This window comes from Phoxinus phoxinus (genome assembly GCF_949152265.1).
Source record: "Phoxinus phoxinus genome assembly, chromosome: 3".
NCBI lineage: Eukaryota > Metazoa > Chordata > Actinopteri > Cypriniformes > Leuciscidae > Phoxinus > Phoxinus phoxinus.
In genome coordinates, this window is record NC_136878.1 from 27,370,821 (window position 1) to 27,659,178 (window position 288,358).

The 288,358-nt window shown below is 37.4% G+C and overlaps 4 protein-coding genes and 1 long non-coding RNA gene across 6 annotated transcripts; 3 read left to right on the forward strand and 2 right to left on the reverse strand.

Moving 5' to 3' along the window:
• Positions 1-350: 350 nt before the first annotated feature.
• On the forward strand, positions 351-132,988 carry tmem8b (transmembrane protein 8B). Its single transcript, XM_079607242.1, has 13 exons — positions 351-550; positions 40,581-40,770; positions 54,124-54,331; positions 65,596-65,729; positions 70,288-70,556; positions 93,764-94,143; positions 111,009-111,105; positions 112,186-112,309; positions 113,112-113,254; positions 118,690-118,868; positions 119,343-119,489; positions 120,911-121,027; positions 131,516-132,988. Exons 1-13 carry the CDS (start codon positions 466-468, stop codon positions 131,849-131,851), a joined length of 2,409 nt encoding a protein of 802 aa, XP_079463368.1. The 5' UTR covers positions 351-465; the 3' UTR covers positions 131,852-132,988.
• Positions 132,989-136,336: 3,348 nt separating this feature from the next.
• Positions 136,337-144,031, reverse strand: ggt6 (gamma-glutamyltransferase 6). 2 transcript variants are annotated; one of them, XM_079607703.1, is made up of 5 exons: positions 143,828-144,031; positions 142,543-142,874; positions 142,314-142,427; positions 137,208-138,431; positions 136,337-136,906 (listed from the first exon to the last, which is right to left on the reverse strand). In XM_079607703.1, exons 1-4 carry the CDS (start codon positions 143,953-143,955, stop codon positions 137,209-137,211), a joined length of 1,797 nt encoding a protein of 598 aa, XP_079463829.1. In that variant the 5' UTR covers positions 143,956-144,031; the 3' UTR covers positions 136,337-136,906; position 137,208. The 2 variants fall into 2 exon arrangements, with proteins under 2 accessions (XP_079463829.1, XP_079463828.1); XM_079607702.1 differs by having other exon boundaries at positions 136,343-138,431.
• A 24,028-nt stretch (positions 144,032-168,059) lies between these two features.
• On the forward strand, positions 168,060-183,039 carry tars1 (threonyl-tRNA synthetase 1). Its single transcript, XM_079607626.1, has 19 exons — positions 168,060-168,278; positions 168,644-168,709; positions 169,128-169,318; positions 171,061-171,184; positions 172,529-172,650; positions 173,304-173,421; positions 173,535-173,599; positions 174,151-174,229; positions 174,365-174,511; positions 175,887-175,985; positions 176,279-176,445; positions 176,615-176,777; positions 178,430-178,567; positions 179,430-179,507; positions 179,602-179,702; positions 179,914-180,018; positions 180,111-180,183; positions 180,290-180,404; positions 182,547-183,039. The coding sequence occupies exons 1-19, from the start codon at positions 168,222-168,224 to the stop codon at positions 182,693-182,695; spliced, it is 2,157 nt and encodes a 718-aa protein (XP_079463752.1). The 5' UTR covers positions 168,060-168,221; the 3' UTR covers positions 182,696-183,039.
• Positions 183,040-183,147: 108 nt separating this feature from the next.
• LOC306995753 lies at positions 183,148-185,474 on the forward strand. Its single transcript, XR_013796927.1, has 3 exons — positions 183,148-183,586; positions 184,239-184,303; positions 184,529-185,474. It is a non-coding gene; the product is annotated as an uncharacterized lncRNA (long non-coding RNA).
• Positions 185,475-235,313: 49,839 nt separating this feature from the next.
• On the reverse strand, positions 235,314-238,277 carry gas1a (growth arrest-specific 1a). Its single transcript, XM_079608790.1, has one exon. It carries the CDS (start codon positions 237,620-237,622, stop codon positions 236,837-236,839), a length of 786 nt encoding a protein of 261 aa, XP_079464916.1. The 5' UTR covers positions 237,623-238,277; the 3' UTR covers positions 235,314-236,836.
• Positions 238,278-288,358: the final 50,081 nt, after the last annotated feature.

Sequence of the window (288,358 nt, forward strand, 5' to 3'; positions counted from 1 at the left end):
AAAATAAATAAAAGCAAAATAATTACGTTTAACCAACGCATTTTATTATAGGCTGTATGATTTCATCAAGTAAATGTTGTATATTAAATTAATTAAATTAGTCCTACAGCCATAAAAAGGTTTCTTGGAAATAAAATGCACGGAGCACCATCGCTGTAACTTGTTTCTTGAGGAAGTAAACTTGAAATGCTGCTCATTTGTCGGACAAACTGCTCATGTCTCCTACCAGGACAGAGCGAGACGCCAGTCCCTTTGACCGACGTTTTCATCCGCCAATCAATTGAATGGATGTGTGGCGAACCTCCAATCACTGCAGAGATGGGGCGGGGCTTTCTCGGAATAGCCTCTTCACTATTACGTCATGCGCGAACAGCTGGTCCGTTGCAAGAGCTGAAAATGTGGACAAGCGTAGCGATATAAAAATCGCGTCCGTGCCGTCGGGGCGTAAACAGTCAGTTTATCACGATGTGGTGGCTGGAAGGGTTTAGGTCGGGGATGGGCCGCCTGGAGATCCTGTTGCTTGTTTACACCTTGCTCTGCTCTCTCGGAGGTGAGTCGCTCAGTGAGGGTTGAAGTGAGATCTCTATCTTGATGCAGCGGAGCTGTCCTTTGTGCTGGTGCTGAACTATTCAGCACTGAATGGCTTGGCCGTAGCCTATATCACAGTCAATGCTAGTGCACTTTGGCCACACAGCAGCTGGAATGCGTTTCTTCTTTGCGCTGGTGTCTTATTCTATGCTTTAATGTTGTCCTAGGCACATCCCCGAGGATAAAGCACAGACTACAGTGTGTGCTACATTCTTGAGGAGCTTCGCGCGAGAAGTGGATGCTTCTTTATGTCTAGCAAGACTTATATCGTAGTATAATCTCGGGCTAAACTGAGAGCAAAGTAGGTATTATGTTCCGTATCGAACCGCACTTTATTGCCTTAAATCCCTAGTGTATACTGGCTTATATTGTTTTAATATTTGTTTATAGTTTTATTCTCTCGTAGCCAATAGGCAGTTTTAGTTTAGCGTGATTCCCATAGTATCAGCATCACTTGCCTTCGGGAAATATGTAGGCCAATTATCCAATTATTGCTTTTTAATGTCAGCGTGCAAGTCTCGAGACTTACCTCTAGTCATCAAACGCTTGATAGCGCTAGAAGAGCGCCGAGTTGTTTCTTGTTTATCTCGAGATGTATTTGTAGATCGCATCGATAAGGAAGTAAATCTGGCTGCCAGAGCAAGACAATACCTGCGCTGCCGTGCCTGAAAGCGCATCTGATGGATGCTGTGCTGCTTTACTGTCAGCTGTACTTGAGCTCCGACACGGACTTCACGGACTTCCTGTGCTTAAGGAATAACATGCACTGTGGTCTCGTTTGTCTTCTGTACTTTATTTTTACTCCGTCCCATTATACATGGATAATAATTGTTTGATTACGAACAGTAGCACCCATCACAAACTTAAAATAGAATAATATTATTATACTGAATAGTATATTATTATTATTATTATAATGCTGGTTAATTTTGCAAACCTGACAAGCTTAGCGTGCAGTTGTTGGTTTGGGAAAAAAAAGGAAATTGGTGAAAATGTATTTATATTATGCATTGTATAATGTTTTCATTTTTATTAGCCTATTATTATAACAATTATTTTTTTCATCCACAGATTCTGTAATTCTGTAATTTTTCATTTATAGTTAAAAAGACGAGTAAATATTTGAACACTTTATTTTACAGTGTCCTTGTTACATGTTACATGTAGTAATAACAGCAAATAATGCAAAATTACATGCAACTAACCCTCAACCAAATCCTACCCTAACCGTATAGTAAGTAGGACATGTTGTTAGTTGATATTACTCAGTACTTCTATACAATTACACTGTAACAATGACACCTTAAAATAAAGTGTAACCCCACTTTGATTTTTACTTACAAATTGAAGGTAGCAATTAACGTTAAGTTTTAGATTTTATATTATTTACCATAAGCATTATTATTTTGAAGTGGAGATTCTTTTAACTTTTTGACCTTATACAGAAATTCTTGAATCTTGACTTTGCACTCCTTATTTTGTACAAAACGGCACTGCGTGTGCAACGAGGAGCGTTGTCTATTGGGGAAAATGTTTCCCATTTCCACTGAATGCATTCTCCTTTCATTTTTGTGTGTGTCTACTTTACTTACTGCTGACGAGATTCATAATGCATGAGCAATTCATAAACATCACTTGATTAACAGGGCAGCAAACACATTGCAAGGAGATCCGCCAGTCACAGGACTTGGCTGCGCACTCGCATTGATCACAGTATTGACAAGCCGCAGGAACGGAGTGATGCTCTGAGGCTAGCACAAAGGAGCAAGACCAATGAGCCATCCAGTCTCATGGGAGAACAATTCAGAGCAGACCAAAGAAAACAGTTCAATGTGACAGACGTAGACAAAGAGCAGGGCTGTGACTCAGTGAGTGAGAGAAGAGACTTTCAGCTTACCGACTGTGCCTCTGTCTTAGTTGTTCGGTCTGGAGTCGCTCACACCTCTTAATGTTTTGACTCAGTTCGATCTTACCCTCTGTCCTATTTTTATCTGTTGCAGTCAAGATGGGATTTGCTGGGACAAATATATATATATCTTATCTATCTATCTATCTATCTATCTATCTATCTATCTATCTATCTATCTATCTATCTATCTATCTATCTATCTATCTCTCTCTCTCTCTCTCTCTCTCTATCTCTCTCTCTATCTATCTATCTATCTATCTATCTATCTAATCAACCTTTTAGTATTTCGAATGTGATAGTGACTTTTCTGTCAAAACGAGGCATGCTTGTGAGATCCCATTATGCCGAGACTTGACCCGTGAAGGGAAGCTTTGCACTGAGTGCTAGTACATTACTTAACACTCACATTTACTGTGTAAGTAGGTGACGTGTTATTATTGAACTGAACTCCGTTAAACACACGAGGATGACAGCCGTTGTCGTGGCTCATCTCTATCAGGAGTTTAGATGTGGAGTGACCAGTGAAGATTTTTTTCCTGTTGTGAAACCAATAGTCTAATTGTGTGATGTCAGTTTGTTGGCCAAACTGGATCATTTGGACTGTGGATTTCTTATCGGTTTTTAGATTGGTTTATAATTTATGAGTAATATAGAGTAGAAAAAAAGTTCTGTGGTTAACATTATTTTAAGAGAGTTTCATGTTTTGCATCATACCTGAGTTATGAAGCTGCTGTCGGGTTTTTAAATGGATGTTTCTAAACAAAAAACTAAAACTGACTCAAGGATGTGAATTTATGTACTTGACAAATTGGACAATTGTTGTGCTCTTTATATAGCAATTTGCTAGTATCTTACATTTTTGAAGCAAACAACAATATCATAATTCAAAACATTTAGAATTTTTAGCACATTTTTAGCAAAGTTCTTAAATAGCTTATGGCTGTAATAGATCATTTATCTATAGGGCTGTAAACGATTAATCGCGATTAATCGAATCCAAAATAAAAGTTTGTGTTTACATAATATATGTGTGTGTATTGTGTATAATTATTTTGTATATATAAATACACACACATGCATGTATATATTTGAGAAATATTTGCATTTATATAATGCATATATATTTTTATATGATTTATATTATATATTAATACAACTATTTTATATATAAATAAACATTTTTTCTTAAATATATACAGTACATGCATGTGTGTGTATTTATATACAGTATACAAAATAATTATACACAATACACACATATATTATGTAAATACAAACTTTTATCTTGAATTCGATTAATCGCGATTAATCGTTTACAGCCCCACAATAGCTGTTATCGCAATGTTGCAAGAAGCCTGTTTAACTATTATGTGTTGCTTTAAAAATACTTTGGTTTGCCATGAAAATAGCAATTGATGATAATATGGCAATACAAAAAATAAATAATTTTTTTTAATTCACTTGAGGTATTTTATGTCTCTTCAAGTAATCACTGACCAAATTTTTACTCAGAAATCCAAAGCGCTATTCTGCAGACCCTTAGGAATTTTCTGAGGGAACCCATTGCTATTCTACTCTACTCTATTCTACTCTACTCTACTCTACTCTACTCTACTCTACTCTACTCTACTATACTATACTATACTTCTGAAATACACTACATCTCTTCTGTGCTTTTGTGTGAGGCCTTTCTTTATATAGACAATAATTTTTTATGAATGTGAAATAATATCCCACAAAGTCTCCACATCCTTGCTTTAGTTACACTCCTGTGCAGCGTAAACCTGGGTTTCATCAGCTGTCCCCGAGCAGCAACGCATATCACCTTTACTCGCGTGCAAGTCTGAAATCAATTAAAACGCTGCAAGATGAACGGCGCCACAACAAACCCGCAGGGAGATTTAGGGCTTCATTACTTTGCTCAGTCCGCTGAATGCGCGTCACTGCTCTCTGATTGATGCGACGCCATCGCATAATTCAATATGCACCGCACCGAGCTGCTAATCTCAAAGTCTCCGGTAACTAATGGAAGTCTGCTTTTGTGATGTCTAAATTGTTGTGCACTGTCAAAAAGTTCTTCAGATGGTTGAGTCATGTTGCATCCAAACTGTGGGAAAATCGTACAGTCAGTGATAAAGAAATAAAGATGAGGAAAGAAAGCATTTATAAATAATATATGGAGCCCTGCGAAGTTTTTACAGATGGAAACCTTCTAGCTTCCTAGATCTGTTCCTCAAGATCTTATGTTTGGGGCATCCTTGTGGCTTCTTCCTTTATTGAGAAAAATAATTCATAATGTCCTAAGGTCTGTTGCATTTTATATAACGAATGTTTCTCAAATTCTTCTTGCTTTGCCAGAAAAATAGCTAGAAGAACAACAACAGTAATCATCTAGCTAACTTCTGAATGTAAGGGCACAAAAATCAAGGAAATGAAAGGAAATTATGCAGTTGTTAATTGGCACAACCAGACAAAGAACAAAACAAGCTCTCTGAAATTGTATTGCATAAAATGCCTTAGAAAGATCTATGAATATGGTCACACATAATGACGGATTTCACTTTTTCTTAAATCCTGAAATTATTTGTGTATTCTTGAAAAGTGCAGTAATAACTAATATCTTTTGTGCTTAACACACAGCATACAAATAGCAGAGATTATTTAATCAGGTTCAAGATTTCATGACTCAAAATGTGCTCTACCACGACCAATTCGTACGAGTGAGTATGAGGTGTGAGGTGAGGTACGAATTCATACGAATTAGCCAGCTCGTAAAATGCGTACGAATTGCCGTGAGATTGGGTTGGCTCTACCAGTACCTGATCTGACCCCTAAAAATGAATTGCATTGGTGTATGAGTGAACTGATGTAGTCAGTTTAAATAATTTATATTTACAAAACAAGTTACTACTTGAAATACATTAGGCCTTTTTTATTTTAGATGTGTTTTTCTGTGCATATTTGCTAATTGACTATTGATAATGCCAAAACATTATTTTTCATTAATTAACCCATCACAAAAAGTATAATCATATGATTTAAGAAACAATAAGCACAAATATTTGTTCTATTTAATATTCAAAACCAGCGGAAAATGTACTGTGTTCATGTGACTAAGTCATAATGTAGATTCTTTTAACCTTCTGCTCTCTTTTTTGTTGTTGTTGCTTATAACCTTAGTCGCACTAAGTGCCAGATGCGTGCCAATAAGGTGTGGAGCAAAACCTGGTGCTAAAACCAAGACATTTTCCAGGGTCACTAAAAGACTAAAAAATTCACTTTCCAATACTACTTAGCAAGGATGAGTCATTATGAATGAATCATCATCGTGGGATAATTCAAAGCAAATTTTTTTGTTTTGTTTTAGAAACCTATGAAATAGCTTACGACCTTAAAGATCAGTCTGACTGTGAAAATAATGTTCAGCAATTTCAAAACTAAAGTAGTGCACAAAACATCATAAAAAAAAACCTTCACCAAGTGGGTGAAAATATGTTGTACAAGTAATGTGTACAATGCAGTCCTGATGTTAATCTAAAAACAACAACAACAATAAAACAAACATGTATACATATATGCAGAGAGAGCAAGAAAACGCTAACTGCTACTGTCAGGAAATCCAGAAGGTAACTGATGAAGGCAAATATGTTCTTGGTTTTAGCTTATTCGTGAAGGTGACAGTTTTACGACTTTGACTTTATTATATCTGCATCAGACAACCTGTTTGTCATTTATTACTGCCAAGCTATCTTTACCATGAATCACTTTAAGGATCACAAAAAAACAGTCAAAACCAAAATGTAATATAAAGCCGTCCATTAACTGACACTGACGGCACTTGTGCGAGTGACAGCTGAAGTGATTCTAAACGCTTTTGAGCATAACACCAACAAAAAAAACGTATTGAGTAGAAAGGAGGATGGCATTATCAGATTGCATTTGTTTTGAGTGCCACCTTCTGATCCAGCGGCTTTATTCAATTTACACCAGCAATACTCCCCTCGCTGTTGCTGGAATGAGGAGATGTACGGTGCGATGTACACTGTACCGGGGCTTGTGTTCTACTCCAGAGGGCTGGTCTGTCATCCTCTGCTTCTCTCTGTGTGATTTTGGCATTAGGGCCACTTTGCTAATTGCACTCGGCTCTGCACATCCGTTCTCTTACTGAGTCACCAACTGCTACCAGGGGAAAAGAGCTCTCTTTCTCTCATCAGAATCTCTTATGCCTTCTTTTTTTCAGTCACACTGTTGCTCCCCATGACACTATCCTCCAATTCACGCAGCTTGCTGTGAAAGGTTACCGCGACACATTTCTCTCATCCTCAAGAAAACATTAATTAGAGGAACCGTCTGAAGAGGAAAGTTCTTGTTTCAATTCCGAAAGACTCAAGTTCAAGAGTCAAGTTCAAGTTCTTGATTACGGAATGTATTGAGTTCAATGGCTTAGAGGAACATTTTTTGAAAATCGTTAACGAGCGGATCAATGACAAATAAAGCTTCAAAAAAGGTTTGCTGCTCCTGAATGGTTTGGTAGTACTTAGCAGTGACACGCTCATCAAGCACAGTTGGGAATGCCATGATATTGCAGCCCAAACCATCACTGATCCACCCTGTGCTTCACTCTGGGCGGACACAATCTGGGTGTTGAGCCTCTTTGGGGTTCTCCACACCGTATCTCCCACAGATGTGGGAAAGGTGGTGGACTCAACACCTGAACAATAGATGTCTCATATTGTCCAGAGCCCATGATTTGCACTCTTGTCAGCACCATTGAAACCAACATTTGGCATTGGCACAAGCGAGCCAAGGTTTGGATATAGCTGCACGACCATGAATATTGACTCTGTGAAGCTCCCGACGAACAGTTTTGGTGGAAAGAGGAGAGTCGAGGTGGGCATTTTATTCTACAGTGAGTTTGGCGGCTATGCTTTTATGTGTTTTGGATACAATCCGGGTTAGTACCTGGACATCCCTTTCAGACAGCCTCATCTTGCGTCGACAGTTACTCCTGTTGGATGTGGTTCATCCTACAGTATGTGTTGTATGCCGACATTACCATGAATACCATAGCTCTCAATACACCACAAAGACTTGCTGTTCTGGTCACAAATGAGCCAGTGAGACATGCACCCAACAATATCTCCTGTATCCTAGCTGTGCGATTGCTCTGCTAAGTCAACCTTCACACTCTTACTGATGGAATGTAAAATCAGTGAAGATTAGCCACAAACCACTCATATATAGGTGTGAAACATCCAATACTTAACGGCATTTCAGAATGTTTGTAAACAGGCACCAAGATACTTCCGGGTGGCAGAACGCGAGCTGCTTCTACTGACTAACTGAAGAGATCCAGCCGGCTACTGTAACCGTTACATAGTTAAAAACATTGTTGTTGATCAAAGTTGAAACGATGATGAAAACGTGTTGTGTTTGGGGTTGCGCTGCCAGATATACAGCAAAAGGTGTAGGGATTTATCGATTTCCTGTGAGGAGGTTATAATGAGTGGACGTCGTGTCGTACAAAATCATAGCAGAGCATTTTTCCAAAATGTATATTCCTCATACTTAATATCGACCAATCAGTGTTTTTCAACCGCACAAAAAGGTCAATATAACAACTGGAGAAGAATTATGTCACATAACATTAACCCCAGGTATGCCATTTAATGACCATGATATATAGCACGTTATTTTGTCTAGAAAAAAGAGCTGTATAGAGAGAATTTTGCTAATTATGTGTAACCTTAGGCCTCCAATATATCACATATTTATTATATTTTTTTTACTTACTTCATTAAATACGGTTGTTATTATGATAAAAAATTCATTATATTATAAAAAAAAAAATTTTTATAAATTTTTTACTGCCGACGGTGGGTCTCCTTTCCAAGCAATTTACTAGCGTTGCCATAGGAACGCTTCGGCTTTTGCCACCCAGAAGAACGTCTATTATCGTTGTATTATCATTATTGCAGTGTTTCAGTTTCATTGTCCTGGATACTATATTTCCCTCCTATATTCATATTTATTGTGAAATTTTAGCAAAGTAAACCTTATAGTGTCTACAGCGTCTTACACATTATTATTTTGTGATTGTGTATTTTATTCATATTAATTAATAATTATTGCATTCTAGTGGTCAGGAAGTTTAAATCAAGAGTTTACATGATGAATATTAGTTGTGCCACTTGACAACATTAATAATGACTGGGAATAGTCCAGTGCAGTAGGTTGGTTAGAAAACACTGTAATGTGATTGAAGAACAACAAAGTCATGTTTTATATTGATACAAAAAAAATTATCAGCTTAAATAAAAAATGCATTCATCAAAATGTTTAAGACATAGCAACTTTAATGGAACACTGTATAGGCTAATAACTGATAAAGATTCATCACCTCTCTTTTCTTTCTGCAAGATATGCTTCTCTTGCAGCCGGATCATTTTTAATGCGCTCCCTGTCGTGCTGAGTTCTCTTTAACTACCATGTACTAACATTTAAATTAATCACTTGATACAATGCACTTATTATGTACATATGCATGTTTTACATTGTACTTAAAAAAAAGCCTGCATATTACATCTGTAATTAATTTCTGTAATGGCATCTGTTGACTCTTTGCTTACCCCTTAATCCCTTAAATATTAACCCACCGTTAAACCTACACAAACGTGTACCTTACTCGTATCCCACCTCATGAAGTACATCATACCTAAACATTTTGTTTGCATGTGAGTAAATAGTGATTAAAGACACTTTAATCAATCCTTCTCATCTGAAACATGAAGAACGGAAAGAGGAATCACAAAAACCCAGCTTACGCAAATCGTAAATTTCGGTACGCACTGAATTTTCTGTATAACAGAAAGGCAGAAACAGAAATAACAGAAAGAATATAAAGTGTGACCGACTTTCCTTTACTTGATATGATGATGCATCTAAAATTATTAATCTTATTATCATGAAAATAATTGAAAATGCAAAATATATTTAGCTTAAAACTACACTTTAGAACAATCTTAGCTTAAATGTATTATTTATTTAGCTTAATTCTTCTTATTATTATTTCATAGGGACATTCATTGCAGTTGCACCACCTGACTTTTGCAACTTTGAACAGGCTCCTACTTGGATGCCTGTATTACTTTTTGCTCATAGTATACTTTTTAAATACAATAAATAAGTTTATGATAAAATAGCAGTTACCTAGTTTTACATTGGTTGTACCACGGACATGGAAAGTGTACCAGCCTAACACATACTTGAAAGTAGCTGTTTTTATCAGCAATCGTTTTCTCCTCTAGATGCCGCATTAACATGATTACTGTTATTACCATATCAATTCACAATAAAAGAGCCATGTTTGCAGTTGTCCCATCCTGACATTTGAGAATCAAATTCAAATTCTGACAAAAGTTTTTCAATTATCTCAAAAGCTTTAAAACTACTGATATTTATAAAATGTGTTTATATGAAAGGTTTCAAACTTCAAATTATGCCATAGTATTTTATTTTGATTTTCTTCTTATTAAAACACCATTTTTTTTGTATTCTTAGTCTGTTCATTTGCACGGTTGCTCCACCTGATATTTTGCGGGTTTAAGATACCAAAACATAAAACAATATTTATTATTTGAATGTACTGAAAATTAATTCAAACTAAATACCTTTTATAGCGATAAAGTGATAGGCTACATGTCATGAATTTATCAAATTATTTTAAAAGGAAAGAATTCACTTAGAGACAAAAATATACACGTCATGTCATTGACCCGAGCGACTTTGCCTTTCTGTTATACAGAAAATTCTGTGCGTACCGAAATTTACGATTTGCGTAAGCTGGGTTTTTGTGATTCCTCTTTCCGTTCTTCATGTTTCAGATGAGAAGGATTGATGGGAATTAGGAGAGATCAGGGCCATTAGGAACACTAATCCACATGTAATCCAGCACCAGCCTAACTAAAGTTTCCTCTGGGATATTGTGCTACTCTTGGTGGGGAAGAACCACCTGCTTTTGGTCTGCATAAGAGAGATGGACATGGTGACAGAGTGTGTGCGAACATTAAAGGGATAGTTACCCAAAAAAAGAAAGAAAATTCTGTCATCATTTACTCACCATCAAACCTGTATGACTTTTTTTTCTGAGAAAAGTGGGGGTCATTACATAGTATTGTGCAGCCATGTGAAAATAAGTCTTTATTAATCAATATTAATCAAGCCCCTGTAATTATATTTGATGTGAAAAGGAATTAAAGTTGTTGGTGTTTTACTGACACTAGTGTTATTTTCACTTGGAAACTTCTGTTTTTGGAGTTTAGCAAAAATGTAGGTAGAGGTGCATTTTTCCAATGAGCCAAGGTCAAAACCAGGCCCTGTCACTTTTTCCATTAGGATATCTATGGACCATGCTTTATCTTCTCTCGAAATAGCGAGAGAGGAAGCAAGAGGGAGCGTAAATATGAATGCTGAGAAAGTGACAAGGACAGGAGAGAGAAATGGAGAGAGACGAAAGCGAGAGCGTGAGGCTGACAGCTGCTTTGCCTGTGGCCATCCAGAGCGGCTGGTGTGCTGAGGAGCAACTGAGGCCTGACAGATAAAATTGCGGACGGATAGTCTGGATGCTGAGAGGAGGAGAACGAGTTACAGAGAGAAAGGAAAAGCAGAGAACTTTTCTGCTGTGTCTGCTAGCGCAGTAACAACGTCATCCATCATTCCTCTTATTATCATTAATTATTATCAACGCACCAGAGGCCCATTTACATCAAGCTCAGAGAGGCAGAGAGGGGATTCCTACACACACACAGAGCTGCTGCAGCCTGTGTGTGTGTGTGTGTGTGTGTGTGGGCGAGCGAGCGTCTTTTTTGTGTCTGCCAAGGGTGTTGAGCTTATTTCCAACAGACCTAGTCTGGGCAGTGACATCTCTGAGTGTGGTATTTTCGGCTTTTTCTTTTTTGATTGCTTATGCAATGCCCAAGTGTCACAGGAATTTTTTTGCTGCTCCCTTTTAAAAGGGCAAGTCATAATGGCTGAAATGGCCCAACAATGAATTGGCTTTGAGTTAATATGGGCAGCATGCAATATAAATATACATTTTATTGCTGCCATTGTCATGATTATCTGTCTTTTGGGCAAATTTCAGCAATTGTACATGGTTTGCTGGTTTTTATTTACCCTTTTTTAATACTAATTTAATATTTTTATTGTAATAATATTTATATTTTTTTATTCATGATTATCAGTTCCAATTAATTGCCAATATTTCATGTCTATGTAAACTACCGTTCAAAAGTTGGTTGTCTGTGTTTTTATTTTTTTAAACTCACCAAGGATGCATTTATTTTATCAAAATAATGTAAAACAGCAATATTGCCAATTATTATTATTATAATTTTCTTTTTCTATTTGAATATATATTTTTAAATGCAGTTTATTCCTGTGTTGGCAAAGCTGAATTTTCAGCAGCCACTACTCCAATCTACAGTGTCACATGATTCTTTAGAAGTCATTCTAAATCATTCTAATATTAATATTTGGTGTTCAAGACGCAGTTCATATTATTGTCAATGTTGAAAAAAGTTGCTTACTATTTTTGTGGAAATCGTGATAATTTTTTTCAGTTCAATTAAATTAAGATTTGTAGTTCAGTAAAAGGAGATTGGTACACGCAGACCTGCAATATAAATGCGTTTTATTGCTGTAATATAGTACCAGTCATAATGATTACAGATGAGATATTAGCATATATCTCATTTTGGGAAGCCTTTGAGTATATTAAAAATATAGTTATTTTACATTCCCTGCTGGAAAAAGCCTAAAGTGGTCTGCTGGTCTCTCAGGCTGGCTAAACTGGTTAGAATGGTCTGTTTTAATGGTTTTAGAGCTGGTTCAGGCACTTTTAATCTTTTCAGTCTGGAAGACCAGCTGGTTAAACTAGCTTTGCCAGGCCGGGCAACCATCTATAGACCAGCTTAACACCAATTTAGCCTAGTTGAGAGACCAGCTAAGACTAGCAAACCCCCTTAGGCTGGTTCTCTTGAAGTCATGAATTCCCTTTGGCTAAAAGTAAATCTCTGTAAATCTCTTTTTGATAGGAAGTACAGTATACTGTACAGGTATTCCTTTTAAAAACAGTTTCAGTACAAGATCAAAAGTCATATTCGCCACGCTATAAAAAAAAAAAAAAAATGTATATCCTCTTCTGTGTGCCTAAAAGCAGAGCCGACCACACTTCTGAACCTGTGCTGTTTGCACTGCTGCCGTGGGTCTTTATTCAGCAGAAGAAGCTTTGAATGATTCATGACCTAAAGTAAGCTATTGGGGGCATCTGGGCATGAGGAAACTCCCCTTAGGAGGTCTGCCTGTGTCAAAGGAAGGCAAAAGAGGAAATCAATAGGGGAAGATTTTTTTCAGACTCTGAGCATAAGGGCATTTGGCTGCATCAGAGAGTGACTCAAAATCACTTCATCGCTGCAGTGCACAGTTTATTGGTTTTGAAATTGTAGCGTAGATTCATTTTTTGATAGTTTTCCCTTTTATTGTGTTAAAGAAATATTGTGGGTTCAGCTCAGTCGAGACTCGAGAAAACTTGTGACTTGTTGATTGATTCATAAGTATAAATGCTTCGAAAGTATAGCCACAAGATGTAAATGTGTTAACATGATTTTACTGTGAAACAAATCACTTACTAACCTTTTTCTAAACTTTGTCATGACAATGTGACGCCATAAACCCTAAAACAACTATAAAGATTATTTAAAAGCTTTACAGCTCAGTTTTAACAGGAGATTTAATGTAAGTGCTTTGCATTTCACCATTCACTTTAAGTGTTTATATTTGACATTATCCCACAAATGCTGTCAAGTGACCTAAACTGAAATATTATTTTACTCGTTCAATTTCAAACACATTTTTTTTAATAGCATTTAAATATTGAATGATTGAAGTGCTCAGGTATTTTTGCATACTTTGCTAGTCCCACAATCTTCAATCAGTGAAAATGACCTGCACTCAGCACACAGTCGGAGCCGCGCGACCCAGCGGGCAAGCAGTTCTCCAAACTCTAGGCCTCTCTGAGTGCCCTCTCAATTGTTCATACCAGATCCTACGTCTCCATTTTCCCCCTTGCTAACATTAATATTAAAAGCTCACATCTTCTTTATTACAGTCTTTCACCTTTCAGCAAGGCCACACCGAACTCTCAATGCAGCCCTGCCAAGAAGCTGAAATTGGCTCTCGGTCTTTGCCCTGGGTCCTGTCAGGTGCAATATGCCAAACGTCAGAGACAAGGCTTCATTTTTGGCAGCATTAAATGGGCCTGGCAGGCCTTGTTTTTTTTAAAGGTTTGATGGATGAAGAGTGAACATAAAATATATATATATATATATATATATATATATATATATATATATTTTTTTTTTTTGAACCTGTAAGCTAGCACCCGAAACAATGCTACAATGCTTGTTTAGAAGGTAATTAGCATACCTCAGCTGAGAGGAAGTGTTCTGCTGAGTGCCAGTGTGCTATTTTGTATTGATGCCTTGCCATTTTCACGCTGGTGGCCTTTTCATTTAGTATATTTGTTCTTTAATAGATTACAGTTGTTTGAGTCAGCCATTCGTATGACCCCCCGTCAACATTTTCAAGCTGAAATGTGTTTCAAATCATTACTTAAACTCAGATTAAAACTGTACACACCTTTTTAATAGTATTAATCTAATTATATACCGGGCTACAGAAACTCTGTAACAGCAATAAGCCCCACAACATGGACAGAGACCTTCCTCGTGCTGCTGGAGATCAATGTGAGCCCTGGGCTACTAATCTGCAGACAGCATATCATTGGGCTCTGCAGCAATTCTGTGAGTGTCTTTCTAGCCCAGCAGCTTGAGAACGCATTAGAAAGGCCATCATAACACCTCTGACAGATCTGAGCCACAGAGACTGATGGGCTTCTCGAGTCATTCAGTTGAATGCTACTGGATAATAACCAAAAGAAAGGTCCCTCGTAGTCATATAATTGCATTTCCGAAATGTTATAAATGCTTAATGACCTGCTCTGAACCCTAATAAAGTCCTGTGCTGACCTCCCTCCTGGGAGCTGCTTAATTGGATTACTTTTTACCCCCATCATCTGCTTCTCATTTCTGTGGAAAACCCTTGTCCTTGATTATCTCACATCTTATATTTTACTCTGCCACCTCGTAATTTTATTTCAAGATGAGATTGCTCATCTTTTTTTCCGCTGGTTGCTGGCAATTTCATCTGCATAGTTCTACATCAGAATGGAGGAAAAAAGCAAGTGCCAAAAACCAGACAGATCTTATTATTTGTACAAAACATTCAATATCGAAATTGTCACAGAATCCGTATACATGCACAGCTTTAGAAATGTAAAAATCATTATGGATTCTCTATTATTATATTAGATATTAATTATATTCAAATTTAATTTGCATAGTCATGGTTTGCTATTTTATAGATTTTTTTGTAAAATGGCACCAGAAATATCTCAGAACAGGATGAAAATTTGGTATAAAATGATGGCATTGAACATATAATTAATGTCATTGAATAAAACTATATTAACCTATTAATTCCATTAATTAGCCTAAAATGAAAACATTCGTATGTCTCTTAAGTTGTTTTTACTTAAAATGCTTATGTTTTATAAGCTGTCGATACATTAATAATGCATGTTTCAGTGTTTGTACAAACCCGTCTATGCACAGTACTCTAAAGAAGTTCAAAAAGTGTGGGGTCAGTAAGATACAGTATTGAAGATACTAAAGACTGAGAATTCAGCTTTGCCATCACAGGTATAAATGACTTATATATAAAACAGAATTTTTTTTTTTTAAAGGGCCCCTATTATGCTAATTTCCAAGTTAATATTTTTGTTTATGGGGTCAACTAGAATATGTTACATCATTTAATGTTCAAAAACTATTTTTCTTATAATTGACATTGTTGCGGCACATGTTTTCACACTATGCCTGAAAGCTGTTTTTTTTTAAACTTTCGGTTTCTTTAAAAACTGCCTTCCAAAAAGCGCTGATTGGTCTACCGCTTATAATAAGTATCTCTGGAGGCTTCCTGAGGCGCTGTAACTATCCTAACTATGCCGTCAATTTAACCATATCAGTTCGAGCCCGAGTCCGATAATGACAGTCAATAAGAACAAGTTATAACTGTATAATTAACCTCTGATCTGCATGGTTCAGCAGTCAACATAAGGTTGTGGTTGTATACTGCTGAGGAATAGTGTTTAAAACACATATTAATACTAATTAAAATAAATAATAATAATAGTTCACACTATTACTATTGTATTGTCTCTTTGATCATATATAAAGCTTGGTGAACATAAGAGACATAAAACATAGCATTAAAGTCTTACTAGCCCCAAACTTTTGAACGATAGTGTATGTGCTAGTGCTACTTTACAGATGAATGCAGATGATTGCCAATGAGATCACATTGGGAACATTTTGGGACACATTGGGACACTTTTCTGCCATTTTAAATAAGAGATGTTGGAGGAAATTGAGCACATGTACACTTATCACTCATCCAAAATCACTTCTCAGTCATTGGCCAGTCTGAAAAGTCAAACGCAGGTAAAAAGCCTTCTTTCTCCCACTTTCTGAAGATTGCAGTCCACGTTTTAAGATGCACAGCTGGAGTATTAAAACCAATTGTGCCATAAAGTTTATTTACAGAGCACTGGGTTAACACCGGTCATAAATGGAAAATCAAATTTACCCTTGGTTTTACACCAGCTTTGAGAGTACTTATCGACATGTGCTGTGCTCCCTTTTGCAAAGGTGTGTCTTAATGAATCCCTCTGCCATTAAGCATAAAATACCATCCTGTGCTGATCTGTGCATTTTAGGTCTTAAAAGATGTCCTGCCATAAGTACAACTCGATATGTCCTCACCTTCAGTTTATAACCGTTGCATGTACAGTATTCTATCCATGCGTGTTACTTACATATAAGAAAAACTGACTAAATTAACAATTATTTTCCATCTGGTTTTGATTACTTATATTAGAACAGCTGGCTTGGGTTAAATATAATTTTTGTTTTAAAACCAAAATCTGTTTTAAAGTCAGTTAAAAAGATGATGTCTTTCATTGAATTGCACAAATACAGGAGCTGTAATTGGCTTGCTAGTAAAGAAAAAAAAAAACTGCAGGCCCCTGTCAAAACATTTTAGGTAAAAAAAAAACATGACTCTTTTTCTTGCCTCTACAAAGGAATTGACTAGAAATCGTATACAGTAGATATATCAAGAAAAAGCACTTCTCCATCTTGTCGACAACTCAATGTTTTCCTGTGCGCTATATCTTTCCCCTTCGCTCAATCCCTTTCTTTCTCTTATTTAACCCTGGCCATATTTAACTACATCAGTTCTAAGCAGGTTGCCATGCAACACAAAAGCACGGATCGTTCCTCCTTATGTATAGGGCTTTGAGAAATGTGAAGTTGAGATGCAGAGACTTCAAGTAGCTCTGATATGAATGTTGAGTTTTTATCAGAACAATGATGAAGGCACACTAACATGCGTGGGTGCCAAGCATCGCCTCAGTATTTTTATTTTCATGGCATATGTTTTCTTACTGCACTGACTTACAGTACAATCTGATTTGTTTTACATTACATAAATTATTATGTTATACACACCAAAGACGTTACAGAGACCTCTTTAATAAGCTAGATAATCAGTTGTGAACTGAAATTTTCTCAGACATTTGGTTTAAAATTTCTCCTCGTCAACTTTTTAAACTTTTGAAGTAAAATCTACATAAATATAATAAAAGATAACAAGTAAACAGTCTCAAACTATCAAACTACAAGCAATGGCACAAATAAACACAATAGAACAAAGATACAAATTAAACAAACTGTGCTTTTCAGGTTTTTCAGGTAAAGGCTGGTTCACACGGCAGGATAATTAGGCCGATTTTAGCCCCGATTCACTCCTTCCGACAATCTTAAGGATGCTCCAATTATCGTAAAATAATCTGATCAGATATTCTCGCCGTGTGTGGTGTGTTAAGACTGCTCTCGTCTGCTCGGAAGGACGTCAGGACCGCTCCGATCTCAAATCGGTAATATCCAACATGTTGGATTTTTTTGGCCCGTTTTCTCCTCGTCTGTGGTGTCCCCCGGGGACACACGAGCACCCAGCCTGTGGACTGTGGCGTGTAGCCAATCAGAAAGCGAGGCGATACAAATAAAGTCGATGGGGATAACTACATCCACAACTGCAGTCCACCAGAGTAGGCTACATGGAAACGGATATATGAACGTTTATTTCAACGGTAATTAATCTGTGTAGTACGTAACGACATTTCTATGAGAAAAAACAACAACTCACCTCCATATCGTGATGTAGCAATATAGTCCATGCTCGCATTTTCTCCACTTCTTTGACCATCGCCTTTTCTTTTGATAACGTTTTTTTTTTTCGGGTTAAATACAAACTATCGCCACTGCATCCTCTTCTTCCGCCATGATTGTTTTACTCTGAAGTCACGTTTGATCTCGAGGGATTTTGCGAGATTTCCCATCTGACCTGGGAATGCTAGGGAGTCAAATCGGTTCGTGTGATGTGTTGATTTTGCCGTGTGGTTGCACAGCACACACTGTACAACCAAAACTGTTAGACCCGTGATTTTTGTTAGACCCATGATTTTTTATCGCCGTGTGTGGGGTCTCGTTTAAAAGTCAATTTTAAAATCGTCCCGTGTGACCCAGGCTTAAGTCTAACACTAGTTGGAAATGCGGAAATTGAATAATCAAATGTAAAATAACCCTGCAGTCTCTTCACTATATAATTTGAATCTGAATCCTTATTAAAATGACAAAAGTTATTAAGTCGAGAGCATTGAGTGAGTCTTTTGTTGTTTGATTAACAGCCGTTTTTTGCGTTTTTATTCTCGACTGTTTACTTTCACTTAAGACATAACCGATGTTTACTAGGATACTCTGGCATTTTGACATAATTTTGTGTGAAATTGTCAATTCAAGCGCAAGAAGAGGTTAAAGAGATCTCAATTCAGTATGTGCGTGCTGTTAGACGTGGCTTTCTGTGTGAGAGAAAGTGACATAGGGCGTTCTCAGCCCTCTTTTTGCCTCTGGTCACAGGTGACTGAAATATACAATTTACTAACCATTGGCTAATTAAATAAAAGTTTTAGTCACCCAGTGTGAAATTTGGCCTCATATGCGAGTGATTTACTCATAGTACAGGGCTGGACTACTGCCCCAACTGCATGTGCAAGTTAAAAAAAAAATCTTTTCTGCTTTAATTTAAATGTATTATGGAATGTTCTTGTATGTTTTAATATGATGAATCTTTTAATTGGTAAGCAGAAGTTGCATTTTAGTGACTCATCTGGCTCAAAATAAGATAAGGATGCAGTTTTATCCTCATTTAAAAATTATCTTTGAAGCTTGAAGTCAGAACCAAAAACAGATTTATAGTTGCTGAACTAATACAAAGTGAGTTTTTCTCTGCCAGGATGTGCTTGTGCTTAAAAAACAAAAAACAAAACAAAAAAAAACTCTCTCTAAACACGTTTTCTCCAAACCATGATAAAGAATTCAGATGCTGCAAGCTTATCGTCTCAACTACTTGACAACTTCACTTGTCACTTGCAGCAAGTAACTCTCAACTGTTCATCCTGGTCATTATTAATGATAACTTTTCACATGCAGCGTCTTATGAATTTGCATGTGCTATGGAAATCCTCCTGGCAGTCACAAACACCTCTTTGTTCTGTCGTTTTACATAGTTATTTCCCCCCTCAATTTATGCTTATTTATTTATTTTGATTATTTATTTATTCGATTTAGTTTTCTCTAGGACGCCGTCCCAGAGAGAGTCAGTTTTTGTCAGTTTTTGTTGTCATTTTATAATGAGCGCAAACACTATTGATGCCTTCACATTTAATGGAACAGTCTGAATAATTCAAATTTCAAAGGTAGCGCTGATTTATGGGCCTTTATACAATGTACACACCGAAACATGCTTACCCGGCAGAGTTTCTATCAGTACTGAGAGCCAGGTGGTGGCCTCGGGTTGTCCAATCAGAAGGCTGCAGGGGGAACAACGCTGTATCTTCCCCAAGTGTAGCGAGTGTTTCTGGGGAAATGGAAACAAGATTTCCTCAAAGGACAAGGGCTGCTATACGACATGTGTTGGCAAGGTCATTGTCTCTCAGGGAAAACGCTGGTGCATGCCTGGAATATGAGACAAGCTCGTGCCATGGTGGAAATGATGTGAAGTAGCTATTCTGGCTTCTCTGCATAACAGGAGCATTTGCAATGCCTGACCAGGGATCGCACGTGGACTTTCATCCAGGTCCCACTGTTCCCCCTACTGTTCTTTCTTCTAGTTTTGCTAAATCCGCGTGTGCTCTCTGACCTAGTTTGAAACTCTTAACTGCACTCAGTGTGAGCTCTACTTGCTTGTGGTTTGTTTATCCTCAAAAAGAGAACTTTTTTTTTTTGGAAGCAGTGAGAAATAATTGCTGTTGTGTCGCTTCCCTTCTTTTACACATTGAAAAAAAAAAAGTCAAAATAAGGTGTTGTTATTTAAGGAAACGTTTTCTACCTGATCTGATGTGATCTTTAAAAATATTTTCATTGGTGTCACCTAATAGTGTCTTGTTTCAGTTATATTAAATTATGTTAAAGTATATTCAGTATGACTAAAACCACTTCAATTAGATGTGCCCACACGAAGCGCATTTTTAGGTTACCTGACAAAATATTTTATGATAAGATTATTAAAGACATTCACAATTTACCTCTGGCATGCAAAAATCCCCTTGTGAATTAATATGCCCTATACACTTATTCACATTTGACTCTGTTTTAAGCAGCTTAGTTCTATCATTTCAGTAAGATAGAGTATGCACTAAGCGAAAGATATCACAGTGTGGAGGCGATATTTGCATGATCGATGAGTTTAAATGGAAACAGACTCTCTTTATACTTCTTTGTAGAAATATAACCGCAGGTTTTCAAATCGAGAGTTTATTGGCACATTATTCAAAGGCCTTGCTGCATTACTGTCATGATTTTAAAGGAATGGTTCACCCAAAAAAGGAATTCTGGCATTATTTACCAACCATTGTGCCAAACCTGCATACTTTTCTTCCACTGAACACAAATGAAGACACTGTCAAGCTCCAAAAACAAAAAAACAACAATATACTCAGTAGTCACTCTCAAATCTCATTAGTGTAATTTCAATATGCATTATTCAAATTTGAATTCAGGAGGAGGACAATTTCCAATTTTGGGTAAACAGTTCATTTAATGTGATAAATAGGCTATGTTCAGTGAGATAATGAAAAACAACTTTATTTAGTTATACTGAACATTACTGACAGATTATGGGTCTAAGCATTATTAAATCATTAATCAGATTCGTTCAAACAAATGATTCATTTAGGAACAAAACAATTGGCTGTCTTTATAAATAGGTAATTGAATCATTCATTGAACCGATTCATTCAAAAACACTTCAAAAATGAAATGTGTAACTGTGTTCATGTATGAGTCATTGATTCATTTGCTCAACTAATTCATCCAAAGACTGATTAATATAGGAACAAAACAATTGGCTGTCTTTATGAATTGGTAATTTAACCATTCATTGAACCGATTTGTTCAAAAACACTTATCAATCAAACATTAAATATGTAACTGTGTTTATGTATGAGTCATTGAATCATTTGCTCAACTAATTCATTCAAACACTGATTCATATACAGTAGGAACAAAACAATTCACTAGGTGTGTTCGACTTGATGCAGCACTGCGTTGCCTGATCGGTGTATGACATCAAAATATCACGAGAGTGATTCGAAAGCATACGGACCTGTCTGTTCTCCAATCGCTCTCTTGGTATTTTGATGTCATACACCAATCAGTCTGTGCAGCGCGGCTTCAAGCCAAACACACCTACTGTCTTTATGAGTGAGCCATTGAATCATTCATTAAACCAGTTTGTTCAATTTTTGCTTTGTTTGTTTAGATGTTGTACGATGTTCAGGCAAATTAGAAAAAATAATTACTATGTAATTTACAAAATATTAACATTTCATAATAAGAAACACAAACAGGACATGATGCTTACCTTTCATGAAGTGATGCTAGATAAGGTCAGCTACATGTAATCTCTTTATTCTTAGACATTTTGCTCATCAATAACAAAGCCACAACACAACATACTGACTTGGTGTGTCTTCATGTTTGACTGTTATTATAGCAAGCCGCAACCACAGTCATAAATCCTCATGAAGGTGAATATCGATTTGAAGGAGAGATGGAGTGAGACTGATGGTCGTTCTCAGGTCAAAGCCCTTGGCTGGGCTCTGCAAGCAGTGCAATAACAGGAATGGTCCAGTTTATCAAACCACCCTCCCCCTTCATATCATGGCCTGTTTATCACCTTGGCCAGCCTCATAAAGATAGAGCTTCATTCACTCTTTCCTGAGCCTGCTCAGTTCAGTGACCTCCAACTCTCAGCGACTGTCTCATGCACTTATAGTCTCATTTGAATAGGAGTTCTAAGAACAGCACAGCCAAGCAATCAATGGATGTTATCTCATATGCACACTTAGACGTGCCCTTTTATGGCAGTAAATGAAGCACACCTGCATGACTCATTGTCATGTGGAATAAACACATTTTATAAACTAAAAGAAAAAAATGTATTAAATGTTATTTTGTTAAAGTTAAAACTATTCAACCTGACTGAATCGACCTAAATCCATTAGTGTGCACCAACAAAAACTTTTTTTTTCTTCGACAAATCGGATCAGGTAGAAATAGTTATTTAATATTTCCTTATGACAATTTGAGTGGTTGCACTAATTACCAATTATATTTATCGTCTATTCTGGTTTTCTATTGTTCAGACTAACATCTGACTAGAAAGTTGACTTTTATATGAGATAAAAATGCATGTACCAACACTAGAGAATTTCTGTCTGTTTAGGGTTTGATATAGTATACTACGTTTTATTTGGGTCAAGCAATCCATCCTGAAAGTTTCCAATTCAGGGTGTCTAGCAGTGGTGCAAAAAAATAAATTGCTTTTTTAAAATAAGTCAATTCCACCATCCATTTCAGGATATTTGTTGATAATTGAATGGCCATGGACTATTTCCAAACCAAATGAAGGAAGCGCTCACCACTTAGTAACCATATAGAGAAGGACGGTCTGTTTGGTTTCTTGTCCATAAAAGCAGATATGTCTGTGTTGCATAAGGATCCATTAAACCATAGCAACATATTTCAGAAGAGACCCAGAACAGAGTCTTATTTTATGTGATCCTTATAATGGAGTCACTGCTCAATGGGTCTTAGACCACTAAAAGTTAAACTACAGTAATTTTCTTTTTTCTACACCACCAAGTCTGGACAGGTTTGACTTTTTTTTTATCTATTCTAAAGGCTCAAATGTGTAGAATGTGTTTTTTGTAGACAAAAAAAATCTGTTTATTTACAAAACCACATTTTTATTACTTTTTATTACAATTATCCTAGCCTTGGTGCCAGCCCGAACCCCGCCTACAACATTTTTTGGTCGGGAAGTACGGTCTGGACTCGATCCGTTGAGGAGTAATTATGCTCGGCTCCCAGAAGACCGAGCCAATCAAATTGCCAGGGCGGGCTTTAATCAATGATGGACAGATGATCTGCGGTTACGTAATCACCACGTCATCAAAGAGCGGTTGGGTTGAATTGATTTTCAACAAAGATGAATGCAGCTGGAGAATTGATATGTTTAGTTTCCGCTATCGCGTCTGTTATAAAAGAAATCGACAGCGCATTCATTTTAAAAGACGAACAGAGAACCGCAATCAAGGCATTTGTCGATCGGAAAAAAATGTTTGCCGTCCTTCCTACGGGATTCGGCAAAAGTTTAATTTATCAGCTGGCTCCGATGATCACTAAGAAGATGGGATGCAATGAAAACCAATGGAAGGGATGGGCTCAGGATCTCTTTTCTCTGAAGCCTCAGATGAACACGCTTCTTCAGCCTGGTCTCTTTCGTCGTCTTTCCATTTTTTAAAATCAGTCAAGTCGCGTTGCAACCGTGTTATAAAGTTGAGACAGGGTCGACAAATGCGAGAAGATTTATTTGCTTTATTGTTGAGATCTAATTCTAAACGGAGAACTTGTTCGTATATAACGTTACATACACCTTTTGTATTTCTCTCAAAAATGCTATTCGTGCTTGTAAGTACTTAATTATTTTTACAACAACGGCAAAGATCGTTTACACTCATTAATTTACTACTTCTTCCAGCGTGCGTGCAGTTGAGCTCTGTTGACAACTATGTGTCATGATTCTGCCCTCGTGTCCTTGATTTTCTCTAGTCTTGAGGCAGGATCATGACAGAGTTTTGTGACCATGTTTTGTGCAAGCACATGGCCTTTTGTTTGGGCCATGTGCTTGAGTTGTCTCGTTACTTAACCCCGCCCCCCTGTTCTCCTCGTTAGTCATTTATTGTTTCATCTGTGTCACCTGTTGTCATTATTAGTTTCTCCCTATTTAATCCCCTTGTGTTTGCTGTCCTGTGCTGGTTCATTATTTGACGTTGTGAAATTATGTGTCACAGTCGTGAGTACCTTGTTTAGAACAAGTGTTCTGACCCTGTATATACTATTTGTTTTGTCTAGTTTACATTTATGCATTTGGCAGACGCTTTTATCCAAAGCGACTTACATTGCATTATCCTATACATTTATACATAGGTATGTGCAATCCCCTGGGATCGAACCCACAACCTTGCGTTGTTAATGCAATGCTCTTACCACTGAGCTACAGGAAAGCCTGAGCTACAGGAAAGTTATCTACCAAGTCTTAGTTTAGTGTTGTCAGTCTTATTTTCCTTACCTGTCTTGTTTTCCCCCATCGTGGGTTTTGTTTTGCCTTTTCTGTTATTAATAAACTTCCTATATTGTATACGGTCTGCATTTGGGTTCATCCTCCACACAATCATGACACTATGCGTCGCTCAACATACGTCACTTACTGTGTTGCTCTGATTGGTTGTAGGTCTATCCTATTGAGTGCAGAGTTGTTGTTTTTTCCTGGTTCGGTTAAGACACGCCTCTTAACCAAAGATCTATGGAGCAGTATGTTTACATTCTGCCTAGAATATGAGTATGACGAAGTCAGACTACTATTGTTATCCATTAGCCTATTTAGTTTTGCGGACTGGATAGGAAGGAAAGCTCCCATTTTGAACGAGTAATACAGTAGCAATTCTGAAGAAGCTGAAATATAGATTGGCTTTGATTTTGTTTAACATTTTGTGTCACTAACTTTCATAGATTTTATGACTACTATTACTCTTTAAAAAGTGGAAAATAGTAAAAAAAAATTATATATATATATATATATATATATATATATATATATATATATATATATATATATATATATATATACATGAATGGGTATGTACAGCTTTTTCACAAAGTATATAAAGTATACCAACTGTATCATTTTTTAAAATTCTGTCTTAAATCATAAAGAAATTCCATTGTCTCAATGGAATTGCCAAAAATAGCTTTTTTGCTGGGTATGTTTGCTGTATATTGACAGATTAATTTAAGTCCAAACCTGTTTGAAGATTAAACAGGTGTACAGTGCCCATCTACACAAATCAATAGGAGAATGTTAAAAATGCATGATCACATTGATCAATAGCAGGAGATGAGAAGAGCTCTCATGCAGGAAGCATCATCAATACCCGAGACTTACCAGTTTGATTCAAGAACATGTACGAGCACAAATCATATAGGATCACTCATTAGATTCTCATTTACACAAAGCCTTATTGGCATTTCAAACGTAATACAATAGTGCATATGTTTTGCGACCTGGAAGTAAATGCTGTTTGCGAATGGTTATGGCTGGATAAGTCAGTGGCACAATTGTGATGAATGATTATGTCATTGTAACTTATACAAGGCATGCAGATAACCATTCAACACGTAGCAAACCAGCACAAACTCAGATACATGTGCCCACATTTACCAGACTAAGGTATTTGCTTGGTTTCCTTTAAATCAAGTGCATGAATGGATGGTACTACATGGTACGTGATTTCACTTCCTCTGAATGGCCACTCCAAGTCTGAGAGCTGTTCCATTGATGCATTACATTTTAAAAGCTGAATTAACTTTGGATGCTGGTCAGTTCTGAAGACTGTATCCTGTTTTTTTATGTCGGACTTGATTTCTGCAGTTGAAATGTGAATTTTTCATTTCACATTTACATGGGTTGTAATCAACAAAGAAAACTGCTTTTATCGTAAGTACATATTATCTAAAGCCAAATAACAAAAATAAGTGCAAACTTACAACATGCAATTGTTTCTACAGAATGAAATACATTATTGCATTCTTAAAATGTCAAAAACAGGAAGGGGTAAAAAAAACAACAACAACAAAAAGCTGTTTTGCAAGTTTTTAAAATGAAAGATTTGCACTTGTGCATTGAGGCCATATTAATTTAGGTTTAGCAGATGGGTGCTCAGTCAGAAGGCTAAACATTAGCTGCCTCCACAAATATCAATCTATCCTATAACACTGCTGCGCCATAATTATACGCTCTGAGTGAGCGCTGCACTATTTTTGGGGTGAGCTAATAAGTAGCACATTAGTAATGATCCATTTACTACCAGACAAGCAATGTTACTGCGCTAATAGTCGTTAGCACGTAGCTGTAACGTAAAGGCGTTTTAAAATGTTGTTGCTCTGCTCTGTTCAGTGTGAAGACAGGAATATACAGAGCAGGTATTTTTATTGTGTTGTTGCATCATCAGTTTTATGACGCCGAGGCCAAAAATATGACTAATAGAGGCTCACATATCACAAAATGTATCAATTCAAAAACACATGCAACTTATGAAAAATAACTGCTGTTGGAATAAATTATTTGAAAGTGTAATGTTATGGCATTAATGAATAACTGATTAAAAGTACCTTAATATTATACACGCTGCCATGGCAATATCATTGTATTTTTTTAAACTGAAACTGTTTCTGATTATCTTATTCATTCTAATATGATAATTTTCTGCTCAAGAAACATTTCTTATTAGTATCAGTGTTGAAAACATTTGTGCTGCTTAACGGTTTTTGTGGAAACCATGATGCATTTTTTTTAGGATTCTTTAATGAATAGAAAATTCAAAAGAACAGCATTTATTTGAAATATAAATCTATTGTAAAATAAATGTATTTGCTTGTCACTTTTGATCAATTTAATGCGTCCTTGCTAAATAAAAATATAATTTTCTTTAAAAATATCTTTATGATCCCAAACTTTTAAACTGTATTGTACCTATGCTATGAATACATGCCAACTATATAGTCTGATTTAAACAGAAAAGTTGAACTCTTTCTACAGAAATACAAAGCATGATATGTTGTTCCTATCAGAGTATGACACGTTTCTCCTCTATTAGACCTGTCTTGCCCTTTACGACTGAAAGTTGTGTGCGTGTAAGTGTCGCGCAAGAGTGCTAGCCCACCAGGGTTGCTCCCTTGTTCGCCATGTGACATTTGTCATTTTGACATGTGGTGATGCCCTTTGGAATTGTGCCATTTTTACCTTCTAGAAGATGTTCGTATCCTGCTGACCCCCTTCTGCCACCATGTAAGACACAAACAAACTGCAATGGTTAGGCTCCGTCCCTATTGTATTCACTCGTCCCATGGGTTTCTGCACAGAGAGGTTATGGTAATCCCAAGTTACAGGGACCAGTTGCCTTTTCAAGGTTAGTGTGTGAAGCTGGGCATGTCACATTTGCTCAGGCAAGTGTCTGGGTTTATCGAGGACAGGCTGTGGAAACACACTGGAGAGAGAAAGAGAGAGTGAGAGACAGAGCGAGGCAAATGCAAGGAAAAGAAAAGACGTTTGTCTTTTGACCAACCATGTGCAGTCTTCAATTCAGGGTCTTGATAACCATCCTTGGCCTCTTTTCATTTGCCTTAACCTTAAAAGAATGCATAATAATTAACAATTAAATAGGCTGCTATTCACACATGACATTATCTCTGAGATTTGCTGTGACCATGAAATGAACTTTAATTACACGCTTGTTTTTTCCCCCCTCTCCAGAATCTTTTTTATTTTTTTTAATTCATGGGTCTCTGAAAGGATGTGAAATGGATGATCATGCTTAAACTCATTTTAATCTCTCAAATGTATCTATTCTGTTTTTTTTCTCTCTCTTACACGCACACATTGTTCAGTTTGGATCAATGGAACCACTGTGCATATTAAGTCAGAGGAGTCATGGATACATTAAGGAAATAATGGCTGAAGAGTTGTTAACAGCGGTTAGTTATATCACCCTTCACCCAGTTGCTAGGAAGCTAATTTTAGGTGATTAATCAATTCAGAGAGCATAGAAATGTAATTAGGAGTCTCTTTTGTTTTAAGAGGACGACCTTGTGATAAAAGTTTACAGGCAAACCAGTCTCAGGGGACGGTATTAGACTTTACGCATCTAATCTTGAGCAAAGTCTGGTGTGTATTTTAAGGTTTGTGTGTGTTTAAGTGTGTGTGGTTTTTTTATAGTGCTTTCGGTTTTGTTTAAATTATATTAAAATGCGTTTTAATTAAATACATTTTATGCCAATTAATAAACTAAATTAATCATGATATATAAAATACATTTTGGACCGTTCACACAGAATACATTTTATTCCACTGCACAGCTTTTCCAATGTTTGTTTTTTGTAAACATGCGCTAGAAGGACATGTTTGTGCGTTTTGCACTTGTGTATTTAACAACCAATCTCGCTTGATGCGCTCAAGTTAAAACAAGTTCCACTTTTTTTTTTTTTTTTTTTTATCTCTAAGCCTTGTGTTTTTTTTTTTTTTTGTTCCACTGACCTGCGTCTCATGTTTTTAACAGCAAAAACACGTTCTGTTCTGTGTTGCATTACATTATTTACATTTACTAGTATCGGCACAATAATTTTTTTGACTTTAATTAATCACATTGGAAATTGGATTTTGCTGTTATTATAATATCGATCAACCTTACACTTCATATGTATTGATATATTAGTACATAAGACATCTTTTATTCAATGTATTGAATGCAGCCTGTTTAAATGCTGTTGATTTGTTTTCAGATTGTTTGGGTTTGTTCTGTAGTGACATACAGTGTTATATTTTTGGTGCATGTCCTAAAAAATGTCTTTTAAAGTCTTAAATTTGGTTTTGAAAACATAAACTTTAAATTGCCCAAAATAAGTATTGTTCACGTCCATGATATGTTCCTTCTCAAGAGGCCCTATACAATTTGTCACATTGACATAATAAAGAACAGCATGTCTTTTCAGGGTGTACGCATATTCTTTTCCTCATCACACACCTTATTAGCAGTGTCCATTTTTTTGTCAAGTTGATAGTAGGATTTTTCCTTTCTGAATTCTTAGCTTGATAAGTCCTAAGATACGTATTTAGAGAGAGAGAGAGAGACAGATGCCGAGACAAAGACGGAGACAGAGAGAGTTTGGCAGGCCTGTTTGTTTGCCCTTGCTCGAGCCAAGCCTGGTGTTTACAGCCACTGCTGATCCACTCCACAGCACTGCATAGATGAGCGATATGAGACTCATTAGCCCTGATTGCATTTATCCACTTCTGTGCTCCACTGACCGGTGACAGCTGAGGCTGGTGATTGATAGAAATACAACAGGGGTCAAATGCAGAGAAATAAGACCCTGTTGAGTGAAGGATTTAAGTATTTTGTCGGTACATATTGTGCGGCTGCTGAACTGTGTGTTTGTTAGCAGAATCTTTTTGTGTAATGCTTCTTAAAGTAGTCCTTAATGTCAACATGAAATCAGATTTCACCCTATTTGCTTAATACTCGCTGCTGTGCATCATTCATCTGGGCTTGTTATTCTGAAGAAGAAAACGTTTGTAATCTTTCATCAAAAGGAATGAACTTGCTAAATTACATTTATTTTCCTCCTTGAATATACAGTTTAATTTGGATATCCTTGTCACATTATACAGAGGTGAATGGCTTGTTTCACAATGACTTTCTCTAAATTGTTGTTTCTGTTGATTTTCTGTTAATCATAGCAACAGTTATTTTTAAAAGTCCTGATTTTATAATAGTTTGTGTTTAAGTACCATTCGAAAGTCGGTATAATTAAAATAATCAGCAAGGATGCATTTAATTAATCAAAAGTGAAAGTAGAGACATTTATGTCACAACATATTTATATTTCAAATAAATGCTGTTCTTTTGAACTTTCTATTCATCAAAGAATCCAGATAAAATGTATCATGGTTTCCAACTCCAACATTAATAAGAAATGTTTCTTGAGCAGCAAATCAGCGTTTTAGAATGATTTCTGAAGGATCATGTGACACTGAAGACTGAAGAGTAATGATGCTGAAAATTCAGCTTTACCATCACAGGAATAAATCACATTTTAAAATGTATTAACAATTAGAGCAAACAGTTATTTCAAATTGTAATAATATTTCACAATATTACCGCATATAAATAAATGCAGCCTTTGTGAGCATAAGAAAAAAATCGTACCTACCTAAAGCTTTGAACAATAGTGTAGTTTGTGCATTGTGTTGTTTAATTTGACTGTTTATCTTAATGCTTTTTTTCTCTAAGTCTTTGTGCAAAATGTATCTCTAACAACTTCTCCTGACTAACAGTTGGCAAAAGTAATGCTGTATGAAACTCAATTAAAACTCGGGATGCGTATTGCATTATCTTGCAAACGCTGCTGCAATACCTCATGACTTTCAACCATCTTGACGACGCTCCAGTATTCAAGCTCTGGGCTGGAAACGCATCCTTTCATGCCAGTCTGGATCAGTCATCGCTGCATGTGGAACCTCGGCTGAATGTTGTTATGTCAGGCTGAATGTAAAGGGCAAGTGACAGAGCCGTGGTAAAGAGCTCCAAGGCAGCAGTCTGCGCTTTTATCAGGGATAGAGACCCAGAAACACATGCGTGGAAGGAGAAAAGAACTGCACTCTGCTCGCTGCCATTAATTATGGAGCAGACAGCGATGGTGTGCACAGACACACTGTGTTTTATGCAGGTAGAATGAGTTGTCAGTCTCGGGGCGGCACATTACCGAAACCCTGGGCTGCACTGGCAATTCCCAAGATTTTATAAAAAAGCACTTTCCATTGACTTTAACAAGGAGGTTATATAGCAAGTCGAAAATTGCTGTCGAGGTGCAAAGTATCAGGACTGCATGATCAGGGTTCACCGAGGGCAATGTGACTGATGCTTATGGGATGGCTTTCATTGCTCTCTCTCACCTTGTGCTCTCTCTGGCACATTCTCTCATTTGGCCTTTAACGAGGGTCTGCGCACTTTTGAAAGTACATGCCGGTCTTCAACATGATAGCCTCCTATTTGACATCTGCTACCTTTTTTTAGCAGATGTCAAATCATGACATTGATCATGTAGGTGACCTGAGTCTGACACATGACAATTGTAGTAATTTTTTTCCTGAGAGAAACACCCTTTATATCCCAGCAGGCTTTTTATTTTGACTGGAGAAGCGCGCACTAGCGCGCACACACACACACACACACACACACACACACACACACACACACACACACACACACACACACACACACACACACACACACACACACACACACACACACACACACACACACACACACACACACACACACACCACACACACTCAGACACACACTCACCTTTATGTTAGATGCGATTAATCACAATTAATCGATTTAACAGCACTATTATTTTCATTTTATTTACTAGTTTTATATTTGCAAAAGTTTTTCTTCTTGTATCAAGGAATTTTATTTATGTAGTAAATACTGTAGTTTTTCAATTTGTTTTAGGCCTGTCTTGCTTTATTACAGAAGCCAGAGTCATGTGTGTAATTATTGCAGTCTTCTTAAATGGTGTTTGTTTTATAAAATTGGGTTGATTAAAATGGGAAGAAAAAACAGTAAACTAAAATAAAACTCTATGCATATATCATATCGACATTTGAATCGAATCGCAAGGTACCAAAAGATTCCCACCCCTAAAATATGTTTACTCAGAACCTGCAAGATTAATTTTAATACATTTAAAATGAGTTTTCTACTGTATCTGATGCTTGGTTCCAATTGAAACGCATATTATTTCTTGTGATCAGTCTCAAAATGTATATATCATCTAATATTGTAAATAAATATGTATATTAAGTCCAAAATTTCCATAGCGTTTTTTTTTTTTGTAGATACTTTCCAATATTGAATGAATTGTAAGCATATTTTTAATCAACATTTCTTTCTTTTCGTCTGCCATATTGGATATTTTTTTACTGATCTTCTCACAGTGAATTCGGGGGTAGCATTCTGCACAAAGGATACATGTTGCTTTAGAATTTGGATAAAACATTGTGAGCTCTGATGTCTTAAATACAGCCTCTGTTGGCAGCTTTGGAGCAGAGCAAGTGTGTGATATTGTTTATGTTATTTTTTTCCTTCAGTGAGTCTCACTGTTTCTGCCTGGTCAAGAACTGGCACTTAAAATTGATCTCTCACATTGGTGGCCCGTGGCCATCTTCTTTTGATCAGCGTCTTGAAATATTTCCTTTATGTCCAACCATGGGCTAAAATAGCAACAATGTGTCATCATGATGTATGTGGGTGCTAATTCACAGCTATTAAAACATTTCAAGTAGGGCGATTTCACACAGGCAGAGTTTTGAGGCCTAAGCTTGTGGTATTTTCTTAACTACCCCCCCTCCGGGATGTGCTGAAATACTAGCGGCCTAGGTAATGTTGTTGCCAGAGAAGATTACACCAGGCTTTGCTTGGAGTGTCTCTGTGAGCATCTCTTTGAAGGTTGTAATCCGTGGATTTGGGCACGGATGTGGGAGATGAACGGAGAGAACGTAAATCGAACTCCGAGAAGAGCATCTACCAGGTCAACCTGCCTTGAGAGCTTAGTCTGGGAGATGCAGACATTGCTTGAAGGATGCCAGCTTGCTACCCACAAATGTGGATATTTGTTTGATGCAATTTATAAATCTGATTGCCTAAAGCCTGAAGCAAAAAGTTAGGGTTAGGGCTGGTGTTATTTTTTGGCAACATGCTTGAACTGCAAAGGGAGCTGCAGAGTGTTTGTGGCTTCTTTCAAAACTTTCTATCATTTGTGTAGAATCGTTGAGGCCTTCATTTATCTTCATGAGCTGCATGTTGAATTGGTTATTGTTAGGCAATTCCTGTACACAGTGCACAATGGTGAATATTAAATATTTTGATAAACCGTTTCTGATTTACAAATTCAGAAACGTTGGGACATTTTGTAAAATGCAATAAAATCAAGAATGTGTAAAAAAAAAGGCTGCAACACACTTCAAAAAAGTTGAGACAACTACTAATTGCAGTTTTGCAAGTGGATTTTTTTGCCCAATCTCCCCTTATAAAAGACCTGGTGTAAAAGGTCATCGTTGTCTGATTCTCCTTTTCTTGATGGGCCATACATTTTCAATAAGAGACAGATCTGGACTGCAGGCAGGACAGTCAAGCACATCCCTTCTACGGTGTAGACTAGAGTGTCTACCGTCTACGAAACCACATGTAGCACATGCAGAATGAGGCCTGGCATTGTCTTGCTTCCCTTGAAAGATGTTCTTGGGAAGATCAAGATCTTGATGCCATTAAATGTCTCTGTAATCCCAAATAACACATGACACCTTCACACATATGCGAGTCACCCATGCCTTTTGCACTGATGCACCTCTATATCATGACAGATGTTTGCTTTTGTACCTGTCGCTGATAATGTCGCTGAGAACTCAATGTCGGTTTTTCCCCAAAACAAGCTGAAACGTGGACTCATCTGACCGCGGCACACATTTACACTCGACATAGAACAGATGTGTAGCTTTCTCCTTGCGTAACAGAGATTCAAGTTGCATTTTTTGATGCAGCGGCAGACTGTGTTAAGTGTCAAAGGTTTTCTGTATTTAACAAAGTACTGCATGATGGTTTCTCATGCAATGTCATCTGATGGCTCAAAGGTCACACACACATTCAGGAAGCCTTGCCCTACCTATACTGAGATTTATCTGCATTCCCTGAATCTTTTTACAGAATTATGTATGGTATGGAGAAAGACCTAAATTCTTTGCAATCTTGCATTAGAAATGTGATTTTTGAATTGGTTGACAATTGTCTCATGATATTTGGTAAAAAGTGATGAGCAATGCAATGACCCAGCTTTGCTTGCAAATACTGAAATGCTCCTTTTACACTCAATCACAATACCCTCACTTATTATGGCTACCAATGCACCTGCTAATTGTGGACTGTTTCAAAACAGTTAAACACTTTTATTTTGCCTCTGTCCCAGCTTTTTCTGGAGTGTGTTGCTGCCATCAAAATCAAAATGTGTTTGTATTTACAAAATACAATCAGCTTGTTCAGTGAAAATGTTGGAAATCTTTTCTTTGTACTTTTGTCAGTTAAATAAAGTTGAAAGAGAATTAACAAATGACAGATTCTTGACTTTTACAAAATGTCCAACTCTTCTGGATTTGGGGTTGTAAACAGCAGCCTCATCAAATAAAATGTGTTTTGCTTTTAAGGTAGATAGGACATCATGATGTCATGGTTCTTTTACAATATCGTAAAAGATTATATAAAAAATTACAATATTGTAAGTTTTGGCTGCAACTTCTCTACCTTTCAAAAATTTGGGGTCAGTAAGATTTTGTTGGTTTGTTTTTGAAAGAAGTTTATTATGCTCTCTCGTTTATTTGATCAAAAATAAAGTAACAGTTTTCTATTTTGATTTATTTTCAAATGTAATTTATTCCTGTGATGGAAAAGCTGAATGTTCAGCATCATTACTGTCTTCAGTCTTCATTGTCACATGATCCTTGATAAATCATTCTGATATTCTGATTTGCAGCTCAAGAAATATTTCCTATTATTATCAATGTTGAAGACAGTAATGCTGCTTAATATTTTGGGTAAGCCATAATATATACTGTATGTTTTTTCAGGATTCTTTGATGAATAGAAATAACAGAATTTATTTGAAATATAGGCTAAATCTTTTGTGACATTATAAATGTTATTAATGTTTCTTTGGACCGGTTGCGTCCTTGCCGAATAAAATACTTTTTCACAAAAACAAAAATCTTACTGACTTGACCATCATGGCCGCGAATTAAAACAAATTGAGAACAGAATTGCAAATAAAGGTTTTTTTCCCAGTTCACCACAATAATGTATCCATCCACTCTGCTGTAAAATCGCTCTGACTTCAGTCACTCTACAGTACATGTGGCTGTAGCTAAAAAGGCGCATGTGTCAATTGTACTTAACATCTTTACATACTTCTCTTTGCATAAATAAGTCATATTTCTCTGTCCGTATCTGTATGCTTTTCCACTTTTGTTCCTCCATTACACATGCACGTCGTCTATCCCTGGCTTAAAACACATTCTCCCCATCTAGTCTCAAAAGCAACATAGGCAGCACTGCGGATTCAGGGGTTGGATCACTTTCCCTCTGGAGATACGATCCGATGGTAATTTTATGATGCGCATGTCACAAGTCATCTCTTCATCACAGCATTCCAGCATGATGAAAACTGACGGAACAGCTTCTGCCTTGATATGCTACTCAAGAGATGGAGGAAATTAACGCACCAAAACTGTATAACCTTGGGGAGAAGAATGACGCAGATGCACATATATAGTAGCCTGTCTATGTGTGAATGTGTGTGCGTGCTAACAGCTCGGTTTCTTCTGGATTCGTTCCCAGTGTTCTTGTCCTAAGAAGGCATTTGAGGCATTTTTTGAGAACTCCACAAGCTTTCTGTAAAACTCCCCTGCTGCAAGGACACGCTGCCTCCATACTAGCCTGATAGCACAAATCCTCCCGCATGTCTGCAGAGATCACCTCCACTCATGTAGTGAAGCTTCTGGGAGAAACACGTATGGTTGTAGTAGGCATATGTGCGGGGAGTTTTCAGAATGGTGTGGTAAATTGCTTACACCCTTCAGTTTTGCGAGGGAGAGACCAGGTGTGACTGAGAATGTTTTTTTTTCAAGATTGTACATTTAGATTGAGTTTAGTTTAATGAATAACATTGATTTATATTTTAATATGCATATTTTATAGTAACATTATAATAATGAATAATAATTATTAAAAATAAATTAATTGAAAATGAAACAAATTATTCTATTTTATTCTAACAAATGATTAAACAAATGATCACAATATATTCACTTGTAAAGATACTTTTTTAAATGTTTTCCCCCCAATGTTTTTATCTGCCACAATAATGTATTTGAATTATTTTCATATCAAGACTTTTCTCAGTAAATGTATTGTTGGATATCTATGGTAGGGTTTTCTGATGATCAGTACTATCTATAAGAGCTTTAACCAATATGTGACCCTGGATCACAAAACCAGTCGCATGGGTATATTTGTGGCAACAGCCAGCAAAACGTATGGGTCAATATTATATTTTTCTTTTATACCAAAAATCATTAGGATATAGATCATGATCCATGAAGATATCATATTTTGTAAATTTCCTACCTTAAATATATCAAAAATTTATTTTTGTGAGTGGATGCAGCAAAATCGGCAACAGAAATGGACAACTTTATAGGCGATTTTATCAATATTTAGATTGTTTTGCACCCTCAGATTCCAGATTTTCAAATAGTTGTATCTCGGCCAAATATTGTCCTAACATACATCAATGGAAAGCTTATATATTCAGCTTTCAGATGATGTATATAAGCTCAATTTAAAAAATGTTTTACCCATTGACTGGTTTTGTGGTCCAGGGTCACATATTCTTTATTTACCATATGGATAATTATTATAATTAGAATTATCTAGCATAAATAATAACCTATAAATCCTGTTAAAATCAGCTGTTAAAGAATATATATTCACACACATAATTAACGTATGCGCAGTCAACTTGATCTCGAGTGTTTTCTTTGTTCAATATGGTGGACAGCTTATGTCTGGCTCTCCATTGGAACCATGTCTAATGCGGTATGTACGTATACATATCTATAGGTTCTGACACAAAGGTATAGATCTTTGCTAAAAAGCCTTCATATTTTAGACAAAGCAAACTCTCCAGAATACAGAATGTTTTTCATGAATGTGTGCCTGTGTGTTGGAGCAGACATGCCGTAAAAGCAATCTGACCTCAATATCTCTGCGCCTTGTGTGTAGAAACAATGACAGTGGGGAATATGGGTCTCTACATATGTGAGAGAGAGACATCATTAATTATTGATTCCCATCACTGCAGGAGAGGTAACGTGACTGCAAGAAAAAAGCGATATTAATTTTAATGCTCCTCAATCTGAAGCTTAGATTGAAAGACGGGAACCTGTATTGAGCGGCAGTAAACTTTGTTGTGTGGGGAATATTGACATGAAATGTAATAAAAGGGTTTGTGATTTATTACTCGTCTGGTCCATTGCGAATCATCTTTTGTGGCCTGCGTGCAGTGGCAAAAAGATAAAAGACACACGGAGACATGCGACAGTCTCTCCGTTCTCCAAAAACACGTGCTTTTTTATTGTTTCCTTTTAATTAGTGCCCATTTTTAACTGTTGCACTTCAAGGATTCCTCGTAGTTAATACTGATTAGAAACAGTGAGATGCCAGTAATAGCAGGTGTTAAAGCAGGATTTGTGCTCTGTGAGAACAGCAAGAGCAAGATGTACTCTGGAAGGACAGAATTACTTAGAATTAGAATATGACATGTTTTCACTCCTCATTCATTACAAGCTTAATGTGTTTCTGTTGATATAAACGTGCATTCAGTGAAATTTTATTATGAATGAAAACATAACAATGTTAAGTTTCCAATGATGATGATCCCTCTTTAAAACTGATGCAATAGCTATTCTAGTCTCAGGAGACATTTTGCAATGGATAAATATTGTTCCCCATAGTGGAGGGCAGTTTTTACTGCATACTGAGGGGGACATTCACTAAAAATTAATAACGGCTGCTTATTTGCGTTGTTTATTTGCACACAATGTCTGCATTGGTATAACATTTTTTAATTATGACATAATTTACTGACCCTCAGGTCATTCCAAGCCTGTATGACTTTGGCACATAACAGAAGATATTTAGAAGAATGTTTTTGGTTATCATTGACTTCCATTCTTTTCTCTTTTTTTCCCTAGAAGAAAGAAAGTCATACAGGCTTGGAATGAAGTGAGAGTGTTTATTGTTTGGGTGTGTTTTTTGTGTGTGTTTTTTTTACTGGTTACCGTGAGGCGTAGTAATGCAGTGTATATTTCAACTGGCAAATAGCATTGATTTTTAAAAAATAAGGCTTAGTCTTTAAAGTCAGCTTTAAACGGAACTGGTGGTAGTTATTTCTTCCCTATTGTGATGTATGGGGAACTGATTGGATCGGTGGATCATTGTGGTTGGCTATTGCTGTGAGTGACAGGTTGATCCCGCCTTCATGCCAGTAAATAAATATTCAGAGAAGAGAAGATAAGAGATGTCGCTGCAAGAGGGAGGGAAGTTATTTTTATTAAATAGTTTGAGGCCTATGGATTAAAAAATAATAATGATGGATATAAATAATTTGTAGTAAATACGGCAATATTCCATAAAAACAAATACGAATTGTCCATTTTGATTTCATGGTGACTTTAATCCTTTTAAGAAGGAATGTTTGTGTTGAATAACACTGGTTTAAGATAAATACACAAGCCATAGCCCAATACTGCATATATTTCACCTGTTTAAGCTGTTTGTGGGTGGTTAAACTTGCGATGTTCATTGAATTCACCCCTCAGTGTACAGGTGTCATTTCTAAACCCTAGTATCCTGCTGGATATCCTTGGCTTGGTTTGTCAAGACAAGAGGACGTATATTTTGACACACCTGCAATTCATCAGCCCATGTAACAGTCAACCCTCATGACATTGCCTCTGCTTCTGATTGACATCAGGGGTAATCAGCCTGTCCACTTCTGACTGGACCACCAGTAGGGTTTCTATCCGACAGAAATGCTTGTTTGAGAAAGTAAATCTCTCTTGTGAATGCATTTTGAATTTACAGTTAAACATTTTAGTACAGTTTTTTTATTGTACAATCATTGAATCATTTTGCACCTTAGATGCTTAGTGAGGCAGTTGTTATAAATGTTACATTTTAGCCCAGGATGGACATTGTTGCAGTTCATACGGTACCAAATGGTGTGGGTCCATCCGCTATATTTCACTCAGTAATTTTATTCGCACTGTAAGTGATTGCGCGTGAAGCCCATCAGTGGGATGTACTCTGCTGTCTGAGCTAACAGATGAAGAGGCCATATTGGCGTCATACCTCTGAGAGTCCATCAGCTTAATAAAAGTGTCAAGGCGGTTGATTTGTTATGTCTGTTAATAACAGAAGCAAAGGGTTAGACGGGAAAGAGATTAAACAGACGGCTAGAACTGACATACAGGTGCTGTCATTTGTCTTCACTCATCCAGCTTGCCTGCCTTATGCATTTCTTCTCATTTTCTCTGTATGTCACACACAAGCTCAAATCTCCAGAGATATTTACACTGCAGTGCTTCTCCTGAGCTTTGAGGATGTGCGTTTCAGATCTCCTCAGTCAGGGAGCTTTAGGTTGTGCTGTCTATGTTGCCCGACTGAATCTGAACAAAGTATTGAGAGTGACTACCGCATTTATTTTTAATTCCCTACATTATTTTTCTGAATGTGTATGACAGTGGTGGTGGGGAAGCTACTTTAAAATGCTACTCATAATTTAAAAATACCTAAAGCTACTCAAAATCAAATGTATTCTATTTTTATTTTTTTATTTAATTTATATGGGGTTTTAAATGAACAAATCTTGATTAGGGTGGTAGCATATATTCCTTTTTTTAATTTACAAGTTAAATCTTAGCAACGTAACCATTAGAGTGTCTACAGTGCCTAACATATTATTATTGTATGCTTATAATCATTTTTGCATTGGTATTTAGTATCTTCAGCATCTGGTTTTACTTTTAAAGAAATTTTATTAAAAATAAGCATACAAGTATACCAGTACATACATTCAATACAATAACTAATCACAATCTTGATATCAGCTATTTGTTTACTTTAAACTAATATTTGTTCATCAAGAATTTACATGGTTGCACCACCTGATGAATATCAGTTGTGCCACCTCACAACATTAATAATGACTGGGAATATGCTAATTACTGGATGGTGCAGGTGTCGCTCATCATCAATTATCAGCTCGCCACAATACTAGAAAGTGTGACGCATGTTTCTTTACTTGATATGATAGTTGGCATCTTAAATTATTTAAAAATTATCATGAAAATAATTGAAAGTGTAAAGCATATTTAACTTAAAACTAAAATTTGAGAACAATAATTAAATAATAGACAATCTTAGCTCTAATGTATTATTTATTTAGCTTAAATAATGTTTTTTTTTTTTCAAATAGACATTCATTGCAGTTGCACCAATTGACTTCTTGTTTGTGCCACCTGATTTTTTAAATAGAATTAAGTTTATGATAAAATAGCATTTTCCTAGTTTTACATTGGTCATACCACCTGACATGGAAAGAGTTCCAACCTACACATACTTGAAAGTAGTTATTTTTATCATTATTTAAGAGAGATCTACAAACCTATTAGGCTCTCTGATGATGGAGCCATAGGAAGCCACGGCTCATTAAGGCAGATTGCAAATGTCATTTTGCTGCTTCCTCCCTGGCCTTGTATTGAAGGATTGCAACGAAATTAATTTTGCATAGAGTCTCGGTTTTTGAATCAAAGCCAAAGCACGCATGACCCACGGCAAGTGTGATTAAATCACTGGTGGGGCTTTTAGAAGGAAGGTCAACCAAACCGCATTAAGACTGATTCCTCCAACCCTCTTCCCACCCAACTTCTCCCTCATCCAGCCGATTGCCATCTTTCATCTAAATAACTCTCTCCTTGTTCCATTCCCTAGATTGCCTGTTTGTAACTGACTATTTCACCCGGACGCCTCGCAAGCTCAATGCCTACCGCTCTTTTGCCAGCGTGGAGCTGTTCCACTTCAACGTGCCTGAAGACACCGTGGTGGCTGTTTGGAACCTCATCACCTTCAAGGAGCAAGGGGGCACCTTCGGAGACAGCTGCCCAGACCGCAACGTGACAGTGTGAGTTGGCTAAACTTCCAGGTTACATTCATTGAGGGGTGGGGGCAGACAAGGACAACAGTGTGATGAGGTCAGATATGTCCAATCAGCATTTCAAATGAGAGAAAGGGATATGTAAAAGCCAAATGTCACATGCATGATTATAATGACCTTTCTGATGCTCACGCTGAAGAGTATTCACTGTTTGGACTGATAAAATGGCTTTTAATCCAACTCCGAGAATCATTTCACAGATCCTGATCATTTTCTGTGCTCTCCATTAAAAAAAATAGAGGCATTTATCAAGTGTGGTGCCGGCAGATTTCACATCCTAACTACACACTGGAGATCCATAAGCATACAATTCCAAGTGACAGATAAGATTTAAAATCCAAATCTTCACATTTTCACTAATTTTCACAGGGTCACATTCAGTAGAATTGCTTTAAGAGTTCTAATCCGTATTAAATGGCCTCTAAAATTAGGATGGCCCTACTTTTATTAGTCATAAAAGACATTGAGTCCTTTGGTTCTCAGTTCAAGGTTATAAAACAAAATAAATGGCCATTTTTGCTTTGATTAGGGTACAGGATAAAAATAATTCAAACTAATTTGAATAAGAATATTCCGGGTTCAGGACAAGTTAAGCTCAGTCTACAGCATTTGTGGCATAATGTTGATTACCGTGAAAAATGTTTTGACTGTGAAGTTGTGTAATTTTATTAATGCTCTTAAGTGAATTATTTTAACACTTTTCAAAGTGTATTTCTCGTTTTTACTGTTGTTTTATGGCTTTTAGGGGTTATGTTATCGGGCAACAAAGTTTGTAAAATTACTTTACACAGAAAAGGTTAGTAAGTGATTTTCACACTAAAATCATTTGTCTTATAGCTATACTTTCGAAAAAGTGAGTATTTTAATGCCTACTGTACTGACTCGCTGGATTTGCTTCCTTAAGTGCCTCACTGTAGCCCAGATTTGTATAAGAAACTGATTGACAAAATGAACGTTATACTGTCGATTGATCTTGTGTTGAAACCGGAATATCCATTGAAACCCTGCCACATTTTCACACTTCCTAGACACAGTTGAAGCCAGAAATTAAGTTCGAAACGCTCACTCTTTTACATTTTTCTCTATTGAACTCTCAGTTAGGCTACTTCATAAGGTGTACTTTCAGCCTTTATTTTTCTCTGTCCAATTCTTTCAAATCATCCTTGAATGATCCCAGTGCACTTTCATAGCCAGCACACGGTGTGCTATAACACAAGAGCTGTTGTTAAAGTTAGTCTTGGCCCTGGGGTAATAAAAAATGGAGAATATTATTCACTGAATACTCAGGTCTTCAAATCCCAGTACACTGGCTGTCATTAAAGTTCCATCAAAACACTGACCTTGTTATTGCCTGTCACTGAATGTACATCATAAGTGGTGAGGAAGGAACTCCTGGCTGTCTTTAATGTGTGACATAATAAAGAGGAGGATAGACTGTCCTTGAGTCAATCTTCCAGGACTGGTTTCTTCTGACAGATAGCCGCATCACAGATGTTTGCTATTTATGCATTCAGCATGCATTCAAATGAGAACATTAGTGTATGTTTTTTTTTTTTTTTGCCGCTGCTTCTTCTTTGACCTTAAAATTGACATTAAAAGTAACATTAATTAAGCCCAGGTTATGATGTTTTAAAAGCACTTCCTTCATGTATGCTCTTTGGCTCTTTTATTTCTTTGATGGCAGATTTCTTTCAGACTGCATATATAGAAGAAACAACTCATGTCTCCAAGGGTATATATAACATTGTGAAAAAACCTCTCTGGTAGCCTCGAGGGAAAGCTACATAAGAAAGTTGCGGTATAAACAGTGATCTCTGTGTTAACTTTTGGAAGGACGTATTTTAAACTCATAATTTCAGTCATAACTCCAGGGGAACATATTGCCTTTCATAATTACAGTAAGTACGCCCATGTTCCAGTTTGAGTGATAATGAAATATGTGTCTTCGGGGCCTATCAAGTATTATAAATGGCCTGCCTGTGATTAAAAAAAAAAAATCTTCTGTCTTGTGATCTATCTTGTAAAATAGTGATATAGATACAGTACATCTCATGATCATGATCTCATGCTCAGGTTGACTTGACCCAGCACTAAAAAAACAAAACAGCAAATGAATGTGACAAGCTGGGTCAAAATAACCCAACATGTGTTCTGTCCAATATTTACACTGCGCTGGGTTGCCAAATAACCCAGAAATGGTTGTTTTTAACTTAGGATTTTCTATAGATATGGATATAGATAAATATAGAGATGATGGATACAGATAAAGATATAGAGACAGATGGGTGGATGGATGTAAAGAAAGATGAATAGAAATAAGGATTGATAGATGGATATATAGATAGGTGAATAGAGATGGATGGATATAGATAATATCGATATGGATATAGATGTACATATAGAGATAATGAATGGATATAGAAATGGACGGATGGATAGAAAGAAAGACAAATAGCTATAAGGATTTATAGAAGATAGATAGGTGAATAGAGATGGATAGATGGTGGATGGATGAATGAATGGATATATAGATACGGATAATAAGCAATAAGGTACAAGAGGATGTGCTTTATCGTGAATAAGTCACAGCTGGAGGGCGATGTTAGGCACGACGAGAAGCAAAGTTGCTTTTATAAAACAGTTACCACACAATACAAATATTAAAGCAAAAAAAATCTGTATAGATGGAACTTTTTTATTGAAAGGACTGAAACTTTTGAACACAGATAAGCAAGACACAACTGACAAATAACTGTTAAAAGGTATCACAGAGGACATTCAAACTCATTTTTTAAATTATGAATATAGAACTGACCTGGAAAATGTTATATCTACTGTAAATGTAGGTACACTCGCTTACTCGATCTCTCACGATATTCTACTCTATAAGCTTCAATGAACAATATCAATGAGAACAAACATTTGTTTTGCATTGCAAAGAGTGGTTGCTAGGGGTGTTGTGTGGTGATACATAGAACCGTTGGATGAAGCGGTCAAAGTTTTATCGTGAATAAAACACTGCTATTGACCAATCAGAATAAAGGATTGGAACTAACCGTTTTATTAATATAGATATAAATATAGAGAGGATGGATACTGTAGATATAGAGAGATGGATGAATAGATAGATAGATAGATAGATAGATAGATAGATGGATAGATAGATAGATGGATAGATAGATAGATAGATAGATAGATAGATAGATAGATAGATAGATAGATAGATAGATAGATAGATAGATAGATAGATAGATACCAGATAGATAGTCTCCATAGATTGCACTGTTTGTGCGTACAGAACATTTACTGCACAAAGTTTTGTCATGAGGCCCCAGGTCGTCTTGCTGTTTTCATAATGAACAAGGCAGGGCTCCATTCTGTCGATTCAGCTGTCAGATAGCAGGCAGGGGGTGCCATAGAGAGATGGTAATTAAAACAGGCTGAACTCAGTGCCGGGGGAGAGATAAAGTGGGAGGATAAGATAAAGAAATGGGAGAAAGCAGGACGACTGGGTCCAGTGGATAACAGCCCTGTGCTACAGCCCGTAGATCAATATCACGCTGCCGGACAGACCATGACAACTCTAATTGTGGCCCATACAAACCAGTAGGCCTGGGCAGAAACCGAGCTCCTGAGGCCTTCCCAGCAGTCCCTTTTCGATGGATCATCCTTCAAACATCAAGCTAAAGCCTTTGGGAGGCCTTCTAATGTGAAACTGACACACCACATCAGATAATCAATGTTCACCACAAGTTTTTAGGGATAAGTGATGTAATGTTCGCTTTCACATTATAATTGAGGTCACAGTTGCAATTCTCCAGTCTGTCTCTGACCTCTTGGCTGAAGCCTGAAGACTTTGCTTTATCTCTCCCTCATCAATAATAAGATGGCGAGTGGCATGCACATTAATGATCTTAAGTTCGAATTCATCTCACATGCTCACAGAGGGGCCGTGTACTCAATGCATGAGGCATGGTAATGCGAGACAGCAAAACTATGATGGAAATCACCTCACCGCAATTAGACTCCAGCACTCAATCCGCATTTCATGCTTGTTTGTTTAGACAAATACAAGAACAGCAAGATTTATGCCATTCATTTGCATAATACGGGATCTAGGGGATGAGATTGTCAACAGACCTAATCAAGACATAAACTAGGAGATGGGTGACAAAAAACACAAAGACTACATGTCAATGCTTTTCATTTTAACCTCAAAGTTTTTGCAGATTACGTACAGAACAAAGTCCATTTTGAGCTCATGTTTAGTAATAATAATAATAATAATAATTCATTACATTTATATAGCGCTTTTCTCGACACTCAAAGTGCTTTACATAGAAGGGGAATCTCCTCAACCACCACCAATGTGCAGCATCCACCTGGATGATGCAACGGCAGCCATATTGCGCCAAAACGCCCACCACACACCAGCTTACTGGTGGAGTCGAAACAGAGTGATGAAGCCAATCAGTATAATGGGGATGATTAGGAGGCCATGATGGACAGAGGCCACTGGGCAAATTTGGCCAGGATGCCGGGGTTACACTCCTACTCTTTCGAAATGGGATTTTTTTTGTGACCACAGAGAGTCAGGACCTCGGTTTAACGCCTCATCCGTAGGACGGTGCTCTTTGACAGTATAGTGTCCCCGTCACTACACTGGGGCGTTAGGACCCACACAGACCACTGGGTGAGCACCCCCTGCTGGCCTCACTAACACCTCTTCCAGCAGCAACCTGGTTTTTCCCAGAAGGTCTCCCATCCAAGTACTAACCAGGCTCAGCCCTGCTTAGTTTCAGTGGGCAACCAGTCTTGGGCTACAGGGTGATATGCCTGCTGGAGAGACTACGAAACCTGAAATGAGGGTACATACATATACATGTACAAACGACACCTTTGTCAAAACGTTGAGTTATGCATGTAACTTGTAACTACTGTTCCCAGAAGGAGGGAAGCGAGGTACAACACATCACTATGGGATATTGCGCTCTTGCGCCATCTGCTGGAGACCCCTTTATTCACGCCTTAAAGGCCAATCTCGCATGATGACGTGGACAGAGTCACCTGCCCACAGCACATAAATGCAGTCGCATGCGTCATTCCCTTTGTTCTTCAGCTCTTCACCGTACTGCTGGAACACCATCACGGCACATTTTCGCAAGAAATAAAGGCCACGGTGGTGATTCTTGTCGAGTGGCCGAACACTGTTCCAGTGGGGTTGTCGGCTGCGGTATATCTTGCGCCCTCCTCTGTTTCGGCCGAGTAATTGCAACTTATATCTGAAACGGTATCTGAAAGGGCTTCCCCCTAGTACTGAGAGGGGAACTCCATGTTCTCCTCAGCAAAGTGGCAATTCAGGGTTTCCCTCAAGGGAAGATGGAGGAAGAGTTTTTTCAACTGTTACTTCCTCTTCCCAAAAAAAAGGAGAGAGAAAAAAATCTTAAATTTGCAGCAGTTGGACAAACTTTAATGTGTTACAAGTTAAAAATGATTGCAGTATGTCACCTGTTATACCCTCTGTATCCTCGGGATTGGCTTACATCGGTGGATTTGCCCGATGCATATTGCCACAATCCACCCGGATTTTCTACGGTCTCCATCGAGGGGATTGCCGACAAGTTTTAGCTCCCTATAGCGCCACGCATATCTGCAAGATGTGCAGAAGCGGGGTTGGTTCTGCGGTGCCATCAGACCATAAGATTGTTCACCTCCCTCTCTCCCCCTGCTACAGTTGCCAGTGACACTCTTGATATGAGGCAGACCTGTGGTTTCCCCTGGAGTGGCGTGTGCACCCTTGAATAATGTCGCAGATCTGTGATCGGATCTTATTACGTCTGCAGAAAACGCATGCCGGCCACTGTTTTCTTGATTATGGACCGGAGTGCCCAGCTGAGACAACATCACAATGTTGCTGTTAAGGACACTTTGGTGTTTTTCCCTATCCAGGGACCTGCTGTCTCAGGAAGGAGGCATATTCTGCACCCTTTGGTCGGAACCGTGGTCTCTAGGAGCCTACCTGTTAAAAGAGAAAGGATCTAATTATAACTTACATTTATTTATTTTGCAGACGCTTTTATATAAAGCGACTTACAAATGAGAACAATAGAAGCAGTTAAACTAACAATAGGACAACAATAGGCAAGTGCTATGACCCTTCCCAGTTTAATCTAACGAAGGATTTTTTTAAAAGATAATAGATATAGAATAGAAGATAAAGTGAAGATGCGTCTTCAGCCGTTTCTTGAAAATGGTCACGGACTCAGCCGCTCTGGTAGAGTTGGGCAGGTCATTCCACCAGCATGGAACAGACTAGAAAAAGGTCAGAGAAACAGATTTTGTGCCTCTTTGAGATGGGACCACAAGACAGCATTCACTTGCACCGCACAAGTTTCTGGATGGCACGTGGCACTTATCAATACAAAGCGCTTGCATTCTGAAGTGATTTGTTTTGAAGCAACGTTTAACTGAAGCTTGGCCAAGATCTGTATCGCCGTATCAATGCCCGAATGAGGGGATACGGTTTTTATTTCCACTCTGGAAGTTTATTGGACAGCCGTTTCAGCTTGTCATGAGGGCATTAAAGGTGCTGCTCCAATTCACGCACCTGCTTGCTTTCCGGTTCCTTAAAGGCCCGGGGTATACTTAATTTTTTGCTCCGCCTCTCGCACAGTCGAGAGTGTGAGCTTTTCAAAGCATACTCCTTTGGAGTATGGAGTGTGGGTGGAAAGACGCTTTCGGCGCATGTGCACTATGTGGATGTTGTTTTCAAGTGCTCTCTCTCCTCTCCACCTATAGCTGGTGTGTGTTGAGCGCACTGGTGCCGTTTTACTGTGGATGCTGCACACCAGTGGTGGTTGAGGAGAGACCCCGACATGATTGTAAAGCGCTTTGGGTGCTATATACACCCCTCACATTTCAGCAAACATTTTAGTATACCTTCTCAAGGGACAATACTATAGAAATGAAATTTGGATATATTTTCGAGTAGTCAATGTGCTGCTTGTATAGTAGTATATATTTACTGTCCTCTAAAAATAACTCAACACACAGCTAATATTGTCAAAATAGCTGCCAACAAAAGTGAGTACCCTTGCGCTTACTTAGATCGTTAAAATAGGGCCCATAGACGTATTCACATGATAACAATACTGTGCATATTAGTTACCAAAATATACCGCATTACGTCTACTTACTTACCTTTGAATTACCTTCATTTAGGAGTTTAGAAAATGTTTATGTATTTTTTGCTATGAATTTGCATTAGCATATCATGTAATTAATTTTATTACACTTGCTATAATAGATTGGCAGTAACACTTAATGTCATTCCTTTATCTCAGAGCTTTTGTGAGTGAGTGCGTGCGTGTGTGTGTGTGTGTGTGTGTGTGTGTGTGTGTGTATGTGTGTGTGTTTTTGCAGCTAACTTGCCTCGAGTTAATTACCAAACCTTGTTTTCACCTTGTTTCAAACTCTCTCCAGTCTAATTGACAACTAGGGATTCATAGAGTGTGACCTTAAACGGTGGGAGGAAATGCATTGACTACAGAGCATGTTGATCTGATTATGATGATCTGTTTGCTAAAGGTCCATTTTACATACAGCTTGGACTCTGATCATAGGTCAGCTCTGTATCACTTTGATGAGCCTGGCAGTAATGTGCTAGGATTGTGTGTTCTGCAAAGGATTAATGAAGCCAGGCCTTTGGAGCAACAAATTGCATACTATATGGCATAATTTACATGCCATGTATTTTGAACCGTGTGTGAGAGTAAGTATTTGAACTGTATAGATAAGAGAATTAAGGATGCATGATAGCTTCACCAAATGCATTCATTCAATTTCTATTTACTGTACGTGTTGAGTTAATTAGAAAAACGGACATATGACCAAGTCCTGTGTCACTATATTACACCATGCTCAACGTTGGCGTTTTTGATGGTCTTTTTCAGCAACCGTAGGGGTGCAAGCGACCTGTCGGGAATTTGCTTGGCTGTGGGGCACGAGATTTCTCTCTCGCTTTCACTTTCATTTAAGATCAAAACAGGGGCGTAGAATTTAGTAGGGACGCTAGGGATGTGTCCCTACCAATATCCAGTGACACTGATATATCCCTAGCAATAATTTCGATCAAACCTTAAAATATATGTCCCCGTCCCCACCAATTTCAAAATCAAACCTATGCCACTGGATCAAAATAACCACCGGAAAATTACAAATAAATTCAGCAACACTTTACAATGAGGTTCAGTTCTTTATATATTAGTTAATGTATTAGAATCATTAACAATAATGTTTTACCGCTAACAATTTTTATTTATTTATTTATTTTTTACATGTCAAGATGTATAATTGAAAAATCATTTACTTAAAGGGCACCTATTATGGAATTTTGAAATGTACCTTTCATGCAGTGTGTAACATAGATCTAAGTGAACAAAAACATCCTGCAAAGTTTGAAATATGAAAGTGCACCGTATATAAAGTTATTGTCTTTCAAAAGTAAGAGTCGACTCGGAGTCATTTTTATGAATCGTTAGAAGACCGAAGCTTTTTCTCTGACTAGATGACGTCAACTTGTCAAGTTATTTGAATACGATACGCCCACTTATTGCGCTCCAAGGCCAGGGAAAATATCATGGCGACGAGACTGTGTTCTGAAGTGTTTTTCATCTGCCCAAGGAGGAGCACTTGAAGGTGGCTACAATTCATATACAACTATACAACAGAAGTATAGTCCGAGCCTTGTGCTTTGTTCGCGCCGTTTTGAAGACGATTGCTTTACCAACTTAAATGCAATCAAGCTTGGATTCGCGAGCCGGCTGATATTGAAGGAAGGTTCAGTTCCAAGTGTATTTGCATCAGCTTCCTCCTCCGCATCACAACCTGTAAGTGTTATTAATAATTGTTGCTTTTATGTTTTATGTAGCATGCTCAATAATTATTTTGTTTGTTGTGTAAGCACCGTTTAGCTTCTAGGTCTTCAATGACAATTGTATTGAGATATGTGAAGTGTTTGTCGTTGTTTTCGGAGTTGTCTTAAAGAAAAGAGTAATACCTCGTAGTAACGTAACTGCATTTTATTTTTTTTATTTTTGTAAAAACGTTATTGCATCGGGCTAATGCAAACAAAGACTGATTGTGCTTTTACAATATGAACTCTGGGCTATGCTCGCTAACATAACATTAAATTCTTCATCTTATTTTTACTTTTTTACTACAAACTACAAAGCAGTGGACTATAATCATTATTATAAACGATTTAATTGATAAAAGCATCATTGTACTCCGTGTTAAACAATAAGAATTATCTCTGTAAACACTGCTGGGTCATCTGACCAATCAACGCAGATTAGCGTCGCGCAAAGGAGGGGTTTGGAAAAACGAGTCGTTGAACGAATCATTTGGGAGTCGGTGAACAAATCAGGTAAAAATAAATGCATATTATACAACAACAAAAGTGTTTTTTGTCATTGCATGCATGTAAAACTGTTGTTGGGGACTCCCAAAACAACATTAGGAACATTTTAAATGTCATAATAGGTGCCCTTTAATGTATGAAACAATTGATTTAGTTTTTTATATATATATATATTAGTAAGCCTAAAAATCTGGGGCTGGCACTTCCAGCCTCAAAGGAAGTTTCATGGCTCAGTGCAAAACACAACCCAGATAAAATTATCTGTCTGGCAATGCAGAACACAAGCTTGTGCCTTAACAACATTCGACTGGCCAGTGTCGTCACATTTATGTGAGCAGTATGGGGTATCCGTCTTAGAATAAGACCCCCAGATGATGGGACATGTTTTAGGTGCACTAGCTCAGAGTATAAGAAGGACAGAAAGGACTTATCTAATAACCCTGCAGAGCTCCAGCAGCAGTATTTTGAGTTATTATCTGTCAAGGATCCAGGACCCCTGGGTTAGCATGACCATCTCTGAAGATTGCATGTCTGAAGGAGAAACACACAAAGAAACGTGTGTACAGCCAAAGACATTATAAGGCTAATCAAAGAAAAAAAGTACATTTAAAATGTTCAGGTTTCATCAATTCAAGTAGCCGAACTTGTAATATCAGCCTGTGGAAATTAATGAGACTTATATAGACAAAAAGTCACAGTTTGGCTGGTCAGATTATCTGATATTTTAAATACATTTTGAACATGACAGTCCAGAGGTTATATATATATATATAATTTCCTTTTTATGTCTATTTTTTTTCCTTCAAGCATCCTTATTATTATATAATTTACTGTTTATCATCATCATCATCATCATTACCTGTGTCTTTTCTGTGATATCATTTCATGCTTTTTATTTTTTTCTTCATGTTGGACCACGAGATTTTCAAGAAATTCTAATGAGGCTTTTTCTTCATTATGATACCAGGAGGACAGTTGTATTACACTGACCTCAAACTTTATGCTCCTAATTTTTTTATTTATTCATTTGAATTGAAAATGAACGAACCAAGCAAACAACCAGCTTCTTTTTATTAATCTATTTGAGATCGAATTAATGCTAGATGTTTTGCTATAAATTACGGACATGGCATCTGAGGACTATTTCTAATTTTTCTCAGTTATTTTGCTTTATTTCCAGATTCAATAGGCTCAATCTTACGTAGCCTACTAGAGCACGTACATGCGCACTCTTCAAAAATGATGCTTTAAATCTAAAAGGTGTAAACTAAAAGACATAAATGACATTTGTGTGTATTTTAAATAAAATATATATATTGTACTGAATGTCAGCTTGCTTATTTGGCTCAAGATAAGGATTTCTTGAGTCCAAGTCATGAGAGCTGTCGTTCCAACCACACAGCTTTCCGATGCTGCTTGCAAATGCTCCTCGACTCATTAAACTATATTATAACGACTTAACTTACCATAGTTGGCTAACGAATGGGAAACGCACCCCAGCAAACCAACCAACCATATAAGAGGTGTATTCAAGTCATTGTGTGCGTTTTTGTGTGGGGTTTTTTCGTATGGTTTAATAGGACAGAAATGTATTTCAATTAAAATAATGTATTTCCAGAGGGTGCTGCACCAGCTCAGCAACTGCCAGTAGGATGACTGGGAATGATAACACAGAGTTATCTCCAGGTATTATAGACCTCTTTGGGTGGGTGTTTAGCTGTACACAGTGACTGAGGTAAGAATAAAAATTGAGCACTAAAAATGTGTCAGATAGCCTTGTGATGTATAACAATATCAGTTTGCATCATGGACACCTCTGAATCATTGCTTGACTTTATTACACATTTATGATTGTGATGTCTTTTGCCATATTTACTTGTCTCACAAAGCAATTTCTACCTCTGAAAATGAGAAAAACAGAGAATGAAAGAGTAATTGATAGTCTTTGTTGTGAACCCCCCCCCCCCCCCCCAAATAAATAAATAAATAAAAATAAATAAATAAAAATAGTCAGGGACTGACAAACTAAAGGAGACAAAACAATGCATTGAGCTAAAATAATTGCTGACAGTGAAGCCTTTTAAAAGAAGTGTCATTCCATGATTTGTTGCAGGACTACTGTCTGCCTGTGTCTGTATCTTGACTGACAGGCTAGGGACTGAGGGAAGATTTTTTACTTCCATGGCCTTGTGCTCCCATGTTGAAATAAAGAAAATTGCTGTGTGGTTTTGTGATGAAAATGAGTCTGATGTGAGTGAATGATTTTTGTCTCTTTCATTCTTCGTCTCTCCTTTGCTTGTAATTGCAGCCTAGTCAGGGCGTTGTTCCAAATCAATGCCTCCTAAATTTGTAAGCATTGCTCAAAACATTAACGGCGGAGTTAAATGTTGGAATATTTGTTTACGATTCACTTCATGCATAATTTAGTGTCACAATGCTCCATTTCCTTTCTTGTGAGTGAATGAGAGATTTTCGCATCTTCTGCATTCTAATTGATTCACAGTGACTTCAATGTGCTTTCTCTGGCCCTGTGTTTCTCTTTTCTTATTTATATATTGGCTTACTTAAAGGGATAGTTCACCCAAAAATGAATATTGTCCTAATTTACTCACCCTCAAGTTGTTCTGAACCTTGTATTCATTTCTTTCTTCTGCTGAACACAAAAAATATTTTGTTGAATATGGGTAACCAAACAGTTGATGGACCCCATTGACTTCCATTGTATTGAAAAAAATAATACTATGGAATTCAATGGGTCCATCAACTGTTTGGATACCGACATTCTTCAAAATATCTTATTTTGTGTTCAGCAGAAGATATAAATTAATACAAGGTTCAGAACAACTTGAGGATGAGTTAAAGATCACAGTTTACATTTTAGGTGAACTATCCCTTTAAAATGAACATGCGTGCATTTACATGTATCAAGTACTTTAAGTCTGCTATACTTCACTGACTTTTGAGCTTTCCGTATATATTGAGGACACATTTTTTGAAATTTTAAGCAATTTGAAAAAAAAAAATTGTTAGTACATATGAAGCATTTTTTCCAATTGAGGACATCCCGGATATCTTTTCCATTTCAAATTCAAAGTAAAACTAAGTAAACACACAAGTTTGTCTGTCATACTAGATAATTTCCACATATTCTATTATATTTATACTGAGTTAATGATATTCTCTGTCCCTACATTTACTTTAGAATACTTTCTGAATTTGTACATGTTCATTAAGACATTATTTAGCCTAGTATGTTTATTAAAGGTGCACTGTGTATTTTTTTTTTGCGGCATCTAGTGGTAAGGTTGTGAATTGCAACCAACGGAAGTTACGGTGGATGCACAGGGAAGATGTCATTGTCTGAGACAGCAGAGAGTAGCCAGTTAAGCAATGAGGTTTCTTTACAAAGATAAATGAATAAATTAGGTTTACGTAATTATTCAGTAAAATGATATGTTATTGCGAATATTATCATTACTTGTTCATCATTGTGTCAGTGTTTTATTTGCTGATTTTCTAGCTTCTTTACTAGAAGAACATAGTGACGAAACGCGTTTGTCATGTTTATTTTTATTTATTTATACAGTTAAAAAAAAACAGAAAATTTGCACCAAAACTGAATTTCCTTTTGTTTTTTGAGCATGCCAGATGTACTGAACACAATCTTATCCAGTGGAGTGAATCAAAGATTATTTGTTTTACAAATGTCTAAACGACTAATGTCTGAGTGTTTGAAAACAGTTTTTGTAGTTCTGTTTTGCGCCAGCTTTAATTGGAAATTCAAGCCTTATTTGCATCTCACTGGAACGTAAACGATGACAGTCTCAGTTGCATTTAGTCTCATCCAAGGAAACGGTCCACAGCTTGTTTTGAAATGTAACCTTCTCTTTGGTTTACAGGTACTTCAGGTCAGGAGCTCCACCTGTAATCAACCCCCTCCAGACACGATTTCCAAAGGACACCATCATACCAGGCTCCTTCGCTGTCACTTTGACATGGACCCTGCCCAACCGCACCACAGGAGTTTTCAATGTCACCAGCCCCCTCCCTGGAGACTGGTTCCTGGCTGCACACTTACCAAAGGATGAGGGGAAGATCTCTGTCAAGGTGAGTATTAACATAGAGGATAAAGGATTCAGTGATCACAGGCTCAAAAATTAGAGAATCATTTCTGCTTTTAACAAGAGCTAAGCTTGTTGATGATGAAAAGTGCCTTATACTCATGGTTGTGCACGTACAATCCTCTCGGCATTTATGCATTTATAATTGAAGCTGCTCACTTCCGCACAGTCAGTGGGCGGCCTGCATGGGTAGTAATTTAAAAGTGAGTGCTGTGATTTCAGAACTTGTCATGAACTTCTTTTTCAAATGAGATTATATGCGTTTCCTGTCAGAGTGCTCATCATTTCACTTGGGTCATAATCTCAAAGGCAATGCCATTTTTGCTATGATCCTGAATATTCAATTAGCCTATATCGATTGCATTATGTTAGAAGTGCATTGCTTTTTTAAAACTGTTCCTTTTCTTATTGTTCACGAAACCACTGACTTGTCCAAGTTTGACGTATGTCTCTGCAGTATGGAAGCATATTTCCGCTTCTGAGTAAAGAATAAAAAGCATAATTGTGAGGTAAATTGTAGTAAGAAAGTCATATTGCGAGTTAAAAAGTTAAATAAGAAAGGTGAGACTTTGTTTGATATCAAAAGTAACCTGGTCTGTCCTGTTTGTCAGCGCGTTGTCAGTCCTCTCTTTTTCGCAATGTATTTTTCACTGCGTGAGAATATGGTGTGGCGTGAGAGCGGTGTAGCTTGTCGGACCTAGCAACAGTAACTAAAGGGGGCTGGTCTTTGAGAACGGTCAATTGGGATATGTAAAGTATCAATAAAGTCGCAATATTCTTTTTATTCTGACTGCCTTACTGCAGGACGCCAAAGCTATTTTCATAAATAAGTAAAAGTTAAAAGTTTAGAGAGCTGCCGTTGTTTAAAATGCATTTAAAAAAAAATCATATTAAAACACAAGGGGACTATAGTGCATTGTAAGACATGTGTAAATAACATCATGTCAGCAGTGGCTAAATTACAGGCTAATAATGCTTCCTACCAGTAAACACAAATGTACAACTGTTGTATTGTTATTAGGGGTATTACTGCCCAGAGGGAACCTTTAAATGTGGGGAAATCAGCCAGTGGAAAGTGTTTAAAGGGCTCATGCTGCTGATTCACAGTGGCGACTGAGTTCACATAATGCTTACATATACAGATTTTTAATTCTCTAAAAGAAAGTGCATTTCACAGATTCATAAATATATGAAATAGTTAGCACAACAATGTCATGTGGGGTAAGTTTTTTTTATTCTTCTTTTATTCTTCTTACAAATATAGTGGATAACTAGATATATAGATATAATGAAAGAGTGTAATGGTTCCCTGTAAGAATATTTTTCCATTGTGGGAAGTTTCACAGAAATGACAAGACCAGTGTGTTATTTTTGGCATGTTTGTATCATTATTTTTTAAAAGGATGCTGTCCAAATAATTTAGCCCCCAGTGTATATTATACAGGCCACACAATCTTCTGTTTCTGAAAAGAATGGATATGCCAAGATTAATTTTATGTCTGTGTTACAAAGTTATAACTGGATACATTCCACTAGTTTATATTTGCATGTAGATATGGAGAACTCGTTTTCTCTGTTTCATTGAGACTCACGTCTGCTTTAATTGTGCTGCCATGCATAATTTAGCCAATATCTGACAGTTCTGTAAAATGGAAGAAATTTGCTATTACACTTGGGAAAAAGGCCTGAAATATGATTATGCGGTTGCTTTAATTATATTAGAAAACAACAATAGCCAAAGTGTGTTTTTGGCCTCTAGCGTGTACATCTTCAAACTGTGCAAGTACAACTTATAAATGAAATTTATTTTTTAAAGGAACAGTTTAGCCATAAATTAAAATTGCCATAAATTGAATCACCCTCATGCCGTTCCAAAACGCTTATGACTTTCGTTTTCTTTGGAACACAATTGAAAGTTCATGACAAATGTCCAATTTGTGAATAGTTAACTGGTTCTTGCTGATTCAGCGTTTGGGTTAATAGCTTACTAGAGAGGAACTTAAATTCTGTTTCTCGCACCAAGCTAACACGTGACGTCAAAATAATTATATTTTATATTTAAAAATATTTTATGGTGCTTTTGCACAATGAAGCTTTAAAGTTTTAGTCCCAGCCAGCCAGCCAGCGCATGCATTGAAACTTCCACGAAAGAAAGTCGTATGAATGATACAAGGGGTCGTCGGGTGAACTAATCCTTTTTAAGTTACCTCCCTGGTAATATAATATATATATTTTTTTTTTAAGAACATCTTTACAGTGCATCGCATCTAAATGAATCTCACATTGGAGTAAACTCCTCACGTTAATTGGAATCCTCACGTCCACAATAGCATTACCTCAATCTCCATCCACAATCTTAAAAACTCTCCCTCTGCTGAGCTTTGTCCTTCCCTGCTCTCACTTATCTCAGAGCCACCAGGCCTGCACTTCAGCCTTTCTCTTTAATTAACTGCAGCAGGTTTGGTGGTGGTGGAGGCCATTCTCCTGGATTAAGAGCAATAATTCTACACTGTGTACTCCGCTTTAAGGGCACCGTTTTCCTCTGAGCCCACAGGGTCATAGTGCCAGCCAATTAGACAGAGACAAAGCTTGGAACGACGAAGGCTTTCTCCCTTCTGTTGGTGAATAATTCATTATTATTATTCAGTGGTTATAAGTGGTGAGCACATTTTTCTCAGTGTTAAAATTTAATTTAACTGCTTCCCCGCTATTGACGGAATTTTTCCAGCTTTCAAGTGTTTTCACTGTTATACGGTAGCGGCCGCTATTACGCTTACGATTATCTTCTGAAAGAAATCTGCTGATTAAAACAAATGCAAAGAAGATGCAGAAACGAGCGTTATCATATGCAATCATATGTATATGTCAAATAACGTGATCACCAACATTAAACAGCATATAGCCTAAATAAAATCTAAATGAAACTTAGTGAAACTTAATGAAACAAAGCCAAATTCAAGGGTTGATGAAAAAACAGAATGCATGAAGTTATAATAAAACGAGTGTTTTGTTTAAAAGCAGAGGGTCTTTTATTTCCTTTGATAGGCACTGTATGTTCAGATATTCATACAACAAAATATCATGGGGCCATTAAACTTTTGTAAAAATGATCAAAAACGCTGGCGGTGGGCGGCTGACAACTTTCTTTTTTAAACACTGGCGGGGAAAGAGTTAACACCCAAACGTTATAGGCATTACATCATACTATAGGTTGATTCCACTGAAAAGTATAAATAAGTCACGTCACCTTTATTTCTATAATGCTTTATACAATACAGATTGTTTGAAAGCAGCTTCACGGTAATAAACAGGAAAATATTAATCAATGATGCAGACTTCTTATAGATATAACACTAAAATTCTGCTGTAAAGCAGCTCTACAGAAGGCAATAGTGCCATTATTCAGCTCATTTCCATTCAGTTTTGATTCAGTTCAGTTTAATGACTGTGTAAAGTTCATCAATTATGAAATAAGTTCAGTTACACTAGAAATAATATTGTTGCTCTATCAAAATATTATTTTGTTTACATCTTAGCCAGCTTGACACGCCAGCACTGTCTCAACACATGGCGTGAGTTTGGGGGGTTTGTTCAGCCAATAGAAAAATCTGTTTGAGAACAGTAATTAGATTTGATATTCAATTCTGTGAAACCAGTGGTGAAAAGATGACTGACTTCGCCTTTAAAGGACAGTTCACTCTCATCATTTAGTCACCCTTATGTTGTTCTAAATCTGAATTTTTTTTTATTTTATAATCAGTGGTATCTAATGTTCTTTTGACATTTGACTTTATGGACAAAAACAGTTGAAACATTCTTCAAAATATCTTCTTTTGTGTTGTACAAGTTTGGAATAACATGAGGGTATAAATTATGCATTATTGCAATATCTATAGAAATATTATTGGTTAGTTTATTTTTTCTTTTAGCCAATGATACTCAAAATATCAGTGTAGAGAGGCGGAGAAAGACAGTTTGTAACATAATTGTACAAAAGTAGAAACTACTGTTGATCAGAACTTGCTGCAGACTGGGGTATTTTTTACAGGATCCAAAAAACTCCCACACGGATGAGCTACCTTTTTTTTGTGTGTGTGTCTTGCTTTCATCTCCTGTCATCTTCTCCAACATGATTTGAGCTGCAGTAATAGCTACACACTTCTTCGTCTTTTCACGTTTTATGACGAGTGGCAACCAGTGATGAGGTGCAATATGCCAACTACATTAATAAGTGTCAACCAGATTACTGGTGCTAGATTATTTACATTATCATATATTAACATAATATCAATATGTCATGTTTATCGGCAATACCGGTGATTTGGTGACACATCTAATGTAAAGCGAAAAGGGATTGCTACAACCATCCAACTGTTGACAGAAGTAAGAAAGCAGAACTTTTCTGTCATCGCTGATTTATTTCTAGACTTGGGAGCTAAAGCACAGAGCAGAAGTGGAGAATTGTTGGGGAACACCAGACTTTACCAGTAATGAGACTGTGGATCCCTGCAGTTCTGTTCCTTGACAAATGATAAATGTTTTTCATACCAGGCCAAAAAGCTATACGCTCAACTGCCTTAGTTCCTTACATGCTGCGGGTTCATGCACAAGTACTTTTTCAAGTACAATCATATTACAGAAAATAAAAAAGGAGGATTTCTTTTGTTTTGGGTTAGTTGCATTACCAGACACATGTTTTGAGTCGACCGTGATCCACCATAAATGATAAAGAAATCTTTTTCTCATTGGCCATATGGACTCCTCCTCCTCGTTCTGCATGAGCAGCATGTCAGAGATATTATCCCTCACACAGCTGGAGACCACATTAGACATGCAAAATGCCAACAACAGGCCGCTATCAATTCTGTGTACTGTTTGGTGCTCTGCACGCTTGCACAGAGGGCTCTAATTATTTCACTAGTTGCTCAAAGTTGCCAAATTTGTGCTGTGAAAAGGGAAGCAATTATTCGCATCTTTTTCTCTCTCTCCTCCTTTTGTCTGTGCTGTGTGTCTGCGCTGGCACATGAGTTGCAAACATCCCCCCCTAATCAAATCAGATCAATGAAGAATTTGTAAGGAGGCAGAGGCGTCACGAGTTGACAAATCTTGCATGTCAGACACAATGCAAAAATCGCGGGGCGGATGGAAGCAGGGCGGGGGTACAGAATCAAGGCCGTGTCTGCCTCCACCAGCACCAGCTGTGCCTGCTTTATGTATGCAGCCATGGACAAACAACAGATGGGGCTCCTTCTTCAGTTTGTTGTTTAATGGTCGCTGTTTTGCTTTTCCATCCTTATTATCCCACCTACAATTCCAATCTGCCATTTTAAGCTAAGAACTGATGTTTTTTTTTCATTTACTTGCATGCAGACTCTGAAGTAGTAAAATTACACTTTTTACATGAAACATTGAATCCTTGGCAGAAGGACACTAATCCTTAATAAACCTAATACTTGCTGATCGAAATACTCGCTTATAACTTCCCTCTGGCAGGCATTGTAGATTTAAGAACAATTTTCTCCCTCAAGCAATCTGTTGAGTCCATTATATTATATCATATTTATAGTTTTATTTTTCATAGTTACACTACTAATGAAAAGTTTGGGGTCAGCATTATTATTATTTATTTATTTTTGAAGGAAATACTTTATTTATTCAGCAGGGATTCATTAAATTGATCAGAAGTGACATTAAAGACATTTCTAATGTTAGAAATCTTTTCTATTTCAAATAAATACTGTTTGTTTAAACTTTCTAATTATTAAAGAATCCTGTGAATTTTTTTTAAATCAGTTTCCACAAAAAATAATAAGTAGCACAACTGTTTTCAACATTGTTGATGATAATAATAATACATTTTCTTGATCAGCAAATCCGCATATTTGAATGATTTCTGACAGATCATGTGACAAGTAATGATGCTGAAAATCACCACAGGAATAGGCTAAGTGAAACAAAGTGTAATATGTAATATGTCTGTGTGGTGTTTTTTAATATGCTTTCAGAAAAACCATGTGTAAAGTAATGTCAACACCATTGCTGAGTATTTTCTCCTTAAAACTGCAGTGAACCAAAGACAGTCTCAAAAACGCGGTTTAAAATCGCTAGTGTTTCTGACGTCACAAACATATTCTCAGATATTTCAGATATTTATTCAGAATATTTCAGATATTTTTCAGTCTGGTTTTAATACACAGCACAGAGACTGCCCTTTTGAAAAAATGTATGACATTTTAATGTCCACTGATGCTGGTAATACCACAGCCTTAATGATGTTAGATCTCAGCTCTGCGTTTGATTTTGTTAATCACGGTATCCTGCTGTCTCGCTTGTAGCAATACATCGGTGTACGAGGCACTGTAGTGTACTCGACTGGTTTCGGTCCTTCCTGTCCAACAGAAGATTCTCTTATATAGGGAAATATAGGGAAACATTCTTCTTCTGTAGCACGTTACATGTGGTGTCCCTCAGGGTTCAATTTTAGCACCGTTACTGTTTTCACCGTATATGCTACCCATACTGTATATTTAGAAGATTCTGTGTTTCGTACCATTGCTATGCTGATGACACGCAGCTTTATATACCGCTTAAGCGCAATGACAGATCTGCCATAAATCAATTGATAGACTGTCTTCAAGATGTGAAAGCATGGTTAACAATAACTTTCTCCATTTGAACGATGACAAAACTCAAATTGTCCTGTTTGAGCCTACCGAGAAAACTGATGTGAGCAATGTTGACTTGGGTTCTCTTACTCCATATCGTTCTTTTTTTTGCAAAGAATCTGGGAGTTACTGGATAGTGGCCTTAAATTTTAACAAACAAATCAACACAGTTGTCAGTTCTAGCTTTTACCACCTCAATATATTAGCGAAAGTCATTCCTAAGCAGGGATAGTTTTGAGATTGTAATCCATGCTTTTATTTCATCACAGTTTGATTACTGTAACTCGCTATATCAAGGGCTGCCTGTCTCATCTATTCATCGACTTCAACTGGTCCAAAATGAAGCTGCCCGTTTGCTTACATGCATTCGCAAACGGGACCACATCACGCCTATTCTACGTTCACTGCACTTGCTACATATTCAGTATCGTATTGATTTTAAAATTTAGCTGTTTGTGTAAAAGGGTTAAATAATCTCGCTCCTCTATACCTTACTGAGTTGGTTATGGAACACAAACCAGTCAGATTGCTCAAATCACAGACTAATAATAATTTATTACGAGTACCCAGATCCAGACTTCTACTTCTAAAACCTACTTCTACTCTTGTGCTTTTAATGTCTTGTAATGTTTATTTTAATTTTGGGGATGGACATACAGTAGATATTTCTCGTACAGCACTTTGGTCAACCAAGGTTGTTTTTTAAATGTGCTTTATGAATAAATTAAACTTTAAACTTAATCAAAGATGAGTAATGGATAAAATTATTGACTACAGGGGGACCTTAAGATAAAAAAAAATTGTATACACAATATTGCTGTTTTTACTGTTTTTGATCAAATAAATGTTGCCTTGGTGAGCATAAAATTATTATTTCAAAAACATTAAGCCCCAGTGCAACCTTTGTGTAAAAATGTCGTAATATTAGCTGGCAAAAAATTCTGGTATTAGTCATCTAGGTAAAAATTTATGAAAATGTGCACACTGTGTATAGGCCTACACATAAAATGTATACTAGAGCAATAGTAAGAGTATGGCAGCATGCTAAACATAGCCATTGGCATTGGGCAACTGCAGTCTACGAAGAATATTCAGCTTTTTGTAATAAGAAAACAAAAGGATTATTAAAGCCAATCAATGAATTGCTCTTTGCCTGTCCATGTAAATGTCTCACTTATTATCTAGGAGAGATTGAGACTATCTTAGTTCTGGTGTATGGCTGCCGAAGTGATTTACAGAAATGAATGAGCCTTCTAATCAAGCTGAGAGCGAATTAGACCTTGATAATGCACCAGAGATAATGAGCGACACATGACTTTACCGTCTATGCAATGACACCTGCCCAGTGGTGCAAATCCACCAAATAGATCTTAATGAAATGAGAATGTGTTCTGCCGCCATTACAACACATACCTCTAGTGTGTCAAGGCTATTTATGAACTGAAGCTTCTGAGATGTTAGGAGATTAGGTTAAGCATTAGAGCAAATGATGAAAAATATGTGGATTTGATTAGCTGCTTCTTCTGAAAATATTGATATTGATGTTTACTCTCATGAAAGCTGCAAAGAATAAATGGTGGATGATTTGCTTACTTTTTGAATGGGAGGTCGTCAGTGCACTGGCCAGGGAGTCAGTCGCTTCTAAGGTGTCCCGTTGTCAAAATCGCTCGAGTGCACTGAAACGTACAATCCCTTGACAATTACAAAACTGCTTCGGCTGTTCATTATATTTAGAAATGTCTGCTTAAGTCTCCCAAGAGTAATTATATAAAGACAAAATCGTATTTTTCTGTTTTTAAAAGAGTAATTGTCTATCATCTCGAATGTGCATGATGCGTACAGCCCTGCAAATATTTTTGTGAAGTATTATATAGGATTTAGTTTTTTTTCTGCAATTTTATTCTACAATTCACATTCTAGACAATCACAAGAACTAAACGACAACAGTATAGGACAGTAAATACAGACAAAAGTACCAAAAAAATAAAAATTACCGATATAAACAGTCATGCTTCTTACTAATTTAGGAGAACCATGATACACTTTTCTTTTTTTTCTTTTTCTTTTTTTTTCAGGATTCTTTGATAAATAAAAAAACTACAAAAAACTTTTGTAAAAATTACATTTTTGGTAACAGTGTAAAAGTCTTTACCCTGATCCTGGCTGAATATAATGTATATGTATGTATATATATATATATATAAACAGCTACTGTACAATGAAAATGCACAATTGTGTATTATGCAGTGATGTTACCGGCTATGTTTTAATGCACAATGTCATAATCATGTCATAGTCCCAGTGTTTAGTGGATGAAAGCCTTTGTTAATTTTACAATTATATATACATGATATACTAATTCACATCATGGGGAATTTAGAAAGTGGAATGAAGCACAGACACATTTTTTGTTTGGCTTTCTTAAAGATTCTTTTTTAAATTCTTATGTCTTTATAAATTAAGGAATATCTAATTATAGGATGACTATTTAGGAAGTGAAACCAATTAATCACAATTCACTGCAAGCCAATTAGCTCTTTCCGTTGCCCCGCCCCCTCTCTTCAGGATGGCAAGTTACCGTCACTCGGTTATTGTTCAACTGCATTGAACTGACAGATGCGGCAGCAGACTCTCTCTCCCTACCTTATGAAGTAATAACATGGCTGACTGACCTCAACAGGAAGCCAGCAGTGATATGCGGTTGACATTCGACAGCGCTGTGCAGTGTGCATATAGAAAAAGCCAGTGAAAATGACCCCGCGTCTCTGGCTGTTGTCCAGTAGCCTACAAACGACAGAAAAAGAGAAACGTGCACTCGGGAAAGATAATGTATTCTTTTAGCATGATTCCTAGATATTTAAAACCTGTATGTTTGGTGTGATTGTGTTTCTCTGTGAAGATGGTAAGAAAAGGGTTGGCCGAGAAGGGAGGAGGGGTAATACTACGCCTTTCGACAATGATGAATGTGTTTAGGGCAGAAGTAGCTACCTGCGTGAGAGAAGCCGAGGTTTCCATGATGAAATGCTGCATTGTAATTTGCCACCTTGTAATTTGTAAATTCTCCCACCTCCTCTTCATCTTTTATCCCTCCACCTCCATTTTCTTCATGCAATTGCACTGTGAAAACCGTCTGTGAATCTATAAAACTCATCGGATCTTTAATTAGAGCGAACACCACAACATCTGTTTGCTGAAATCAGTGTGTTTTTTACTGTTACGAATCTCTTGATAGTACTACCAACCTGGATCCTGTAAAGGTGAAAGCAAAACAGTTTTTAGTAGTCAGTTGCAAAGCTGTACATACACTGACTGTAGATATCAGTGACATTCAATTCAATTTGGGGTCGATAAGATTTATGTGATGTTTTTTAAAGAAGTCTCTTATGCTCACAGAGGCAGGGGTAATTATATACCGGAAAAAATGTCCGGTTCAATTTGATCAGAAATACAGTACAAACAGTAATATTGTGACACTATTATAACTTAAAATAACTTTTTAATAACATTAATACATATTAAAATATAATGTATTCCTTTGATGAAAAGCTGGATTTTCAGCATCATTACTCCAGTCTTCAGTGTCACATGATCCTTCAGAAATTGTTCTAAAATACTGTTATTCCTGTTATAAATATTTTTCCTAATTATTATCGATGTAAACAACAATTGTGCTGCCTAATATTTTTTGTGGAAACCGTGATACATTTGTTTCAAGATTCTTTGACAATTAAAAAAATTAAAACAACAGAATTTTTTTGAAATAGAAATGTATTTACTGCCACTTTGATCAATTTAATGTGTCCTTGCAAAATAAATGTATTTCTTTTATTTATTTATTAATAGATAAAAAATTTATACTAACCTGATTTTTTTTAATGGTTAGATTTCCATTTGTTGTTGCTGGATTTAAGACCTTACACTTTCAACAAGCAACCAATGTTTTTTGACAGATCATTTTACGATTCCCCCTGAGCTCTATATTATTATTATAAAACATTTTTATCCATGAATTTTTAATTCCCAGCACTTCTTTATATTCTCAATAAAAAAAAAAAAGAAAGAATTCCTGCCCATTTAAGATGAATCACTTATGGTGTATTCCTCATTTTTAAGTCACTTTGCATAAAAGTGTCTTCTATATGAAGAGATGTAAATGTAGAGGAGAATTAATAAATGCAAGCTATTGGTTGGATACTCCACTTGTTTGACATCAGTAAAAATGGCAGACAGTTCAAAATCTTTTATCTGAATTATTCACCAAGTGGAGAAACGAATAATAGTGTTTGATCTTTTTCTTTAGAGTCTGAGGTGGGAGTTGTTGTGCAGTTGGGCATGAGAAATATCACACAGCAAATCATCAGAAGCGATGCAAATGCAATGACAGTTTCCCTCCATTTGAAGTGATCATAAGGCTCTCAGTGGGAGTTGCCCTCCTTCCATGGGCATTTCCATATCATGATATGCATGTACACACGTGTTTTGTTGTGATACTGTATTTCATGGCTCAGTCTATTTGAAGATGGATACTGGGTGGATTTATCATGTAACTAATCCATTTCCTGTTTGTTTCACTTTTTTTGTGCAGGGTCTTCATGAGGAATGTCAGTACCTCTTTCAACCTCAGCTCATTGTTCAGAGGCTCATTGGCATTTCAGTGCTGTATCCTGGTTACTTCATTGACCAGATGATTCCTCTTCACAATAGATCTGTACTCTACAAGTGAGTGACTTATTTTAAATGACACGCACACACACACACACACACACACACACACACACACACACACACACACACACACACACACACACACACACACACACACACACACACACACACACACACACACACACACACACACACACACACACACACACACACACGTTGTGTTTTCATATTTTATAGGGACTTTCCGTAGATGTAATGATTTTTATACTTTACAAACTGTATATTCTATCCCCTTAAATGAACCCTACCCATAAACCTATCCATCACACAAAACTTTCTGCATTTTTACTTTTTCAAAAAATAACATGTCCCCACAAGGGTTTCGGATATTGCCATCTTTGTAGAGACACTTTGTCCCCATACTGTAGGGTTTACGGTCCGGGTATCATTCGTTCATTTGTTTTTGCTTTCACATATAAAAACGGAAAAACGAGAAAACAGCTCCTTTTTCCGTTTTTTCGTTTTTTTAGAAAAACGAAAAAATGAAATTATGACTTGATTTTTGATTTACCCGTTCGTAAATGCTGTACACACCTTATTAAAAACTATCCTACAGAGAAGCAGATGAACCAAAAATATGAACGCAACGCATTTAATCACACGTTAAGCGTTTTCTTCCCATAGAAACCCTTTATTATAAGGCAAATAAAGGTGGCTCTTAACGTGGCTTTCTAGGATGACATTGCGGTGCACAGCAAATCCTTTAAATGGTAGCCTATTCAATGCAAAACAAAAATGAAAAATATAAGTAGCCAATAAAATAAATAATTAGCCCACAAACAATATTTATTTTAAAGCCTAGACGAATGTATTTAAAGAAAAACACCAGCGTTGGGCGTTTATAGGCTTAATGTTTCAGCCGCCCTTTTCAAACTGACGCAAGAAAATGCAACAGAATTTGATTTGTTAAACATGAAGAGGACTTATCCGTCTGGCATGGCCGATCGCTCTAACGTTACCTGGATAAATATTTGCTGTTATTAAGCGCATATCCGAGTGTTTGTGTGGAGCGCGCACTGCATGACATGGAGGCGCCGGTGCCTTCACTCTCATTTTCCTATCAACGGTGGAAACAACTTATAATACTACATAAAAGAATAATACATCAGTCGCAACTACTTTTATTTGTGTAAGCTCACAACAACAAACGTTGTGCTTTTGTAAAATAAAAGAAAACAAACAGGGCGCGCTTTCATGATCTCTGTGAATTGGAGCGCGTCTCAAAAATTAACTGAAAACTGCCTAGACAAGCCTCACAGACATGATAAATATAGCTAGGGCCTATCTATATAGCTTATAAAAAATGTCCACCAACGGAAAAAATGCATTCGAAAGCAAATACGTACGGTACCATCTGATTATGTAGCCTAATCCTGTCCGTATAAGGCACATCTAGGCTACATTACAGCGGAGATGTATGGAGATATGTTTGCAGGCAGCCTACACTGATTTAGAAAAAAATGGTTTATTAATAAACAATTAAAATGCTTCGTTATTTTTTTCAGACACATTTATTATCATTAGTCTACTTTTCCTGGTGCTTTGCGGCAAGTTTTATGCATGCGCTTGAGCGCGGAATGACTATAGCCCAGGATTGAATATAAACGTGCGATTAGTCCTAATTGCTTAAATGAATGACTGCTATCTAGAAAAATCTTTAGTCTATGGCAACTGTAATCAATAGACTACATTTAATATTTGACATTATTTAACTAATTAGTATCCAGCTCAGTTAATTAGTTAAAATAATAAAATAAAGTTTAAATTAATATACTAACCATATATTTCTATATAGCATTGCTTATTCCACTACACAAAGGACTGTTTATAAGATGACAATCCGTTATACATGTGAAGATTGTCTGTATCTTGAAGATTTTTGAATTGTATTTGTATTGTATCTTCTGTTATAAAGACGAAGATTGACATTATAAAATAGACCACAAAATACACCACGAAACTAGTTGAGGATAAAAAAAATTGGTATTATAATTGGTACAATTCCAGCATTATGGACGTGACATTTCAATTGCATTGAATACCAATATATTCAAACTGTTTATATATCCATAGGCCTACTCTCTTTATAAAGGCGTCCAAATTTTTTTTTAAATGTAAGTCTACACGTGCGTTTTATATTTAATATAAGGGACATACACATGCTACATGGGTGACAAATGTGACCTGACAAAAAAAATCTAAATATTTTTAGGCTAATTCAGTGAATTATGAAGAAGGGTACTCCCGGATGAAGAAGGGTCGGCTCTCCACAGAACATAAAATATTAATTTTACTACGCGAACATTTTCTCAAAATCTCTCTCTTTCTCCAAAGTGACAGATAAAATCTGCTTATTTATTATAGTAAAAATTATCCAGCAATTATGTTTTTTAGTACTCGATCGAATTCAAGATGTATAGCCTAGCTTAGATCAAATGAGGCTACGGGTCATAAATAACAAATAGCCTTTTGTCTGACAACTGTCAATGCGTGAACATGTTTACATTTAGGCTATTTCAATAGATTTTTTCAGTCAGTTAAGGCAAATAATTGGGTAATAAATAGCATGCATATAGACTATTAATTTTATGTGGGTAAACTCTTAATTTGAAAAATAATTAATGCATTTCCTGCCAATCAGATTTAGCACCACCCACAGGGGAAAATCGGAATATCAAGTGTTTTTTCTGAGTTCCGTGCAAGAACGGGTAAATCAAAAATCAAGTCATAATTTCGTTTTTTCGTTTTTCTAAAAAAACGAAAAAACGGAAAAAGAAGCTGTTTTCTCGTTTTTCCGTTTTTATATGTGAAAGCAAAAACAAATGAACGAATGATACCCGGACCGTTTACCAGGCTTTTAATGATCAAGGGTGCATTAAATTGATCAAAAGAAACAGTTAAGACATGTATAATGTTTCTTTTAAAATATTTTAAATAAATGTTCATAAATGTGTTCATCAGAGAATCCTGATTTTTATTTATTTATCACGGTTTCCACACAAATATTAAGCAGCACAACTGTGTTCAACATTTATAATAAGAAGAATTGTTTCTTGAGCAGCAAATCAGCATATTAGACTGATTTCTGAAGGACCATGTGACACTGAAGACTGGAGTAATGATGCTGAACATTCAGCGTTGACATCATTGGAACACATTACATTTTAAATATATATTAAAATAGAAAATGGTTATTGTAGATTGAAATAATATTTCACAATATTACTGTATTTTTTATCAAATAAATGCAAAATCTTTCTGGGTCCAAACTCTTGAAAAGTGGCGTAAATAACTCACCAAACACCATTTTTTTTAAAGATGTGAACATTTCTTTATTACTGCCTCTGCAGACTTCCTTTCCTTATCAGATACTCAAACGCACACACTTTGTGCATTTCTCTCACCTTCTATCTGCCTCTTTCTGCTCACAACACTTTACCATTCCACACACATCCTTCTCTCAAGCTTCCCTCCATTCCAGGCTTCTACTCTCATTAGGTTCAGATATTAAAGCTCTCCTCTCAATTAGCAAATAAAGTCTTTCTAAATGAAAAAGAGGAAAATGGAGGAGGGGAGAGGTGATGAAATGCATTCATAAACACCAGGGTACACAGAAAAGACCTTGAGCACTGGACATTATGAAGATGGGCTTTTTGTATCATTAAAAGCTGGTTTCCTGTGGACATTTCAGAAGGACAGTAAATTGCATATTGTGAGACTTGAACATTAGCTGTTTAATGGATGTCTGGATCTTAGTATACACTTTTTTATAGTATATAGGATGTCTGCTGCATGAAATAAATTGTGTATGCAGAAATAGGAATCCTCTTATATGTAGGACTATCCTTAATATGAACATTAAACATAGCTCTCGTCATTGAGACTGACAAAGATTAAATTAAGTTTTTATAAGAGTTTGTATTATTCAAACTAGGACATACTATTTAATCAGTTGTGAAATGCAAAACAATGCTGCATAAAATTGAACGAAGGGATAAATTAACCATGCAATAAATTATTTTTTTAAGGTTTTAATTTCAAGGCAAATTCCAAAGATCAAGTTTATGTTCCAAGACGCATTTTCTACCAAAGCAATCCAGCGGATCTGTAAACAAATTGTGTTCTGTTTGATTGAGCAGTTGGTGTGCTGTTCTTATCGTTAATTATCAAAAACCAACAGACAAAGCCAATTGCGTCATGGCCAAAAATGTAGATATTAATTATTTATTCTAATTTCACGGTTGTTCTCAATCTCTGTTCAATTGAAAAGGGCAACTTGCATTAGCTTCCTGATTAGTTGTTATTGATGTAGAAAATTAAGACCAAGCGATATCACTTGACTGTTTTATGCATTGTCAACAATTTTGTTGAAATGATCTGAAGTTTAAAGTTGTCCTGAGAGTACAAAAACACATTCCCATTCAAATGTTTCCTTGGCATTTCAATAAGCGCTCTAATTTTGTTCAGTGCAGTCTCTGTAGACAATGTCAGCTACAGTCAGTGTTGGTTTAAAGCAGATGTCCTCTACCTTTCTCTTCTTTGTACCTGGCAGAGTGTTCATCCCAAACTACATCTCTCGGGTGAAGGTACAGCTTGTGGACTGCAATACAAAGAACAGGAGCGGGGAGAGCTGTCCGGTTCTGCTGAAGATCCGCTCGAGGGCCCCGCCGGTGCATAACTCCAGCGCAATGGACTGCAGAGAGAACCTTCCCTGTGAGCTAGATGTCCCACTGCCATCCTGGGAGCAGTGGTACTATATTTTGGTGGAGCGTTACCTCAGTAGCTCAGATGTCTACTTTCGTATTGGTGTTCAGGTTAAAGGTAAGAACTTGTTTTATAGAGGCCATTACATGCCCTTTTACAAAGTCTTGATTTTGTTTTTGGGGTCTACTAGATAAGGTTTGAATGTTCAAAAAACCTTTGAAACCTTCGCAGTCTGTCAGAAACGCTCTGTTTAGTTCCTGAAGCCCCTCCCTTAGAAGTGTGCTCTGATGGTCGGCTGGATCAGTACCTGATTGGTCAACCGAAATGTCACACCTCTTACGATAACCGCAAGTTTCAGCACACTTCTCAACCCTCTGCAGCAATGCTAGTGCGAGTGCATATGCGACTAAATCTTCACCATGGGCGACTAAATAATGTCTTATCATTCGCCATTGGCTAATAAATTCTTCGATTTTATTCGCCTCTGTGTGTGTGTGTGTTAGAAGTATAAGTTTTGCAGATATATTTTCACTCTCTCAACACTTTACGCACCATAAACACTAGTGTGAATGTGCACAACTCACCGTCGTTTTGCTAAGAGTGCTGTGTTTCTCACACACACGCAAAGAGAGTGTCTACCACGCAGAATCGACGGTCTATCGACGGATATTCTTTCTTGTGTTTTCCTGTCAAAATTCATTTGTAATTGTTCAGCTTTTAAGAACAAGCTGAAGATATGCCGGTTTCTCTGGCAGTGGGTGGGACTAATGCGCAAACGGCAATCTCATTGGCTGGCGCTCATATATTACCTTCCCTGTTTTGATTTCAGCAAATCAGTTCGAGTGAATGCTGTCAACGTGATTAATATTCATGAACCCAGCAGCTCATCAATCCTTAGTGCGTTGTATATTGTTATAATTACTATTATCTAATATATATGATATAATTTATGCAGTTATAATTACTAGTACTGTAAATATGTTTGGGGCCACTATGTGTATAATTTATTATTGTACCATATTACTATCAGCATATATTAAACTGGTGGAATTTAGGGGCAGGAATCCTTATTGTAATGAACCAACAATACAGTAGAATCAATATTCTGGATTCTGACATGTCATTAACCATGGGCTTTCCACCCGTGACATGAAATCACACTATATGAATAGGTCCACCTGGTACCATCGTTTTTTAGGAAGGTGGCTTTTGGTTGCAACAATCCCTGCAGATTTTGGTGGAAATATTTGAGTCCTGCACAAATGAGATGGCAACAGCTTGATGGTTTGATCCGGGCTTCATTAATTTTTTATTAGGATTTGACAGTACAAATGTTACAGGCATATGGCTCCAAGTCATTGTTTGGTTTCAGCATTTCAATGAATTGCATTTGAGCATATCTGGAATGTATTCAGACTTCACTGCTTGAAGGGTTTTTACAAAGGCAGGTGTTCTCGTGGCCCAGGTGGAGTTGGAAAATTAAAGTGTGTTTAGAGAGACAGGCTTTGTTATGAATCTCTGTGACAAATTAGAACCTCAGTGGGCTCAGATGAGGACCCTGTCATGGATTGGAACCTCCGCCTTTTTTCTGCCTGATGTTACAATGAAGTGTTGATGAATTCCATACTTTTACGTGTCTTGAGTCATTGTGATAAATATGGCAATTGGGCTGCTCGCAAAGTGTGAAATAGATGGGGGACTCAATTCAGTCACATGGACCGTATCATTGCAGCATGGGGAAGTTACATGCTCACCTTAAAAGACTCGCTTTGAGTCAAATTTACTCTTTCTGCTTAAATCTGTACATTATATTTCAAATTACACAGCTGTAATTTATGGTACACGATAAGCCAAAACATTATGACCAGTCACAGGTGAGGTGAATATCGTTGATCATCTCCTAACTAGGCACATATTAAGGTCTGGGTAGATTAGAAGGTAAGCAAACGATCAGCTCCCAATGTATAATCAATGTATTGGGCTGCGTTTACACTTGGCATTAACATGCGACCTGTATCCGGATGTTGTCCACATTGAAAAGACGTGCAAACGCGCTTCTGATCGGAATGTTATCCGATCAGCGTGTCCAGGTTCGGAGGTAGTCGAGGACGCATTGTGATCAGATCTCAGTGTAATGTAAACGCAATCCAGCGATTGTGTCTGCATTTACAGGTGGACGTCATATAAATCTCCCCCGCCCAGTCTCCCCACGTGGCTGTCAGAAAAAAATTAGACTTGCATGATACTGTGTGTGTCATTTTTCATTTTAATTGTGCAACATTATCTGAACGAGGCGATCGCCTGTACAATCACAATCTCATGATCAGTCATGAGATATTAATGAAGAGTGTGCGCTGCTTTGCCAGAGGAATAATGGGAATACATTTTTTTATTTTTTTATTTATGTTGAATGTTTTTATTGTTTCAGCATGTTTATTAATCTCCCATTTCTGTTAATATTGTCATTGCACGCTATAACCTTAAAACCCATTGATCGATGATGTGACTTGTTTAACATGATCAACCCAGTTATTTTTGTATGATCAACTCTGGAAATATTCCTTCATTCAAAAAACGTAATTCTAAGACTGGAGATTGCATAGGAAAGTAAAGTGAGTGAGTGAAAAAGCATTGCTTAATTTGTATCATCTTTACTCTTAATGTGGTGTCGTGCTACATACCTAATTTAAATATTATGCAGGAAACAGAAATCCGATCAGTTATCCAGATACAGAGGCTACTTAATATGAACAAATGTAAACGCATGGTGTCCTGATTGGCTAATGATCTGCTCGATCGGATCACGGTGATCGCATGTTAATGCCAAATGTAAACGCCGAGTGCAGGAGAAATGGGCAGGAAAAAAGATCTGAGTGACTTTGTCAAGGGCCAAATTGTTATGGCAAGGCGATGGAGCAAGGCTTGCGGGTTGTTTCCGGTCAGCAGTGGTGAGAATTAACCAACAGTAGTCCAATGAAGTACAAACCACAAACTGACAACAGGGTGTTGGGCGTCCAAGGCTCTTCGATGCACGAGGCAGGTGGTGATAATGTTTTGGCTCACCCGTGCATGTTCATATATTGGATCTCAATTTTTAGAGCACTTAAATATTGTTTACTATTTTATAACTTAAAGTGACTTTCCTATTAAAACACCTCTAGTTTACAGGGTCAAAATGTAATCCCCCCCTCACAGGAGTGACACTTTTAGCAAAAAAAAAACACTCTGCTGCTATCAAATCTACCATGTTCTCTCATTTTGTCTGAGGTTTCCTCTGTTCGTCTGTTCCCCCATTTTTCCTCCACATCCTGTGGCGCAGCAGAATCCCTGCCTTTGTTACAGCCTTGATGCCAAGGGATGTTGGCGCTGATGGCTCGGTAAGAGGGGATGAAGAGGAGGGCCATTGATGTTCAATGAGGCTGAACAGTCTCAGACCAGCTTAGATAAAGCACTCACAGGGGGAAACAATTGGCCATGATGAGACGGCGTACCTGCGGAGAGCATTATCTGTGTGCGTGAGGAGCTGAAAAAGGAAAAACTTGTCTAGCAAGGACTTATTGCAGTGACGTTCTGTCACATTCAAGGCTGAGAGTCAATTTTGTCACCTCAGACTATTTGCTGCATTTATAAAGGAGGAACAAAATCTTTTTTGCTCAGTGAATTTGGGCTGTCAAAAGATTAAAGCATTACAATAGATAAAAAATATCATGATTTCAGCCTTTTGGCTGAATATTTGCCAGTAATCTCACATTCTCGCATTCCTTTTTAATGCATTCATTCCTCTTTTCATGAAATAAATCAACTTAAAAAGTACCTACCATTTTTACTACTAGCCTACAGCAGTCCATGGGAGGTTTTTGCATTAACAGTGTTTTTGCTCCTAGGTGATATTTCATATTTGTTGTTGATGATTAAATTCTTCCGTGCAAAGACTATTGATAGTTGAATATACATTTGTTAAAAGTAAAACGATAGTCAGTACATGTAAAGTGAGACACTTTCTGATATTTTGTCCCTGGCTTTGTTTTTGAAACATGAATCAAATGGACACATCGATGTAATTGCATACTAATTTCGGATTAATGCAGATTTATAGTAATGGAATCCTATACCGGTACGAGGATTGACGGGTGATTAAGTTTAAGTGTCCCGCTATACCTTTGTTCACCCATTATTAGTACCACTTATTATATAATTATGGCTAATCTAGTTACCCGACTGCACTGCAATCAAGGTAATCTTAGACATAATCTAACACTGTCATTCGTTTCCCCTCTGTGTTATTTTTCACCATTTATGATGGTCCATACCCTGTATCATATGACCTTGTAGTATCACCTGTGTCTGAAGATTTTGGTCAGCGCTTCTGTCAGCCTTAATTCAATTATTCTGAACCCAGCTCCCCTTACCTTGATCAATTTTACTGAACAGCAGATACTGGCCGGCTGCCATCTCTCTCCCATCTTCCAAGCCGGCCTGACTCTTCGTGTCCTTCCTTTGCTGTCTCTCTACACCATTCAGTTCTCTTGATGGTCTTAATGGAGAGAACAGACCATTTGTAAATTTAACAAGAACCAAGTTGCTGTGTGCATAGAATCCATTTCCTCTCAGCTATTTTCACAACAAACTTGTTGGATGAAACATGTCAAACTCACAGAAAAACTATAAAATTATTACAATTCAGATTTTATATGATGCTCTGATGAACTAAACTACTGCTATGTCATAGCCTAAAATATCATGAAATTACCAGTAGATGATTTAAAAATGCTTGCAAAGTTTCAAACATCATAGTCATGTGAAATTGGACAATGGATTTGTTTGGGTAGGCACTGAATATTATTATTATCATGACTGGTCAGGTCTTCTCTGCATGAGATACAGTGAATATTTAATCTGAGTGAATCATGTCCAGAATGAAACAAACACAAGTTTTTTTTTAGTTTATATATATATATATATATATATATATATATATATATATATATATATATATATATATATATATATATATATATATATATATATATTTGTGGCCTGTTGCTTGTACGTCTGCTAAATGCTATGGACGTTCAGTTGATTTCTTAGATCAGGGGTGTCAAACACATGATACGTGTAGGAGTCAAACTGTTGGATGATTTTTTTTTATTTTTTTTATTATGCTTAAAACATTCCCATTCACTCGTTTCAATAATGGCATTCATTCATACTGTTGTAAATTAGATTTAGTAAATTCCATGTGCTCACTTTTATTTTACACCAAGTTCTGAGGCTCTAATTATTTTCTTTAAGACTAGCGATAAGTTGTTGAATTCAGTTATATAAAAACATAGATTGGTCTCATTTGAATCTGATAAGTAAGACTGATTTCCTCTGGCTTTTTTTTTTCATGCAACTGACCCCTGAACTTTATATACATCAAGGTTTTACAAATATAAAAATCAACCTGCTTAAATCCAATCTGGATAATAAAACTTCAGAAATTTACAAAAATGTCAATCCTTAAAAAGTTTGACACCTCATTGATTTATTTTCTTTGCACGGCAGACACACAACCTTCTAACTCCACCTAAACACCAACACTATACAGAATTGTACCGTGTAGTACCTTAAAAGTACATTTTACTACTTCAAGGTACGAATATGAACGTTTTAGCAGTAGATTGTCCAAAGTTGTCCTTTTTAAGTGTACTGCTCCAGCTGTTGTACCCCAGTACAATTTTAGTTTGCTGTAAAGCCAGATTTTGTGCAGTATTGCAGCTCATGGCACTTTCTACTTTTTTTTCCTAGTTTTACTTCCCATGTTGCCATTGGTAACACCAAATGGCCATATCGATAGTATCATTAATTGTGCTAATCACTCATGAGCTCCAGGCTTCAGGGAGTCCTCTTTGTTTGAGAGACATCCACAGAGCCAAATAGAAACAGATCCCAGTCGTGGGATTTCAAAATCAGCTTCAAAACAATGAGCTCCAAATTTCAGCCTGCGAACTGCACTTCATCACACAGCTGTAATTGGAGCATCAACAGAAAGGGTTTGAGGCTTACATGTTGGAGATGGACTGGGAGAGCCACAATGCAAATGTGAGATTTGAAATTTTGCTACATTTTTCTGCTGCTCGTTGGACTAATCTTGAAAGAGACGAGGAGGTTAAAACACAATAAAAAGGAGGCTTAATTGAGACTGATGTGTTCTTATCACCGTTAATAATGAGTAACAGTGTCTTAACATGGTGAAATGACCGTTAATAGATCTAGACCAAGGACTGAAATGAGCTAATTCAACACTGAATGAAATAACTACATTCTCTACAGAGGCATATTTCTCTTCAGTAATGGCATCAGCACAAATGTGATTGGGAACCGTAACACAAAATGGAGAACAAATAAGGTAGTTAAACATAATTGTGTTTTCGAAAAGCCCCATTGTTATTGCTATTGATCGTTTAGCTGCTCTCATGAATATCTGGTGTTTTCTTGTGAGTTAAACTTTGGTTATGGTTTAACACCCTTTAAGGTAGAAAATGTTTTGTATAAAAAACCTTGGCCTATAGACCTTAGAGCTCAAGTGTGCTATGATAATGTACAGTCACATTTTCTAAATGATGAATAAAAAGTGCATGCGTATGACCAATATTGAAAAGCTTTCTCACTTTGAGAATATTGAAGCTGTGGCCTTCTAACACAGCATCTTAAATGCAAACTATAGTGTAATTTGCCCGCCGGTAGCCATGACTACCCAATGTCCAACCTTCATGGGGCCATAAACCAATTTCACACAGTGAATTGCATTTTTATTGACTTTTACATTTTCTGCAACTGGCATGAGAAGCAAAATGTTCCAAATTCAGGGGTTAAAGGGTTAAGTTGGATCTGTCGTTAATGTCGATATAAATGTGTTTGAAGGCTAAAGCAGGACACCAAGTCTGTGAGCACTCAGCATCTGTACCAAATGGCAGGTGTCAACTTGGTTAACTTGGGGTTTTTTTGGGGACAGCTCTCACGGAGACAGTGGGCGAGAATAAGCATAGGTTAGGAGACCATTTGCCTACCTTCATTTGTGTGTCAGTTATCTCTAAACTCTTAAAAACCTTATTAACTTTTGTTTTACTCTTTGGGAATGAGACATTTGTACCGGTCACCATGAGACATTTCAAATTATACTAAACATGTATTATACTCGATGATAATCATTCACATTAAAAGCATATTCTTGTGTGAGTTGTGGTGATAGGAAGATGGGGGGAAGAAATGTAGATTAGGTGAGACTTTTGTCTCAAATGGCGAGTTCGAATGGTAATTTTCAGCAAGGTCCTTTGTCCACAAGGAGTGGTCGTTCCTCAAGCAGTTTTTCCAGTCTTACACTATTAATATGTGAGATTTTATGGACACTTTCCCTCAAATCTCTGCTGTGATCAACTTTGGTCAGGGGGCTAAATAGACTGAAGAAAACATTGAGAGATTTTTTTTGTGTCAGAGAATAGCATTAAATTAGTTTAGAAAAAAAAGTTTTCTATACTAAAATGTTTATTGCATTTCAGAATATATATGTATAAATTAGAATTAATGTAATACTTTCCCGTAGAACAATCTTATGCTGGAGATTTTTTACAGGAAATTGCTTATTTCAAAACAATTCACTCATTGTCTAGATTTGCCAACCTGAAAGCACCTGCTGGTGATTTGTTGTCAGCCGATTCTGCACTATGCTAAGCATTCATTGTTGAATGTGAAATGCAGAAATTATGATTTTTTTTTTTTTTTTTTCAGAAATGTTTCATTCAGTTGATGTTCTTCTGGCTTGCTGCTGATGTCTTGTCATTGTTTATTTGCTTCACTAATGTTGCTGAGTTGAGTCCTGTAGAACCACTGTAGGAAATTTGGGAAATCTTAATCCCAGCTGATAAGGTATAATGCAATTGGAACAGAAAAATGCATTGTTTGTCATTAGGGCACATTGTTAGACATTAGTAAATGATTGCCTATTCAAAACAATTAATGTACCAGTAAACTAATTTAGTTTGACCGTGAAAAAAAAAAAACGTGAAAATTGTGTGATTAATTATGTTAATTTTTCCACTCCATTAATTGTGTAGTCTTTAATTTATTATTATTATTCTAATAAACACTGGGGTTTGTTTTCTTCATTTTACAGCGACTCTACCATTGTGCGGTGATGTGTATAAAAGCACTCAACGGCATCAACGCCTTTGTGATTGAATGTTTTATTGTGTAATTTCTCAGCCTGCAATCATATTTTTTTTCAAGCCATTCATGTGGATTTGTTAAAATAATTTTCATAATTAGATGACATGCCATTGAATAATTAAAATGTGTCATTCTCTTTATTATTATTTAAATTATTGCAAAAAAAAAAAAAATCTAGCACAACACTTTGAGTTGTTAATACCTAAGATCTTTTAAAAGACAAATAAAAGACAATGAAACTTAAACCAAACATTATTGACTGTAGCTTTAAAAATAAAAATAACAATAGACAAGTTTGATAGTGTCATTCTCTTTATACCTACGTTAATGAATCAAAAGGCACTTAGTCAGCAGGCCGACGTGTTGATATGGCTTCAGATAACTGGTGTAATTACTCAGTCAATTAGTGAAGTGAAGCAGGACTTTGGTGCAGAGGTAACACAAGACATTAGTTTCAGTAAACTAATTACCTGCTGTATGCTCAACACGGCGGGCAAAACAAGCTACACTCAAAAAAATTACTCTTTGAATGAACATAAAAAAATCATGGAAAGGATTTCCACATGATTAACTTGCTTTATTTCAGCATTATGCAATTATGTTATTCCAATTTAATGTACTTACGTTGGGTCAACTTAATTTATTAAGGTTGATTCAACTTATTTACTATAGTTTGGCACAGCTTCATTTAATAGTGTCAGCCCAACTAATTTTAAGGTTTTCTGACATGATTGAAGTGTTTTTTATTTTCAAACATCCATTAATATTTCATTTATTTTAGTGACACATAATCAAATCGATAGACTATAGCTAGCTATTTGCTAGCAGTAGTACATATTTGCAAATGCTAAGATTTACATGCTTCTTCAACCGAAACAGTTAAACGTATCTGAATCAGTCCACAGCCAAACAAAATGCTCCACTCTTCTCCACAATGGTAACCCACTGTAATTTAAATGGTTCTAATTATTCCAATGTAATTGAACATTAAACACAATTACACACTATCAAGTCTTCCCCTTTTCTAATTTTCTCCAAAAAACATAAAATAACACTTCATTTTAACATTTATTCTCTCTTAATTTAACCATATGCAAAGCATGCTGGGAACTAACAAGCACCGCCCAGTCTCAGTTAATGCAACACAAATCATTCATGTAATCCAACACAAATGGATTAAGTAAACTTAAATTTTATATTTAAGCAGATTGAACACAATCAAATTAAGTTAGGGCAAAATGGCAGTTGGCGTCGCACTATACCGCCACCCTCTGGATGTAAGAATTTTTTACTTGACATAAATGGTTTGTGTTTAGACAACACGTTAGGATTTTGTACTGTTAAGATGAGACATAATTACGTGGACCTTAATAGAAAAAAACATTTCAAGTCAACAAACACAATTATTATAAGTAAACTAAATATAAATATATTATGTAAAGTGCACAACCTTCCTAGTTCGTTTTTTTGAGTGTATAACGAATCCATCACCGGATATTACAGAACTTACTGCGGCAGGTGGGGGAAGGCCCGAATAAACGCTGAGCTTTTCCTATAAAATCAATTGTATTGATGGAAATGTTTCACTTTTATGACTGTTCCTGCTTATTTTAGACGTTGTTTGCTCTTAGAGTTATTACTCTCATTCTATCTTTTATCTTATTAAAAGCATAACCGTAAACAGGCCACCTGATAAGGGCTAAAAAGCAACATAAACCCATCTAAAATATTAAGTAATGTGCCTCTTAAACTAAATTAGATGGCAAAGTTGTTATAATGCCATTACTGTGTCTTGTATTATGACGTCATGCCACAAAAGTGGCATTGGTGCAATTTGTACTCATTAGTTTTATGTTTTGTTCATGTTTTCTTTTCTTTTTAAATATTCAGAAATGCATTATGTGCTTTGACATCCAAAGTTTACTTGTTTGTTGGCTTTGCTGTTTTTTTTTTTCTTCCATTCTATAGTCTGTCAACATGCAATTATACTGTACATACAAATAAAATTTAGTTTACCCTGTCATTTTGACCCCTCCCCCACCCCCCACCCCCTTTCCTCTTTGCAAGTGTTTTAGAAAGAATTTAGAAAGAAGTCTTTTTGTAAATCAAGATTATAAATGTATTTACTGTGGCGTTTGATAAATCTAATGTATTAATTTCTTTAAAACCCAAAGCGTGTGTGCATATGTATATGTGTATTATATGCACTTTTGACGGTCTTACATTAGTGATTCATTGGTAGTTTATAGAAATGATTGAAATGTTAGTATATAGAAGCGTTTGAAAGCACCGTGAGCTGCTTTGTGGGAAATGTATCTTCCACAAAGAAGGACTGATGTTTTCCCTCCTGTCTCTCTTTTTCTTCTGAATTCAGAAATGAAGTATGTCATAGATATTTTACCTCAGTGTGACTGGAACAGAAATTCCCAGAATCTCATGATTGGTCACGATATATCCATCAAGTGTCACTTTGTTCAAATTTGCACAGAACGTCGTGTTGCAATGTGCTTTCTAGTTTCCACAAAAGAAAACTTAAATGAATTTCATTGACTCAGTGGTGTCCCAACAACCAAAAAATGGGAATCCATGCCTTGTTTTTTCAAACAACTTACATTCAAAGGAAATAAGGAGATTTTAGTTCATGCCATGCTAATGTAAAAGTTCTGCTTGTATGTTTGTTCACATTAAATGGCATTTTATATTCTACAGAATACTGAACGCATCTTTAAACAACCTGGTCATTTAACCAGCATGAAGCCCACACCTATTTTTCTTTGTTCCTCGGTACAGGCTCATTTAACTGAAGTCCACAATAAAGCGGCTGCAATTAATAAAGAATTTGCTTATCACAGCTTGTGTTCTGCTGTAAGACTTTAAACTATTCCAAAAATAAAACTCTTCATTAATGTGCCTCTTTTCTTATCTTTTCTTTTCTTTTCTTTTCTTTTCTAATTCAAAGATTTAATTAATTTCACTATTCTGTTTTGAAGTAATGGCAATGTAGATTAGTCTGACTTGACCGACAGAACTGCAAACCCATACAAATCAGTTAGAACAAGGGCCACTCACTCCTTAATTTAATATTCATTGGCCGGGGTGCTGAAAAAAAAATTACACATGCCACGAACACCAAAAATAAGGGCATTCCAATATGAGAAGAGCATGCAAAGTTGATGATAAAAGAAAGCACATGTGTTTTAGACTGATAAGCCTCCGTTTGACACTGGCCCTCCTGCCATTTATTGTTATGGTTGTGCAAGAGTGGGAATTAAAAACAGAAAAGAAAGAAATTATAATGGGTAAAAGAGGGAAAAGAAAATAAGTCTAACCTAAACAACAGCGTCTCAGCTGAAAAAAAAAAAAAAACTTCCCTGTGCTTGTTGACCCGTCATTATCAGGACTCTGTGGAATCAAAGGACCAATTAAAAAGGATTTAGAGTGTGCTTCATTTCCCACTCATGTTTGTGAACGGAATAAAACATGATGTGCGCGTCGTACTGAAGCAGGCAGGGAGACCAGCAGATGCATATTGCCAGGAGACTGTCTAGCAAACAAAAAAATAGTTGAGTTGTGTTGTAAATATTCCATGAGTAATCTTGTGTCAAATAGCAGATGAAGGCGATTCATCTTCCCAAAATATTCTTGGTGTACTTTTATCTTTTTGCCTCTTTGTGTCGGAACACCTCGTGCATTAAACTTTAATGCCACTCTGCGCAGACAGGCATCCTGCATTAGCCTGCAAAGATATTTAATAATAACCCCATCCATCTTACAAGATAGAAGATGACCTTGTTTAATGTCGTTCTGAGATAACGGTCAGACGTTGGGAAGAGCTTTTCATCCCCCTCAGACAATAAAGGCTGGACAGAGATGATTGCATTTTTCGGTATGGCACAGGAATCCCTGTAAGTACTGTTGTCAGGAAGATGTCTACAGCGAGAGGTATTGTGTCGGCTACAGAAGGACAGAGGACCTGTCTGCGCCCCTGTGTCTTGGTGGATCACATCAGTGCATTTGCTAACGTTCTTGGTGTCGGGAGATATTTAAAGCATCAATTTCTCTGTGGATGTACACTGTGTCTCTCCTAGAAAGCTTGAAAGTGTGTTTTCTCGACCTTTACATTGCTCTGCCTGTAACTAAGTCCCTCAAGAATTGAAGTTTCCAGAATGTGTTAGTATAATTTTAATTTATTACATGGCTCTCTGGAATGCTTGATTCTATATAATAAAATAAATATCTTAAATTAATAATGAAATTCAGATATTTCATGAAATAACTTTGGTAAATAGCCTCTGCTTAGTTTGTATTTTCTGTAAATTACACTTCACATTTTTCGCATTTGAAATATTTTCATTTATGAATGTGGCAGACATTTTTATCCAAAGTGATGGCATAAATTTTTATCATTTTATTACCAGGGAATCAAACCCATGAACCTTGGCGTTGCTACAGTAGGATCATGCGGTACTGTTTCAGCTTCAGAAGGGCAAAAACTAAAGATGTTTGTGAAAATATATATATATATATTCAAATCAGGATTTATTCTGTAGAATAACAAAAGCTTGGTGGTAGAGAAATTTATGTTTATGTCAATATCGCTGCCAGTACCTGAAGTAGTTTGTCATTTTCAAAGTGTGTTTCTGACAGTGACAGATGCAGACAAGTTCTTACAGGATAAAACACCTGCTCTCTCTTTATTGCACCTTTTTTTCCCCTTCGGTTTAATGATCAAATATGTCTTTCAAATATCAAAAGGTATTACTCTTGCATTTAATGGATGATCTTTCCCTTTTATTAAGGTCTGAGTGTACAGTACACAAGCTGTGTGATACACTGAGAACACCACTTTTAATCTTATGTTAAGCTTTTTAATGCTATTTAAAATACTTTCTTTACAGTTATTTACAGACAATATACAAAGACTGTAAGTATGCCATTCATATATTTAATTCCCTGAAAAGTGTAAACACTGGTTCGGTAGTCTCGCGTTGCCAGACCTTCAGACTGACGACAGAAGCTCTGGACTCCATAGCAGCTTTCATTGGCCAAGGACTGTCCAGAGGCCATCTAACTGACTTGTAAAGCAACCAATAAGAGTTGGTTTTGGTCCGCATCATGTTTAGGGGCATGAAACTGTAACGTCAATGTCCCCACATTAACAGACCGGTGTCTAAAACTCTTGGACGCATTTTAAAGCCAGCGTTTAGTTGATCCTGATAAGCGCTCATTGTCACATTCCATGAAGGTGTTTGGCATCACAGCGCCTTTGTTTCCAGGCAGACCGTTACAGAACGCGACACACACATCTCCCAGAAATCCTGTGGGATTCAACCAAATAGATGATGACTTAGAAACTCCTGAAGTGCTTCCAAGTTTGCGTTCCATATGCATTAGACGTTCAACCAATCTGGGTCTGACGCTGAGACTACTGGTCACCGACCAACCGCTACATTATGCTTGTACAACGTCAACAGATGACAACAACAAGCACAATAACGGAACAAAATAATTTAAAACAAGAGCCAGAGAAAATATGTTACATTGTATCGACATTTTAATATAGAAATGCAAAATATGTGTGAAATGAGATACTAGTAACACGTTCGCGGATATTCCGTATCATAACAAGCAAAATGTCTCAACTGCCAAAACGCTCTCAAGCGCCCACATCTAGACGTTTTCAGCAGAACGCCTAGTGTTTTCAGCTGGCTAAAAACACTTTGGTGGACACACGGCCTTAGTAATCTTCTGGAGAATGAGGAGTCTGAGAACTTGAATGTGCTTTAGGTTAGTGCAATACTTTTGTGCTAAGATTTCAATGAGTTTTTGAATCAAGTTGACTACACAAGTATGTTTTGATCAAAACTCTCTCTCATGACAGAAAAAGCAAAGGTCTTGCAAAAAGCAAACGCTTGTGCTTGTTACTCACTGGTTGCATTTTTAACCACTTTTTGCTTTTAGTGAGTGTGACTAGAATGAACATTCGAGATCTCAGTGGGCCTGACGTGTGTCCCACAGAGGACAAGAGCATTGTGAGCTCAAGACCTCGCTGTTACGTACAGGAGAGTTTGTGAGGGGCAGAACACTTCCAAACTGCTGTAGCATGAAAACTAAAGCTTTTAGCAAGTGACTGGAGCTCAGGTTGAATGTTGTTATGAATATGGTAGACAGTTGCTCAGTTCCTCTCGGTTGTTTTCTTCAAGATAGACCAAGTGGCGAGGTGCTGTGCTTCCTCGTCTTTTGATCTTGATTGTCATGTTCTGTTTGCTACTGACTTACTTTCATCAGTGGATCATGTTTTAATTTGGAAATAAAAGGAGAACTTTTTTCCATTTGTTATACATGTACAAGGGCTTGAGGTTTCAGACACGTCCTTTAGTAATACACTTGGTAGCTCAGACATCTTTAAATTGTGAAGTATCCTTTGAAGTGCAAGTGTCTGATGTTGTACAATAGGTGCTATCGGTGGAATAAGGGAAGTATTGTTGTCTTTCTCCGCAGAAGACTGCAGGTACACTTGGCTTCCTCAAAAAGATTCCTAATGCAACCCTGGGGCAAGGGCTTTTCAAATCCTTTACTTTTAAAGAATATGGAAAAGTCATGTTGAAAGTCAGCTTCTTATGCGTCATACATGCCAAAGGCAGTTTTTACACTTTACATAGCAGTGATGTCTGACTGTCTTTCAACATGTGTGTGTGGGTATATACAGTATATACTGTATACCCCAGTCTTCAGTGTCACATGATCCTTTAAAAACCATTCTGATATGATGATTTGGTGCTCAGGAAACATTTATTATCATTATCAATGTTTAAAACAGTTGTTCTTGCTCATTCTTCTTTGAAAACGTAATACTTTTTTCAAGATTCTTTGATAAATAGAAAGTACAAAATTTGTTGGAACAGCATTCATTTGTTTGGAATGTAACTTTTGTAACAAAGTCTTGGCTATCACTAATCTAAACGTTCAATTCTGTGCATCCTTGCTTGATAGAACTGAAGTATTCATTTCTTGTGTGTGCATATGCAGTATTTGTATTTTTGTCACCTTTGTCACCTTTCGCCGCTTCTCTCCTTTCGCGTAGCGGGTTTCTGCCTGATCTTCATCTCAACCAGACACCTCCATCTGTCACGATCATCTGTATCTTCCTTCTCTAAGCCACACCACTCCATGTATGTCTTCATGGTGTCTTTCCAGCGGTGCTTCGCCCTTCCCCTCTTTCACTTTCCTCCTACTTGCGTTACCATGACTCTCCTTATGTCTGCCTCTTCGTATCTCTGGCACACGTGTCCAAACCATTGTAGCCTTATTTCCTCATCAGATCTTGTATTGGCATAACTTGTGCTTGCTTCCTTATCTCTTCATTAGTTTGGTGTTCCTCCAGACTTATTCCAAGACAGTACCTCAGCATCCGCATCTAACAGGATCCTATCTTGTCTGCCAGGTTTCCTGTTATGGGCCATGTCTCACTTTCGTATAACAAGGTCGGTCTTATAGCTGTCCTATATATGAGTGTTTTTAACTTTGTTGGTATTTTCTTATCGCAGGACTCCTGTCAGCTCCCTCCATCTATTCATGCTTTGCTTATTCTCAACTCTACCTCTTTTTCCGCAGCGTCCTGATATATTGGGCATCCTATCTTACTCGTGCTGTTCACTTTTCATAATCAACATAGATGGAAAAAAAACCCCATTATAATATTTTAACAAATATTAAACTAAATGCGCTTATTTAATGGCTACAACACGTATAGTATCCCTACTGACTCTCTATTTGTACAAATTGCTGCACATTCATTTAATTCTGAATTTCGCACACATAAGTTGAAAGGCATTTGTTTGTACATAGTAAAACATATCTGCAACATTTATCAAGTTCACGGATAATTGTGCGTGCATTTATTATTCATTATGATACTAAAATCATAATAAAGTAGGCAAATAGGCTACTATGTACAAAAAAATCAGATGAGCCCAGAATATGAATGTAACGTGTTTAATTACACGTTAAGCATTTTCCTCCTATAGAAAACCATTATAAGAACGCTTAATGCAGATTAGAATGTCACCTTATTATGTGGAAATAACGAAATACAGTATTATGTCGAAATAACAGATATTATGTCGAAATAACGACTTAATATCTCAAAATAACAAGATATATTTTCTTTCTTTTTTCTTCACCATGCAGTTCAGGGCTTCCATAGAATACAGCCTGAATATAATTGCTTCCAGAAATGATTTGTTGGGGTCCTATCGGGGTGCTTTGGTCTTTCTTGGGGGTGCTGAAGCCCCTTCTAGCCCCTCCCGAGCGCCACCAGTTTCCCCAGGTATTTGAAGGCTATTTGTTGGAGAAAATTTGCACGCGTTGTGCTGTCATACTCTCTCAATCTTATATTCTCTTCTCTTCCAGTAGGTAGTAGGTGTTTGATCTTGCTTCTGCTTAGCTTCAGTCCAGCTCCTTCTAGTTTTTCCCTCCATATCTCCAGTCTCCTCTCTATCCTCGTCACTTATAACAACGTCATCCGCAAACAGCATTGTCCAGGGTGTCTCCTCTCGTATATGTTCCGTGATCACATCCATAATTATTATGAATAGTAGTGGGCTGAGTGCTGAACGCAGTATTTGTATGTGTGTGTGTGTACATTCAGGTTTCTGTTTCTTGGGTGTTGAGCCTGAGAAATTATTTGAATAAGGAAAGTTTGGCAGATTATCATTGTTGCTCATGGTGTATTGCATTGTAAAATTTGGAAATCTTTAAAAGTCCCAATTAACAAGTTTCCCTTCTTTCTTTTAAAGAGTGTGTCTGCTGTGCCTGACAAATCTGTACAGTGTAAAACAAGAACTGATCTGTCTGTCTTTTTATTGATCTTTCCTCTACATGATTGAGCTATTTTCCTCATCATCAAAGTAAAATGTTCTCAATTTGTGATGATTTTTAGTGTATGTGTGCAACATTGTATGTGTGCTCTTCTGAGACACCTTGAGCCTGAGAAATCTTGTCTTGTAATGATAAATTGTGGTAATTATCAATTACAATAGAATGTGATAGATCATGATGATGAAATTAGAAATAAAGAAAAGAACATCTGCTATCTCTGAAAACGGCCATTTCATCAATATTTCAATTTTTTCCCCTACCAATTAAGGCTACAGTGAATGGTGTTCATTCATCTGTTCTGCAGATGAATGAACTTTTTAAAACCTTGAGAAATACGTCAGCCTGACTTTATTTTATTCACTTGCATTACACAGTATGTTGATACATTCAGCTCGGTCTTTTTGTCTCATACTCGATTAGTTTTAGATAGAAAAGATATTTACATTTAAATACATTTCAAGAGTCCTCATGTTTTGAAGTGCAGTTTGTCCTTACTGTATCAATGTTTAGGAATGAATAGCACTCAGTAAAAGTAGCACTTTTTAATTCTCTGCAGAAGAGAAAGGCATTTGTGCAAGCCTCCTGTTCAATATGCTCTCTTAAACCTTTCTCCTCTCACAGAACAGTTGCCATAGCAATAGAGCAGGAGTTATTTCCTCTCTCCTCTCTGTTTTACTTGACCTCCACCAGAGGCCATCTCAGAAGAGGACCTAGACCGCCTCTGATTCTGAAGAGAGACCTTGCATAATTTCTCCTGTAGTACAGTCTTGTGTATCGTAGCCTTATGACTGGGGGTGTGACTCGCACTGGCAGGAGTCTGTGGGAGGAATCTACTTGAGGAACGTGCACCAACCACCCACATCTCATCTGTCTACTGCTCTCATTCATCTCCTCACGCCACGGTGGGAGTTTAATGAAAGTCTCAGCTTGTGCTCAACTGTAAGATCTGACCTTTTCCATTATTTCAGAATCAGCATAGTTTTAAAGCTCATATTATGCTGTGCTTGTGATTTTCACATACACAGCGGGTGCGGCATTCAGTCAGAGACAAAAAGACAGGTTGATGCATGATGGATGGATTTATAAACGGACGGATGGATGGATGGATGGATGGACAGATAGACAAATAAATAGATGTACAGATAGATGGGCAAATGAACAGACGGACAGACATATAGATGGATGGATAGACAAATAAACAATGCATAGATGGATGGATGGACAGATGGATAATTGAATGGATTGATGGATGGATGGTCAGACGGACGGGGCGGACATATAGATGGATGGATGGATAGATAGATAGATAGATATATTGATTAATAGATTGATTAATAGATTGATTGATTATGAAATGTTTGTATTTTTGCACATTGGGTGGTTGGGAATATAAGAAGGAAAGAAAGAAAGAAAGAAAGAAAGAAAGAAAGAAAGAAAGAAAGAAAGAAAGAAAGAAAGAAAGAAGTGCTCAGTAGCCCAGCAACCTGTTTCCTCAGTAACAGATATTGCCTTGTTAATCTCTCAGTGACATTATTCTCTCTTTCACATTGCATTTGAATCAATAATGAGCCCAGCACACTTTCATTAGAAAGCACTGCATGCACACCAGGCTTTATTGGTGCCCCATGTCATCAGAGAGACAAAGGGGAAGAAAAAGAGAAACAATAACATGGTGGACAAACATCCATGGCAGAAATGACCATTCCCTCCATCAGAAATGCACAGATAATGGGGTCATTTTGGTAACTCAGCATGAGAGACAAGTTGCACTCTGTGTACAGCATGATGTTTTCTTTGTTTGTTTTTTTGACTTGATTTGTTTTTTTCCTTGTTGCTACACACACCTTTTGACCTTTTGTATGCTTTTACTATTTACTTTTATTGCACCACCGCATCAAGGATGAAGTTAAGAATATCTATCTATCTATCTATCTATCTATCTATCTATCTATCTATCTATCTATCTATCTATCTATCTATCTATCTATCTATCTATCTATCTATCTATCTATCTATCTATCTATCTATCTATCTATCTATCTATCTATACATAACCGTGCAAGCTTATTCTCACAGGCTCCGCATCTCACACATCTCCCCTTATTTGAGCAACATTTGATCATACATTACATATTAGACGTACCATTAAAATGGCACTTAGCTAAAGTGAGGCTGCATTAGCCATGAGCACTAGTTAAGAAGTGAAACTTTGATCTGAGTTGGTCTCAGAGAGGCAGTCTCAGACCCTAGAATGCAGATTTGCATGCGTTTACATCACCAGAGGCTGGGTTCACGAAACGGTCATAAGACAATCTTGTTTTGAACTTGCGAGCTGAGGTTTGTTTCCAGAAAGCCTGCAAGTGTAACATTAGGCCTTGCTGATGCAAAGATAACGCCTCAAGGAAATGCGTTCTAGATGCCATTTCTTTGTTTTGCGTTCGGTTGCGATTTTGACATTGAGTGAAAAATAAACAAACGCTCGCTGACAACCACAATCGAATAACACGGTGAAGTTTGTGTGCAGCAGTCTGATAGCAGTATGTTGTTTCAAAAGGTCTACGCTGGCTTCAGTGTCAAGGGTTTATGGGTCTCAAGGAGTGTGAGTTTCATGAAAAATATATACCTACATATACTGGTTGTGCTTTTTCTGAGGAATTATTTTCCACTGCTTGACGACATCATTTCAGTCTGTCAGTATCAAAACCCTTTCAACTGTTGTGAGACCCTCAAGAGAGATGTGTTACTGCAGATGAGTTCAGCTTTATCTCAAGTTGAATATCCAGTGGGAGGTGAAGAACTTTTTTTCCCATAGTGTTTAAAGGTACTTGTGAAAAGCAGCACTGAATGTAGCGTCCCTTGACAAACACATCACACGGCTTTTGGATCTTTTAGGTGTTCATAGAGCGGTTGATAAAAGCAGCCTGTACATAACAGCCCATATGTGTAGGCTACTGTACGTGCGTTTTGGCTAGCGTGCCTGTGGCTGACACGGACTGCATTTGACTCCATTTTTGACTGACATTTTTTCAAATGCCTTTTTACATCACAGTTTTGTTTTGCTTAATTTCAACTGATTAATTAATATTCCACTAATTATGACTTGTTCACATTTGATTAGTTTGTCGATATGCACTTTTCGCAAAAAAAGTATCTGAATCATGAGAACTAATGTTGACTTGTAACAGTGTATGCCAGATATTTCTTTCAGTGATTAGGATAATCTTACAGTTATGTAGACTTGCTTTTTTATGGTATATTTAACTTTATCTGCACTACCATTCAAAAGTTAGGGGTTTGTAAGATTAATATTATTCAGCAAGGATGCATTGTATTATATCTCCAAAAATTCTACATTTCAGGAAATGAAAAAAAAAATGCACGTAATGTATTTAGTAAATAATTAAACACTGTATTGTGCTGTGAGCGTGGAAGACAGACTGCTGCTGCACAAATAGCATATATAAAATGATCTGTAGCAGATCTATACAGGTGGAGCTGGGGAAGATGGAGGGTTTCAAACTGCTATAGCAAACACTAACCAGCTATACAAATGTTGAGCAGCAAGCTCATTGGCTTCAAACGTGACAGGGACCAATCAGCTTGTGCCATGTAATGTAATGATAGATGTATCACTCTATCACACAATGTAAAAGTCATCAGGTTGCGTTAAGGACACATCAGCCTGTGCAATCTAGAGTTTCATGACAGAACTTGGTACATTAATAACATTTTACCAAAATTGAGTTATGAGGTTTTTGACCAGAGGATTTTAGAGAATATATTTTATATATATATATATATATATGTAAGTATGTATGTATAAACACTATACCCTATGTTTGTCTGTTGTTTATAGTATTATTTTTTTTCATGTAAAGGCTTACGAAATTTATTTAGGTTGCCTTGTCTCTCAGCATCTGTGATGTTTTTTTCCCCCTCAGTGGTGAACAACAAGATCATCATCTTTTTGTTAACACATGACATTGCCATCCCATAAATCATCTATAGTTTAATTGGTGTGCAACTGCTGTAAACTAATTTAATGCAAATCCATCACAATCCAAATAGTTTCCCACATTTGTTTTCCTTAAAACAACATCAGGGAACACAGGAATGTGTCATTTTCAGTACCGGTATATACTGTACGAAAGAGACAAAGTATATAAAGAATTATATATTTTCATGTGAAACTCTTGCCAGGAAAGTCACTCTGACATTGTTTTGCACTGATTGGCTGTTTGGTTGCTAGGTAACCATCCCTTGACAAAGAAATCTCTGACACTTTCCTTTTATATTGTTCCCCATGTCCAAATCTATATATATATACATAGGCAAAAGTAAGTTGGAGAACGAGTCAGGGATTCTAAATGCAGCTCTAACAACATGTCATTTTCACAGTCTGAGCTGAAGCTACAGCGAACCTTTAGCTACAGGACCTGTGGCCAAACAGGTGCTGAACAGAGCGCATGATGACACATCCTCATTCTGAACCAGACAGCATGTTCAAGTACGAGCCCTCAAAGATGTCCTCGGCTCACTAATTGTGATCTTTTGTCCATCATTGCTTTTGTCAGCAAGAATTATAATGACATTTCATGGCAAAATAGATGTAATTACAGAGGAGCCAAAAGAGTTGATTTGATCAGATGGCGAGGGCTTATAAACACTGCAGGATTTGCGTACTAATCAAGTCTCGAGCATGCCAGGATTTGTTGAGATATTTCTCCCAATTTCACCCTCTAAGGACAATAAATTAAACACACAATACCGTTCAAAGGTTTGGGGTCTGTATGTTTTTTAAATGTTTTTGAAAGAAGTCTCTTATGCTCACCATGGCTTTATTTATTTAATCAAAATACTGGAAAAAAAAAAAATATATATATATATATATATATATATATTGTGAAATATGCAAATATTGGGAAATATGCAAATATTTACGAAAAAAATATATATGTTAAAATGTAACTTATTCCTGTGATGGCAAAGCTGAATTTACAGCAGCGATTACTTCAGTCCAATCATTCTAAAATGCTGATCTGGTGTTAGGAAACATTATTTATTGTGGAAACTGGAATTTTGTTGTAGGAATCTTTAAATATAAATTTCTAAAGCATTTATTTGAAATAGAAATCTTTTGTGACATTATAAATGTCTTTACTGTCCTTGCTGATTTGTATTTTTTTTTTTTATCTTAATGACCACAAACCTTTGAACCGCACTGTAAAAAAAAGTTGCTGTCTTAAAATAAGTACAATCAACTTGGATGTTTAAGTTATTTAAACTTAAATTACATTAAACTGACATAAGTTGAATCTTGTATAACTTTTAAAAAAGGTAGAAAATTAGGGGGCGACCTGACATTTCAATAATGAAACCATGCACCTGTTTCACAGCATTTTGCAATAATCGTGGGTGCGAAGAGAAATTTGACTGTAAGACTCCTGAGTACTCGGTAGCATAACTGAACGTTCACACCCTGAGGCAATCAGGAAACAATGAGATGTGTGGAGAATTTCCTTATTGTATTCATCAGTGCCAATTAGTTATCTCAATTCCGCAGCATTGCTTTGCAAATTTACATTTAATCAAAATGTGTTCTGTAATCCCGTCTAATTTACAAAGTACCATGTTACGACAAAGCCCACAATTAAAAGATGCTAAGAACAATCATGCCCTCGTTTTAATGTGTTTTGGGACACACTGTTTTTGTGATGCAAAGAATGTGTCGCCATTTAAATGAAGACTTCACACTCCAAACATAAGGGTTTTGAAGTGTTTTGCGTGTGTGGCTTTAAAGTTGTATAAAGCTGAGAGACCTATAAAAGTAAATATGATGAAACAGGCCGTTTCCTTGGGCGTTCTGTGGTCCTACCTAAAAACACGGCATACACCCCACTTAGATCAATTCATACTACATAGACACTTTCAGCAGTCATTCGGCCTGTCATCTCGCCGCAGACATCTAAGTATATGCATGAAACTGGAAAAAAAGTATGTCTCCGCTGAAATGCTAGTCAGATTTAGCACAAAGAGACTGGAACGACAGGAAGATGCTTTTAGCCTCAGAGTAACCTGAGTGTAGAGTTTGAGCTGTCAGCTTCAGTCAAGGGATTCGTCAGAGTTCAAGACATCTTTATTTCATTCTTATTTCACATCTCTCGTAAGTAGCTTCTTCAGCGGAAAACTTGCGCCGTCCTAATTTTAAACATCCCCTTTGATCTTTTTCTCTGCAGACTGTTCCAAGCCCAGTGTCTCCAAGGGCTCCTCGGCTATGAACATGCCCCAGTCATTTGGCACAGCGATGGGTTTCTCTCTGTCAGAGACCATGCCTGCTGCCAGCCTGCCTAACGTGCCCCAGAACGGTTCTGATCAAGGGTCTCTTTTGAACACTGAAGACAGCATCACTTACTTAGCACCCATAGCCGACACAAATAAATGCTGGCCCATCCGGCCAACGCTGCGAAATGAACTGGACACATTTTCAGTTCATTTTTACATCTTCTTTGGACCCAACATCTCCATCCCTCCAGACCGGGCAGCGATATTTGCCATCAACCTAATGCCAGTGCTGGATAGTGGAGGTGTCCTCAACATGGAGCTCAAACTCAATGTGGTAAGTTGAAATGGTTTACATCTTCCCAAAGGAGTTGATGCTAGCTAGTACAGAAATTTTAAATGATAAAAATGATAAACAAATCTAAATATATATATTTTTTGTTGTTGTTGTTGTTGTAAATGTATACCACAAATTTTAATTGTACAATATCATCCAATAGATATTCTTTAAAACTGGAAACAGAAAGCAGTGTTAGACTCTTACGTGATGTTAGCTAGTATTAGCTAGTAATTTTACATTTAATTAGTTCATGCATTTCCTGGGAATCGAACCAATTACCTTGGCGTTGCTAGCACCATTTGAGCTGCAGGAATACTGTGCATTCACTCTTTTACATTCTTACTCTGTTTTTTGTTTTGTTTTTACCTGGATATAAGCATTCAGAGCATTATTTTTATTACTATTATTTTTTATTTTACCTTCTGAAATGTTTACCTCATGTTAGAACGGATTACCTTGTACCAGCCACCATGATTCTTGGCAGAGCGAATGCATTCGTAAATCTGTAATACCCTTTAATCTGTGAGCGTATTACACATGCTAGCCTAAAATCCATCAAAAAGCATGCTAACTCTACTCAAAATGGCAGAATAGCAGAGCTTTTGCTTTATTTATTATTTATTGTCCTGAATCTTTCTTTTTTATAAACATAAATTTCTACAAAAACATCTGTGGTACTTTCAGCTTCAGCAATTTCAGTGCCATAAATAATACTATGGAACCTAGTCTTCATATATATATATATATATATATATATATATATATATATATATATATATATTGATTTTGCAGTTGAAATGAATATCTTTAATAAGATGTTCTTCCATCTGCTGAAAAGATCAGACGGTCGGTGCCCAAATACCCATCGGGACTCTGGTGCCCAATACCTTTGATGGAGTCACTCAGGAACTTCTAAGGTGTTTGAAGGAGTGTGAATAATTCAGATCTTTACATTTCTTCTAAAACTCCGAGCCCATATGGCATTTAACTGACTTGAGGTTACGACTCAGAAGCTCTTCAGCTAAATTCTTGTGGGTGGCAGAGACTCATTTCACCATAGCCTGATTAATATCAAATGTTAGCAAGTGTCAGACTGTTCTCACAGCATGAGAGGTGTAAAACTAAAAGGGGGTTGGTTGCAAATGTCACCATGCTTTTTCGTCTCAGGTGCCTGGTGAAAAGTGTTGGCTTCTAGTTGTTGATAATGTGCATTTGCCTGTTTGTGTATCATTAAAAACTCCTTATAAGTGTATGTCATTGCCAAGTCCACTCTTCTAAACAAACAGACGACGAACATGGACCTATTCATTAGGTGATATGTCATGCCTCCAGTGAAACATTAAAGTTTTTTGAAGGCCACATCTCTCTCAACAGCCTCCATCTCTCTTAGATTTTATTGCTGCATTTAATGGATGTTTCCTTGAATGGCACCGAACAGGAAAAGGAGAGAAGAATGAGCTCTCGTGGCAAAGGTTACTTTAAAAAGCCACATATGAGGCTTTCAGTAGCTGAAAGGTGTGATGTTTGGCAGTGAGAGTGAATGCTGTGAGATGGCTGAGCGGTTATATGACTATTGCTGAGGAGGGAGGGGATGATCGCTGGTGATGAAGCTTGGAAACAGGTTTCTTGACAGCTTAAATGCCTGCGAATGCATTGGTGTGAAGAGTCATCACATAATGGCCCCATTTCTGTTTCCCAGAGTTGGTGATTCTTATAAAAAATGCAGTGTCTGAGAGCATTATACGACTTTGACTTTAACCAAAGTATGATATTGTATATCTTGAAGTAATATTCTGGATTCAAGTTACAGTAAGCTCTGTTGACAGAATGTGTTCATTACCACAAAAAAAAAATTCTTTTTGCATATATACTGGCCCCAATTTACTTCCATTGTGCCTCTCATAACCCCCATTTTTACCTTTTTTAGAAGATTTAAAAGCCGAAATGTGAGGCTTATAATTTTATAAAAGCATTAATTCTCTTTTAATCATTTTTGCAGTTGGTTTAGATTTCATGACATTACGTTTTCATAATAACGAAGTTGTAAAATTGGATATACACCAGGCCGTGCAGTTGCTCTCCATAGCCAAGCCATTTGATCGAATGAGTTTGTGGACTCTCTTATTAATATTAATACTATAAATTACTATAAATTCCCTCGTCATTTGATGTGTAATGTAAAGCTTGCATAATAAAATGTTGGTAATACGTATGTAACTGTCCGTCATTTATTTATTTATTTGCCAAACGACTGTAATTTTCTTCAAATCTGTGCCAGATATGGAGGGTTAGCTGAATCCAAAACAGCTTTGGCGCCTACGCTCTGTTGTTATGCATCGCCATCATTGTTCCACGTTCTCGTTGGTTCTCTGGCATATAGGGGATGTGCAAAGAAAGCTGTCCGCAAATTGCTTTTGTAACAATGTAAAAGTCTTAAGTGTCACTTTGATCAATTTAATGGATCCTTGCTGAATAAAAGTTTTAATTTCTTTAAAAAATCGCATTGAAATCATTTTGACATACATATTGTTTATGTCTTGTGGCTAACAGTATTTGCCGTAACGTAAACATTTTACAAACAGTAAGTATTTTAACATTTATGTATTGGACCCATCCACTTCCATGTATATGTATGTAAGCCATAAATGCTGTTGACTGACCTTAACTGAATCCAGAAAATTCCTTTAACCCTCAGGTCAGGAACTTAACATCGGACAAAGTTCCCTCTATTGTTGGTTGTTAAGATCCAGTTAAATAAAAATAATAATAATAATAAAAAACAGTAGTGAGCTGCTCATCAAGTTTGTCTTGACTGTCTCTGCTCCACTATTTCAACTAAAATGATCTGGGTTATGGAGGAGAAGATTCAATTTCTCCAACCAGCAATTTGGAAGGTAGATGAAGATGGTGGTATTTTTGTCTTTTACTGGCCAGCCAGGGTATTTTAAAGTTTTTTTGTTTGTTTTTTTCAGAGAAAGACTACAGACTAGCCCCATGAGTGGGTGCCATGGTCGTAAAGTAAATGATTTCCATTTCTAGCCATATGCTGTCATCAGGGAAATATCTTGATAAGACAGCTAGATGATGGATGTCTGCTCCATTGCTGTAACTCAGGTTTATGAGCATCAGGCTTAATAGGAGCCATTCCTGCTTCTACCAGCAGGCACCTGGCCTCTCCAGGACTCAGGGCAAGTCATCAGAAAGTTGGACAGAGCAGACAATTGGAAACTGAATTCTAGCACAAAGTATATTATGGAGGAATAGTTCCTGGCTGAGTTTTCCTAGAATCTTCTAAAGCAGAACGCAGTAGGGGGGAAATAACATGACTGCACTGTCAGAAAGGCACACAACGGGTAAATGTCCTCAGGTTTGCATTATTTATCTTGGTTTGTTAGAAAGGGTCCATCCGATCAGTCCTCGATTCACCTCGATGCCCTTCACATTCCTGAGTTTCCACTCCCGACTGCATCATTAAGAGAAAACATGCACTCACCACGACACATAACTGAAAGGGAAGAACAAAACAAGACTGCTTCGAGAGTCTCCACATGTGGGATTTGAACTAACAGCCTCCTGACCTCCAGCACAGATCTTTAACAACCTCATCACACTGCCCAAAGAGACATGGAACGTCGAGTCAGCACAGCCCAGACAGCATGGTTTTGAATAAAAAAAAAAGATACCATTATATTTCATTATAGTGGTCTTAATGTCATGAGCCAAATTTGAGAATTTCTAGGAGTAGCCCCTAGACTACGGAGCGTAGTGTCTCTGCAAAACTGCATTTTAATAGGCCAACGAATTGTCGCAATGCATTGGCTGAAAAGTATAAATGGGGTTTTGTTGTAATTCTTATAAACCAAAACACATAAAATGGCTTTTGAATAGTTAAGCCTGGGTTTACAATGAATCCTGGGTATTCGTAAGTTGGCATTTCACACTGTACATTCTTATCCTAAATTAAAAGCAGAATTAAAAGTGGAATTTAGAATGCCGATAACCCGAGGTTAAGTGCAGTGTGAAAGCCCTAAAGAGACCAAAAGAATTATTTTTTTAATGAAAAAATGATTAGATCAATAAAACCATATATCTATTAAAATGTCTTTTTACCACTAGGCGCAAAATTGCACAGGTCATATACCTTCTGGACATATGGGAGACCATGGTAGCGCAAGGACAGACCAAATCATGCAGAGATACTGTACATGTGCAGCATGGTCTAAATTCTGATCTCTGAGTTTTAGTTAAAATTGGACGGTTTATAGGTGGAGATTTTTTTAAATTACTTTAAAGGGCATATTGCAGGGGTTTTTTTTCAGAATTAATATATAACCTTGTATGAAAATACCATATGAAAAGTAAATGCACGATTAAAAATTGTTTTGCCAGACATAAGGGCACAAATTCAGTGGAAAACGTGACCGTTTCCTTGACCGTGTTGAAAAAACGCTTTTTTTTCACCACCGCGTCATATTACGTCACAATGGGGAGTCGTTTGCCGGGCGCTGCGTTCGCTCAGTGCAGAATAGGCTGGTATTATGTTGAAGCGGTCGTGATTCAGTGTGTTTTCGGTGGTTATTGTATTTCAATTAATAATTATCGTGATAAATGACTGTGAATTATGGCCTGTCAGGACATCGAGTCCACAGGTTTCCGAACAAGAAAAAGGATGGTGCTTTCTTCCGTGTTTGTGTGCGTTTTGTGCAGGGTAAGAGACGGCCTTCGCTTCTGCGTCTGCTTTGAAAAACGCGGTAGTGTGTAGCGTTCACTATAGACTGCATGATTATAATCCCGGCGATATGATGAGTTAACGTTACGTTGTATGATGACGGCGATATGTGCACACTGTCCCAGCTCCTTCATCGGGTCGTCCGGTCCGCCGTCAGCATGTGGGTCGGCCACCGGTGGGAAACATGACGGTCACGGATCCGTCAGAGATCACTTATTGTACATTTGTTTTACAAAATGTGCCTTGTCTTAATTTAATTAATTAACGTATCCTCCATAAACTTGTAATGTCTTGCAAGTCTGCAGCCGACACTTATTATTATTATTATAATATATTATGTTCATTTTCAATCTGTACTCCGAATTTTAATGTTTGTGTTGGCTGCTTCTACATATAAAGTTTTTATACAGTAAGAAAGTTGTGATTATTTTTTTATTCATTATCACCAAGTGGGGCCATTCAAAACCTTTATAATGTCCCTCTTTCTCTGGAAACTGTCTCCTAATGGCTGACATACACGTGCAGGTAAGGGTCTAAATACTAGCTTTGCTATTGCCTGACACATAATTACAATATTGTGATCTGAGCATAGTGTTATACATACCGTCGGCTAACGTGAATACATCTATAAGCTAACACTGTTCTCTCATCGAGACCCGACTCCTGCCCTGTTCTCCTCACACCACAGCTCAATGCGTCTCCTCTGACCGTTGTTTTGTCTAATCCTGACCTGTCTACTCTCTTGGCTTCATATAAGGCTCATAATTATATGGCTGAGGTCTGTCATACGAGTAAACATTTAGGCTACAATTTCCTCAGCGTCCGAACTGTCATTGCGATCCATTGCTTTCCTATTGTTTACTTTGACCCATAGACTGTAAAAAAATAGCTTTGACCGCGCTCCCTCATGATACGTCACTTCCGGTTTGGCGGTTTTCAAATGCGGAAGTAAAATTTTCTCACAAAAACGACTCCAGAAGCCTAAATAGCGTTTTATAAGTATATGTTTATATTTAAATCTAGTTCCTACATTATTGTTCTATACATTGGCTCACTGGGTACTCTAACCTGCAATATGCCCTTTAAGGAGTTCATTAAAATCATCACGGAAAGAGAAAAAAAAAATGGGGTTGAATAATAAATAAAAATAGAATAAAAATAGTGCATTTTTGAATGGGTAACAAAGGAAGACCCTAAATTTGCTTTGGAGATTATTCAAGACCACTCCAGTGAGCCAAATATCACAACAGCTCTCTAAACAGTTCTAGTGGCTCCCATTGGGCTGGAAACAATAATAAGAGGACTAGCGAATACAAGATATGTCATAGCAGCTTTGGTGCTCGACCCCTAATGATGAAGTAATGGTTTGTCCTCATGTCAGGATCCACTCAGAGTGGCAGCTTTGAAAAAAATCTCAAATAGAAGGAATGGCCTTTTAATGAAATGAGAGTGACAATTACTCAGGGGGACAAAGAAATCTGCAGCAGCACAAGTTGCACTACATGCTTGTTTGATGAAATGTCTCAATTTTAAAAAACTGATATAATACCACTGATGCCCTGTACTGCCGAGATAATGATTTTAGATATGATGTGCCTGAAGGCACTGCATGGAGATTTCCCAAGTCGCAGTGTGTCTGCTGATAGTATGGAAAGCCTCTAGTCAATAAGATGTTGAATATATGGACACTCAAATGCTATATGAATCACATACCACATTCAGACTTTAATTTAATTTACTCAGAACGGCATAATCTGCTAGAACTGTTATTACATTTCCATATGATAAACAGGAATATGATGAAACAAGGGTGTGTTGTTAAGTGGTATTTGATATATGTGATGAATGACATCACATTTAACTTGTATTTTGTACTATGAATGTCTTCACGTTTGATCACATTGCTAGAGAGGGAGTTTTCTAGCCTACTTTTTCTTTTCATAACAAACACTACCGTTCAGCATGTTGGAGTCGGTAAGAAGTCTCTTATGCTCACAATTAAAACTACATATTGAGAAATATTATTACAATTTAAAAAGACCATTTTCTATTTGCATATATTTTAAAATATAACGTGGTGGCGAAGCTGAATTTTCAGCATCATTGCTCCAGTCTTCAGCGTCACATGACCTTTTAGAAATTGACAACAGTTGTGCTGCTTAATATTATGGAAACCATGATGAATTTTTCAGTATTCTTTGATAAGTGGAAAGTAAAAAAAAAAGATTTTATTTGAAATAGAATTTCTTTGTAACAGTGTGAAATGTGAATTTTTAGACCTGCTTAATTGTAAATGGATTAACCCGCTGCTTTGGCAACTTCTCTGACATACACATGCACACAGAGTCCCCTCAGCTCATGAGTTTGTCCTCAAGCAGACATGTACTCCTGACAGAAAGCCAAGAGGGGAGAGTTGAGCCAGGCTGTTGAGCTAATGAGCAGCAGTACAGGCCATAGGATGTGTGTGTGTGTGTGCGTGCGTGCGTGCGTGCTTGTGTGTGTTGAATTGTTCCCCTCTCCGGCTGCTCTGAGTGGCTCTCATGGACAGTTTGAGGTCAAGTCAGACTCAGGCCTGCCGTCAGGTCTTAAGTGATTTCTGCTGGAACCAAGTGCTCGTTGCTCCCGAGGTAATTACGGCCTTCAAGCCTAAAGACAGCTAGTGAATGTATACCGGGTCCCTCAGAAGACATTTTAAAAACAAAGGTTTAATAACCAAAAACGTCAGCCTCAGGAGGACAAACAAAATAACATATTTGTAATTAGTTGGCAGGGTTAAAAATATTGCAAATAGAATTTAAGTATTCACTATATTATATACAACGGCGGCCATTCAATGTCCAGAAAGGTAGTAAAGACATCGTTAAAATAGTCCATGTGACTACAGTGGCGACGAGAATACTTTTTTTTTTTTTTTTTTTGTATGGTACAAACTTTGTCAGAGAAAGTTTGTCCCAAACACAGAAGAGAAGAAATTGTTAAATAAAGTTGTAAAGGTATTTCTTGTCACTGTAGTCACATGAACTATTTTAGCAATGTCTTTACCTTTCTGGGCCTTGATAGTGGTAATTAAGTTGAAGTCTATGGGGGGTCAGAAAGCTCTCAGATTTTATAAAAAATATCTTCATTTGTGTTCAACTAAGGTCTTACGGGTTTGGAACGACATGAGGCTGAGTAATTAATGACAGAATATTTGGGTGAACTATCCCTTTAAGTAGAAGTTATTGTATGACTGTTCTTTTGAAGGTTTACTATACGTGTTCTCATTTAGGAGACCCTCACTCAAATGTCATTGTTATTTATTTATGTATGCTTGAGAACTGTTGCAGGGTTTCATATTCCATGTATGATAATAACAGTAATTATGATAAATAAGAAGAAAATTAATAACAATACAATTTATATTCATATTATTATTGTTATTATAGATCATTTATCATCCCTTTATTTTGAATAGGTTAGTTATGCTTATCAGACTAGGCCTTTACAAAGTTATACCCTGTTGTCTTTATGCAAATTGCAACCTATCGTGTGACATGCGTATGAATTTAAATATTGCTTTAATACCCTTTTTGATAACACTTTATAATAACTGCACGCTATGAATCATTAATTAAGCATTAGCATTCATAGACATTAATAAACAGTTTATAAATACAGCTATAAATGCTTTATTCTTGATTTAAAAGCATATCTATAATGTGTTTAATAATTGTATTTTCATACTTTATTAATGATCAATTTATCATTTCTAAAAGAAGTATTGCATTATTTACACACCAGTTATTTAGGAGTTGTCAGTGGTTCATAAGATCACTTAGAAAGTGTAAGTAAATTATTAATAAACTATTTAAAAGTACATTCATACATCTTATTATTCAGACATATAGTACACTTAGTGTGTTAGTAAATGCTTTATTAACATGTATTTCGAGCCCGATCTCATGAAATTGCGTATCTATACGACGAATGTTATTTATTTTTGTAACAGTTTTCGCGTGCATATGATACGCACTTTATGGCGTATACGCACGCACTCCACACCCCTAATCCTACCCAAGGGTTTTCAGTGCGTAGCATATGCACGCAAAAAAAACAAATTTTTTTTGCATATAAATGCTACGAGAAATAACATTTGTGGTATAGATACGCACTTTCATGAGATCTTGTTGGTATTTCTACTGTAATTCAGGGTTAATTCATGTAGTTATTAAGCATTTAGTAGTGGTCAGTTAACTATTTTTGTGAGCTCATCTAAAGTGAGGACTATTTATGCCTTATAAAGGCTGTTAAAGGTGCCATGTGTAATTGTCTGGCAAAAAAAATCAAGTCATACTCCACATTCCATACCAGATGGGGGCAGTATACCTCACATATCAAAATATGTGATGTAGGATATGGTATTTTATAAATCACACACTATAAATATGATAAAGAAGCAGAAACAGATAGTTGCAGTAAAGTAAGATATTTTAATAAGTTGAAGAAACAATAATGATTTGTGACACACACACACTCGATTTGCGCATCGCTATCATGTGTGTATTACAGGTAACGTTATTACATTGCTTCCTGATATCACGTGCGCAACCACAAATAACCTATATTTATATATATATATTTACTACAGGGCCGTTGAATGCTTGTATCTGATAACCGTGAAGCTCTTGTAATTATTACTTTACCCAACCTCTCCATGTCGAGTGATGCAGTAAACATCAGACAGCGCACGTGAACCGATCATCTCTACTATAGTAAAAAAAACACGAACACTGTTGAAAGATACAGTAGGCTACAAATGACCTGTTCGCGCCACAAGTTGTTCTCCGTCCTTAGCGACCGAGTCATTGAATGTGAAACAGCCGGCTGCTGTCGTCAGCGAGCAGCAATATTCAGACAACGAGGGCGCGCGCGCCGCGCTGATACCTCCGTTTCAGTTTCTCGAACCCGCGCAGTGCGGCGGTCAGAACACGGAGACCATTCTGCCCCTAGCTATGCGTGCAAAAGCATGGGGAGTGATCCCGGGCGTGTCAGAATGGGTGCTGAACGTTGTAAAACAGGGCTATGCGCTGCAGTTCGCTCGCCGTCCCCCGCGCTTTCGAGCCCGGACCGTGACGAGCGGTCCTTTTCTTATCTGATTTGATTTGTGCTTGATCAGAGCGCGGTGGTTGTAGGGGTCTCTTGCCAAAGGCTTCAGCCATCCTTCCGCTCTCTTCCCTGAATTGAAATGAAGCAGTGGGCTGTACTTTCCTACTGTCTATGGTATTTCCACACGATTGACATCAGGTTCAAGTACGCCCACAAGCCGTGCGAGTTATTCGTGTATTGCAGGGTTGGCTGGTGGTTATGTTGCCCGCATACCGCCTCCCATGGCCGAAACTGGTATTACGACACCTGTCGGGCCGTGGCTAGTAATGCTAATGCTAATTAAGGTTGATATCTCTGCAGCACTATAACTTGACATTTTTTTAATTACATCATTGCCCTTATTTCTTCTCATTCTTTTGATGCGTGTAGCTCATTTTTTGGACATTTTTACCTCAATTTTTACACATGGCACCTTTAAAGGGGTGGTAATATGCCATTTTCAGAAGATGTAAAATAAATCTCTGATGTCCCCAGAGTGTGTGTGTGAAGTTTTAGCACAAAATACCCCACAGATATTTTTATATAGCATGTTAAAGTTGTCACTTTTTGAGGGTTTGCAAAAACGAACCGTTTTGTGCCTGGCCCTTTAAATGCAAATGAGCTGCTGCAGAGGGCGGGGTTTCAAGAGCTTGTGTGTGTTAGCAGCTGCGATTACCTCACACAGACACAAATGACAGAAACTGTTCTGTCTTTAATGTTAAAACAGAGTCAGACAAAGATGGAGAGAGACTCAAGAAGAAGTGACAACATGTAGAATGCAACAGGATGTCTCTGAATGGTTAGTTTATGAATTTATGTTGCTGATGTGGAGTTAACTATCTTCAATTAGGATATTCTGTCATGGTAATCTATAAATCGCTCGTATAGGAACTGTTGAGATGCACACAGAGTGACTTTCTATTGCATGTGAAAATATGGATGCTAAAGTTTGAGTTGACTCACAAATGTACTCTTATACAACAACTTTTCCTCTTCTCAACATGGACTGCGTGTTCCCGGGGGCGGGGTTTATGTACATTTTAGGGTTGGTGATGTCACTAAACCCGGAGGAATTTTGTGTAGTCCCTACCAGCCGTTTGTTGTAGTCCTTTTCTGTAAAAGCAAATATCTTCCTTTGCTTTAAACTTTGAGCGTTGTTACTTTGTAGATGTTGTTTATGCTCAAACAGCAACATTACACACTAACTGAAGTTAGAAAAGTGAAATCATACTTTACCACCCCTTTAATATTTATATGTTCTATCACTGTGTTGTTTGTTTCTTTTTTCTGTTTAAAAGATAAACGAGCCTTTAAATTTAATTTGTAAATGGAACAAACAAGGCATAAATAGTCCTTACTTTAGATGAGCTCACAAAAAATTGTTAACTGACCACTACTAAATGCTTTATACCTGAATTTACTACATTTACTTACACTTTCTAAGTGATCTTATGAATCACTGACAATTCCTAAATTCCTGAATATCGAGCAAAAGAGAAGCCAGGAAATTTAAAACTGATTACTAAGAACACTGGCTTGAAACAAGCCTGTGTTCGAGACACTCTTGGTTCATTCTTACTTGGTTGCAGACATTTATGTCACAGACAGCGGCTCTTGTTTTTCATTGTCTATTGTGTAAACCATACTATACAAATAGTTTTTTGTACAGTATAAACGGTGTAAATAATACTATACTTCATTTAGAAATGATAAATTGATCATTAATAAAGTACAACAATACAATTATTAAACACATTATAGACATGCTTATAAAGAATAAAGCATTTATAGCTATATTTATAAACTGCTTATTAATGTCTATTAATGCTTTAAAAATTATGAATTATCTGTTTACTAATGCTTAATTAATGATTAATAGCGTTAAGTTATTATAAAGTGTTACCGTTTTTTTTTTGTTCTACCAATACCTTTTATTCTTGAATATAGTATACAGTAACTCTGCAATAATATAGATGCATTTATGTCCCTTTTCCCCAATAAACTGCAAAAGTAAGTGGAAAGTTCTCAACTTCAAGTAATAGGTTACGAGTGGTCAGAGGCTCTTATTCATTTACAAAAATTTCACTCACTGCTTAGGAAACAATGCATTTGGGATACTTGCCGGAGAGATTATGTACTTATGTGCGACTAATGTCTTATAGTGCTTTGGGAACCTAGCCTGATTCTAATGGCACAGCAGTTGAAAGACTTTGCAGTTAAATTACTTTTTTTCTTCTTCTTTTTATACTCCATTGACTGAAGATGAAAAGCTGAAAAAAGTTCCGAGTACTGTCACATGAAAAGAGCTGAAACAGATCTGAATAACTGGACCCCATCAGCTTTGTGGAGCAGAGACACTGAGTGTATTTTTAAATCTGATTTTCCTCGATTTTCCTCCCATCTGGGTGTCATTTTCCCTTCCTTGTTCTTCAGCTTATTAAGCTCTCTCTGTTTCCCTTAATAAGATGTAATTCAGCCATTTTACTCTGACAGCATATAATGCACAGTCATTTAAGCACAGTCAGTAGAATAAAAGGTCCTACTTAATTATATAGTTATATTGATGTATTGGTTTAATTTATATTTAAGCATTATCACAAGAGCAAGAGTGCTAATATTTGGGAAAGCAACATGATTGCATGTGTGATACTTTCTTTATACAGCAGTTCAATATAGGGCTGCACAATTAATCGAAAAAAAATCACGATCTCGATTCAAACATAAATGCGATCTCATTTCTTAATGATGGCGATTCACAAAAAAAAACTTGGTCACTAAATATTTAATATTCAGTTATGTTAATGATCATAATTAAAGTTTTACTTTTATTAAATTGAACAAGCGCAACATTCAGCATTCAATCAAATAGGCCTATTCTAAAAGATGTAGGCTATTATTAATAATAAATGTTATTTCAACACAATATCTCGTTATATCGAAATAATATGTGTGCGTGCATCTGTAAATCCGGTGACACGTGTATTGATTTTTATTAATAAAAAAGTGTTTTCTCTAAAAGTGTCGACACGGCTGCAAAGATGAAGTTGACGATCGCCATCTCCGTGTGAACGCTTATAGAGAGAAATGCACATAAATAAGCCTAATAATGGATTACATAATCAGAGAGTAGCCTTTTTCTTTTTTCTTTTTGAATTATTTAGTTTAAAGACATTTCAAGCTTTGTGTATTTGATGTATTTGTCATGTCTGTGTGAGGCATACACTGAGTTTCGTTAAGTTAGGATGTGCTCTAGTTTACGTGCAATGCAAGTGAGCGCGCGGGCGCCTCCGTTATATTTGTTTCGTCGGCCTATTCATTCAATACAGGCAATTGGTTGATGAAAAATGGATTAAAATTAAGATACTATTTATACAAAACGAAATTCACTTTAAAGAAAGGCTTTCTATAACAACTTCAACGGTCAAAATCATGTCTGACCCGCTCCATGTCTCATATTGCGCATCTTACTCGGTCGTGCTGTTCACTTTTCATTAATCAACATAAATGAAAAGAAAACAAAACATTAGCTATAATATTTTAACAAATATGAAACGCGCTTTTTTTAATGGCTACAACAGTATAGTAGGCCTACATAGCCTACTCTCTATTTGTACAAATTTCTGCACATTAATTTAATTCTGAATTTTGCACACACAAGTTGAAAGGCATTTGTTCAAAAAAAAAGTTCACGAATAATTGTGCTTGCATTTATTAGCCTAATCATTATGATATTAAAATCCTAACAAATAGGCTATGTACAAAAAATCAGATGAGCCCATAATATGAACGAATTATTTTCTTTAAGGGGTCTAAAATAAAGAAAAGAGAGTAGAGACGATTTTTTGTTACTCCTGCAGACCTGCACTTTATTATACTGAATGTCCTGTGTTTTTTTGTACTTGAGTGAAATAAATTTTGGTTGAAAAAAATGAGAATCGTGTAAGAGAATCGTGATCTCAATTCCCATGGAGAAAAATCGTGATTCACATTTTAGCAAGAATCGTGCAGCCCTAGTTCAATATATCAAAATTACAATTTTGAGTAGGCTAACTTATATTTTAGATACAATATTGCTAGCTACTTTGTCTGCATTTTCACTGCCAGCAAAAAATAGTCCCAAACAAAGTCTGCACGTTTACAAGCAAAAAGCAGTAGCTAGTGGTGTTCAGCATTTTTGAACGAATCACTGAGTGAATGGACTCGCATACAGAAAATCACTTTTTTTTTACTCGTAATTTGTAATCAAATGTCGTAACTTGATCTTCTGATAAAACGACAGACTTTTCTCTGGTGATGTATGCCGGACTTCTCCAATCATTAAGTCAGCTTAAAGGATTAGTTCACTTTAAACAAATGTTTTGCTGATAATTTACTCACCCCGATGTCATCCAAGATATCCATGTCTTTCTTTCTTCAGTCGAAAAGAAATTAAGGTTTTTGAAGAAAACATTCCAGGATTTTTCTCCATTTAATGGACTTCAATGGCAACCAAATATTCCAATGTCCAAAGAAGGTTCAAATGTCCGTCTCAATGCAGTTTCAAATGCTCGACACAATCCCAGTCGAGAAATAAGGGTCTTATCCAGCGAACCGATCGGTTATTTAAAAAAACAAAACAAAAAAAACAATTATGTACTTTTTAACCACAAATGCCTGTCATGTACCATCTCTGAGATGTGCCACGCATTGCGTCATCACGTTGGAAAGGTCACGCGTCACGTCATCTTTCTAAGTTATTTTGTCTCGTGTACTCCGGTTCAAAAAGGTAGGGAAGGGCGAAAAACTCCATCTCATTTTCTCCTCCAACATCTTTGTTTTAATTTATTTTTATCATTTTTTTGCGTGACCTTCCCAACGTGATGACGTAATACGTGGCGCATCTCAGAGATGTTACAAGGCGGGCATTTGTGGTTAAAAAGTGTATATCCATATATATATATATATACATATATATACTTTTTAACCACAAATGCCCGTCTTGTACCATATATATATTTCTTTATTTTAGAAAATGGCCGATTGTTTTGCTGGATAAGACCCTTATTTCTCGACTGGGATCGTGTAGAGACTTTGAAGCTGCATTGAGACGGACATTTTAAACTTATTTGAACATTGGGATAGATGCCATTGAAGTCCATTCTGTGTAGAAAAATCCTGGAATGTTTTCCTCAAAAACCTTAACTTCTTTTCGACTGAAGAAAGAAAGACATGGATATCTTGGATGACATCGGGGTGAGTAAATTATCAGCAAAACATTTTTTGAAAGTGAACTAATCCTTTAAAACCCCATCCTTTCTTACAATCGACTGCAAGCTCACATTTAGATCTGCCTCCATCTAATCAACAACCAATGAACTGAACCAAGTTTCCATACTACTGTTCTTTTCTTTTTCGCTATGTGTAACAGAAGAAACGATCTGTCGCTACTTCCATTTCATCACAAATGTAATAGTAGTTCGGTAGCATTCTGGGTAAAGATAAAGAGGAATCGAAGTTGTCTTTAATTGCTCCCTTTGTCAAGTATGTTTCAAAACGTCCACAAACATAAAACTGAACAAAACTAGTCAATTTTATCCTAGTTATTGGCGGAATATTCATTCTTAACAGCGAATGCTGCTCATCATTGCTTCTTCTACAATCAATTCTTTCCACTCATCAGGTGTTGCCCTGTCTAATGAATGCCAATACTGCGGTAGATGTGGCTTTAACATTTGACGGCAGATCTGTCAACCATCTTGTGGTCAGTACAGTTTTGAAATGCATGAAGGAAACTTTTTTGTGGGCTGTTAATTTTTAAACTGTCTTGAATGACAGCCAAGAGCTGGCCTGAGTGAACTCAGCTGGTCATCCGTCATTGTTAAAAACGTACATCCCTGATTGGGGTCTGGTCTGAGGCCAGCTCAACACAGGTGCTTGGCACAGCATTGACATTAAAGCACTCCACGCTGAATATCGAGCAAAAGAGAAGCCAGGAAATTTCAGTTGCTGTTGTACTGATTACTAAGAACACTGGCTTGAAACAAGCCTGTGTTCGAGACACTCTTGGTTCATTCTTACTTGGTTGCAGACATTTATATGTCACAGACAGCGGCTCTTGTTTTTCATTGTCTATTGTGTAAAGCTGTCAGGCCTTATACAGGAAGAGACAATGCCATAGATTTGCTGTGATGGATGACTAAAGCTTGCTAGATATTACAAATTGGAATAGTATAGAATTTCTCAGCATGTGGTTATTTTTATATTGTAATATTTATGCATTTCTTTTTTAGATATTCTATATAGTTGGGGTTATAAATTTAACCAATAGAAAAACATTGAAAGAATATAAACATATTAATATATAACAAATATAACTAAGCCTAATATACACACACACACACACACAAACACACACACACAGGTGTTTTTTTTTAGGTCCAGATGATTTACTTTTTGGAGTCCTCCCAGAGGACATATACAGTATATGCCGTCGTTGGCGTTGAAATGGCACCAAGAACAAGACATGTCATTGAATTATTAACCAACAACATAGGCTGTCTGACTGATTTGTGTCGTAAAATGTGATGAACAACTCAGATTAGTCCGAGAACATGATACTTTGCTTCAAAGTGTTATTTTTCCTCTCTCTCCGCCAAAGTTTGTTTATGTAAGAGCGATCACTAATTTGCTTCATGTCCTGGATTCGCTTATTCATCAAGCCATTCATCATGTATTATTTATGAACAGGGTGAAAGGCAAGGGCGAACGTCTTTATTTTCAGACGTCTGTGGATAGGAGGCTCGCGGTGGGAGATGATTGGCCTTTCGTTCAGCTACAAAGAACCTTTTTCCCTTTGATATTCCTATGAAATTATCACATCGCGAACGATTATATCACAGCCTTCTCCTTTACCCGCCAAACCCTCTTTTGACCTGCTTTGTGTCACCGGCTTATTAATTAACTATGATGTTCACTTATCTTCAACAGGATTCAAACTGGATTTACTTTATCTCTTTTTTCCCCCCTCCAGTCTTCAGTAAGAGGAGAGAATATTACGATATTTGGCTGCCTGAATCATGGGATGCCGCTGTCTCTTCATGACAACACGTCAGTCTCGTGTGAATCTGGTAAGACAGTCTTTGATTATATCTGAGACTTTTTAAGCTATGTTGTAGTTATCCTCACCTTCCCATTCTGTGAAAAAGTTTGGAAAATGAATAAAAAGAGTGCTAAAATATTATGGTAAAATCTAATTACCTTAAAGTAGGCTTTACAGTGGAAACAAATAAATTAGTACATTTATTGGAAAGATTTACTGTAAAATATATATTATTATTAGTGCTGTCAAATCGATTAATCACTATTAATCGATTCTAACAAAAGTTTGTTTATATGATGTGTGTGTGTGTGTGTGTGTGTGTGTGTGTGTGTACTGTACAGTATATGTGTTGATGTGGCCTTTCTTTTGTACCACATATACAGTATTATTATGGTGGTTGTCAGCATGATTTAAGGTAAAAGCATATTTTAGTAGTTTAAATATGTATTAGCATGTATTAATATAAATTAGCAATATGCTAGTTTAATTAGTATGCATTGAATATACATTATAGTTATACATTACATTAACATCTCATAATGCCTAAAAAACGGTTGCTGTATTTTTTGCTGTGAACGTTTTGTTAGCCACAGACTGCCAATTTTATATTTTTATTATTTATTTATTTATTTATGTACTTTTAACTAAATTTTGGGAAGACATTTTTTTGTAGGGAATGTTTAAATTTATTTCCGGTTGTCTTTTAAATTACTTTGGGCCAATGCCCTTTGCTATAATGTTCATGAAGACATCTCTCAATTTATACCATTGCATGAAGTTCCCTATGGCTTTGATCCAAAATCACGGCACTAAAAATAATGTAGTGCCTTTTTAGGAAACAATTCAGATGAAACAAAGGAAGATGTCGCCATTAATATGCAAATACCACATAAATTGCGTCTCATAGTTGCAGGGGGGATGCGGTAAACTTGCTTCTACCGCATTAATTTTATTTTATGGTCCATAACCTAAGTTTTAAGCACATCACTCATCGGTGGAGTTTTCTTTAGAACTCTCACAATAATAACTGTGAGTTCAGTCACAACCAATGGGGGAATTTGATAGCATTTGCCTTGTCCTTTACCTGTTTGTGCTCTTTCCTCTTCAGAATCAGTTTCAGGATTTCATCTCTCTATTAACACCACCACAAATATCACCAAGCTGAGGATACCCTACCCACAGACGGGCACGTGGTATCTGAGCCTGCGCTCTCTGTGTGCCACTGAACACGGGTGAGGACACGTGAATCTCATCAAGTCTAGAATCTGTGTTTCTGCACTAAATTATCAGACCTCAGTTTAGCAGTCTACATTTTTTCGAAGCTGAGAAAAGGATGTAGAATATTCATAGCACTCCATATATTTACCCTCATCCACATTTAGCACGTTCAGTAGTAGCAGCATGTGAACTGTGGGGTGTATCCTATTTGCTTTGAAATTCTTAAAACAATTCATATATTCACTTTTATGTTGACAGCTTCTCATAACCTTACTTTATCTCATTCAAAATGAAAATGAGCTCTGACAGGGAGAGTTCAGGTAAAGTTTGACATCTTCATTTGAATTTGCACGCAGAGGTTATACTACCAGAGATTATAGCATGTCTCCTCACCTTTGAATGTGAGGTCATTTTGAATTAGTTTTAACTTCCATCCCAGGGATTGTTCACCTTACAAATGAAGGTTATATCATCATTTACTTACCCTCATGTTGATCCAAACCTGTGTGACTTTTTTCCATCCATGGAATACAAAATAAGTTATTTACAAGGATGTGCTGCTCTCTATTTTCTAAGAAAGTACAATGAATGTTACTGAGTTCAACCTAAAAAAAAAAAGTACCAAAAATCACCACAAAAATATAGTAAAACTTTTACAGTTAAAGTGTTCTATGCAACTTGTGCACTATAATTCTTCTGAAGCCATAAAGCAACACAGGAGATAACATCTCTAATTTGTCTGTTTCTCACAAAGCATTTTTTTTTAGAAGTATTTCTAAAAGCGTATATTTGACTTTTTTCTTGTCATCTCTGTAGGTTTGAGCTGTGTACTAATGTAACAGCTGAGGTGTACCTTCGCTCTTACCTGACCCCCTGCATCAATGACTGCGGCACCTATGGCCAGTGCAAACTCCTGCGCACCAACAACTACCTGTATGCGGCATGCGAGTGTAAAGCAGGTGAGCACTCATACTGTTCTCTTATATCAAATGAGTAGGGTACATGAGAATAACAATTAAATGCAGTCTTTGAATTTCCTGGTGTGTGTCCTAAATTGAAGTTTCAGATAAGAAAATGTTTATGGCTTGGAATCAGCAAAGACCCGGTGATATACAGCGTTATTAGTCTTTTTCTTTTTGATAACGTTGTCATCTGTACAAAGAAAAAACTTTTCAGTTTTTAGCACAGCATTGTCATGTAAACGTACCCATAGGCAACACATCAGTGTAGGGTCCAATTATCACTAACTTTGCTTATACAGTATTAGCGTGGATATTACTGGTGAAGAAATATATTGCATTTTATTTTCATTTGTTTCTCTTTGTCTGCATTGTACATTACTTACACAAATGCTCAAAAGTTTAGGGTCGGTAAGGTTTTTTAAAAATGATTTTTAAAGTCTCATGTGATGGCAAAGCTGAACTTTCAGCATCATTACTCCAGTCATGATCGTTCAGAATTAATTTTTTAATATGCTGATTTAGTGTTCAAAAAGACACATTTCGTATTATTATCAATGTTGAAAACAGTTGTGCTGCTTAATATTTTTGTGGAAACCTTGATACATTTTTTTCAGGATTATTTGTTGAATAGAAAGTTTAAAAGAACAGCATTTATTTGAAATAAAAATTTCTTTAAAGAAAATAGAAAGTGTGTTTACTGTCACTTTTGATCAATCTAATGTGTCCTTGCTGAATAAAATGATTAATTTCTTTCATCAGCAACAACAAATCTTATTGGCCCTAAACTTATGAAACTGTATTATGGTCACACTTTAGATTTGTACATATGACAACGTTATCAAAAAGATCCCCGTTTTCATGGATCCGCGAAAACAACTAATTACTCTATTATGCATGCAAGTAGTTGGCGATGTTATTTGTAAAAAAGACTACGTGCCTGCGCACATAGTTCATTCTTTTACTACAGTGCACTCGAGCCGAACGCACATGCCTATAGACATGTTGTACGATTTTCATTCTAAGTATGTTAATCTTGAAAATTACTGTATTATTACTTTGTCTTCTGGCTAAATTGCATCTTCACAAAGCCAGAAACATTCACTGTAATCCCAATTTTAGAATCTTCTCCTCTGATATAAAGTCCCTTTTTTACTTTCTTCAAACACAAAGGCTTTAAAACATGTATCATCCTAGAGTCTGTTGTCAGAAATAGACAAATGTTCATGATGTTAATTTGTGTTTAACCCCGCCCCTTATTTCGTCACCGTTTTCACAGATTCATGTTTTTGTTGTTTACATGGAGATGATAAGGGTGAAGATGTTAAACCCTCTTTCAAAAGTTTGCATTTTCAAACTACCAAAACGCTGTTGGCGTGTAAATGAATGGCCAAAACGCATAAAAATTCTTCCGTTTTTAATTGAAAACGGTGTCGTGTAAACGGGCCCTATATTGTTAACTTATTCTGGATTTTGGTTGAATAATTGAGTGCACATTTACCTAATGCCACAATTTGTTTTACCTTCTCATAGGTTTTTCAGTTTGGCTTGGTTGTATAGCTTTTTGTTCTTTACAAATATAGATTTGCATTTTTTTTTGTAGTAGTAACCCGCAATAAAATAAAACAATCAACTCATACAAGCCATCATAGACAGGAATTATCTTTCACAAATGAAAAGAAAATCCACTAGTCTCTAGAGGTGACTTGCAGGGAAATTTTAGTGTGTTACACATGTGACGCATGTGCTTGAAAACTCCTTGACACTTCAGCTTTTAGGAAAATAAAGGAGTAGAAATTCTGTGTCATTTAACAATGTGAACAAGTCTACCCCTTTCCCCAGGGAAAGATCACCCGAGCGGTTAATATGATGATAATCACTGTAATATTTTATAATTCCATTTAATATCTTTCTCCTCTACTGTCAGATGCCAATCAAAGTTAATTGGCATGTTAAATGGTTCAATTACACATGTGCCAATCATGTCGCTCTATAACGATGAGATCACAAATCAAGTGTTTTTTAATTAGAGGACATTTGATGATCCTGAGAAATATGCTAATCACAACCTCTCAATTACAGCGCCATTATGAAGCTCTGGTGCCTCGTTTTTCCTTTCCCTCTGGATTCCTACACATAGTTTCTTTTGTCATTAGCATAGACAAATTTACCCTTTTAATGAATGTTTTCTGGCAAACAGCTTAGTGCTGTGATAGAGCACGCACGCAAACTCTCCTCTGTTCTCGAGTGTCTGGTAAAGCTCAATTGACCGTCTTTGTCGACACTCAGTGAGACTTCAATCACTACATGCCTTTGAGGATTTTTGTTTGTGGTGTGGCTAATTAAGGCTTCGTAATCAGAGAGATTTGTGATATGTTTTCTGGCATTTTCTATGAGAGGTTAGAGGTGCAGTGCATCTATTTCCTTCATGGTGTTTATATAACAGTAGGCTGCCCAAATCCAATCTATATTTATGAAGCTGTTTACAACAGCTGACAGATGAGGAACAGAATGTGTGTGCGAACCAGGGAGAAAGTACATGTGTATTTCTGTGATGTTTTTTCCCCCCCTTCCTTTGTTAGTTTTACATGCATTGCCTATGTGTGTGGTTTGTTTGTTTGTTTATTTATTTATAATTTTTTTGTACCTCAGTTTACTTTGAAGACATGGACAATAGAATACTTTACACACAGTACCGTTCAAAATGTTCAGGAAAGAAGTCTCTTATGCTCACCACCAAGGCTGCATTTATTTGATCATAAATAGTAATCTTGTGAAATATTATTACATTTTAAAATGACTGTTTTCTATTTGAATATATTTTAAAATGTAATTTATTTCTGTGATGCAAAGCTGAATTGTCAGCATCAATACTCCAGTTCTCAATGTCACATGATCCTTCATAAATCATTTTGCTGAACATTTCTTATTATTATTAATGTTGAAAACAGTTGTGCTGCTTAATATTTAAAGCATATTATGTTTCTCCCAGGATAATAATAATAATTATACATGTTAAGCACTTTTCTGAATGCTCAAAGACACTTTACATAGAATCATAAAAGCAGCAAAACAAAATCAAGAAGTAAAAACACTAAAAACACACCGGACCAAGCTAAACATTAAAAGCAATTTTTAAAAGGTGAGTTTTTGTCAATGATTTAGATTTTGGAAGGTCAGTGCAGTCACGGATTTGTTTGGGGAGAGAGTTCCAGAGGGAGGGGGCAGCAACAGAGAAGGCTCTGTCACCCCAGGTCTGGTGCTTGGTCCTGGGAGGTGGAGTCAGGAGGTTAGCATCAGATGAGCGGAGGCTGCGAGAGGGGTTGTGGCGGTGAAGCAGGTCATTGAGGTAGGAAGGGGCCTGGTTATGGAGGGCTTTGTGTGTGAGGAGAAGGATTTCGAATTGAATTCATTGTGGGACAGGGAGCCAGTGGAGATTCTTTAGAACAGGGGTGATGTGGTCACGGGTGCGGTTGTGGGTGAGCAGACGAGCAGCAGAGTTCTGGATGTATTGGCGATGGTTTAAAGTTTTGGATGTTGTGCCGTACAGGATGCTATTGCAGTAGTCGATTCTGGAGGTGATGAAGGCGTGGATGAGGGTTTTCACCTGCGGAGAAAGAGAGTGATGGACGGAGTCGGGCGATGTTTTTGAGGTGGAAAAAGGCAGTTCTGGTGATTTGTTTTATGTGGTGTTCGAAGGAGAGGTTATTGTCAAAGATGACTCTGAGGTTGCGACTGTGAAGAGATGGAGACAAGGTGAAGGTGTCAACAGTCAGGGAGAAACTGTGAATGGGTTTGGGTCCGATGATGATCATGTCTGTTTTTCGCAGTTGAGTTTAGGGAAATTGGTGTGCATCCAGGATTTTATGTCAGTGAGGCAGTTAGAGATTATGGAGTGGGTAGCGGAGGTGATGGATTTGGTGGAAATGTAGAGCTGGACATCATCGGCATAGCAGTGAAAGTTGAGACCATGGTGGCGAATGACGTTGCCAAGGACAAGCAGGTATAATATGAAGAGGAGAGGACCAAGCACCGAACCCTGATGGACGCCTTGATGGACGCCTTGGGACAGCGGAGCAGTGGAGGAGGTGCAGTTATTGATGTGGATGAACTGTTGTCTGTCAGTGAGATAAGATTGGAGCCAGGAGAGGGCAGTGCAGGTGATGCTGAGGGAAGATTCGAGGCGTGAGAGAAGAATGGTGTGGTTAATAGTATCAAAAGCTGCAGTGAGATCCAGGAGGATGAGGATAGTGAGGTGACCAGAGTCTGCGGAGAGGAGGATGTCGTTGGTGACTTTGAGGAGGGCTGTTTCAGTGCTGTGTTGCGAACGGAAGCCAGATTGAAATGGTTCAAACAGGTCATTTGAGCAGAGGTGTGTTTTGAGTTGTTTGGCGACAGTGCGTTCCAGTATTTTAGACAGAAAGGGGAGATTCGAGATGGGCCGAAAGTTTGACATGATGTCTGGGATGAGTCCAGGTTTTTTGAGGATGGCGGTGACAGCAGCCAGTGAGTGAAGGGGGGATTGAGCCAGAGCTGAGAGAGGAGTTAATGATTTCTGTGATGAGTGTGGAGATAGCTGGTAAACAGTCCTTGATAAGGTGGGATGGGATGGGATCCAGGACACATGTTGATGTTTTCATTCCTGTCACGATTTTGGACAGCTCCCCTAGCGACACAAGGGAGAACTGAGACTTTGATGAATAGAAAGAAACAGTATTTATTTAAAATAAAAATCTTTTGCAATAAAAGTATTAATTTCTTCCTTTATTCAAAAAAAAAGTCTGTAACACTTTATTTCGATAGTCCACTTTAGACATTCTACTAACTATAAGCAACTTTGCAACTACATGTAAACTTACTCTCATTAGAGTATTAGTAGACTGTCTGCTTAATATCTGCTAACACTTTATTTTGTTGGTCCCCAAATAGACATTCTACTGACTATAAGTAACTTGGCAACTACAAGTCAACTTATTCTACTAACCCGAACCCTAACAGTCTACTACACTCTACTAATACTCTAATGAGAGTTAGTTGACATGTAGTTGCAAAGTTACTTATAGTTAGTAGAATGTCTAAAGTGGACCATCAAAATAAAGTGGGACCAAAAAGTCTTACTAACCCCAAACTTTTAAACAGCAGTGTGTGTACTTAATTTTAAAGGGATAGCGCATCCATTAATGAAAATTATGTCTTCATTTACTCACTTTCATGTCATTCCAAACCTGTATGACTTTCTTTCTTTTGCTGAACATAAAATAATATTTGAAAATGAACGTTTTCCAAAAAAATGTCCCATGTAATTACAGTGAACAGGGACTGAAGCTTTCAAGATTTCCGATTTCTTAAAACTGTCACTTTTGCTGTATCTTGTAGTGTGCAGGACCATGTTAAGTCCAGTTTGGAGTGTCTGTAACACATGTGTGCTTCTCTAGGTTGGGATGGCTGGGGTTGCACGGACAACACCGAGGCGTACTCGTATGGCTTCCAGCTGCTCTCCACTCTCCTTCTGTGCCTCAGCAACCTGATGTTCGTCCCACCTGTGACCATCGCCATCCGCAGTCATTACCTGCTGGAGGCATCTGTCTATATTTTCACCATGTTCTTTTCCACTGTGAGTTTGAAGATTTGCTTTAAACCGATCAAAAATGCCCAAAATTAGGCATTTCTATTGCTATATTGACATGAATCGTCTAAAATAAAACAAAGATATACAGCTTCAAGAATAATATTTTGTATAAAAGGAATAATCCCAACTCTTAATTCGAAGTGGATGGCTTATGATTGAATTCATTGTAACTTGTAAATGAACTTAACTGACCAGTCAGATTACAGAACTGGAATTAACTGTTGTATAATTTATATTTTATACTAAATTTCCATTCTGTTTTGCTCAGGCTTTGGACAAACATGCCTAAATAATGTAATAAGTGCTGTATTATTTACAGACCCATCATGAGTCTTAGTTCAGCATATCAGTGGCAGCTGAAGTATGGAGATGATAGTTAAGAACCAGTGACATGTCAGAGTGTCATATTTTATTCATGATTCCTCTGACCTTTTGTTTTCATCTTTCACCCCTGAACAGTTTTATCATGCCTGTGACCAGCCAGGCATTGTGGTCTTCTGCATCATGGAGTATGACGTGCTGCAGTTCTGTGACTTCCTCGGCTCGCTCATGTCTGTATGGGTCACTGTCATCGCCATGGCCAGACTCAAATCCATTATCAAACAGGTAAAAATCACATTCAATTACCATAAACCGTGTGGTTCTTAACTCTGTGCTTATAAACGTTTTTTAGTTGTTGCTAATATTCAATTACCGGTAGATCAAATATTTGTGTATGTACTGTGCATACACAAATATTTGATCTAATTGATCTTTTTTTAATGCAGAAACTGTACATAATGTACAGTTTCTGCCTTAAATAAAACACTTCAAAAGTTTGATATCAGTCTTTTTTTTTTTTTTTTAAGAAATTAGTTTAAATTATATTAATACTTTTATTCAGTGAGGATGCATTAAATAGATAAAAAAGTAGATAAAAGATAAAATGCTTTTCTGTTGAACTTTCTATTCAACTTTGATAAAAACAAGAAATGTTTCTTGAGCAGCAAATTTGCATATTAGAATGATTTCTGAAGGATCAGGTGCTGAAAATTCAGCTTTGCCATCACTGGAATATATTTAATTTTAAAATATATTAAAATAGATAACATTTATTTTAATTTGTAATAATATTTCACTATATTACTGTTTTTGTTGTAATTGTGATCAAATAAATTCAAAAACATAAAAAATATTACTAACCTCAAACTTTTAAAAGATAGTCTAAGTATTCAAAATGGGCCACTGTATATAATAACCACAATCTGATGGTTAAACTTACATATGAAGGCCCTGGGGCCCAGAAATGCTGGTTATTTCTTGTGTCATCAATTTCTATAAATTCGTTTTGTGTGATTCACAGAGGCCAGTAGTTTTTCATGGACTTTATTGCCAAGAAAAGAGCTTTCCAAGATGTGCAAGAGAGCAGAAATTTCGTCCACCTCAGTAAACAGCTTACACAGAGTGTAAATATACGAATGTCAGCAGTCTGTCATGTGCTGTCATAATGATGGTGACATTTCGCTGTGGAGCAGAGTAAATATAGGTGGACATTTTCAGGTTCACTTTCTCTTTAGTTCAGACTTCAGCTGCTGAGGGAAAGAGTAAAGATTAAGGAAAGAGAGCACAGGGAGAAAGACTGTGTGTTTGAGTTGTTTAGAACCAGAGATATGAAGTGAGAGAGCTTCTGCTTGTGAAGGAAGCATCTAATGGAAAGAATAAGAAAAAATAGCTCCCCTCCAGGGAGAACGTTTCTATATATGTTAGGTGATTGCGTGTGCTCGCCTGTGAATGTGTTTTGCTGAGTGCTGAAGTTTGCAGACACTAATCAAATCACACTTGTCACAACAGTTCTGAACTTCACGGAGGAAGGAAAGAGTACGAGAAGGACATTTTTAGCAGCACCTCTCTTTACTTACAGTCTGCCTGACAGAGGGTGGCCAATGCAAGATGGCCCTAATTGGACTGGGGATTCACTATCGCCTCTAGGCATGATGAGTTGTTGATGTTTGAACTAATGTTCTCCCTCTTTGGCGCTCTCCTACCAGGTGCTGTACTTGCTGGGGGCGATGGCTCTGTCCATGGCCTTACAGCTGGACCGTCATGGTCTGTGGAACCTGCTGGGGCCCAGCCTTTTCGCTTTAGGCATCATGGCCATCGCCTGGGTAAGTAGTATTGTGCACATGCATAGATTTCGTGTGTTTAGGACTGTAAAGCTTCTTATGTGTAATACATTAATAAAAAAAGCATGTCAGTTATACTAGACCTGACTCGGAGCATAAACATTAACAGATGTTGGAGTTGTTTGCAAGATAAAGGCCTTGTTGTTTGTCATGGATGATAAAATAGTTTGAAAATGTTTGTCTTCTAAAAAATCTGCTGAAACCAGCACAGGGTGGTGTCTGGTTTAAGTTTTAGGTTTTAGCTGGTTTAAGCAGGTCAGCTAGTCTCCCAGCCTGCCCAAGCAGGTATTTCTCTCCCAGTTGGACTGACAGTTTGTCTCTCAGCTGGTTTACGCTTGTTTTCAGGTGGTTTAGTTTGTCTCCCAGTTTGGCCAAGCAGGTATTTAGCTGGTTTAGCTGGACTACCAGTTTGTCTCCCAGCTGGTTTAAGCAGGTCTTAGCTAGTTTAAGCTTGAGTTCAGCTGGTCTAGTTGGTTTTCCAGGCTGATCAAGCTGGTATAGCTGGACTCCCAGTTTGTCTCCCTCTCCCAGCTGGTTTCGCTTGTTTTCAGCTGGTCTAGTTGGTGTCCCAGCTTGGCCAAGCAGGTGTTTTGCTAATTTACCAGTTGTTCATCAAGCCCAACTAGCTTAAAAGCAAACCAGTCGGTTTCAAAAGTTTTAATTTTTTTCAACAGGGAAAACAAAGCTTTTCAGCTTTGTAAATGGATAAAATATATTTATTTGTAAATGTACTGTAGTAAATACATCATATTAAAAGGCAACATGCCTGTGTGTCCTAAAATAACCATGTTCTTTCAGTATAACGGATCCGACAGTTAAATGCCAACGCTAGTTTTTTCTTTGAATGTTGAGTGACAAGAAGCACCTTTTCAATATCTATAATTTATGAAGGCATTTCGAGCTCCCTAGGGCTGTATTTATCTGTGCATTAGCATGGTGTGGCATTAAAAGTGTCTCTGTTCTGTCAGTATTAGAGACGCACTCGCTGTTCCATTACCAGGCAGCTTGTACTGTACTTTATGCTAATTCCTCTAGCGACCACACTGTTTTTCTGAAGTGAGAAGATAAAAAAAAATGGGTGTTGGACAAGGAAAAGTCTTTGCCAGAGCCTCTGGCAAATTACAGTTGAGTGAGAGAAGCATGTCCTCCCTTGAGTCAAATGTGCTGGTGGATATACTGTACATGCAGAGAGAAGAGGAGCCAGTGAACTTCTTCTGCTGCTACAAAAGATATATTGTGTGAGAGAGAAATAATGAGAGAGAATAGCAAATGTTCAACAAAACTATGACTAGCAGAGGTCAGGTCTTCATCCTTTGACTCTGAACTCACATCTGAAGGCACTAATAAAGCTTCTAATAGAGCATGAGGGAAAAACACATTGGGATAGACATTTAGATGTTGTAATTTTGGTTTTGAGGTAGCCTACATCGTTGCTTACTACACTCTATACCTGTGTTTTGATGCAAGTTATGCAACTAAAACATTAGTAATTTGCAGAACTTAACCATAAAAAAATTTTTTATGTCATGAATAACTAGAATTTGCAAAAAATGGTGTTAAACATTCAGTCAATCTTATTTACTAAATAACTTTATTATTTATAGAACACTGCAAACACTTTAAACATCAAGCACTACGTACTAGGAATACATGAATACTGTAGGCTGAAATGTGCTTGCATTTCTGAGTGTCAGATTGAAAGACCAGTGTACAGATTACTCTAATTCTGTCAAAAATTCATTGAATGTGACATTAACAATCAAATACACACGTCTATCATCTCCATGGCACATACTGGCTCTTTGTAGTTAAAACATGTCAGTTGACACCTCCATTTCAATGCTCCCCGAGCCTACGCAAACACAGTACAAAGTGTCCCACTGTGTGATTCTCACATCAATTTTGTGAGAAAAAATATATAATTTATCAAGCTTGTGACATGCTACATCCACATCATTTTTTACAATGCAGTTTATCATGATCTTCTGTGATCCTCTTGTTTTTGGGCTCTGCATTCTGAATATACACAGATAAGCATAAATTAGATGACCAAAGTAGATGACAAAATATATATATATATTTTTTTTAGTTATTCAAAAATACTTTAGTGAAGGGGTTTAAGCCTTTAAGGGGGGGGGGGGGGGGGGGGGGGGGGTACTATTTGCTTACTGTTCATCAGTTATTCATTATTAAAAACAAAAATTTAAGATAAATAAATAAATTATATTTTTAATAATAAATAATAATAAATTAAATATAATAAAATCTTTGAGATCAAAAAGAAAATCTCTGAGATGAAAAAAGAGAGAGAGAGAGAGAGAGAGAGAGAGAGAGAGAGAGAGAGAGAGAGAGAGAGAGAGAGAGATACCTTTTCTCTCACCCTTACATTAACTGCATTGGCTGAAGTTTGAGTTTCATTCCTTATGTCCAATAACAACCTCAGTTTCAATTCTAACACTTAAAATCAAATCACACATGCTAGAGGAATACACATTTTATTTTTTATTGTAGAATAATGCTTGAGCAGCACCTACAAACCAAATAAAGGCACATGATGTTTAAAACATAGTGTTTTGAGAGGAAGGATGTGAACCCTTTGGAATTCTCAATGTGATTTATTTGTGTATAAATGTTTGTGTTGTGCCTGATCAGTCCTTCATAGCAGTTAGGGATTTTGACTGGTGTTTCAATTCAGAATTGTTTTGGTTCTTGAACATATTTGGGATGTTTTGCTAAAATGGCCTGCTCTAGTCTAGATTATGGCACAGCAGTTTATCGGAGGTCAACATTCTCACTAAGCCATTACAAAGTCTCTTTCAAGGAAAGTCTGTTCACTCACTCAGTGGACATATTTGCAACACAGCCAGTTTGGGCATCCAAGACCAAGCCTACTTGAATGGGGGTATGCTGAAATCTCAAAAACTGCTTGCCACAAATTTAAAATCAGAAACAAAATCTATCATGTCTTGTAAACATTGTTTCCATTACCCCACTAATGATGCCCGGAATGGTACCAAACTTCTACAATAGTACAACTAGGTTCTGTACTAAAACGAGGCATTGGAAAGTTTGTTAGTATCAGGAGTTTATTTAAATAACACTTGCCTGATGGCTTATGCTACCGCTAACCCAGACGTCAAGGTCACTTCCGGGATTTGGGAAAAGCCGTAAAAGTCCTGGCAGAAAGCGATGCATAAGGATGTAGTGTAACGACGGCCAATTCCAGGAATGCACTAATATTTTGTTGGTAGTACCAGTTTGCAACAATTATTAGTTAACACTAAGTTGTCAACACTTCGGAAATTTTTTTCTTTTTTTATTTGGATATACCAAAAACCTTTTCAGCAACACCGGGTGATCGCGCAATAATTTTACGGCCTTTCCCCAAATCACGGAAGTGACCTCGACGTTCGGATTAGCGGTAGCATAAGCCACCCGGAAAGTGTTATTTAAATAAACTCCTGATGTACTTACAAACTTTCCAATGCCTCGTTTTATGAGTATAGAACCTGTAGAAGTTTGGTACCATTCCGGGCATTATTAGTGGGGTAATTTATGAGATACAACCTTCGGATCCATTAGTGCCTGCACTAAGCCATTCGGTGGATATCTCTAAATAAGCTCTAACTTTAATAATGTTCGACCAAGGGAAAAAAATCAGTAACACTTTATTTTGATGGTCCCTTTTGAACATTATGTTAACTATACAGTAAGTAACTGTTCAAATACATGTTAACTAACTCTCATTAGAGTATTAGTAGACTGTCTGCTTAATATCTGCAAACTCTTTATTGTGATGCTCCTCCAACAGACACTCTACTGACTAGAAGTAACTTTGCAACCACATGCCAACTTATTCTAACCCTAACCCTACCAGTCTACTAATGCTCTAGTAACACTCTAATGATAGTTAGTAGACATGAAGGCTTAATGTTACTTATAGACAACAGAATGTGTTAAAGGGACCAGCCAAATAAAGTGAAACCAAAAAAGCTTCTGGTGGGGTGTTTGTCTCGAGGTCATGGTGCAAAGGAACCTAGGTTGAAATTACTCCGAACCATCCCTTTAAAAAACCTTATACCAGCCAATGCGTCTCATGACTTCGCCAATTCAGACTTATGCTCCCTCCAGAAGCTTGCGGTCTGCAAGTGAACGACTGCCATCCCAAAGAAGCACGAAATCCCTCTCACGGGCCTTTTCCTAAACCATTCCCAGCTGGTGGAATGACCTGCCTATCTCAGTTCGAGAAGCTGAGTCTTTAGCCATTTTCAAAACATGTCTAAAGACACATCTTTTTTCGTCAGCATCTGATCAATAAATACTAGCACTCACCTTTTCTATTAAATTTTTTTTTTCTGATTTACAAAATAAAAAACCTTGCTATGGGTAATGTGCTAGACTAACTGAGACTTGTTACAGCACTTACTGTTGCCCTCTTGTTGGTCTGATTACTTCTATTGTTCTCCTCATTTGTAAGTCGCTTTGGATGAAGCGTCTGCTAAATTAATAAATGTAAATGACATTGACAGTTTCTGCAATAACCGGGACTTGTAAAGGCAGCTGCAGTGATGTGATCACTTTACCATTTGGTGATTGGCTCTTTTATTTAGAAGGCGGAACTTATTCCGCCATAATGCGCATTGAAGTTTCTTCCATTCATAGTAATATGAGTGGGCCTTCTCGGTATATCTAAAGTCTTCAGCCATTATAAGAATACACTCAATGTACTTTTAGACTAATGTCATGTTGCATGGTCCTAAATCCGATGCAGGTCAGATCATGTTTGCAATGCAACCTCAGTCTGAACAGTCATCAGAATTCTTGCTACTTTTATATCACTGTAGATCAACATTTGTCACAATACTGGACTGATGGACATCACTCCAAAGATTTGACATACCGGCGGTAGTTCTTTGAATATGGAAGACAGCAGGGAAGTTAGTCAGTTGGAGGGACTGTGAGCTGTTATACTCATAAGTATTGCGGTGACTGCTCTATACAAGCAAAGCTTAAGGAAAAGCTGTACAAGAAAAACTTTGCTCTCTTTCTCCTCCTCGTCTGCATCTTCCTTATTGCCTGCGCACAAATTCACTGGCTTCCGTGGCACACAACCTTATAAATGAACGTGTAACTGCTGACTTCAATAACCTACCTGTTTACTTCTATATGACAGCATGCTGCATGCCGTCTTTGTTCATTTTAATGTTCAGAACAGTAACTAGTTCACACTCGAATTTGATAATGGCTATATTTAAAAGTTAATGTGAAGAGCCAAACAACAACAACAACAACAACAACAAAAATAGGATCTATCTGAGCAATAAATCAGAATTGAGCATCAAGACATAGCCTTAGAGCAATTAGGCCCTGATGCAGCAAAGCTGACCAATTTCAAAAAAATTAATAGGAAGTGTTTATGATTTGCCCCACTGATTGAAGGAATTTATCTGGGAGGCCCGTGCACAAAGTATCAAGTGGCATACAAATGGATTTTTTGGAAACAGAGAATTTTCTCTCGGTTTACAAACATTTTTATTTTTATGTCACTTGATACTTTGTGCACGGGCCTCCCAGATAAATGTAATGTTATATTTAACAATAAAACAGTAATGATTTGTTTCTTGTATAAATTGTAATTCATCAGAATACATGCATATTTGTAATGGCATCAATGGAGAAAGATGCTCTTTGTGGCCAGATGGTGTAATTACAGCGCCTACCAGCAGGGGCCAACTGAGCCATGTTAACCAGTTGCTAGTTAACAAACTTCTATTGTGATGTGAATACATTCACTGAGCTTCATATATGATTCAACATCTCAAAGACAGAATGATAAATAACTACTTAAAACCAAACAATTTTGTTGTGCAGCTTGTGAGCTAATACATTTCGCTCTTATAAATTATAGCATTTCTCTCAAGACAATGTTCCAAGACCATGCTAACTAGATTTGAGGTGTGAAGCACATATGTTTCCGCTTCTGTCCAGGCACCATTGATTCATGCGTCATCCAATCAATATCTGAAGGCATATCCTGCTTGGCTGATGAATTCTTTGTAATATATTAGTGCATATCTCTTAGAGATGGTTTAATAAGTGTGATTCATCTCAGGAGAAGCCTGTAGTGTTTGAGGATGTGGTCAGAACCGTGGGTGTTGGATTCCAACCCTTCTGTCAAAACAGCCCCCTTATAATGTGAAATAAATTAGGTTTAATTTCAATGAAAGTCAAAGGGAACATATGGGAGTCACGAACATGTTTAAAACAATCCTCATTTATAAACAGTATGCGTCATGAAGATGTGGACATCTGGGGTTTGCTGTGATCTACACCAATATGAAGCTGTGTTTTGCCATCGTGTGGGTATAGTTTAGGTTGGGTTGGTACAGATTAGGCCAATCGGTTAAATGTCACATTTTCCTTTCTCTCCTTTTGCAACCTGCACCTGTTACGTGCCTGAAGATTAATGAGTGGAGAAATGTTGACAGAGGGCAGAATGATTCTTTCTCATAATGGTTTATGCTGTGGGACTCATTATAAGCTCACAATGATACTGATATTTAAATACACTGTAAACAAAAAAATGTTTTGCCATCTAACCTAAAAATGTGTTCATATCTAAATGGACTGTTTTTATAATAAGGGGGTTCAAGCGCGAAGTGCCGAAACCCTATTGTAATTGTTAGAATTTACATGGATCAGTATTTTTCCTTTAAAAGTGATCGGGCAGACCAAACCAGAAGTCCTAGAGAGTTGAAACTTTGAGGGATGGCTCACCAAGGCTCGCGCCAATCGGCCTGATGGTGGCGCTACAGCGATCAAAAGTACGTAATGGCTCATAACTACTAAACCGTTCGTCGCAAGCTCAAGTGTTTTATATCCTTGGCACATGAAATAGCTTTTTAGATTTATCGGTCACCCGGTAACGCCTTAGTGTTTTTCATGTGCATAAAGGATTGTATATCACTCGATTTTTCACACACGCCCACGACATTCAGACATACACGTCCCATGTAAATAAACATAAGAAATTCTTCAAGTACGAGGATAAGTCAGATCATTGGTAGAGGTAATTGTACCATTGAGGACATATTTATGAATAAAGACATTGATTTTAGCTAATAAAATACTTAAAAAACAACACAGTGTACCTTTAAAACTAGCTGCTATTTTTTTATTAGGTCAAAATATTATTTAATATGACTGAATCAACATGACTACATTAGGTTACACCAAAGAAAGTAATATTTAAGGGTCAGGAAAAGGCCCAAAAGTCGATATGAAATTCAAATTGACACTAGTTACTTTGTTAGTGCATATTACCTTGTGGTGAACAATTAATCCGTGCAAGTTAATACACAGAAGAAAATAGTTTGCCGTGGTAAAGTTGAATCAAAACCTGAAAAGTTGCTTCCGGTCTGGAATGGCGTTTCTTTTCTGATGACATCATTTTGACGGCTTGGGTTGAAAACGCTTAACCGCTTCCCTCAGACCGTTAGTCTGCTATGAGCGAGAGATGGAGAGGAGGAGCGCTAAAGTAAAACCCTGCCCTCTGTTCAATATTCCGTGTATTTCACTCGGAAATACGTCACAACACTGGAGAAAAGGCGTTTGCAACTTCCGGTTCACGGGACTTTAAGCATGTAAATTAGGAACTATTTCTACCTGCACTGACCCTTAATGTAATAGTAGTAGTAGTATGTAACAAGGTTAGATGTTATGGGAAGAAGGAGGCGGGAACCGGCGAACATTCAAATATTTTAATAAATAAATAAACCACTACAAAAATGAAAGTATAAGCCAGCAGCCCCTCGCGGACGACTGCTGGCCACATAAAACAGAAACAAAACACAATATAAGATCAGGCCTGTTCCTCTCTCGATCTTCACAGTCGTCGCTCCTCCTTTATGCTTCCGCTCCTCCGTGAGAGATACGAGACCGGTGCGTCTCACAGGTGTCGTTCATCATTAATCACGCCACCGGCCTCGCGCCGTTCTCTCACGTCCCTCGACCTCGTCCTGTTCGCCACATAGTAGTAGTAGTAATTATTTTTATTTAAGTGTATGTATATGACTTTATTCTGGTGAATAAATTAGATTCTAATTTAGAGTAAAACACAGGTAAGTTGTAGCAAAATAACAGAGAATCTGAGGAATGTTTCTACCTATTCAATGTCTTTAAAGACACTACTTTAGTCAAATGAAAAGCTCTTGGCATAAACAGTGGTTGAATCACATCAGAAAAAAATCCATAAAATGCACTTTTGACAGAGAAATGCTTGTATAATAACCGTCAAGGCTGCTTGTGCAGTTCTTTCAATAAACTAATCGGCGTGAGAAAAGATTCAGTGAGAGTTCTTTCCATTGTTTGGAAAGGACTAAATAAATATAATGGCTTTGAAGCCTTTCCGGTGCATTTTTTTTTTTTAGATAAGGATATTTTGAAGTATGTGACTGTAATTTGACAGAGGACAAGAAATGAAATTCCTCAGCCGTTAAAAAGTTTCACAAACTTGCAGAACTTCAGTTTTGAAATTGCACAGGAAGCCAACAAATGCTGGAGTTGAATCGGTAATCAGAGGGAATATGAGAATTGCAATGTCTCTGCGGTCCTGCACCTTCATATAGTATATGCAGCAGCACAAATGTGAAATAGAGTTGTCATCAGTCACCTGTGTGTGTTTGATTGGCTACTGCACATGCTTGACAGCCGGAACAATGTAGAATCGTGAGATTTAAAGTGTGACGTTCATTTCAGACCCTTGCTTTCAATCCTGTAACTTGCTTACTGTCATAGGATATTAAACCACAGCTTTGAGTGTGTGCTAGCGCTCACATTGTATATTCCCATAGCTTCACAGGGCAGTTAACATTCATACCATGGCTATACAATGGTAACCTGTGGCAAAGTTCTACTCATGTTGTCAACTAGTGGAACATTATAACTGAAATGTCATGACAGACAGGGAGAAAAGTTCTCCCTTCTCTCATTTCTTTCTGCACTGTCAGGAGGAGGGTTAATAAAGATTTGGAGAACAACTATAGATGGTAGAGCAAGTGGTGAATGTGATGGACACATATAGATGCTGCCTGGTGCCAACTGGGCAAAGGTGCCTCTTCAGTTCTAGCTGTAGAGTTTACATATGTTGTACACATCTGTCGAGCTGTTTCTCTGTGCGCAGCTGATAGATTAAAACCATGTAATTGCATTAGCAGGAGCATGAGCGGTGTGAAGAGTGTGTGGTGCAGAGTGTGGGAGGACAGCCTGCTTTACGGTGTTCATAAATATCAGGACCCCTACAGGCTGGAGAATTGAATTTCGATGAAGTCTGTAAATTGTATGTCCAACTTTAAGTGTGTGCGTTTGGATCCAACTCTAATAGCAGTGGCTCGAGGACATCAGATCTGTATTGGTCTGAAAGAAGCATCATGGGCATTAAATCTGATTGGACAGGTGCCAGGCCCAGCACAGATTTTTTTGTATTTTGAATACTTCCACAACAAAAATATGTCTAGTTTATCTATGTCTAATTGTGTTGCACAATTGCGTAAGTAAAAATGGTGTTTTAAATGCTGTGAAAACAGTCATACTGTACTGTATGTCTTATTTTGGTCACTCCACTCCAGTCGTTTTTTGTTTTGGTTTCCCATACAATGAAAATTCATATTGGCTGTCAAGTTCGGTTGCAACTGTGTTTGAATTATTACATACAAATTATACAATAGGTCAGGATTCATGGTGAATACTAACAGTGTGAAATTAAACGCATTTGTTGAAATACAAGCTTTTACAATTATTACACTGAGTTAAATCAAGTTACCTAACTGGGAGCCTGTTTCTGCCACATGGATAAAATGCTTTGGTAAATTATAATTACGACATCGAAAAGTTATAATTATGAGATAGTCCTAATCGTCAAGTCAAGACTTTTTCTCTTATCTTTCACTTAGTTTCTCAAAATAAAAGGTCAAATTATTTCATAGTAGGCTATCTCATAATTCTGACTTTAGTATCTTTCAGTTTCAATCATTTTTAAATAAAAAGACACAATTATAAATTCAAAAGTTGAAATTGAGATAAACCAGCTATGACAAAATAATTGACATTCTTCTCATAATTTCAAGTTTTTATGTCATATTTTCGCCTTTTTAGCTTATACTTATGAGGTTTTAGCTGATAATTTACACTTGTTTGTCATAATTATGATTTACCAAAGCAGTGACTGAAATGGGCTTCGACAATTATGTTCATTGACTGACCCAGAATAATAATTTGACACATAATCTAGGTTATAATACTTGTTTGCTGTACTTAAATGGTTAAGTGAAGTCTTTGAGACGACCACAATTGGAGAACACCATCAAGTTGAGGGCCTTGTTGGCCCGTGTGCCTTATTAATTCATGTGTCTTTCTCATAGACCACACTGATTTATTCATGATGAAATGTGTCTCCTGCTTTGTGTTCTTCAGACTGTGCGCACCATCCGCCGGCGCCGCTGTTACCCGCCGACCTGGAAGCGCTGGGTCTTCTTCCTGTTCCCCGGCACCACCATTGCCACATCAGCGGTGGCCTTATACGCCTTCGTGGAGACGGAGGAGAATTACTTCTACATCCACAGCATCTGGCACATGCTCATCGCCGGGAGCGTCGGCTTCCTCCTGCCGCCACGTGCCAAACCAGACGTGAAAGTCACTCCCCTGAAGCGGCGGCGAGGCTGCGGCTACCAGCTCTGTGTGAACGAGCACGAGGAGATGGGACTGGTGGACCCAGCGATCATCACCATCAACAGCATATGCACCAGCTGATGACGTTTGATGGAGTTTAGCGACGTGGACTTTTATTTGCCTTTCCTCTCCTTCCTTTGGAATATAAAAACACGGAAAACAAAGCCAGAGAACTTACTGATGCACTGTAAATAACTTTTGACCGAAACACAGAAACGCGCATATATGTACACGTTTTTGTCATCGTTATTTGGATTACTATTACCGTTAATATCGTTTGCATTGTTAGTATCTGGGAATGGTTTGTGTCAGTACAGCGATGCACTGTTATTAGTGCATTATTTAAAACTACTGAGCTGATTTTGCTGCTGCTACTTGACAGTGACTGTAAAATAAAATAAAAATGTGTCATGTAATTTATCCGTTGTTTTCTGGCACTCAAATGACCAAATGTTTGTTGTGTTTAGAGGATGCAAAGGAAGAACATTTTGTGGATGTATTAAGAGCACTGCTTTTTTAGTTTTCTTTCTAAACATCTTTTGCACTGAGACACAAAAATGTGATACTGTACATTTTTTTAAATATATAAGTATAGTTATGATCCAGTCACAATGTATACATGTACATGTATAGTATAGTTGTTTTCAGTGGAATGTCTGATTGTACTTTGGATTGCATTGTATTGCCATTGCAGCATAATTGATTGTCGATTTATAGAGGGTTTAGAAAAGTATCCATTGCCAAGACCAGGTTTTAATACGAAACCTCAAATAAATAACCTCATATTTCCGGTTGTATAGTGAGGATCAAAGGGAGACATTTTCAAGCAAAAGCAACTGATAAAACAAATAAACCTTTTATTTTTTCGGTATCAAACCGGATTCATATGTAGCCCTGTGAAAGAGTAATGTGTTACTTCTTGGAAATGACACCATATTTTGATGTCTAATGGATGTGCATAGATTGTCATCATCATACCTAAGTATACTGGGGAGATGAGAAACCACAAGCAGAGGCCTCTGGGATTCAAAACCCCCTTTTTTTAAATAAATCGTTTATTCCCAACTTAATATTATGACATCATCCTCTATGTCAGTTACTACAGTATGATGATGCTTATGAGGACAGTTTCCTTTGGGCTGTAGGATATGCCCATCTGCATCAATGTAATCACTGCACTAGTTCTCATAAAGTGCTCTCATATCACACATCAATTTCAGTTTCAGCTTCAGGACTGTTTTTCTGTCTTGAGATCACACAATGACACAATATGTCCTACCATAACTGCCTTTGACTTGGGAAGAATCATCATGTGTCCTGCTACTTGTTAACAAATAATTATCATCGTACTCCAGGCTGAACATTTCTACAACTTGTTAAACAAAAGAAAACACTTTTAGTTATACATCCATTGACTGCTGATATAAAATCCTTGTTATAATTGCATTGAAACAGTGTTGAACATTATGATCTTTACTACATAATGCCATATTGTTATTACCAGTAATTCATTTCATTATTTTATCTTGATTTACAAGTAAAAATGTCACAATTCCAGCCTTACTGAACAATGCTGCAAACTGTCCCAATTGTGCCACCTGTGAATGTTTTGGCCACATACACTACCAATTCAAAAGTTTGGGTTTAGTACGATTTTTTTTCAAAGACGACACTTATTCTCACCAAGACAGCATTTAGGCTATTTGATCAAAAATACCGTAAGAAAGAAAAAAAGCGATATTGTGAAAAATTATTACAAATGAAAATAAATGTTATCCATTTTAATATATTTTAAAATGAAATATTACAGTGATGGCAAAGCTGAATTTGTTGTGATACTTAAAGGGGCTATATGGAACTTTTTCCCCAAAATAAACAAAACAATAGCCTTTTTATTTTACCATTTATGACTCAAACATCTCCTGATGAGCATACTGACACCTTGTCTGCTCACAGTGGGTGCACCTATAAGCCTGTATCCTATTTTTCCTATTTTCTGTCGGGTCGGATTTTTCCCGCGCTGTCTGCGGATGTGACGTCAAGCGCGTTCATGTTAAACGTTTCAGATCACTCAGAACACTTATCTCAAACAATATATGTATTTGACTGTTCTTACCTCTGTAAACATAATGTTGACCTGACCTCCTTGCAGCAGATGACTTGTGAAGTGTGCACGTACGAGTGAGCAGAAAGGAAGAGCAGTTCTGTTTTTTGGCCACAGGTGTCAGTCGCGAGTTTAAATTTCAGAAAAACGCATATAGCCTCTTTAATATTTTTGTGGAAGCTATAATACATTTTTATCAGGATTCTTTGATAAATAGAAAGTTCAAAAGAACAGCGTTTATTTTAATTTGTTAAAAACAATGGAAAGTCTTTGTTGTCACTTTTGATCAATTAAATTTATTCAATTTAATCAACTGCTCTTGCTGAATAAACATTCATTAAATCTTACTGACCCCAAACTTTTACAAAGTGAATTAAGTGATTTTATGATACTAATCAACATATAAAGAATCTTAATTCTTAATTCCCACGTCCACACAAATCAAGCAGATTTTCTGTGATCCAGCTTTTTGTGTTTGATATGCAGCTTTTTGCCAATGGGCATTCATGCTAATTTCTCCTCACACAACACATTCTCTAAGGCTCTGTCATGTGTCGGAGCAATCTTTTGCAATTTTCCTTGTCAAAATGGTAATGGATGAGAGATGTCACGCTGAGATTAGGGACACGGTGAGATTGGCTGCGGTCAGATGACGAGTAAACGAGGTAGGCTTCTAAGCTAATGAAAGCCATTTATTTCACTCATTTAAAATCATTTTCAATTCAGAAAATGTCCTTTAACTGTGCCTCAGTTTGCAGTGTAATTAGGACATGGTATTAAAATCCTTATCTAATCCATGTGCTTTCAGTAAATGTCTGGGTGTCTGTATTGCAAAGGAAGTGGCTCAGCAGGAGTCTAAACTGACAGAAGCCTGGGCACAGCGTCACAAATGGGAGGAGCGGCGTAACATGTTTTAATTAAGATATGCATGTGTTTGCAGCCCTGAGAGCAGAGTGACAGCACATGAATTATACAAGTCCAAAGAATGAGCAACACTTAAGCCTGACACCCACTCTAAAACATGAAGTATAGTGGTTGAGCCGGAAACGTGACTAACACTACGGAAAAACTGGAAGGAAGCATTATGCTTTAGGAACAAAGACTTTTAAACAGTTCACCATTGAAATGCATACAATGTTCAATGTTTCATTAAATCACATCTTTTTATTCATAATTTACATTTTAATAGACAAACGTTGTTACTCTTGCTCTGTGGCATCAGTGCATTGTACTGTATAGTATGAATGGACAAATCATCAAAACATGCGGTTTCTGTCATAGTTTGTGCGTTCCTGCATTATTTCAGTATTAAAGAAGACATTTAAATATAATGTCTGTATTTCCCCTACTGTCGTCAAATGTAGCTAATTGCAAAAATAATGACTGTTTTCTAATCTGTTTCCTTAAAACACTCCTTGTCTTCTATTGGTTAAATAATCTGATGATCACGCCCCAATCTCATGCCATTTGTTGAGCCAACGTTGCTGTTGTTGGGCAGTTTTGGATGCTCAAAGAAAGAGTTTAAAAGCAGCACAATGTCAGCATTTAAACTTGTTTGGCAGGGATCAACTTATGAATGTCTTACAGTTGTCTCTGCAGAACAAGCTGGTCTAGGAAAAAGCATTTTAATATCAAAAAGTACACACTTCAGCTTTAACGACAGAGTCTGAAACAAAAATGGAATAATAATATAATAATTTGTTTCATTTATATAACGCTTTTCTAGATACTGTATTACATTATGGAAGGGGAGGAATCTCCTCAACCACCACCAATGTGCAGCATCCACCTGGATGATGCGACGGCAGCCATATTGCACCAGAACGCCCACCACACACCAGCTTATTGGTGGAGAGGAGACAGTGATGAAGCCAATCAGTGTATATATATATATATATATATATATATATATATATATATATATATATATATATATGTGTGTGTGTGTGTGTGTATATGGCAATGATTAGGAGGCCATGATGCAAATTTGGCCAGGATGCCAGGGTTACACCCCTACTCTTTTTCCGAAGGACATCCTGGGATTTGTAATGATCACAGAGAGTCAGATCCATCCGAAGGACAGTGTTCTTTGGCAGTAAAGTGTCACTGTCACTATACTGGGGCATTAGGATCCACACAGACCACAGGGTGAGCGCACCCTGCAGGCCTCACTAACACCTCTTCCAGCAGCAACCTGGTTTTCCCAGGAGGTCTCCCATCCAAGTACTAACCAGGCTCAGCCCTGCTTAGCTTCAGTGGGAAACCAGTCTTGGGCTACAGGGTGATATGGCTGCTGGAATAGTCTTGATGTACTTCCTGGTTTCATAACCGAGACGATGAGGGGAACAGAAAATAACTAAAATCAAAACTGACAGTGCAGCCAATCAGCACAATGAAGATAGGCCACAATTGTTTTACAATCACAAAATCTGCTTCAGCAGCAGTGTTTTTTGTTTTTTTTTGCATTGGCACAAAATGTTAAACTACCTTTACAAAACTATCAATCTATCAAAAGCAACACACTCTCATGGCAACTTATTTTGGCAAATTGGTGTCTAAGTTGTATAAATTTGTACAATCTAATTTATATGTTTTTGTACAATCTGCTTGCACCCCACTGGCAGTTTAGTAAAATGACCTTGAAGCTTTTTTTTTCCTAAAAAAATGTCCATAACAATCACATGGTACAATCGCTAACTCATAAAATAGTTATTAATCATGTAAAAAAAAAAAATCCGAACAACAAAAAACAACCCAGTTTAGTAATAAAACTAAAATATGCATCTCTCTGTCCTATACAAATCATAAACATCTTACATAATTAACTTGCATAACAAACAAAATTCTGACATCAGCAACTCCAGAAGCAAAAAGCCTTCACTTAGCTTTCTCATGTAGTCAAACATGAGTCAAAAAGTGTATACAGTAACTTAACAAAAACATCTGTATAGGTGTTTAACAAAACGACGTTATAAAGCAGCAGTCCTTCACTCATCAGGTTCATCAAAATCGATTCACTGCGCACTGCATCACTGCATGATTCACAGGATCAAACAAAACAAAAACAAAAATCAATATGAAGACATCTCAGGAAGGCATTTGAAAATGCTGATAGGAGAGAACATTTAGGATATAACAGGGGAACTATTACATTTTTAAAAAAGAATTGCTGAATGTCTGTCTCTTAAAACATTAAACTTTTTTTTAACAAAAACAAAAATTACATTCACATACAGAAAATTAGCTGTAATGTGAGGCTGGACATAACAACGGTCATGGGGAGTATGCGTGCAATGCTCTTAAAGTGCATAACTTTTTTTTCTTTTTTTTTACCTTAGTATCCATCAGCATTAACGTCAGTGGCTCCATAGACTCCTACATGTTCTGCTTTCAGCTGCAGATGCATAGACAGAAAGCCACCTGAGCATTCCCCCAGCTCCTTTACCCACCTGTCTCGCTCTGAAAGCATGCGGAAGACAACAGTGTTGTTTGTGGCGACAGACATACAGCCAGACAGAGACCCAGGACCCCCCTGCTCTATATGTAGCAGAGGACTTCTCACAGTCTCAGGAACAGACAGTCCAACGTCAACCAGGTTTCTCAGCATAACCACAGAATGAATCAGAGCAGAAAGCCCTCCAGTCACGGCCACAAACAGCGTCTCGTCGTCTTGATCCTCTTCATTTTCATATATCTTGAGCACCAGAGGAAAACTAAAATAAGGCACCTGAGTGATGTCTGAGGTAAAGTCATTGAGAATGACTCCGCTACTTGGTAAGCATTGCCCGGATCCCCATGTGCTGTTGAGCGAGGTGGAGATTACTATGAAATTGCCGTGACTATCAAGGACTCCTACATGACTGCTTGTGGTATTTAATGTGAATATATCTCTCTGACTTGTGTTGAAGAATTCATTCGCCAATTGTAAGAGAGCATTATAAGAGGCAGAGGCATTACCGAGATCTTCGTGGCCCGGAAAAGTGAGGTTTTGCTCTCGCACTCTATCTAATAAATTGGATACCATTGCACCTGCGAGATTTAAGGGGGCTGAAAGAATCCTGTATTTCTCCTTTTCCAAGATAAGGGGCTCATTGATTTCTCCGCTGCCGGCTTGAACGGCAGCAAGGAATGCCGGCCTCTCAGCTTCAGAAATGTCTTGAGCCAATTTTACGGCTAGCTTTTCTGCGAAATGGGAGCCATTTAGGCTGACGCTCAGCAAAAGTTCTGATAGATTCCTATTGGCAACAATGTCGCCCTCTGATTTCACACGGCCGTCCGTATCACGGAACAGATCGGACAATCCTGGCTGGAGTATTTTGTCCTTGTGGGCTTTTAAAGCCTTGGAGAGGATTCCATCGATAAGGAAACCGTCTTTAGCGAGTTCCGCGGCGCCCTCAAAAAGCCGACTCCATTCTAAATGGCCGTAGTTGGAGTGCAGCAGTTGAAGGCCCTGCAATAATGAGGGAGCTCTGTATGTAGGCAGCTTCTGAAAGGTGTCGTGTACTGCTTTAAATGATTTTGTAGTGTGATTGTACAAAATTGCAGAAAACACTCCACCTTGAAGAAAAAGGAAGCACAAATGAATCAGTCAACAGCCTCAAAAAAAAAAAAACCTTCATGCTTATAGTAACCTCATTCAGCGGTAATTAGTTGTAGACATTAACAACAGTATGCATTTGATAGTCTAAACTGCTCAAATATTCATGTAGAAGGGATTCCACGCTTAATTTCAACTAACCTTTCATAAACATTATTTTACATCTAAGGAGACAGTCTTTAAAACTACTTGTTTAAACCGTTTAAACTTTCTCATGGTATTTTTTAGAGAGCTACACTGAATCTACAGTAAAAGACCTGGGTGTTATACTAGACCGCAACTTGTCTTTTGAAAATCATATTTCAAATGTCACAAGAACAGCCTTTTTCCACCTTAGAAACATTGCTAAGCTACGTAATATGCTATCAGTTTCTGATGCAGAAAAGTTAGTTCATGCATTCATGACCTCGAGACTAGATTACTGTAATGCTTTATTAGCTGGTTGTCCTGCATCCTCCGTAAACAAGCTACAGTTAGTCCAAAATGCAGCCGCTAGAGTTCTTACTAGGTCAAGAAAATATGATCATATAACACCAATTTTATCATCTCTACACTGGTTACCTATTAAGTTCCGTATCAATTACAAAGTATTGTTACTGACCTATAAAGCCCTAAATGGTTTAGCTCCTGTGTATTTAAGAGACCTTCTATCGCCATATATTCCATCGCGCTCTTTAAGATCGCTAAATTCGAGGCTTCTGGTCGTGCCGAGGATATCTAAGTCCACTAAAGGAGGGAGGGCGTTTTCACATCTAGCTCCTAAACTCTGGAATAGCCTTCCTGATACTGTCCGAGGCTCAGACTCGCTCTCCCAGTTTAAAACTAGATTAAAGACGCATCTCTTTAGCCAAGCATTCACATGATGCATCTCATACCTTTTATACTACAGTTAAATCAGATCAAATGCATTCATATTAAGAACAGCAGCTACGCTAATTATTTCCCATCTGCCTTTTTTGTTGTTATCTCGGGACGCCTGTCCCGAGATAACTCGAATAGAGTTTGTCAGCTCCAGTTAGTATCCAGCCTCTCATGGAGACTTCAGATGCCCCAACGCCTGTGATGAGACGACTCGACGCCTGTGAAGAGACGACCCAACGCCGGCGATATGTTATGCCCTAAATTTCATGATTAACTAACTGTATTTTTGTATGTATATTTTTGAAATGCATTTTCTGTAAAGCTGCTTTGAAACAATGTGTATTGTGAAAAGCGCTATACAAATAAACTTGAATTGAATTGAATTGAATACTGGAAGTAAAACATTAAAACTTTGATTTCAGGAAATTACATCAGTCTTCGAAAAGGGATTAAAAAAATAAATCACATATCTCAAAATCAGTGATGAATGTTAATAGCATTGATATGGTGACCAGACGTCCTGAAAAATTCAGGACAGTCCCGAAATCTAAGATGTAGTCCCGAATCCCGAATCCGGCCATAATTGTCGCAAAAATTACACTAAAGCAAAATCTTGAGTAGTTATGTAAGGAATAATTGATGACAGGCCGTTGAATTATTATAAAAATAATGCACACCCGAGGTGGTAATGCGGTCACGACGCGAAGCGGAGTGGCCGTTACACCTCGGGTGTGCATTATTTTTATAATAATTCAACGGCCTGGAGTCAATTATTCCGCTTATACTACAGTTACCACACCTCGAAATATTGTTCAGATGATGTATTTCAAGACGTTTGTAAAGTTTTTGTCATTAAAACGCTCTTGTTTGTAGGACTAATTCCTTGCGCATCTAAACCCATCCGTTGCTAATTCCAAAACGTAATTTTAGAGTTAGTAACGGAGGTTTGAGCCGCTGATAGCAGACTAATGCTGGACACACACGTAACGACTAGAAACATTCTCTGACTGTGAATGGAGCAGATTTTAAACACCGCTGTGAACACAGACTGAACGCGCTGAAAACGCGTGCATGATCAGTCATAACATAAGTATCAAATTACATTCATAACCGGCCTTAGAGAGAAGCATGTGCGTCAATATTATTATTTATTTATTAATTCAATTCGTTTTAATTAATTCGTTCATTCTTTTTTTCTATTAGTGACAGTAGACTAGACTAATAAATGAAACACAAAGCCCTTTTAACAAGTATAGGCCTATCAATTTTATTTATTTGTTATATTATCTTCAATAATTACGAAAACCTGTGCAACAGGACTATCAATTTATTTAAATATTCAGTTTAATTTTCTATTGATTATGAATAGGAATGTTTACTTTATTTATTAAAATTAAACTGCATGTTTTCATTGATTGTGAAGTTAGACATTGAAAATTGCAGATCAAGCGCATAGGGCTGCAGCTTTTTCTTGTTATGAATTGTATCGTATTGTCCGTTATTACAGTTGACTACGCGAAGTGATATGGAACTGTAATGAGGTCAAGCCCTGCCTGGAACTACTTTAGCCGTGCGGTTCCCTGAAAATAATTGCACACCTCAGAATGTTCGTCAACCAATCAGATTCAAGCATTCAACGGCCCTGTAGTATAATGTCTGATAAAACATTCAAAACTGTCCGTGGAGGTTGAGTCGTCCTGCAGCCAGCCCCCCGCCGGCTGCTCATTGGCTGCAGCATCTTTTTTATTTCTTTTTTTAAAGGGACCACAGATGCAAATTAGCTGTATAGCTAACTCTGGTACAGGGCTCGAACTGTGCATGGTCCCTGTCAAATAAACTAAATAATAATAATAATAAAAAATAAAGTTCTACAAAGATACCGTAGGCGCGAATGTAGATATGCATTGATAAGCTCATTTTCATTCATTCATTTCGTTAACATGGCTGGTGTACCCCAACCCAATTTTAATGTTATTGTTTTTTTGTGGCAGACTAAAGACTAATGACAGACTGTTGATCTTTAAAAAAAATATATGTTTGGTTCAGGTTTGAAATTCATCATCTTTTATTATAGGCTATGAGGTCTAATATCATAGTAATATCATCCGAACACCGTCCCGAATTTCAGCCAATCTCATCTGGTCACCCTAAGCATTGGCAGTGCTGTTGTCGAGACCATCTCCTTCGAGTCCAAGACCAAAAGAGGATTGTGTATATTCAAGAACATAATTTCATTTTATATTTTCAACAAAACCCGTCTCCATACTGGCGTGATGAATGCGATCTTCAACCAGAACTGGATTAAATATTTTGAATGTTCCAATCACAATCTAACTTCTGACCTGTGATGCTGCCTGAATCATCATAATCATACAGTGTTCGTTTGTTGGCGAATTCTGTCACCTGATGGAGTTTGAGCTCCTTGCCACTGTCGCCTCTGGCTTGCATTGTTGGGGACAAATAATATTCAACAATATTATTGATCTGCCTGCACTGACCCCATTGTACGAGAACTGAACTGAGATGGACGAGGACATCACTGTTTTCTCCAGAGCTGCTAGATAAATTAACTAAATTAATAACGGAATAACAGAAATGAATCAACTCTGAACTTCCTAAAGCTGGACAACAACACTATTTTCTTTCAGAGCTGATGTACAGCCGAAACAAACTTTGTTGCATTATTTTCCTGTTATCACTGTAAAAGTGATACTGCTTTTGAAACAATCTGTATTGTAAAAAGCGTTATATAAATAAAGGTGACTTGACTTGATCTTGTCATGGACTTAGGAGCATGCAGACTAATTGTTGACTCAAGAGTCAACCCTTTCCTGCTCTTTGTCTTGACTCAGATTCCAATGAGCTGGTCTCGACTACAACACTGACAATTTGACTTTTTGTTCTGACCAACCGAGACTGTGCCCCTGAAATTTCTGATTTGTGAAGGAAGGTGAAGTGATAAAAAAGTACACAATACTGACCTAATCCAGCAGTGTGTGGGTGAACAACTCCTAGGCAGAGTAAAGCAGCAATCCCGGCATCAACCAAATTCCCTTGCTCCTGGAGAAGCTTCTTACCAATACTGGAGCATGTTGCTATAAAGAAAAGTCACACTGAATACATCAAGATATGTTTTGAAACATACAGTATTTATGGATTTTCTGTCATAACACACATTTTTATTATAATTGTTAATGAAAGGAGACATGCCTGAGTCTGTGATGATAGCAGCATTGTGGTACAGTGGTTCACTGTGATTGTGATTATGATTATGATTATGATTATCTTTGTGGTCGTGGTCCTTGTCGTGATCATCATCTTTTCCATGCTCGTGGTGTTCGTGGTCTTCATCCTCAGAGGTCTTGTGTGTCTTGTTAGGCTCATGATGATGTGACAGGTCCTGACGCTCTTCAACTCCAGGCCAATAGCAATTCCATTCATACAACATAAATCCAAAAACAATTCCCAGAAGGATCACAGCCACCATGACCCTGATACAGGTGTCTCTTTTCCTTATCTGTCTTTGCCGATTGATGGAGTGCCTGTAGAGAGTAAGAACAATAAGAGTCTGGCGGGACTGTATTCATAAAGCACAAATATAAAGTTTTTTTGTTTAATTTTTTATGCTGCTCTAAATCAGTATGTTAGTGGCTGGCCCACTTTGATCTGCTGGCTGGTAGAATACTATGCAAAGTTGGACAGTGAATAGTTCAAACAAAAATGAAAATTCTGTCAATACTTACTCATGTTCTTGTTGTTTATATCTGAACCAGTGGCTTTAACTGCCATTTAAATGTAAATGAAATAATTGAAATTATCAGGCTTCATTGGTCGAATTTTAGCACATAAAATGAAACTCCAGTTTCTCACATAAAGTTTTTTTTATGACTTCACAAGACTTGTGATAGAAGTCATATGGGCTAATTTTATAATACGTTTATCATGTTTCCCAGCTTTTTGAAAAAAGCCTTCCTAAAAAATCCTTCAGGCCATTTTGTGAACTGATTTGACTGATTTATTGAAACCATTTTTGTTGCTGTTGTTGTTCTTTTTAAATTGAAAAGTTTAACACTGCATGGTTGGTATGATTGGAAAGATAAAAAATAAAAAGAAGAAGAAGAATTATTGAATTTTAGATGATTAGCCTACTCATTAAATTTATAGTTGAAGAAAATGTATTACAACTCTTACCTGGCAGGAGTACTATGAACGACATAATATTGAGAACATTTACACATTTGCACCCTGCTGCTGCTAGCGACGCGACGCGGCCAAACGTGAAAGATGATCCGATTACAGCAAATGCAGGTGTTCTTCTGCGTTGCCGTTTGTCTCGTCTTGTCGCGTCGCGTCTCTAGCAGGGTAAAGCACCTGTTGTCGCATTAAAAAGCAGCCACGGCATAAGAGAAAATGCGATTCAAAATAAAGCAGATTCTTTTGAAATGAACGTGCACAACAGACATCAAGCTCATTTTACTTTCATTTTGTCACTTACGAATGGAAATCTATCGTAATTTCCTCATTGTCTTCCTCTTCGGTACAATCGTTGTCGTTTTCATCTTGCACATCGCTTGCAAGTACTTTATATTTAACAGTGCTCTGTACCATTTTCCTCGTGTGCATTTTGGCTGTTAAGTTAAAACATTGATTCCGGTAACCTGTAATCTCATACTTCCTGTTCGTCCTGTCAGGCCAGGTGGAAACTACACAAACCCTACTGATGGGCGTCCACATTGTGTTTCAAAACATTTGTTTATATAAAATATCAGTAAGCTTAGTATAAAAATCATAATTTATTGGGTAGCTACTTTCAATTGGTAGGTGGCTGTCCCAAAACCTAACCCCTAAATTTAAAATGATGAAAATGACATTATAATTTTTTTTTTTTTTTTTTTTTTTTTTACAACAAAAATATTTCATATAGGCCTATATATATATATATATATATATATATATATATATATATATATATATATATATTATATACATACATACACAGACACACACACACACTCAAACCAAAGTTTGTTTGGTTTAGTAGTAGGCTATGATTTACTATGAAAAGTAGTGCTGTGCTATGAGAAATTGTAGCCTTGAAATGAAATGCGCATAAGTGACTGGTCTCTCTCTGGCAGCAATAATGGTGGATACAATACTTTAGGCCTGTGTCTACAGATAATGTCTTTCAGAAATAAACTCACCCTGAGAAATATTGGAGTATTGTTGAGTACAACACATGACAACTAACACTAGATTCCCCTATTTCTGCTGAAACACTAGAATTAGTGTTTATAGTATAAGCTAAACATTGTATGTGTTTTTATCCTCTATGGAAGTCAGATCTGTCCACAAAGGCCCGGGCTCAAGGTGAGGCAGTTGGGCTGGTCTGTGCTGATTCTCAATGTTCCAGTGACCTGGAAGCGAGCTGAGACCATAAGCCTCAATATTCCTTTCAAAGTACATGCGACTCCAAATCTCCATCTTCAAGGGAATCATGGTGCACGGCTTCCCACCTTATTTACTTTTTGACATTTACTGGAAGGTTTTCAAACATGCAGAATGCAATTGAATATAAAATTCCCCGCAGAGATGGCGAGAAGCACTGTCATATCGACATACAGCGAGAGATTGAGAATCTCAGCAATACTGACCAGCTTAAATGTCACTCATGTGGTTATGACTTTATTTGTTTATACCCTCTGTTCTCAGGGTATCACTTGCCCCCCTCTATTCCACATGTGGCTCTACAGCGGTATTCAAATACACCTCTATACAGCCCTGAATGTCACCACATTAGAAGAATGCAAAAAAAAAAAGGTTTCCATAGTGTACTATCTCTTTGATGCGTTTTATGTGTGTTTGAATAGACTTTGAAGCTAGGAGATTTGTAAGATATACTGTCTGGCACTTGCTCCTTTGTGAGGGTTGTCTCTTTTTGTTTTGCCTGGTGCTTATGAAAGAATAAGCATACATCAGACTTTATACATCAGACTATTTATAATGAAAAACAAAAAGGTAGTTCTCAGAAGGCACAATTCACAGGCAAAGATATTGTCAACAGATTGAGTCAAACTTTCTCATCCGTATTTGTGCCACTATTGTGAACATGCGTATTATTATTATTGTGCAAGGCATAAACATTTCAGAAGAAAACAGATAATGTCCTTTACAGGACACAGCGATGCTTACAAACACTGAGGCACCAGCAAAAGAAGTTACAAGACATTGTAATATATAATACACATACACAATTTATACATATTATTACACCTACTAATTTAATGTATAGAACAAAAACAGAAACCCAAATATGCCTAACCCTTCACAGCAGCATGGATTCCAAACTTACAACAGAAATATAGATAAAGATAAAATATATCACATATGATAAAGTAGCTTAGCATGAGGGGGGAATGGATGTGGATCAAATAATAAATAGGCTACTGTCAGAATTTGTAATTGCTTCTGGTCCTTGAAGTCATGATTCTGTATCCCCTCTTAATTGGATAGACCTGAAGGCCTCCTCAGCAGTTTATCATATCATAACCCACGGACAGCCCAAAAGGGCCTGTTTAAAGCCTGCCGATTCGACCAGTTGTTGCTTCTTAAAGCTTTGTGTGGATGTGTAAGTCAAAAAGAACAAGCTCATGTCCTTGCTGGTTCAAATGGGGAATATGGATTTGAAAATTATTGATGGGGAATGTTTTGGAGTGTTCTACTGGTGCTACTTATTTGAATAGCACTCACGTTTTAAAGGTTATTATGCTCCTCTGTGTGTTTTTTGATAAGACTATTAATTTGGTGGCATAATAGCATTTGACAGCACTTTTCAACTACTAGAGTGATACCACTAAACTGTGAGTTCTAACTGTATTTGAAATCTGAGAAATCTGTGAGAGTCTCCATAAACACAGATATTACTCCATAGATTAAGACAGACAGTCGAATAGCCTGACGCAGTAGCAGAATCAATGCCACTTATAAATAGACAGAGGAGCCAAATGTGAACATAATTGGTTGTTATTGTGCAATATATATATAATAATCTTGAACTTAAATTTGATTAAATACTTGAACTAAAATTAAACTAAAATGTGACGATTTATTTGCACTTTTGGGGAGATACACAAGGAGTGGCACATGAGACTTTTAAGTTTGTGTGTGTGTGTGTGTGTGTGTGTGTGTGTATATATATATATATATATATAGTGATGGTGCAATCATAACATTGCCTTATTTGAGAAGCATATCAAAAGCTAATTATGGAGAATATGGTGCACTGATGACAAAGCACTTAGGAAAACATGTTCTATTAGATAAAAATAATAATAGAAATTAAAAACGAAAATGGTGGCAACCCTTTTTAGTACATAAGTATATTTGTTCCTCTTATCAGCAGTGGCCAAAAATATAGTGGGCCATATTGAGCTGGGGTGGAGTATGGGTTATGTCCTAGATATGTTTTTTTTTTTTTCTTTCTTTCTTCATTCGGCACCTGTGTTCTCAGTTTCAGCACATTTGTTAAATGCTGATATAGCCCATCTTGTTTTGCAGAGTAAATTTTATTCTGAAACCAACTTTATCGTAGAGTCAATAAGAAAATGTCAAGCCTCCCTGTAGAATACAAAAAGAACACTGACCCATTCAGGTCAGGTATTTATTATATTCCTTCACAAGCTACAAAACAACCCTGCCCACACTCCATGATACACAGAACTCTCAGTTCACAGACACTTTGACATTGTCTTTAAAGCAACTCACAAATAATTTTTTTAATGGCACTGTGGGTTTTCCTATTTATGGTTTGGATTGGACATCTCACAGAAAGAACTTCTCCACCTCCTCATTCTTCCTCTGTATCATCTCACTGTCCATATGTGCCACAATCTTTAGTTCATTTGGCTGGAAGTTGCTACATCAAGTTAAGCTGCAGGTGAATCTATCTGTGAGTGAGCTGGTGTTAAAGGGTAACTGTTGCCAAAATTGAACCTATGCTCTTTTTGTTTATCTACCAGAGTTAAACTTTCACGTAAAAGCATAATTAGAATGGAAACGCCACTTTTAAGATTGACCGTATTTTCGTTTTAGGTAAAAATGCCTTTTGAATGAGAGTGCATGCATGGGCACTTCTATGATAGCATCAAAATCGCTGTGTTTAAAACACCAAGAAGGCTCAACACAACATAAAACTGTGCTCGAAGTATCACCAGGGGCTCTACACATGAACTTGAGCATTGAATTCATTGTTTTTGTACGACTCACTTTATCAGTTAGTGTTTCCGGTGGCTGGAATTCTATCAGTCAAAAGTAGCCGATCGCCGAATGCAACGTAACCGGTAGAAGAGTAAAGATGGAAAGCTCCTAAAGATTAGTTCCATATAAATTCACGAATAATTTGTTGTATTGTCGTTAGTGAAAACCAAAATTGACCTTGTATTTGAAAAAGGATCCTCATATAATAATGAAATGATTCAGTGATACAGATCGACTATTTTTGACTGACAAAATGGCCGGGAAGAACAACAACTACATTGAGTTGTTCAAAACCTTTCTTTTTAGTAAACTTTGTGTACACAAACAATGTAGTCAGTGCTCAAGTTCATGTGTAGAGCCCCTGGTGATACTTCGAGCACAGTTTTATGTTGTGTCGAGCCTTCTTAGTGTTTTAAAAATAGCGATTTTGATGCTATCATATAAGTGCCCCATACACTCCCATTCAAAAGGCATTTTTACCTAAAACGAAAATACGGTCAATCTTAAAAGTGGCGTTTCCATTCTAATTATGTTTTTACACAAAAGAGCCTAGGCAAAGACTCAATTTTGGCAAAAGTTACCCTTTTAAGAGAGAGAGGAAAACAAAGTGATGTATGAGACTCTGGTGTCCATGTACATCATTATGAACTTAGTCAGAGAAGAAAGAACTAAGTATCTGTTTGCATATCTCCATATTTTATGAAGAATCCATGATCGCAAATGTATTTCATCCCACCTGACCATTACACCTACATGTCTCAAAGCTTAGTTTTTGTATAATCGCAGCCCAGAACTAATTTAAGCCTTAACATCAGATTGTGTAGACCCCGGGCCCTAACTAGTAGTTAATCACCTTTAATTCTGCAACTATTGAAATTTCCTGAGATAGTCGTTCACTTTCAGTTCAAGTTTTATTTGGGGAGAGTTCTTTGTCTCAAAGCAATTACTAAATCACACAGACTTGTCTATCAAACGGTTACTTAGCAATTCGAATTTTAAGTGGTTTCCCTTAAGGATAAACAATCCTTGATAATCCTTTATTGTTGTTTGGATGTTTATTAGTGTTTTTCAAATGAAAGAGAACGTTTTTGTACCATTTCACTGAAACACCATAGATTAGAGAACAGCAGGAAGGTGATTTTACTGGATGAGAAATATGCTGAAGGATATTGATAATGTCACCTTGCCCCACACCCCAGCAAAAGAGCCTCATAATTGACTTCATGACACACCATGTAACTGTTGTGCATGCCTCATAGCTGTATGCAATGAAATCAATATTTCTATTCCGGTCTTCACTGCACTCATTTTCGTACTTCATTGACCTTCCTATTGATTGTTAAACTATTTACCTGCACAAGCAACAAATGTGTCTTCCCCAGAAGAACAAGCAGTGCCATCTAAACTAGATTTAACTAAAAAAATGTCAAATAGAAAATGGGAATACAATATTGAGAGTGGGCACACAAACCTCTGAGACTTCCCACTGAAACAATTTGTAATGATTCTCCCAGCGAACAACAATTAATATGTAATCAGTGTGGATAGTACACTGGATATAGGTTATATAATATCACACAAGCAAGATGAATGTTGTTCCAAATTACCTGCAAATTACTAATCGGAATCACAGCCGTGTTGATTTTCAGACCAGCAGCTTATATGTGATATTGCTTTTATAGAACATTAACTTATATTTTAGACACAACTAGCAGTTACCTTTGTTTGTTTTTGCCAATGGAAATAGCCAAGGCAGAATCAACCGCGTGCAACTCACTACAACTTATTTTGTTCTTGAATTTATCAGTGTATTTATCAGTGTCAACAAACCGGTTGAGTGAATGGATCAATAACTCACTCATAACATGTAAAATCTAGAATAAATCAGTGTATTGGAACATATTAGTTGAGTGAATTAATCAATGAATCACTCATAATTTATTAGTTCTTGAATGTATCAGTGTTTTTGAGCAACCACTGGAGTCACCTAATAGCATAATGATGCAACCTGCAAAAAGATACACTGAAAAAGTCCACCTGGAGCATGTGAACACTGCGGTGTATAACATTTTGGTCAAAAAATAAATCACTGTATTTCATATAAGATTATTTAACTAAAATAATAGGTGCCTTCTTGCAGCTTAGCCTACTGAATTAAACACTGAATCTTCTCTTTACAAACTAAATCTGAAAGAACTGCTTTTATGGGGGCCTTTTATTTTCTTGCTTCTTACCAGATAACAATGAATAAACAATCAGCATGTACAAACAAAACGTTTTTATCTCCATAAATCATTTTCACATTATCAGAGAGGACAGTAAGAACTTGTGTTCCAGCCAGGAGAGAAGGGGAGAGTATAACACATTTCTCGTGCTCTTATTCAGGTATAGCTGCACTAAACAAATGATTGTCCAGTTCTTATCTGGCAGTTCAGTCTGTCAAACACACTTGCTGGGGTGGAGCCAAATGATTTGAGCCTCAGAACCTGACGCCATGATATCTTTACAAAGTAACATGAAGACTGGTTCAGATTTGCCTCTGGTATAATAGATTCATGTCCCATTGCCTGCACCAGGGGAACTATGTCACCTATTGTCATGCCAAGGCATGTTGTATAACGTTTAGGTCAATAAAATTATGTTTACTTCTATTTGAAAGAAAATTGTAACATTATCACAGTTTTTTTTTAAACTACAAACAAACTGAGATGCGAAATGCCACCAGTTGCATTTGAAATGAGAGCATTAATTTGCGGTGTGATCCCATAACAGGAACGTTCTCAGAGCTTTGGATATAGGTTCTCTCAGCCTGATCTCATGAAAATGCATCTCTATTGCACGTATTGTGTTGCCGCGAAAATTAGTTTTTACGTTCATATGATATGCATTTTTCGCGTAGGCCTACATTTGATGCGCACTTCATTGCGTGTAATACACACGCACCCATCACTAATCCTAACCAAACATATAATACACACACACACGACGCACCCCACACCACTACTAAACCTACCCTAACCTACCCATGCGTATCCTATGTGTGCTATAGAGACGCATTTAGTGTGACCGGGTTATGAACATAAGCTCCTCCAGAAACATTAACAAAATGTTTGTTCAAAGTTATCTGGTCTTTAAAATGGTCTCAAAACGTTAACGTAAAAACATTATTTATAGTTCACGGAAAGTGTTTTTTCCTGAAACAATCTTGTTGGGTGTTAATCTAAAATTTTTTAAAGCTACACTGTGTATTTTTTTAAGTTGATTCTTATCAAAAAAACTTAGTTCTTTCAAAATTATTTGTGCTCATTAATGTATAATTACTTCTACCAACTAATCAAGTATTCTCAAAAGCATAGAATCTGCCATTTACAATACATACGAGCGAGCCGCTCGAATGGCGGGAGCCATGTTGCACCCCCATCTTGAAAATACATTAGCCAAAGAGGGACATACTGTACCTGGAAATTCAAGCTTCGCCTTTCGCGTTTTTACACTCATTGGCACCGTGACGAATGCGAGGGGGAGATTACTCACGACTGCTGGCAGATTTGAAATAATACGGCCACCGTAGGAGTTAAAACGCACTCGGAATGGGAGGGGCTAGAAAGTAATATTCAGTTGGTAGTCACATACAATTTCACCGCTAGATGGAAGAAAATCCTACACAATAGCTTTAAATGTTACTACTCATCTCAGAAATTCAAAACATTGTTCAAACATTCAAAAGTAACTCCCTTATAATGTTTGCGAAACGATAAATGTCCCATTAACATTCGCGTAACCAAGAGAAGAATGTCTTCAACGTTCAGGAATAAAGTCTTCATAACATAACATAACAAGAACATTAACAAAACCTTCTTTCACGTGTTTTTGTTAGCTGGGATACACAAACATGTTATGCAGCGTTGCATGGACGGCAGTAAACATTATTAAATCTGTCTGCTAAATGCTGCTATTGATCAGAATTAAGCATTCCAGAGACCCATGTAATAATTCTTTGTAAACACCTCATATTCAAGCATGAGCTCCTGTCACTCAAACAGCAAAGCAGGACGCTACCTATTAGCTTCCTCTCACCGTGTTCCTGGCCCCTGTCGATGGCATCATGACCTCACCCTACCAGGAAGATTTTTGTGCTGAAATAGCTCTGTTAACACAGTGCATGTCCGAGTCTGACAAATGCATTTATCAGCTCTGCAGCAGTGCTCATTTTTCACAGCTTTGCTAATTAGAGCACAAAGGGCATCCATGTCTGCCGCACTGGACACTCAATCAATACAAACTCGCAGTTCACGCTGGTGTAAGAATCCTGGAAGAACTGCAAGTGGAAAGGTTATCGTGCTCCAGTTTTAGCTCAGTGTGTCAAAACAGTTTAGCCTTGCTATCGTGGAAAAAAAACCAAAACAAAAAACATAATAATACAAATTAAATTTATGCAGCAATTCTATTAAATCATGTATCAGTCTCCACATTTCAACAAAGTGCTTGAGACATAAGGTACTGTACAAATATTATTCCTAATGGTTTGCTTCAACAGGTAATATCAATGCATCAAATGAAGAGGGCTTGTTTGGTTTGTGGAACATGACCTTCAACAAAACCGGCATCTGTTGAGCGTTCATTTCGTTCCGCCAGACTGCTCGGCTCATTGATAAGATGCTACAATTTCAGAGGCTTGTGATATGTGATGTTCATTAAGGGCCTTACAGGTCAATTATGTTTTGAGTCACGATCAGGAGGGGGAGAAAAGCTTTTAACGGCGCTGGGCCATTAAAAGGAAAGTGATCCATGGCACCCTGTGGCATTTCTTCTCTGCTAGCCACTTCCCATTTTCTCAAATTCCTCTAATATCTTTCAGAGCCAAGGAGAGCACAGATTTCCACTTGCAATTAAACTCTCAATGTCTTTTCTCACTAAAAACGCTTTGGCGAGAGCAACAATGGAGGAAAGTGCATGCTATAGAGAATGCAAGGCTTTTCGCCGCATTTGCAGAGCATTGAATATGTGTTGATGATGAAAGACTTCTTTGCCTTAAAGGAAATGGAGTTGTATTGGGGTAAACTTGAACTGATGTGTTGCTGATGAAGCATTCCCACACACAGCCGGCCCGGCGGCTGAGGATTGTAATGCATTAGGTTTGTATAATAGAAATACAAAGAATATTCATGGATGAATTTCATGCATGTCAACTAAAACAATTTACAACCGCAAATGAGCGTGCCTGAATTTTTACCCGTTATTTATGGCTGCAGCAAAGAGGAAACTCGAAATATATTTTTTGACTTTGAAATAAATGTAATGCTGACTGATGCTAAACATTAAAACGTATATGGGGAAAAAAGGGTTTTTTTGTAGGCTATTTATTGTTTTATTATTTATTAGTAACCTTATTGTATATCCGTATAAGGTTACGAGTTTGTTTTTGGCTCAGATAGTATTTGTGATTGTATTGTAATATGCTGTTATGTAGATACATACGCTTTTTGTACTTGGAATAACAACAAATAGCATAATAATTTATTTTTCAAAAAAATAAAGATAGTCCAAGGGCAAGGCACACTTCAGATTCAAATCCTTAAAAAGCCTCAATTCAACTGGCTATGACATCTTTTTAGTTCAGTCTTCTTTCTTTTCTTTTTTTGTACTTTTTTCATGAATGCACAATGTAGGTAATGGGAGAAAATAGTAATAGGAAAAAGCACAAAAAAAAATTATATATATATATATATATATGTGGAAAGAAACGGAATGCAAATAGAATGTAATGAGAATTGCATTGAATTGGAATACAAAAGAAAAAAAGATCAGAGCAGTACAGTTGTAGTTATTAAAATAAGTTAACCCTCTGTACAGTTTAACCAGTAGGACATCTGTGTGTTTGCTGTGAGCTGATCTGATGTGCTGTTAGTAACAGTCTCCATCACTCATCTGTAAAACACACGGACCACAAAGAGAGCAGCCAAGGGGTTTGACACTTGACAGAGGAGCTTGTGCCAAATTCATTGTCCTGTCAGCTCGTCTCCCTTTAGTCCTCATTTACTGAAACTTGGGCTATGATGCAGAAGTGTTTTTCGCACTAAATGCATTTTTTCCCTCCTTCAACATTTTTATAAAATCTATATGACATATAACAAGGCAAGCCTTTGTATTTTGCCTTGTGCACATTCAATAAATACCAAGGTAACGGTGTCTTGATACTTGCAAAGTTAATCAGGCTATTTCACATCTTTTTTTTTTTGCAGGTGATCACACTGTTTGCATCAGCAGTCTGAGAAAACACATTGTGTATAATCTATCTGTCTGTTTGGTCAATAACACAACTCTGTTTTAAATTGTTTCTAATTTGACTGTCAGCCTTGAGAACATTGCTTGGTTAAACTAGCTTTGCATAATAGTGCACACTGAAAAAAATGATACTTTGGACCAACCTAAAAACATTACTGTAATTTGTTACAGCTAAATTTATTAGTTTTTCTCAAGCTATATTTTTGATTTGGTTGAAACGTTAAAATTGTATTTAATATAAATCAAAATAGTTCTTTAACCCAATAATTTTTTTTACATTCAAACAAAGTTAAAATATTGTTTATTATAGAGACCATAAATCATTTTCTTATTTTGGTACAACTAGCATTTTTATTTTGGAAAAAACTACTTTTTACACAGCAGAATCCCCAGTGTTAAATTAACACAGAAGCAGTGTTAAAGTTAATTAGATAATTAAGTGATTAATTGAGTTATGGTTGAGCATTATTGAAGACACCTGATGATAACAAGCAGAATCACTGAAAGAGAAAATTTATGTAAAATGGTTACCGTTATCGAGATCAGTGTTTAGTTTAGTTGGGCTCTTGACCCTTACTGGTTCAACTTTAGATTTTGTCTGGCTGCTTTAATTCATTTATAACAGACAGATGAACAAAGATAAAAGGTGATCTGATGGAGTTGGTTGTGTTTTAACATAATCAATAGTAGGCCTGAAACACTGAACTCATTGAGAGCATAATTTCTGACTTAAGTTTACCTTATGGATTATAGCAGCACTGTCCTGGTAGAGTATGCCATTTTTAGCCTTTCAATTAAATCCAAATAGATTAAGAAGAAAACTTCTTAAAAGTCTTTCAGGTAGGCACACACAGATATCAATAATTAGCATATGAATCTCAACAATGGTGACAAACAGATCACCTCTGAACATAAGTCATTATTTATTCATGCAGCAATGCATGATGGGAGCCATGAATGATATTTGATTGGTGGCATCCAGAATGCACTGCACAATGCTTTATAATTGTCACCATTGTTGAGATTCACTGGCAGATGCTTGATGTCTGTGTTAAAAAAAAAAAAAAAAAAAACTGTTTTGTATGTGATTAAGTTTTAAGAAATGATTTGGATCACATTGTAAAAGTAACAAACATCATAAATGAAAATGAAGTCATGCTTTTCAAGGACAGTACTGCTATAATCAGTAAAGCAATAGTAACCCAGTAATTGGGCTCTATGTGAATTCAGTGATTCAGGTCAATTGATTGTGAAATTATGGTAATGTTAGAACTCAACCAACACCATCATATCACATTTTCTCTTTGTTCATCTGGCTGTTATAACTCACGTACAGCAGCCAAACAAATTCTAAAGTTAATAATTTAAGGGTCAAGAGCCCAACTAAAACACACACTAATTACCATAATGGTAACACACCAATTACGATTTTCTCCTTCAGTGATTCTGCTTGTTATCATCAGGTGTCTCCAATAATGCTCAATCATAACTCAATTAACGTTTCAACCAAATCAAAAATATAGCTTGAGAAAAACTAATACATTTAGCTGTAACAAATTACAGCAATTTTTTTAGGTTGGTCCAAAGTATCATTTTTTTCACACCAACGACAAGCTAGAAAAGTGAATTTATTAAGTCAGATCAAGTATAAAAAGTTTTTTAAACCAATGACAAGCCATGTGCACTTTTTTCAGTGCAGACAAATTTAACTTAATTTTAATATTTTTCTTTTTTAAACTATACATTCTAATTTTCTATTAGATTTACTTACATGTCTAAATATGGATTAAATTTGTTTAGTGAACTGCTTCTGTTATACAAAAATAAAGAAAAATGTCTCACTCTTCACCTAATGCGATATAGAGGACCAGCCAGAAACTCAATTAACAAAATCTAATTCATCACTGTGAGTTAAGGGCAAAAGTAGCCTATATTTCTCACACATCAACTGCGTCAGTCTGCAGCCATATCAGCACTGATGGCCAAATCAAGAATATGGATGCTCACATGAGTGATAATGTCACTTCTTAAATAATTACTGATGACAATCACAGTTATCTTAACTTACATTATCTTTTTCAGCTCATCAACCTTCCCTGTACAGAATATAATATGTATCCCATTGCATATACAGTGACACTTTAAACTGTATAAATGCCACTCCGTTAGAAAGTAAAATATCATGCAGGCCAAACATTTATTTAAATTAAAAGGATAAATATAGTAAATATAGCTGCGAGCAGCAATTATCGGGGGCCGAGCACAACATGGCAGGATGAGGAGAAAAACAAACAAAGCATGGCGCATTAAGACCAGCTGTAAAATTATCAATTATATTTTTAGGCAAATTGGAATATGATAAATAAACATAAATATCATAAATTGCCTGTCACGTTTGATCAATGCTATAGTAATAATTAAACATATATAGCCAGCTAATATTCAAATTTGACACTTTTGGTTGACAAACATACTGTAGCTGTGGTGAACTTCTCTGGGACCCATTGTGAATTTGAGGGGAAGAATGTAAGATCCACAAAGAATCACTGGGACATTTGTTTTTATTTAGCTTTTTTATATATCTAACAAAGTTGCCTTTCAAAATGAATGTTGGCAAAACGCATTTTTCCGTGATATTAGTTACAGGATATGCCGTTTTCTGTCCTGTCAAGACTTCTTTTTCAGCTAAATTGTGTAGAAAAAGCGATGGTTTGTGCAGGAAATGATTGGGATTAGAAGTTTGATTACATTTCAAAAAAGTTCCCACAGTGAGGATTTCAAAATGAACTCATCACCAGCACTCCGACTTTACTGTTCTGAGCATCAATGTTGTTCCTAATGCACGTCATGCGCCGTACGAAGGATACATGGCAACATGCCGGGTGCGTTTGTTATGCAGAAGACAGTTAAATAAACGAAGACGCTGATTCAAACCTACCGTGTGTGTCCGTGTCTTCTTTAAGAGTTAGCTATAAACATCACACCAACAGTAATACAATAGCAAGCTTATTTTGAGACGGTCTGGTTGGTGGTATGAAAAGCATACCAGATGCACCAGATATAGGCCTCTTTGACGCATTGTACCACATCACTGCAAAACCATCAAAGTGGCTGTAAGTGGAAAGTTATTCATCTGTCCAGAGAATGCAAAATGGGAAATTCATAGACACAAAAGCAGGGAATGTTGTTGCATATACAAGTTGATTTAAACCAAAGAAATCCAAAGTTGAGAAAGAACTAATTGTGTTTTTGACAGATCAAGTCAAAATGTTCTTCTGCTTGACATATTGATGGCAGCTATTAAGGGGTGATACACTTAGACCCTCAACACAATACAGCCAATTAGTGCAATTCAGCTTTTGAACAACTAATTCTGCGCCGAAAGAATGCAAGGCTCTAAAGAAATCAATGTTTCTGCAATATTCCTGAATGGCTTTTGAATTGTAGATTGATTGTTGTTTCAAGCAAACTATTGCCCTCCATATAGCAGACTACCGGTAAACACTTTCTGAAACAAACAATGAAGACAGGGATCAGTGGCCAAAACGCAATATTGGGAATATTGGGACCAGTTGGGAATAAAAAATTAAGAGTGTCGATTATCACTCTTTTTAAGAGTATAAAGGGCACAAGATAGAGAGAGAGCTGCAACAAAGATGCCATCCTGCCTGATTTTACATTACTTAGGATTATATAGCACCTTTGTTTATTTCCCAGAAAGTTTTAACAATTTGAAGAAGAACTGTGGTTTATGTTTATCAGGCAGTCTGTTTCCTGCATCTGAATGAGGTCTGAATAATTAAGACCCGTCAAAATGTTGGCTCTGTATTATTAATCTCTGACACAAAGCTGTCAAGAAACTATAATGGAAATCTGAACTGCACACTTGAGCCAAAGGAATTTCTTTATCAAAAAGGCCTGATAAGAGGTGCAACACACACACACACACAATCTGACTAAAAAGGAATTTTTAAGAAACTGACACAATCAGTTCCCAAAAAGCAAAGAATAATTAAATGTATGAGGTGTCTGGAACATTGAATTAGATTTAAATTAGAAAGGATTTCAAAGTTTTTTGGTGCTATTATTCATGATCACCCCATACATTTGCCCTCTAACAAAATAACTCAATACATTTAATATAATGTACACATTTTAATATTAAATGTGTAACAATTACTTGAGATTATTTTGTATAATTTCACGTTGATTTTAATTATTTTATTGTGCTTCTGTGCAGAATCTATTAAATCTAATCAAATCTACAATAAATTCTGTTAAAAAAATACATCTGCAGGATTTGTGAAAAATAAAGAATGAAATAGCTTTCATTTAATTAAACTGCCTCACATTAAATTGCAAACTCACAAACATAGCTGACTAATTGTCGTTTTTGTGACCTACCGGTATTTGTTCATATAATTTACTTCTGTTTCTCACATCTTGAAATAAATATATAAAATGTTAAAAATCTCCAGCATGTTTTGTTTAACTAACTTCTTTTTGTCTCCAAGCAAGGTTGATTGAAATTGCATTGCAGAATTTAAATAGTCAAAAAGCGGCACATACTGTAGAGCTATATAAACTTATAAAGAATGTATGCTGACAGCTACACTGACAGTCTTATTGGGAGTGAAGCTGCACATTCATTGGACTGAATAAGTTAAAGCAAAAAAAGAGGAAAGACTAGCTTGTTATTTTCAGCTTTTCATAACACCATGTCTTTGACAAATGTCATAAAGGACTAACAAGGCTACAGAGTATGGGAAGACAACTGGACAGCATCAGAAAAATCAAGCAATGAAATGGTTGCCTACAGCAGTGGATGTAAAATTCACGAGGGTAAGATGGTCGATGTCTGTGGAACGGAGGTGTTGCAGAATAATAAGAGTAGATACAAAGTGTTCAAGTGTGTGAATGAATGATATCTCCAGAAAAAAACAGTCTAATCTGTGAACATTCTCTGACAGCAACACAAAGCAGCAAACATCTTTAAACATTCATTTAAATGTATTTTCAGTGTTTCATCAAAATGCAGAAGGTCTAAAGGTCTGAGACCACGAGTGAAAATGCTCCCATTTTGCGTTTAACTTTTTTTTTTGCATTACAAATGATATTCATCCATATATTCAAAGAGCATCTTGTGGAAATCTACCCTTTCGGTCAAAGGGGTTCACATGGTCAATGTGATATTGCTTAATGACCTTGAAATAGTGCAGAATCTTTCATATTTCTCATTCATTTTCCATCATTATCTTGGTTTTAAATTCCTTTTCAAAACCTTCCAGTTAATTGCAGATTTTTAAATACCAGATTTCCAATGTGCACTCAGACTATTTTTCTTATTTCTACCAGTTCTGAAGTTTGTCATGCTGTCACACTTAATTCAAAACTTCATCGGCAAATACAACATTTTGTTCAGTCACAAATTGTATTGATATTTTGTACATTTCTTGATAAAATATGGATTTGTGTGTGTAAAGAAATACACAAACACATCTGAAGTCAACATACAGTGCTTTTACTGACACCTGGTGTCAACTCTCATGAGCCTTTGTGAATTTAAAGGGACAGTTCACCCACAAATGAAAATTCTGTCATCATTTAAGCACCATAATGAAAGTCAGTGAAGTCCAAAACAACACTTGACCCAGCAGACCTTCTATGAAGAAGAAGAAAAAAAACGTGTTTCTCAGAAGTAAGTCTTAAGTCAGGTTTGGTCCCTCAAGTAAATGATAACAGAACTTTCCTTTTCGGGGAACTATGCTTTTTAGGGGAAAATAAGTGCAAAGTTAAAATAGTTTTTCTTTCTCAACTGCAAGTTATGCGCTTGAGACAACTTTAGACAAAAGAATGAAGGCAGCCTTTGACGGTGGGGGTTCCCAATGACAAATCTTAAATGATGAACTGAGATACTATTGAGAGATAATGTCTTTTTGGCCAATTTTGAAACTCCAGTTTTTGACAACCAACTCTGGAAATGACATTTCACAGCAGGTGTCGCATTCGTTTCTCTTTACGCCTGACAGCCCTCCTCCACTGTAGTCCCACATCCACCCTCCCGTTTGTCTCCTCCTCCCCTCTCTGCTTAAAGGAAGGTCGCAGGTTCATCAGGCCTGTCACCAGAACAGCACATGCTGAGGTATATGGATTGATCTGTCCTGCTGTGATGACAGTTACAGATACAGTGCCTGCTCTCACCACAAGGTGAGACACAAGGTTGCCAGCCCTACACAATCCCATCCTGTCACTGTAATTCGTTAATTTGCATCTAAAGTGCACAGCACCCTCGGTCCTTGTGTAAGATATTTAAAGGCTGAGCATGTACGGCTGGACCTGAACAGAGGGCAGCATCAGACCTGTTTCTGCTGACAAATACAAAACTAGCGCATTGGGGATTCAGGGCTACCTCTGCAAGAGTGTGCTGGAGAATGAGGAAGAAGTTGGACAGTGTGTGTGTGTGAGTGTGTGTGTGTGGTTGGCAGGTGCTTGGAATGCTTTAGTTGCTTCAGGGCCTCGTATCCCATCATCCGCTGCTGATTGTGACGCTCTCTGGAGAGAAAGACAGATGAAAACAAACACAGGGGAAACAGCAAAGGGAAGAAGCAAGGAGAAAATAACAAAACATATATGGCCCTTATAGAAAAGCATGCCCTATATCAGTGCTATATCTGAAAGCATGACACCAAGTCATCCAGACACAAGAAAGATGTATGCGCTCTCACACATACGGCCCTTTCTGTAAATTTAATAGGATTTTTTTTCTGTTCTGTGTGAACAGACCACAAGTCCTTTCTGTTATTGTGATCTCTTGTTCTAATATAAAAGCTCTTCTTTACCATTCAGAGCTATAAGTAAAGCTAACTGAAAACACAAAGAATGGGAAATGTGTAATTTGACCAATTTTAGCTTCAGTAATATAATGTAATATGTGATTTAAAATACATTTATTAATATAAATATCGTCAAGATTGAGAATAAATACACCGTAAAAAAACAGTACAACCCAACAGTGAAATTTACTAAATGAAACAAGTTAATTGTACTTAAATGAAAGGTTGTTGCAATTAATGGAAAATAAGTTGAGTGAACTTAACTAATTATGTTAAACAGAACTCAAACATACGAGTTACAGAACATCTAGTCATAATGCTTTGCTTGGGAGAGAAAATGTTGAAAACAAGTCAAACTCTGTTATGTTGGGATTTATGTTGGGAACTGCTAGTTTTGGGGGCATGTCACTGTGCTGAGGAGACGAGCCTATGGTTACAGTAGGTTAAGGGAAAAAAATATTAACTCCATATCATCAGCAAAACTTGTATTAGTACTGACCGCAATCAAATATTAGTGTCACTGTCACTTGATTATGGATTTGGTGCTGTCAGCGATCAAAATATGATTTTGAAGATGTTGAAAATGATCATTTTGAGAATAAGTTTGAGATCGCGAATATGAGCCAGATGCTGAATTTACTTGGAAACGAGCTCTGATGAGGACAGTTATGATGGTATACAACATCTGCTCAAACTGAACCATTCCAAGCTCCAAAAGGGAACAAAATATGCTTTATTTTATTCTTCTGTAATTGTTACTCTAATATCAGGAGAGTTTTATATTATCAAGACAGGTAGATATCCAGGAATTATAGGTATGTTAGGTATGTATGTAATAAATATGTAATAATGAATATGTAATAATGATTGGCAAAACATCCACATTTAAGGGCTAGTGTTAGTGCAGCGACAAACTGAAAATGTATGTCTAAAATTAAGCTAAATATAGCATAAACAACACTTACCTTAAATTTAGTAAAATCTAAGTACTGTATGTGCTTATTCACATATACTCACAGTAATTATGTATGTGAAATTCACTTGAAAAATCAGAGTGCAAATACTTTTGCTTCCTAAAAGGAATGTTTGAGAAAATTGTAGGCCTATACACATTGTTTTTTTCCCCACTGTGCTTTAAGGCAAACCGTTTCCTCAAATTAAAAGGGTGAACTTAACTCATTGTGTTTTTAAGTGAATTTTTGATAATTTCAAATCAGACACCAAAAGAGTACCCATAAAAAAGTTGTAGATTACAAAGTAGTTTTAGAGATTCTCCTAAATTATATTCATGGCTAATAACGCACAGGTTTAATGCAAGGGGGTAATCCATCCGCCGGAAACTGAAGCCTCCGCGGGCGCCGCCATTGTAGCAGAACTTCACCTGCTGTTAGCATTCCATTGACTCCCATTCATTTTTGCGTCACTTTGACAGCGAATAACTTTACATCTGAAGCGTCCAAAGACTCCATTTGTCCATTATTTATTTCTAAAGAAACACGACAATGTATAAAAGGCTCCATTACTTTGTATCTTACGTTATGACTTCGTAGAAGCCGTTTTTGTAAAAAATAGGCTAACGATTGCGTCATACCCACGCGACTCTCTGTCGCACTGTAGAGAAATTACCGTATAGACCGGCGGAGAAGCTCGCAAGCAATCGGGGGGGCGTGGAGGCATAAAGTCAAGGGAGAAGCCCATAGAGCTTCATAAAGTAGCTCCTGCTGCTAGCTCATTGACAGCTAATACTCACGCTCTCCGTCTTTCCTATTCGGAAGGGAATGATTCAGATTTCCCTCGGCACAGCTACTAGAAGACCTACGTCACATCTACGTCGTCAAGTTCAGTTTGAGTCTGCGCAGTTCGCCTGGCGATCAGGAAGTGAGTGCTTCAAATGGGCTTCACTTTTCTCCGTTGAAATCTATGGGTTCGCTGTGTCCATCTAATGCCATGTTGGTGCTGATGTGTTAAACGGGTTACGTGACGTCATGTGTCAATTGTTTTTTTACATTTTAATTTTAATGATTTTATTTCCTCTGTGGGTGATATTGGGTGTATGTTTAACCAACTCAAGTAAAACTTAAGAAACACCAACATGTATTGATTTTAAACAGATGACTTGAAAATGCTGCTGCTATTAATATACAGCAGTCTAGAGAACACCCAGCAATCTAAAATAAAACAGTGCTCTCTAGACTGTGCAGATGGCACATTTATCACAGGCAGTTAATCCTAACCAGCGATGGCAACACCAAGCAGAATATGCATAAATGGTTCGGCTCGGAGAAGCGATCGCGTAGAACAGCAGTGCACACAAAAACACTGCAGAACCAATCTCAAATGCGGGAATCTAGCGGAATGGTGAAGCTCATTATTCAGTGAAGAGTTTTCATGTCAGGAGCAGCAGGGGGGCCTGGGATTGCCAGGGGCTTTTCTCTCTCGCATTCATCCTTGCTTTAATACTCTATATCTTAGCCCCCCTTATTCCCTCTGCGGAGGTGTGGAGTTCATTCTTGTTATTGCTCAGGAGAGTAATGAGAACTGCGCTGCCAATGCGTGTTTGGAGAATGCATAATGATTTTGTTAAACATTGTCGATGTTGACCCTCACTGGAAAGCCACTGTTAGCATTTTTAAATGAGTATTGGTACATGAAATTGAATGTCACACTCTTCCGAACCTGACCAGACTTTCAGATCCTCTCTTTCATCTGGTTAATTGAGTTTATATGTGTGACAGAGTGATTCTCTGACTGTCACGCTTTCACGAATATTTGCACTTATTAACCTTTAGTCCCGTTGGGACAGATGAAGAAATTAATATTCATAGTGAGACATTAAATCCGTTTAAAAACAAACACTATTCTATGATTAGACAAGCCATGAGCCAGTTATTTGTACTTTGCACTACATCGCAGCCTACAATAATGTACACAAATCCCATTATAGCCAATTACAAGGACAGGTAGCTGGTAGGCCCGAAAAAACAAGGCAAAGTCTGTTGTTATAGCAAATTCAATGAACTTCTAATCAAGTCACTATTAAGCCAATATACAGCCAGAATGCTAAATACCGCTGCAGAAAGAAGTGTGTGATAAAAGTGCCACCCTGCACAGGGAATGTTTAATGAGTGCGTCGAAAAAATTAACATGAGAATGTGTAATTGTTTGTATGATGTATGATTAACCCTTTCTGAGCAAGACGCACAAAAGCGGTTACTGCGGGTCAAACTGAACTAGCGCAACATTCAGATTTAACAAATTTCCCAAGCATCATAAATCAATGACCAACTAATTTCCTATTGCATTTACTCAGCATTTAGAAAATGAATCTGATGTTGAAAGTTTTTTGTATAACATATATTAGGACAAAGATCAATGCCATTTCACGCAAAAACAGACTCATATTTTGTTACAAAGAAGACTTTTATTTGCCATTACTCCATTACAGCAAATACTCTAGGCTTCAGTGTCACATGATCCTTCAGAAATCATTCTAATATGCTGGATTTCATGGTCAAGAAACAGTTCTTCTTATACTTATTATTAATGTTGTAAACAGTTGTGTTGCTTAATATTTTTGTAGAAACTGATATTTTTTTTCAGGGTTCTATGAATAGACAAAGTTCAAAGGAACAACATTGATAAAAATAAAAATTTGTAACAATGTAAAAGTCTATATTGTACATTTTTATTAATTTAATGCATCCTTGCGGACTAAAAGCATTCAATTCTCACAGTAAGTAGACATTAGCTCTAAAAGTGATTGTGAAGTGTAGCTGAGGTGTATCTTGCAGTTCTGGGAGAGTCGGCTGTTCTGACAGCTACGGAGCTCACTGCACCAGTTCTCACATGAAACTGTCACTGTCATTACAGCTGTCAGTGGCACAGTCTGCAGAGAGAGCAGACAGTGTGAGACGCGCATCCAAAGAAATATGGTAAGCGTGCGGATAAGAAACCAGTGACCTGTGATTACGGAGACATGTACGCTCAAACCAAAGCTGTACCGAGAAAGAAGCATTCAGGAGAATTAGGCTGGCTCTCGAGGAAAGACCCTGTGGGCTGGATATCCGAGGCGAGATTCTGTGGGAACAAATCCTTTCCACCCGACATCTCACAAAGACTGACAGCCCTCCTCTGTTGCGTGCAAACTAATGGGATGCATGGTGACTGATCGATTAGGGCACATTCAAAGGAGTCACGTCTTCTTTGTAGATTATCAGAGTAAATTTAGGAGGGGCCAGTCTTTGATGGATAATATGAAGGGACTAAAAAACATTCATTTTAAAATTTACAATTAAACCTCAGTAGAGATTCTCTTTAGACCAAGTTTCTTTTGTAATAAAGAAACTGTATCGAAACTCATTAAGATTTGTTTCTTGAGTTAGAATCCATGTTCATTTTAAGTTACTTTGGGGTCCAACTTGAGGTGACAATCGCACAAGCTCCCTGCATAACTAAAAGACTATTACCACTAAAGAGCCAGACTGAAACCATCAATTTAAAGAATCTACAAGCCAAGCATTAGCATAAAGACATCACATCACATAATGATCCTCCGCACACAATTTGTTGTTGTTTTTTCCCTTTCTCCCTTATGTCTTAGAAGCATATCCTCTAAGGCCAGTGGATGGTTTTGGTTTGAAGCCTGTGTGCCTCTCCTAGAATAAATTACTGACATGCACAGGGTGGATTTGCATAAGCCATTGGCCTATCCTTTGAGAGAAGCGGTTTTAATACGTAGATACAGACCCTTTGTCCCCTTCCGAAATTCACCTGTTCCACTAGGTCTGCTCATGAATGGTAAACCGGTGGAATTAAACAAACAAGAGGAGGATAAACCAGACAATGCTCATGTTTCCTGAAGAAAATGTTTCTTGACTTCAAAGTGTAGGACAGAGACGTCCTTGACCTTAAATGTTTTTTTTAAATGTTTAATTTTTATTTTTATTATGTATGATTTTAACCATGTTTTTTTTTATTATCATTACAAAAATAATATATCAAAAAAATATCCCCTCCATATTTCCATGTGAGTGTCATTATTATATGAGCAACCAGAATGGAGATGTTTGAGTTGATCCAATATAGTCTCAGTATTTAAAACCATGCATTGATAACCTTAGGTAAAATCACAGATTTTCCAGAGTAATTTCAAGGAAAGTAATTATTTTCTAACCCTTTCATCTGAGAAACAGGAAGCGCAAGTTCATTTCTTTTAAGTGAACTGAGACCACTACAGTGTTAAAATGCACTTTCTGGACCATGAAATTACAAGATATCTAATAATAGAGACCCTCAGGTCAGTCTGACACTCATATTCTTAAACAAGTGTAAGGGCATGAAACCTGACCCACATTTCACCTCACTTCCTTGCAGTTCTATACAGCTCAATGGGCTTACTGGAAGCTATGCATCAAAAGTAAACATACTTTCTTTCCCAGAGCTCTAAACAAAAGAAACCCCTGCAAAATGGGCTTATTGCTTTCAGTACGATCAGTCATCTGTTCTGTCTTACTTTGTTATCTTGGTTCATGCTTAAAAAATGCATGAGAGTAGGTGGACGTGACAAATGTCCTCAAAAACAGCTTTTAAAATTTAAGGAGCATAAAATTTTAAGAGCTGAAAAAAAAAGAAAAAAAGAAGATACAGCTGTGCATTCAAGCAAGCAAAGTCCGCAGATGACATGCTTCCAAGATTCCCAACCATTGTAACCAGAGTGCAACTGCAAGAGTCCACAGGGCTTATTTACACTGGCATTCAAAGTCCAAAACACCCTTGAGTTTATAGGCTTTGTTTGGGCATGCTTAACAATTAGCTTTTCTAAATGAATATGTAAATCCTCCTCAATGGAGTATGAAGTAAATTTACATGCCCTGCTATTACACAGCGATAACACTGACACTGGAGCTCTGAAGAGCATGAATAAATAAATAATATAGGGAGTTTTAAAGTTTGCTGTTGGCTTGAGTTGATGCCTTAAACATTTGATCAGAAGCTTAAAAAATAAAATAAATAAATATCAATATCTGTGAACAGCTTTGATACCCTTAAAATTAGCACAAGCCCCAAAATGTCCTGCTTTTAACTTGAGAAAAATAAAAAAGTGAATAAAAAATTAAAATAGCCCATACACAGTTCGTTAACAGTTTAAGGCACTGATTGATTGATTGATTGATTGATTGATTGATTGATTGATTGATTGATTGATTGATTGATTCATTGATTCATTGATTGATTGATTCATTGATTCATTGATTGATTTACCAACATGGACATTTTCTTTTGGCTTCTCATAAGGCACAAAAGTTATACACAACACATACACAAATTAGACACAGACGATAATTATGCAACAAATTAAAAAATATCAACCCCCCATTAAAAGTAATCATTCTCACAAAAGATGCTTGCCCTTACTTCATTACATGCAATGTTCTAACTGCCACTGGCATAAATGAGTGTTTGCAAATTGCAATCATTTTTAAGAAGTTCGGGGACCTTACCTTCTTCCAGATGGAAGCATTACATACTGAGTAAAGTGGGTGTGTGGAATGGGACCCTAGTTGCTCTTCTGAATTGGCATCCTTTTCTCTGGCGTCTCATTATTTTTCAGCCGTTCTCACTATCCTGCTCAACTTATTATTTTTCCTTATTCCCAGGTTTCCATACCAGGCTGTAATTCACTAAAATCAACATGGCTTTTATATATTTTACCATTTCTGACTAATATCGAAACTCTTCCATTTCTGCACAAGAATCATTTGAGTTGCTTTTCTAAAAAATAATGACCCCCTCTTCAGTTCCACAAACACCTACTGCAGCCCATTTGATAGCCTTAGCCTATATACAATTTCCAGTCCACAAGGACTTTCAGTTCAAGAGCCTTGTCTTGCCTATGAAACAATATGCTGTTAGAGTTAGAAGGCTAAGTTAGAGGTAAATACTGTTTAATACCCAGCAGGTATGCTATAAATACCCGATGTAAATAAATGCCTTTTGTATAAGTAGCCTCTAAGGTGCTGTTTGTATAGGCTACTAAACAATTATGATGTTATTATTAATAGGTGCGCTTCCTATTTCTGACCACTAGGTACCACTAGAATGCATTGCATATTGTGTTTGAGAGGAAAGGAACCCCATATTTATTGCTAAAGCGTTTTTGCTGCAGAAAGCTTCGTGTTATTATTATTACTCTGATTAAAATTACGCATTATATAATTAGTATCAATAAAATGGCAGAAGTATACATTATAAGGCCATTTGAAGAATGCCGTTCGCGTTGCATCATCTTACTGCGCCAGAACTAGAATGTTCTGTCTGATGATTGGTTTATACTCACGTCAATCACAGTGAGTCACCAATCACGGACAACATCCCAAATGTATCATAATGTTGCATCAGCATAGGCTTCCCTGCAATATCCGGGAAACGTGTATGCCGGTGTCTCGAATAAGCACTGTACTAAACTGTAAACTGTTGGATCGTGTTACTTGTTCGTGCTTGTGATATTTGCGTCTAATTATGGCGGATGAGAGCGTGACCGAACAGATGAAGGATCTGAAAATGGACGAGAAGAAGGTATCAGATATAACAGTTAACTTAACGTAACGTTACATGCAGTTAAGTTAGCTGACTAGCTAGTGAGTCCTCTGTCTGATGCAGTCACTGCATGCTGCTGTCAAAACTCAGAATCCCTTAGTTTTATTGTTTTGATGGTCTTTCCTGCAAGTTTATCTCTGTATTTGTTTGACTGCTGTGTAATATAGATAATTTAATATGGTATTTAAAGGTCTGCAGTCAGTTATGATTTCTGAATCACTTTTCAGTGGGTGGAGTGACACGTTTGAACTCTCTCTTTTTCTTTTTCTTTTTTTTTGCTTGACATGAACAACTAATTGACAGATGATAGTAACAATCAATGAACGTCACACCCTTTCTTTCAGAATAGCAAAGATGGAGGAAAGAAGAAAAGCAAGAATCCTGGTGGAGATGCAGGTGGCAAGCCTGAGGTTAGTGCTTCTATTACTGAATTATAATACTTGCATATTCTCATTACAACACAGTTAGAGTGTAGTATCCCTAAAATTAGAACAGACAGAGTACTCCTGACCTCTGCCAGCATCATTCCAGCTGTTCCAGAATGGACTCTAATTATCTTTATAATTTAATAAATGTATTAAAAAGCATGTGACATGTAATTGCAATGCATACATTATGTATCTAGAAAATATTTGGCATATGTGCATTTAAATATGTACTTTGCCAGAGGAAGATGTTCTTGGTTTGCTTCATAATTTCAAACACAATACTTTTCCTGTAATGTTAAATGGTGCTATGGTTTATTATTTATGATACATGCACTGTAAAGGGTTCTTAAAACAATGGACAGAGTTTGTGTAATGAATTTTGTCTCTCTCTTACCTATAGTTGAGTCCTCCACCACAGTACATCGAGGGGCGTCTGTCTTTATATAACAAGCTGAAGGCAGAACACGATGCCCTGCTGGCTGAGAAAGCAGCAAAAGACAGCAAGCCCATCAAGATCATGCTGCCCGATGGAAAATTAATAGATGGGGAGTCCTGGAAGACCACACCTTATCAGGTTGCCTGTGGCATCAGGTTTGTAACTAAACTAAACGTCAACGAGGCAAGCATTTTCAACCCTATTGCTGTCAAGCTGTTTGAAACAATGACACAATTAGCAATGGCACTTGTAAAAGATTTGCTAACTTGACTTGAAGCTCCTACGGGTATTTAAAAAATATTTAATATAGACAACTTATAAATACTGCAGACTTCATGGTGCATCAAAACATTTCCCTAATAGTAATATTGACTATAATATTGCAATAATATATTTGTAATAAAATGTATCATAATATAGCAATATTGACTAGCAATATTGAATTTGGGTTACATTTATGCATTTAGCAGACGCTGTTATCCAAACAAGCTTACAATAGAGGAACATAAGCAATTTGTCACAGTGCCAACTGCCAACCATATTCATAGTAGGGCTGTTGGAACGAATTCCGAAATTCGAATATAATTCGAATATTAAAAAAATCAATACTATTCGAATGCTGAAGTTACTATTCGAATATTGCTTTTTTTTATTTTTTTTTTTTTTTTTTTTTATATGATATCTTGCCTTTCTCGCCAACTTGGCTTACACAGGCATGTGAAAATGAAATGCTTTTGTTTCGTCTGATAAACAATTAAAAAATTGAATCGTAACACAATTGTGCGCGTTATCCACGCTGCATCGTCATAACAATACTGTCAATAATGGCGGCGAGCAATGTCTCCATGGAAACGGAGATCACCACTCCTGACAATTTGAGAAGCGATGTGTGGAAGGTGTTTGGATTTCAAATCATAAATGGGAAAATTAAATCACAAATAAAGTCTGAATGAAATATCACTCCTCAACTTGCAACCTTACTGTGCGTTCACACCGGACGCGAATAGCGCGTCAAATTCGCGCCTGCCGCGTCTAGTTATACACTTGACCACTTTTGTGTCCTTTCGCGCCTGACGCGCTATTCGCGTCCGGTGTGAACGCACCATTAGGGCACATCTGACAACGCTACACCATGACAAGCTATAGGCGATCTGTCCAAGGAACCGCTGCTAAAACAGGCAAGAATGACTTATTTTCTTCTCTTCATCACGGGGCTTACCAGCTGTCTGCTGTCCTAGCCGCGCAACAATCACTGACAGAGTTGTGAAAATCTGACACAACATCAGACAACTGATCAGTGGAAAAATGTCCATTCAAGTTGCCAAATTAAAGTCATTCATTTTGTTCCGCTGTTTTATTGTTAATAAAAAAACGCGATCACCCGTTTCTAAATGTTTAATGTAATGTTAGCTGTCCCTCTAGTGGACAGAACGTGTAACAACAACCAAATGCTATAGTGGCATTGACGATCCATAAGCCTGTGTAATGTCGCAAATATTAATAATAGGATGAATTTGAGCATTTAATATTCGAATATTATTCGAATATTAAATAAAATAAGGAATGGAATTCGAATAGTATTATAGAGGAAGATTGACAGCCCTAATTCATAGTGTACGATGCCAGGTTTATTAGTAAGCTAGACAGGAATCAATCTTGAGCAGAAGTGAAATGCAAAGAAGACTACAGGTACATGTCATTTTGAGTTTGTGTTATATACAAATGTTTTTCAAAAAAAAAAGTAAAATCTATTAAAATTGCTTGCTACACCTTAAACTTCTGGCTAGTCTCAATGAAAGTCACTAAAAATTGTGTTTTCTTAGTGAATTGCTTGATTGCATTGTGCTTCCAACTCTAATCACAAATGTATAACATTATAATGTGTTTTTATTAACAGCCAAGGCCTTGCTGATAATACTGTGATCTCCAAAGTGAACAACGGGGTATGGGATCTGGACAGGCCTTTAGAGGAAGACTGCAGTCTAGTGTTTCTCAAATTTGATGACGAAGAAGCACAAGCAGTAAGTTTAGAGTGTTCTACAAGTTTGCATTTTGCATTCATTTTAAAGAGGCCCTATTATGCTTTTTACATTTTTAACTTTCTTTAGCGTTTCTTTACTTATATTGCTCATTTATTTATCGCTCATAATTCCCGCATACACAAAAAAGGGGAGGGGGGTCCTGGTTAAAGGACAATTCTGGTGAAAAATTAACCTAGGGGTAATTAACACATGGTTACCGAGTCGATCGTTCTCTGGGATGCGTTTTCATGATAATCGAATGTAAAGAGTTTTATCTCTAAAAACAGATTAGCTTATAACGCTAGTATATGGGGCATATAATAGGTAACAGTAAATCACTAGTTAATACCACTAACAAGGCTCAAAATAGCCTCACACTAACATGGTAGCATAATGAGGGTCCCTACATGCAAACCGAAGCATTGAGAATATACATGCGTGCGAACGTCGTGCTAAGTGAGCTGGTCGATAGGAATTACGTTTGAGAAATCTAACGTAGCACGGCGTGGCTCGACTACTCGAGACTGTTTTCCAAGATGGCTCCTGCCTGTATATGTGTAATGTACTGTCTTTATAAAGTATCTTCTTATTAAACTGTCGGTACACTTACAAAGTTCTCAATGCTTCGGTTTGCATGTAGGGACCCTCATTATGCTACCGTGTTTGTGTGAGGCTATTTTGAGCCTTGTTAGTGGTATTAACTAGTGATTTACTGTTACCTATTATATGCCCCATATACTAGCGTTATAAGCTAATCTGTTTTTAGAGATAAAACTCTTTACATTCGATTATCAGGAAAACGCATCCCAGAGAACGATCGACTCAGTAACCATGTGTTAATTACCCCTAGGTTTATTTTTCACCGGAATTGTCCTTTAGGTTTCGTGTTGAAAATTGTGGTTATGGGAAGGGGCGTGACATTTACGAGATGCATTCAAAACGGTTGCCCACTCATAGCACACTGGTCTGACCGATCAGAGAAAATTTATTTTTGAAAGGAGGGGCTTCATGGAAACAACAATTAAAAGGAGCGTTCCTGACAGACTGGGACAAGAGGTGCTGCAAAAATGTTAAATATGTAAAAAAAGAAAGAAAAAAAAGTGATTTTTGAACATTCAAGCATGGAAACCTATTCCAGTAGAATCAAGACTTTGTAAAAGCGCATTAGGTCCTGTTTAATGAACACTTGTCTGCAGTAGCAGTGACCACACCACACATGAAATGTCACCATAGCAGTGCAATTGCTGGCTTGGAGATGATGTTTATATTATAAATATTTTATATAATTGGTGATTGAAAGAGTGCATATTATTTCAGAAAACATACATGTTTTTTTTTTTTTAGGTTTATTGGCACTCCAGTGCCCACATAATGGGAGAGGCCATGGAGAGAGTCTACGGAGGCTGCCTTTGTTACGGACCACCCATTGAGAATGGCTTTTACTATGATATGTTTCTTGAAACTGAGTAAGTCAAACATGTTCTCTCTAGCTTTTTCTTTGAATTTTCTTTATTAGAATAATTTCAGAAGTAGTATTATGGAGTAGACTTCAAGTGTCGAATGACAATATGCCTTATGATTGTGCTCATCCATGCTAATGCAAGTCATTGTTATGTCCATTCACTATCTATTATTTAGAACTGTCAGTCAGAGTTTAAAAGTCACATTAATTCATCTGTGGTTTAGAAATTATGCCAGGCAGCTGTTCAAGAAATAAAACATTTTTGTCCTTTTTCTTTTCTTCTTTTTTTAATTACTATCAACAATAACTTGACCTTTTGTTTGACCAAGATAATAAATGCAGTAATTTACTTGTTGGAAGTCAATTTATGTAAATGTTATTCATTTTGATAATATCACCGTCAAGCTCTGCCTTGTTTGTTAGTGTGGCTCTGTCAGGTCCAGGACAGGTAGTTTTCTGAAAAAGCATTGCTTTGTTTTAATAGATGACTGCTGGTAGAAAAAGTTTCATTAGTTGGTGACATCTGTGAGATGTTTGCTTATTCTTTGCAGTCTTTTTATTTTATTTAAGAAGGGCTTATGTTTTGTAATGAAACCTGTGCACCTTTGTGTACTTTACTTGATCTATCCTCTGCCTTCCTCGTCTGTCGGTTTTCAGAGGTGTATCGAGTAATGATTTCCCCGGTTTGGAGAACTTATGTAAGAAGATCATCAAAGAGAAGCAGCCCTTTGAGAGGCTGGAGGTAAAGAAGGAGACTCTGTTGGAGATGTTCAAGGTAGGTTCTTCCTTTCTAAAAGAGAGAAATATAAGCTCATGCCATGAATGAACCCATAACACCCTTAACCTTGAAGTTCACACTGGTGAAATCTGCCTCTCTTGTTTTTCTAGTACAACAAGTTCAAGTGCAGGATCCTGAATGAAAAGGTTACCACCCCAACAACCACAGTTTACAGGTCTGATTTTTGGTTGCAAAAATGTATACCTTTGTAGTGTGTGTTTTGTATTATAGTATCATAATTTTTTATTTTGTCTACTTAAATTGCTGTTTGAAAGTTTTTTTTTTTTTAATAAATGAATACTTTAATTCAGCAATGACACATTAAATTGATCAAAATGTCAGTAAAGATCTGTGTAAAAGAATAATAATGCATTTAAAAATAAATGCTGTTCTTTTGAACTTTCTATTCATCAAAAAATCCTGAAGAAGAAAATGATCATGGTTTCCTCCAAAAATATTTAGCAGCACAACTTTTTTAACATTGATAATAAATGGAAAAGTTCCTTGAGCAGCAAATCGGCATATTAGAATGATTTCTGAAGTATCATGTGACACTGCTGAAAAGTAATGGCTGCTGAAAATTCCACTTTCACAGGAATAAATTATTCAAATAGAAAATATTTAGTTTAAATTGTAATAATATTTCACACTTTTAAATGGTAGTCTATGTATGGTATATTTATACCGTGGTTTATTTACATGTTCTTTTTGCTTCTGCTTTTGTAGGTGTGGGCCTTTGATCGATCTGTGCCGAGGGCCTCACGTTAGACATACAGGAAAGATCAAGGCCTTAAAGATCCACAAGGTGCAGAATTCAGTCCTTTTCTTAATCGTTTCGAGAACACTCCTCTATGTCCTGTTGTCCTGATCTGTACATTAGGCATATTATCTTTACAGCATTATGTATGATCCCAAATAACGTATATGATGTATATCACAGAGCTCCTCTACATACTGGGAGGGCAAAGCTGAGATGGAGAGCCTGCAAAGGATCTATGGCATTTCTTTCCCTGATCCCAAGATGCTGAAAGAATGGGAGAAATTCCAGGAAGAAGCCAAGAACAGGGATCATCGCAAACTTGGACGGGTATGAGTAGATGTATGAACAATGACAATGTATATAAATACAGGATAAAAAAAAAACATCGCTCATCTGAAATATGTTGTGGATTTTTTAAATAAACAGACTGAGGTACTGTTTATAGATAAGCCAAAAATATTTATGAAATATGCAGCACATCACAATTTTTTTTTATTCATGCCATGGCCAGCAAAATGCTGCGTCAGTGGTAATCCCCTTCTATGGATTATGTAAATCATGCTTTATTTAAACACTTGGGTGACATGAATTAAATATACTAATGGTGCATAGTACTGGCTCATACATACAAAAACTCTTAATCAAAAAGTACATCATACACTACAATTCAGATGTTTAGATTTTTAAAAATGTTTTAGAAATAATGCTTTTAAGACCAAGGCTGAATTGATTTGATCAAACACACTGTAAAAAACAATAATATCATGAATTAGAACCTTTTTTTTGGAATGTAAAAATAACTGTTTTCTTTTTTAATATATTTTGAAATGTTATTTGTGATGGCAGAGCCGAGTTTTCAGCAACTAATTATCCTTCAGAAATCATTCTAATATGCTGATTTGCTGCTCAAGAAACATTTCATTGTTATCAATGTTGAAAGTTCAAAGGAACAGCGTTTATCGGAAATGGAAATCTTGTGTAAGATTATAAACGGTTTCCCCGTCCCTTTTGATCAATTTAATAATAATAATTCATTACATTTATATAGCGCTTTTCTGGACACTCAAAGCGCTTTACATAGAAGGGGGGAATCTCCTCAACCACCACCAATGCATCCTTTAAATTGACCCCAAACTTTTGAATAGTTGTGTACTTAAATCATAAATTCAGCAATAACATATATGCTCATAATTACTGCTAGTGAATAATTATAAAGAGATGTCAGCAGTGGGCAAGTTAAAATAAAAATGTTTTGTCCCTTTTGGCGGACAAAACTGCACACTATGGAGGACATGTGGAGGCCTCGGTGTTCTAATGACTTGTGCAGAAAGTTGCCCCTCATTTGATATGTATGGAGTCTCGCTGGGGTGACTAAAGACTGGCCTGATAGGTGGGCTGTGCGGGGAGCGGGGACCGTGCCCATAAAGAAGGCAGATGTCTGTCTCCTTAATGTGCCATCTGTTCATGGGCATGCTGATGGGTGCACAGGGAACACTTTGTCACAACAAAAGCTAGAGCGTAATCAGCCATTTGTCCTATTTTTTTATTTTTTTTTAACTTTTTTTGTCTCTCTTGCTCGGTTGAACTTCCCTTGTTCTTTTCCTATGTATCCTCCTGTAATCTGTATTAGATTTCTGACCTGTGCCGTAATTGTTTTTCTCACCTTTAATGTTTACACACTCTCTCGCTTTTGTCTTTCCAGGAGCAAGACTTGTTTTTCTTCCACGACCTGAGCCCGGGTAGCTGTTTCTTTCTCCCTAAAGGAGCCTACATCTATAATACGCTGATCGAGTTTATTAGGGTGAGTTCCCCCCATTTCGATTGCATAGTTTATTTTGTTACTACAGAGCTGATATCAACCATTAAAAAATGTACAATAGCCAACAGAACAAGGGTGTGATGTGGAGTCGGGTTTGCAGAGGTCTATTAGGATATGCTAAATTGCATTTTATGGATGTCATGGTTCAGTAGACCATGTAATGGATAGGTTGGTCCACTTCAAGGACCTCATTAATGATTGTGGGCAAACCACTTGAATATTTATGTATTTTTATGGACCGTTTTTGTTGTACTGTGGTATATTTTATCTTGTAGAGTGAATACAGAAAGAGGGGATTCCAGGAAGTGGTCACTCCGAACATCTACAACAGCAAACTGTGGCAAACCTCTGGACACTGGCAGCACTACAGCGAAAACATGTTCTCTTTTGAGGTGGAGAAGGAGATCTTTGCTCTCAAGCCCATGAACTGCCCTGGACACTGGTACACAATCTTTCTATATTCATGAATGTCAAGCAACCGCAAGTGTTTGTTAATCATAAAAGGCATTGACAATATTACAGGACAGGATACCTGAATGTAAAAAGCTTAGCAAGGAAAATCTTTTTTGGGGAAGATTTTTCTTTACGTACATTTTTTTCTTGTTTTCCAGTTTGATGTTTGACCACCGCCCGCGTTCATGGAGGGAGCTGCCCCTGCGTCTGGCTGACTTTGGGGTCTTGCATCGTAATGAGCTGTCTGGAGCTCTGAGCGGCCTGACAAGAGTCAGGCGCTTCCAACAAGATGACGCTCACATCTTCTGCTCTATGGACCAGGCACGTTACATAAGCAATATCACACGAGAATGAGTGCGATATGTCTCTATGTCAGCATGGCTGGAGGAAATCACAGCCGTTTTGATATAGAGCCATATCGCACGGCTACGAGTGTGATATTGCTTTTATACAACAGTCCGATGGCACAAGTGTGTAAATAAGTAACGACAACAGAGTTTCTTTTAAAAACGTCTTTGTGTGGAACTACTTCCTTTGCCACAAATTCAATTCTCAAGTTGACAGTTTAACAGTTGAGCCTAAGCCTCCGTTACTAATTCTAAAATGCAATTTTAGAACTAGCTACGAAGGAACACTGAGTTGCTTCATGGAAGCTTATTGTATTATGAGATAGAGCTTGACTAAGCGAGTGTATTACTTAAATCTGATAGGCCTATATCCTTCATGTCAATCTTATATTCATAATAAAAAAACAGTTAGAATGTCCACTGAGGAAAGCGATATCTTTGTCTTAGTGTCCTTTCAACAGTTATGGGGATTTCCCATGACTGCGCTAGTCAAAGCATTAGTCGGTTGCATCTTATAAGGTGTTGTTTAAAGAAAAGATGTCCTTGTTCACAAACCTTCTTTCAGTCCCTTTCTTTGCTCCTGACTCACTTATAAAGACAGTCTTTGCCACCATCTACAGGCATACAAATGTGAATTTGAAATCACAATCCTTAACGGCCCTTTCTCAATACCAAATATGGCATATTATTTATATAAAATTAAATATTATTTATTGAACAATATTTAAATTAACAATTATAGCCATTTTAAAAGTATAAGAAGTTTGTACAATAGGAGATTAGCACAAGCAAACAATTCAGTCAAAAGAAGTGCTCTAGTTAGTACAGGATTTAAGTGAATTACAAATCTAAAGTTATGAAACTTAACCTTGCCCTTAGCCAAATCGGTTTGTTTGGAACGCATAATAGATTAATAAGACCAAAGATTGCCTGTTTGACATACCCAAAATTATTTAGATCTCATGTTTAACCACTGTCTACATAAGACGGTAAATTCCCGAATGACTGGCCGGGACTCGTTCTCTGAACTCTTTTCTGAACAGCCGCTGGCGGCCTGGAGCTCACAACTCCGAAAAGGTCTAAACAAATTTTCAAATAGGTGCTGTTTATATATAAATCGCATATTTGAGGTTTCTACATAGTCTTTCTACATACCGTGACACAATAGCAGTAGTATTTGTAAGAATTATAGTGGGTTTGCTCTTCCGCCATTGACGCTTGCTGTGAGAAATGCTGCCATTATAGATTAGTCAGAAACAAGCGGACTGATACAAATTGTGAAACGGTTTCTGTGTGATAGTATTAAAATATTGCATGGCTGTAAAAGGCTCTCAGCCAATCAGACTCAAGAACTAACAAGTATTTCCCAAACCTGGAGAAGTCATTGAAATGCATAAGATCTTATATCCATAATTTCCATTGTGAATATAAATGTATCTGGTTATGCTCTTTTTATCTCTGTAGAATTAATTTATTATTTTTAGTATGTCATGGAAAATTGTTGGTCTAAAGTTCTGGGAGCCCTGCATTTTTCAGTGTTAAACGACTGTTGAGTTCATGAGCACATTAATACTTTGTTTGTTTGAATTGCTAATAAGGTAATTTTTCTCCTCAACCTTCTATTAGATTGAGTCTGAGATAAAGGGTTGTCTCGACTTCCTGCGTACGGTGTATGAGGTGTTTGGCTTCACCTTTAAATTGAACCTCTCTACCAGGCCAGAAAAGTTCCTCGGAGAACCTGAAGTGTGGGACCAGGCTGAAAAGGTAGAATTTGAAACTTACCATAATCTCGAAAAGATTATTTTATCTATCATAGAATGACAGAAATCATTCTAATATTATTTTTTGTTATTATCAATTTTTAAAACCATTGTGTTGCTTAATATTTTTGTGAAAACCGTGTTTTAGTAAGTCAGATGCCCCAGGTTTTTCTGATGTATAGAAAGTTCAAAACAGTAAATGCATAATGTTACAAAAGTTTTTTTTTTCTAATAAATGCTGTCACATTTAATACATTTAATTAATCTTTACTGAATAAAATTATTGATTCCTTCAAAAAAAAATCCTACTGACGCCATACTTTTGAACCATGGTGTACATTATATAATAGGTATAATTTTACCACTATCATAACATCTCAATACATTTTTTTTAATATAATTTTTTTTAGTGTTTAATACAGTTAATCTCTTATGATTTGCATGATGAATTGTGCATATCTCTTTGAGTTTGAATTAGGGATGCATAACGATTAATCGCAATTAATTGTTTGCAGAATAAAAGTTTTTGTTTACATCATATATGTGTGTGTACTGTGTAAAATAATTATGTATTTATAAATACACACACATGCATGTATATATTTAAAAAATATTTACATGTTTATATAAATTTTTTAATTTAAATATAATTTATCTTATATAATTATAAATACTTAATATATAAATAGATTTCTTTCTGAAAATTATACATGCATGTTTGTATATTTATAATATACATAATTATTATACACAGTACACACACATATATGATGTAAACAAAAACTTTTATTCTGCAAACGATTAATTGCGATTAATCGTTATGCATCCCTAGTTTGAATTCATTAACCCCTTGTTATTTGTTTTAGCAACTGGAGAACAGCCTGAATAATTTTGGAGAGAAATGGGTTCTGAATCCTGGTGATGGAGCTTTCTACGGACCAAAGGTACACACGGATAATGAAAGCAAAATATATGAATGCTTATAAAAATGACTTTACACTCAACTTGTTTTGTATTTTGTGTTTTTCTGTCATTCAGATTGATATTCAGATAAAGGATGCCATCGGCAGGTATCACCAATGTGCCACCATTCAGCTGGACTTCCAGTTGCCTATTCGTTTCAATCTCACTTTTGTAAGGTATGTTTACTCAAGAAAACATTACATCTTAGCCTGTATATAATAATAATAACAACAGGGAGAAATCCCTGTACAACAGTGGTTTTTGCTCCCTGTACAACAGTGACATTTTGTGGTTACATTTGTTTACTACACTCCTCCTGCATTTCACTTCATGACCGTCAGCTGTCTAATTAGCTGATCCTGTAAACCAAATCTTGTCTGTCTTCAGCCATGATGGTGATGACAAGAAGAGACCTGTAATCATCCACAGAGCGATCCTGGGCTCAGTGGAACGCATGATCGCCATCCTGACTGAAAACTATGGAGGAAAATGGTACAGTTAAGGAAGAGACTCTCTAACATGATAAAGTTTAGCCTCACACCATATGTGCTTATAACAAATTATCCTGCTTTGGTGTCCCACAGGCCACTGTGGCTGTCCCCACATCAGGTGATGGTGGTGCCCGTAGGACCTACTTGTGATGAGTACGCCCAGAGAGTAAGTTCTGCTCAAAATATATGATGCATTAAAATCTGTTAGCTCTGATTGCAGCATAAACTACCAGGTCATAATTAGAATTTTAAAAAGCCCTTGTTGATCTCAGGTACAAACGGAGTTCCACAAGGGAGGGTTGATGACAGATGTGGACCTGGACCCAGGCTGCACACTGAACAAGAAGATCAGAAATGCACAGTTAGCTCAGTACAATTTCATTTTAGGTGAGTGATCCAACATAACCTTAACATTCGAAAATGGTTTTATTTGGATGTTTTTGCTCATTTTTCTCTTTTATAGTTGGTGCAAATTACCTTTTGGGAAGTGTATAATAAATCTGTTTGTGAATGTAAATAGTCTGCAAAGTTTCAAAGTGCACAACAAATGGAGTTACTGACTCCCAAAAGAAAAAAGCGATGTTGAACTGTTCAAGTAATTCCAGTCTTACTTCCTGCACGAACCTACATAGGTTTTTGACCAATTTGGATAATGTCTGTCTATGGTCTACATTGAATGTGGCAGGGATGGTGTATTTTTGTAGGCTAACCCAGAAGTTAGTTTCGCCCTGGTCCTATCGACAAAAACCCAATAGGATTTTTCCATTGGCTTTTAGATTATTGCAGAAAATAAGGTCTTGTGATAATCTTCACAAATTAACACATTCTTTGTGTATTTTGAAGCCTAAATACAATTGGCAGAACTTGAAGTAAAAAGCTAAATGTAGGCTACAAACGAACTACACTACGGTCGCATGACTTCAGCGTCATCATAACTAAGCTTCTGACAACAGTCTTTGTTTAAAAACATTTTTCCTGAAAATTCGAGTTATAATAGTTTGCAAGAACACTTATTAACTGCCATAGCCGCTCTCACGATTGGCGTGGAAAAGTTTTCAGTTTACCATCTGGGAAACAACACATTTGGTGAAAAAGAAAGTAAAACTCAATGAAAATAATCAACGTAACCAAAACATGGCTTTATAATTAGCATTTTATATATTTATTATTTATAACATATGTATTACAGATTCATAATTTCTGAACCGCTTGAATGTGTAAGTGCTCATGCGATAAATAATGTATAAAAACATTAATTATATACTGTGTAAATATAATGTGTGTCTGGAAATGTAACCTGGTATAGCTCACTGTGATCACTGTCTGTGTTTCCACAATAGCGGTCGTTGGTTATTGTTCAGCTTCTCTAAGTATAAGGAATCTTGTACTTGTTCCATTTAAGTCCAGTAACTTTCACAATAGAAATAATTTCAGAGCTGCATTACAGAGAGCCACACTGTTATCTATTATTGCTTTAACATTAAGAAATGGTGATTATTATGATATACAGGTACCGGTATGTTGATTGAATAAATTATCCATTGGCTGAGATCAAGCTGTATTGTATTTATTATTTGATGTAGCAGATATATCCGTTATCTTTTGCAGTTTATTTTTTAATATCTAAAAAGTGGCAATCGATTTGGTCTTGTGTGTGTTCCGATAGAAGGCGTAGAAGAGTGTATATGTGATGCATATGTGCAGTGTCTTGGCTGCACAAATGTACTTAGAATAAATTGACTACCGGTAATATTTGAATCTTATAAGTGAAGGCAAGCAGTTCTTAAAAAGTATTCATGTAAATGTAGTTGTTTTATTCTCTTTTGATTTGTATGTTGTCTAAAACATGGCCACGACTAGCCAGAATGCAATTCAGAATTCCCAGACTATAGATTAAAGCGCGAGCAGCGAAAGAGCACTATTGCCTTCCGCCACTGATAACAGCGGCAATGAGCCTCTTATTTAACACAAACAAACAAATTGCTAATCAACTGGAGGTTCTTTTATATTAGGTAGCTTACATCCGTGCCGAGAGATGTTTCAAAAAGTGGTGGGGACATGTCCCACCCGCAAATTACTTACGCCTATGTCGATATGTCAAAAAGTCAGTTTTTACGGTAAGCCAAGTCATTTCGGCCATTCCTGGTAGACCAATCAAAACAAACTGGGCCATCTGACCAATTAGAGCAGATTTGGCTCTTGGAAAGGAGAGGTTTCAAGAAACCAAATCCTTCATTGAGCCATTTCAGAGACTGTGCGATAAAGGGTGATGCTGCACTATTGTGAGAAAATGAAAGTGTTTTTTTTTTTTTTTTTACCCTGTATGCATCTAAACCTATTGTAGGAGACCTTCAAATCAAAATTGGTAGCCTTAAAAATGGCTTAAAAGAGGCACTTTAAATTAAAATTGCATTTCCATTTGTTTCCCTGATTTTTAATTGAGAAATGTCAGCTGCAGGTATTTTTACAAAATGTATTAATTTGTCATGAATTCACTGTGATCCTAACTTTCGTTTTATGCAATGACAGTGGTGGGTGAGAAGGAGAAGAGCAGTGACACTGTGAACGTTAGGACTCGTGACAACAAGGTGCACGGAGAGAGGAGTCTGACGGACTGCATGGAGCGCCTCAAGGAGCTGAAGGCCTCAAAAACCCGAAACGCAGAAGAGGAATTCTGAACTCCCTAAACCTCCTGCTAAACCTTCCTTAACATGCCATATGTTCAGATGCCACTGGGCAATAGTGTGCTGCTCTTCTGTACAGATGATCCATTACCTCTCAACTGATCTGTGTGGTTCAGGGGCTCTGTTTTAAATCAGTGACAATATTTTAAATCAAATTAGTCAATTGTCCGAAAGTCTGTAGATTTGATCTGTCAATACTTTTTCAAAATATCCTGGTAATGTTCATTCATCAGATAGCCATTGTCCTTTGTTATAAGAAAGGGACTTTTCTATCAATATATGTGAATGGGTAAAAGATGGTTGATATGTTGTAGATGAAATAAAACGGTATCTTTCCACTCTTTTGTCTCACTTTTGCTGTAACGACTTAATTGTTGAAGGCTGCTGTTAAATATTTCCTATCCATCATAATACATATGAGTGGAACAAACAGAAAACCTACTTTCACTTCCACTTGCAGATGAATGATTTAGGGGAAATCGCGTGAGTGCTGATCGTTCATCAAACCGGATAAACACGAGTAGTAAACGAGTAGCTGATTTAATATTTTTTTTGTTTTTAAAACACTTGATTCATTCCGAATATATTGCAGTTTGTTTTAATAGCTATAGTCTGAAAGGATAGACCCACCCCCCCTCGCGTAGTCCTTCCGCAGCCGGCTGAGACAGCAGCTGATTTTTGCCTGCAGAATGTTTAGGCCTACTCAAAAATAGACTTGTTTTTTTTGTCCCGTTCTCTCAAAAACAGTTCTGCTGTTAAACAGAGATGCTTTCTAAATGGTCAGACTTCATTAACGTTTAAAAGGAGCAAGGCGCTGCTTTTAACGAAAAAAAATATAGATATCGCCTATATTTTTTGTTTGCGGTAAAGGATTTTCCTTAAAAGGTAAGTCAATCACTTATGTATAGAAATGCATTTTATGACAGGACATTAAGAGCCGTCGATACTGTACTAAAATGTATAGGCTACTTAATGATGTAGGCTAATGTAATCAGCCAGGCAATTTTAAAATGCATATCTTCTTATTTAAAGGTGAGAGTGGTTATAGGATACAATTATCAATCACATTTCATTTTGAGACGTTTATTTCTCCTGGCATACTATTTTATTGCAAAGAAAAATAAGCGAATATAGCTATAGCCATAGTCTACTGTTTAATTTCACTTTCATTTTGATACAGCCCTGCACACAAAAACCTAGTATGCTTGTGCGATCTTTCTTTAAAAATAAATGACTCTTGGTATGTTTGTTTTCTGATTCAGACAATCGGGCTTTTAAACTTCTGTGTTTTGGGGCACTAGATATCAAATTTGGCTCAAAGACCATGACCGAACGTTTATCAATGACATATAACGTTGGCACAACGTTATAATAACGTACTGCAAGAACGTTTTTTGATAACTTTGAGAGAACTTTCATGGAACGTTAGTTCCGTGTTAGCTGGGAAACAGTATAGCCTACTATTTTAATGTTAAATGTCTAATTTCTTTCAACAACCTAATTTGTTTGCCATACTTAATTTAGACATTATTTGCAGGTTTCAGTTCTGCGATGGAGTTTACGGATGAGGAGAAAATATGGCTGCAAAGAGTATCTGCTGAAGTAAGGATTTTTTTCTTCCTCATAATGTGTTGTTGTTGTTGTTTTTTAATAGGCTACTAATCCGACAGGGAGCAGTAGGCTACCTTGTCAAAGTATACATGCTTAATAACATTACATATAATCATAATACCAACATGCAGCTTTGTGCCATGTGGTGGCAGTGTAGAGCTGTGTAAAACTATCGGTTTGAATGAACAGTTTATCATGTCCTATCTCTTTATTTAGATACCTGAAGGGAATGATCTCACTCCAAAGGAGAAGCAATTCTGTGAGAAAGCAAAGCCAGAGACTGAATTTCAGGCCCAGTTATTCCAGGTTATGGCCTCTATACGATTTGGACTGAATGATCCAACAAGCTCAACCATAGCATTGAAAACCCCTGTCCATCAGAGAAGCAGCATCTCATCACAATGTGGATGATCACCAGATACAATACAAATAGGCTATTAAACTGAATATTCAGAAAAAAAGAATAAAAAATAAAATCATCTGCACATAATGGTGAAGTCAAGCAACATTAGCACTTTGTAATTGGTAACAAGAATACCTACAGGGTTTTTTCTCAGCAGGATATGCTTACCTCATTATGATCTATTGGTGGGCGTTAGGTTTAGTTCATATGTACCATCCGAGAATGTGACAACATTTGACCTCATTGTGAAAGCTTATGGAATGTTTTCTAAGTTGAGCACAACAGGATGTTTCACTAAAGTAAAAGTTAAACTGGCTATTGTTAGTTACACAAACTGTTGTTGTTGTTTTATTATTGTTGTTCTATTACATCATGAGAAACCAAGTTAAAAAATAATAATAATTGATAACATGTCACTGGTGCTTTTTTTAATGTAGCCTACACGCTAAAAGCTTTTGAAATGCCGCTCTTTTTGTGGAGTGAAATTCAGAAACTTGGTATGCTTTGCTTTTATAATGCTTGCAGGGATGATAACATCTCTACCTCAATCTAATCTAAATACAACAACAAACAGTTGTACAATACAGTATACTCCTATTTCCATTTACACTCATGTAGCCTAGTCATTGCAGTAGGCCTACTATTCATTTATATGATTTTTACCCATGGTGCAACACAAAACTTATGAAATGTAATTTCCAAAATGTCTGTGCATTACTTCCATTTTTACCTTACCTTTTAAAACGATTTTTTTTAATGAATAAAAAATTAAAACAAATCATTGCAGTGTTTTCTTATATTTTATTTAGTAATCTGTTGATTCTCACAATTTCAATGCTCATAGCATTTTGTGCACAATTTAGGGTAAGTTTGGGGAAGATGACCAGTTTTGAGGTCAATTGATCTAATTTTGTGTCTGTGGACATGTGAAAGTGGCATGTTGTTACTTGTGTTATTATTTTAAAAGTTAATCATTATTGTAATTAATAGGGTTACCCTATTATTCAGTATTTCCATGAGGTAGACATTTCAGACATCTTCACTTTCATTAAAACAGTTAATTGAGTGAAATCATTACATTTGCAATCATAGTGAAGCTATGCACATATCTTTAATTAAAATATGTGCAATTAAATATGTAAATATGAATATGCCTATTTCAGCCACATAATATTTTTTTAACTTTCAGATGAATCGCTTTTACTGGGATTCTGCTTTGTCTGCCATAGTTTTTTCATATATTCAACTGAATCAAATAGTTGAATTAGTATTTTGGATTTACTTGTTGCTATTACTCTGACATCCACACGATGGCGTTTCTCTCCAAGTCCACAAACGCCACAACGCAAGAAAAAAAAGTCAGAGAAACGGAGACAGACTGAAGTCTAATCTTCTCTTCATTTGACCCCTGGCCCCAAGTGGTATGTACCAGAGAGCCGATGAGCACTCCATGAATCTTCCATCATCTCCCTGCCTGGGGTAGATAGATTCTCACCATATGTCCCATCAGGCACCTGGCCATCTGGGGTTAGAATGCTCCATTGAGCTGAACAAACTGAGCGTCTTCTGCACACAAAACTCAGTGTAGGACAATAAGGGCTGCGTGAGTTCCTTGATTCGGATCAAGACCCTCAAACACACATGAACAGAGACCTGGCTCATCAGCAAACATTTAGAGAAGCGCTGATACTAAACAAATAAAACTAAATAATGATTGCACAGTTAAATGTGTAATGCATCTCAAAATAGTTAGCCTGTGTGAACAATGAACAATAATTTTACAGCATTATCATTATCGTCTTTCCCCGACAAATTAAAAAGTTTTAAATAAAGACATGCTTTATAAGTTTATTGTTTATTGATCACAATACCTAATGCATGAACTTTATGTTCACTAATTCAACCTTATTATCAAGAGCTCCATCCATCCATAATTAAACTCTAAATCATGTTGACCCATTACTGTTTTAACTTGGGAATCCAAACAGCCATCTTTAATATCATCATGTCACAAAATTACACGGTTCTGCTTATGCACATTTGATGACATTCTGGCACATCTGGAAAGTTTGCTGGTGACCTCAAGCACAGCCTTTTTTTTTGCAAAATCACAAGTATGACCTCTGCACATGACCCGATGTAAATTAAGCAAACAGGCAGATTGACTGAAGAGGCGAGTGTCACACTCCGCGCATGCGCAAGAGTTTTTCAACTTTGAAGTGCGTAACATGGGTTTAGCCCCACATAGGACACAGTGAAACCAAATATTTGCACTGGGGCGCACCACATCATAAATTAGGCATATATAATTGCAAGGGACTTTGGCCTCGAAAAGCTCCTGACTGAAGAATTAAAAGAGAATGTTTAATGTTGCGTTAAGGATATATACAGACAAAAAATATATAAAAAGAAAGAGCATACATTCTAGATATGTATTGAAGTTATAGCTTTACCAAAACATTACATTAACTTGCTGTGAATTATTAAAGAGCGAATCAAATGAATGGCCTGACCCCTTACACTGTTAAAGACTCATTGTGTAAATAAGTCTTTCTAGCCCGTGGCTTTGGCGTTTTTGGAAACTACCCCTTAATGTGTGCCTTGTGGCTACAGAGGTCTGACCAATGACTTGACACGAATAAATCATTTGTCAAGAAAACCTCCAATCAGAAAACACCCCAGGTGCTCAGCAACAAGCCACCAAACCCCCCTTAACACAACATGCCACATAATGACCATCTGGTGGCCAATTAGTGAGGACCCCATGCTAGTGCTAACACCTTCTTCATAATGAATAGAGAAAAGAGACATGTGTTCTTCATAGTGTTGCTGATGTTTTATATTAAGCCGTGGTGAGATCAGGGTGTTATTTTGATTGGTGATTAGGGCAGCATTGAGCCGACTGAGAGTTTTGTGTTGTGCATTTTCCCACATGTAAAATAAAGGGAGGAGGGATGTGAAACGCTTCTTCTGTTGACATAGTCACTTGTTGATGTTTAAGGGCTACACTGCCAAAAAAAAATAAAAAATAAATAAATATATATATACATCATAAAAGTACTGGTTTCAGAAATGTAAACATACATACATACATACATAGGGCATATGCGTTGGTTATGGCTGGCTGGAATTTATACTTCAGGCTCCATGTGCTCTTTCACTTAAATTACAGTCATCTCTCAGTCAGTTAAGTCATCTGTCAATGCAAAGTGTTTGGACTGACAAAATGTTTGGGGCCCTTTTAATAGGGTTCCTTGACAGGTAAATCTGTAATGCTGCTTTCAGACAGACCTATAGTGTCAACCAATCCCTTCCCTGTTACTGAAGTCAACGGGATCCCGGCCGTATCCAGATCAGATGGTGGACCTGCACCTGGACTCATCCATGACGCATCCCTGAAGTGCCAGCCGGCGTGATGACTCCGACCTCCAACCAGATGGAAATGGATAAAAACTCTAAATGTTCTGATCCAGTCTGACTTGTAATGCTGCCTGAATCATAATCATACACTGTTCACTCGTTGGCCAGAGGAGAACTTTTCTCCATTCTGTCACCTGATGGAGTTTTGGTTCCTTGCCACTGTTTGCCTTGGATTTTGGCTTGCTTAGTTGGGGATATTTATTATTCAACAATATTATTAATCTGCCTTACTTAAGGTGGACAATGATGCAATTTTCTTCTAGAAACAAACTTTGTTGTATTATTTTCATGTTATCAATGTGAAGCTGCTTTGATACAATCTGTATTGAAAAAAGCGCTATATAAATAAAGATGACTTGACTTGACCTATATGAGATTACAGACTTGTCTATGAAACTTTTATATTGTACACAACAAAACGTTTTTTAAAAGAAGTCTCTTATGCTAACCAATACTGCATTTATTTTATATAAAATACAGTAAAAAATAGTAATGTTGTGATATATTATTACAATTTGAAATAACTAATTTTTTATTTTAATATTGTAAAATGTAATTTATTTATGTGACGCAAAGCTGAATTTTCAGCAGCATAACTCCAGTCTTCAGTGTCACATGATCCTTCAGAAACTGTTCTGCTGATAATTTCTTATTAAAACAGTTGGGCTGCTTAATATTTTTTTGTGGAAACAATGATTACAAAAATCAGTATCCTTTGATATAGAAAGTAAAAAAACAACAACATTATAAATATAACATAATGCCTTTAGTATCACTTTTGATCAATTTAATGCATACTGAATAAAAGTACAAATTTCTTTAAAAGAAAAATTGTTACTGACCCCAAACTTTTGACCAGTAGTGTATATTTGTAGATATTACCATATTGCAGGGAAACCTGTAGCACATTCAGATTGCTTGTTGCATTTATGTTTACAAAGTGAAACATTATAATGAGCATCATGAACTTCTTTGTTCTACCTAAATGAACCTACTATTATTCTTAGTTGAACAAGAAACATACTTTCAAGCACCAAAGTCTTGAGTTATTAATAACAGATGCTCCAGAAAAAGATATAGCCAGGAATCTAGATCAGGATAATTGATTGACTGTAAGGATGATAAGTGTGGCGCCAGAGCTCAAATTATGATTTTTATTATTTATTATTTTTTATTATTTTTTATATGAAGACTGTCTTTCTTGCCTAGTGGATCCAACCCGTGATGTCCAGTTCTGATGGCTTACAGCCGAACAACAGCATGTCATTTCTAAGAGATTTGAATTTTACATTTAATTTAGAAAGAACTGCCAATAATAAATAGAGTCTACATGCAGAAAACAAAAAAAGTTGTTCAAGCTCTCTTCAGGTATAATGTCATCAATCATATACATAAACCTTCTTGGCGTCTAAACACAATTATTACGCTCAATTTCAAACATCTTTTTTTTTTTGCCCTCTCTCTCTCTCTGTGCCTCTCAACAGGCCAAACATTCAAAATGGAACATATTTCAGAAGGGAGACTGAGCAAGACAGAGGTATGCACTGAGTATTTTCCTCTCATTTTTTCTTCCTTCTCTCGCTCTCCTTTCTCTCTCTCCCTATGAGGAACGTTTACTTTAGCTCCTTAAGAGAGAGGCCGGGAGGCTCAGGTCCCGATTTGGGTGCCCACAACTCATCGGAGCCTGCAAGCCTGATGAAGTTCAAGCTGACAGCTGCATAAATCACAGCCCACTGGAGCTAATAGGTGGCAGTATTAAAATCCAGCCCCCCGCCTCGGACCACCCAGGTGGCCTTTACAGGAATAGGAGCATCCAGTCATATCTAACACAACTGAAACTGTACAGCCATCTGAAGCACTTATCCCCCCGCTCGCCTCCCCTCTGGCTGCTCCTCGACGTGTGGATTATTGGGAGGTTCTCTCTTAGCAACACAGGAGAGGCGCGTTTGGCATCCGGACTACAATGATTCATATTTGGCACTTCCATAAAGGCTTTTTGGGCCTGTTTCAGTTTCAGGCCCATTATGGGCCAGACCTTCTCACTCACTTTCTATTCCTCGTCTTCTGAAAAACCTATAAAAATCGAAGCCAGCAACCAAACAGAAGTTAGCTTTCCCCTGAAGAAAAACTTGTTTGTGAGCCGATTGGTAGTTTTATTAAAGACACTATAGTGCAAAAACAACATGTTAATCTACTGCTAATATTTTAGCTACAGCTGCTACTCAGTTTTATATGGACATTTGTGTGGGATTTGAAAGAATATACCAGGTTAGATGCAAAGTTAAGATCAATCAACAGCACTTGCAGGAAATGTTGTTTGCAACTAAAAAAATGTCTATTCTTTCTTTAAAGCAAAAAAAGCACCTACAATGGAAGTGAATGGGGCCAATTCATAAACTTTAAAATATTCACTGTTTCAAAAGCCTCAAGACGTATACAGTGTGGATGTTAAGATGTTTTTAGTGTGAAAAAAATGCTTGCCTTATCTATGTGAATGTATATCAAAGTTAGCTTTTTTGGCAACATAATAACACTATAAACCCTAAAATGATGGTAATACACTGTAAAAATGGCATGATCACATTAAGTTATGACAACATATGTTTGTACATTGTTTTAACTCAACAATATTCAACTTTTTTTAAGTCCATTTAATGCAATTAAAGTTGAAATGACTTAAACATCCAAGTTGATTGTACTTAAAAATGTAAAACAGCTACTTTTTTTCAGTGTATTATGATTTAAACAGATTTACAGCTCAAATAATTCATGTTTTAACTTAGCCTGTGTTACTTGAATAAACCAACAGTGCAGCCAAAAAAAAAAAAAAAAAAAAGAAAGAGGGAAGAGGGAAGAAAAAAAAAAGATTGCGTTGCATAGTTACTGTATTGTCCATCTACAAGCAGTGTAAACCCGGGCCTCACCTTCCCCGCGGGCCCCCCACATGGCGGCTTGGCCTAAACTCAGATCAGCTCTGTTTTCCCCAATGCAGAGGGTGAATCCCACGTCCTGTCATGCTGGATCTGAAATCAGACCTGACAGACTCACTTCTGTCCCCTGCACAGTCTTTCTAATCCTCCTGCTGTTCATCAGTGCACTCCTCTCAAAGATCAATTTAGATTACACTGGGGATGTATGATTGCTTTAAGACGACACCGTGACTGAAGCACATACTTTGCGGTTGTCACGGTGCATAGCTACATGCTTACTGTTCACTATGAGCAAATTAGGCCTTATTAAAACTAGTTCACAAGCAACCACACTACATGTTTATTTCCTCTCATGTTGGATTGTGTGAAACATTTAAACAACTTGGAGCTGTTGTTTTGGCCTAGGGTGACCTCAGTGTAAACTGTTTTTCTAGCCGGTTGTTAGGGGATTTTAGAATGATCTTGGAACATTTCAATACACATTTATCATATGACACCTGGGTTTCACTACACACACACACACACGCACGCACGCACGCACGCACACACACACACACACACACACACACACACACACACACACACACACACACACACACACACACACTGCCACCGCCACACACGATTATTTACCTTAGGCAGCTTGCTCTGTTCTTGCCTTTTCACAAGATGCATCATCATCATCTTAAAATGATTTGTAGTTTCTCTTTTTGCAGTGTGTGGGATCTGGAAGCAGTACAACTGATTAAAACAACCTTAAATTATAAAGCCCTCGGAGACGGCGGAAGTTGCCTCTAGTAATGAGTGAAGTGGAGACAAAGAAACTATGAATGAAACCTTGTCATTGCTGCATTGCAGACATTGCCCAAAGCTAGAAAACTTCATCACTAAAAAGCTCATGAAACACATGCCATGTTACTATTATTATTATGTCTATAAATTAAACTGTTATTAGAAATGACCAAATTTTGTATTGAATAATGTTTAATATTATAAACAATATTAATTAAAAAAGTATATATCCTACTGAGACCCAGCAACTAATTTTTGTTTATTGTAGTAGACTTGCTTTTGTTAATATCTAAGCTCAAACCTGTTTTACTGTAATGGGGTGCAAGATAAAATAATATATTATATGTATAGAAAAGACATTATTGTAATATTAATATAATGAAAAAATATGAATGTTGATTATTCTAAATATTAATCTACTATAATGTAAAAAAATATATAATGAAAACAGTCTCAGCAGGAGAGACTCAGTTATTTTAATGTCACATCCAAACAAATTCAGCATGTATTTTTCATGCTGGTGAGTTGATGGGAGGAATGTTGCCTATATGCATGTCAAAGCCTGTCAAAGTGCAGCGGTGAGTTGCATTTCAATGAGAATCTGCGTGCATTCAGCAGTCCCTTCAACTTCCATTACAGTGAAGCCACTCCACCCCTTCACACCATCAATACGACTCTTGTGCCTGAAACCTGAAAAATATCAAATAAAAATAAATCATCTCACTCAAGTCTGTGACCAGGCTCTTAGGTCATTGCGTTGGCGACCTCTGGATTTGGCACGTTACAGGCACAGTTTGCGTGAGTTTTGCAGTCTGAAGTGTTTGAGGTCATAGCTCATTAATGACATTTACAGTAAAAGCTTTGAGAGAACCAGAGAGAACATTTGAGGGGAAAAAAGAGAAAACACAAACACCGTTCCAAACAGTGTTCACTCCAGGGGGAAATGAGACCCTCTCCCTCCTTCTGTACATAAACACATTCAAGGGCGACAACATATCAGCAAATGTGACAGGCCAAGAGAACTGCGTTGCTGTAAATAAAGAAAAATAAGAAAAATAATAAATTCATGTCAAGCAAACGGTTTCAAGGGAGCTCTGTTTTACTTCTCAGGAGTTTCGTCTTTGAGGTCACGCCACATGACAAATTGTTTTGTCTTGAGGTGATTCTACTAAGACGTGAAGCAATAATGATTCACCAAACCACATATCCTGCAGAAATTTCACAGATGTATTCATATTTTCCCAGATTAGTTTTGGTTAAATTTTATTAAATAACTGAGGTATAATAAAATATATTTGATTATAAAATGTATATATTAAAACACCTTTGAAAAATGTGGGGTCAGTATGATTTCAATATTTATAAAAATACATAATATTTGTATGTAAATAAACGCATATCTCAGGTCTTTAGTGACCCTTGATGCAATTCACTACCATCCTCCTCATTCATTTTTCATAGACATCCACCTTAGTATTCCTCAATCAATTCATTATAATCAATGACAAGAAAAGAATAATACAATTTTAAAAAGAATGCCCTTTTTCCCATTCATTTTTGGTAAAGGTTTGTGGTGTGCTGTGAGGTGTGTAACAGTATATTTTCATTCTGAAAGTATAAAGTATATTTTTTTCTGCACAACAATGATTGAGTCTTTGATGACAGAATAAGTGCACTTCACCTTTATTCCACAAGGTGGCAATATCTGACACACAAAGATGAAGTGAAGTTTTGCTCATAGTTACCGCAGGCAGAAAACAAAAGTATCATCAGCAAAACTTGAAATGGCTCAGCGATGTACCGCAGAGCAAGTACTGAACGCAAATAAATATTAGTGTCACTGTCACTTGATGCTGGATCTGGTGAAGAAGCTGTCAGCGATCAAAATATTGATTTTGAAGATGTTGAAAATTATAGTTTTTGAAAATATTTTGATGATGAATGTACTGGGAAATGAACTCTGACAAGGACAACTATGATGGTAAATCATCTCAAACTGAACCCTTCCAAGCTCCAAAAGGTAACAAAATTTGCTTTAGTTTATTATTCTGTAATTATTGTTATATATCCGGGTTGCTAAAGACCTGAATAATGTAATATTGGGTTTAAGGGTTAAAGGCATACCCAGTCCCAGATCAGTGATGACTGTAGCAGTGCGCTGGACATGAGGAGCGCTTCGGCAGCAATGTTGTGCCAGGGTTCTGTGGTGTTATTCTACTGTGGTTGCGGAGCAGGATTTGAAAGAAACTAAAACAGGGCTCTCCTGCAAGTGGCCAGTGAAAGCACGTAAGTCTGACCAGGGTGACCACAGATGAAACCTTAAGTGTGGTAATAGTTTTGAATTTTAGGGGAGTTTTTCTTCTTCGGGTTAAGAGGTTTTGCAGCCTTTACCCACCTGCTGTCTCTTTTTAATGAGGCACAGTGTCTGTATTCAGTGTGACCAATATGCATCGGAGAGCCTTTTGAAGCGATTCCAGTCTTTGCTTCTTGAAAGCTCCAAACCCTGTCGTCATTGAGTGCTGGATCCAAGTATATGTCTGCCTCGAATCCTGGATTAATTAGACTTCTGTGATGCGGGCGAGAGGCCAAATTAATTTTGTAATCTGTCTTCGAATAAACAAGAACCTTTGGGGAATGCCGCATTCCTCGGGTTTTGCTTCATTAGGACCATGCGGTTCTTTTGAGATGGTTATAATGGGATTTCTGTGGACTGAGAAGCACCCCGAGTGCTGTAATGTTTAGTACCGGGTACATTATCCCATTCTAAGCACTTAGAAAAATTCACTCAACTTTTTTTTTCTTTCCCAACACTAATGTCTGTTTTTCATGATCTCCTGTTGAATACTTATGACACTGTGACCGTATGTTAAATTTAATGCCCAATTTAACACGGGCTTTCTTGTCAGATGCCTCTTTGTAGTCGTGGTCCTTCTAATCCGCCAGCAGGAAGCTGGGTGTTGTTGACGTCTGAGCTACACCAGCGAAGCTCCATTGTTCGGCTGTGACAGCATGTCCCTGGGTCCGGCCCCAGAGCTGTCAGGTCTCGCTGTCACACTTCTCAGTGGGCACGCCACGGCCAGCTCACAGGAGCAGTCAGGGGTCCTAAAGCCAGGTCCTGAAGCAAGATGCCAGGCTCTGCTGAGTAGCAACAAGCAGTGTCAGGCTCCAGGTTATGAGGGAAGTGTGGATTTGTCTGTGTGTCAATATATCAGTGGACGTCTCAGAATCAGAGGTTAAAAACCCCTTATATTGGCATCGGCCACAGCCATTACGTTTAAAACAGTAATATACTAAACCTATATATCATTTGAAAGCATATTTGCCTAAAATATTTTTTTACATATTTGGTGACTGATTTTCAAAATAAATGACAGAGGAGCCGTAATTTATCAATTTGCAACAAGAATATTGTCATACTCCTAAGGCGTTTTCAGACCTTTATTTTGAAATAGTGATGAACATGCAAATAATGAAAGAATGGTAGAAACCTCAGTTTGTTTTCATGCCAAGAGTTCAAAAGATAGCATCCATTCAATTCTTTAAGAAAAAAAGGTCTGAAATGTTTTTAAATATAAAGAAAAAAATATTAGATTCACCATTTGTGATGTGGCAGCGAGCTATAGTGCACATACGTGTTCTTTTTGTGTTTCTTAGAGGTTGAATTCATTTCAAAATCTGCCAAACTTCCAATACTACTTCTGAATAGGATGTCTACTTCATAAATTGTATGACAATTGTAAAAATAATGGTTCAGGTCACTCAAACAACATATGGAAATGGAGGCGCCCTTATATGAGCCCAAACTAAATCTTTCTGAAAGCTTATTTTTTGAGATATCAACCTAAAATTTGAAACACAACTTGTTCAGATTTTTGGCTTTGATTTTTTTTTTTTTTTTTTTTTTTTTGCATTTTTAGAGTCCACCAGGTTTTGAAAATATATATTTTATATAAAATATGAATAATACCATTTTTAACATTGTACATTTTCATAAACACAAACTTCTATAACTTTTTCTCTGTTCAACTTTCTTAATTTCATTTTTAATTTTTCACTTCTACAAAAATCTGCCAAATGTCTTCTTTAAAACAAGACCAATCTTGAATTACAACCAAGCATTCTTGAATTACAACCATTTAAGTTCGGAATGTGCATTTTCATGTCTATTATGAAAGTCCCTGGTAAAATATGAATGCCAAAAATTTATTGTCAGCTGACATATCACAGCATGTGAATAGTACAGGGCGATGTACTATTCACATAGTTTTCACACACTATTCATAGTTTGGGGACAGTAAGATTTTTAGTTTTTTTTTAAACTAAAACTTTTATTCAACAAGGCTGCATTGAATTGATCAAAACTGACAGTAAATACATTTATAATGTTTTAAATTATTTCTATTTGCAAATAAATGCGGTTCTTCTGAACTTTCTATTCATAAATTTCATCCTATTTCTATTTCCACAAAAATATTAAGCAGCACAACTGGTTTCAACTTTGATAATAAATAATGTCCTAAAGCCATGTAAAGCATATTAGAATGGTTTCTGAAGGATCGTGTGACACTGAAGACTAAAGGATGCTGAAAATTCAGCTTTACCATCATAGGAATAAATTACAATAAAGATTACATTACCAAAACTTTGCATTTATTTATTTGTCTTTGTATGTGTGTCATCAATCTGACCCCAAACAGAACATCCTCGAGAATTAAAACGAGTTAAATAAAAAAAAATAATAATAAAAAAATCAAGCTCTTCTGGATCTTTTGAAAATCAGACAGGTGTGCTGAAGCGAAGATGTCATATACATGTGATTTAATTAATATCATTAACAGTTAATAGGGCCTACCTGCAAAGTCATAAACATTCACCAACACAATATGAGTGTGTGAGCAAAATCATCGCTGTTACAAAAAGTATGACCCTTTTGTCACTACATCCCCTGACTGCATACAGTAGCACACTCTTCATTCATGATGAACGACGATCCGTTTTCCTTTCCTTTCATCTTTCACCTAATCCCTTGTTTGTGCAGCTCTTAGTCTTGTCATCGTGGTTTATTCAGGTGCTTTGCCAATCTTAACAGAAGTCATCTCTCTGCACCGTTACAGGCCTTGGACAAGCCTGTTGCTGAGAGATATGAAAGGCCCAGCATTTGCAACCATAATCTTATTTGCTTTGTGGTAATGATTATGTTAAGCTGCACTTTTACATATCTGGAAAAGAAAATTCTCTTGGGCATGTGTAGTTGAGCTAAACACAGGTTACATAAACTGTACAGAACAAATTAGATTTTCAGGTGAACTGAATAAAGAGCAAAAATTGAGAGAGACAATTTAAAATAGCTTAAAAATACATTGTATAAAAAGTCACTGGGTTGACTGAGTAAAATGACTTAATTCACCATCGCCAAACGCCATTAATATGATGGACAAATTATATTGTCACATCTGGAATCATAATGGGCATAAGTGACAGAATGGGCCTGGACTTGGAACTCAAAAGAAGTGGCAAGTTGACAAATTCGCCCCAAGAATATGACTTCATTTTCTCTGTCCAGAGGTTAAAGTATAGACGGAGCAAGAAGGAAAGTTTTTATTTTCTCACAGCTGCGAAGGCCAGTGACTCATACCAGAGCTTGTCACAAATGGTTGAGTTTTGACAGTTTAATATATAGGCTGTCAAGTCTTCAGACAGACCTGCGTAGTAACAAAGGTGGGGAGCATAGGTGGGTGTATGGAGAGAAAGAGTACCTTTGTTTTGCCGGATGAAGCCATGGAATTACAACCTATTTCTAGGAGTGGAATTCCGTTACCTTTACCAAACAGTGACGTTAATATTTGTAGAAAAAAAAAATGTTTTGACAAAGTCCTGGTTTGTCGTGCCTTACTTTAACATGTAGCACAATGGTCACTTTAAAATAATATTACAGCATATGTTTTACAATTGTATTGTGTTGGCAGACTGAATTTACGAATAACTTTGACACTGTCATTTCGCTGACAAAAGTTGTTTTCACTGACAAACAACCGGTAACACTTTAGTTTAGGGTCCAGTTCTCACTATTAACTAGTTGCCTATGAGCACAAATATTATATTGGCTGTTTATTACTTATAAAGCACACATTAATGCCTTATTCTGCATGATCATATTCTAGATCTCTTAATCTGCCCAATACCTAAACTTAACAACTACCTTACTAAATATTAATAAGCAGTAATTATGAGTTTATAATAGCAAAAGTTGTAGTTAATAGTTAGTAGTGAGAATTGGACCATATAATCTAAAGTGTGACCAAAAAACACCATAGAAAGCACTTTATTTTACACACATTTTTTAAAAAGTTTAAAAGTTCACATTTAGAAAAGACCAAATCAAACATTTCTCAAAATTATATATATTTTTTGCTGTGTAGCATGCTGCTCTTGTTTTTCATCAGCCATGTATTTTTCACGCTGAAAAAAAAGCATAAATCTAAAGGAATCTAGATTAAATTATCTTTTGATAATGATATGGAAATTTACCTCTAATTACACATGCTAACAAACTCTAATTAGCATCCCTAAACCACATTTCACAGTGGCGTTTTGCCAACCAAGAGAGCGAGGTATCTGCCGAACACTCCACCTGCCCTTCAAATGGAAGCACTGGTGTGTACTGACATTTCATTTAACGACATGATTATAAGAACAGCAGACGAAGTTTAAAGCTTGAAGTTAAAGCCTAGAGGGGCGTTCCTCTATGGAGCCCAGAGCGCTGGAGGTGGGACTGGGTAATTACAGGGAGACAAGACCTCTGCCAGATCTGCGCTGAAATCACCACTTCCACCTGAACCATGTCATATAAGCCCAGATTTATTCAATAGTGAAAGGGATTCCTTGCAAGCCCTAAATAAATTTTAATTGCAGTAAGCTGGTTAACACAGCAGCTTTAACGTTCTCACTGTCTCCTCCCCTTCTTCCCTCTTCTTTGGCTGGGAACTTTGAGGGGATTAGGAATTGGTGGCGGTGGCGGAGGGGGCTGTTGGGAAAAACTGTGAGCGCAGCATGGCTCTCACAAGTTGCAGAAAACTCAGGCCGGATTGTTCTAGCTTTCAATGCAGCTGTCGGGAAAATCGCCATTAAGGTACTCTATGCTTCCTCCATAATGGCGAACAAATGCTGAGCAAATTTGAACACACATACCAACAAATTCACTCTTTCACACTTTTGTCAGTCAAAAAGCTCACATTATAGCAAACCCGATGCACCTGTGCAGTTATATGTGTTCATACATTACAGGGACTCAGCAAAGGGATCGTCTAATTTGTGACTAATTAATTAAGTTACACTGTAAAATCCAATAGCTTTCCTGACTCACTTATACTTAGTAAACTTTACTCAGTAATATAAAATACATACTTCTTACTAGGTTTTGTTGAGTTAAAGGCAATTGCAGCGTGAAAATAACAAGTTACTCAATCATTTGAGTGACGCTTACTTGAAATAAGCAAGTAGCTACAAAGAATGCAATGACGTTACTAAACCATTGAGCGGCAGCAGTGAAATAAAGAATGCCTAATGTGCAGAAAAAACAAAGAAGAAGAAGCGGCACTTGTGAGAGCATGCGTAATAGATTCTGTGCGCATTTTCGGGTGTGAGCATGTGCTCAGTAGAAGCTATCAACGTTCAATTTCCTCGCAACAACAGTGGTGCCTGTCGGACTGTGCTGACGCATTTGCTGGAAATGTACCGATTTCATTGCTTGTGGAATATTAAGGTAAGTTTTCAATCAAGTTATGTTTTATTTGTGTGTGAATTTGTGTTTCTGTCTGCTGCCTCAACATTAGCTAACATTTGTTAAACATTAGCAAAATAACAGCCAGAGCACATGTTTGGTGCAATCTTGGTTTCACCTAAAAAATCTTATTTTAACTGAAAGTGAAAATTTAAATGTAGCTACAGCAAATTTTGTGTTTTCCCCGAGTTGACACAGTGGATGTATATTGGTCGAATGTTGGGTATTAACAACACAGAAATTTGAGCAGCAGTGCATTTCTAGATTGATACAATGCCAACTTAAATTTCTATTTTCATGAAGATATTTAATAAAAAAATACATTTCTAATAACTTTACAAAACTTTCAAGCAATTATCTTTCATTATGACAATAATTAATTCTACATTTACAATCAACTGCCAGGTGTTAGCTTTCAAATTAGATCATACTTGTGCTTTTAGTACAAAGGGTTAATGAACTATAATAAAGTTAGTAAAAAACCAACACTTTCTTTCAAATAAGTACTATTATTTCTTTAAGTAAATGTGGTTGCTGTTCTGTAATTATACTTAAGTGAGGATTGTTTATACTCTTAATTTTTTTAAATTATTTAAACTCAATCTGAATCTTCAAATATTAATATAAGAGGATATATATTTATATATATATTTTTATATATATTTATATTGAAAAACAAGCATTATTCTGTAATGCTTGTAAATTATTCACATGTGTCTTCAATCTACAAATCTCATCACTGTAAGTGGAGGTTTGTTTTAACTAAGACATTCTTTGTCCTTTACAGAAGTGCTTGTGGCGACTGGCTTGAGGACTCTTCACAGCTGCTTTGTCAGTGTTGGTCTCAATACACTGGAGGTGAGATAACAGTAGACAACATTTTGGAGGATATATATATATATATATATATATAAACACATGCACATTAGATGACCGAAGACTTGAGCGCTGGCCAGCCCTATTTACAGAGACAAGTACGTATTGATATTGCTATGCTTTTTTGTTTGTTTTCTCCTATGACAAAGTGTGTATTTAGGTTTTAGGACTGGTAACCAAAGGTTTTCCAAAATGTCCACTCTGGCTCAAGCCAGTCTACTCACTTACATTTTTTCTGTGTCTTGTAGGTGTTTGCTGAGTTCAACCGGATAGCTACGACAAACTTGGAGAATGACTTTGTTGGAGAGAAACTGGCTGAAATTGTGCAGCAAATTAATTCAAGGGTCAGTAAACTACAGACGTGTTAGTCTGTGCTGTTCTCTGCACTGTTAAGCATACATGGTTTCACCTTTTTCATATACACTTTTAAAAATGGGTTTGTATTGTAACTTTTGAATGTTTGTATTGTAACTCTTGAACTGTATTTGTTCTATCCACTTCTAGAAACCAGATGTGACAGCAGTGCGTACCGTTGTTCTCCAAGCATCTCTGTTCTTCTTGGTGATGACCCCTGTAACTTCTACAACACCTCCTTTGTAAGTTCTCACATCTTTAAGGAGCACATACTGTATATCACTGTGTGTTCAGAACAGAGATGGGCTGCATGCTGTGACAGTTCAAGGGATACTCCACTTTAAAATGAAAATTCTGTCATCATATACTCACCCTCATGTTGTTTCAAACCTGTATGAATTTCTTTCTTCTGCTGAACAGACAGTTTCTGGTCTCATTGACTTCCATAGTATATATTTTTCCTACTATGGAAGTCAATGAGACCAGAAACTGTCTGGCTAGCTGATATTCTTCTAAATATCGTCCTTTCTGTTCAGCAGAAGAAATAAATTCATACAGGTTTGAAACAACATGAGGGTGAGTATATGATGACAGAATTTTCATTTTAAAGGGGAGTATCCCTTGAACGGTCACAGCATGCAGCACACAGAGTGATATACAGTATCTGAATAAATTGTATATTAGGACAGACATCAGAGCTTAATTTCCTTCATGTTCTTAAGCTGGGTGTAAAGTGAAAACTTAAATAAAAATAGGCTGGAGGGAAGTGTTGGCAGGACAGATGACTTGATGACAATTGATAATGCCTATCAACATTTACTTGTTGTAATGTTGTTTTTTGTTGGTTGTATACAGGATTCTGACAGTAATGAGGCCTGGGCCCAGGTATCTGTTGGGTTGCTGACTGTCATCAGTGAAGATGCGCCTCTCTCTCCAAATCATCTCCATCTTGACCCAGTGTCTACTGCCATCATTCTTGAAGGAGGTATTGTAATGGACATTCTCCAGAACCTACCTCAAGCACTTTGCCTCTTGTTTGGGCTATGCGCTACACTTGGACTACCCTAAAGCTATGAAAAACACATTCAACGAGTGATGCTTGGCCTGGGACAGAACAAACTTGACACAGTGGATGTTTTTCCACAAATGACAATGTTGTGTACTGTATATTACTGGGAGATTATTGAAAAACTATTTTGGTACCGTTGTATATGTGCAGATAGGCAAACATTCCGCTGTCCGTTCCGTTGTTCACACCCCTGGGTGTTGCTTTCACTCTGTACTTTGAAGAATGTTTTTATTTTTATATTTTATGGCAGTGTAATAAGCGTGTGTGCGCATTCTAGTTCTTTAAGAAGACATTCTGGGGTTGGCGCTAATACCTTGACATTGATAATTTTAATCTGAATTTTGTCTTCAAGTGGTACTGATCACTTATAGTAATGACTAACATTTTAATCTCTTCGAAACCAATTAGTATCTCTATCAGCTGTCTAAAGTACAGATTTGACTGTTTTCCCAGTACACATCTCTGTACTGGATACACTCATAAAAACAAGTATATTTCTCAAAAATTCATATTAATACATATAATCCGGTTAAAAAAAGTTAACTTATCAGCCAAGTCAAGAACTCAAAATTGTGAAATCCTGTGCCAAAATTTGATTGATTGAAATAACAAGGTTTATCTGGACAAATAAGATGATAAAATACAATCAGAATAAAATTAAAAATGTCAAGGTAATGTATACTTTATCAGATTCAAAAGGTTTTAAGACTTTGATTTTAACATTGGAAATTAAATACCAATGGTTAATGTTCAAAGAATAAACTTGTTTTTCAACTATAATGTGGTTGTGTGTTAAATATTTCTATTTTATGATACTTTATACTTATTCTCTGGTACATTTGTGACAAGTGTATAGTGAGTTCGCAGAACAGAGTTAACATATAGGTGAGCATTTGGTGTTTGAGATTGAGAATATCTTCTGAATAACAATGTCAATTGATTACTGTAAAATTAATGTTTGAAGTACTTAATTTACAGAAGTAACAGTTACTTCGGTTTGCATGGTTTTAACAAGTAAATCAGAATCGCTTTAAGTAAAGTTCACATGGCATTACTTAGTTGTTTGAAATAGTAATTCTGAGTAGACTATACTAAGTCAGGAGTACATCGCACATATTTATTTTAGTAACTTAAACTCAAGAGTAAGTTTACCATACTAAACAAGGATTTGTTAATACAACACGCAATACCGATTCCACTGTACTTAGTTTTTTAAGTGCAATCGGTTTGCATGCTTTTTTTGAGTAAGCGGAACTAATTGGATTTTACAGTGTAGAGTATGTGTGTAAGTGTGGCTTTGACAAAACAAATCACACACGGATCAACATACTTAGTAGATATACATTTCCATACCCTTGAGCTAAACTGCATTCTCAAGGTTCTTGTCTCGCTTGTTAGGTCATGTTGCGGCATTTATGGGTTTGGTGTCTTTGTTTTGTTCCTATAGGGTTGAAACTGCTTAGCATCCCAGCTATTTCTGATGTCAATGGCAACCTTAATTGAAGTGCAAAATCTACCATGATCAGAAAGAACTCATGATCTCACATCAAGCAGTAATCAAAATCTCAAAACATGCAGTTTACACTCTTAGAAGAAAAGGTTCTATATAGAACCTTAAAAGGTTCTATAGGCGCTTCATATTTGGAACCCCTAAAAGGTTCTATACAGAACCCAAGAAAGGGTTATTTCTTGTCATTATAGAACCTTTTTAGCATAAAAGGTTCTTTGGATTTGAGTAAAGAACCCTATGGTTCTATATAGAACCCCAATGAACCCTTTTTTTCTAAGAGTGTAGATGATTTGTTTAGATCATGAATGTGACAGCATTCGAAATATCTGATTATTATAACTGGAATCAGCATGTATTGATGAATGCAATGAGCAATAAGGTTTGTATGTATTTTCCTATAATGCTTTATTCTCTTTGCATAGCATTTCATTTTGTTTTTAGTTTTTAGGCAATTTAGTTCAGTCGGATTTGAACAGAAAAGGCAAGAGCAATAACAGCCATTAACGACAAGCGAATAGCAACATGAACCCAGATTTCAGTTCGTACTGTGCAGATCTTCAAATCCCCAAGTGATTCTGAGGGTGAGAAAGAGCATTTGGTTTCTGAGAAAGCATGTTTTTGGCTGGCCTGAAGGAGGATGCATTTCAAAGAGCTTCAGTGCATGTCTAGGCCTGCTGGAGGGGCAGATAGAAGAGAGAGAGAGAGAGAGAGAGAGAGAGAGAGAGAGAGAGAGAGAGAGAGAGAGAGAGAGAGAGAGAGAGAGAGAGAGAGAGAGAGAGAGAAGAGAGAGAGCGACCCAATTACTGACCTTGGGAGGGAGTCAGAATTCCTCAGATTAGAGTCACTAGCAGTTTGCTTCACAAATGCATTTCTCGTAATTGAGTACGCAACCTGGCTCCATTAATCCCGTCTTCTGCCAATTGGTGAGATCAACCAATCCGAGCGGACTAAAGTTATTAACGAGGACCGTTAGATTCTCTGCTAGTTTGTTGCAATTTCTGAAGGCTGTTGTGTTCAGTGATTTTCATGCATGATGATTGGATCATGTGGACGTCCTTTAAATGCTGGAGGCATTGGTTGTATTTTTTTTGTTGAAGTGGGCTTTGCCTTTTGTGAGGCATTAATAGCCTCAAATTTAAAATTTTAAATGCGACTCTCAGCATAAATGGCGCCAACTTATTTTAATTTAGTACATCTACTTCACCTTATACAGGATGGGGTTTACTGGCGTCTGCTTCCAGTTTAAATCAAAGAGCTTTTTTTTCTACAGCATATATATTGTGTACGTTCAAGCCATATTAACAGGGTTCCCCCCTGTGTTGCACAGCCAGCAGAAATATTAATGTCTGACTTGACCAGGAAAAAGTAGTAAAAGAAGAAAAAAAAGTGAATCATTATTTGACTTTGCGTTGCGTAATGTAATATAAAATGACACAGGAGCATATCGCACCATGCTCCGACATAGAAGCATCATCCAACATTATAAAAAGCCTAGCCCTACAAGTGAGATAAAAGTTTTTTTTATCAAATCTAAAATGACAAACTTCTCTGAGCTACCACAACACAGATTGTGCGCAACCAGAATCCATTTGGACACCAGTCAGCACTGTGACCCATGCCACCATGACATATGGCCCGGCATAACCTTCGCTCGTATAAAGGTGGGATAGTGTCGTGCGGGGTCTCCACGCGGCTCTCTGACATTCCGAGATGAAGCCATCGATCCAATTCAAAGCTTCTTCTTTCAGCCAGACCCTCAGGCCACAGTCTTTAACAGATGGGCCATTCTTCAGAGGCAGTCGTCCCTCAGATGGTGATACAGACACATAGTTGGGTGTGAGCAACTGGCTACCCTCTAATTAGGCAGCTTGATGGCTTCTTTCTCTGATTCTGCAAGGAGCTTGAGAAACCCAAGAGGAAGACAATAGGAGCAGGTATTTAGTTCATTTCACAATGAAATTCATGGGAATGTCAGAGTGACTGTATTGAAACTTAATCCCAGTTTAGGCTCAACACCCAACACCCAATGTTATTTCAGTGTTCTCTGAATGTTCAAAACGTTTAGTTTTTTAAATGTATTAAAATATTTTTTTCTTGGTTGTAGAAACGTTAGAGAAAACATTAAGGGAAAATTCTAAAACAAATAGTGATTAATAACATTTGTGACCCGTGCTGAGTTATTTTCACATCCTTTAATAAAAAAACTTCAAAATGGATTTGTTGGAATCAGACAAAAACATTAATGAGCTACGCCTGTTTGAAGTCAATAGAGTCAGCAAAGTCAATTTTGAGAACAATCGAGCTAATGTTTTCTGAAGGTTCCAAACCAACACCACAGAGCAACCATTCATTAAAAACCCTGGTAATAACATCAACTTTTGCACACACCAAGTCAAAACCTATTTATAGGGAAACAAATATATATTAAACTTTTTCCCCATTATTCCACAATTGTTTGATTAACATTAATGAGATAGACAGCCTAGACCTACTCTACTGCACGGATCTAATATAATGTTATCAGATATTTTCCCCCAACAGTTAACCCCACGTTCACTTAAGACATAACAGATAATGTTTGCGTGAATACTCACCAAGACAGATAAGGTGAACAATATTGTAATTCTGTGTATATGTGTATATCGGGATCGCGCGCTGAGTTTTTGCCAGTCAAGCGCTTCATTTCAGATTTCTCAAGACAGTTTCCTGCTTTTCCAAATTCACTAAGATCCAAGAGATGCGGCATACCCTGGAAAGTATGTCTGAACAAAACCAGTAATCTCAAGCAGTGATTGCATTCCAACAATGTAACCTAAGTCCTACCCAATGCACGGCGGGCCAGCTGGCACGGCAGAAAAGTAACACCACTCGGAGTCATGAGTAACTCCATCTCCACGCCGCTGCTCAGCAACACTCCCGTATTCCAGATTCCATTTCAGTCAGCTGCGTGTTGGCTTCCCAGAACCGTATCTGCTTAAATTACTCCTCACAAGCCTCTGCAACATGGCACACATACAAAATGACAGATCATCCCTCAAATCCTTGCATATTTTCTGTCATCCTATATCATTCTTCCTTTCAGGGGTTTGAGACCTACATTGTTCGACAGATCCCCACGGCAGTGATATGTCTGCAACCACGATGTCACCTTAAGGTTGCTACTCTGTTATACACAGGGTGAAAAGGTGGTTTGGCTGGAAGCGAGTGTTTGGGAATGGAAAACCTCAGTGCATTCAGTATTAAACATCTTAACATGGCTCAGACTCAATCCTAAAGAACAATAGAGAGCTTTGATTGTGAAATCCACTCGTTCGTAATGGATGCCGTAGCCTGCGCCTTAACACTTCCCTTTTTTGCTGTGTGGGGATTAGGGAGTGTGTTTTTGTGGGAGTGCTTGTTCTGTGTCAGTACACCTCATGAAGAGAGTCAATGGTGGGAAGAGTCCCACAGAGCAATATCACCTTCTGCTCGGCATCACATTAACATTTCATGGATCACAAATTTACACTTTTTTAAATGCACAAATGCACATACATTTAAGAAGCCCAGAGAACATTAGAATGACCAAATATTATAAAGCTATAATATTTAACCCTCATTGGTACGGTTGATTCTAGGCAGCATGTATAAATTTGGCTCAATGTAACAAAGTACAAAACCAATTCATGAGTTCTGACTTCATGAAGAAGGAAGCAGTCAAAATTAACTAATAGAAATACAAATGTTTATATCATCCAATTCTTCTATCAGCATGTGCTGCAGTGTCATATTTTCCCTGTGAAAAGTGAACTTTTAACCAAAGATCAAGATGTAAGTTGAAAATGAATCCTTATTTATTGATAAATTAAAGGTGTACTGTATTTTGATTAACTTTGTATAAGATATATGCATATATGTTTTATAGAAAATCACCAAGACATCGCCCTTAGGCAACACAGAATCACACAATAATAAAAGCATTACTTGTTTGCATAAAAACATCAAAAACATGTACAGGATGGTACAATGTTGCCTTGAGTCAACAAACTACAAAATCCCTTACTCCCTGGAAAAATACTATATTTAAGTCCTACATTTTTAGTAAAAACTAAACTAAAATTATCAAATCATAATATGTACCACAGATGGTTAACAGGTTCTTTAAAGCTTTTAGTTTGAAGTGTTTCAGTAAGTGATTTAGTAAAAAAAAAAGAAAAAGAAATCTTACTGTGAAAACTTTTTGCTCTTCCTCTCATCTGCCAACAGAGTAGAGCAGAAAAAGTTTACATCATGGCCTAATGGACTTGCGCACATTTCTCGTCTCTTCACTTTTAACATCTCCACTTGACACTTGAGCTGTAATGGAAATGTTGGCATTTCTCACACTTGATATTGCATGGCTACTATCATTCATTATCCAAAACAGCTGGGAGGCATGTAACCAAGGAACAGGACTTTATTACTCTGAACTGTCAGAAAGACGTGGTCATGGTGAAGATCTCAATTCTGAAAGTGATAAATGGGGAAGATGTGACTTTAAACACTCATGTGTTCATTCAAGAAGTATTTTCAGTAAAGCTATTCATTAAAAAATTGAGCACAACGAGCAAAAGCATTTATAAATCCGTGACTGAGTGGAAATGAATCACTTTACCTGTAGCAAAACATCTGATATACATTGAGGTAAAATTGTATTGAGCCTAGAATAAAAACAACAGGAGCTTGTAATGAAGGGAAGGATTGCCCTCAGGAAAGAAGGACTCCACTTTAATGGCACCTATAAATGACTCAACAACAGTCATCCAGCTGCATGGATGTGCATCATATTTTCTTTCTTATTTTCTTCGGGGTTTTTTCCCCCACTGCATTTTTTTTCTAATGTTCCTCATGGGGTCATAGGGAAATGTTTTTAAGCAAGATGCAAAAAGGACTTGACACTTAGGCAAACCTGAAAAAGGCCTGGCCTGCTGGTTGTCAAGATAAATAAAGCACACATGTACTAAAACCTGGCCATGTCAAGCAGAGTAGATTAGTTTTAAGGTCAGGTCATAATTTTAACACATGACATCTTACCACTTTCCACAGTCCAGGCAACTTCAAAGGGAGAATATGGTATTTATTGATGGGCTCATAACTCTAGATCTTTTAAAAACGGTCAGGTTTCATTAGACTACGCAGGGAAAATAGAAACCAGATGAGAGTTAGGCCACTGGACTTCGCTAAGCCTTAAGGCAGACAGAGTAAAGGTAAAGAGATAGCACATCTAAAAAAGTAAACATATACGTTCAACAAAACACCTTTTTATATGAGTAATATTGCTAGTTGTGTTTGTGGTTCTATCAAGATTACAAGACAAAACCAGAAATGTCAGCTTTTGTAGCAAAGCACATATTTGGTTTCATTTGAACCCTTATAAATAGCTCAGAAAAGAGGAGAGTTTACTTTGTAGGGACATAAAATGTCACTAAGTGATACACATAAGAGAGTGTTTCTTCAGGGCTTTTTAGGTTCTGAAGACTTTTCGAAAATAAATTATCTTAAATCACACTTTTACACACTCACTTTTCTCCTATGTATAACAACTAAGTAAACATTTATTCTCTGAAAGTCATGAACATTTACACCGCATATAATGTATTGTGTTTAATAGCATTCTGTGCTGGAAATGATTTTACTTTTTTTTTTTAAATAAAATTGCTTTTCATCTCTTTAAGGTTAATATCTTAGCTTGCATTATATCAATTCCAAATATACAGAATAAACTAATGTTTTCATACTTTTTGTATAATTTGACAATTAGGCTACAGATAGATTTTTGTTGTTGTTGTGGAAACGGCACCAGAATTGTGGGAAAGTACATTTTTGAACAAACTACATAAAACTACACACAACTGAAAAGTAGTAAAAATAAATGATGAATTCAGTTCAGAAGGCAAGATAGTTTCAAATCAAATCGAAAAAAAAAGACTTCTTGTGTACATTCGAGTGAAACGGACTATCAAAAAAAAAAAAGTAAGGGAAGGACTTGGTTCTATCAATCGGTTAATAATTGGATGGAAGGTTGCATACACTTGTAAAAAAAAAAAAAAAAAAAGATTTATGGAAAAATATATTTATGGCATTTTCAATTGACTGTCAAAATCTCAAAAACATTTTTCAAAAATTAAACATGCACAGATGTTCACTCACAATACGATCAATAACATGTATTTAAAAAGTAGATAAAAAAAGTGCTCAAAGTTAAAGAATTTAAAGAAGGGGAAAAGCAACAAAATATGTTTGACCTGTGCGCATAGGTACATTATCAAACATTGTTTTTTTTTCTCTTCTTAAAAACATGCTGGCCCACATCCCTGTGGAGGCCATGAGTGAGACATGAGAGCAGATCATTATCTTCTTTACCATTATATCTTCTTTACCATTATACATTCCACACACACACACACACACACACACACACGCACACACACACGCACACACACACACACAACACACACACACACAGAGAGAGAGAGAGAGAGAGAGAGAGAGAGAGAGAGAGAGAGAGAGAGAGAGAGAGAGAGATAGAGAGAGAGAGAGAGAGAGAGAGAGAGACTCAGTGACCATGAGACCGATCCGTTCCATCTTACTCTACATGCCAAAAGGATTTTCACAAAACAAACATTGCTGGAAGCTGCTGTTGCCAGAGCTCTGGTTACAGTGTGTATGTAGCAGTACATGTGTATTGTAATCATTTGTGTGTATATGTGAGTATGTTTCCTCCATGTGATCCTCCGTCAGGACCACGGGTTCAGATAGTTGAGGTAATGGGTCAGTTTGGCAGGGCCTCAAAACAGCTTTGGGGGAGATAACAAGATGTTCTCCTAATGTCACAACTTGTGTCTCTGGTTTATGTTATATGTGAATGGAAACAGAAAGAGATCTATCTATCTATCTATCTATCCATCCATCCATCTATCTATCTATCTATCTATCTATCTATCTATCTATCTATCTATCTATCTATCTATCTATCTATCTATCTATCTATCTATCTATCTATCTATCTATCTATCTATCTATCTATCTATCTATCTATCTATCTATCTATCTATCTATCTATCTATCTATCTATATATCTATCTATCTATCTATCTATCTATCTATCTATCTATCTATCTATCTATCTATCTATCTATCTATCTATCTATCTATCTATCTATCTATCTATCTATCTATAAATAAAAATTGAGCAGGCTTTGTTCAGGAAGGAGTGATGCCTGGCCCAATGCTCATAAAGATGTGGTTAGTGAGAGCGTTTGTATGCTTATCTTATACCTTAAACCTAAACCTTAAACCGTATATATTGTCCTGTTCTCCATTGCCATAGACTGAAGTTACACTGTTATGTGATGTGTCAAGGCCCTCAATGGTTTGCTTGAAGTCCAGCCATGAGGAGACAGTTATGAAAAAACTTTGTTAGCACTGACATATATGGAAAATGTCTTCACAAATGTAGCTTCAGGCCATGATTTCCACTCAAAATTGTTTAAGTATTTGCACTTTGACTTCCAAAAGAAGATTTTCTTTTTGAGACTCAGGCCTCTGTTTTGTTTTGCTTTGTACATGGTAATAACATTTGAAAATGCAGTACCTCAGACATCTTGCATGCATTAAATCTCAGGATGTTGAGATTATTAATGGCTCACATGGGATGACATTTTAAGGTCAATGCATTTCTACACAAAACTCATGCTATTTAGCTGCTGTCAAAGATGATAATACACTACTCAAACCAATTTGCAACATTTAAACAATAAAAGGACAGTTCACAAATTTTTTTTAATTCTCTCATGTGGTTCCAAACCCATATGACTTGCTTCCATGGAATAAAAAAGTGGTAATTTTTGGTCCCCATCCACTTTCACATCCTGTGAAATATATCGTTTGTATTCCACATTAGAAAAAAAGGCATGTTTAAAACATGTGGATGAGTTTTCACTTTTGGGGGAACAATTCCTTTAATGTTTTAATGTTAACATATGGAAGAAACTGCATTTTCGTGTCCAGTGTCAATACATTAACTTACAGTAATATTTTAATTCAATGATTTTATTTCAATTACGGATAATATAGATAAGATATACATTAAGCATAGATCAAATTTAGATCAATAACTCTTATGTCTTACCATATTTTAATCCTGTTAAGAAATCGTGTTTTATTTTCGGCTGGTATTGGAGAAGAATAACAGTGAGTGTGAAAAGTCACAGGATTTTAGTTTTTTTCCCAGAGGTTCATGAACTGAGGATGAAAAGCAAAGAGGAAGCTTGGAACGCTGGAGTCTGAGCAATTCTGTATGTAGTTCCTGTGTAGAAGATTGGAGTACTAGTTTCCCAGTGTGCTTAAATAACAGCTCCTAGTATGCATGTGAATAACTTGGCATGGCTGCTTTAAACCACTGGTTTGGCACTGCGGAGATGCTACTAGCTGAATAGTTTATGTGCTTTTCTGTTTGTTTACTGTGGTTTGCTGGCCATAAAAATGAGAGGAGTTGAGCGGGACAGCCCCTCCCTGCTCTGCTGCGCAGTCTCAGACAGTCCTCTCTCTTTTTTATTTTCCTCTCATGCTTTACTCTGGATTTCTCTCCACCCTCCTTCTCATATATATTATTTTCACATGCTGTGAACATGCTCTCTATCCCATACTGGCGCAGTTTCAAGCGTGCTGTGTCCGATGTTGATTTTACTCATTGCACATATTTTAATGAATTGCTGAGTAACATCAGCCCTAGCAACCTTCTCTGTTGCGCAGCAAAACACATCAACAGGCCGTCACATGCGATCTCTGCTGGTCTGTTCCTCAGCAAATTAAACAGCAGAGTCAGGCATATGATACATGGACATGGGAATGTATTGTATTATACGTTGTAGATGGAAATCTAGCTGCTTGCCTTGGGGAATTTATGGAAATGAATGGTTGTGGTTTTAATCACTCTGGTGAAGATGTGACTACTCATTTCAAAGGGTTCCTGCACAACAATAGCTTTGAAAGGCTTCATATCTTCCTCAATAATAGTGAAGTGGAATGTAAAAATAAGACCTGACCTCAGTAGCCTTCCAGTCCATACCAAAATGTAAATGATAAAGACACACATTCCACAGTACCTCATCGTACCACGTCTGGGAAAGGAGTCATCTTTCGCCCTCACAGAACAATGCAGCACGCTCGATCATTGCTGTACATTGTTCCACGCATGGTTCTCCTTCTCCCTGTCTTTTTCCCAAACATTAATAAAAGTCCAGTGTCTGGAAAGCTCAGAACTGCGTCTGCTCTCTGTGATCCCTGGGACTTTGCCAAGACTATATGAGAAGAGTCTTCTGCTCTGGAATGTGTAACGGAAATTGAAAATAGAGTTACACATTCAAGTGGGAGCGAGGAAATTGAACTAATAAAATAAATGCCTTGCTTCATAAGGCTAGATACCAAACATTTTTATTAACCTCCTTAGCTAAAAACATATAAACTGCAGCGTGCAAACTGTTGTGAAGGCAAACAGATATTTTTTGGCCAATGGCAAATTGCTCAGCATAATTTAATGTTAGTAGGTTTTTTTTACTTTTAAAAATATTTTATATGAATGAATAAAGCATTAATATAGCGCTTTTTAAAGTATACTTCTGTACACACAAAACGCTTTACAATCATGTCAGGGATCTCTCCTCAACCACCACCAGTGTGCAGCATCCACAGTACACTCAACACAGCTATAGGTGGAGAGGAGAGAGAGAGAGAGAGAGAGAGAGAGAGAGAGAGAGAGAGAGAGAGAGAGCCAGTTCAAAGGATTGTGATTATTAGGAGGCCATGATTGATATGGGCCAATGGAGGGAATTTGGCCATGCAAGACACCGCAGTTACACCCCTACCATGGGATTTTTAATGACCACAGAGAGCCAGGACCTCAGTTTAACGTCTCATCCGAAGAACAGTGCTTGTCACAGTATAGTGTCCACGTCACTATACTAAGCATAAGGACCCACACAGACCACAGGGTGAGCGCCCCCTGCTGGCCTTACTAACAGCTCTTCCAGCAGCAACCTAGTTTTCCCAGGAGGTCTTCCATCCAGGGGTGCGTTTCCCAAAAGCATTGTTAGCCAACTATGGTCGCAAGTTCTGTCATTATCAGCATAGTTCAACGAGTCTGTGTTTCCCGAAACCATTCGCAAGCAGCATCGCAAAGTTGTGTGGTTGGAAGTGGAACGACAGCTCTCGACCTGTGGTTAGAAGCATGGTTTCTGGTTTTCACGACATGTGGCCTCAATAAATCCTTATCTTGAGCAAAATAAGCGAGCAGATATTCAGTACCATCTATACCTTTTATTTAGAATACATGCAATTGTCATTTACTTCTTTTAGTTTGTCAAAAGATTTAAAGCACCGTTTTTGAAGAGTGTGTATGTGCGTGCTCTAGTACGTAAGAACGAGCCTATGATTGAATCTGGAATTAGGCCTATAGTAAAAATAACTAAGAAAAATGAGAAATAGTCCTCAGATGCCATGTCCGTAATTTATAGCAAAACATCTAGCATTAATTCAATCTCAACAGATTCATTAAAATTAGTTATTAATCCACCGGTCCACGTGCATTACATCCTTAACCAACGTGGCTGCACGACCACTTTGCGACAATAATGTTTCGGGAAATGGTCGTGACTAGCTAGTTGATTTCTTCAATGATGCATCGTACTCCAGTTAAGCAGAGAGTTACATCGTTGTATGGGAAACGCACTAGGCTCAACTTAGTTTCAGTGGGCATCCAGTCTTGGGCTACAGGGTGATATGTCTGCAGGTGAGAATGTTGGCCTCAGTCAAAACAATTTGCCTGTGAACAAATAATAGATTCACAAGACTAAAGATTGCCTGTTTGATATACCCAAAATGAATTAGACATCAAATCCAGTGGCAAATGTCAGAAGTACTTGGCTTGGTAAGGCTGTTCTTGCAGGGTAGGCTATGAGCAATGACAGCACTGAGATCGCCCGGACCTCCCAAATTTTCAAATAGCTCACGGCAATTCGTACAAATTTTACGAGGTGGCTAATTCGTACCAATTCATACGACCTCACTCGTACGAATTTGTAAGTTTTTTGCTAAATCGTACATATTTTACGATTTGCCAAAATCGTATGAATTCATACGAATGACCTACCCCTGACCCCGCCCCTAAACCCAACCGTCACGTGGGTTTAGACAAATCGTACAAATTCGTACGAGTGAGGTCGTACAAATTCGTACGAATTAGCCACCTTTTAATCACTCGTACAAATTTGTACGAATTGGTCGTGAGATAGCGTTGGATATATATATATAATGTGTGTGTGAATGCAGATTTAATGCTTTAACAACTACATTCTCACCTGAAAAAACCTCTTTAATAAAATGATAGTGGGTTTTATTTGCTATTGGGAGAAGGCTGCCTGTCCAGAACACGTAGAGACAAGAGGAGTGATACAAGTGGTGAACAGTCCTTGTGATGATACTGGTGGAATATCAGCACTCAAAGGCCTCTCTGCCAATCAGATTTAAGAACTAACTGTTGTACAACAGTTAATTATTGTCTTCAAATCTATATATACAGTCTCTGTCAAAAGTATAGAAATATATATTTTTGTTTGTTTTTGAAAGAAGTCTCTTGTGTTTTGTCCTTTAGTTAACCAGATAAAACATTCTGAGATTAAAAATCTCTTTTACAGAAGTGGCCTGGCCGAGATGAGCAGCACAACATTATCAAAAACAGTTAAAAAAAAGAAAGAAAATCACCATGACATTAAAACATCATCAAAACAATTAAAAACATTTACAAATTGTTTATTCCTTTAACAGCTCACTAAGCAAAGATCTAAAAAATTAAATTTCTCTCTCTTTTTACCACAAATGTTTGAATGGTATCATTGTTTCCACAAATTTTTTTTGTGTGTTTTCAACATTGATAATATTGATGATGATAATAATAATAATGATAATAATAAAATATTTAAATGATTTCTGAAGAATCATGTGAAACTGAAGACTGGAGCAATGATGCTGAAAATTCAGCTTTGCCATCACAGGAAGAACTTGTATTTTTAAATGCACTGCATCATAATTTGTGAAATATATTGTTTTCTTTCTCCACTTTTTACAATGCTTACAATATGATATTTTAATATGTACTATTTGATTTATATTTATAAAGAATACATATTACATGTCATATCAAATATGTCATATACATAACATATTATTATGTTTTGTGCTGTCCACTGGTCCTGCTTCATGCAGGAATGCTGTGCCTCTTTGCCCCTGAGAAGTCAACATACAAGTCACAACAGCAATCTTCTTATCTCTGGATCTCTTTGGCATGAAAGTGTAAGCAGTGTCAGTGAATATGTCAGAGAAGGGCAATGGCAGCAGGCAAACTCAGACATGGTTTGCGACTAAATGAGCCTTATCCTAGCCATAAACGTCACATTCAGCTCCAAATAAACATTCTGTTCCAAATGAACACTTTCATAAAAGTTAGTTAGATAAAGCTGTACAGATAGAGATCACAGAGAAAATATGGATAAATAAACTGTGAACCGTGATATTAGAGAGAGAGAGAGAGAGAGAGAGAGAGAGAGAGAGAGAGAGAGAGAGAGAGAGAGAGAGAGAGAGAGAGAGAGAGAGACTTTTAAGCACTTTATTCAATCTTTACTTCTTTATTAAAGGGTCAGTTCGCCCAAAAATTAAATATTCTGTTACTCACCCTCATGTCGTTCCAAACTCGTAAGAAAGTTCATCTTCGGAACACAAATGAAGATATTTTTATAGAATTCCGAGAGCTTTCTGACCCCCCATAGACTGCAACATTATTACCACTTTCAAGGCCTAGAAAGGTAGTAAAGACATCGTTAAAATAGTCCATGTGACTTCAGTGGTTCAACCTTAATGTTATGGAGCGACGAGAATACTTTTTGTGCCCCCCCCCCAAAAAAAGACTTTATTTAACAATTTCTTCTCTTCTGTGTCAGTCTCTGACACATGCGTGTGGTGATGACGCTGACACTGAGAGTGTTCTGACGTAGAGCCCGGAAGCACTGCACTGTGTTTGCACTGTGTTTACAATGTGAACAGCATCAGAGACTGACATGGAAGCAAATAAATTGTTGAATAAAATTGTTATTTTTGTTTTTTTGCACACAAAAAGTATTCACTGTCAGAAAGTTTATACGGCCCTGCACCAATGTCCATCAACACAGGGCCTGCCTTCTCCCTAAACTCGAATGGGGCTGCATGCAGCTGGCTGAATAGGTGTGTAAACCTTCCCTGGAACAGCACAGCACCGTGGGCTAAAGGCTAAAGTCAGCAATCTTGGCAAAATTGTTTTCTCTGGAGCCCCTGTGGTGCACAATGACTATTCCTCTAGAATGGCCTGAAGACAAACGCTTTGAACACTGTCAGCCAATCAGCCATTGGCTGAGGCATGCTTCCTGTTTGTTGAACTTCCTGTTTTGTGCTTATTGCTTGGCTTGAGGTTCCCTAGTTGCCAGTATCTTGTCAAATCCTCTCTGAATATAAACTAGCACTACACACTTGTTCAGGGTAGCTGTTTCCCACTCTTTCTCCTCTCATTGTCAACCTCTTCTTCTTTTCTCTTCCTTTCTTTTCTTTTCTTTTCTTTTCTTTTCTTTTCTTTTCTTTTCTTTTCCTTTCTTTTCTTTTCTAATCAGTTGTTTCCTGATGGTCAGCTGTGGTTTTAATATTAATATAGATAAAAAAAATTTTTTTTTTAAAACAATGAGAGACAAGCCCAAAACAAACAGCCATGTGGTTCTGGACCAGTCTCCACTAAAGCTCTTCCCATCTGTTGTGGCAGCCAACATAAACCTACTGTAATTATAAAAATGACTGTATATCCACCTACTGAAAAATTGCAGGATTTGATGTACAGATTTTGGTACTTGTTAGACAATTAGGGGTTTAGCAATGTGAGTAGCAAAGAGTACAGGTGGTGACTCAAAAACTAAACCTCATTTGACATAACACGGTATTTAGGTGTCTTGTAGTGTCTTATTACTGTTGGTCAATAAATAATACAGATAGTGATATTTTTACCAAACACATGTCAAATTACAACACAATGGTGAGTTTTTTTAAACTAATATGGAAATAAACATTGTGGGATTTCAAGTTTCAATGCCATATTGCAGTCACTATATTTTTTAAATCATGTAAAACAAATCTAAAAATATCTAAATGTTGAAATATCTAAAAATTGGCTTTTAATTAAGTTTGGACACACTTCCGGTTTAAGCCCCATCCATATTCAGATTCACTGCACACTCCTATTACACATTTGTAGCAAAGTTCAGTTCAGGAAAGAAAGAGGCGGGAACCCGCAAATGTTGAACATAGACTTTAATTATAAAATAAACATATTTAACAAAACTACAGTAAGTGGCAGCCGCCTCACGGCTATATAACAACAACATAAGGTCTTAGTCCTGGTCCTCTCTTGCCTTTCACTGTTGTCACACGTCCTTATCCTTCCGGAGCTCCTCCGTAGGACTCGAGAGAGGTGTTATTCAGGTGCTGCTCATTAACATTGCCACCAGCCTCACTCAGCACCCGCGGCTCTCGACCTCGCCCTGCTTCACGCCACATACCCCGATCGCCCTTCACAGGCCTGGAGGAACCGTCGAGACTGCGCTCTTCTATCCCACGTCAAGGCAGGCCAGCACCTGACATTTTCAAGGGCCTGCAGAAACTCTCAACAGAATAAACATGTGTTAAGCAATCTTAAACGTTTAAAGTAGATTCAGCATACAGCTCGCGTTGAGGGTTAATTTTGAGTTGTTATGTACGAGTCTGCATGAACCTAGTTTAAGACTTTGAATAAACAATGGATGGACAACCACCAAAGAACTAAAAAAGGTCAAGAAAAAAATTCTTCTTGTCACTGTTATTCTAGATCATTCTGAGATGGCCTATGCTTTTGTCTTGGATGATGTTCAAGAACTTTTAGAAGTCTGGGGAGGATGTGTGCCTCTTGTGTGCACTTGGAGAGGTTTAGTGAGTCAAATCAAAATTTCATCTTGGCAGACAGCTAGTAAGAAACTCCAAGACAACTGACAACAGAAACTGTCCCGACAAGAACGTTCAGTACTCATAAAACTATGGAAACACAATGACAATACATGAGAGAATACTTTTTTTTTGTTTTGTTTTTTTTATCACTGAAGCACAACCAGTTTGTCTTTATTATAATGGAATTTTGATTGAAAAAGCCTGAAATACATTCTTCAGAAATAGATGAAAAATGTAACATGGCTTTAAGGGAAATGTCAACTAAATCATTGATCATGTGATCATTTTTTATTTATTTCATGATGATCCTGGGCTGTCTATATGGGTTAGTGCAATCACTGTAGCTGTATATGTTAATAGGTAGCTTATTTGTAAAAAAAAATATATATATTTGTGACTGTAAATATTTAAATAATAATACATTTAAAAAAATTAAAAACATTCTCCCTTAACAAAAAATCCTTACTGACACTGGTACTCAGTCTTTATCAGTGTGCAGAGTTTACAGTGAATATGTATAAAATGCTCTTTTACACGGTCCTCCACATGTCCACACAGCTGGCAGAGTCCGCCGCAGACACAAACAGAGGGAGAGCTCCTTAAGCCACTCAATGTTAACAATAATAAACCCAGCACACGGTGCTCAAGGGCTGTGGCTACCCGATTACTCAAACATGTGGTCGAGAGTCGGTCTGTGTTAACCGTGCAACTGTTGTAAAGTGTGAAAGTTGGTTTAGTACAGTTACTGAAGCATTACAATTACACATTCGTGACTGGTTTCTTAATACTTGTCAGTTCACTGATGTGATTAGAATAAACAAACAGATTAACGTTACCGAATTAACATGACATTAAACATGCCATTCAGTTTTATCCATAACTACAATTTAAAACATATTTTTTAATTGTCACTAAAATCACATTTAAAGGTGCAGTAAGAGATTTCTGAGAAACGCTATTGAAAGTAGATCAGGCAGAGCACCAGAACACACTTGTAGCCAATCAGCATTAAGGCGTGTATAGACTCATTAGTGCCTGTGTTGCATAGCGTGTTCGTGAATTTGTGGGCGGAGCTATCAAGATAAGAGTGTGATCATTTTGGGTAGCAGGGGCATGTTTGTTTTGGGGATTTCAAATATCAACAGCGTTTCTCAGAAATTACTCGCTGCACCTTCAACAGCTGGTGCAATCCTGGTTTAGAGGCAGCCATTATGGAGTATTTAACATCTTGATTCACATGTTGCACCTCACGCATAGCGAAGTATAACATTTGTTCATGATGCCTAATGAAATGTCTTCATTTTGAATCAAATGTACCTTGTTTATTTATTTGCTATCCAAAGCAGTTAAAGAGATAGTTCACCCAATAATGTATGTATAAACCTGTATGAGTTTTCTTCTTCTGCTGAACACAAAATAAAATATTTTGAAGAATTTCGGTAACCAGACAGTTGACTTCCATAGTAGGAAAAAAGAAATACTATGGAAGTCAATGGTTACCGACTTTCATACAGGAATTCATACAAGTTCAGAACAACCTGGGTGAGTAAATGATGGCAGAATTTTCATTTTGGCTGAACTATCCTTTTATTATCCTGTTTGAGTGAACTTTTCTTTTAAGATCCACATTGATGACAATATTGTCTTTGCATAGCTTTACATGGGATTATTGTGATCAGAGAATAAACTGATGTGGGGATTAAAATAGGGATTAGATTCTGACTAAATAGAGCAGATTATGTCATTGACTTACTGCGTACAATGAGTTTAAACGGCATTCAGACACACAAGGGTTTAGCAGATGTATGGGGCTTTAATAGCTGTCAAAGTGTTTGGCTTGGGTTAATCTCTTGACTTGCTCCTTCTGCTTGTATTGACATGATTATACCTGAATTTTCCAAGCTAACTGTAAATTATCTTGTAAAGCTGTGAGCTAAAACCATGCACACTGTACCTGACACATGCACAATAATAATTGTAATCATTATGTTCACAACTTGTAATAATTACTTCAATGAGTTCATTGTTTCAGCCGTAAATTAATACATTGTTAGCTATATGATTTGTACTGTATATGTACATTTCTGAAATGCATAACTTGGACACAGTCACCTCTGATAACAGATCACTCTAAATGTAATGTAGACACATGGATTTTCTGTAAACGACATGTATTGTGAAAAGCACTACAAATAATGTGAATTAAATTGAATAATAACTTTTAATCAAGGAAATTTGGCAAAGTTGCAATACCCTCATTACATTCCCACACACAGCTCAGTTCCTCTCCGGACCTCTTCATGAAAACTATTAAAGGACTGTTGACTTTTCTCTCAGCTGGATGTGCTAACACAGACTCCATGTCGAGGTTGAGGGGGAGTTTGGATTGCGCTCTCCATATGGACACAGTGAGATGAAAAGAGAGATGGAGGGATGACCTACTGTGAAGGTGTGAAAGCGAGGACCAAAAGGGAAATTCTCAGCGTGGTGGTTTTGATGGAGGTCGGAGTGACGACGCACACAGAGATGGCAGAGACAACTAGAAGAAGCTGCATAAATCAGCTGGGTTGTGATATTTAGCTTGGGTTTGACTTCTACATGTTCTCAAGGGTTACTGATTCCTTCAGCCGACTCTATTTGACTTCACTAAAACAATGAACACGCTTTACATTAGGTGGCCTTATGTCTTAAATACCTACAAGACGTGTAACCATTGTTGTGGAAATTTCTCACATTTCCTGCTAATGTGTTTGAGGTATAATTAGGGGTCCCACTTTATATTAAGTGGCTTTAAGTACTATGTACTTACATCGAAAAATAAGTACATTAAGTACATTATGTAATTACATAAATGAATTGCAGCTGTAAATACATGCTGGTATTTTTTAAATATAAGTACAATGTAAAAACATGTATGTACACAATAAGTCCATTGTATCAAATTGTTAATTTCAATGTAAGTACATATACTTAAAGCCACTTAATATAAAGTGGGACCGTGCAACTACAAATGTTATTAAATGCAAGTCCTTTAAATGTTATTACAATGCACCAACATTTATGTACATATGTCAATTGTTTCAAACAGTTAAGTGCATATTGTAGTTAACGCCACCTAATATTAAGTGTCACCAAATGAAAGCCTCTGTGATCAGCATTGTCCAACAGGGTTAAAAAAAAAATGAACCGTGACCCTGGACCACAAAACCCTGTGACCCTGGTCTCATGGGTCAATTTTTTACAATTGAGATGTATACATCATATGAAAGTTGAATAAATAAGCTTTCCATTGATGTATGGTTTGTTAGGACAATATTTTCCCGAGATACAACTTTTTGAAAATCTGGAATCTGAGTATGCAAAAAAATCGAAACATTGAGAAAATCGCCTTTAAAGTTGTCTATTTATGTTTGCGATTGTCCTGCATTCACTCACAAAATAAAATAAATGTTTTATATATTTACGGTAGTAAATTTACAAAATATCTTCATGAAACATGATCTTTACTTAATATCCTAATGATTTTTGCCATAAAAGAAAAATATTGACCCATACAGTGTGTTGGCTATAGCCCCAAATATACCCGTGCAATTTGTGACTGGTTTTGTAATGCAGGGTTACATATTTGTGGAACCATATGAGGGTGAGTAAATGATGAAAGAACTTTCCTTTTTGGGTGAACTGTTGCTTTAAGTAGTATATCATTCCTTCTTAAACAGTTTGTTTAAGGGGTGAGATGTGTTGGTGCTCTGCACAACTGTTTCCTATCCAATGGCTCAGGGCAGAGGGGTTAAGCATCCCACTGATCTCACTGGCCATCGAGCTGTGAAATGCCTGAAGCAAATGGATACATCCCAAAATAAACAAAAATTAAGAAAACCAAAAGGAGGGGTGGAAACAGGTGCTTCAGAACAAGCGCTGAAATCAAAGGACGAAAAGGCAAATGTGGACAAATTTGACCCTTTAACCCCTTCATTGCCGCCCTGTTTGGATAAGCACATTAGAGTGGAGAGGGCTCAGCATCTGTCTGAAAAGCTCCTCTGAGCCTTTAAGAAGAAAATAGCCTTTGCTTTCTGTACTGAAAACATTGTTCTCTGCTGTGGATGCTTGTTCGAAATTGTTGGCTTTGATGGATGCTAATTAAAACTAGAATATTAGCATATAAATATTTGAAATAGAAGAAATTAATTCAGATTAATCAGTGATGTTCTAATAAATCAGAGAATTTGATCTATTACAAGCTCCTTGCACTAGTCCACTATAGGCTGATGAACATACTTTCTGAAGATTGACACATAGAATAAACATAAATGCAATACCACATGTCCCCAACATCCCCTGTTTGCACTGATCCAGAAACCACTTTCACTTTTCTGATCTTTTGAGCTTTACTGTTATGAAACACTAAACTGGTTTCAGATCAACGGAAAAGGGCAACTTCTGAGAGAGTCACAGTGGGATATTGACCTGGCATTCTCATGAGGGTTATCTCTTTTTAAAACACAGAGGTCATACTACAGTTGCAATAAATGGGAAATAATCCCCTGAGGAATTGTGGTTGCTTTTCACAGTTTTAGCAGGTCCTTGCACGCTCCATGGTCCATAACATAACAAAAGCAGTGCACCTTAAGAGGTGTGTAACATTATTAAGATGTTCCAAGAGTCACTAATTCACAGAACAAGGTGCCTCTGAATAAATCTACTGTTGCACCCTGGGATATGAAAGAAAATGTACTGAACATTAATTGGCAACTGATTCTGAAAGCATTATACTTCAGAGAATTTATTGTACTTGAACACAAATGAAAAATGCAAATGTTATCAGGCTACACAATTGCTAAATGAAAACTCGATTACACAATAATTAGTTCCCCAATGTAATATTACTTTCATACGCTTGGCAAGAATAATAACTAAGATTTGTAGGATCTCATAGTCTTTAATTATATCTAAAAACCAAAAGAAAACTTTATAAAAGACAAAATTGACTTTGATACACATCACATTCAAGTTTATTATAACAAAAAAAATGCACCATCAGGGACTCTATGAAATTAAACATTTAATTAATATATTGTTTTTGGGCTTTTTTTTTGCACCATTTCAGTCCACACACACACAAATTACTTTTTGGGAAATGATGCAGTACTGATGCTGAATTTAAACATGTTAATTTATTCTGAATTATTAATTAATCTTTGGATGATAAATAATGTAACCTCTCAATTTTCTTTCCTCACTTGAAAGAATGATGAGTTCTTCGATTTCGCTTGAAGTATATTGGGGCCTTTACTCACCCTCAAGTTGTTCTAAACCTAGAAAAAATAGGCAACGTAGATTACAAGAAACTCAGGTTAAGAACAACTTGAGGGTGAGTAATTTTTGGGTGAACTATCCCTTAAGGCCTGAAATATCTTTAAGACATAGATTTAGGTAAGCTTAATGTTGACCTATTTATCTGGAAAACAGACTGAAGTAAACATTATTTTTCTATATTTTCACTCTTAAATTCATCACATTGGGCTTGCACTTATTCTAACCTGTTGTAATTTGACTCAGTCTAGCAGCACTGACACGGGAAGATGTCCAAGGACACAAGACACACACCTGGCTCAGAACCGTGGCCCAGTTGCAACAGAACCCTGAGCAGGATGTCTGGAATCTGATTAAAATTCCTCATCCCCCCACCCCACACACACACACACAACTCGCTTATCAAGTGTGTTGAGAGAGCGAGGTCAGAGCAGGAATAATTGTGTCGGATTCCTTCTTCGTCCTTCATCAAGGTGCCATAATGAAGGCTGGAGGATTCAGGCCAAAGATTTGCTCTCTCGCAGCCCAATATGGGCTGTAAACCAATACCCTTCCAGAAAGAAAGACAGCGTGGGTGTAAGGGGGATGGGTGAGGGCTGTTTCCTTGGTGACCAAGCTCTTTTAACTTTTAAACACTTTTTGGCAGAGCAGGGCGGGTGGGGGTCTGTGAAAGCAACAGCTGTTGTTTCCTCCGTTTTTATGCTCCAAAGTGCAAGCGCATTCTCTTAGTCAAGCCGATAGGGTTTGAAAGATAACAGGAAAAACAACTTTGTCTTACTGATTCGTAATTAGAGCTGTCAGATTTTCACTACATGATGAACAGTGCCCAACAAATAATATAATTGTAAAATCTAACTTTTGAAGAAAAAAAGAAAGATTCATCTTGAACTTTGCTTATTTTTTATTTTATCTTATTTGGCCCATGAATCAGACTCAAAATATAGAGACAGAGAGAGAGAGAGAGTTGATCACCAAAGCAGTACAACATTTACGAAAAGAGCAGTCTTGATAGAGTTTAGCTCCAACCCTAATCAAACACTCCTGAAAAGCTAATCAATGTCTTTAGGATTACTAAGGCCCCGTTTACGTACATGGTTATTTTGAAAAATGGAGACATTTCCCTTCGTTTGTGCCCTTCGTTTACATGAAAACTTCGTTTGCAGGATTGCATGTAAACTGAGTTTTAGGCAGCCGACGTCACAGTATGTGACTATTTTCGGGATTCAATTGGCTAACGTGGGCTTGAGCTTCTCGTTACACTGTCACCTTCAGGTTTGGCATGCTGTTGACGGCATATACATGGGTTCGTGTAAACAAACACTTTTCTAAAAACTGACAGGTGTGCACGGTGTTATTTTTGAAAACGGAGACAGGTGAAATGTCCGTTTATGAAAATAGCAAGTCACATGTAAACGTAGCCTAAGGCTACAGGCAGGTGAGTTTTTTTTTTTTTCAGGTTGGAGCTAAACTCTGCAGTACTCCAAGACCGACGTTGCCCATCCCTGGTCTAAAACCTTGTCATTTTTACAGAATCCAAATAACTCCCACACTGCAAGATTACTTTTTTTGGGTGTGGGTAGAGTGCAATTTCCTGAATGACATTAACTTGTGTTCCAGTAGTAGCTACACACTGTGTCGTCATCATCTTTTTTTCCATTTTATGATGGGTGGCAACCAGTGTTAAGGTGCAATACCGCCAACTTTGAGTATCAGATAGTTTCTGCTGCTGGATTACTTATGATATTATTGTACACTTTAAAAAGCGATAACCTACAATACTGAGCTGATTTAGCCCATAAAAAGATTTTGTTGGTATACATTGATGTATTTAGGTTTCAACAATATTAAATAATATTTTTGACTTGAATGAAACATTAGATGTTATAATTTTTAGGTTTCCATTTCTGTCAGTGAACGTGTAGTATTTGCATTACATTTTTGGTATTTTAAATTGTTATCGTCAAGTATACTCTAGTGCAAATTAAGGGTTCTGCTAAATCTGAACCAGATGTAAACAAATGAAGGCAGGAAGGAAGGAATAAGTTATGTTGGTAACACTACAATAAGGTTTAATTTGTTAACATCAGTTAACTATACATTATAGTTAACATGAACTAACAATATTTCTACAGAATTTATTGATCTTATAGTTAATTTACACATACATTTTTAAGATTGTTGTATCTGACTAAGGTTGTATCTGTTAACATTATTTAATGCACTGTGAGCTATCATGAACATGAACATTTTTGTTAACATTAACAAAGGTTAATAAATGCTGTAAAAATATTTTCTCACTGTTAGTTTATGTTAGCTAATGCATTATACAATGTTAACTAATGGGACCTTGTAAACTAAAGTGTCGCTGTTAAGTTTCATATTTTCAAAATTATTTCTATCAAACTGAAAACATATTACTTAAAATATATCAAAAGCTCCAATGATTCACATATTTTTCTCCAACCAAAATAGCGTGTCAAATGTCAATAAATTTGAAACTGAATTGAAAACAGATCTAAACTAAGTTCTCAAATCACCATGGATGTAGTTTTGCACTGAACATGGCCTAATACTGATAAACAAGTTTCAGTTTGCCATCATTACTTCAGGCTTGTTTTGCAGATGCAGGATGAAGTCACCATCATTTTCCTTTTTTTGGAACAAACCTAAAGGTTGCAGTTAGCATTGTTTGGGAAAGAGACAACTGGAGCAGGTTTATCAAGGAAAGTGACTATGAAAGAAAAATGGGGACAGAGTCCAAACATTTTCTTTCCCAATCAATCCTGTCCTGAGGGGATGTAGAGAGAGAGCACAAATAGGCTGTTATTTTGGCTCTTGCCTTGACAGGAGGGAAGGAAGGAGGGGAAAAAAGCAGTGAAGAGGTCCATATATGTGCCCTTGAGGAAGGATGGAGGGAATATTTGACCCTCTCTGCAGCAGTTGTTGCCCGTTGGGAGCAGGTCTGATTCAAGGCAGCTGGCCCCAAAGCAATAGGCATTGCTCTTCTCATATCTGGTTTGGGTTTCTGGTCATTTTCATTGCCCATGGCAGCCAAAGCTCTTACGTCTTCCTTGATCTTTAACTTCCTGCCTCTCTTTCTGTCCACCAGAAGAACACGATTGTACCCTTATTGTATAGAAGAACCCTGGTGCAGAACGGTCAAACTGACATTTAACTGTTGTTCACAAAAACTTAAATCAATCTATATATATTTTAGATAAATAAATACATAAATTATATATTAAATAAACAGCCCATATGTATTAGACAGACAGACAGACAGATACAGTAGATAGATAGATCTTTAGCCTTAAAGAAGTACTCACCATTTTCAAATTTTACTTATGTGACCCTGGACCACAAAACCAGTCATAAGTCGCACGGTTATATTTGTGGCAATAGCCAACAAAACATTGTATGGGTCATTAGGATATTAAGTAAAGATCATGTTCCATGAAGATATTTTGTAAATGTCCTACCTTAAATATATATAATTTTTATTTTGTGAGTGGATGCAGCACAATCGCTAACAGAAATGGACAACTTTAAAGGCGATTTACTCAATATTTAGATTTTTTGCTTACTCAGAATTCCCTTGTATCTCAGCCTAATATTGTCCTATCCTAACACACCACAGATCAACGGAAAGCTTATTTATTCAGCTTTCAGATGATGTATAAACCTCAATTTTAAAAACGTGACACATAAAGACTGGTTTTGTGGTCTAGGGTCACATATCTTAAATATACATAATTACCATTTAAAGAAATAGGAGAGAGCTCGCCAAAGGAATGTGTGCAACCCTGATGCATGACAATAATCGTGATTGAGTCAACATAATCTATTGAGCAAAAAAACACAGACATACAAAATAGCCTGCATGGGCATATATTTCACTTTTTTGTTGTTGCTCATACCACAAACCTTTGGATTTGAAATCTACTATCGGGTTTCGTGTTAAAGTACTCAATTGAACTGTGTTCATTATACCGAGGGCCTATTTGTGTTTGCTATACAAGGCCACTTAAATCTGCACACCAGTTTAACATATTTAAAACCCCGCTGTGAGCTCTCTCACGTAAACACTCTCTCTCAGATTGTACCAAGTGAGTAACCCAAACCATGCATGGGTACTTTGGCATGGCCTTTGCCATGAAAAGAGACGACATAAAGGGGGAAATGAATGTGTGAAGGATGAATTCTTTCAGGAAAACAACTGGGTGCAATTTGGCCCATGGCCCTGGGGGTCGACTTAATAGAGTGAAACCCCCAGCCCCCATTCAGTTTCTGAGAGACTATTAACTCTTAACAACTCCCTTGCTAGGGCTTCATTATTTATTCTCTTCAAGCTTTTCTTCGCTCCTTCCCTCTCTCTGTTTGTGTTCTCCATTTTATTGTCTTTGATTGATATTGCACTTAGTTAATCATTTGATGTTGTTCTGTTTTGTAATTCATGGTGACCGCTGCCGAGTGCGCTCTTGACTTGATGTGGCCTGTTCGAGATGTCAGGCAATAAAGCATAATCGGTCGCTTTAAAACGATGTTTGTAGGTTTCCTGGGAAGTTAACGTAACAAGGGAGCTTAAGAACTGTTTCTCAAAGAAAAACAAATACTCACTTAAAAACAGACTGCTACCATATACACAACCACAGCTCTGTGTTACTCTTCCAGCGTATGGAGGAACATGTTTAGTTCACACAAAAAAAATAAAGTTAGGTCATAAGTTCGAACATGCCAACATTAAAAAGACCAAAAACGTTTTAAATAGCAAGAAAAAAACTCCAAGAAGAGAATATTCAGAGGAATTCACATGTCTTTGGCATTTATTTTGGGAATGTGAGAATGAATAGGTTAATATGTAAATCAAAGCTGTTATCCAGTGTAGTTAAGTTACTACTCTGTAATCGAACAGTAAACTGTCTGGTTCAAAAAGTACAGATGAGAAATGGAATGTTCCAGAAACCATCAGGAGTAATTTATCTGACATCAATTCATATTAAAGATGTAATGTTTGAAAAGTTGATTTTAGTCATCATTTATATATGGTGTTTACACAGTGCATCCAAAAATAATTTGGAAGCTTTTAGACACTGAATACCACACCAAATGCAATAGCATATGCAAACAAATGATTCCAATAGATTTTAGAAATAACCTTTCTGAAAAAAAAAAGTTACTAACTGGTCTCATGCAGCATCAACAATGAACATTAGTTCATCAATAGTTACAGAACTTAAATTACTTAGGATTAATAAGTAATTAATATGTATTTGCAACATGTTTTCAAAATTCTACTGCAAAATACTCACTAAAATAACTGGAAAATTGGGGCGAGGTGATACAAATATAACAAAAGAAAGAAATTGGAAGGGAAATCCTTCTCGTTCATCCTTTACACACATACACATACACACACACACACACACACACACACACACACACACACACACACACACACACACACACACACACACACACACACACACACACACACACACACACACACACACACACACACACACATCCAAATGCACTGAAACAAGCCAAACATACCAAAGCCATTTGAAGACAGAACTGTTGTCTCATTCACTGTAAAGCCAAGCCTTTCACTCCTTAAACGGTGCTGTTCCTTGTTTACTTTCATCTCCTTAAGGGCTAAATCTCCAAAAGCACATACCAACACATACGGTTGTCTGCTCTCTTGAGGCAGGGGGGATGATCAATAGGAAACTGCCACTGATGACTTGTTTCTTTAAATCAGGCCTATAAATCCTTCTGCTCACCTCTTTGAATAGAAGTGAAGCTGGGATGAAGACTCAGTTGCTCTTCAGGGTCAGTGGAGCCATTGAAGTTAAAATGGCCCTCCACAGCAGGCCGCTCCTCGCAGCTGCCCTGTGACCGTGGAAATTAAGTTATGCCCCGTGTCAGCAAGTTTTCTTCTTTTGGACTCCCTTTCTACTTCGATCTATCCCCTCAGTGCTCATTTTTTAAAAGATTCTCCTATTCGTATTTATGAGAGAATCTGAAGACACAAGGAAAGACTCTCAAGTGGAGTCTTAGCTGAAGTATTCAGGGTTGGTAAATGGGCAACGATCGGACAGAATGAGGTATTGTGTGGTTGTAAGTGAGAAGGCTCAGCGCTCTTGGTCAATGTTAAGTCAATAAGGGCTCCCGTTGAAAAACACAAACACACGCTGCTGCTTTACCAACAGGTCTGCAGGGCTCAAGTGGAAAACCTCCTCTTTTCCTCGGTTTCCTCCACCCTCTTCATTCGCTCAGCCTCTATGTCCTTCTTCCTTCGACATGCGCTTGTGTTTTTCTTGTCTGTGGGATAGTTTATTTGTCCTGTGGTCGTATGCAGAAGCTGGATGATGACTCCTGCTTTTGCGGGTGCACGCGTGTGTCTAAAACAGCTGCTCGCTGCCAACAATTTAGAGCAGGCCATGTAAAAAAAAAAAAACTGTCACTTTTACAGACAAAACACTGGTTGCCAGAATAATTCTGTAAAAATACAATAAAATTAACATATTAAAATAACATATTTACAGAACAATCTGTACATTTTACAATTTAAAACAAATTTACAAAAAATCACAATACATTTTAAACCGGTAGCATAAATCCAACAGTCCATTTCTGCTGAATAGCGGGGCCATGCTGGATGCTGCTACTAAATATGTGTTTTACCTTTAACATACTGACAACCACCATAACAACACTGGTACTGGTAAAGAGAAAGTCACATGATTATAGTTTTAGTTTTTCCACAAGCTAAATATACAGTATAGAAGGTCCATGGTGACACACACAAATACAAAACACCATCATGTAAAACCATAACACACAAAAATAATATAATGCAATAAATATTACATAACAACATAAGATGTAACATAAAACCCCATTGTACATATCTGATAACAAAATAACGAATAAGAAACATAGTCAGTCAACGTCAGTTTACGGCTTGACCTTGTCCTCCTTACGGATGATTTGACCTTTTTTTCTTCCAAAAACGGTACATTTAAACTTTGAAGTTACATTAAATGTAAGGTTAGATCTAGTTTTTCCCTGAATATAGGAAAAGCTGTCAACCAGCTTACAGGATTCTACTGTAGCATTTTTAACCGTCTTTTACAGTTAAAATTACAATAATTTTTTAGAGTGTGATCATTTAAACACTCGATCAGGCACACAGTCTTTTTGCAGTGAGAAGAGATTATGTTAGAAATTGTTTAAAATCATCTGGATGGTTAAAGGTCAGATTTAAAAACACTATTTGACTTAATTAAATGTTTAACGTTCCATGGCTGAAGAAAATAATTCGGCATTTATGCCACAATGCCAAGAGAATGCGGCTCACGCGCCAGTTTTCTACTTTGAAAGTGTCTCTCATACACAAAGATTATAATTCTTTACAGATTCAGTGCTGTTTCTCATTCCCTGGAACCATTACCCAGCATTCCTTTCTCTTTACCCAGTTAAGGGGCTTCTCCTCCTGCGTCTGCACGCTTCCCTCCCTTGCACTGCCTGTCAGATAGATTTTATGGCTGTTGGTACAAAAAATGGGCTATGGTCTGCTCTAGTAAAAAACACCTCTCCCTCCGTCACCTCATTATCCTCATGAGTGAAAACAAGCGGCCAAACTTCTCCCTCATCAGACATTATTCCCTTAAGAGTGACCAAAGTTCTGCTGTTCCACTAGCGCCAACTGTTACAGCAGGCATCATTTACTTCATTATTCTCATTTACCTGTATAGTTGTTCAATAAACTTCATGGTAGGAATGTAATAAAATATATATACAAAAAGAAAATGTTCAGCCGTAACATATGGATATTGAACTTTGTCACTGTAATAATACATTTGGCTTATTATGCTCAGAGCATTTAGCAAAAGCCAGATCGCATGGACTTTATAGGAACAACTTCAGCAACACCTATGTATCATCAATTAAAATGAACACAATGTTATCAAGCTACATAATTAAATAAGCTGTAAATCTTCAACGCAATGTATATGTGATTAACAATGATCTACTATGGAAGGGATTCCCAAAATGTTGTCTTTACTTGGTGCAAAGTATTTTATGTTAAAATTGCAATACACTGTAAAACCAAAAAAGTTGATGCTTTAAATTTTTAAGTACAATCAACTTGATGTTTAATACTTTTCAACTTAAACTACATTAAACTAACTTTAAAAATGAGTTGAATATTATATAATTTATTAAACGAAATTGAAAATTGCTTAACTTATTTTGATCAGTTAAAGCAATGTAAAAACATATGTTGTCATAACTTATTTATCAAATAATCTTTTACAGCATATGTTCATGGTTCTCTGATGTCGGTTAATGGTCACATAACTTGCAGGTAAACAAATAAAGTTGTTTTGAGTGTTCTGAAAAAAAAAAAACTATTTTCACTTTATGATTTAATACATTATAGCTTTTAATTAACTCACAAACACCAGTATGGGAAAACCCTTAGATATGGCATTTGCCATCTGAAAATAAAAAAATGCTTCACTTTCACCAAAGCTCAAGTCAGTATTTACAACAATGCTAACAAAAATAGTAGGACTTGTTTTCAGGATTCAAACAATATATGGGACATTAAACTTGCGCTATTGCACTATATGGGTAACAGATTTAAGAGATGCCCTTAGCGAATTCTCAGGTAACTGATCTCTTTGTGACCGGCTTAATCCTGAGCTTTCGCACCCAAGGCAAAAGCATCAGACCCCTTGAGAGACCCAAGACATAGGACTTTTTACTCATTTCAAAGGGCCGTGAACTCAACAAAGGTCTTCCATGATGAAATCAAAGTGGCAGCTTGGTGAAGAAGAAAAAAAACCTTCATTTGTCTCTAAAGACCAAAGAACAAAGAAAAGAACAGTTTATTCTAGTCAAAAAGTGAGCATAGTGTGTGTGTGTGTGTGTGTGTGTGGGGGGGGGGGGGGGGCTGTTCAGAACTCCATACACAACAACCAATAAACAAACAAAATGTTTCATGATCAGAGATCAGCTCACACCTTAAAGTCTTATCATTTATATAATTTAGAAAACTGTTACTTAGGAACAAGACTACAGGGTGCCTCAGCCAGCGACCTCGCTGTTAAATACCTGGTGCTAACTTTAAAGGATTAGTCTAAATCCTGCCCAATCAGCTTTCCATTTCAATGCTCAGCTGAGGCTCAGCCATACCAACTGTCTACATGTCTCATCACACAATTTCTCAGAGTTTGACCATTCAAACTTTCTTCAATCTAACCTATGCTTCAGCACTACAGCATAAGTATAGAAAATGTATAGGCTAAGGAATAGTTGCTGAAATATAACTTGAAAGTCCTGCTGTGAGGTTTCCTGTAGTTTTCCGTACCTCTTGGATATGGAACACTTTTTTTTTTTTGCCAATAGATAATTGAAAACACAACAAGTGAAGTGTACGGCCTCAAGACAACTGGAGCATTTTCTAAACGAACAATGAAGCAACTATAAATGTAAAGCAAGCTACATTATTTTGTTAAAATACAACCCGGACTTAACTTCTTATGGTAAATTAAAAAACAAAATGAGTTTAAAATGTTAGAATAATAATAGTTATTATTTTAAATAGATTTTCCTAATCAAACCATTTGAAACACTTAATTTCTTGTAGCGTTTTTCTTTTAATAAAATCAAATTTATCATATAACCCTTCACACATCAAATAACCATCACACATCGAAACGTACACTCATCTGGAAACACGTTACTCTAAAATACACTGCCATGGCAGTGCTCTCCTCTCCATTTTCACCCACAATGCCACTGCAGGAGAGTTACACCAAACAAAAATCCATCTTTTTATTGAACAGGCCATAGTGACATGGCTAGTTTAGATTCTCGATTTCAATTGTTCCATCCTATTGGCCATTCTGAGAGCTCTCTTATTATTTCATACGGCACATGCTGGGCTCTATTGCATGGGCTGAAACTGAGCGCAAGAGGGGGGGAAATGTGGTTTTCGACTACCCCCCAAAGACGATGAAGTATATAGACAGCAGTGGGGACTGCATAGAGTATGTGGACCAGGGGCCAGCGGATCTTTCCCACATGCTACCCCGTGGTTCGGCTCTGAAGAGGTGTCAGCGAGCTCTAGAGGAATGAAGTGCCTGGGCATTGTGCTGTTGAACTATTATGTGCTTAACATTACCATGACAAAAGTGCCACTCGACTTCTCCTCCTTTCAGCGGGCTGAAGGGCCCTTGTCCCCACACTAATAAAACATTTTGCAACCATCACCCCCATTTGAAGACCCTGGTGACAAGAGTGGGAGAATACGAGTGGTAGTTTTTAACAGCATGGAGTTGAGAGACAGTGAGAGGCCTAGATGAACATGATTAAATGACATGGAGGCAACAATATATGCATATAGGCACCCTCAAGAGCCAGATGAAAACCCGCAAACATGTAATTTTTCCTTTGCAGAAAACGTTTACCAGCAATCCAGCATCCCAGAACTTGGCACAAATTTGTTCATGTAGAAAATGGAAATAAACTTAACCGCAACTGACACAATCCATAAGGAAACGGCTATATGTTAAATGTTATATGTTGGTTATACATTTCTAATGGTGGAAGTTTGCAGTAATGCACAAATTTCAGCATTTACAAGACCAACTTGGGAGCTGGTGCGATGGATGTACTGTTTACACGGTTCAATATTGGATGGTTAAATATCACTTTAACTGACCAGCAAAAGGGTCATCAGTTACACTGCAGATACAATGATCAAATTAATCCTTTTTCCAAGTCACATCAAGAATCCTAAAACTAAAACACTTCAAGAGAGTCCGCACACTCTACACAAGTCCTCAAGTGCGAGATAAAATCAATTCTTTACTGAAAAAAGGGCAAACGTCAAGAATCCTGACACTGTAAAGTTGAAGTTCACTTTTATCCTACAGTCGACACTCTTCTGAAAGTGAATTTCTGCTGACTTTCTATTTCAGCTAAAAAGATCAAAATATAGAACTTGTTACAAGATAATCAATTTGTGGTTCATGTTGTTCTGCTACTGTTTCTCTGTTAGTTTAGAATTTACTGCTTTATACTTGCAGTTGTGGCGTGCAGACAAAGGCCTTTAAGCAAACACAGTGATTGAAAAATAAATAAACCTCTGTCAGTCTTGGCCCAGATGCAACACGGACACCCCAGGGAAACGCCACTCGCGCTTTTGTGTTCACATTCTAAAGATATCCAAATATCAGAGTTTATGCCTTCAGCAAACACTTCTGTTTGCTAAGGCGTGTGTCAGCGCTTCAAGCTCCTTATGTCTGTGATACTTAATCTGTTCCTGAAAAGCTCTGCTGTGCTAACCAGCATATTCTAGATTTAGCATCGGAATCCATCCATGGTCACGCATGGAGTCAATGCATTGAAACTTCCTAATGACATAATGAAATATAGCAAACATAAATAAATTACACGCACTCGGTTTGAGTCTTTGCACTTTAGTTTTTATGCCTTCTATAAAAAGAACATCACTGAGGCAGTCATACAGTGGATTTAGACATTTCTACACAGTAAATAGTTCATCTTAGATAACACAATTAAAAGATTCTCTGAAAGTCTGTACACTGTACAATATCTTAATGGAAAATAATTACAACAGACATTTAACTTCCCTTTAAAGCTGGAATCATCACCCTTTGTTTTCGAAGGTTACTTTATGATAAAAATAAAGTTCTCTCTCATGAATCTCTAGGACTTTCATAAGGTTTATCAAATGTTAGCTAATATAGAGATCTACTCATTCTTTCCAGCATTCCAAACACTTACAGAAGTTACTTATCCAAAGTCGTTTGCAACTTTATAAAAATACTTTACATATTTAAAAAAAAATCTAATTTTATATTGGCAGTGCACAGTTTTATAATTACAACTTTCACTGTTAAAATGTCTAGGTAACAAAATAAACTTTTTCTATATCTTTATGGAAATAAATTTGTCTTTTACAAAACAGCACTTAGGCAAGTTGGTGTTTAAGGCAGTTGACTGACATAAAGTACTTTGTATCCCTGCTCTTAAATAACTTCAGAAACAGAATTGTAGCTTCAGAATTAAAACTTAGACAAGACATTGTTCACCTGGGCCGAATCTGAAATGCTAAATTTGCATAGTGAATCAAAACACATTTACAATGTGACACTTTCTGGATAGGAAGGAACTGCACCTAAATGTCACACAAAGCTTACTTTGTACTCTTTGGAGAAAAATCATGTCAAGCTCTATTAACATTTATTCCTTAAAGCTAACTCATGTCTATTTTTATGTTACTACTTTTTTTTTATACTTGCTAGCAAGTAATCTAATAATTACTTTTTATTTCACCTGATTCATTAGCGAGGCTATTACATTCATTCTTGCTAGTACTTCCATTCATTATTTCATTGCTATTAGTCACTATCCCTAGTCATGTCAAATAGTGACAAGTAACTAATCCATTGTTACTGGTATGAAATTGCTGACTTTTGCTTTTCAATTTTATGGGGACATGTGGTTCAGATATAACCTATTTCACATTTCCAAGAATAGGCTACTAAACGGAGTATACACACTAGTCCACTGGTAATAAGATTTTTTTTTTCTGGAATTTCAATTTCGTTTAATGTTATGGCTACAAGATAACCATTCTGACGTGTCATTGCATATGACCAGTAAAAGCAATTGTAACTTGTGAGAAAATAAATGTTACTAGGAAAATATGGGATATATAGTCCTACTAGCAACTTTTGGGATAGCTACTAGTAACTTAAAAACAAGTAATAAACACCTAACAAAAGTTGTTAGCCACTATTGGTTTACTTGCTATGAAAAAAAAGTACAACAAAGACTAGATGTTTTAAGGAATAAATGTTGACATAACAGCTTGCCATAAATGAAGTGGAAAGCAGGAGAAAATTGACAAAATGCACTATTCCCGAACAGCCGTTGGAGCAGATCATTAACTCGCCTTCAAAGTGATCAAGGAAGCGGCACTAGAGCCAAAATGGATGCCACCACCACAGTCAAAACAGAACATGCCACAAAAGCAGAACCTGTGTTCCTCGTGGACTCTGGCTCTTGGTAATCGTCATACTCAGGCTCATCGTCGTCCAAACCACTGGAGCCTTCTTCGTCCACAGGGGGAGAGTCAAAGCAAAGCGTTTTCATACTAGTTTTGATAAACTCGCAGATAGTCCGCTCTGATCCATCACAGACGCAAGAATCCAGGAGTTGAGCTTTGGGTAGTTTGCGCATGTAAGCGATGACATTGCGGCATTGGTTCGAGCAGCTGGAGCCGCTGAAGAGTTTCCCGCAGTGGTATAAATAATCGCCCATCGCGCTTCGGCACTGGTTGTCCCTTTCGCACTGGCGCCGGGCTTCGGTGCAGCCCATGCTGCTTGTTTTGGGCAGGCACGGCTCGATGGCTCGTTTGATTTCCCGGCAGCGGGGGTCCGAGGCGCAGCTGCAGTCCTCCAGCGCCGGGCCGCTTTTGGTCAGGTTGAGTTGCACCAGTGACGAGATGCAGTGACTGGGACACTTCTTCCTCTGGCCGCTCAGGATCGATTCACAGGCGTGTAAATACTGGTCATACGCGTAATGACACTCGGATTCCGACTGGCAGTTCAATATCGCTTGCCAGCAAATCAACCGACGGCCGTGGTGGTTGGAGGAGGCGATGGAAAAACAACTAAAACACACAAGCACACAAGCGAAAGGCCAAAGTAAAGTGCGCGCGCCCCGAACCAAACTTGCACAAGTTGCCATATCGAAGTCTGTATGGTTTGGTTGCCGTCAGGTCAGTTTTAAGCATGTATATTTCATATTTCCATTGCATCTATTGAGGGAACAGTCCCTCAGATCATGTTTTGCAAGGTCCATCCAAAAGAAAAAAGTTCGTTCCACAATTGCGGTGAATTTATAAAGACATTTTCCTGTAATCCATGTTTTAAAAAGGAGCCTAAATTACGAAAAGTGCTATTTCCAGCAAACGGCTTGTTCACTCCATCTTCTCGGTGGTTGCGTGTCCTTGTGACAGTGCGGTGATTCCTCCTCTCTTTCCACCTCTTGTCTTTCTTGTGGGTAGAAGTGAAGAGCTCACGAGCTCGTCCTTTCGCGTCTCGCGCTCACATCCAAATGTGCTCGCGAGCTACTCGCATCACGCTTTCCCGACTGAACTGATAAATTCTCAGGCGTGCGCTTGTCGTCCGTCATTAAGTACGCTTAGGGACGCGAACAGATAATAACACGGCGTTCAAATTCACACACTGGCCCCTTTCTGACCCGCTAGTTTTGCTTTATCCATTCTACTCCTGCGGAACTTTAAGGGATTCCTATTGGTCAGACCGTTTGTTGTTGCAAATCTCGACGTCAAGTAAGGGGCGGGAAAATGGAGGTGGGGCATGATGGTTCAGGAATGGTCTCTCCAAAAGGTTTGGATTACCTCAGAGCAGAAAGTGAGTTAGAAAGACAGACTACTGCTGTTTCTCAGACGTTGTCGAAATGATGCGTGTACTTGGGCAGTATCACAGCATTTGATTTTGTGCATGAATGTTCAAGAACAACCAGCTACTTTATTGCTGAAGGAGATAAAATCATAAATTACAAATTGCCAATAGTCAATAGCTAAACATAAATTATTTAAAAGAAACACACAGACACACACAGTAGGCTATGGCAAGATTGCTGATTTCCTATTGTTTTCCATAAGCAGTCTCTTATGATCACAAGGCATTTATTAGATTAAAAAAGCCTAGTAAAATAGTAATATTATGAAATATTATTACCATTTAAAATAACTGTTTTCTATTTATATGAAATGTAATTTAGCCTATTCCTGTGATGTCAAAGCTGAATTTTTAGCATCATTACTTCAGTGTCACTTCAGAAATCATTCGAATATGCTGATTTGATGCTCAAGAAACATTTCTTATTATTTTCAATTTTGAAAATGGTTGTGCTGCTTAATATTTCTGTGAAAACGGTGATGCATTTATTTTTCAGGAATCTTTATTGAATAGAAAGTTCACAGGAACAGCATTTATTTGAAATAGAAATGTACATTATAATGTCTTTACTGTCACTTTTGATCAATTTAATGTGTCCTCGCTATATAAATGCCTCATTTAAAAGTACAAATGTAGCTTATTTTAAATATTCTTACCAACCCCAAACCTTTATGTATACATTTTCATTACACACAAGAGTATCTCTTATGTCAACAATGTCTTTCATAAAAACATAATTTCTCCTTGTAGACCTAAAGATGTGTTGTTAACTAGCTTTTAATTTTGAGTCAAATGTTTATGAGTGTTAAGTCAAGCCAACTTTATGCAACTTAACTATGAGTTTCCTCACATGCTCATTAAATCTAACTACATAGCCTATGGGTTTTCCTGAAGGAATCTAACAAATGTTAAGTGGAAAGTCAGTTTTCTTTTATCAGATGTTACTGCATCTGTAATGGATTTATTTCAAGATATTCTGAAATACAGAATCAGAATCCATCTCAGAAATACAGCATTTGGCCTTTGCTAAAATGGCACTGTTACCATGCCAGATTTCATTTTAGACGTTTTTGTCCTTTCAGACAATATCTTACGAAATAAAATCTGCAAATGGAAACTACATTTTGTGCAAATGCCATTTCAGCTTGATCCAGGAATGTTTGAAAATGATATTCCTGGCTCGTTCCACCGTGTCTAGTCGATTAGACAATAGAAAAAGAGACATTGGCTAAAAGCAATATCAACTCTGGTTTTAGATATAAAATGTAACGATGAGCAGTGAAAAAAAAGACTTCTTACGTGTAAAATGATAATATGCAAGTTCACACTTTAACATCAAAAGGGGGCATTTTCTATTGCTTAGGATGGGGGATCAGTGGGTCCACCTTGCACAAAGAGGGTTTGTGTTTCAAACACTATACTCTGGAGTTAGGAATGTACCTTTAGGCCACTGTGCACCGAGCTTCTGACCCTAAACAATGAACTCAATGTCAGTTACGGATGGTCAGATCTGACAATGACGTTTTTGCACTAGTTGCAGGTGATGGATGAAGGGAACTCGACACCCTGTGAGTCAGAAGTCTTGAGAGCACAATGATTTGATCCAGAGATACTAGTTGACTCACTCAGTATCTTATAGTAAGATCAACCTTCCAATTTTTACCGTGGTGAAAAATAATAACTGCATTATTTTACTTTAAATGGGGATTCATTTAAATTAACGGCACACAGCTTTAAATGGGGAAACAAGCCTATGGGAAAAATGCATGAAGTCACAGCACAAATTAAGTCTTGTATATGCTATCATGATTTAGTAAAATAATACACAGGAACAAGATGGAATTTTTGAGCAGGGCTTTGGAAATGTATGGGTGTCGTAAATGAGTGCTGATTTGTATGCAGTGAAAGTAAAGCATACATAAACAATCCACTTATATAGATATCTATATTCCTGTTAGAACTTTAAAGCAGAATTATTATTGGTTAAAGGGGTAGTTGAAATAAACTGAAAATGTTTTGTCTCTTATTACATTTTCTAAAATATTAGGGTATATGTTTGTTTGCTTAATATTTTGTGCCATATTACAGTCAAATGTTGACAGTTACCTTGCAATGATTAAGGAAAAAGGTAAAAGTCACAGATTATAATTTTAGCTCAACATGTACTGCCAATGTATACGGTTTAAAAATAAATAATAATGCACTTTAAATGGCTAAAATAATTTTTGCTCTAATCTAAGAATAGCTTTCTTACACGTTGGGAGGACTTAATGAGAAACAGATTCCTTACAATAATCCGTGGGGTGCTGTTGCCAAATTCCTGACCCTGATGGATGACCCCAAACAAAAACTCACCCGTGCTGTAATTAGAATAAACTCACATAATCCCCAATTATATTGTATTCCAATATACCAGTATTCCAATTCACATAACAAAACAAAAATCACACAGCCAGAACATAAAAACATTTTCATAAAGTAATCAATCATTTAAACTATAATACTCTTAACATATAAATTGTTACATTTAAAACGAAATATTTCTGTTAAAATAGTTTTTTTGGAAACAGACATTTCAGCAGGATCAAGTCAAATGGCTATACAATATTTTGAGATTGTTTTTATGCAAACATGTTTTAGTTTTATTTGGGAACTATGGATCAAATAAGAATTATCTTAAAACATGCTAAAATCCTACCGGATAAACATAATTTCACTGAAAAAATTCAGTGTATCCAGTTGGATCTTAATTGATTCATAGCGGATTCTTATAGGATTGGTTCGAAATTATGATAAAAATGATTTTAACATTCCAACAGGACGTTGTGTGACACAAAGCAGCTGCTCTTAGTTTTATTGCGGCTTTAAACACACCAACAACTGTTGTTAGCGCCATGATAGAGATATAGACAGCTGCCCTGGCTATGTGTCAGAATCAATTGAGTAATAAGCTTTATAACATAATCATTCTGGTTTTATTGTTTTCATTTTTTAAAAAGCATTATATCTGGATATAATTGTGCTTCATTCTTTTTCATGAACACAACCAAAAAAAAAAAAAAAAAAAAAAACGAACACAAAGACATTGAGCCTTTCAGGGAGTATTATCAGTATCTATGTGGAGTGTCCTCTGGAATCCAGACAGCAATATTTCAGTCAGGGAGGATGTTGACTAAAAACCTCTTTCACTCTCATTCCATTCCAGCATTACCATCCCATCTTCTGACTAACAACAGATAGGAGGACCGATATCTTGCCAAGTCCTGTTTGAAGCCACGAATCAACTCCCTTGATCAGCGCACACACTCACAGACCAGCTGTTCCAACACATGGCCCCCTTCCCTTTCCATACTACAAGTGACTATTTATACAGGCCTAAGGGCCCGTCATACCACTGCAAAGAGGGGAAGAATGCCATGTGTGCATATGGGGCCGGCCAATAAAGACATAACCCCTCACAGACATGACCTTAATCCAACAAACATGGAGTGCAGCATGGACGAATTTTACTATATGAGACACAACAAAGCCTGACGGAAAATACGAGTGGCAACCACAAAACATTCTATATTGACTTTAATGATATTTAGAAATCAAAGAGCAATGCTAAAGTCACGCAAATGCATATGAGACTTGTTTGTTCAGAATTGAAGCTTTGGGTACAAGGTCAGGTGTACAAATAATCCAGATATGAGTAATTCTTTAAACTCTCACTAAATTATTGGTCTGTGTTGTGTCCCACACCCACATGCAATTATGCACAACCCTGCTAATCTTTCATAATAGTTAATGCGCCAATTTGTTGATGTTTTTGGCAAGCTGCATTCATTACACAAATACTTCAAAAGCATATTAGTTAAGAGAGTATCAAATACTCACAGCCAAATCAAATATAACCACACCTGTCAAGCTGTGGTTGTGGGAAGATGTTCTCTGAATTTCTGAAGCCTGTTTCAAACACCTTGTCAGCCCTGTATTGGTATCTATAAGAAGCATGGCTTGTAAAACACAAGCTCTAGTAACCTTGAGACGGTAAAGGGTAAGTGTCTAAAACGGCATGCAGGATTCCTCCTACACAATCAGCCCAACTATCACCCTCTCCCGTCGCCCTATGCCCCCAATTGTTGCAAAAAGCCTGGCCTGGCCTGACCTGACCTGTCTGGTTATGGAGACGTAAAGAACGAGCAGGTAATGTGAATAGCATGATTCCTTCTTTTGGTACCCTACGGCCGTAGCCCGTTGTGTTATGCTTTGTTGGAGCGATCACTGTGGGCCTGAACGCTGGCCACCGCAAAGCTTAGAATAACTGAATGACACAATGGTTTCTTCTCTAAATAAACAGATGTAGGGAGACTGTTAAAACTCCTAGCCCCCTTTTTGCTCTGCCAGATTTTTTTTCCCCCCATCTGCGAGCTATAGGAACAATTTCTCGCTCCCTTCCTCCTCTGAGAAATGGTGAGTTTTCATTCTGGGCAGCTGTGGAGCTGAGCCCTGCCCTTCTTATTTTACCGCTTTGATTAGATGATATCAGCTATCACATCGAGTCCACATAATCGCATCTCACTAGCATTCTGTCTCTCCCTTTTCTTTCCCACCGGCACATGTTAAGGAAATTGCATTTGTCAAGCCCTTAAGCAATACATTTTCTGTTTTAGATTACAACAACAGTCACATTCTCTAGATGGGGTCTTCAGTTAAATGTAATTTTCCTGTTACTAACAGCATTTAGAGATATTCTATGCTAATATGAGAGAAAATATACAGCATAGAGAATACAGTACCGATTAAAAGTCTTGAGTTAATCTTTTTTTTTTTTAAATCAAACGGATCAAATGTGCAATAAAGACATTTATAATGTTACAGAAGATTATTTCAAATAAATGCTGGTCTTTTGAACTACTATTCATCAAAGAAAAAAAACATAATGGTTTTTACATTGATAATAATAATAAATGTTTATTGTGCACCACATGATAAGAATGGTAATGGAATTATTTCTGAAGGATCATGTGACTAAGGGCTTCTGAAAAATCTTTCCCATTACAGGAATATTTAAATATATTTAAATAGAAAAAAATTGTTTACTTTAAACTGTAATAATATTCTAAAATATCACTGATATTTTTGAACACATACAGCCTTGGTCAGTATAATACACTTTATTGGAAAACAAAAAAATCTTTAAAAAACTATTACAAACCATTATATGTGTTATTAAATGTGCGGAATTAATGTTTTGCGTCAACCATGTTGTTCTTGGTCCAGACTAAATTGAAACAGAACAATAAGTCTACATTTAACCTTTACATTTAACCACAGTAAAGTTGTGCAATTGCAACGAATACTCACACAGTTAATAACTCCGCAATCCACAATCAACTATACAAATACCATTGCTGAAACTCCCATGAGAGGACTATGAATCATCTAAATAGCTTTGGGTTTGGACATTTTGTGAGAACTTTGCTTTTACGGTCACAGTGGAGTCGCATATTACGCTTTAAGCTGAATGAATTCAAAACAGCAGCACTGTTAAATAGCAATTAGACATTTAATATCTAGTTATTCATGGAATTACACATGGCAAATTATTGTGTAGGGTTATTACAGGATAACCTAGAATAATAGGGTGGGTTTGCATGTGTTGTTGTGTATGTGAATGATTATCAGATTCTGACTGGTTCTCTGTTATCTGTACAACTCAGCTCTCAAACTTTAAGCATGACCATGTGTATCAAGATTGTTCCTGCAAAACAGTTTATTATTTCGACATGGAAAGATTCTAGTGGTAAACAAGAGTCTCAGGTTAATAACAGGCAGCTGATATTTTATAGACACTTTATAGCTGCCACTATATCTAAGTTACCATGTCAATCTTTCATGTGGTCTTGATCTAGCATCAGATAAATACACTTCCATGTAATCCAAGGTTGAAAAAAACTTAAACAAATATTCTTGTGCCATCAAAAGTTGACAGAATTAATGCAGCTTTTAACACGTCGCCGGCAAGCAGTTTCTTTTAGCACCTATATAAATATGTTGTCACAACCTGTATGTGTATATTGACAGGGATGAAAGGAAATATGCTTGAAAGTGTTGTGTCACAGTAAAATTTTACAGCATCCATTAATAAAGCTGTTTTTAATCGTGACCAGATGTGACCTTATTAGCCAAGTGATTATTCACAACTGCATACATCTCACTCAGAGAAAATGTAGGCTCAGCATTCACATAGCACAGCGTTTTATGAACCTATTTGTTACTATTATAAATGATCAAGAATGCAAGCTGTTGCAAATCTATACGAAAAACACTCTTTAAAGAAACTTTCCAAGAAACAGATGCTCATTTGCAATACATGCTGCCTGAAAAATTCCCACACAACACTCATCGCTTCACTCTCAGCTGAGCTTGGTTAATGTCAATATATCTTGGTGCTGGTATTTTGCAATAACGCACTCATTATTAGTGTCTGGTTTCTGCTAGTAATGCCATTGCTTATGACTCTGGAGTCCCACAGATGTCTTCAGACATATTCATCACTTCTTGCCTAAAGGTCACTGCTCAGTAATCCATCAGGAACTTGCTTCTTTTCCTCCCGGAGTATGGTTCAGACCGAGGTTACAAACATCACACAGATTTATGTGCAGGGAGGTTGCACTTTTCTACCACGGGTTGTAATGTTGTGTGATTGCCCTGTCATGGTTGCCCGTGCTAGTACATGGTTTTTAAAACCAGGTTGTCAAGTTTTAAGGTCTTATGGAGGACATGCTATCTTTATTACACTAAGCACATACTTTGTGCAAGAGTCTGTTTTACCCATAAGCATTTGCAAATAACTGAAGTCTAAAGTTTTTTCTTGGTCAGTTCTTTTCAAACTGAATGACCATTTAACTAAAACAGGGGAATGAATTACAACACGGTATACAACAAAATCTAAATTAGTGGCTATGCTCTTTTGTTTTGTCCCCATATCATGTATGGGGCTTCTTTAAAAAAAAGTGTTATTAAATGTCTATAAATTGCTGCCTTAAATTGTTAAGTACAATAAGTAACTTAAGTTCAACTTAAATTACATTAAACTGACTTAAAAAATCTTGTATAACTTATACAAAAAAAGTTAAAAATTTCTCAATTTATTTTGAAGAGTTAAAGCAATGGAAAAACATGTTGTCATAACTTATTGACCATATATTTTTTACAGTGTACTTTTTTGCTAATAATTTGATATGCTACAAGTGAATTTAGACATCTCAACATATATACATTATGAAAAATATATATATATATATAATATTATGAAAAATATATATTTGAAATTTCTTATAATTTTTTTTTTTAAGATGAACCTAAAGTGAGCCTTGTTTGAAAACAAAGGGGGAAAAAAATAGGTAAATGGACATGCACAATTAAATATCTACCAATATTAAAAATCTCTAATCGGCTGATAACTGGTATGGTGCTAATATATCCTGCATCCCTAATTATAATTATATAGATAAATATAATAAGAAGAAGAATAATAAGAATAATAATATAATATATATATATATATATATATATATATACTATATATATATACATACATACAAAAAAAAAACATTCAACTTTGTATGGTGTACCTTTGGCTGGCTCTCATAATGACCAATAACAATATAATAATATCTGAGGAATAAATGCCATTATTGTGTTGGTTTTCTTCCAAACATAAGAAACTAAACTCTGCAGGAACCTGCCAATATTATTCCAATGATCACGGGTTTTAGTGCCTGCAGCATCATGGTTGCTTGGTGCTCAAAACAAACAATAGGCCTATAACAGAACATTGCAGACACTTATCCAGTCAAAAGAACAGATGATAAGTTTGGGTATGTCCTTACATAAATGCTACTTTCTGAGCATTACAACTCGTAAATATTATAAATATGCCAGTATTGTTGTAACATGTTCAAGCACAAACACTAAACAGCCTCTTTGTCAAGAATTATCTCCACATCTTTATGTGCTTACTTCAGCTTTACATTATGGTTTTGCAGATGATCATGCTTTGGTAACAATGCTTTGCAAATGAATATGTTTTATCTATAAAATAATCCATATTAATGGATGTTGGGCTTGGAAAAGCACAGAAGACAAAGTTACAGATAAGATAAGCAGGTCAAGATCAACAGTTTGGCAGAGTCACTGACAGCCGTGTTATGTTCAAGAAAAACAATAGAGACTCCTGTGAATAAAAAACATTAAAAATTATAATCACATGCAGGTGTATATTCATTGTCTGACTTGATTCCATCTTCATCACATTGTCCAAATTCTGATCAATAAAGATTCTATAAATCAAGTATCTCAATAATAAATCTATCGTTTTCCTACTCTATTTGTCTTTCATAGACTCATACAAGCAAATATTCACACAAAAAATGCATCCACAACCTCCTGGTGGTCTTTCCTCACACAGAACACCTTAATCACAACCTCCCAAGCACTGACAAACACACACACACCTCTTCACTCCTTAAGGAATCAGACCACCTTCAGCCTCTGATATACACACAGCGCTGCTCATAAACAGTGGAAAGCTCATCTGCTCCCGCTTGTCTTTGGGATGTCACTGGGAGATTTCTGTCACCAGTCATTAATTCTAAAGAGAATCAAAAGTAGTCAGGGGTCTAATACAGGTCAGTTTCCAATATCTGTCAGCATGTCAATTCGCAAATTTTCTCTCTCTTGAACTTACAGTTAAATGTCCTGTTTGTGGAGCATGAAACTATAGCGCTTATGAGTACTGACCTGAACACTTGCGCTTGTGCAAGTAGCCATGCAAGTGCTCTGCTGAGAGTTTAGGACGACTGTTTAGTATTTCAATCCTCGTTTTCTCTGTCTCGCTCTCCCTGCGTGCCCCAGAATACTATAACCACTTGACTTGAGCTGAGACCGCAACAAAAACATGGCAATATGAGTTGGATTCACAGTAGACATAGTTCCCTGCCGCTAGACTCTTGTGGAATGTTTGCATTGTGGCCTCCTGTGTAGCCTATTAATTGGTCTCACGTCATGTTATGATCTTGCCCCGGGACAAGGCATCCTATTGGCAAAGCTACATTTAATTGAGTTTAACTGTGTGAGACCATGACCACTGTTGCAAGATGAAAAACATAAATCATGTCCATACGAACACAAAATAAAAACAAATGGTATTATAATAAATGCTTTTTGACCAACGTAAGTTAGTCGCCCTAAAACTGTGACGGTCACATGAAAAACAGTTCTCATATTACTTTGCCTTAATGTTTACCTTATATCATCTTAAATTTTTAGGTCCCCATACATTTGTAGATTTGACACATTATGTTTTGTTTAGTTGTGTTTTAATGTGTTTGTTTATTGTGCTTCAATTTAGTTTAGCCTTGATTATTCCCTAATTTGTCTCATTAGTTAATGGTTACATCCACCTGTCGTCTAATAGTTCCCTTATTACCTCTGTGTATAAGTACTCCCTGTTTTGTTCTGTTCCTTGTCGGTGTTTGTCATTATTAACTGTGGTAAGCATGTGTATACTCCTGAGATTCTACCGTGTATTCCTGTTTTGTGGATTAAAGACTATTTCGATTGAATTCCTTTGTCATTCGGGTTGGATTGCAACCACAACCATGACAGTTATACAGGGCATGTCTTTTTCCACCTCCTACGGCACAACAATCATCTTTTGAGTGTGTAGCACTCCATTTTCTGCTATTGTTATTATTGTGAACACATTTCTTTTCTATGAACCGGTGAAATGGGTTTTCAAAATGGGCTGCATTCAAGTCCAATTGTAGACTTGCACTCACAGTCACAGACTTCCCTAAGCACTTCCCCTCGGGGGAATCCCCAAAGCCATTTTGAAGCACGTTCAACTTCATCAAGTGGTCGAGGGAAGTTTATTTGGACAATCCCTCAACCCCTCAATTTTGACAGAGGGAGTAAGTCTACTCAACATGTATACTACAATGTATACTTCAGGCAGATCAATAGACCACAATGCAACACGTCACAGCAGGTTGCGCTTAATTTACTCACACAAGTGTATGATTTGAGTTATTTTGACAAATTAACCACATTTAATGCTTGAAGCTACCTTAAGCTGACTGGTTTTTACATAGTTATAGATTATTCATAAGGGGAAAAAAAACTAAATCAGCTCCATTGCAGATTCCAAGTGATCCAACGGCTAGGCTAGGGTGTTCCATTTAAACCCATTACAAGGGTTCATATGTTATATTTGTTCAATATTTTTTATACTATATGTTGTAAATTATTATTGTCATGTTCATTGTTTGTAATTTGACTGACATTTAAATAAAAAATAAAAAAACAAGTTACCAAAGGGAAGGGCACAAAAAAATGTGACTTAAACCCATGGGCTGCATCTGAAATTGCATACTCTCTTGAGTAGGTATTATTGTAAATAACTAATTACTTCACAACCGCTAAAAAAGTATGTTCTATATGAATGTGTGTAGTATGAATGTAATTCGGACTACATTCGGCATGTCATCATTATCATGTTGTCACAATTATGTTCTGTCTAGTCCGCACCTGTTCTAGTTCTAGTCCCTGATTAGTTTACCTTTCTCCCACTGTGTCTAGTTAGTTTCCTCATTTCCTTCTGTGGTTGTGTCTGTCCTGCTTGAACTCATCAAGTAAAGTTTGTGTTTACCCTGATCTTCGTCTCGTGCCTTCAACTACCACCACAGCGTTACAGAAGAACCGACCTCTCAAAAATGAGAAAAAATAAATGGACTCACCAGCGCTGCGACTCCTTCTCCTCCCGGAAAACCGAAAGTGGTTGGGGTACCTGGCCTTGGGGCTCCGGAACAGAAGCATCACCCTCACAGCCAGAGAGCCCGAGGCACCCACTGAGACCATCAAGGCCCCGGAGTTGACGCAGGCAGGTCAGTCCACCTCAGAGCCAGGAGCAGACCTGGACCTAATAGTTCTTTGGTCCGCGGATCCTATTCCCTCCCAAGTCCCCATCCTCGAGTCTTCATCCTTCTTGCCGGTCCTGTCCGGAAACCTGCAGCCTGTATCCCTGCCTGACATTGCTGGTCAAGGCCAGTCCCCTGGATCCGTCGGACCCACTAGTGTGGTCCAGCTCCTCGGCTCTGCCTCCGCCTCTCACTCTGTGTGGGTCATCCTCTGAGCCTCGGGCTTCCCCTCCACCAGCTTGGCGTGAGGCCGAGTCCCCGGCTGCACCTCGGGCCTCCAGGCCCATATTTCCACTTCGGCCTGTCAGCCCGTCACCATCACCTCGGCTCACCGCTCCCTCATCGCCTCCATGGCCAGTCTGCCCGGAAGCTCCGCTGAGCTCCCTCTTCTCTCCAGGTCAGCCTCAGGAGGTCGACGCCCTGCTTCCACATCGGACTTCCGGGATTCTGGCTACGCCTACATCCCTGCACCCCAACAGGTTTCTCCGCCTCACTCCGTCTATCAGTTCTGTCCAACCCCTCTGTCAAGACTCCTCGCTGGTTCCTCCCATCGTCAGATCCACCATGGTCAACAATTCCTCCGACTCCTCGTCAACATCCGTTAGCATCTCCATGCCTTCCACCTAAGCCTCCGCCCTTTTTTTTCTGTTTTTTGGAACTTTTGTTGCCATCACGGCACGAGGACGCGCCTTTCCGAGGGGGGCGTTATGTCACAATTATGTTCTGTCTAGTCTGCACCTTTTCTCGTTAGTCCCTGATTAGATTACCTTTCTCCACCTGTGTCTAGTTAGTTTCCTCATTTCCTCCAGTGTATTTATACTCCCTGTTCTGTTCAGTCCATTGTCGGTTCTTGTTAATGTTAGACGTGGTTGTGTCTGTCCTGCCTGAACTCATCAAGTAAAGTTTGTGTTAAACCTGATCTTCATCTCGTGCCTTCAACTACCACCACAGCGTTACAAATGTTACCTACCAGCGTCAGTTGCATGATCGCCTCAATATCTTTTGGGATAGTAAAGTGTCCATCGCATGGACATTTCAGAATCTTGCAGGAAGTAGGACATTCAGATTTTTTTTGCCTACTCTTTCATGAGTAGGCTACTGTGAATTCGGACATACTTATTGTATAATGAACTTATTTGCCTACTATATAGTGGGGATGTATGCGATTTTGAATGCAGCCATGGTCTAAAACGGTTCGCGAATCAATCACAATCATTCAGAGAGGTCACTCGTGGACTGAATCGTTTTTCCATAAAAACACGAAAACTGTGTCACTGGATTACCTACGATTAATTGAAATCAAACCTGCAGTTGTACCGGTATTCTATCGATTGACGCCGATGAAGAAATTCTTCCAACACTTGCATATTAACTGCAGATGAAGCATTTTTTTCCGGCCAAAATGGTTAAACGAACAGTATCTTTATCAAAGTGAACCATTGCATTAACATGTTTTATGGACATGTAGGCTACCATATAAATACCATATAGTACATTAATATGGAAATCATTCAGTACCATTTATCAGAGTACAATGGTATTATTACAATCTGATACTATCACTGTATACCATGTTACTACCACAGGAGTCCACTTTTTATTTTAATTAATTAATATAATTTTGTGGAAAAAATAGTCAGTATTTGAGTGAGTCTTTTAGAAATGCTTTTGTAGCCCATGGTCACATGTAATGCTACAAAATAGTACTGAAGGAAATATTCTGACCCTGTTGTTTTTTAATTGCCATTATTGATGTGAGTGAATCAAACCAAGGTTCTGTTCATAAAGAAGTGAGCCTGTTAAATTACTGTCACAATGCACATACTGTATCTTATAACAAGTTTTATCTTGGTTATAAAAAAGTACCATTATAAATGTATCCAGGATGCCTTACATTTGTTCAAGCCAGGCACAAAAGTGAAAGTCCATCTATGGTGTATTTACATTTTACTTGTAAGCAATCGGCCTGTTAATTTAAATGAAGACATTAGTTGAAGTGTGATTTAGTTGGTTCACACAGCTGTCCACAGCATGTCATGGCAGATTCCTCGATCTTTGGCCTAAGAAGCAGATCTAATTTGAGTTTTAACACCAGGCATGACATCACTGCCTATAACAAGCATTGACTCCCCCCAGCTTGAAGATGAAATCAATATGCCTAGAAGAAGGAAGGATAAGTATCTCCCACTCTTTTGAAGCACTCCCACATTCCAAAATACAATGGACAGTAAATATTGTGATAATGATCATTTTGCATACAAGTTTATTCACACTGAGGGCAAATTCCATTGAAAGTGAGCATAGGAATGGAGTGAGTAGGGCAAAGTGATGCACACTTTCAATGAAATTTGCCCTCAGTGTGAGTAAACTGTATGTGGTGTTCCAAAGTATTTTTTAAGAAAATTAAACTTCTGAGATTGTTGTAAAAAATAAGTTTCACATCAAATTAAGCCTCTTTAGGCCTTTTCACACTGTACTTAACCCTGTTGTTCTAAACCCAGCTCTTAATTCGTAATGTTTCACACTTGTAATTTAGAAGTGAGTTTAGCAGCACATTTTAGTTTATCAAAACCTGCACCACTTTTGTGGTCTTAACCCCACATTCCTCAAATTCACATGCTTTGGACAGTCACAGAAATGCAGCACGTTGTAAACAAACAATCATTTCAGCATTTGAGGGGAACAATGTCAAATGATGACAGAAAACAAGACAGTTGGAGTGAAGAATCGACCATTTAAAAAGTCCAGTCAGGAAAACCCAGGATTCCATTACCAGGGTTACCTATTTCAAGTGTGAAAAGCCCTTTTGCATCTCATCCTTGGGCATTTGATAAAAACAAACATAAAAAGAAATGTGTAAAACTGTAAATATTTAAGCGATATTTCACAATGGGTTTAAATTGGCTACAATTCCCAGGTAACTCCTTAAAGTGAGCAAAATCATGACCCTTCACTTATTGCCTCGTAGAAGAGCCATGAGTAGCATCCCATTCCTGTAGTGCCCTTCAATGGTGCAAAATACAGATGCACCACATGAGTTTTTTGGCATATCTTTGTATGGCTGGGTTTTGGTGAGTGAGTGTGGTCTAAATCACTAAAGCCTGGCGGAAGTTATCAAAATGATAAGACGGCTTATAGCGCCTTTCATTTCTGTTGCTTTGTTATTCCATGAGCCAACTCGGAAAGCAAGCAGGTGTTCTTCTCCATGGAAAGCAAAGGTTTATGTCTTTAGCCTCGGGGACTTAAGGTGTACGTGAAAAGAGAGAGCTTTACACCCTTGGCCTCTAGCTGGGTTTTAACTTAGTGGAATGCACTGTGGCGCTGCAGTGGCCTGCTGGGGGATATTTAACAACCCCTGGAGTGAAGTTTAAATTCCCTAGCTTTTCCTTTACTAACAATCTTTTTTGATACATGTACCACAGCAAGTTGCTTGAGCATTGCCCATACGATGGTGGAGAAATTATTATTTTGTCCCCAACGTTGGTATTCATTTGGCTGTGACACTGTTTGTGAGCACATCGTGTAAGAAAAAGAAATCACATAGTCTAGTGAGGTTACCAAGGAGAAGCACAATGTGGCGAGTGTCATAGGATTTGATAGAGCTTTCAAACTTAATGTACAGACAAAAAAATTACAGATTCTGTTGACGTCTAGAGACTGAAAGTCTAGTGAGTTACAGGAGACCCCGTGAACAGAATGGTGGGCATACACACACACACACACACACACACACACACTTATTCAAACACAGTCCCTTCAGAAATCCAGGAAAACAGAGCCGCCACTGGACAAGGAACCCCAGCCAGTCTGAGATAACATTGGAACAATCCAGACCTTCTTCTGTCCTGTCGGGCTTACTTACCGTCACTCTTTAGGGCTCAATGAAGATGGATGAGGCAAGCAGAGGCACTGTTTGTCTGTCAACGTGGAGGCGTGTGGACGGTGCAGATGACTGGATAATATCAGACTGAAGGCCTCTATGCATGTTGTCCAACTTCACTGCACTCCCATCCCAGTTCCTGAGCTCACTATAAAGTCTCGCATCAGGACAGAGGCCAGTTACTTCTGGTACACAATTACAAAGTGACCCTTTCTGTTCCTGGCAGGCGTAAGAGAGGCAATTGACAGCGTAATCAGCGATCAGGGGAGCTGTCAGTTCTCACCATCACACTGTGATGCATCCTCCTTCAGTTGGAAACAAGATTTGGATAACATTACTGTTTATCATGATGAAATATATGATAGCAGACTAATCTACACTAAACAGCTCTTTAGTTTTTAATGTTTGTCACTTTCCAAAAATAGTGAAACTTTAAAAAGGTCATTTCTAAAGGTTATTTTCTCTATATATTTTTTTTAAAAGGTTACTTAAAATTAAACTCAGTAAGGGGCCGTTTACACAACGCACTTTGACATTTCACCGGGCTACTTTTCCATTGTTGTTCCATTGTTCCAAACATTCGTTAGATGGATGAGTTCAGATGATGACAATTGCGCTCACGTCTAGCGTCTTTTGCTGTGTCTCGCACAACGCAGTGTTCTAAAAAACTGCCACCCAAGATAAAATAAGTTCACCGGTTTAAAAAAAAACGTGTCTCAAGATCTTGCATGCTTTTTCACATTCCACTGTTCTCGACTCACAGTAGTTTGGGGTTTTCCAATTTGCAGTATGTTTTCTTAGTAAATTTTATTCTTTTATAAAAAAAAAAACAAGGATTTCTCTAGGTTTTAAATCACTCAGACGTAATATTTACTATTTAAATTAATAGGTGCTAAAAAATGTTCACCACATTCCCAACAGTTTGTGTTTTATTGCAAGTTCAGTTCTTAAAGCCTTTGGAACACCACATTTTTAGTGTTATGGTAACAATTTGTTATTGCATTTGGAAAAGTTGATTTAAACAAAGCTGTCAAAATGCAAGAATTTGGATGGGTCATGGGAGTTAGTGTACCATGGCCCCTGTGTGCTCTCCCAAAAGAGCAGAGGCCCCAGCTTTCATCACTCAGTAAAGAGGTCCTAGCATGCCTCCTCAAGGACCTATGCTCTTAAGCAATCTAGCCAACACTCTGTCCAAAAGACCTTTATCATGAAAACATATTCAGAGGTTGAGCTAGCTTTTTTGGCCTCCTCCATTGCTTTGAACTTGAGATAAGGTGGCCTCCACATGGTCACCATGTGTCTATCTATCCGGTTTTACTCTTTGTGTCTGGATGGAGACCACAAGAGCCCTGGAGATCTCCTGCACTTAATATTGAGTAAGTCTAAAGTATTCTCTAATGTCCATAGCTGGAATGCTGACGGATGTCTTCGGAGGTATTTGGTGTCACTACGATCTAGAATATTATCAGTTCATTTAAAAGCTTCTTATTTTAAGCATATGACCAATATGAATTTGATATATTGTTTCTATAGGTAAAACATGGATTTGTTTAATCGTTCAGGAATCATTTTGACAACGTTGCCGCCTGCACGGGAAAACGCAAAAACAGTTTTTATTACATCGTTGTCGTGTAAACGTACCATAAATTAATTAATTCAATGAACGATCCATCAGACCGAAAAAAGTCACTTGTTTGTAAATATGAATACAGTGGTTTTGTGTTTCGTAGTGCATTGAATGCTTTTTATAAAAAAAATCATGCATGGGAAATGTGATTTCTCAGGGTATGATTTGTTTAGGCTTCAGTTATTAAATGGCTCAGACATGTAATATTTACTAATTAAATTAATAGATGCAAACGAATGTTCACAGCACAGTTTACTTACTGATATATTGATAATATTAAGCTATTCTCAATGATGTAAGCAAAATGGACATTGTAACTGAAATATATACTCAAATGAAGTAGTATCAAGTCAAATCGGCATCTGAAATGAATCGAGATATTGTGAATCTGAATTAAATGGACATCTGTATCAATACCCAGCCCTGTTGTTTCAGTGGATGCCAGTCAGTATAGTAAAAAAACAATAAAAACAAATAAAAATTCAAAGGTTTTATTAAAACACAAATGCTTTGCTTCAGGTTGTGTGACTCCTTCAAATGTCATGCATAGTTACTATATTACTCTATATTACTATTTTAAAAATCCAGAAAACAGGATATATGTTTGAGAGTGAAGAATGTCTTCATCTAGCAATTTCCTGCTCTGTGACACAGGCCAGTTTTCCTGCAGATGCAGTTGGGATTGAAAGTCGACCCCCTTGAGTCCTGAGACAGTTAACAGAATTCCTTTTGGCTCTCTGGCGAGGCTGGGGCCTGCTTTCCCCATCAGAACATAGTGAGGGAGAAAAGAGCAGGCCACTCCTACCAGGGCACATTGGTGATTTACCGCAGAAGGCCCTACCTGACAGCAGCAGCTGGCCCTGCACTCTGACAGATGGGGCCATGTCACCTTCAGGATCCCTCTAGAGCTCCTCTGCACTCAGCATTTCTGTCAACACTCAATATGATGGGCTAATTTTACTGAGGGCCAACAGACATGCACGTACCCGCCCATCTCCAAGCTAACCCCGTGCACCAGAATGGCAGTTGGCTAAAAGCAAACGCCTACAAAATAAAGTTAAGGCCCCAGGCATCTGCACCATGGTGAAATACAATCTGACGCACGGAGGCCAGTCATAAAATAACTGAACGCTAATTTGATTTCTGCAAATTTAAACTATGAATTACGCGAATGCTTAAAAGAAAACAATTCTAGGTAAGAGTTTCACTTGGCAGACAATATTGGAACGAAGTATCTGATTCCGCATTTATATGAAATGCACACAGATACAAAACAGGGTGCTTAGAGACAAAACAGGAAACAAAACACAGTCCAACAGAAAATACATTTCCACTCCATCACAAATCATGATCTTTAGCAAGCCTTCATGGAAAAAGGTAAAATGGATTGAAAATATGCAACACAAACGACCATTCCAGAGAAGCAAGAGTCAAGCAAGTTAATGCACAAACCATGAGGTGGTTGTGGGTTGTGTCCTTAAATTTCAAGGAGAAAAAGCAGCGGTTAATCTGCAGAACATGACAACAGTTGGTGTCGCCTGATAGATTGACAGAGTCTGCGTCTGGAAAGTTAAATCATGATGATCTGCCCTTTTCCCACAATATACAACTGTTCGAAGCTTCTCAGGAATAGCGCTGAATTGTTTTATTTCTGGTTATTTCTTGCATATTAAGTCCAGATGTTATGCTGAAATTTTTGAGAGGACCCTTGGGGTTTGGGAGAGGAAGGAAAATGAAGTGTTACCTCTTTTCAGGAGACATCAACCTTCTTCACCTTGGATAGTGACCATGGAAATGCTGCGCTTTTTATTAGTATTTTTAATAGCCCTGGGCTTTTGGAGCAACACAAATATTTTTCATCTGTAGTTTGGCCTTTGTTGCCGTGTGAATTTCTTATCATAATGTTTTCAGAATCAGTTACATATCTAACTCACAGAAAACCAGACTGAATCTGATGAAGGGGACTGGTTGGAAATGGGAATGTTAGCATTTATCAGTAATTACTTCATTTAAAATGTAACATCTGGTAAAACAGTGTATAGGGGCCAATTCAAATAATTCATATAATCAAAGTCTTTAAAAAATAGTCAAGATTAGAGGTCGACCGATTAATCGGTCGGACGATTAATCGGCCGATTTTTTGCATTTTTTAACATAATCGGCATCGGCCAATATCCACCTATATCAAGCCGATTATTAGGCAGGCGCACACGTGTACGACGCACGCTGCCCCTAGAGTCATTATCCAGCAGAGTGAGCAGACCGCAGACCTTCAGCTTCCAGTGCCTAAAGAAAACGGTAAGGATTCCATTCTTATAACTCCTTTATATTTAATTAAAAACTTTTCATGTTACTGCCAACTTTGAGAAAAAACATGAATAGGCGACATGACGTTCGGCTAACGTTACTTTGGATATTGATAGCGTAGTTGAGGTTGCATTATCACAGCAGAAGGGTTGCTATCATGTCACAATAAGTAAGCAAGAAATTTGCAATTGCAGACAGTACATTTGACTTATTTTTTCTGTTTGTGTGTCTTATATTTGAGAGGGTTGTCACTCAATGCAGAGAAATAAGTAATAAAAAAGAGACCAACGCGCACTATAAGCTAGTGAAGGACTGGCTTTGCTTTGCTAGCGTCGTCGCGGCACTGGTGCCTTAACGACCGTTATCTACCGGACCGAATATCAACACGGATTTCTTTGCTTCATTTCGGTGCTACTGTTATGCATTTGTTTCTCTTGGATGCTCTGAAAACGGACGTTAGAACAGAAACACCGCGTCGCTGCATGTGACGCTAGTCAGCAGCTAACTTTAGCATACCGTTAGCTGGATTAAACACGGTTAAAATGCTGGCCAAACAGTGTAATGTTGTGTGACTGTATTTCACTGTAGAGGCGCGGGAGCGAACGAGAAGTCAAAGAGTGTTTACTTATATTTGTGTGTGTGAGTGAGAGAGAGAGAGAGAGAGAGAGAGAGAGAGAGAGAGAGAGAGAGAGAGAGAGAGAGAGGCGTGGGAGCGATCGAGAAGTCGCAGAGTGTTTACTTATATGTGTGTGTGTGTGTGTGTGTGAGGCGCGGACGCGATCGAACAGTGGAAACATACAATTTACTAGTACGTTATTGCTACTACTATATTATTAAATAATTCCGTTCCCCCCCCTTTTTTGCGATAATTGGGTTATGTCCATTTAGCTTTGTCCATAAAACAAAACAAATAAACCATAAATACATGTTTCAGGACAGTTTTTGGGAAGAGGATAGAAATGTTTTTAGTCTTGTATTACTTACAATGCACTGAATTATTAGCTGAATTATGAAACATTTTTTAGATTTATATCTATACCTATCTATAAAATGACTTGAAGATGATGTCAAGATACTATACAAAAAATATTAACATAACCTTTTATTTTTCCCCTTTTTTAGTCATTACAGTCTGATGGCTGAAAAGAAAACCACCCCCATGGCAGCGCTTCACCCAGCCAAGTTTATTTGACAGCTTATTTTCTTCTTACCTGTTTCGTTTATTTAATATATTTGTTATACATTATTTATACAATGTTTTTACATTATACATTTTTAATTTTAGTGTACAAGTTCAGATTGGTGTGTTCAATAAATGTTTTTGTTGAGAAATTTTGTCTATCTTAGTAATTATTTGTGTACTTAAATTATATCTTTCAAATAGAGGTTAAAAACAAGCACATATCGGCCAAATATCGGCCAAAATAAATCGGCAGCATTTATCGGCCATCGGCCGACCCGGATTTTAAAAAATCGGCATCGGCATCGGCCTGAAAAAACTCATATCGGTCGACCTCTAGTCAAGATAGTAGTCATATTGACATCCAAATATTGACATATATCTTTTGTGTAAAGGGTTCTTAGGCAAACTATTCCAGTCCATTTCAGAAAGTTTCTGTGAGGGGGGGAAAACTCAAACCCAAGCATTGTATAAGTGCCAACTCTTTGGCAGACATCCATTTCCAATGAGCTTTTCTCAGTGATTGTGAGTCATTCTATTCTGTCTCCATAAAAACTCAAAAGCCATAGTTAATATTACTTGTTAAAAACCATTTAAATGCCCTGCCTTTTGTGCCAGGACATTAATAAGTGAGATAATTGGGTCTTATATCAGATGTATAAAGTCAATTATGTCGTATAAACAAAGAGTTTTTAATAGCCTTCATTTTACAAGCATATTCAATATGTTTTCCTGTTGTTTTGATTAGCTATAGACAGAAATGCTGATTGAAACCGTTCAGCAATATATATGTTCTCCGACAAAATGTAACAAGCTCATTTACTGTTCACCAGCTGAGATCCCCTATAACCCCGCATGGCACAGTAGATTTGAAACATTGATCTGTGTCATATTTTCCTTGGGAGTTTAGAGCCTGTCACATGCTTACATACGCAGAGATTGTTTGATTACCCTCTTAAGAGCCCTGATGAACCCATTCTGGAGAAAAGTCTTTATATAGGCTAGTCTATAGCTTCAAAACAGTCGTTTTAACATGCAACATGCCCCTGTAATTAGATATTTTTTTATACTTAGTGTATATTGTAAATAACTGAGTGCACTAAATCAGCACCTGTCCCTATTGCATCAGCGAAAGGCAGGAGAGTACCCCCTCACCATGACTCCATCTCTCCACAGATGCCCCATTAATCATAGGGGGAAGTTCTGGGCGGCGGGCCAGTTTGGGATTACGATGTCCAGATAGCTGCATCTTCATCACAGACAAAGACCAAAACGCACATCTGGAAAGACTCTGTTCCTTTTGCTTTTTTGACAGCAATATGATTCAACTTTACAGCTCGTACTCCCACAACACCAACCAACCAGCCTCTCCATCGCCATTATCAGTTCTGCAGATATTTGGGGGTTGGGTCACATGTTTATATAAGGAAGATTAGGAAAATGTTTGGGTTACATATTTTGACTTCTTTCTGTACCTGGAAACGAGTCAGGAATTAAAAGGGTACTCTTAGGTCAGGGGTGTCCAATGTCGGCCCTGGAGGGCCACTGTCCTGCAGAGTGTAGCTCCAACTTGCCTCAAAAACACCTGCCTGGAAGTTTCTAGTATGCCTAGTGAGACCTTGATTAACTGGTTCAGGTGTGTTTAATTGGGGTTGGAGCTAAACTTTGCAGGACAGTGCACCTCCAGGAGCAGGATTAGACACCCATGTTTTAGATAAATTATCAATTGGCCTATGGGTTCATGTTGAATAACTTTTTTGCCTTCAAAGCAACTGAAGTTATGAGGCTGCAAGATGCCATTTTATATTAGAAATGAAACTTTCTAATAAAATTAGAAAATTAGAAAACACTTTACAATAAGCTTTCATTTGTTAATATTAGGAAACTTCATTAGAACTTTCCATACAATGTTTTTTTTAAACATTTCATTTCCAGTGCTCAACATTTTTAACAGTACTGAATGATAAACTGACATTCTCTGTGACCTTCCCAACCTGTAACTTCAGCCTACCAGCAGCTGCACACCTGTATCCAGGCTTTCCCCCTCTTCCTTCCTCCCTCGTTTTCAATGTTTTGCGAGTTTCTTGTTCAGGCTTTTCTGTGGCCTCTGAGTCTTTTCTAGCGCCCCCAAGCCTGCATCCTGCCCTGGTTTCGGAGAGAGACAGCCATATTGAGCATGACAAAGTGGGCTCCCCCAGTTGAGGGGGGCAGGCAGCTTGGCAAAGACCCATGCATTCAGAGGCAGGTATTGATTTGAGGGTCAGTAAGTCTAGTGGAGAAACCTGACTCCCCTCAGCTGTGATAATGGCCCATGTTCCCCCAGGAAATACCTGCCCAGTGAGAAAGAGAGAGGTTAGGAGAGAGAGCGAGAGAGGGTAACAGCATTTCTATTGTTCATGTAGCCGGAGTTGATGAGGGCAGAGTGACAACCCTAAACAGCAGCTCCACCCAGAGATAGACGTGAGCCAGCCAAGCCTGAGATCACTAACCTTTGCCATTAGCAACTGAGATCAGTAGAAATGATATATACGAATGTGACTATTTACTTTCCAACCACACCCAGAAAAAGGAATGTTTTGCACATTCACATGCACGTCATTGCACATTAAGTTTCAGTTTAAAACACAAAGACTTCTGAATGTCTGAAAATCTGAATGTTTTGCCAAATGTACTTTAAGTCAAACCCTAATTCTCAATTCATAAATTGTGAGTACACAAATGTGGCTATTTATTTTTTGAGGAAATCTGAGAGCTTTCTGTCCCTCCATTGCAACACAACTACCCCTTTGTAAAACTAATCCATATGAGTTTAATCCAAATTTTCTGAAGAGACACGTTCACTTTATATGATGATTTAATTTAGGCTTTTATTCACATATAAACATTAATCAACTCACACATCTGTTGTGGAAAATGGAAGCTCAAGCATGTTCGCATGGGGTTCATTCTCATGTTACGCAGCACGTTAGAGCTTCCGCAAGAACCAATGAGGTTCGCTCCCGTGTGTTATGCTGCGTTCATACCGAACGCGAATTGAGCGTCTGGAGCGAGTGAATTCCATGTTAAGTCAATGTAAAGACGCGTTGATACGCGTCTGGCTCTGGAGGTCCTGCGGTATGATAGATGCGTTTAGCACGGTGCGATGGACCCGATTTTGCCTCATTCGAGCGTCCAGATCATGCGAAAGAGGCGAATTGAGTGTCTTGCGCGAGTGACTTTATTTGGTGCTTATTGTGCATTCACGCGTTTGAAGCTAATTCACGTCTGACGCCAGAGAAAAATCTGAACTTTGGCATCTGTTCGCGCCACGTTAACCAATCAGGAGCCTGCTTGCTGCTGTCACGTGGTAAAGTGACGTGATAAACGGGGGCAGGCAGCTGTGTCCTGGAGGGTGATCCTTTCTTCGATGCGGGACAACAGGTCATCAAACTGGGTGCGGGACTGGCGGAAGTACCGCTGAAAGCGGCCGTAATCCAGGTGCAGCTCCTGGAGCAAGTGGTGAAACTCGCCAAACTGGGTATGCCTCCGGAGGGTCTGGTGGACCCAAGTACGCGACGATGACCTACACCACTGTTCTGCTCTCCAGAGCAAATACAGAGCGGAGACTCTCTCGATGATTGCTCGATCAACATCAGCCATCTTGCAAACAGACAACCGCCTAGCACTTGCCCCTCCCACAAGAAGCAAATTTCGCCTCGAATGCGCGGCTATTTCACTTCAAAAGCTCGCTTTGGATGCGCGAGTGGATTAAAAATGTTTGAGCATCCAACTAGACGCAATAGAAGCGAATTTGACGCTCAATTTGACGGCGTGAACGCAGCACGTTTGAGATTCTGCTAGAAACGCTAGAAGAGGTTCGTTCTCACGCATCAAGCAGGTTGAGTTAAGCTTCTTTTTATCTTCACTGACCAATGTTTATATATGAATAAAAGCTCAATTAAACTTTTTTAATTTATAATTATTTTACAGAGTTTTACAATCTCTTAATTAACTTTTTTGAGCGTCAAAGTGGTAGTTGCATAGCTGTCAATGGAGGGACAGAAAGCTCTCAGATTTAATCAAAACATCTTCATTTGTGTTCCAAACTATGATGAACTATGTAATGTTGAACTAACCATTTAATGTTTTTTAAAAACATTTTATTTAAGGAATAAAAAGAGGTTATGGTAAACTGCTTTATTATTGTTATTAATTATTATATAATACAATGTGCAATATTATTTATGCCCCCCCCCTCCCCCCAAGAGAAAAAATTATTAAACCGAAAATAAAAACTTATTCATAGAAGAGGTAAATTCAAGTCGTTGTATTTCTGATTTTTTTAAATATAAATTAATAGATAATAGTTAATAGAATTTATAAAAATGAATAGACTTTTAAACAAATATTAATCTAGACAAGATTTTTCGAAAGCAATAGTTTAACATTTTTAACCATCAGCTAGTAACCTCAGCAAAGCGTCAAATGTTTCAGCTCCACCTGTCTCATATATGTTTGTTGACATGCTCTTCACCTACTCTCGTCTCTTAGTCTGGTGTTTGTATCTTTAAGGCTGATGAATGGCTCTGCTGATGTCTCAATTAACAGTGTGGAGAAATGTAATGAAAAGCACCATTAGATATAATTGAAGGTTTTGAAAGGGCAATTGATGGAGAGGGGAGAAGTGTAACTGTTTTACCTGGGCAACAAATTACCACTGTGAAGCTGCAGTCTGATGATAGGTAGAGAGGAGAAGTTGTGTATGGTATGTGTTAAACTGATGTCTCACTCCTCGCCTTCCAGAGATTTTAGCCAGAATCTAAATGTAATTTGCTATAGCAATCAACCAGACTAATAGCTAGTGAAACTGTTGTCAGCCTGGCAGAAACCAGGGTGAATGTATCAAACTTTTGTGGTGTTTGTGTGTGTTGGCGTCTCGTGGTAGTAATGTGGAGAGCTAGCACTCTACAAGAAACGTGATACCAGAGATTTGAGCAGTGACAGCTGCTTGTGTGTGTGTGTGTGTGTGTGTGTGTGTGTGTGTGTGTGTGCGTGTGTGTGTGTGTGTGAACAAGAATGAGGGCGGCTGCAGCTGCAGCTCTAGCAGATGATGATAAGGGTCAAAAACCAGATGCAGGTTCCTATCAAGCCCCTTCAATCTCATAGACACACACACACACACACACACACACACACACACACACACACACACACACACACACCTCGAGCCCCTCGAACATGGTTCAGGTGTACTCAGAGATATATGGGGGAGCTGATGTCACAGTATTGTTATGTTTTGTCAAAAAGAATGGTTCTGTCATTCTATAACTTTGACCTTAGAAACCTGTAACATTTCAGACTAACTGATCTTAGACCTGTTGTTGACATGCATTTATACAGTATGACAGCTAATTAATTATGTTATCATACACTGGTTCTTAGCACATTTTTGTAACCAAAAAATATAATGTGGTAAAATCAGTTCAAGTCAAAAGTATTATTTAATTTGACTACATCACAACTACATAAAGTTATTCCTATACCAAAGTACTTTTTATGGGTTCAGGCGGGCAATAAGCTTTCAGGGATAGTTCACTGAAAATGGAAATTCTGTCATCATTTACTCACCATCATATTGTTCCAAACCTGCATGACTTTCTTCTGTGCAACAAGAAAAAAGTAATATTGTTACATCTGTTTTGTTTTTTCCATATTAATGAAAATCTGAGGGGTCCAAAACAACTCTGGACATTTAACTTATATTTAACTATATATATATATGTTTTATTTTATGTTCCACTGAAGCAATAAAATCATACCGGTTTATACAGACAGACATTCCAAAGATTTTATGTTTTCTGGAGAGTTTTAACTTTCCAAAAGTATTGGTGCTTTATCAACAGGGGTGAGAGCCAAGAACAAGGTATCTTCTGTCCAGGCGTTTGCTGGTTTGTGAAATGATGTGCTTCGTTCCCAGAAGCCTGGATCATATCTACATTGTAGTCAGCATATTATTTGTCATTTGTGATTATCATTGATTTGTGCTAGTCTGGTCTAGTCTGGTCAAATCTGGTTAATAGTGACTTTAAATTCAGCATTAACGGAAATTTAAGAACTGTTCACTTAAAGGTTCTTCATGGAACCAACATTTTTTTGTTTTATGGCATCTCTTTTAGAACCTTTATGTTTGTAAGATTGTAGCATGGTTCAGTTAACTCCTGCTGGTAGATGCCATAATTACACAACTCTGTGGGTAAAAGCATCTTTGTACAGTGATGGCCATTCAATATAGCTCTAAATAAAATGTATTTGCAAGGAACACAATGTGCTAGTCGAGAAACTGCAAATGAGATAATTGGGATTTATATTGAATGGATTTGCCCAGGTATTATAGACCTTCTGGGAAAATGTGAAAATTTGTTAGTACACCTTTTAAGTGGTTAAGTTTTAAGTTTTTTAAGCTTAAGGTTTAAGTTTTTTCAAGCTAGAGCATGATCACAGTTTCTCATTTGATTAGATCACTGGGCTGAAATGGTAAACCAATCTCCAGTCTTTATCCCAAGGGAAGATCCGAAAGAAAGTGGAGTCCCAGCACCCCATGTTATCTCAGACACGTCATTAGTCTTGTGCCGGATCTCTTTGATACTCAGCCCTCTAATGTTTTCATGCTTAACCTCTGTAGGGAGAAAAAAAGACAATGATATAAGTGAACATGGACTCACATCTGCTGCTTTCTTTATTTTACTTGAACTTCTAAATGTCAACGAGACAGCCTGTTAAAGAGGTTATCACTTGTTGAACAGTGATTTGCATTGCTGATTGTGAATTATACATATAGCTGCTCTGGCTGAGGTGTATTCATGTATATAATGAACATTTTAGTGTTCTATATAATCTTTCTGCTCCTGGAGGCCCACTGTCCAGCAATGTAGCTCCTCCAACCAGATCCAAAACACCTGCCTGAAAGTTCCAGATCCTTGATTAGCTGGTTCAGGTGTGTTTCATTAGGGTTGGAGCAAAACTCTGCAGGACAGTGGCCCTCCATGAACTGAGTTTGACTCCCCATAGGACTTTTAAGGGAGTTAGTTATACAGTAGGTCCATCACTGAATCACAGAGAAGTTGGCAGTAGCTAGTATGACACTGAGATTTCCTAATGCTTTGATAGTGTGGTCTTTCACAGTTATTGATTTCTTTCTCGGGTTGCTTATCTATTTTATAGGTGTAATACAAAATTTTGTCACTTGCATCCAAAACAAATGACCAAAAAGCTACACTACACTGACTACAGTGAATAACCCTGAATAAAAGTAGTCTATTCATTTATATATATATAAAAAAAAAAATCTTACTGACCCCAAACTTTTGAATTGTTGTGTAATTACCAAAAAGAGAATAGTGAATTTCACTACTTATTCCTGTCAGATGCTAAAGGTGAGTTCATGGCACGCCATGTCGTAATTACCATTACGATTATGAACCACATGGTTGTAGAACTTAATTACAAACTCTTAATTTTCTGAGAGCTATGACTTATACCATGTGGCCTCAGTACCACCTGACCACTGCAGATTTAAGGTGCATTTAACTTGAAGCGGAGCTGTGACCAATGATGTCACCAGACTAATGTAGCTATAATGTCAAAGTACCGCAAGAGCATTTCGAAAGCATACAGAGCTTTATTAAAGGTAACATGGCGTAAATGCAGCATGGCAGCCTTTAAGAGGATGCACTGTTTCTTAAACATATGTCAGTGTATTTATATTAACTAAACCTGACAGAAGTTACAAATACGTTCTCTGGTAAGTGCCGCAGTGCAGCCAAATTGCACTAGCGAACGTTTTATTTTGACCAAGGTCCGGACTTGCGATACCTGAGATAGGCTAGATGGCATGGCAGCACTTCTGTTTTATCACCCTAATGAAAAAAAAAAATATTTAGAATTTTTTGAAAATGATTTGATTTTGTTTAAGTGCCGTCTTACACACTGACAAGGTGCGGTGAAGGCAAAAAGAGTACTACACTGTAGTGTAACTACAAGTAAAAAATTACAGTTTGCTAAATAACTTCAGCACAGTGTTTTTTTTTTTTATTAAACTCTTTAAATTACCAAGTAGGTTCTGAGAGAGAGAAACTGAGACAGATCTTTATTTGACACTATGCAGTTAAGTTAAATGTTTTGAGAAAAAATATTCAGCCTCAACCAAACTTGATGACAAAACTTGGTGATCCAGAGCAAAAACTTTTAAGAAGTGCCTTTGACTCACAGATGCCTGGATCCTTTCCTGGAGTTCACATATGCTCACTTGTTCATACTGAGCTAGTGTTCACGATACTACATCACCACATGTAAGTTCACATCCATAGACATGATTATAAAGAGCTATGCACACAGCAACTGTGTAAGACCTCAGAGCTCAACAGAAAAGTTTGTCTTTGGAAGGTGAGTTAGTGAAAAGCATGTTGTCTTTGGAGCCAGTGTGAGATAATGGGGAAAGAAAAAAGCCGTTACCGTTTGAGCCCTGGCATGCTTTCATGGAAACTGAGAGGGACTGAGCTGTGGCCTTTGATGATTTTAGTGCAGATGTGACATTAGCAGCAGGAACAATCTCTGAAAATAGTACAGACCAGTTGAATACTGATGTCTTTTTTAATATTAAAACCGGATGCCTGTGTTCATAAAGTGCCTTTTGTTTGGCTTTTTTATATTACAATTTTAAAATATTTTATATATTTTATTAATAACTGATTTCCTGCAACTAAAAAACTAGTTTTAATAACTTGTTATTCTTTGAAAGTTCGCTAGAAGGTTGTGGTATTTTCAAATGATTTCTTAATTTATCAAAACTAATGCATTCATGTCTTATGTAGATCTGTCTTCCTTAGCCTTTTTGCTGTGTATATTTGTCATCATGGGTGTAAATTGTGGTCAGAGAAAATTTGTTGGGATTTTTAGGCTACATCAGTTTTCTGTGAATGTCCTTACATGAACAATTCTTTCCAAACTGAGTCCATCTTGCTGTGCTACCTCAATGAAGTCTAAGATTTACTAAGATCTCAAATCAAGTATGCTAATGTGCTTCTGCAGTCTAACAAATTGCATGTGTGCTTCATGGGCGTATTGTGGGTAATTTACTATAAATGGATGCGCAAATAATAGGTTTGGACACTCAAATTTAAAAGTGTAGTAAAAAAAATTGTTATGAAACTTTGATTGACAGATATCACTGAAATAGCTCCTGAATTTCACCCTTGCCTCTGTGACAGTCCCTGCTCTGTAAACTACAAAATATGAGCACATCAGGCAGCAGACAGATTCTTTATTTAACCAACTTTAAGGCACTTTCTCCCTATCAATCATTATGGCTGTACACAGGCCAGACCACATATAGAAAGCTGAGAGTGTCTGTCTGTCATGCAAGAACACTACCTTTGCTTTTGACAGCTAACGTTACAGTGTTTATACAGTAAACAGGTCAGTGTAAAGTTGAGTTCACAGTTTGTGTTTGCTGACATCAAATTGAATGTTTATTTTATTTTGTTTCACTGTGACATTGAGATGATTATAACCGTCTCACAACGTCTCTGTCTGCATGCATGTGTTTGGAGGGCGGGATTTTGGGAAAGATGGTCCATGTCTAGTGGCTAAATCTGATGGAAGTCATGGAAGTTTCGAAAGGTGCATCCTTTGGAGGTCGCATTTATCGGCCACATATCATTGAGGATGTCTCATTTCAGAAAAGTAACATTATAAAATTGACTGTTATTTCTTGTGTGGAGTAAATGATTGTAATGTACTAATTAATTTTGTAAGTTACTTTGCAATGTAATGGTTACTTTTCTAAAAATGAGGCAGCTTCGATGATGTCAGCAGCAGACAAATGTGACTGGAAGGCATAGCCTTCGAAAAAGTGGTAATTTGGGTTGATCTTCCCAAAATTTCATATCACAATCTTATAACAAACAATCGCAATCCACGATCTGAATCGCGTTCTTCCCAATTTTGAGGTGTATTATCGTGAAAATATAGACTGGAACAAGCCAATAGACTTATCTGTTTGCACAATTTAAAACAATGTATTACGTTAAACAATCAGTTGTCAAAATAGTCATTAAACTAGTGGTCATTAAACTGATATTGTATTTTTTTTATGGCCGATGCGATAATTTGAATAAATAAATCGAAAATTAATTAAAAGTTAAATCTCTAAATTAAACAGACGTACTTTAGATTGTAACTTCTTGATTATGTAATGATATTAAAGTATCTTTCACAAATAAAGAAAAAAATATGAATAAAAAAATAAGTAAACACTGTATCCAACAGGGCACTCTGTAATCTAAGTTTGTGCGCACTGGGAATCTTTTTTTTTTTTTTTAATTAAGACAAGGTGACAATAATTTTACATACAGCACAGTGAAAATTACATGATTATGACATGACTAAATACAGCACAGCATTTTTTGAAATCAGGCATTCACAGTTTGTCGATCAGGCATCTCCAGTGAAGCTGAACTCTCCTGTCCGCATTCAATTCGCATGGACCGACCATCATGCACAGAGCAACACGCGATCATGCAGGCTACAAATGCACTCTAAGCCTGCAAGGTTTGTGAAATTAAATGTTTATTAGATATTTAAAGATTTGTTTAAATTATATAAATGTGCATTTGCTGAATGCTGACGGTAAGTATTCTGGCCTGTTGTACACGAGACCCCTACAGTGGTTGCTCAGGACCAGGGGGGTTTTCCCCAAAGGGCAACCCATGTTGCATGATCAGGGTCACGCGGCGATGCTTACGTGCCCTAGTTATGTGGAAGTTATGTGGGGGGGTTATTGAACCCTCTGGTTCTCCCTCAAGCATTCAGCTCCTCTAGGACTGGATGATATGGTTCAGACGTGGCCGAGGCTACGTATGTACGCTTTTCCCCTGATCGCTCTGCTCCCAGGAGTTCTGGAGAGAGTTCGCCTAGACAAGGTTCATCATACCTTGATCGCCCCACGCCCATGGTGCCCAGGCGGAGTTTGGTTCTCGGATCTTGTGTCTCTCCTCGACAGCTCTCCTTGGGAGATTCCAGTCAGGAGGGACTTTCTGTCCCAGGCAGGGGGCTCAGTACTTCACTACAGCCTAGAACTGTGGAAGCTGTGGGCTTGGCCTCTGAGGGGGCCCAGCTCATTGATTCTGGACTCTCGACTGAGGTTGTTGAGACCATCCTTCACACCAGAGCTTCCTCCACAAGGAAACTGTATGTCCTGAAGTGGAAAGTTTTCACTTCCTGGTGCAGTGGTCATCAGCTGGACCCAGTTAACTGCCCTGTTGGTACAGTGCTGGAGTTCCTGTAAGAGCAATTAACTGCAGGGTTATCCTTGTCCACTTTAAAGGTCTATGTGGCGGCCATAGCTGATTACCACATTCATTTGGGTGGTATGTCTTTAGGGAGAGACCCTTTGGTAACACGTTTCCTCCATCGCACTTTGAGGCTGAGGCCTGCAGTACGCACTAGGGTACCGGCATGGGATCTGGCCGTGGTGCTCCAAGGCTTATCCCTGGCTCCCTTTGAGCCTATTGAAGATGTTCCAGTCAAGTTTCTGACATTGTTCCTCTTAACTAACACTTCTATTAAAAGGATAGGAGATTTGCAAGCTCTGTCGGTTGCCCCTTCGTGCTTGGATTTTGCATCAGGCACAGTAAAGGCGTTACTTCCCCCTAGGTCAGGGTACATTCCTAAGGTCCCCACTAATGTGGCCATTGTATTACAGGCCTTCTGTCCGCCTCCCTTCCAGGATTCAGACCAGGAAAGAAATAATATGCTGTGTCCAGTTCGGGCATTAGATGCCTACGTCCACAGAGCTGCCCTGTGGCATAAATCTTAACAACTGTTTGTCTGTTTTGGGTCTCATAGCAAAGTGTCCCCAGCATCTAAGCAGAGGATAAGCAAGTGGATAGTCAAGGCTTAAGGCTATCTCTCTTGCTTATGAGTCGGCCGGACTGTCTTTGTCTATGGCAGTCCGATCCCTCTACACTAGTAGTATGACTGCCTCTAAGGCTCTAGTGTCAGGAGTTTCACTTCAAGGTGTTTGTGATGCCGCAGGCTGGTTCTCACCACACACATTCGTGAGGTTTTACAACCTGGACTTTAGCTCCAGGGACTCAGGTGCATGGGTATAGACGTTCCCACGGCGTCACCCTCCTCTAAAGTTTTGTCACGCCATTGGACTGATTTTACACATGCTTCACGACGCAAGCACGTAAAGCATTCCCACAGCGTCAATAGATGCAGTGTCATGTTCCCTCTTCAGGGAACAAAGGTTACAGTCGTAACCAAGGCCTTTTTAATGAATTATCCCTTTAAGGGAAACTCATACTGTAAATAAAATGACAAGGCACTTTTTGCAGTTTTTTTTTTTTTTTTGCATCTGAAGATTGAATATCATTTTGGGTATCTGTACATGTGCTACCAAGTTTGCACATGATTTTAAACATGTAAACCTTTAGTAAACTAAGTCCTAAGAATCGTGAAACTGCTGGGAACAAGCTCGTCACCAGGGTCCCATTGCTTTATTCCACAGGGGGTTTCTCCCAGGACTGTGAGACACTACGACAACACAGAGGTTACATTTTTCCCTGTGAGCTCTCTGATAGTGGCATTAAAAACAAGCCTGCAAAGGAGCTGTTTGTGTGTTTCTCCCCAAAGACATGAGGTCAAAAAGAATGTCCCCCAACTGACAGAGCTTCCATTTCAGACCGCTTTGAGGCAGTGTGACTTCCTGTGGATGGTGGGAGAAACTGGGTTTGGCTGTCTGAGCCGGCCCAGAAGAGAGTGGGCAAATAATGTGCCTATGACTCACTTTAGATGTTTAATTCACAGTTGTTGAAATTAAAAGAGAGTTTGGGACTGCTGATGCTTTGTGTATCAAAACTCAGAATCAATTAGAAGATGATGTAGCTTGGTAAATTCTCACAATTAATGTACTGAAATAAATGGTGATTTAAAATTGTCACTCAAAATTGCTAGTACATTTCACAAATAATCTCAAAGATAGGGCAACTATACGTGTGTGTGTATATATATATATAATATATAACCAGCCATATAATAATTATAATAACAATATATAACAGAAATAACAATAACAATATTTGTTTTATTTACAGTGAATTTTAGTGAAATACTTGAAGAAATTTGAGCAGTTTCATCATCACTCTTTCCATTTTGGCTGTTGTTTTGTATAAAAGTATAAAAAGGATTATATGCCAGATATTATACAATTGCTTGCATTTACATCAGCTTTTTAATTTAGTCTGACATACCTTGACAATTTTAGGTTTACACGAGCACCTTTGAATGATCAACACTTGCCAAGCTTGGGAACTGCTAAAAATAAGCATTTTTTTCTCAGTCCAAAGTGAGCTAACATATTTTTTTTTCCTACAGTTCCATAATAATACAAACAAACTGACCCTCTCACCAGAAAGGAAATTATGCTTGTCTAGACAGGATATAGTGTGGCACGGTAGGCTCGAGGCAAGGGCACCTGTTACTCTGAGGTCATGATTTATCATTTTATTTCAGAAAATTAAATGGTTAAAGATATTCAATATTATTATATGCATTATATAGAGGGGAAAAAAAACAATATGTTTATTATATGTTAATCCAATCTTATCCTTCCTGGTGGACTTACAGTGAATGGTCATCATAATACACTCTTTTATTCACCAGATCGCAATCTTCCATGCGGTTTTACAGTGCACCTTTAGACAGCAAATGCGATGTATGTGTTTGTTAAATAACTGTTTTGGAAACCATCTGATTTAAATTGCCAGCTCAGTTTACGTGACTAATCGTGGGTGACATGTTTGCATTTATTTGAAAGGGTCAGAACACAATCTCCTGTTTGTTTATGCTGGTCAGAGTTGGCATAAATGCCACTGTTATTGTAAATGAATCACTGTTGTAGTCTCACTGTCAAGATGGTGCCACTTCAAATAAACTGTTTATAATTCCAGCTTTATAGTCTCAGAGCCCAAGCTTGTGGTCAGATTTATAAATTCAGGCTCATCCAAATGAGCATGCAGCTTGAAATTCCTATTCGGTTTGCATGTTTCAAAAGGAATTTCACATTTAAGCTCTTTGTTCACTGGACTTAAGGGATTACAATGGGATAATGGGATACTGGGACAGAACAATAAATGCAGTATTGCAATATTTTTGTGTTTACAATATGAATCACAGCAAAACTCCTGGGCATAGGCGACTGTCTTTTAGGGCATTTAATGGTTCCTCCAACCATCATAATCATAAATCATCATAGTTATTATGAATTTTGTGGTGGAAGTCAATCTAGTTCATTGTTAAAACTCATGGATCAGACCATTTTCTTGTCAGCAGATCAATGATCATGCCAGGAGGTTTCTAGGTTATGGCGCCAGAAGGCCTTTTACAGTATGTCTCTCAGTGAGTACCTCAATGAGGACTTCAGTTTTTTCTGGAAGCCCCCTGGGACTCTGGCCAAACTTATGATCCGTGTAGCTCGTTCTGGATCATGCCAGAAAAAAGCAGACGGGAGAAAGCACATTTTCGTGAATGAACTCCAATTTCAGCAGGTCATGTGTGCTGAGTTTGAGTGTCAGTTAGATTACAGACACTGTGAGCAGCTGATTAAGTGAATATAGATGCATGAGGCTCAAATTCTGTTTGGGAACCGACAACACGTAGTCCTCTTTAGTTTGAGTGTTTGTAAGAGCGAGAACAACAACTTAAACCCAAATATAGGTAGATCGAAGGAGGGGGAACACCAGATGAGACCACGAGATGAAGAAAAAAGGGTGAGAAAAAGGGTGAGAGAGAGAGAGAGAGAGAGAGAGAGAGAGAGAGAGAGAGAGAGATAGAGAGAGAGAAAGAGAGAGCGAGAGCGAGCGAGAGAGCGAGCGAGAGAGCGAGCGAGAGCGAGAGCGAGAGCGAGAGCGAGAGCGAGAGCGAGAGAGAGATATTGTGAGAGCGCTCTGGGTTGTATTATGTGCTACTCCGAGCCGGGTGGTCCAGAGTTGCTTGGTTGAAGCAGTAAATTTTACTATTTCTCTCTCCAAAACAACTCAGTCTCAGAGCTTTTCTGCTACACGCAGGGGGGGTCATTAACCATTTATGGGATACGACAGCACAGGCCGTGTTAGGAACAAAAATAAGAGAGAGGAGAGAGAAATAAAAAGTTATAAATGTAAGAATATGTAAAAATAGGCAAAATGAACTTCTGAGACTTGTGTAAACCACTAACTGTAACACAGTAGTCACACTAAACAGAGGAGGATGAGCAAGGCAAACTATTTCACTTCAGTAATGTATAAATCATGTTTCCTTATCAAAATGCAGAGATTGCATTCATTTCTACAGGCACAGGATGGATTCAGGGCTTTGTAAATCCCAATGGACTATGCTTTATATTATTGCCATGACTAGATCTCAAGCTGCTTATTTCCAGGAACCTGCTAATCATTATTCAATATTGAAGTTCAGTCTGTAAAGGTTGTTGCATTATACTTTAAATCTTATCGTTTATGTCTTTTTGTACTGGAGCCTGTTTGTGTTTAGGTGAGTACCTGATCTGATTTGTTCAGCCATTATCTTCACGCTGGTCTTTGAACACAGCGAACCTTTGATGCTAATATAGGAAACCTATGGTTTTGGTGGAGCTCCTGTGATGGTAGATCACTTCTATTTTCTAAAAGTTAAGAAAATGCTTTTATGTTGTTTTTTGGCTTTTTACGGTGATGGTGATCAGTGGAGAAAGGAGATTCTAAATTTAAAGGTATAGTTCATCAAAACATTTTTTTATTCTGTCATTATTTATTGACCCTTATGTCTGTTCAAACCTGTATTACTTTGTTTAACATAAAATACAAAAGGAGATATTTAGAAGAATGTCCAAGCTACTTTTTCCACCCAATAAAAGTTAATGGGTGTTATTTTTTTCCATCTGAAGCCATTTGCCTTTAGTTTTTTATTTATTTATTTAATAGCATTCTGTTTTGAGATGGAAATGACGGTGATGGCAATAACATTTGTAAACTTTTTAAAAATATGTATCCTAAATACACAAAATAAAAATATTTTTACACTTACAAAATTACATCTTGTTTGGAAATTACATAGTATAATAATATCCTGTTCACAAGTGACATTTGCCGTATATTTGTACATCACATTTTATTTATTTCTCACTGACCTCAAGTTTTCTTAGGGGCAAAATTGTTTGGTGTGGGACAAATACTGTAATTGCTAGAAATAACTATTAAAATGGTTTATGTTCATTTCAAATCTTTTAATTACAATGTCATAGTTTTAAAAAAAAGATAATTTATATTTTTATTATAAAATTTCATATTTTTAAAATGAAAATCTCAGTTGGGGACAAAAAAAAAACAAGAAAAAAAGAAATAAATCAAAGAAAAATCAATCCCTGTGCGCCATAAAGGTGCCTGAAGTGGGTTGGGGGGTAGGTTGGGGCACCTGAGCATTCTGTTGTAGTACATCTGTATTTTAGAGTTTGTAATCAAGATCCCAGGGGCATCTCTGGAGTTTCATGTCATTGAGGGATGACAGGAGAGCATGAATGACCTATTGTTCACCCTCCAACTGGGGGAAAAAAATTGAGCTGGAGAAACTGAGAGAGGGAGAAAAGAAGAGAGAGGGAGAGAGAACAATAATGACACTGTCTCATCTCTGTCTTCAGTGGGAAACAGGGGCTCAGAGGAATTAGGCATCTTTGGTCTGACTCTGAGCCATCCTGGATTACACTGGCTTGCCTCTTGTCTGTGAGAACTCACTTGGGAAACAATTGGTGGAACCAATTACAAGTTCAATTCAGGCAATGAAACTTTGTCTTTGGGTCTTCTGTGAAAGATATTTATTCCATCTAACGAATATTTGTTATTTTGAAAGGAAAGGAATTCCAGGAAAGATTATATTGGCAGATACTCTTTTGGTTGTTGTTTTTTTGCGTTCACTAAGCGACTTTATCTAAACCTTGCAGGAGTAAAAGTCTCCCTCAGGTTGTTCATGCTGGCTGACGGCTCTAGGCACTCAGCTGTGCAGACAGTAGATTCGGTGCTGCTCAGATGAGGGATCGCCTCCCTTACAAGGTGCCAGTGATAAACATGATTTTGATCTGGTTGTTATTAACAAATTCCATGAAGGCGCTTACCTTCTGATTTATCCCGCTTCTCCACATTAAACAGTTTAAAGGCTGTCCACATCATAGGCAGTTCTCTGTTGCAGAAATTTAGACCGAAAAAAAAAAGCGAATGCATAGTGGAAGGCTTTAAATGTAGCCGTCTTTTCTACTGAGTCTCAAAGCAGTTGTGCTTTTTATTTTCCTATGAGCATAAGATTGGATTTATCTCACAATATACAAAATAAGTAATTCTAAAAATAAAACACAGGCGTTTCAGCTAAGAATGTGCTACAAGGGACACCGGATGAAGGCAGACGCCTGCAACATAAAAACTGGCCAGTTGATAATGCACTGGAGAGCTTTTCAAAGCCACAGGGCATATTTCAAGGGCAGAGGAATGAAAGCTGAGGTTTCTGGTTTGGGGTCATCAGCAGAGTCAAGAACAAGAATCCCTCATGGAGCTCTGACAGGAAGTGATCACGCAGCGTCCAATTATGAGCTTGTTAAGTGTGTGTAATATGTCAGAGGATGTCTCCCTACTTTTTGTGCTTTTGTTTTGTTAGTATGGAATACATTTTCGTACAATGCACATGGAAACTCTAAATTGTGTACAAACAAAAGTTTTTTTTTTTTTTTTTTTAACAAAACTTTACCAGTACAAAAAGTACTGGTTTTGCTTTCACTTTTTTTTTTCAAAGCGGTTTGGTTGATTTCATTTGAAAAGCCCTCCAGCCCAATCCCAAATCCCTCCTGGCACTTCAAGTATCTTTATTAAGCTATATAATGTTTATTTTCTTTAATAAACTACGTAATGTAGAGATAAACACCTCGACATAAGAAAGAAGCACTCCGTTTCGCTCACTCATCACAGCATGATGTTAGTAAAGACCCACGAGATGTTAACTGCCCTCAGACACTGTTTCTGCTCCTAAATGTTTACACAAGTGTCATTTTTAAGACCTACCTAGCCTCAGCTGGCTCTGCTTGTTTAAAGTAATATATCAGACCCACCACCTCTTAAGGGCACTCACTGTAGTCTGGAAGAGTTCACTAAGGTTCACCGACCATAATGTGTATGTATTCTTACTGTAAATATTTCCTTGTGTGTCTTGTCTTCAAGCACTCACCATTACAAAACAGATATACAATGCCCATGCCCAATGAGCAGTGCCATCTTGAGGGTACCACAGACACAATGAAGAAGAATTGTTACGTTAATAATAAATACTGCAATTCCTGACATAAAAATACAATGAACAATACTTTTACAGCATTTATTAATTGTGGTTCCTCATTTGCAAGTTGTTCAAAGGCTCCCCCTGTTGTTAATTGGTCAGACAAACAAATAGTTATGACTCTTAACTCACGCTTATGTTGATGTCAATGCTTTTATGTATGTCTAAGGGTGTAGGCACTGTTGTCTTGTACAGTGTCCTGGCGCGATTGTCCCCCTCCCCACTCCCCCGCTGGTCTGCACCTAACGTTCCAGGCCACAGCAAGCTTACGTAATTTACGATGCAACTTTTTCTTTTGAAGAAAACAGGAAGAAAAACTTCGCTAATAGATTTATAATTTATGCCACACAGCGATTTTCACTTGATTGTGCTGCATGTATCATACGATTATTACTGAGGCAGCAGATGATGGAGGAATTTGCAGCTTTACTTGAACACTACAATTCCTGTTCATCAAAGAGGTGAGAACCAGACCCTTAATAAACCTAAGTACTGTATACTCGATTTAATTAAAGGAATTGAAACGTGTTCTGTCCAAGTAGTAATAGAAGATGATGACAGTAACGCACACAAAAGTAGTAGTGGTTAGTGATCACACTACATGCGTACCGTGCCCGAGCCCAACTGAACCGTGCTTTGGCCCACCTCTTCCAGGGTTAAACGAACCGCGCCCGGACATGGTACGACGCAATTGAACTAGTCAAACAAACCGGACATTGGGGGTCAAGCGTGCTTGGGCACAGTACACCCTGCAAAACCACAGTTCAACTTGTTGCCACTAGTGGTGTGGAAATGATGGTGAACATGATTTCACTAAGTACATGTTCCTGTATCAACATCTTTGTTGATCCTGAACATTCAAATCAACCAATCAGATTTGAAGGACAAGTTTACAGTTTGTCAAGTTTATGCTTACAACCAAGGTTATTGTAGGTGCTTCTACAAAAGTGTTATTCACAAATCATTTCCCTCTGATTTTATGAATAAGTTAAGGGTATAGGGTTATGTTTAGGGGTAGGGAAAGAAACTACATTTTTGGACATAAATGTTGTTCCAGGATCAGCAAAATATGTTTAGCCATGAATGTATTACTTGGCTAAATCACGGTGACCCGCAAGGACACATTTCACCTTTTGTCTTCTGCCATAGTTATTACCTTACATTTTCAGCATCAGTCTCTAATCCCCCAGCAGATGTTTTGATGCATGATTTAGATCTGGGTTGGACTCTCACAGGATCTTGAAATTATAACCTCTCCCTAAAGGACCTCAAGGTAATGATGTTGATAACATGATACACGTGTGAATTCCCTGCCCCTTCATTCCTGCACAAAGATCATGAGCCCCAAGTTAGCTACATAAAACATTATGCCAGCCTGATGCAAACACATGCACAGAATAAATGTCTTGTCTGCACTGTAACTCCTTTTGAAAGAGATTATGAAATGTAATCGGCCAGCAGAGATTACAAGGCCGGGCTGGAGTGGCGGACGGTTGAGATGGTAATTCGATCTTGTTGGCAAAAGAGAAGGATGATGTGGAATAATCAGCTCCAGTATGCTGGTACCCTCATTTCTGTGTCATTCTAGATGCCCTCAGAGCCCTGAGGGTTGACAGACAAGAGGAAATGGAGTAATGAGGAAGACATTATGGAAGACCTTATGTGGTAAAAACTCAAACATGGTGTCTAAACAAATATATACTGTAGACGATCCAGAATAGCCATTTCCTAGTTTTTAAATCTAAATCCTGAGTCGCAACCTATTTCACTTCTGAACTATGACATATTTCAAAGTGAAACTTAGAGGGAGAAAAGTAGGTAGGGTTCTATTTATCATGATTGGTTGGTGAAAAGTGAGTGTGTGGTCACATTTACCTTTTCTTTATGAAATTTCACAAGAAAAATCCAGTTATTTGAATGTGAATCAGGACGATAAAGAATTTAGTCTGGTGAACTTTGGATGGTGAAGAAATTTAGCTATGCAAACTTTGCTGTGGCGTTAAATTTTGATGAACTTTGACACAAATTTGCAGAGCCGATCAATAAAAAGCGGAGTGGAGATTCATAACTGAAGATCCACAATAGAGTGGTGCAGGGATGACGTCAGAACCCGCAAGTCTAATTCGCCGCTGGTTCCTTCAAGATTTTCCTATGGGGGTTTATAATGGGGGTTTCCAAATAATGCGTAAAATAAATACACTGCACACACTCATACCCCAAACTATCTAGTTACTTATTAGAAATATACATTTTCAAAAATTAACATACCTGCTTTAAATGTGTGTTTTCACGATGGGTGTGTGTAATTTACATTGTAGAACAAAACATCAAAGTATAGTCAAGTCATGTTTACCAGAGCCTTTATTTTACACATGAATAAATAAAAAACATTATAAAATTAGTTATCCAGGTTCTGACTTCATACCTGCACCACTCTATGGTTGAGGTGATAATTTGGGTGGTGACCCAGTTACACTACACTTGAATATTATAAAATGACCCATGAAAAAAGTTTGTTTGGAAAGCAGTTTTTAGGGTTAGTTACTTGTTGAATAGCTTTGGATGTTTATTTCATCATCATTATTCCCGTATAATTAATCTTATTTTGTCACAACCAGCCCCGCTTTCTTGCTCTTGGGAAATTTAACTTAGCAACAGTAAACGTGTCCACACTTTTAACTGAACTGAAGTGAAATTCACACTCCAATCCTAACAACCCTGCTCCGAATCGCTCTTAAAACCCGTCGCCAAGGCAACTCTCACTGTCCTCCGTTACGCACGCAATACAAGAGAGGATGTTTGTTTATCATAGCAGAAGCGTAACAGAATAATGCTTCACGGAAAATAAAGCGCAGATGATGAACGTATGACAAGGAAGAACAAAAAAGAAACGCACAGAGTTGGTTGTTAGTTGCCAACAGCACAGCAGCTCCAGACACACAATGACACTCAAACCCAGTGTTACTCACGTGTGGAGTGAATCAAAGCAACGTCCACGTCTGTTTTCAGGCCTTCCCACTTAGCTCTCTCCAGCGCTGGACCGTGTTACTAAAATTAACGCTGGTCCTAAAGCTCTTGCCCAGTCATAACCCTGTATTTTTAAGGGATTTCTTCAGAGCTTTTCTCTTTTGTAGTGTGTCTCATCTCTATTGCTGCAGTCTTTCTTCAGTTCAAAACTCTCTCATGATCGTTCTCTCTCCTCCACTGTCATACTGCTATGCTGATTGGCTACACGATTGTTGTTGTGTCGGCCCGACTAACTTTCAAACCGCATATTTCAGAAACGACTTACCCCACCTTTAAAGGTTATTAATCGGACTGGATGTATTATTATTTGATTCATTTTTCATTTAATTTGAATCATTCACATTAAGACCATGAATGTGCATTACACAAGTAATGCATGGGTTCAGTTTTTATTTCTTGTTGACTTTAAGCAGAATAGTTTCTTACGCAGAAATTCTCTAGTAAAAACTACTAGGTTTATATTAACTATATTTTAAATAACCAAGTGCTTTTTTTTTTTTTTTTTTTTTTTTGTCCCTGTTTTATGGATGAATATAGTATTTATTATAGAACATAAGTGTCCTAAAACAAGTCTGCCTTTATTCTTTACTGGGAATCCATACAGCTTCTTGACTTAAATATTCCAGGCATAATACGCCTTGTGGATTATTTCCATTCCTATTTGGGATGTTTGAAAGCAGCAAAGGCCATGGGAGGCAGAGTTGGAGTGAAGTTATATTAATTACCAAAGTACAAGAATTCCATGAAGATAAATGATTAAGCACCACGAGCTGTCACTGTGTCAGGGAAAAAGTGATCTTACCACAGTGGAATGTCGTCTTCTTCCCTTTGCCAAAAATAGGATGGAAATACTTAGCTGGAAAGCTACATGTACTAGAACAGCTAATAATTTGCTTAAATAAGCCACATCTGGTATGCTCCTTACAGCTAAGGTTAAGAGTCTGACAAAACTCGAGCTCTAGGCCCTTGCCAGGCCGTGGCTTAGAATAGGCAGAAGTTAAACAAAAATCTTAACTACAGGAAATTAGCCTGTTATCATAACAAAAGCATTTACATTGGCCAACGGCCAGTGTCACACATTAAAACCGCTTGTTTACTATTTTTAATAAAGCCAGAAGTTTACATATAAATAATGGAGACTCTTGCAAAGCAGCTGCTGATTTCAATGGTTTATTTAGAAAAATCTCACAGCCAAAAAACTGTTGCACATTTACAGAACAAGTGCAAAAAGAGTTTGTGGTGACGCTTATCAGCTGCTGTGGAAGGCAGTTGATGACTGCTGTAAACTGACTGAATCTCTCAGCTATGCTAAGAGGGATCAAGAGAAACTGTATGATAGATGTTAAAAACATGCATTTGCATTATCATTGTCTATGCGAGTCGCCTTGAACAGTTATTCTGATAATCAGTAATTGTAAAAAAAAAAAAAAAAACTGCCATTGCTTCTGCTAAAGTAAGCTATATATGACAATATATAATTATTTCAGGACTAAATTAATTATTTTATGTCTAACTGTATGTGCAAGAATGCAAAGAGACTGAAGGTACTGTTAGTTATACCTCAAGTGGAAGAACAATTGTTTGTCCCAAAAAGAGAAAGAAGTGTGTATTAAAAGTGAAATGTATAATTTGTTCAATGTTAAAACTCTTTTAAATATCCCAGCCTAATTTGGACAGACTAAGTTATTTGTTTATTCTATGGTGCATTGCTCTATTTGTTTGAGCATCCTGTTCCACCTAATAGCAATACTGGCTCAACCAATGGCTCAAGTTTGAGGCAGGGATTTCTGGTTTTCTGATGTGAAGGGAGTCTTTGGTAACCTGTGCGAAGAAAAATAAATAAATAATAATAATTGTACAAAAAGAAATAGAAAATAGCGAGATATAAGTTTCAGTCAACAATGAGGACCAGATTCACCCTAACTCTGTGGTTATTAAATCTGAGCTTAGTCACCAATGCTTGGATGCTGACTTGAAGTGGTGTGCAAAATAAATGTTGGGACCCAGGGACTGTGCGGCACCCTTGTTAAGACAGAACCCTGCCGAGAAAAGTGTTACGTAAAGGGGGGATAGCAGCTGGGAACACTTAGAGTAAAGTACGGAAATTAAACTTCAGAAAACAAAGTAAAGGTTTTTCTTGTGTTTCCAATTCCACTGGTAAAAAAAGGAGGAGCTATTTCTGCTTCAGGGATGTTAGCTGATTTGTCTGCCAAAAACGGAATGTTTTTGTTAGTTCCTCAAGATCTTTTTTCAAATAAAGCAACTTGGAAAAGGTCAAGAAGGGAGTGGTCAAAACGGCGGGAATGTGACATCATGTCCAATTATCCACTGAGAAAATCTGTTTGCTTCCCAAATCAGGCACCAATCAAATTGCTCTCATTCAGCCTTATCTGAATAGCAGGCTGCTTTGATCCCAAGTACACTTAATCGCAGAGAGACTTGCAGCCTCTATCATAATGGCCTGTTGATTATGAATGGAGATCCAAACAATTATGCTTTTCCCTTTGGTCTGTTTAACTTGATACCAGTTTTCCTGAACTATTACCATGCTATTATTAACCTCGACCCCTCATACATCAGCAAGACAATGCAGGGTTCAGTCTTCCGGTTATTTATAACATTTAAAGGGAGATATTAACAGCTGGGAAAGCTGGATACAAACCTAATGAAACTAGAAATTAGAAAAACATGCTTAATGTTTAAAAAACATGTTTAATTCTCATAGATACACAAAACCAATCCACCGCACACATTGTACCTAAATTACAATGCTCTGACAGGAGACCCAGAGGAAATGCATTATGCTATCTTAAAGTAGTTCATGTCTCATTTTAGGTGGTCTACAACATAGATGAAAGAGACTACATCTACATACGACCATCTGTCGAATTACCGTACGAAACTGTTTGCTTCTGGCTGCACAAGCCGCTGTTACCGCATTTCGATTTAAAGTGTAATCAGTGCAATGTTTCTAAAAAATAGCCCTGTCTGGGCATTAACTCATATTTTCAAGCAGGGTTGTGTGTGAATGTCTTATTTGTTTCCCTTCCAAAATGCCTCCATTATTCCAAAAAAGTCAGGCAAACAAACCGCCAGGAGATTTTCGGCACACAACAGTATCTCAGCATCAGAGGAATTGTAAGGCATCTACAGTCTCTCCTCGCTCTCATTTTCCCCATTTTTTCCCTGCTTCAAGATGAATTCCAGATGTGTGTGTGAGTTTAAGTGAAATTGAGTTGGTGGTGGGGGCTGAACTTATTTCCTGCGAGTTGTTCACCTATTACACTGCAAACAAAGGCAGGCGTTGAGAATTTGAGGAACCTTTTAGGGTGTTTTAGGGGCAAAGGGATAACTGGTGTATTAATATAAACCATATAACATATACAAATTAATTTACATTGATGTTAAACTTGGCGCTTTGCGAAAAGAATACCTCAAAGTCCTATCTGTTCTTTGGCTTCTGTGAAATATCTGTAATATTGTTTTATGCTGTTTTTGGTTTTGCATACAACCAGTTGATCAAAAATAATTTGAACATTTTATGTTTGAATGATTGTTTTAAAAGTGATTGTTGTGTTCCCTAAACACAATATATGAATATATGGTCTGAGCTAAAGCTTTGAATCAACACTGAATTCACATTGTGTTCTTTCTATTAATTCACCCAAAGTATTAATACATATAGGTTTGCCAAAGGGAGTTTCAATGTTTTACTAGTTCACTTTGTAACTTCATTAATGAAGCTCAGCAGAATCAAATGAAAACTCTGGGAAAAGAGACTTGGAAAAAAACTATAAGAAAAGAAAACAATTCCTTTTCATTCTGATTTGTGAGCATGTGTGTTTTTGCCGCAGTGTTCACATATGTCTGTATTCATGTCTATGGGTCAGAGCGTGTGTGGTCTGCTTGCACAGTGCAACCCCTGAAATAGAGTCATGACTGAAAGAAAAATACTCTCTCTATTTTTAATAAATTTTAAATCCCCTCAGCCTAAGGGCCAGAATGTAAACTGGCACAGAGTTTAACCATGATGTGTTATACAGAAACTGCCCCTATTGCATGCGTGCGTCCAATATTTGTGCACCTCAGGCTTATTTGAACAGATTCTTTGAGTTGCCGACCAATCGGTGGTGCACCAATTTTGGAGCCTTTATGCAACATAATAATCAACATATGTCAGGCTATTGGTGTTGTGACTGTATTTTCAGTGAACACATACTATATTGTCATATCTTTTTTTAGATGGTTTTAAATCTCAGACAGGTTTGTTAAATGGTACCTATTATGCAAAATTCACTTTTACATGACATTTGAACATAAATGTGTGTTGGCAGTGTGTGTACACAACCACCCTATAATGATAAAAATCCAACAAGTGTTTTTTTTTTTTAAATCACCATAAATCATAAGCACTGTCTCAAAACGAGCTGTTCTCAGAATCAATGCAATGTGACGTAGAATTGCACAAGCCCCTCCCACGACTGTTGATTGACACTACAGTTTGAGCATAGACCCGCCCTGAGTGAGCTGGACACAGTCCGCCATTGTTTCGACGCTGGAGCAGCTGTAGAATGTCTCCGAAAGGGATTGAGGTGTTTTGTTTTTTGGATGTTAGAATAAACATAGCAGTCTTCATTTACTCTCATTGTTACTCGAGGATTGATCAGTACAACTGCTCTCGTGATCCAGCTTACAGTCTCCGGAGCGACAGGACTAACGTTACTGATCACGGCAGAAATGAAAGTGAGAGCGAGCACTTTATGACAGCTTGAGCTCATCGAGTCGTTTTACAGATATACAGTTTACCAGTTTATAAAGCTTTGGGTTTTCCCAGCTATGGGTTAAATAGTCCCAGCTATGGGTTAAATAGCAATATGCCATCTTGGCAGCAGGAGTTGGCAGTCATGGTGTGAGCGCAGCCGAAGGCTTCAGCTACCGGTCACCCATGGCAGATAACTGAGCGGAAGTTCCATCTTACGATCAACGGTCAGGGATCAACACCCAGTTAGCGGGTACTGCGGGGTAACCTATCACTTCCCCAGCTGTCGCACATTTGTGCTCCGCTGGCGCTTGCAGTGCTGGGTCCAGAGGTGGATGCTTTGTTCTGGGCATGCATTCATCCACTAACTTCTTACCCCGGCGCTTGACGTTTCAAACAACTACGATGGAATTGTCTGGAAAAAACTCTCAGCGACTGGCAACTCGGGAGCCCCCCGCAAGCAGGGGTGCTGTCGTTGCTCGGCAGGGCTTGCGTTCTAGGCAGGCGCGGCCCGGTCGTCATCCTGCTTCTGCCTCCCAACTGCGTTTGGCATGTTGGAATGTCCGCTCTCTCGGAGTGACTTCCTGTCTTGACAGACTCCATCCTCGGAAGTCTGCTGTTATAGACAGGGAACTTCTTCGACTCAGGGTGGACATTGCAGCATTAAGCGAGATGTGTCTCACCAGAAGTGGCTCTGTACGTGAATCTAACTTCACGTTTTACTGGACTGGCTATCCTGACAATGAAAGACCTATGCATGGAGTGGGTTTTGCCATCCACAATAAGCTGCTTGGTTTCATTGAAACTCCCATCTCCATCATGCCCCAACGCTCACTTCGCCAGACAATCAGAAAGATGCTTTCTATCTCCTGCTGAATGAAACTCTTTCCAACATTAGTCGCGGCCATCGCATAGTCATCCTTGGCGATTTCAATGCTCGTGTAGGCAGTAACACCACTGCCTGGCCAGACGTGCTGGGTCCACATGGTGTGGGCTCAATGAACGACAACGGACAGCGCCTCCTTGAGCTTTGCGCTTCACATAAGCTGTGCATCCCATCATCTTTTTTAAAAAAAGGCTCAATGTGGTCCAAGATGACTTGGCAACACCCACGCTCCAAACGCTGGCATCAACTTGACCATGTGATCATCCAAAAAATCCACCTTCAGGACCTCTCTATGCACTCTGCCGTCTGTGACACAGATCACTCACTTGTGCGCTGCGAGATTAAATTCAAACCTAAGAGAATCCATCTGTCTCGTCCAAAGTCGTCTCCGACGCTTGATGTTTCTGCAACCAAGTCAAAGGAAAATTGCCAACAGTTTCAGCCTTCGCTGCAAGCCAATTTTGTTCTGTCCGCCCCCACCCAGGATGCTACATCGGCCTGGCTGCGCTTTCGTAACATAGTTAGGGATTGCGCACTCTCCAGCTTTGGCAGACGTACTCAAAAACAGCCTGACTGGTTTAGGTGTCATGCAGACACTCTCCTACCATCTCTTGTTGATAAGCGTGCGGCACGACTGGCTTTCAAACAAGACTCCTCCCCTCGTACCATTGCTCATTGGAAGCAGACCCGCTCAGAGGTGCAGCGCCTAACACGGGAGGCAAAACACCTCTACTGGGAAAGCATCTGCATGCATGTAGAACATTGCTCTGCTACCGGTAATACTGGTGGTATGTACCAGGGGCTAAAGCAAGCTCTAGGACCTCCTGTGAAGAAGTCCTCCCCTCTACGATCAACAGGAGAAATACTCACAAACCTTGACGATCAGCTCAATCGCTGGGTGGAACACTACAGCTCACTGTATACTGAGCCTGTAACAGCTAGTGAAGCTGCTATAGTATCTGCTGTTCCACAACTCCCAATCCTGCTTGAGCTTGACTACAACATCACTCTAAATGAGGTTACAAAAACCATCAGCCTCCTGAAGAACAACAAAGCCCCTGGTGCGGATGGGCTTCCACCTGAAATCTTCTTAAGCGGTGGCAACACACTTGCCGTGGAACTCCATCACCTCTTCTCAACCTGCTGGAATGAAGGCAACATCCCCGATGAATTACGTAACGCTAACATAATTAGTCTGTATAAGAACAAAGGGGATCACTGCGACTGTAACAACTACCGCGGTATAGCCCTTCTCTCCCAGCCCGGCAAGGTCTTTGCCCGCCTCATCCTCCCACGCATACAGGTCATTGCAAACAGGATACATCCGGAGAGCCAATGCGGCTTCCGTCCCGGTCGCTCTACCTTAGACATGATTTTCTCAGTTCGCCAAATCCAAGAGAAATGCATTGACCAAGGTCGGCCTCTGTATGCAGTCTTTGTCGATCTGACTAAGGCCTTTGACTACGTCAGCAGGTTCTGCCTCTTTACCATCCTCCGTCAACTGGGCTGTCCACCCAAACTCCTGAAAATCATACAATAATTTCATGATCATATGAAGGCAACAATACAGTTTGAGGGCTCTCGCTCTAAGGAATTTCCAATTTTCTGTGGTGTGAAGCAAGGTTGTGTACTAGCTCCAACTCTCTTTGGTATATTCTTTTCCGCTGTCTTGCGCCGAGCTTTCCCTGTTCCATCTGGAGTGTTACTTCACACACGTAGCTCTGGCAATCTCTTCAACCTGGCAAGACTACGCGCAAAAACAAAGATCAACCGCGTCCATATCCGGGAACTCCTATATGCAGATGATGCCACCTTCATTGCCAACTCTGAGACTGAGCTGCAGGCTATGTGCTCCTCCTTTGCTGCTGCTTGTGAGGAGTTTGGATTGAAGATCAGCCTGGGAAAAACAGTGGTCTTTGCCCAACCTGCTCTGCTCTCACCCACAATCACCATCAACAACAGCGTACTGACTAACATCACAAAGTTCACTTATCTGGGTTCAACAGTCAACACCTCCAACAGTCTAGACTGCGAATTGGACATCCATATTGGGAAAGCATCAACAACCTTCGGCAGGCTTAGTGAGAGAGTATGGAAGAACAATTCACTGTCTCTCCACCTAAAAATCAAAGTTTACGAGGCCTGTATTCTCAGCACTCTCCTGTACGGCAGTGAAACTTCTATCGCAGACATGAACACCGTCTGAACACTTTTCACTTTCGTTGTCTGCGCTCAATTATTGGCATAACTTGGAAGGACCATGTTCCAAATTCAGCTATCCTTTCCACAACTAAAAGCACAGACCTCTACACTATGTTGCGCACCCGCCGCTTACGATGGGCTGGCCACAACTACCGCATGGATGAAAACCGCATGGGCGCGCCACCATTAGATCTGGTGCCAAAAGATCTTGCCAGCAGTACACAGTAGAAGACTGAAGCACCATGCCAATTGTCGTCCTCGACGCTAAGGGCCTGAATGAATGAATGAATGAATGAATGAAAGCACCCACTGAAAAGGTGTGTATATATTTGTTTACTGTTAGTTGTAACGAGCGTTTTGTGTACTTCGCTGTGTAACGTTATGTTCCATGATAATGTAAGGGAGAGAGAGAGTTTATGGATAAGACTTAATGCGCACTTCTTATTCTTACTTATATACTTATTCTTATTATACTTATTCTTTATTCTTACAGTGATTTTCTGCAGTAAAACTAACGCTTTATCTTTTGTGTGATGTACAATAAACTTAATTGAACTCATCAGTATATTTTGGTCATCATTCAGACGGGGTCTACTACAGCAGGCTTGTAATAATAGTGGAGCAGATGGCATATAAACATTTAATTAAAATAAACATACCTGTTCTATCTCTATTCAGCATATATTCTCTAGCTCTGTGGGCATTAGTGTTGTCAAAAGACCCGGTACTTCGGTACCATTTCGGTACTAAAAAAATTAAATGGTTACGGTACCA

Bases quoted from the DNA above. Each gene is read 5' to 3' on its own strand.
- tmem8b (XM_079607242.1), top strand. From the start codon at position 466: ATGTGGTGGCTGGAAGGGTTTAGGTCGGGGATGGGCCGCCTGGAGATC. The intron at 54,332-65,595 runs GTGAGTATTAAC...TTTTTTGTGCAG, and splicing joins AGGGGAAGATCTCTGTCAAG to GGTCTTCATGAGGAATGTCA. The intron at 113,255-118,689 runs GTGAGCACTCAT...GTGCTTCTCTAG, and splicing joins GGCATGCGAGTGTAAAGCAG to GTTGGGATGGCTGGGGTTGC.
- ggt6 (XM_079607703.1), bottom strand. From the start codon at position 143,955: ATGCACACGAGGAAAATGGTACAGAGCACTGTTAAATATAAAGTACTT. The intron at 142,875-143,827 runs GTAAGTGACAAA...TACTCTCTACAG, and splicing joins ATTACGATAGATTTCCATTC to GCACTCCATCAATCGGCAAA. The intron at 142,428-142,542 runs GCATGTCTCCTT...TTTTCTTTATAG, and splicing joins TGCTATCATCACAGACTCAG to CAACATGCTCCAGTATTGGT.
- tars1 (XM_079607626.1), top strand. From the start codon at position 168,222: ATGGCGGATGAGAGCGTGACCGAACAGATGAAGGATCTGAAAATGGAC. The intron at 173,422-173,534 runs GTAGGTTCTTCC...TTGTTTTTCTAG, and splicing joins CTCTGTTGGAGATGTTCAAG to TACAACAAGTTCAAGTGCAG. The intron at 175,986-176,278 runs GTGAGTTCCCCC...TTTATCTTGTAG, and splicing joins CGCTGATCGAGTTTATTAGG to AGTGAATACAGAAAGAGGGG.
- gas1a (XM_079608790.1), bottom strand. From the start codon at position 237,622: ATGGCAACTTGTGCAAGTTTGGTTCGGGGCGCGCGCACTTTACTTTGG.